The 283,589-nt window shown below is 47.3% G+C and overlaps 13 protein-coding genes, 2 long non-coding RNA genes and 2 pseudogenes across 26 annotated transcripts; 7 read left to right on the forward strand and 10 right to left on the reverse strand.

The window, feature by feature from the left end:
- Positions 1 to 6,106: 6,106 nt before the first annotated feature.
- Positions 6,107 to 12,844, reverse strand: LOC112912130 (E3 ubiquitin-protein ligase TRIM15-like). Its single transcript, XM_025988869.1, is given in 9 exon segments — positions 6,107 to 6,180; positions 6,768 to 6,800; positions 7,092 to 7,207; positions 8,454 to 8,476; positions 9,213 to 9,317; positions 9,320 to 9,442; positions 10,955 to 11,194; positions 11,827 to 11,848; positions 12,717 to 12,844. Coding segments are annotated over 9 exon segments (864 nt in total).
- A 195-nt stretch (positions 12,845 to 13,039) lies between these two features.
- On the forward strand, positions 13,040 to 19,730 carry LOC112912129 (tripartite motif-containing protein 10-like). Its single transcript, XM_025988868.2, has 7 exons — positions 13,040 to 13,615; positions 14,607 to 14,702; positions 15,217 to 15,447; positions 16,050 to 16,072; positions 16,359 to 16,474; positions 17,723 to 17,755; positions 18,690 to 19,730. The coding sequence occupies exons 1-7, from the start codon at positions 13,196 to 13,198 to the stop codon at positions 19,205 to 19,207; spliced, it is 1,437 nt and encodes a 478-aa protein (XP_025844653.2). The 5' UTR covers positions 13,040 to 13,195; the 3' UTR covers positions 19,208 to 19,730.
- Positions 19,731 to 36,744: 17,014 nt separating this feature from the next.
- On the reverse strand, positions 36,745 to 51,082 carry LOC140594604 (uncharacterized). Its single transcript, XR_011995624.1, has 2 exons — positions 44,542 to 51,082; positions 36,745 to 44,367 (listed from the first exon to the last, which is right to left on the reverse strand). It is a non-coding gene; the product is annotated as an uncharacterized lncRNA (long non-coding RNA).
- Positions 51,083 to 51,536: 454 nt separating this feature from the next.
- Positions 51,537 to 65,624, reverse strand: LOC140594605 (uncharacterized). Its single transcript, XR_011995625.1, has 3 exons — positions 65,525 to 65,624; positions 62,323 to 62,380; positions 51,537 to 61,238 (listed from the first exon to the last, which is right to left on the reverse strand). It is a non-coding gene; the product is annotated as an uncharacterized lncRNA (long non-coding RNA).
- RNF39 (ring finger protein 39) lies at positions 65,541 to 70,689 on the forward strand. 2 transcript variants are annotated; one of them, XM_072728880.1, is made up of 4 exons: positions 65,541 to 66,108; positions 67,540 to 67,562; positions 67,768 to 67,859; positions 69,543 to 70,689. In XM_072728880.1, exons 1-4 carry the CDS (start codon positions 65,746 to 65,748, stop codon positions 70,127 to 70,129), a joined length of 1,065 nt encoding a protein of 354 aa, XP_072584981.1. In that variant the 5' UTR covers positions 65,541 to 65,745; the 3' UTR covers positions 70,130 to 70,689. The 2 variants fall into 2 exon arrangements, with proteins under 2 accessions (XP_072584981.1, XP_025844670.2); XM_025988885.2 differs by having other exon boundaries at positions 65,545 to 66,108; positions 69,540 to 70,689.
- Positions 70,622 to 73,417, reverse strand: PPP1R11 (protein phosphatase 1 regulatory inhibitor subunit 11). The gene is made up of 3 exons (XM_025988886.2): positions 73,093 to 73,417; positions 72,217 to 72,325; positions 70,622 to 71,843 (listed from the first exon to the last, which is right to left on the reverse strand). Exons 1-3 carry the CDS (start codon positions 73,159 to 73,161, stop codon positions 71,641 to 71,643), a joined length of 381 nt encoding a protein of 126 aa, XP_025844671.1. The 5' UTR covers positions 73,162 to 73,417; the 3' UTR covers positions 70,622 to 71,640.
- An 814-nt stretch (positions 73,418 to 74,231) lies between these two features.
- POLR1H (RNA polymerase I subunit H) lies at positions 74,232 to 77,232 on the reverse strand. Its single transcript, XM_025988887.2, has 5 exons — positions 76,904 to 77,232; positions 76,722 to 76,822; positions 76,292 to 76,401; positions 75,178 to 75,246; positions 74,232 to 74,584 (listed from the first exon to the last, which is right to left on the reverse strand). Exons 1-4 carry the CDS (start codon positions 77,037 to 77,039, stop codon positions 75,222 to 75,224), a joined length of 372 nt encoding a protein of 123 aa, XP_025844672.1. The 5' UTR covers positions 77,040 to 77,232; the 3' UTR covers positions 74,232 to 74,584; positions 75,178 to 75,221.
- Positions 77,233 to 77,275: 43 nt separating this feature from the next.
- Positions 77,276 to 81,078, forward strand: LOC112912143 (putative uncharacterized protein ZNRD1-AS1). Of its 2 annotated transcripts, none has more exons than XR_003233468.2 (3): positions 77,276 to 78,644; positions 79,709 to 79,784; positions 80,290 to 81,078. XR_003233468.2 is itself a non-coding variant. In XM_025988884.2 (3 exons), the coding sequence occupies exons 1-3, from the start codon at positions 79,306 to 79,308 to the stop codon at positions 81,031 to 81,033; spliced, it is 1,041 nt and encodes a 346-aa protein (XP_025844669.1). In that variant the 5' UTR covers positions 77,276 to 79,305; the 3' UTR covers positions 81,034 to 81,078. The 2 variants fall into 2 exon arrangements, 1 of the variants encoding a protein (XP_025844669.1); XM_025988884.2 differs by having other exon boundaries at positions 77,276 to 79,526.
- Positions 81,079 to 93,145: 12,067 nt separating this feature from the next.
- LOC112912137 (zinc finger protein 701-like) lies at positions 93,146 to 99,434 on the forward strand. Of its 5 annotated transcripts, XM_072728885.1 has the most exons (5): positions 93,172 to 93,285; positions 93,575 to 93,809; positions 94,849 to 95,282; positions 95,677 to 95,803; positions 96,223 to 96,410. In XM_072728885.1, exons 3-5 carry the CDS (start codon positions 95,064 to 95,066, stop codon positions 96,318 to 96,320), a joined length of 444 nt encoding a protein of 147 aa, XP_072584986.1. In that variant the 5' UTR covers positions 93,172 to 93,285; positions 93,575 to 93,809; positions 94,849 to 95,063; the 3' UTR covers positions 96,321 to 96,410. The 5 variants fall into 5 exon arrangements, 3 of the variants coding, with proteins under 3 accessions (XP_072584984.1, XP_072584985.1, XP_072584986.1); XM_072728883.1 differs by lacking the exon at positions 93,575 to 93,809 and having other exon boundaries at positions 93,150 to 93,285; positions 96,223 to 99,434; XM_072728884.1 differs by lacking the exon at positions 93,575 to 93,809 and having other exon boundaries at positions 93,158 to 93,281.
- On the forward strand, positions 96,731 to 98,492 carry ZFP57 (ZFP57 zinc finger protein). The gene is made up of 2 exons (XM_025988867.2): positions 96,731 to 96,742; positions 97,173 to 98,492. The coding sequence occupies exons 1-2, from the start codon at positions 96,731 to 96,733 to the stop codon at positions 98,490 to 98,492; spliced, it is 1,332 nt and encodes a 443-aa protein (XP_025844652.1).
- MOG (myelin oligodendrocyte glycoprotein) lies at positions 96,833 to 109,487 on the reverse strand. Of its 4 annotated transcripts, none has more exons than XR_011995626.1 (8): positions 108,966 to 109,419; positions 107,524 to 107,871; positions 103,072 to 103,185; positions 101,939 to 101,959; positions 101,597 to 101,617; positions 100,033 to 100,993; positions 99,785 to 99,805; positions 96,833 to 99,299 (listed from the first exon to the last, which is right to left on the reverse strand). XR_011995626.1 is itself a non-coding variant. In XM_025988875.2 (8 exons), the coding sequence occupies exons 1-8, from the start codon at positions 109,045 to 109,047 to the stop codon at positions 99,286 to 99,288; spliced, it is 738 nt and encodes a 245-aa protein (XP_025844660.1). In that variant the 5' UTR covers positions 109,048 to 109,487; the 3' UTR covers positions 96,833 to 99,285. The 4 variants fall into 4 exon arrangements, 3 of the variants coding, with proteins under 3 accessions (XP_025844660.1, XP_072584983.1, XP_025844658.1); XM_025988875.2 differs by having other exon boundaries at positions 100,033 to 100,149; positions 108,966 to 109,487; XM_072728882.1 differs by lacking the exon at positions 100,033 to 100,993.
- Positions 109,488 to 128,467: 18,980 nt separating this feature from the next.
- GABBR1 (gamma-aminobutyric acid type B receptor subunit 1) lies at positions 128,468 to 154,530 on the forward strand. Of its 3 annotated transcripts, XM_025988881.2 has the most exons (23): positions 128,468 to 128,717; positions 129,123 to 129,216; positions 129,793 to 129,996; positions 130,737 to 130,922; positions 132,434 to 132,454; positions 133,700 to 133,860; positions 136,752 to 136,886; positions 137,167 to 137,337; positions 138,167 to 138,268; positions 138,768 to 138,833; positions 139,883 to 140,074; positions 145,086 to 145,328; positions 145,905 to 145,968; positions 146,977 to 147,054; positions 148,945 to 149,095; positions 149,508 to 149,640; positions 150,688 to 150,804; positions 150,893 to 151,000; positions 151,342 to 151,435; positions 152,026 to 152,153; positions 152,690 to 152,818; positions 153,062 to 153,205; positions 153,511 to 154,530. In XM_025988881.2, the coding sequence occupies exons 2-23, from the start codon at positions 129,123 to 129,125 to the stop codon at positions 153,682 to 153,684; spliced, it is 2,895 nt and encodes a 964-aa protein (XP_025844666.1). In that variant the 5' UTR covers positions 128,468 to 128,717; the 3' UTR covers positions 153,685 to 154,530. The 3 variants fall into 3 exon arrangements, with proteins under 3 accessions (XP_025844666.1, XP_025844667.1, XP_072584987.1); XM_025988882.2 differs by lacking the exon at positions 130,737 to 130,922; XM_072728886.1 differs by lacking the exon at positions 129,123 to 129,216 and having other exon boundaries at positions 128,589 to 128,717.
- Positions 154,531 to 161,021: 6,491 nt separating this feature from the next.
- LOC112912148 (olfactory receptor 2H1-like) lies at positions 161,022 to 161,960 on the reverse strand (annotated as a pseudogene).
- A 27,309-nt stretch (positions 161,961 to 189,269) lies between these two features.
- OR10C1 (olfactory receptor family 10 subfamily C member 1) lies at positions 189,270 to 190,208 on the reverse strand. Its single transcript, XM_025988865.1, has one exon. The coding sequence runs from the start codon at positions 190,206 to 190,208 to the stop codon at positions 189,270 to 189,272; it is 939 nt and encodes a 312-aa protein (XP_025844650.1).
- Positions 190,209 to 243,324: 53,116 nt separating this feature from the next.
- Positions 243,325 to 244,290, reverse strand: LOC112912126 (olfactory receptor 14J1). The gene has a single exon (XM_025988864.2). It carries the CDS (start codon positions 244,288 to 244,290, stop codon positions 243,325 to 243,327), a length of 966 nt encoding a protein of 321 aa, XP_025844649.2.
- Positions 244,291 to 251,121: 6,831 nt separating this feature from the next.
- On the reverse strand, positions 251,122 to 252,170 carry LOC112912142 (olfactory receptor 2J3-like; annotated as a pseudogene).
- A 14,453-nt stretch (positions 252,171 to 266,623) lies between these two features.
- On the forward strand, positions 266,624 to 267,565 carry LOC112912140 (olfactory receptor 2W1). Its single transcript, XM_025988880.1, has one exon. It carries the CDS (start codon positions 266,624 to 266,626, stop codon positions 267,563 to 267,565), a length of 942 nt encoding a protein of 313 aa, XP_025844665.1.
- The last annotated feature ends 16,024 nt before the right edge of the window (positions 267,566 to 283,589 follow it).

The raw sequence follows: 283,589 nt of genomic DNA on the forward strand, positions 1-283,589 counted from the left end.
ACCGTACTGGTCCTCAAGCTTCTTGAAGACAGAAATCCCTTTGTTCAAGACCTCCCTTATGTATCTCTTCGTCTGGCTGTTGATTCAGATCCTTTACTATCCTTTGCAATAAATCAGTAATCTAGTGAGTCAATGGGTTTCCTGAGTTCTGTGAGCCACTCTAGAAAATTAATTGAGCCCAAGGAAAGGGTCGTGGGAACTTCTGGTTTATAGCCAGTGGGTTAGAAGCACCAGTGACAGCCTGGGTTTGGGATGGCATGTGAAGTGGAGGGCAGTCTAGTGGGTCTGAGCCTTTAACCTGTGAAATCTGATGCTGTCTCTGTGCAGATGGTGTCAGAATTGAGTTGAATTACAGTACACTCAGCTGGTGTCCAGAAAATTGGTGGCACTGTCAGGAAAACCCATACACCCCACATTAGGATTGGGTTCCAGAATCATATTACACGTTAATCCATTTAAGCCACATGAAGTTCCATAGAACAGGCTTTTCCATCTCTTCTTCACATGAGACTAAGATCTAAAGATAATAAGCACCTTGCCTCTGGGGGAGCTAGGGTTTGAACTCATAATGACCAAGCCAAAAGCCTATGAACTGTACCAGGAACTGTCCGCCACAATGTCGGCCCTGAGGTGCTTATCAATGGTCACCAGACACACACAGATGAGTGACTTGCAATCTGGCACAAACATCTGTACCAAACCAATCAAAAGCATTTCTTGGAAATTTGGGATTTGAAGGTGCACAGTGGGGTCTGCTGGTTGAGAACATGTAAAGCCCTTAGAGTGCTGGTTGCAGCCCCAGCATCGCCCTAGAATTTCAGAAATGCACAATCTCAAGTCCCTGCCTATACTTTCTGAGGCAGAACTTGCATTTGAACAAAACTCTCAGTGTTTAAATGTAAGGTTTGCAAAGCACTGAGGTAGATGGTGGTGGCTCAGCCAAAAGGGTCTTGGGCAGATTAAAGAGTCCGTATGTGATTCTGAAACACCTCAACAGTGAACTACACTGTTATCATGTAAAGTTATCAGAAAGGCAACGATAGTCTAAATCAGAAACTCTGACAGTGAGATGACCACAGCCATGGTCAAATAGAGAAAAATCACAATGATTACATTGAAACATGAAATGGGGTATTTGATAAAGCTTAAAACTCAAACATTATTTGAAAAACTGCAAGAAAACTAGAAATAGTTTGATGAAGGCTCTCTATCAAGAAATCCACTATAGTCATTGTGTCTAACCAAGAGACCATTAGTGACCGTTTTTTTGTATATAATTTATGATAGTCACACACACACACACACACACACACACACACACACACACACAGAGAGGCAGAGACATAGGCAGAGGGAGAAGCAGGCTCCATGCACCGGGAGCCCGGCGTGGGATTCGATCCCGGGTCTCCAGGATTGCGCCCTGGGCCAAAGGCAGGTGCTAAACCGCTGTGCCACCCAGGGATTCCTAGTGACCTTATTCTATTCGTCACCCTTAAACAGCATGCTGGAGGCGTTGGCCCTCACAGCAGGATGCGAAATGGCAGAAGAGTTATATAGATGAGAAGGAAAGAGTCAAAACTGTTATTTTCAGATAATAAAATAATAACTTTCTAAGGAACCCTACAAATAAATAAACTATTAGAATCAATAAGAATTTGGTAAAGTTGCTGAAAACAAGATTAGTAAAATCAATATTGTTCCTTCATATCTGTAATAACCAATACGTATTGTGATTTTTTAAAAGGAACGTTTATAATAGCAATGCAAGCCTTATAACTATCATAGCCTCCCCCCAAAATGTACAAATTTTATGAAAAGTAAGTTTTGTTTTTTCTTATAAAGTATTTCAGATCTATCTAAAGGTGTTCAAGGTAATGCACTACTCAAGTCCATCAAATCCTTGTCTTTGGGGAACATGATTTAGTGCTCCTCCCTGTCCTCCCAGCCAGAAGGAGCTACCATGGCAAGGGTTGGGTGAGCAACAGGGTTGGGTGAAATTTATCCATCTGTGTAGCTATGATGCATTCACTCTACTGTTGCATAGTACCGTACATGAACACAGTTTGTTATCTGCTTCTGTGATTTAAACTATGCTATGCCAAACTATCGTATGCATATGTGAATGTTTGTCTAGAGGGAAAATTGCCTGGTCCAAGGACGGGCATGTCATGTTACCAAACTCTTCTCTGAACAAAATCTCAAAATCCCACTACAGGTGTAAAAGGAGATGTAAACAGCCTGAGACAGATAACACGTTTATGGAAAGGATGGTGATGTCCATCTTCTCCAAACTAATTTCCCTCTGTCCTCAAATTCAATAAAATCACAATCAGTGAAAAAAATAAAATTTAATAAAATTTAAAAATCACAATCAATGCCAATGTAATTTCAGTTAAAAGAGCACCAGGATTTAAAAAAAAAAAGAACCTGGAAAATTGATTCTAAATTTACATGGAAGCCTAAATTCATAACTAAGATATATTTGAGAAGGAAGCTAACATGGGGGAGAGCAGTCCTAATAGACATCACATTGCACTATGAGGCCATTGGAATAAAAAAAAATAGCACGCTGGTTCTGGGCTAAGTCAACAAAGGATGAAGATCAGAAACAAGTCCTCCAAAAAAAAAAAAAGAAGAAGAAACAAGTCCTCCATTATTGGGGAACCGTTGTAGCAGAGGCACTACCACCAGACAGTAGATGGAGTCAGAAGAACTGGTTTGATACACGGAGAAAAGTAGAGTTGGTGTCTTCTTCACTCCAGATAAACCAAAGATATTCGTGAGAACAGTAAGTCTATAGAACTGGTGACAATACATATAAACACACACAGACAGTCCTGTGGTGGTGAAAGGAATCCTAAAAACACAAACCACAAAGTGAAAAGTTTATTAAGTTTATCATCAAAATCCAGGATTTCTATCGAATGAATAACACCACTGTTAAAGTGAGCCTAAAATGAGTAAGACGTTAATATGTAGAATATGTAAGAAATTCATGGAAGGCAACGAAAGGAAGATGAAAAGCTGAAAGATGGGGAGAAGACACAGAAAATTTGAGAAGAGATGCATAACCTCCCAGATGGAAAAAGAGAAATATTTTTTTTAATGAAGCATCACATGCGGCACCTGGGTGGCTCAGTTGGTTGAGTGGCCAACTCTTGATTTTGGTTCAGGCTGTGATCTCAGGTTTGTGATCTCAGGTTTTGATCTCAGGGTCACAGGATCAAGCCCCAAATTGGGCTCCAAGCTCAGTGGGGAGTCTGCTACTCCTTTTCCCTCTGCCCCTCCTACCCACTCTCCTCTCTCTCTCTCTCTCTCTCTCTCTCTCCCTCTCTCTCTCTCTCTCCCTGTCTCAAATAAATAAATAAATCTTACAAAAATGAGAGTCACTTTACGGTCATCAGATTTGCAGAGATGAGTGAGTCTGAAGATATCTACAATTGGTGTGAGGAGTCGGGAAGCAGGAATGTCCATGCCCCTCTGGTGGAAGGGCAGATGGATACGCCATCTGGGGGCGAAATCTGCTGGTCCTTAAGGAAATGAAGTGTGCAGATGCCGGCCACCCCTCCTGGCATCTGTCTTAGATGAGTCATAAGGAAAAAGCATGAGGCTATTCCTCATCGATTCTGCTCAATGTCATAGGCAGAAAGAGGTAACCTAGATATTCTTGGTCAAAAGAACGTACAATGAAACGTGGTTGACATGTTCTGGAGAACACTATTCAACAGTTAGAAGCCATGCACTAGATGTATGACTAGATCTTAAAAACCATGGGACACATGGGTCACAAAAAAAAAGAAGCAGAGCTCGGCCAGTACTACGTATATGTTCAGAGATATGTCTTAACCAAGGGCATCTGGAAACATTAGAGGGGAGTGACCATGAGGTGAGGAGGATGGGAAAGAGAGATGGAAAGACAGGAGAAAGTATGAATAAGACAAGAAGACCTTGCCTGGGCTGCTGCTGCCTGAGGACCCATGCCCTGGAAGTCCAGGAAAAGACAGGAGTTGGAAGGAGTGGGAAAATAAAGGGCACCAATAAAACCAGGAAGCCTGCCCATAGATGGGAGATCTGCCCACATGCAAAGCAAAGCATGTAGACCAGAGCCAGTGCGGTGGCTACAGTCCCTTCATGGGTGGCCTGCTGTAATCAGTTCTGGGCTTTGGACTGTTCCACCTGCGACCCCACCTGGGTCCTCACAGCGACCCCTCTGATCTTGGGGCTCTTTTAGCAGATGACAACCCCTCACATAAGCCAACAGCCTCGCATCTGTTTTGTGGAATCTCTTCTTGCCTCTGGCCTGAGGCAGACACAGCTCAGCATGCTCACATTCCCCAACACCAGGTATGCTTACGAAAGCTTGACCCCCAGGTACATGGAGCTGAGGCTCCCGTGCTTGAGATAAAGACTGGTTTGACATCACAAACACTGCAACACAAAGATTTTCACATTGCCCCTGCAGTGCCATCAAGTGGATTATTTCCCTCCAGACAGCTTCTAGTCCTCAGATTTGGGCATTGGCTATGCCTAAACCTTCTTCATAAGCTTTTAAATTCCATTTTCTTTCTTTTTTATTAGCTTTATTTTTAAAAAAGATTTTAGTTGTTTATTCATGAGAAACATACACACACACACACACACACACACACAGAAACAGAGGCAGAGACACAGGCAGAGGGAGAAGCAGGCTCCATGCAGGGAGCCTGACGTGGGACTGATCATGGATCTCCAGGATCAGGCCCTGGGCTGAAGGTGGCGCTAAACCGCTGAGCCACCCGGCCTGCCCTCCATTTTCTTTTTTATACATGGCAATTTAACTTTGTCCAGGAGCCTCCAATTTAACTTTGTCCTTCCTCCCAGAAGGACAGGCTGGTCTCCCCGCTGCAGGATACCTCCACACCCCTAAAGTACCTGGGCCACTCACCCTAAATTTAGTCATTCTAGAGGCTTGGAAATACAGCATAAGAGGCTCATTTGTTTTTTCTATTTCATACTCAACCCAAAAATAAAAATAAATAAATCTGGCTTGTCCAAAACACTAAGTCAGTGCACAGGAAGCAAAACAAACCCCATCATCCAATAATAATAATAATGGTAATATTAGTAACTCTCTGAGGGGATAGTTAGACCTGAACACCAATGTCATTCATTGAACAGTGGAGTCTGGTTCCTGAGTAAAAGGGACAGGACTGGGTGACCGTCTGGGGTCACAGAGGTCCCACTAGCTTTCAGCGTTCACTAGACACAAGACCCGCGGAAGTCCAGCGGGTTCCCCACTTTGTTAGGATTCTCTATAAGAAGGAAACAGGCCCCACATGTCAGAAAGGGCTGGAGGGAGAGGCAGGCACCATCAAGAGGAAGCATCTCCAGGCGCATGTCAGCACACCAGCGGTCCATTCTGAATCAGTGCGGGCCCAGCCAAGTCCTATTCTTCCCCAGGATAACTATTTTTGAAGCTGTAGAAGTTTTTCTGGCAGTGCTGTTTTGTTCTGTTTTTCAAATACGTGCTGGCTCTGGGTCTTGCCTGTGTTCTGGGCAGTCCGGGGGTCTCCTGCGGTCAGCTGGGCAGCTCTCTGCTGTAGCACCCCTTGCACATACCCCTTTTGCCCCCCAGGCAGGTAGGAATCTGCTTCCCAGACCTCAAAGAAGGGGAGACTGCGGGGAAGGGAGCGGCAACGGCGGAGTCCCAGGCCACCGCTGGGCGAGAGTGAGGCCCGGCAGCGGGGCAGCTGGGGCGAGGCCCTTCAGGCCCTGTGAAGTGGGTCCCAGCTCAGGTGCTGCCCCCTAGCCGCCTAGCCGAGCCCCCACCCTGGCTGCACCTGCTCCCCCACGTGCACCTGCACCTGCACCTGTCCCTGGTGGTGCCCCAAGGGGCAGCCAGGGAAGCCCCAAGCCTCCAGGGCATGCTCAGAACGCGGGGGGCTGTGCGGCCTCTCCTGGTCTCTGGTGAACCTGGCCAACGTCCTGTCCTCTGTCCTTGGGGAGGCCCAGGCCCGTCCTGGCGGCCTGAGGGTCCGGAGCACCGACCGGCCCCTGGAGGAGGAGAGCGGGAGGGGAGCAATGTGCCTGCAAGCGAAGGCACACCTGGTCCTCAGAGCCCCACTGTTCATTGGGCGCTGCTGCTGTGCTGCCAGGCTTGCTTCCCAAAGGGCAGCTCGGGGGCCAGCGGCAGGCACTTGGCTGGAGTGTGTTGGAAACGCAGGATGTCTAACCGCTTCGCAGCCCCCTGACTCAATCTGCGTTACAACAAGATCCCCACGTGGTTCTGCATGTTAAGTCATTAAGTCGGAGAAGCAGAATGAGCTGCTATTTGCGGAAATGGTTTCTTAACTAAGTACAAACTTCAAAGTAAACGCTATTTTTTAAAAATTAGACAATATTTGTTCAAGACCACAGAGTCTGGCACAATGCTGGGCAGAACACACACAAAACCAACAACTGCATAAATACCTTTGAGGAAATGATATCCGTGCAAGCAAGAACACTATCAACACATACTGTGGTGCCAGGTACCGTACTAAGCTCTTCCATGTATCAATGCATTCCTCTCATGCCTACTTATGGGGTTGGCACTGGTGCATTTTTCATTTTAGAGGTGAGAACTGGAAGGAAAGCCTTCCTGGCTTGCCCAGTGTCTCATCACCTGCCAGCACTAGAACAGAGCCCAGCAGTCAGGCTGCAGACCCCATGTATGTAACGGCTCTGTTTGCTGCCTGGGAACTAACAGATGGAAGGCAGAATGGATCCTTGAGCCCCCAGCCATTTACCTGAGTCTGTCTCCAGATGATGTGCCAGGTTTTCTGAGGGAAGCAGAAACAGAGCAATGTGTGACTTGTTATCTCTTACAGGTGCCCCCAGGGCAGCCCTGGACCCATGTGAGGACAGGGCACCTGCTCTGTGCCTTCTGCCACAGTTGCCAGACCCGCCTGGACACTCAGTACAGTGAGTGTCCGAGGTAGAGAAGCTGTCCTGGGTGCCAGTCCACCCAGCAGAGCCGGATCCCCAAGGGAGGCTCCAGGAGGGAAGACACCTGGACAGGCTGGAAAGGCAGGGGAGGGGAGGCATAAGGGAAAGTAGCAGGCGGTGGTTACCTGAGACGGTCCTCAGCATCTCTGGGAGGAGGAGTACCTTCCTGTGCAGATCTCGGATTTTCTTGATAAGGTCAGAAGAAATGAACTCTGGACTCACGAAAGTCTTTGTCTCATACCTAGGGACAATCAGGTCCCTAATCTTATTTTCAGGATTAGAGTCAGGGTCTGTGGAGGCCGCAAGGGGCAGAGGTCATGACCCCACTTGCCTCTAGAGGACAGTGCAGTGTCACTGGAAAAAACAACCTGGGGTGTTTTAATGTTCTAATGGGGTGCTGTTCACTACTAGGGAAGGGGATGGGGAGAGAAGAGATGAGAGGACACACGTGGCAGTTCTGTTCCTGCTCCTCTGCCCCCCTCTCTTGCAGCATGACTGTGACTGTGACCAGGCACAGCCCCCTACCGAGGCTCAGCTTCTGGATCTATCCAACCAGAAGACCCTCAGAGCCCTCCACATCTATGTCTCTAAACCAGTTTTTTTTTCCCCAAAGATTTTATTTATTTATTCATGAGAGACAGAGAGACAGAGAGAGAGGCAGAGACACAGGCAGAGGGAGAAGCAGGCTCCACGCAGGGAGCCCAATGTGGGACTCGATACCAGCTCTCCAGGATAAGGCCCTGGGCTGAAGGCGGCGCTAAATTGCTGAGCCACCAGGGCTGCCCCCATACAAGGATCCTGATGTGGGACTCGATCCTGGGACTCCAGGATCACGCCCTGAGCCAAAGGCAGACGCTCAACCGCTAAGCCACCCAGGCGCCCTTCTAAACCTGTTTGAAAGGCACATGAGATGCTTGCTGATGTCTGGCGCCCTGGGCTCAGTACCTTGGGGTGTCTGACCAAGCTGAGCACTGAGAAGGCACCAAGGGCTTCAGGCGGACAAGGCCAAGGGGCCAGCATCACCACACCAGCTGCTGCCCTTACTGGTGGAAAATGGGTCACCCAGTTGGGAAAGCTCCCAGAAGGACAGGCTGGTCTCCCCGCTGCAGGGATACCTCCCATCGGAGCTACATGTCGCCTGCTGTTCAACACTGATTCAGGTACCAATAATTTCAGGAGCCAAACAGATGTTCCTGCATCAGCCTAAAAACATGAGTATTGTTTATAACTTCACCTCTGGGGGCAGGGGGAAATGTATCCCTGGCACCAAACAACCCATTTAAAAGTGAACTCTAGACCACAAACATTTAAGTGGAGGCTGTGTGTGTGTGTGTGTGTGTGTGTGTCTCAACATGATTTGGCCTTGCTGTGGGGGCAGGGAAGAGGGTGCCCTCTCCTTGAGGCTCTGTGTTCAGTGGAGCAGAGGTGACAAGGACAGAGGGCACACTCCTGGCATAAAGGAGGCAGGACTGTAGAGAAGGCCCTACCTGCTCTGGTTGACTCTGACATCCTACAAAAGAAACAGAACATGCACTCAGCATCCACTTGTCCTTCCCACCGCACACTCTGCACAGTAACATAGGGACTCACAGGCTCCTCCTGCAGAGCCGTGGCTGCCTAATTTCCTATTCATCACACTGTGCTCACAGTGTGAGGGACTCTTGAGTACTCTTGAGCTACTCCCACAGTAGCTTGGGACTCTGCTCAGGTCACATAAGCTGGCTTCTCTGTCTTAGCCTCCTCTTGGAAATGTGTTCTGCCTCTGGCGTGTGAGAGGCGGTGAGTTAGCAGCCAGACCGATGTGAAACACGACAAGATGATGAGAATCACAACAGATGCTGTTTACTGAGTTCTGTCTGTGAGCCAGGGAGCACGCTATGCACCTGGCATGATTGCCTCTTATCATCTCTGCAACGGCTCTGTGAGGGACATGCTATGATTACCCCCATGGTTAGGGGTCACGAGGCTCACCAAGGTCACACGGCTGGGAGAGCCACACTCAAACCCGAGGCCCTCTGACTCCAAAGTCCTTGACGTGGACACAGTGGGTGAGCAGGCCATCCAGCCTTCCTGGGTCTGCATGTTGTAAACTCTCTGGGCCAAAGGAACCCAACTGCTCTACTTTCTTCCCGACAGAAACAACCTGTACTTCCCCCGCCTGCCTTTCCTCAGCATCTTCTGGCCCTCAGGGGTGTCCCCTCCTGTGCAAACCCTCCCCAAGCCCATGACTCAGTAGGCAGTCTCACCTGGAACAGGACACTCGCCGGCTGCTGACACTTCTCCAGCTCCTTGGCCTTGGCTCTGAGCCTGGTGACCTCCTCAGAGACCTCTGAGATGTATTCATCTCTCTCTCCTGCCAGATCTGCAGCTCCAGCTCCCTAAGCTGGGCCACCAGGACATCCTGCTGCTCCACCAGCTCCTGCCGCAGCTTCTCGAACATTGCTGCTACCTGCCGCTTCTTGCCGTCAATCTGAGTCTGTAAGGGGTAGACAGACAGACAGACATGGCCAGAAGCTGGTCATAGTGTAAGAAATTGGTGTCAGGAAGATCACCTATATATTCACTATTCAGACAGGGAGTAACCAGCTCTCTCACATCATACTGAGGTGGAGGCAGACAGGTCTCAGAATAACCTCACCCGTAATGTGGGCTCCGCTCTCATTGGACCTAGACATGTAACAATGCCACCGTGCATCTGCAGAGCCTTCCTCATCTCCAAGGCCACCCTTCCCTCAAGCCAGGTCACTAATCAGGGAGCCATGAAGCAAAAGAAAGCTGTGGTCAGAGCTGTCACGGAGAGCATGGCACTGCTCTCAGCCCCCAAGGTTGCCTTCTGCATGGCATACTTTGAAGGGAGCAGAGACTGCTGGAGGTCTTTTCCTGGTCCCACACTCTACTCCTGTGGTCAGTGCCCCAGGGATTCTCTTACTGCAATGTCTCTCCTGGGTAACCATGTGGCTCAGAAATAGAGATGGCAATGAGCCAGAGAGCCACAGCACTCACCCACAGTGCTCAGGGCTGGCCTCAGATCAGGACTAGACCAGAGAACTTCCCATCTGAAGGCAGTGCTTCCCAGCAGACAGACTGGGGTGGGAACAGCGGCCCAGGTCAAGAGACTCAGGTCCTAGGGGCGCCTGGGTGGCTTTGTCACTTAAGCATCTGACTCTTGATTTTGGCTCAGGTTGTGATCTCAAGGTCATGGGATTGAGCCCACGTTGGGCTCTGAGCTTAGTGAGGAGTCTGCTTGGGATTCTCTCTCTGCCCCTCCCTGTTCACTCTCTCTCTAAAATAAATAAATCTTGAGAGAGAGAGAGAGAGAGAGAGAGAGACCTGGGCTCTAGCCATGTCATCATGACCTCGGCTCTGTGGCCTTGGCAGTAGTCATGTTCCCAGACCTGTTCTCTGCTCTGTAAGGTGGCTGATAAGATGGGTTGTGGATGGTGTATCAGAACCACATCCAACTGTGATGTTCTGGGACTCCACAACCTTGGCCCAGATGCCCTTGGGCAGAAGCAGGGAAGTGAAGAGAACATCTTTCCCAATGGGCAAAAGTGCCAGAAACAAGCTTCCCCGGAGTCTGATAAGAAAACCCCCAAAAGAGGGATGCTGGAGTGGCTCAGTGGTCGAGCATCTGCCTTTGGCTCAGATCATGACCCCATAGCCCCAGGATCAAGTCCCACATTGGGCTCCCTGCATGGAGCCTGCTTTTCCCTCTGCCTCTGTCTCTGCCTCTCTCTCTGTGTGTGTCTCTCATGAATAAATAAATAAAGTCTTTAAAAAAAAATAAAAATAAAATTAAAAAGTTAAAAAAAAAAGAAAACCCCCAAAAGAGAAGGAGGCCAGGACTGGGGGGATTGTGTCCCCAAGCACAGAAAGGCCATGTCCAGCTCCCCATCATCCAGACCCTTGGCCCATTCCCTTCACTGTGGATGACAGTACACTGTCCACCCATGCAGGCCCAAGGGGAAGCCTTGCTCCTTACCTAGTAGGGCTGAATGGCTGCGTCCAGGACCCCCTTGGTGTGGCCCTGGTGGTCAGGACCCTCCCAAAAGAGCACACAGAGGAGCTATGTGTCGGTCTCACAGAAGAAGTAAATCTTCTCTCCATGTTCCTCATAGTCTGTGTCTCCAAGCAGGCCCAGTGGCACTGGCATCATGGGTGTCTTTGGGCGCTCCTGGTTCTTGCAGCATGGACAAAGCAGGGCCTCGCAGGATGGCTGGGCCCCCATCTGGGAGGGCAGAAGGAGTCACGGCCGGCAGAGGGCGTGTCCACAGAGGGCGATTACTGCATCCCTGAGGGGTCTTCTGGCGGGAAGGGCTGGAAAGCATCATGGTACCTCCCCAGCCTGTCCAGGGAGGCCTCTGCCTCTGACCATGGAAGTCCTCTCTCCCTGAACTCATTCACTTTGGTGTGAGTCATGGAGGGAACATCATGGGTGGCTGAGAGAGAAGACAACAGGAAAGTCCCAGTGGGGATGCCAGCTCTACCTCTTAACATTTCCCGAGCCCGAGCTGAGCCAGGACCACCACACTTCAGCTGAGTAGGTTCAAACTCCAGGATGGCTCCCATTACCTAGCACTTCCCAGCAGTGGCCTGGTCAGCCCATCCGCCACTCCTCCATGTCCTTCTGGTCCCTAGGGTGGACTTCATGGCCCCCAGCGTGCCATGAAGTCACAGGGAAATGGATTTTCCTGGAACACTTCCTGTGACCACTGTGGGGTGGAGAGCGTGCGGAGAGCAAGGAGCAGGTGGGAGCCAGGAGCTCTGATTATGAAGTGTGAGCTGTGCCTGCGGCGGCAAAGTCCAGACTGTCATGGGAGGCGCCCCGGGGCCCCTCCTCTGCCTCCCAATGGTGCTCACCCCACCTGCCTGGCCCAGCCTCCTGAACCCCAAACAGAAACAGGGTGATGCTGGGTCACGCTGCACTTTAATTTCAGTCTTTAACCTCAGGTGGGAGAAGGCAAGAAATTATAATACAAATGATTTCTGTTAATGAAATGTAGAAAACTCAGCCCAAAAGGTCAAGGGTAGAATAAGCACATTTAGGAGAACTTAGTATTTTCATATTATTACATCCAATCTGGCAAGAACCCTTTAGAACAGTTAGGACGATGTTCATTTTCCAGACGAAGGCATGTGAAGTGCCAGAGAGTGAGGCTAGGGTGGAGAGGAGTCTCTGAGCTTCCCAGCCCTATGCAGTCCCCATGCCCTGTGCTCTCCCCACACTGACCCCATGCCCACGGAAGGCCCCACAGCCACAGTCCTATTCCTGTCCCTGCATCTGTGGACAAGCCAAACACCCAGTCCTGCACCCAGCGATCAGTGCTGCATGGTTTCACCACCTCTTCACCTCTGTGGTTCGGTGTACCCTCTTTGTACCCACCCTCCCACCTGACCTTCATGGGCCAAACAAGGGCCCACGGCTGGTTCCTGCTGAGATCTCAAAGACATAGCACCATTAGGACAAATGCAAAATGTTTCATGACGCATTCCTAGACTGAGCACGTGGTGATGTGATAATTTGGGGGGCTAAATAAACTACGATAATGAACTTCATTTAGTAAAATATAGCTACCAGCAAACTTCAGCTGAATCCAGGGCTCACGTTGTGTTTCTGTTTGACAACAGGGCTAGGATGCTCAGACCTGAGTGCAAGTGTGTGTCTGCCCCCACCCAGCATCCACGTGGAGTGGCTGCCTGCCCATGCCTTTGAGCACAAGCACCTTATCTGGGAGTGCACGCTGCCCTACCTGCAGACCCGCCAGCCCTGGGCCTGCCGATACCTGCAATCTGCCTGCACAGCCGGCAGCTGCAGGGGGGCCAGGGTGGCGGCTCTGCTCCCCAACCCACTGTCCCTCCCATCCAGAGGAAGGTCCATGTCCTTAACGGTGCGCGGCTGAGATACTGCCCCGTCCTTCCCAATGCATGCCTGCAGACGGACGGATGGACAGGAAGACACACACAGCCGCCCAGAGAGTAGCCACATCGTGTGGGTATGCTGTGGCCCCATCTCCCTCCCAGACAGCGTGCACATGTTCCTGAGGGAGGAGGACAGAAGAACCCTGGTGTGCAAGTGTGAGTGTGAGTGTGTGCATGACCACAGGCATGTGCATTTAAGACGTGCTCGTGTCTGGGTGTGTGCACACTGTTTGTGTATCCTCTCCCCCAGCCCTGCCCCTCAGCCACGCACTGACGCTGGCCGTGAGGACCTCCCAGGCCAGGTGGTACCATGGCATCTGTGAGCAGCCTGGCCGACGAAGTCAGCTGCCCCATCTGCCAGGGCACGCTAAAGGAGCCAGTAACTGTTGACTGCGGCCACAACTACTGCCGGGCCTGCCTCACCCGCTACTGTGAGATCCCGGGCCCTGACCCCAACGAGCCCCTCCACTGCCCCCTATGCAAGGAGCCTTTCCGCCCGGGGGGCTTCCGGCCCAACTGGCAGCTGGCCAGCGTGGTGGAGAATATTGAGCGCCTTACGCTGGTGTCCACGCTGGGCTCAGACCAGGAGGACGTCTGCCAGGAGCATGGGGAGAAGATCTACTTCTTCTGTGAGGACGATGAGGCGCAGTTGTGTGTGGTGTGCCGGGAGGCCCAGGAGCACCAGGCCCACACTGTACGCTTCCTGGACGAGGCAGCAGGGCCCTACAGGGTAGGACACGGGCCACTGGGGGTTCCTGGGCGCAGGCACGTCCTCCTCCCTGCCTCTCCTCAGGCAGCCGACCCAGGGGTGGGGACCGCATGTATGCTCAGGGCGCTCTGTGTTGCTCACAGATGGCCAGCGCATACAGAAGCTCAGCAAGGTGTGGAATGGTTGAGTGACCACAGTGGGTCAGGGGTCTGAGGATGTTGGGGTCATGTCTGGGGGGGGGGGACTGTACAAACAGCAGGGAGTGTGCATGGACGTTCACACAGTTGCGTGCATTTGGTGCCATGGGGTGGGGAGCGTGTGTGTGCTCGTGTTTGTGGATACTTCAGCGTTCAAAAACATGGAGGGGAAACATAATGTGCAATTGTGTCTATCTTCAGCCACGTGTCCCTCTTCGTCATGTACTCACTGCGCTGTGATACAAGTGGGGTCTGTCTGGACATGTTAGTTCACTAGCATTTGACGGTGAGGGCAGGTATCTCTGGATGCCCCTACGTGGACCTCCATGCATCTGTCCCTGATCCTGACTCTTCTAGAGTGGACAGTTTTTAAAACAGTGTATTGACCACTTTAATATTATGTAAGCCTCTCCTCCCGTCTGGAACCTGACAGATTCTTGTCACAAGAAAGGACTTTTTGCACGCATGCCCTCTGAGACATGTCAGAAAGTTAGGGTGCTTTCAGAGAAGGGCGTGCCAGGCTCCAAACATGGCCCAAACAGATCTAGTTAGGGTCTTCAGCGTGAAGACAGCAGGGCGTGGGTGGGGAAACTGAGTCGCAGCTTGTGCTTGGCCTGGGCGGAGGGGACGGCTCAGGGGATCAGCGTTTCCAGAGAGCAAAGCTGGAAGGAAGAGAGCTGGGGAGAGCAGCCTGCCAGGACGTTAGGACTGGCACAGTCAGCGTGGGCGGGGGTCCCGTCCTCAGGGCTGTCCACCCCAGAGGCAGAGGGCTGACCCCCATGCACAAGCCATTGTTTCCTACCCTGTCCCTCCAGGAGCAAATACAGAAGTGTCTTGAGTGTCTGAGAAGAGAGAGAGAGGAGATTCAAAGAATCCAGTCGAGAGAAAACCAGCGGATACAAGTCCTCCTAGTAGGTCGCTGTCCCTTCCCTGGACCATGTCCCCGCGGAGCATGTGGGGCTGAGAGGTCACTCTGAGGTCGTGCCTGGGCTCCCACAGTAACCAGCTTTGTGACCTCAAGCTGGTCTCTGGCCTCCGTATTGCAGTGAAGCAGACACTACAAGTCGCCCTCCTCCCCAAGTCGCTGTAATGTGTAGTGTGTTTGTGCCCCTAAAGCAACCTCGTGCCAGACAAGAGGTGTGCTGTCCCCACTGTCTCCTGGGCAGCTCCCGTCCTGAGCCACAGGCTTCTGGAAGCTCCCACAGAGGGGCTGGGGCCACGCCGGGCAGTCAGCCCCCAGAAGCAGCTTGGTGGGTGGAGGGGATGCCATTCTGTCTGGGCACCTGGGGCTGCTGGAGGCTCGGATTTTCCACTGAAACACGGAGGACGTGAACCTGGGCCCGGCAAGGGCGGGGGGGGGGGGCGGCAGAAGGAAGGGGGGAGGAGGAGGCATAACTCCCTCCTGGCCTCCACCCTGCCCCACAGTCCCAGGTGGCCACCAAAAGACAAAAAGTGATTTTCGAGTTTGCACATCTGAGTCAGTTCCTGGAGGAGCAGCAGAGCGTCCTTTTAGCTGAGCTGGAGAAGCTGGATGGCGACATCTTGAAGCAACGGGATGTCTTTGACGCCCTGGTCAGTGAGGAGACCTGCCGGTTTAGCACCCTGGTGGCGGAGCTGGAGGAGAAGCTGGGGAGGCCCGCCAGGGAGCTGCTGACGGTGAGCCCCGCCCGCCTTGCCCGCCCTTCCAGCACCGTCACCGGTCCCAGCTGCCCCCTCCACGCACGTGTCCCTGCTCCCTGGGCGGTCCCCCAGCCACGCTGTCCCTGGGCTCTGGCTGTCTGTCCCACCATCCATAAAACAGGGAGGACACCTTCCTTACCAACCTCTCGGGGTTTGGGGAGGGTCCAAAGGAAAAATACAGTACAAAGTAGCACTTTGAAAACCTTGCCAGCTATTTCCAAGGCATGCTATTCTGCATCACGGGCCACCAGTGGCAGGCACTTCTCCCGGTGCATGTCATCTCCTTCCCTGGAGGGACGATATGAGGGTCCCAGCGAGGCCTGGGAATGGCGGCGTGACATGGGGTGGGGGGGCGCCCACTCGTGGTTCACTGGACGGAGATGTGGGGGGACCCGCAAGGGATGCGCCTTGGCCTCCAGCAGGTGTGCAAGTCACTCACTGCATGGACCATGAAATAAAGGGCTTGGCCTCCATGATCCCAGACGCCTTACCAACCCTACAATTCTGGGACTCCAGGACCCCATATGGGAACCCCAGGTTTGTGTTCTCTGAACTCCTGCTCCCCCCATTTCTCCTAGGGCGTCAGAAGCACTCTGATAAGGTGAGCCACATGGCTATCCTCACGCATACCTTGGCACATGTCGCTGCCCACACGCCGATGGCATTGTCACACTCAGGCTCATGGTCCACCTGAACCCCTCATGCCCTCCAACCATATCTGCCAGCAGTGGACCAGGTGTGGGTGGTGGGCCCATCCCAGAGGAAGTATGTCCGCCTGTGGGAGCGGGGACCTCTGTGCCCAGCTGAGTCCGGGGACATCGCGACGGGGGGTGGGGGGGTGGGGGGGGTGGGGGGGCTTCCCAAACCCTGCTCTTCCTGTACCCTAGGAGTGAAACCAGAAAGTGCCGGAAGCCAGAGGCTGTGTCTCAGGAGCTGGGCCAGAGAATTCGGGACTTCCCCCAGCGGGTCCTGCCACTGCGCAGGGAGGTGACGACGTTTCTGGGTAAGAGGTCCAGCGCCCCGGGCACAGCAGCCCAAGCTGCAGGGACTTTGGGCTAGTTCCCTTCCCGCTCCCTCCTGGGAAGGCACATCTTTATAAAATCCGCATGTCAGGATCATGTGATAAGTGAAGAGAGAATAAAGACGAAGATTTCAGAAAATATTTAACTGATATGAAAAATAATCACACAAATAAATCTGATCCCTTGACATTGAACAACATCAAAAATAATGATTAACAAAACTTGCCATTCTCAACGATTTACAAACTCTACAGAGGCACCTATAATACATGACATTTCTGATGATGAACAATGTTAATAACCAGGAACAGCGTTTCTCTTGGCCTTGTGGCAGCTTATGTCTCTTCCCCTCCTTCTCCCCTCCCCTCCCCCTCCTCCGTGTCCTTCCCCCCTCCCCCTCCCTCTCTCACTTTCCTTGGCTCTCTCCCTCTCCCTCCCCCTCTCCCCTTGGGAGAGCTCAAGCCCCAAGCCCCATCCTCCCTCCTCCCCTTACCCCTCCTCTCTCCTCTCTCTCTCTCTCTCTCTCTCTCTCCCCTCCGTCCCCCTCCCCCTCCCTCCTTCCCTTCCCCTCCTTCCTCCCCTCTTCTCTTTCTCTCTCTCACCATCTGTCTGCTGTTATAGGTGAGAGGTCCCTGCAGGGGCTCTGCCCACTTTCCTAGAACAGCCGCTGGTGGTAGGAAAGGCTGTGAATGCCAGGAAATGAGTCAGGCAGTGGCCCTCTGCCAGCACACACTGTGACATCATGAATGGTGCCGGGTCATTTCTAAAGAGCCCACCCACAGAACTGTGGCCCCGGAAGAGGCCTCCATGCACTCCCAGTCCTGCAAGTATCCCCCGTGGTCCGGCATGGAAGGTCATTTTACTATCATCCAGGCTGACCTTTGTTCCAAGACTTATTTCCAAGAAGAATAAGAAATCTATTCATCTGGTAGAGTTTCTGGAGCATTTGTTCTGTCCCCGTGTTGCAGAGTGCACATCCCTGAGGCCGAGCAGGGATCAAGGACACCACCTGCCTGCCCCAGGGATGCACAGCAGCCACTGAAGCAGACATGAGTGTTGCAGGTGTTCTCGGGACAGTGATACAAGCTCAAGCCCAGAACCCCTGTCTGGAGGGCCCTGGATCTGCCCTCTCCGTCCCTTTCCTCAAGGGATCAGTTTTCTCATCAGTAAAGGTTTTTTTGTTTTGTAAGACTGAGGAGGTCTCATCCTTTTCTGTATCCTCTTTACAGAGAAACTCTGCTTCGAGCTGGACTATGAGCCAGGTGAGCCTACCTATGCCAGGGTGCGCGGGAGCGAGAAATCCAAACTTCTCAGGGCTCTGGGGCAGGCTCTGCGTCATCCCCACCCATACACACCTGACCAGGCAAGAGGCCCTCCTCTCCTCCCCATCATGTGCACATGATGGGCGGGGCGAAGGTATTGTCAGAACAGGTCAGGGTCCATCAGGAAGGGCTTCCTGGAGGAAGCAACTTTGATCTGCGATTAGATCACACTGTTGGGATCATAGGGAACTGCAATTCCCCTCAGGTGGAGTTTCTCAGGGGTGGGAGGGTACGGTCAGCCAAAGACCCCTCTCTGGGAGCCAGCACTGCTGTAAGAGCTTCTCTGACGGGACACATGTGTGGAATTCTTTGTGTCTTGGCCTAAGGACAGTAACAGCCACATGATGCAGGGGTTTATGGAGGCCTTTGAGGTTACGACCCTGATGGCTTTAAAAACGACAGAGGCAAAAAAAAAAAAAACCAAAAAAAAAACCACCCCAACAGAGGCAATGGGGATAACCTGCAGACAAGCCTGACAGCTGGCAGGGAGCAGACCGTGAACGAGCCATGGGGTTTGGAGTGGAGGGCATCTCCGCCCTCCGCAACCTCAGGTCGGACATGGGGGCAAGACGGGTGTTGGCAGCCACAAGCCAGAGTAGGCAGGCATGGCCTGGGGTGACCACCCAGAGCTGACAGTGGAACATGGGGGAGCTAAGGCATCCCGTGGCAGGCAGTGTGAGCACCAGTCCGCAGCGGTCGCAAATGGCCCGGACTGTTTGGGGTGGTCTGAGGTGGAGTCAGCTCCGGTATGCCTAGCAGGTGCCCAGGTGAACCCATTCTGCTGTGCCACCTGGACTCTGCCAGACACTGGCAGGTGCGAGACACAGGGCTCATGGGCTTCCTGGCATCCATGTCCCTCTCGGTTTTTGCACAGCTCCCATCTCCCTAGACCCGCAGACATCACACCCCAAGCTCCTCCTGTCTGAGGACCACCGACGGGCTCAGTTCTCCTACAAATGGCAGAACTCACCAGACAACAGCCAGCGTTTCGACCGGGCGACCTGCGTCCTGGCGCACGGCGGCTTCACAGAGGGGAGACACACATGGATGGTGATGGTGGACCTGGCCCACGGGGGCAGCTGCACGGTGGGCGTGGTGCGAGAGGATGTGAAGCGCAAGGGGGAGCTGAAGCTGCGGCCTGAGGAAGGCGTGTGGGCCGTGAGGCTGGCCTGGGGCTTTGTCTCAGCCCTGGGCTCCTTCCCCATGAGACTGGCCCTGCAGGAGCAGCCCCGCCAGGTGCGTGTGACCCTCGACTACGAGGTGGGCTGGGTGACCTTTGTCAACGCCGTCAGCCAGGAGCTCATCTATACCTTCACAACGTCCTTCACCCAAAAGGTCTTTCCCTTCTTCGGGCTCTGGGGCCGAGGGTCCAGCTTCTCCCTGAGCCCCTGAGAAGGTGCAGTCACCTGAGGCAGGTACTTGGCTCGGAGGAGGGCTACTCAGACTCACACCCCCTGTGCCACCTGGGGGCAGGGACAGAAACAGAGCACACTCAGGACTTGACAAGGACCAGCTGGGGTGATCCCTGGTCTGCCCACCAGGGCACGGCTGGGGGTCCAGGGATGCGGGCCTGCCAGCATCCTCACCACCGTCCCCAGTGGAGCAGGAGCAGCCACGAGATGAGCGTCCTGGGTTAGGAGCCAGAGGGCCAGCCTATGGCCCACCAAATGTGTGACCTTAGGCAAGGCACCTATCTTCATTATGTCTTCTTCCAGAAAAATGAGAGTTCACTCACTTGTACCTTCAAGAAACATTTATTGTGTGCGACCATGAGCCAAGCAGGATGGGAGCCCCTGGTGGTGTGAAAACGGAAAGGAAATGTGTTGGGTGTTGGGTGTCCAGAGGGAGTCACGGACAGGGGCATGACAGGTGCTGGGCAGAGGTTGCCCTGGGGTCAGGGAGCTCAGCAGGAGAGGCCCAGTATGGCGGGTGGGGGTAGGGGGGTGGGGGGGGTGTTGTTCTGAGTAAGAGAGGAGAGCGTTGAGTAAGGGCACAGAAGCCGCCGGCAAGCTATCATTGTCCTTGGAATGTGCACTGAGGCCTGGACCCCACTTCCCCCTGCAGACTACCTGTCTGGGGTCGAGAAGGGGTGATGGGCAGGGGGGACGCTGCAGTGTTGCAGAGCCCGGTGGGGGTGGCAGGCCTGGTGACCCGGTGACCTGGTGACCCATCTGGGGGACGGGCTGGAGGAGAGAAAGCACTAGGACAGTCGGAGGCCTTGGGGCCCTCCGGAGCCTTGGACAAGCTCTCGTGCTGCTGCCTGGAATTCAGAGAGGATGCAGTCGCCCCAGGGTCGACTGTTAAATCCCGTGTGCAATAAAAGTATCACGAGCACACAGTGTTTTCTGGTTGTCCTTCCTTCTGTTTAACCGCACAACTCACCCTTCGTCGGCTCGGCTTAGACACATGCTGGCATGCCCGGTTATCTCCCGGGGCCAGTGCTGACCACGTCCTCTGGGCGTGTGTGCATTGTCCATAAAATATGTTTCACGTAAAATGTTGGATGTTCAAAACCACAGACAGACACATGTCTGTATGATGCTGATACGCATCCGAAGCCCCCAAACCTGGGTTCCTCCAAGGATTGTGTTCCTCTATTTTTACTGGCGTTACTGGGGGGGGGGGGGTCTTTTTAAATGACGTAGTGTCCAGGGCCCCGCCCCCCCCCACCCCTAAGGAGGACATGTAGATATCCTGTCACCGAGGTCATTCCCGGACTCCAAGACACGCAGGAGGTGCCTCCTGTGGTCACAGCGTCTTCATCTTTGGTGGAAGTGAGGGTTGTCTGGGCAACTGAGGTCACGCAGCCGAGGTTACGCAGCCACCCTTGTGCAACTATGAGGTCTTAGCCATAATGCGGCATGGCCTCATTCAGAAACAGGTGCGCTGGGTCCTTGAGAACAAGCTAATGCTGGCCATGCTCCCCACGTGCAACCTGGACCCAGAAGGACACTGTGAACTTCTCACACTGAGAAATACGAGTCCGAGTGAGTGAGGATACTCACCTGTGCTCTTGTCATTCTGCCTGAAATCTACCCAACTCTGCACCTGGCATCTGTGAGAGGAAGTGGGACCCAGCGTTGGGTGCCCCGCTCTGCCCTTGGGGTACCTCTGCTCCCTGAAGTGCTCCCGGCAGAGGTGCCCCTCCTGGTCTTCCTCCCCAGGATCCTGTCCTGACATCTGTGCCTTCACATGCCCTTCCCTGTAGCAGCTCTTTCTTTGTGACAGATGTGTAAATAAAGAAAATGGGATTTTCCGCATCAGCCAGATGGCAAGGTGAAGGCGTGAAGCTGGGTCCCAGCGAACGAGCAAGCAGAGAACTCAGGGTAGGTGGTCACTGTATTAAATATTTGACACATTAATTCAAACCTATGAGGTTGGTGCCATCATGAGTGCATGCATGAGACAATCCAGCAGGTGGAAGCTGACAGCTGGCCCCAAATGTGTAGACACACACAAGACATATCACACACTTGGATCCCGATGGTCTGGCTCCAGGCTGTGCTCGCGACCACAGTGGGTAGTGCCTCTGAGTGTCCCCAAACTTCTTGGTCCTCTGCTGGGGTCTCACAGGGCCACGCCCAGGTGCATCCAGGTCTCATGAGGCCACGGCCCCGGTCCAGTGGGGCTAGGCCCCATCTAGAGGCCCATCAAGCTCATTCACACTGTTGGCGCAGCTCATGTCAGTCACCTGAGGGCTGGATTTCTGTGGTACTATAAATCAGCCTCTAATTTCTGTGGATTGCCCCTAGAAACAAAGAAATCCTTTGGTAGATTCTGCGGACTCTTGTGATCTGTTCTCATGATCCCCCAGAATGTGGCAGAGCCTGAACTCAGGCCTGTGGGAAATGAGATGGCACCTACCTGTCCAGTAAGTCACTGGCATCCTAGGAGACAGAGCCAGAGAGCAAGAATCACGATAGGTTCCCAGCTTCCTGCCTCCTCTAAACCCCTCCCCACCTGGGTCCCCCAGAGCTAGAGGTGGTGCCCTGCTCGCTGTTGCCACGGATCCCTCTCACACCAACCAGTGGGTGCCGCCTACCACTTGAGGGGACCCCCGGGGTCTGCACCTTCAGTGTGTCCACACTTAGCCCCTGGATGGTCTCTTGCAGCTCTGTGAGCAGTTTGCTGAACTGTGTCATGACTCTGGAGATGCCAAGGATCGTGGCTACCTCTGCTGGCATGTCCTCTAGTGGGCCTGGCCTCCCACCTTGCTGCTGGCTCTCCAGCTGGGCCTCCAGCCTGTGGGTCCCACAGGCTTCCGAGAGCTCCAGAAAAGGGATTCCCAGAGACTCATGGTTTCCTCCTGGCCATTGGACCACCAAGTGTTCTCAGTGAGTATGCTGGTGCCCCATGCTCCCTCACCCCACGCTCTTGTGAGCATCCACAGGTGCCACGCCACAGCCTGCTCAGCTGCACTCTCCCACCACTGGCCCAGGGACCCTTATTTCAGGAGCGGGACAGACAGAGACGAGAGCCCATGGTTTTCAGCCGTCCCCTTCAATCATCACTGTGAGCTGTATGGAGCAGGACTGACTCTCGACTCACATTTAAACCATGTGAAGATCAGAGGGAGGACTTGGCCCAGGTCACAGCCAGTAGACTCTGAGGCTGAGCCAGCACTCGGGACCCTCTCCCAACACACAGGCATCAGGCCCCTCCAGGGACCACGGAGGCCAGAGTAGGGAGTCTGGGCCTTGAGGACCCTCCAAGGCGGCCCTTCCCCGGACCCGCAAATCCACCTGCAACACCTGCAGCTCCTCCTCCTCCTGTGCCCTGAGCCATCCAAGCTCCTTCAGGTCTCTTCTGAGTTTCCTGATCCTGCGGTTGAGCCTTTCCTAGAGAGACGTACACACATTCTGTCAGCCTGGGGGTGGGGGTGGCATTCAACAGGGCACACCAGAGTTCCTGCCTAGAACCAGAGTCCTCCAAACATCCTGCTTGGGCTAAGCAGCCCTAAAGATCACTGAGTGGATGGTGGCTGGGAGAAGAAATGGATAATTTCTTGAAGTCTAAACTACCAAAAAATAACACAGTAACAGGATTTATTCCACCTGAATTCAGGATATTTTTCTCTCGATGTCTAAAAGCTGTTTGCTGATCTGCAGCTGATCCCTGCAACTCTTTGCGCCAGTGAAGCCAGCCTAGTGGGACTGAGTCAGCAGAGAGGCAAAGCCCCTGTCCTGCTGGGTGGGCAAGAGCCTCTGTGGCCACAAGCCCATAGCCTGAGGATGCAAGGCCTCTCTCTAGATCTCAAATCAGTGTTTCCACAGGTCCCTGTGGCCCTAACTCCATAGAGTTAGTGAATGATTTCAGATCCTAAAAAATCTGAATTCAGGTTTTTGATAAACAATGAGGGAAGCAATAGAGAGAACAAATCCAGGTCCCTCTCTGAAGCCAGGCAGGAAGGCGAGCTTGAGATGGGTCACAGACCCAAATGTGGAGTCTGCCAAACTATAAATCTGGTAGAAAACAACGTTGGAGAATAAATTGTGACTTGTGCAGAGGGAAAGCTGTCTGAAAACCCCCGTCAAGAGGCAATATTGTGGTTCAATTAAAACACTGTGGACAAAATTAATAGCAAAATGCCAGCTGAGAGATGATAGCACAGTGTCTGAAACCAAGAGACTCAGATGTAGAAAATAAAAAGGAAAGTCTGCACATCAGTTGAAAACAGGAGCCCAAGAGGAATGTTTGTAGAGAACATGAATAATTACTGCACAGAAGAGGGCACACAAAGCACTACCATGCACATGATGAGTGCCTGAGCTCACCTGGGACCAGAGACATGGAAACATTACTGGACACCCAATGGACGAGTGGCCAGCACGAGGGCATGGGGAGGGATCTGTGATGGAAGGGCCATGGCAGCCCGATGCCAGGGACGGGCTCAGCCCCTCAACTGAAGCTGCTGGCACCTACGTCTGTACTCCTCTGTGACCAACAGAACATCCCAGGGAACCCCTCATGCAGGCGCTGGGAGGACAGCTCAAGGCAGCATCATGCCCCCAGAGAGATGGATCATGCCCAGTCCAGTCCTGGGACAGGCGGGGGCGGGGTGGTGAGCAAGGAGGCAAGTGCCTCTATGGAAGACCAGCTGATGGAAGCATGGGAGACACAGAACATGGGTGGATGTTAATGGCATAGCCTTCTGGATCTGTGAGAAATGGAACCAGTCCTACAACAGCACCTTGTTCATTCCACATACAAATGCACAGCACAGCAATATGTTTTACCAAACCAACTACAATAAAAATCCAACAAAGACTCTAAAAGGTTGCCAGGGAAGGGAGGGGAGTGGTAATTAGGAAGTGCGTTTGTGAGCCAAAGATAAGGACATGCAGCTAAAACGGAAAACTAACTGTGTGCTTCATTCGCTAGATTCTTCCCACAGCGGGTCAGAAAAATATTATTAGATTTTGTTGTTGCTGTTGGCTATTTATGAAGAGTATTTTTTTTTAATTTATGTCATTTTTTTTTTTGCCTCATTTCCTCTTGTAAACTCTCAAAATGTATTGCTTTGGTCAAGAAGAGATATACAGACAGAGGCTGGAGTCAGGGGAGGGGACCTGGGAAGTTCTTCCTCACCCTGAGACTCTGGAAGAATTGAGGTCAGGGGCCAGAGGTTGGCAGAGGCGAAGAGAGAGCCACAGGAGGCAGAGGACACAGGGGTGCCCCTGGGTGTCACCAGCAGCATTCGGTAGAATGGGCACCATGGATGACCCACGGCAGAGATGGAAGGGAAGGTGGGAGGGAGGGGCCCAGGGGAATGCAAATGCTCCAACAAGCAAACAAATGGCCCTCACCTGGCGTTCCCCCAGTCTTCTTTTTCTCCACCCTCATAACCCACCTTCTGGGCCCCACGTCCTCTCCTCGGGCCCCTGCACTGCTCAGCCATGAGCTTGCTTCTCTTTGGAGACCTCTCCCTCCAAGGTCACCAGAAATCTCTGGGAAGGGAGATCTCTGGGAAGGCCCCAGAGGGCCTTTACTTGGGCTTCCTCCTCCTTGAGGTAACTGTCCCCAAATCCTACCCCCACTCCATTCTTCCCACCCCCACCCATCCTTCCTTGTCCTGGTACCTCTCACACTTCTTCACTTTTCCCTCCACGAAGGAAGCCTTCTTAGGGTTGCTTATTTAACCCTTCTCTGTCTCCAAACTCTGCCCTTAATTTTCCATTCTGGAGGCTTCAGATATCATCCTAATTCCCAAACCAGATATTTGTCCCTAACAGTCAATCCCATATTTCCAACCAAGAGCGAATTCTCTCCCACTGCCCTAGCTGCAGCTCAAAATCAATATGGAAAGGCCAACATCATCCTTTCACCTTACTTTTGTGCAGTCCACTGCTCTCAACCTCCACATTTCTGTCATTGGACTCGACACCTGCTGTCATAACACTTGACATCTCAGCCATATTTCATCTTTGACCTGTGTTATTCCTTTCTTCAAAATGACTTCTCATTACTCAAAATAAGCCCAAACTCCTTAACTCTGAGTCCAAGCTGTCAGGGATCTGACCCCGATCTCCATCCCCAGTACTGCCCCCCACTGCCCCTCAGGCTCCCCACTAACCAAAAGAATTACATGTAGCTTCCTGAACACACCCCATGTGGCCATATCCCCTCAAGCCTTATGGCCTACTTCCCTCTGCCAAGAATGCTACTTGTTTCTGCCTGCCAGAATCAGGTTGATTCACAAGATCCAGGCCAAGGAGCCATAGTCTTACCTCTTGGTATAGTTTAAAATTTATTTTTTTTATTTAAATTCAATTAGCCAACACTCAGTAAAACATTAGTGTGAGATGTAGTATTCGTTAATTCATCAGTTGCATACAACACCCAGTGCTCATCACATCACCTGCCCTCCTTCATGTCCATCACCCACTTACTCCATCCCCCACCCCCTCCCCTGCAGCAACCCTCACATTGTTTCCTAGAGTTAAGAGTCTCTCATGGTTTATTTCCCTCTCTGATTATATAGTTTAAAATTTAATAAAGAGTTTGAAGTCAACTGCAAACATTCTATAAGCTAAAAAATAAAGCAAAGATAGTAATAAATATAAATGCATGAAATAATCAAAGATAATACAGATGTATCATTTATAATATTCAAATAAAATCCTCTTTTTTAAAATGGAGTCCTCCCTTTTTGCATTAAAATAATATTTAGTGGATGAATGTCATATGAGTATGCACTCATTAGAAATAATAATCAAGGGGACCCCTGGTGGCTCAGCGGTTGAGCATCTGCCTTCAGCTCAGAGTGTGATCTCGGGATCTGGGATTGAGTCCCGCATCGGGCTCATTGCAGGGAGGCTGCCTCTCCCTCTGCCTATGTCTCTGCCTCTCTGTGTCTTTCATGAATAAATAAATAAATAAATATTTAAAAAAGAATTAAAAATCAAAATTGTACAAACTTGCTTTCCTAAAATATATATATGCATATATTTTGTTTTTAATTTTTTATTTTCCTTTTCTTTTCTTTCTACATTTTTTCTAACAAGCTTCTCATAACAAGCAGACTAAAGCACACCTAGGCACTAGCTTTCTATATGTATATGATTTTATCTTATATTAATTTTAGATTGTCTTTTTATAATTTTTTTCATTTTTATTTTTTATTATTTCTTTTTTCTATTTTTCCTTTCTTTTTTTTATTCCCTCCAAAATGACAAGATGGAGGAATTCACTCCAAAAGAAAGAACAGGAAGAAATGATAACCAGAGATTTAATCAGTGCATATATAAGTGAAATGTCTGAACTAAAATTTAAAACAATGATTATAATGATGCTAGCTGGGCTTAAAAAAGCATAGAAGACACTAGAGAATCCCTTACTGCATAGATAAAAAGAACTAAAATCTAGTCAGCCTGAAATTTAAAATGCTATAACTGATATGCAGTTCCAAGGGGAGGCCATAAAAACAAGGATGAACAAATCAGAAGAGAAATCAGTGATAAAGAAGATAAACTGATGAAAAATAATGGAACTTAAATGAAGAGGGAAAGAAAACTATTAGATCACAAAGGTAGACTTAGGGTAATAACTGATTCCATAAAGTGAAATAATATCCCCATTACAGGAGTCCTAGAGAAAGAGCAGGAAAAGGAGGCAGAAGGTTTATTTGAACAATTGTAGCTGAGAACTTTCCTAATCTGGGGAAGAAAACAGGCACTCAAGTCCAAGACATAGAGAGAACTCCCCTCAAAATCAATAAAAATAGGTCAACACCATGACATATTATAATGAAACTTGCAAATCTCAGAGACAAAGAGAAAATCCTGAAAGCAGCTTAACCTACAAAGGTAGACACATTAGACTAGCAGCAGATCTATCCACAGAGACTTGGCAGTACAGAAACTGTTGGCATGATAGATGATGCAATGTGCTAAATGAGAAAAACATGCAGCCAAGAATACTTGATCCAGTAAGGCTGGATCAAGTATAGGAGGAACTGGATTCAGAATAGGAGGACAGATAAAGAGCTTCCAGGACAGACACTGAAAGAATATATGACCACCAAACCAGCCCTGCAAGAAATACTAAGCAGGATCCTGTAAGTGAAGAGAGAACCCTAGAACCAGAAAGAAACAGAGACAATCTACAGAAACAGGGACTTTACAGGTAATACAATGACACTAAATTTGTATCTTTCATTAGTTACTCTGAATGTAAATGGATTAAATGCTCCAGTCAAAAGACACAGGGTATCAGACTGGGTAAAAAAGCAAGACCATCTATATGCTGTCTACAAGAGATTCATTTTAGAACTAAAGATGCCTCCAGACTGAGAATGAGGGGATGGAGGACTATTGACCATGCTAATGGACATCAAAAGAAAGCTAGAAAACTGTTGTGCCTAAATATTGATTATACCTTTTCTTCCATTACTCTGTCCTTATCAATTTTATGTGACATTATGTGAAAGTTAATATAATGTTCATTTTTCATGACTATGTGAAAAAATGCTCAGCTCTGACAACCTTTAAAAAAAATCAGAGACTTTCTCCCTACTCCTTTCATTCACTATTAAACATAATTTTTACCATTAATAGTTTTTAATATGTACATGCATGTTTTGAAAGTCTTTTTTCTCCTTAACTTTGAATATTATGTATGTAAAAAAAAGTTTATAAAGAATATAATTTTTTAAATGTGCAATCTTTGGGCAGCCCAGGTGGCTCAGCAGTTTAGCACCGCCTTCAGCAGAGGGCCTGATCCTGGAGACCCGGGATCGAGTCCCACATTGGGTTCCCTGCAGCCTGCTTCTCCCTCTGCCTGTGTCTCTGCCTCTCTCTCTCTCTCTCTCTTTCTCTCTCTCTCTCTCTCTCTCGAATAAATAAACAAAATCTTTAAAAAATAAAAAATAAAATAAATAAACAAGTAAGTAATAAAATTTGCAATCTTAAAAAAAAAAAGAAAGCTGGAGTAGCAATCCTTATATCTAACTGGATTTTAAACCAAAGACTGCAATAAGAGATGAAGAACACTATATCATAATAAAAGTGTCTACCCAACAGGAAAATCTAACAATTGCAAATATTTATGCCCCTAACTTGGAAGTGGCCAAATATAAAAGCCAATAAATAACAAAATTAAAGAAACACATTGAAAAAAATAAAATAAAATAAAATAAAATAAAATAAAATAAAATAAAGAAACACATTGATAATAATAACACCCCACTCACAGCAATGGATAGACAATCGAAGCAGAAGCTCAACAGGGAAACAAGGGCTTTGAATGACGCATTGGACCAGAAGGACTTCACAGATATATTCAGAGCATTCCAACTTAAAGCAACAAAATACACATTCTTCTCAAGTGCACATGAAACTTCCTCCAGCACAGATCACGGGGTGATATATCAAGTCTCCTCCTGTATAAAAAGATTGAGATCATACCATGCATATTTTCAGAGCACAATGCTATGAAACTTGAAGTCAACCACAAGAAAATATTTGAAAAGAGTATAAATACATGGAAATTAAAGAGCATCCTACCAAGAATGAATGGGTCAACCAGAAAATTACAGAAGAATTTTAAAAATTCATGGAAGCAAATGAAAATGGAAACATGACAGTTCAAAAATTTTGGGATGCAGCAAAGGCGGTCTGAAGAGGGAAGTATATAGCAATACAAGCCTTTCTCAAGAAACAAGAAAAGTAAAAAAAAAAAAGAAAGAAAGAAAGAAACAAGAAAAGTCTCAAATACACAATTTAATTTTACATCTAAAGAAGCTGGAAAAGAACATCAAATAAAATAAATCAAGCAGGAGACGAGAAATAATAAGGATTAGAGCAGAAATCACTGATACAGAAATTTAAAAAAAACACAATATATCAACAAAAGTTGGAGCTGGTTCACTGAAAGAATTCACAAAATTCATAAACCTGTAGCCAGACTTATCAAAAAGAAAGAGAATGGAAAAACATCCAATGCTTATAGATTGGAAGAATGAATATTGTGTAAATTTCTATGCTACCCAAAGTAATTTACACATTCAGTGCAATCCCTATCAAAATACCATTGACATTTTATACAGAGCTGGAAAAAACAATTCTAATATTTGTATGTTTCCAGGAAAGACCTCAAATACCCAGAGGAATGCTGAAAAAGAAAACCAAAGATGGGAGCATCACAATGCCTGACTTCAAACTATATTACAAAGCTGTGGTGACCAGGACAGTATGGCACTGGCACAAAAACAGACACATAGATCAATGGAACAGAATAGAGAACCCAGAAATGGGCCCTCAATGCTATGGTCAACTCATTTTTGACAAAGTGGGAAGAATATCCACTGGAAAAAGTACAGTCTCTTCAACAAATGTGCTGGGAAACTTGGACAGCCACATTCAGAAGAACAGAACTGGATCATTTGCTTACACCATACACAAAAATAGACTCAAAATGGATGAAAGACCTAAATGTGAGACAGGAATTCATCAAAATCCTAGAGGGAAACACAGGCAGCAACCTCTGTGACCTTGGCCACAACAACTTCTTGCTAGACACATCTCTAAAGGCAAGGGAAACAAAAGCAAAAATGAACTATTGGGACTTCATCAAGATAAAAAACTTCTGCACAGCAAAGGAAACAGTCAATAAAACTACAAGACAACCTACAGAATGGGAGAGGATATTTGCAAATGATATCTCAGATAAAGGGCTTGTATCCAAGATCTATAAAGAACTTATCAAACTCAGTACCCAAGAAACAAACAATCCCGTCAAGAAGAGGGCAGAAGACATAAACAGAAATTTCTCAAAAAAAGACATAGACATGGCCAACAAGCACATGAGAAAATGTTCCACATGACTTGCCATCAGGGAAATACAAATCAAAACCACAATGAGAGGGATGCCTGGGTGGCTCAGCTATTAAAGCGTCTGCCTTTTTCCCAGGGCGTGATCCTAGAGTCCTGAGATTGAGTCCCACATCGGGCTCCCGGCATGGAGTCTGCTTCTCCCTCTGCCTGTGCCTCTGCCTCTCTCTCTCTCTCTCTCTCTCTTTCTCTGTCTGTCTTTCATGAATAAATAAATAAAATCTTTAAAACACACACACACACACACACACAATGAGATACCACCTCACACCACTGAGAATGGTGAAAATTAACAAGACAGGAAATAACAAATGTTGAAGAGGATGTGGAGAAGGGGGAACCTTCTTGCACTATTGGTGGGAATGTGAACTGGTGCAGCCACTCTGGAAAACTATGTGGAGGGTCCTCAAAGAGTTAAAAATAGAGCTACCCCATGACCCAGCCAATTGCATTACTGGGTATTTACCCCAAAGATACAGATGCAGTAAAACGCCGGGACACCTGCACCCCAATGTTCACAGCAGCGATGTCCACAATAACCAAACAGTGGAAGGAGCCTCAGTGTCCACTGACAGATGAATGGATAAAGAATATGTGGGGTGTGTGTGTGTGTGTGTGATGTGGTATGTACACGCACACACTCACACACACACACATATACATACAATGTAATATTACCCATTAAAAAGAATGAGATTTTGCCATTTGCAACAATGTGAATGCAACTGGAGAGTATTATGCTGAGTGAAGTAAGTGAGTCAGAGAAAGACACATAGCATATGATCTCACTCATATGTAGAATTTAAGAAACAAAACAGATGAGGGACGCCTGGGTGGCTCAGCGATTAAGTGTCTGCCTTTGGCTCAGGGCGTGATCCTGAAGTTCCAGGAACAGGTCCCACATCGGGCTCCCGGCAGGGAGCCTGCTTCTCCCTCTGCCTATGTCTCTGCGTCTCTCTCTGTGTCTCTCATGAATAAATAAAATCTTTAAAAAAAAAAAAAAGAAAGAAAGAAAGAAAGAAAGAAAGAAAGAAAGAAAGAAAGAAAGAAAGAAAACAGATGAACATAGGGGAAGGAAGGGGAAAATAAAACAAGGCAAAATCAGAGAGGGAGATAAACCATAAGAGACTTAATCATAGAAAACAAATGGAGGGTTGCTGGAGGGGAGGAGGGTGAGGGGATAGCGTCACTGGGGGTGGGCATTAAGGAGGGCACGTGATGGGATGAGCACCAGGTTATAATGATGATTCACTCACCTCTACCTCTGAAACTAATGCAATATATGTTAACTAAATTCAGTTTAAATATAAAACATTTTTTAAAACGAACCTTATAAAATATATATCTACTCTCAATATAAGGTTTAAATAACATCTGATTCAGAAATGCAAAGAAAAGTGCTCGGTGATATATCCTGCTATTGGTTGAGAAGGTAAGTGAGCCCTCAAAAGTCATAATTCTTAATGTAACCAACAAGTTTAATGCAGTGCAATTAAACTGAAGGAATGCTCTATAAACTCAGAAGCATTGCATAAGAAGATGCCTCTGAAAAGGTAATCAGCAGGAACATTTTACAGTTTTTAAAAAAATTATTATATGGCAAAGGTACTGCTAGATTTTTAATGAAAAAGGAATAATCATCAAAACTACATAATATCTGTAAGAACAGAAAAAATATTCAAAGGGCTAGAGTAAAAAAGTATATCGTGCTACTATAAAAAGTTAATTTATGTCAAAGCAGAAATAGCACATAGGTGTGGAACAGACTTACTATTACAGAAATGATTTGGGGACAACTGAACCAGAAAAAAGAATTAACATGAAATCATCCCTCATACAACCCAGCACAGTAGATTCCAGAGAAGCCAGGAATTAATTAATATTTAAAAATGAAACAGAACAGTATAATCATTTAGATGGATTACTGAGTAGGACACGGTGATTCTATTTTTTGAAAGAATAAAACTGATTTAAGTGCAAATTTCTAAATGTCTCTATCCACAAATACTCTAAAACAGAAAAGAAATAACAGAGTTTAAAAAAATGGAGGTTAACCATAACTAAAATAGTTTATCATCTAACAGAGAAAGAACTTTGGTGCCATCACACTTCATTTACGCCCGGTGTGAGGGGAGCTGTGCAGGCTGAGTGGATCTGGGGGTGCAAGTGTCGTGTCTCCCACAGGGTCGACAATCCATCACCACAGAGCCTGGTCAGGAAGCCGCGCTGAGGACCCCCCTGCGCCACCCTGCAGTGACTGTGCCTGGCCCCCAGGTGCTGAGGAGGCCAGCCATGTGGCCCCCTGCTGGACACCCTGGTCACACAGGTCCTTTAAAAAGCAATTTGCCATTTACAGTATTTTATTTTTTAATATTTTACTTATTTATTCATGAGAGACACAGAGGCAGAGACACAGGCAGAGGGAGGCGGGACTTGATCCCAGGACCCCAGGATCACGCCCTGAGCCCAAGGCAGTTGTTCAACTGCTGGGCCACCCAGGTGCCGCCCATTTAGTATAATTTAGAAAACTTAATTCAAAGAAATAGAGGCGAGAAGTCAAAGTGAACCTTCACTTTCACAACTGTGCTATGATGTGTGAAGACACACATAGGCCCCCATGGGGTCCCTCCCCCGCCTGCCTCTCCTGCTGTCCCTCTCCAGACAAGTTCTACCCCTGGATGAAGTGCTGTCACCAGGGTGTCCCCAAGCAGCCTTGTGTACACAGCAGATCCCTAGCTGCACAGCTCATGCTGGGGGCCAGGCTGCCCACCAAGCCTCCTGTGTTCCTCCACACATTCACAGCCCATGCTGTCCACATCTGCCCAAACACTGCCCACACGTGGCCACATGCTGCCCATGACACCCATGCGACCCACATACTGTCCATGCTGCTCATGTCCGAATACTAACTGGACTGGGGTTGGACGGTGAGTAGGTTCTTAAAAATCATGCTAAACTCAACTGGCAAAATAGACATAATGAATACCCACCGAAAAAATCTAAAAAATAAGACCTACCTGACATTAACACACTTTGCAAACATACGGCATTTAAAATAGCTGGGCCCACAGGGAGGAACAGACCGAAGAATAGAACAAGGAGTGAAGAAAACACGCAAGTGTGTGTGCACACAGCATGTTGTGAAGCTGGGATTCAAATCAGTGCTGGAACTCTGCGTTATTCAATAAAGGGTGATGAGAAAAACCAGTCGTAACTTGGAAGTTATCTCACACTGTCACCAAAAATGTCACCTTGGATATTCTAAGTCCTCTAATGCATATGTGGAAGGATATTCACTGAAGCTTTCTACACGATCTCAAAACACAAAAGTGACCTTGAAATAACTCAATGTCTGCCAATTTAGGATGCTACTCATATACTTGCAGGATTCAGCCTGTCTGCGTCTGTTCAAAATGGTAGTCCTCTTCTTCAAGAACATATTTATTTATATTTGCATTATTATGTACAATTATCTGCAGCATAAAATAAAATTATATTTCACATATTTCTATATGAAATCAAGTTATTCTGACATCAAAAGGTGAATAGAAAGGAAAAAAATGTTCATATCCAACAAAAATCAGCAATGAAGGAGATACATTTTTAGAGAGAAAGACATTCCTGGATTTCTTGAAAACCAATTGATAAAAAGGATAAACCTATAAGCACATTGCAGTTTTTAGAATTTCTTGTTGATTTAGCATGAAATACTGGCATCTGCAAAGAATCTAGAGCTCATAATACACTTTCACAACAAGGAATGAAAAATAAATACATCAGACTTTTAGCATTTTAATTTAAAGTTAGTGACTGCCCAGGAAAACTCAAAATGCCCTGAAATCATAGAGCTCGCGTAAGGACCTTTTGACAAAAGTTTTCCCAAAGTTAACAATACTGAAATCGACATTACCAATAATCACTGCAAAACTAACTTTTCTAAACTTTCAATTTAAAAACCCTATGTTGGGCAGCCCAGGCGGTTTAGCACCACCTTCAGCCCAGGGTATGATCCTGGAGACCCAGGATGGAGTCCCATGTCCGGCTCCCTGCATGGAGCCTGCTTCTCCCTCTGCCTGTGTCTCTGCCTTTCTCTTTCTCTCTCTCTCTCTCTCAATCTGTCTCTCATGAATAAATAAATAAAATTTAAAAAATAATAAAAACCCTATGCTAACCATGCTGGAGGAAATATCAGATTATTCATTCTCACCAGAGAAAATGTGTATAAAAATGTTGCCATATTTATATGGAATCAAAAGATACGCTAAAAATATACGGGAAATACAGAGGCAGTCAGAGAGTTGAAAATGTATTTTAGATGTTTTCATGTTTGCAGTCAGCTTTTTAATATTTGTAATTTGTCATTGCAAGTAAATATTCACGTTGGCTCCTAGTTTTACATTTTCTGACTTGGGAGATCCTTTTAATGATTTTGCTTTTTTATTTTGTGGAGCTTGAAGTCACCTCTGAGCTCAAGGGTCCCAGGCTCTGTTCCCCCCATTCCCTCCCCTGCCCCGAACCAGCCAGGGGCCCTGGGTCCTTCTGGGAGCAGCACCAAGCTGCAGCCAGGGCCTCCTCCGACTAGTGTGCCCCCCGGGTGGGTGGAGTCCGCGCCCTGGTCAGGTAGGGTCCGTGCCCTGGGACACTTGAGGGCCCTGTCCCCCCAAACAGGATCCGCGCCCAGGGACACTTGGGGTCTGTGCCCCCAGACAGTTGGGGTCCACACCTAAGGACATTTGGGGTCGGTGCCCCCAGACACTTGGGGTCCGGGGCCCGGGGTGCAGCGGCAGGTGGGGAGTGGTAGGCACGCCTGGTCAGTGCGCTCTGCGGCCTCGTGCTCCGGAGCCCACGCTCCGGGCTATTCTCCATCCTGCCCGCGCAGCGGCCGGCTTGCAGGAGGGCTCCACAACCGCTGAACGCCGGGCAGTATAACCAAGATTGCTTCCAAACCGGCTGTTTTCTAAAGCAGCCTCGGTCCCCCAAGCGCGGAGGGTGCGCGCTCGGATCCTTCCCGAGCACGTCCCCCACGCCCCCTGCTGCCCGCGCCCCAACCACCCCAACGTTCCCAACGGCCACCCACCACCCAACGACAGCTAGTCACCCAGCCGGGGCCACTCGGCCACCCTCCACTCCGCCACTGAGGGGACCACCCCCCAAGTGTCCACGCCCACAGCGCATTTGGATCCTGCGAACCTGGACCTGCAGGGCAGCCACCTCCGTCCTGTGGATGGAGTGACACACCCCAGGGCCCTGAAAGGGTCACTGAAGCGGGTTCCATAAGTGACCCTGGAAGATCCCACATGACAGGCAGTCTCGGAAACCTGCCTCGGCCCTTCCCCGTGGACCCTCAGCCCTTGAAGTCACCCGGACGGACGCACTAGCCACGGCTCTGGACTGGACAGCCGGAACCATGGGTGAAGCAGCTCTGTCTGCAGGTGAAGCCTGCGGAAACCTTTGCTCACTTACAGGTTTTTAATGCATCATTAGCACCACTTAGTGTTTTCTGTTTGGCTCCTTTTGCTGCTTCTAGAGCTGGCCCTGCTCCAATCTCCTGTCACATCCTGGTCTGCAAACTGAGAGACCTATCATGGGCCCTACTGCTGGTGTTGCCCTGAGGCCAGAGTCTGGGAAGCAGACTGGCCTTCAGCTCATTTGCCCCCTTGTGCACCCAAAGGCCTCTTGTCTCAAGCCTGGTGAGGAGGACCACTCTGCTTCTGCTCTTCTGGATGCAAGACTGTACTCCGGCCCTGCCTGGGGTCAGGGGGCTGCATGCTGCCCCGGGAAACTCCACGTGACCATGCATCTCAGAGGAAACAAGGTTTTCTGAGAGCAAAGCCCTGAAAAGCCAGAAACCTGGATCAGAAGGGTTTCCACCTCTGTGGGGGGCACTGAGGAATTCATGCCTCCTGCAGGTGAAGACAACTAAAAAATCTGGATAAAATACTCTTAAAGTATCGAGAAAATTCAAATTTTGGGAAAGGAAAGGTTGCTGAGAAGGGGAGCCTGGCACGTGGGGTTGCTTCTGTCTGGGGATGTGTGCTGATTCTGCAGGCTGCTGAGGTCCCGTGCTGTATTTTTAGAAGCTAGAAATGAAGTCCCAGGCCCCAAACTTCATCCCGAGCTCATTTAAGGAACTCTTAGACTGCTACTGTCAAAAACAAAAATCTTTGCAGGAAGAAACTAACATCATTGCAGGCCTTGAATTATCCTACAGATATGTTACCAAACACCTAGTTCGCAAGCAAAGATCACCAGGCTCCCCAGGGAGAAGAGACCAGCAATAAGAGAAGCAGATGCTTCAGACACTGGAGTTTCTGGTCACAGACAGGAGAGGGTGTGGGGCAGCAACATAGATGCCACATTGAAGGAAGAAAAGCTGAGCTGGGAAGACCTGGCAGAAAAGTAGGAATTATAACAAGTGGCTCCACAGATCTCGGGGTGGGAGGTGAGGAGGCTGAGATGGTGTCAGGCACCAAGTCCATTGGCCCTGGAAGTGGAAATGTTATAGCCATTTGGAGCGAGTAGCTCTCTATTTTCCAGGTCAGCTTCTTTCCCAACAAAATGATATAACCAAAAAAATAAAATAAAATAAAATATATCCTGTAATTTTATGATGTAATTTATTTTTAAAGGGTAATACACTTATTCACTTGGTTCAATAATACATAAAGATGTCCATCAAGAAAATTTGCAACCAATCCATTCACCCCTCTGCCACGGCCCCACCCCTGCCCCACAGGAAGCAGTTTTATTTCCTGTGTGTCCTTTCAGCATCCCTTTTAGAAGCAAAAGTAAATCAAGTATAGATTTGTGTTTCTCAAAAAAAAAAAAAAAAAAAAAAAAAAAAAAAGATTTGTGTTTCTCCCTCTTAAGTAGATTTTGCTCCATAGACACTAACACTGCAGCCTGAAGATTTCCATCCTCTCTACCAAATGGCTTCATTTAACACAGCAACACAAACTGTTTTGCTCCAGGGACCTGGGTGTGATAAGGAGACAAAGAAATGTGGTGATGGTGTGAGGACCTTTACTCTCTCAGTCCTAAAGGGAATGGTGGTGCTTGCACTGCCACTGCATACATGACATCCTCCTGTGTCCCCATCTGTACCGTGGACTCGGGGTGGCATCCCTCCAGGCTTAGAAGGTTTTGGGCATGGTTTGCACTTTACGATGCTGGATGTGAACTGGGTTTCTGGAAGCAGGTGCAGCAGCTGTCTGGTGCCTCCCCAGCCAGAGCTCAGGGCTGTCTCGGGAAACAGGGTGGGGTGCCCACCTTGCCCACTGCAGATCTGTGACAGGGACCATGAACATAAGTCAGAATCAGCAGGAAGATGCCCTTTGGTCCCTGTGGAGCTAAAGAACAGGTAAGGGACCATGGGGGGCAAGGAGGGAGGCAGACAAACAGCAATGCATTCTTGTCTGGAACAGAAGCTGTCTAGCTTCCTCCTGGAATTATCCAATACCTGAAACCAATAAAATGTAATATTTGACACCAGGTTTAAAAAATGACTAAGGACAATCAGAGGACAAACATTGTATGTTCTCATTCATTTGGGGAATATAAATAATAGTGAAAGGGAATAGAAGGGAAGGGAGAAGAAATGGATAGGAAATATCAGAAAGGGAGACAGATCATAAAGACTCCTAACTCTGGGAAACGAACTAGGGGTGGTGGAAGGGGAGGAGGGCGGGAGTGGGGGGTGAATGGGTGACAGGCACTGAGGGGGGCACTTGACGGGATGAGCACTGGGTGTTATTCTGTATATTGGCAAATTGAACACCAATAAAAAATTATTAAGAAAATAAAAAATAAAAATAAAAAATGACTAAGAACATTTTACCTCAACATAGAAGATTGAAATGTCCTATAGGGTCGCCTGAGTGGTTCAGCATTGAGTGTCTGCCTTTGGCTCAGGGCATGATCCCAGGGTTCCGAGATCGAGTCCCACATCGGGCTCCCTTTAAGGAGCCTGCTTTTTCCTCTGCCTGTGTCTCTGCCTCTCTCTGTATCTCTCATGAATAAAAATCTTAAAAAAAGAAAAAGTTCTATAAACTAGAACAGAGTTTCTTTCCTGGGGAGAACCTCCAAGCCTTTGGACATTCACCTTTTCATTTGAGTCCAGGACCAGGGCCCCTGATCAAAGCCAAAGTTTTTTTTCAGAATCTCTAAACCCAACATGGGGCTCAAACTCACAACCCCGAGGTCAAGAGGTGCACATTTCCCCGGCTGAGCCCACTAGGTGCCCCCAAAGGTCCAAAGGTGCATTCATTATATCTCAAGCTCCCGGGCATAGCCAACACAGGATTGGCCAGCAGGCTTGTCTTCCTGAGGCCCCTCACGTCACCCGCTTCCCCAAATAAGTGGAAAGATTCAGGGAAGATGGAAGCGATTATTCCAGCAGATGGTGAAGAAGAATCATTACAGTGTCACCAGATAAAATAGAGAGAGGATGCTCAGTTCAACTTGAATGACAGATACTTTCTTAGTATGTGTGTCTTGGGATGCCCGGGTGGCTCAGCGGTGGAGCGCCTGCCTTTGGCCCAAGGAGTGATCCTGTGGCCCGGGATCAAGTCCCACATCGGGCTCCGTGGAGCCTGCTTCTCTCTCTGCTTGTGTCTCTGTCTCTCTGTGTCTATCATGTATAAATAGATTTTTAAAAATCTTTTTAAAAAATAAGTATGTCTTAACTTATTGTATCATTTATCATCTGAAGTTCAGGTTTAACTGGTGTCTCACACTTTCTATTTGCCAAATCTGGCAACCCTCCTTGGCCAGTGTGGGTCACAAAGGAACTGTGTGACTGGGAAAGACAGTGTGTGCAGAGAGGAACTAACAATGAGGTTGGGTGGAGGCCGGAGGCCCCTGGAGGCCCGTAAACACCAGCAGCAGTTCAGACACTCTCCCACAGAAATCGGGAGTCGACTGAAGATGTGGTTTCTATGTAGCATTTATTGTGGGTTTTTTCTAATTGTAAAAATGAGTGTGTTAACTGCAATATATCCAGAAAGCACAGAAGAGAAGAATTAGCCAGAATCCCATCCGAGCAGCAAGAATTGCGTTGACGTTGAGTGGTGATCTGCCTTCAGGGCCTGAGCGGGTGGTGTGGAGCCCTCCCAAAAGCTGGACCCTATCTCCTCCTATCCCCCACTTCCTGCCTTACTTGTGCTTCATCACAGGACCCTGTAACGGGCACTCTGACGGCTGCCTGTCCAGCTGTCCTCAGGAGCAATCAGCAGTGCCCAGACCTGGGTCTGGCACCCAGAGGTGCTGAAGAGCCATTCTCAGGAGCGCGATCCTCCTTCCTTCTCCCTGAACCATATGTGCTTTCATTTCCCTCTGGCAAACAGTCAGACATGGAATCCCTGGGTCACAGGTCCTGAGAGTGTTGGTGCAGATGGTTGGCGCACTCTGCCCACCTGCTCCCTGCACCCAGAGCGCCAGAAGGGCCTGAAGCGGACACTTGGCCACAGTCACGAGTGTGACTGTGTCATGACTGTGTCAGGAGGGAAGGGAACAGGGCGCAAGGGAAAAGGGACCCCCACCCCTGTGAGGAGCTAGGAACTCAGAACCTCTGGAGCCACAGGAGACTCGGTCCACAGGTCACTTTGTTGGAGCTGCCGTGACCACATGCCCCAGATTGCATGCTTTAACATGCTTACTGCTCACGATTCTGGAGCTTAGAAGTCCCAGGTCAGTGTGCTCTGGGGCCTCTCCCCTTGGCTGGCCACCGTCCACACACAGCCTTTGCTGCAGGAATACTTCTGATACCTGTGTCTTGATCTTCACTCTTGGAGACACCAGTCAGATTGGTGCCACCCTCACTCTGCTACCAAATCTCCAAATGCCAAGTAATGGGGTTAGGGCTTCACTGCGTGAACTCTAGCCCCTGACAGGCTGAAGAGAAGCCTGCAGACCACAGGAGGGGCAGACACGTCCCCCAGCCTCTGTTCAGAAGGCAGCTCCCCAGCGCTGCTGCACCCCTGGCCCTCTGGCCACCGCATCCCCTGCCTCCCAAAGGCACTACAGTCTGTGGCTCTCGGTGTGGCTCTACCAAGGGCTCTGTGCTAGGCTCCAGCCTGAGAAAAGTCGAACTGTCTGGCGTCCTCTGACAGGTCTGTGTCCATCCTCAGCACAAGCCTGTGTGTGGCCATTGCACAAGTAGCATCATTACTGAGGATGGGCAGACTGTTGGACTTCCCTGGAAAAACACCCAACAACTTCAGAAACGTGGCTCATGCCACCATCCAGACTGGCAAGTCCAGATTCTGGGGGGCCAGTAGGTACAAGACCCATGGACGAGGACGAGCCGATGTTGCAGCTGCAGGGAGCCAGATGTGGGACTTGATCCCAGGACTCCAGGATCATGACCTGAGCTGAAAGCAGATGCTTGGCTACTGATCCACCCGGGTGCCCCTAAACTTATTTTATTTTTTTTTAAAGATCGATTGATTGATTGATTGATGATAGACATAGAGAAAGAGAGAGAGAGGCAGAGACACAGGAGGAGGGAGAAGCAGGCTCCATGCCAAGAGCCCAACGCGGGACTCGATCCCGGGACCCCAGGATCAAGCCCTGGGCCAAAGGCAGGCGCTGAGCCACCCAGGTATCCCTCTAAACTTATTTTAAAATTAAGTTTTTGTTTTTAAAAATTTTATTTATTTATTCATGAGAGACACAGAGAGAGAGAGAGGGGCAGATACATAGGCAGAGGGAGAAGCAGACTCCGTGCAGGGAGCCTGACGTGGGACTCAATTCCGGTTCTCCAGGACCAGGCCCTGGGCTGAAGGCGGCGCTAAACCGCTGAGCCCCCCGGGCTGCCCTAAGTTTTTAATTCATTAGTTAACTATATTTGTTTCAAGTGTACAGTATGGTAATTCATTGCGCCCATCCAGCACTTGGTACTCATCAGGACAGGTACCCTCCTTCATCCCCATCACCTGTGTCTCTCATCCCCCACCTCCCCTCTGATAACCCTAGGGTGTTCTCTAGAGTTAGGAGTCTGTTTCTGGGTTTGCCCCTCTTTTTCTCCCTTTGCTCTTTTGTACTGTTTCTGAAATTTCACATATGAATTAAATCATAAAGGGTTACTATCCAAAAGATATAAAGAACTTATACAACTCAACACCCCAAAACCAATTAAAAATGGCCAGAAGAAGAAAAAAAAATGGCCAGAAGACTTGAATAGATTTTTCTTGGAAGAAATAGATTGTTTAACTCATTGGACTGGCCTGTGTGAGGGCCTGGTTATCTCCATGTGTCAATTTAGCCATGCTTCGGTACCAGGTATCTGGTCAATGCTAATCTAGGTGCAACTTTTTGTTAGCCTTTCGTTCCCAGGACCCTGAAATCACAACCTGAGCTGAAACCAAGTGTCAGATGCTTAGCTCCTTGAATTGAGGTCTTCCAGCAACAGCACAGGGAAGGTGAAGAGGATCAAGGCCTTCATGGTGGAAGAAACTCAGCTGTGAGCCTCCCTGTGCCATACTCAACACAAAAACACCTTCTGTGCAATCCATTGCACCGACCACTCTGGGAAAGGCCCTGGAGCGAACAGAGTACAGGAGATGCAGCCTGGGAGGGACACAGAGGCCGATGGCCTTGTGGCTCAAGCTGTGTTCCTGTGTCCCTGCACTGTGCGCGTGGCATGTGGGGACTTTCCCCATCCAGCTGTGCTCCTGGAGTGGGTCAGCTGCCTCGGTACCCCCAGCCTGGGGACACGGGCACTGGTCGTACAATGAGGAACACCGTCTTCCCAATCCAGCTCTGCTGTCACATGCCCTGCTACCTAGAGACAGAGGCCCTGCTGGACTGTGAGGATACTATAAACCCACCCAAAGTCCCTGCAGTTTTCTCTGTGTCCAAGGAAAGATGCATGTGAAAGTAGGTTACAAACTGAAAAGCCTTTCTGGAAATGTGAGCCCTAGATCTGTAGATGTTAAGTGTTCAGTACCCAGGTCCTTGAAGGCAAAAATGAGAACAGGTGAACGATAAGCTGGTGGAGCACGGAGGAAGTCCTCCCCCAGTCCAGTACAGGGGCTGGAAGGTGGACAGAGCAGCCGGGAAGGTCCCCCCACCCCCCATCTTCTGAGGGTGCTCCTGTTCCCTCCCAGGAAGTCAGCGTTGGGCAGGAGGATGAGCATCCTTTCCCTCCAGATCCACTCATCCCAATGTATATGTGCATACACTCCATACCCTCACCCACAAATTCCCACACTGACTCTGCAGTCAGATACCCAGGTCGGCCTCAGGGGAGCATGAAAGCAGGTGGGTTCATTGCTAAAGAGCAGAGTTGTCTCCTCTGCACCAGCTTCCCACGTGCTGCAGCTCCTGCAGGACCCCTGTCCCACAGCTCCAGGGTCCCTCACTCCAACCAGGGCCCCCTTTCCTCTCCTCTCTGTCACATCTTGTATTTCCATGTCCACATCTGCCAGGGCCCTGGCTGCCGACCCCCAGCTCCCTGACCCCCATCTCCCCGACCCCCGTCTCACCCATCCCCATCTCCCTGGCACAGCGCCTCCTCCCCCATCTCACCCTCCAGCTCAGCCACCTTCCTGGAGGCGAAGGGTTTTTTCACTCCACAGCCCATCCCCTGTTCCCTGGAGCCTGGAGAAAAACTCAGTGAAACAATCAAAACCTGACTCCATCATTACAGAGAACCCGGACCAAAGGTCAGGCAAATACTGTCTCCAGGTCACCACCTACCGCCAGGGGACTCTTCTGGAACCCCACAGCACTAGACTGATTCCTGCATGCCAGTAACAACCCCAGGGCCCTGTGGAGGTCAGGTTCTCTGCCGAGGACTTGCCTACGTTCCTTCTCCATCACGTTCTCTGCCTCCATGACCCCTGCAAGAGCCACAGAGGCGCCCCTGAATGGACCAAGTGGCTCAGCGGGATGGACGCTCAGATGCCTGTGGGGCCCTCAGGCAAGGACCATGTCATCTCCAGCAAGTGGCTTCTCCTTCCCTGGTTCACACTGGAGCTCCGTCCATTCCTAACTTCAGAAAAAGGGAAAATAGATAAAAAATCAATGACATTCCGGGGAAATCCATCTTCTAGCCTCACAGGAAAGCAGAAATCAAGGAGAACAGAACGGGACATCTTGGGCTTCTAAAGTGTCTAAAGTGTCTTTTCTGTGTATCTAATATTTGGTCCAATATTGTTTTTAAAAAATGGGTCTGGGTTTGCAACCAGGAAGATGGTTTCATATTTGTGAGGACTCCCTTCACTGCAGAAGCTGTTTGTCTAAGCGGAGCCAAGTCAGCTGGATGGTTTTCTCCCTGGGAATATCAGAGGATGCCCCCCCATGTACCCTTCCCTGCACCCCTCCTGCGAGCCTATGGAGGAAGACCCCGATCCAGCCAGGAGTCTCCAGGGAAGGAGGTTTTCTTCTGTTCTCAATTTTGTTGTTTGCACCAATGCTGTGCCTGGTCTGGCTCTACCATCCCACTCCGTGTCATCTCATCTGATCCAGCAACTGTACAGTCACTTCAGCTGTAAAATAGTCTGGTTCCAGTTCAGAATTTGAACAACGGGGTCCCTAGCCTTTAGCATGGGGTGGATTTGGGAGTGGAAGAGGGACTACCGTGGTGTAGCCTGTGATGCCGATGGGCTCAGCTGTTCTGTCTCCCCTTCCACACTTGAACATGACCCCTTCCTCCCACCTGGTGTTGCATAGGGTCCCAAATGGTCTATCGATGCCACTGGTCCAATCTCCCCGGTTCCCAAGTCTGAGGGTTGCTGCTGCCTGGTGGAGGGTTGCAGGGGTGGGGGGGTAAAAGTGGAGGGTAGCTGGTGGGGAGGTAACTGAACCCCATAGGAAAAGTACTCCCCAGCCATGATTCCTGCATTCAGGCACCAGGTGTATGAACCCCTCAGAGGAGGGTTGCTGAGTGCTGCCAAGGCAGGGCTGGTGGCTGCAGGGGACCTGCCTGCGCTTCTCCGTCCACATCTCCCCAGGACTGTCCTGGGCTCTCCTGGAGCAGCAGGGTGCTAGAAGAGTGCAGGGGCCCAGAGGAGGCCCTCCATTGAGGGCCCTCACCTGCTACCTGATATTCCAAAACGCAACAACTACCCTCCAAAGTAGGTGTTATTCTGTGCAGTTTACTGACAAGTAAGCTCCCTGCAACTCTGGGGAGCTGAGGTGAGGGACTTCGGGCATGTGATGAACTTCATGGAAGGGACAGACGTAGGACTTCTTCCATCAAAGCTGGAAACTGCAGAGTGCCTGCCAAAGTCGAGGTGAGAATTTAGTGATTCTGCTCCAGAGAGGAGCTGTTGGCGTCTGCAGGGGACAGGTGTTAACCATGCTCCCTGCCTTGTACCCCCTGGACTGACTCACACCCTAGCCCCAGGAAAGCGCCAAGGGCAAAGAAGAGCCGAGCACAGCAGGTATCCTTACTGATGACGGCATGCTGCCTGTGTAAGGGGCCACTTCTGGTTATCGCCACCCAAACTGCTGTCCTCGCCTGAGTTCTTCAGTGCCCATCAAAGGAAAGTCTGAGCCTCGACATCTCTCGCATTCGTCCCAAATCCCGCTTTAGATCAGGGCCTCCAGGAGAAGGGGAAGAAAGAGAGACAGCTCCGCTGCGGTGTTAGAATGAACCTCCCCAGGACCTCCCCTCAGCCTTGAGGAGCTGCCCCTCTGCACCCGCAGGACAGCACGTGCGCGGTCAGCTTTAGGGGGTCTGACCTCTCTGGGGACAAGGAGGGCATGACCACAAAGACAAAGACACGGTGCGGGTGCTTCCAGCGGGAGCGGGGAGGCAGGGGGTCGCCCTCCCTCCTCCTCAACCTCCCGCAGCCCCCAGGACACTGGAGGTGCCCTCGGCTCACCCGGACCTCCTCATCCTCCAGTCTCAAGACACAGCTCCGGACCCCCTTCAAGACCGGCTCACAGGCACCTGCAGACGCTGCGCGCGGGGCGGGGGCGGTAAGGTGCGCGGGGCCTCCAGCCCGGGAGGCGGGGCTCCGAGGGCAGGCGCGGGAGCTGCTGGCGAGTGGGGCCTCGGGTGGTTCCGGGCGAGGCCTCCCCGGGCAGCCAGAAGTGGGCCTGGCTGAGGTTGCGGGGTCGGGGGTTTCCCGGGGCGTCCGCGGGACTGCGAGCGCGGGAGGCGGCCTTCCACGACGCCGCCCCGAGCGACCCCATGCACAGGTCAGGGCCTCCATCCCTTTTGGGGGCTCTTTTTCTGGAGCCCCCAGAGGGTCCTGACCCCAGGGCTGTTTCTTTACCTTCCTATCCGCTTCCTCCCCGGTGCCGCCCCCACTTTGGGGTGTGCTGCAGCTTGCTGGGTTGGAGCTAGGCTTCCAGAAAGATCACACTCCTGGTGCTGCCCAGGGCAGGCCTGACATCTCTGACCCTGCCCTAAATGTTCCTTCTTTCAATGTCCTTTTCCCCAGTGTGCCTGTATCCACACGAAAGCCTGAAATAGTGGTGCCTGGGGAGCTCAGGTCATGATCCCGCGGTCCTGGGGATGAGCCCTCCTTAGGGCTCCCTGCTCAGTGGAGTGTCTCCTTCTCCTACCTGGTGCTTTACTTGAGCGCACTCTCTCGGTATCACATACATACATACATGCGTACATAAAGCAAGCAAGCAAGCAAACCTGAAATATATGAAAAGACTCTGCAGGAGGCTGTTGATGGCAACACAGCTTGTAGCAGGACTGACCAGACTGGTTATGGTTGAAGACACTGCCCTGGCAAAGCATCCGGCTGCATCCTGCTTGATGGATGGATCAGATGGACTGGAGCCCAGCCTGCCCTGTCTCCTCCCCCGTGGGACTCAGAATGCAGCCAGGGTCCATCCGGATCTCATCCTTCCTATCAGACACACACGACCCTGGACACCGGCTCTCCAGGCGACTCAGCTGGGCCCACCCCTCATCTTCTATCCAGTTTGCAAGTGAAGATGATCTATGTATCATTATAGGATGGCCTCCATCTCTTCCACCTGCTTTTCCTCCCCACGAGTAACTTTTTGTTAGCCTTTCGTTTACGCTGCCACTTATAAATCTCAGTGTAAGCACACAAGTATGTATGTTTACATCTCCTTTAGGTCTGTTCCCACCTTGTTTTCCTTTTTGTTTTTCACTTAATATATCCTGGAGGTCAAACAAGATGGAAATTGGTCTTTTCTGTAAATACCCTGTCTTATACATTTGAGTTTGGAAATATGTAAATGTTTTACCTCATTACAAAATTAAATTAAATTAAAACAAGACAAATTGGACCTGTGTATGTAATTAGTAGTTTAAACACCCAGAGATGGGATGCCTGGGTGGCTCAGCGGTTGAGTGCCTGCCTTTGGCCCAGGGCATGATCCTGGAGACCTGGGATCGAGTGCCACATCAGGCTCCCTGCATGGAGCCTGCTTCTCTCTCTGCCTATGTCTCTGCCTCTCTGTGTGTGTGTCTCTCATGAATAAATAAATAAAATCTTTAAAAATTAAAAAAAAAAACCCAGAGACAAGTTTAAGTGACTTTTTAAAAATTTTAAATATTTTATTTATTTATTCATGAGAGACACAGAGAGAGAGAGAGAGAGAGAGAGAGAGATTGAGGCAGAGACAAAAGCAGGCTCCATGCAGGGAGCCCAAAGTGGGACTCGATCCTGGGTCTCCAGGCGGCACTAAACTGCTGTGCCACCAGGGCTGCCCCTTAGGTGACTTTTAAATGCAGTAGGGGTGCCCGGTGCCTGGGTCAGTTAAGTGTTTGACTTCTACTCAGGTCAGGACGTCAGGGTCCTGAGTCAGCCCTGCTCACGGGCACCCTGCTTGTCCCTCTTCCTTTGTCCTTCACCATCCCACCCCTGCTCATGCTCTCACTCTCTCTCAAATAAATAAAATCTTTAAAAATAAATAAATAAACTGCAGTCATTTAACTGTATATTCTTAGCGGGATATATTCTAACAACAAAAGGAATTACAAATAAAACTTATTATTTTTCATTTATCATCTTGGTAAGAGTAGTATTGTTATTCTGAAACTATTACTTATGTACGTGCAAATACATATATACACAAATATAGTAGGATAAAGAAAATAAGTAATTATGCTGATGTTACTAGGAACCAGGATTTTCAACCTAAAAAGATTAGGTTTTCTATTATGATTATGACAAAAAAGAAAGAAATCAAACATAGTAACCCAAAATTTGAATGAAAAAATCAATATAAACTCATAATGTATTTTCTCTTAAAAAATAATAAAAAATAGGGCAGCTCCAGTGGTGCAGCAGTTTAGCTCCGCCTGCAGCCCAAGATGTGATCCTGGAGACAGAGGATCGAATCCCACATCAGGCTCCTTGCATGGAGCCTGCTTCTCTCTCTGCCTGTGTCTCTGCATCTCTGTGTGTGTGTCTCTCATGAATAAATAAATAAAATCTTTTAAAAATAATAATAATAAATGTGTTTCTTAGCTCTGTTTATAAGAAGGCCTGATCATACTGGCCTAACTGTATATGCTGAACAAGCATGCTTACACTCAGGTGGGGGCTTCTAAATATTATTTCCCACTATAAGGAGAACAGGGCCTTGGAGAGTTAGATAATTCTAGGTCCAGGAGAAGAAATACAGAAGATGGCTCGAAAACATCTTTCACCACAGGTTATGAGAAGGCCACTGCGGTCAGGTCAAAACCACTCAGGAGACAATGTGGAGGTCAAAGATGGGATACCGTAGAATCAACATGGGTAATGACTCTAAGTAATGGAGACACATCAAATATGTAAAAAAAAAAAAAAAAAAAAAAGTTCTGTCAATTCTTTATAATCACTAAAAAATGAACCCACTGGTCATTTTGGGAGGAGTCAAGGAACCCAGTCAATTGTCAGAAAATTGGTAAATGAAGAGAAAGACTCAGTTTTTCTGCTACCATTCTGGTGCAAGTCTTTGTAGGATGACCAAATTACACATGCTGCTGACACATGCAGAAAGGACGAAACAATGTGTTCTTCTGTATCAGAGAATGAAATATTGAACTGAGGCAATAATTGTCAATGGCTGCTGGAAACAGTGGAAAGCCAATGGGGAGTCTTTGGGTAGGTCAGGCTGGGGACACCAGAACTCAACATCAGTCATAATGTCACAGAGAAACAATCCAGCATGACATGCCTTCCAGTTTCATACAACAGTAGGTAACAACATGTGTCCTTGCCCAGAATAATGAACTTGAAATGCAACAGGGTCCTGGGTCTACCAGAATGATTTTAACACAGCCAGAGACACACAGCAAATCCCAGCTGGGAAAAATTCATGGGACGAAGGACCAGTTTTGTGCATCAAATAAACCACTGGGGAAAAAGGGAGTAAGGGAGCCTGATAGATTAAAAGAGACCTAAAGGACGTATTAGCCAAACATAGAGGCTGGTGACTGGTTCTCAACCTGGTTTGAACAAATTCATCATAATCTCATTTCTAAAAGTATGAATCAGAAATGTGAACATTGGGCAGCCCCAGTGGCACAGCGGTTTAGTGCCACCTGCCCCAGGGCTCTCATCCTGGAGACCCTGGATGGAGTCCCACGTTGGGCTATCTGCATGGAGCCTGCTTCTCCCTCTGCCTGTGTCTCTGCCTCTCTCTCTCTCTCTCTGTGTCTCTATGAATAAATAAATCTTAAAAAAAAAAAAGAAATGTGAACATTGACTGTACATTTGTATTAAAGAACTGTGCATTTTTAAGATGTGATCCCTGTACTTTGCACTAAGGAGGTTTCTGTGTGCACACTGAAGTTTTTATTAATGAAAAATTATCTCTGGGATTTGCTTAAAAGTAACCCAGGGGGATGAGTAGGAGATTATTAAAGACAAAACTGGTCTTGAGTCGATGACCATTGCTGGAGGGTGTAGCAAGTGTACAGGAGGTCACCATATTATCCTCTCTACTTTGTGTTTGTCATTTTCCATAACAAAATAGTTGACACTTTAAAGAAATTAAAACACCCTCGGAGTGTGCCCTTCCAAGCTGGTTGGTATGGGGAATGACCTGACTCATTCTCACCCAGGTGCTGGAAACACCGTGCCTCCTCAAAGACTGGTCCAGCTTGGGTGAAAATGCACGCCCTTCCCCTTTCCAAACAAATCATCTACCTTTTCTACTTCCTCATACTCAGAAGCCAAAAGTAATCTCAGGTCGTAACCCTCACCACCACCCACAGCAAAAATCTTCATCATTCACTGTGGCGCTGTGGAGGGTAGGGCCCCTGGGAGGTTCCCACCTGCTGGGGCAGAGGTGTGCCCTGGGCAGCTGGACAGCAGGATCCTGGTGGGAGGTGGGGGGAATGCCAGGCAGAGGGACCCCGTGGAGGTGGGGGTTCCTGTGAGGGTGGGAAACCCGGGAAATGGAGGGGCCTGCGGCTGGTGGGGGTCCCGCAGGGGTGAGGGTCCCTTATGGAGAGCCCACCCCCAGAGCTCAGGTTTAGCAGAACGTGCTCCCCCCCACCCCCGTCCCAGGTGGGGATTGCTGGACCTAGTCTGGACGCTGGGAGTCAGACAGCGCACAGGATCCTGCTGGTTCCTTGAACCAACCAGATTTTAGCTTCCTCAGTGCAGACGGAGAAGTTCCTGGATGGTGTCCCCTCTCTTGACCCCTGACCCCTGGCACAGACTCTAGGATGGGTGGTCAACTATAAATATTTACTACATTGAAGCCATCCCAGCATGTCTCTTTCCCACAAAGCAGTGATGTCTTAGAGATCTCACTCAAATTCGGTGGGCTGGCTTCAGCACATCTCCTCCAGGACGATTCCCCAAGCAGGCTTCCCAGCTACTCCTGTGAGGAGGGCCCACACCCTCCAGCTCCTGTGAGCACTGCCCACAGGAGGCTGAGACTAGCCCAGGCAGAAGCAGGGCTTTCCTCCTGTGGTTTCCTCCCCAGCCTCCTCCAGAGCACCTGGCCCAGTGGTCAAGTTTCAATCTGGGGACACCCTGGTCCACTACTGACAACTCTGAGCACCCTCTCTTCCACCCAGAGCACCCGCCGGGGCCCACTCATTAGCTTTCCTGAAGCTGTCAGATCTGGAGAGGATCCTGACTGGGAGGTCAGGTGGTTGGTAAGAACAAGGGCCTACATGTACACTCTCTAGTCCAGGGTGGTGTCTGCAGATCCCAGCTCTCCCCCAAATAGTTTCCTAGACACTCTTCTACTGACCTCACCACCTCCTCTTGAATTAGGAATGGCTGCATTCCGAAACTCCAGATAGGACACTGATGCTCCAAATCAGATCTCTTAGGGCAGCCTGGGTGGCTCAGCAGTTTAGCGCCGCCTTTGGCCCAGGGTGTAATCCTGGAGATCTTGGATCAAGTCCCACATCGGGCTCCCTGCATGGAGCCTGCTTCTCCCTCTGCCTGTGTCTCTGCTTCTTTCTCTCTGTGTGTCTCTCATGAATAAATGAATAACATTTTTTAAAAAATCAGATCTCTTAAGCCATCTTGAAGGTAGAAGATCCCCCTGAAATGTGCAACAGAACAGTTATAAAAATTAATAACTTTTCTGTGGTGCTGCATCCCGTTTTGACCCCCTAGACACCTGTATTGGTTTCCTAGGGCTGCTACAACAAGGCTGCTTCAAACCAGCTGCTGGAGACAGGAGAAGCTCACACCCTCAAGGGAGGAAGCTAGATGCAATGACATTTGCATAGCTCCCTCCAAAGGGTCTGGCCAGGAACCTTTCCCTGCCTCCTCTGGTTCCTGGTGCTTACTGCAATTCTGGGTGTTCCTAGGCTGGTTGGTACATCAGGCCAGTCTCCACCTGCATCTTCACATAGCCTTCTACTCTGCATCTATGTGTCTGGGTTGGTCTCCTCATAAAGATACCAGTCATACTGGACTAGTATCCAGGCCACCATAATTTTTGCACTGCCCCCAGATCTGTCTCCACGGTCACTCCCACGTGTGGGGGCTGTCCTCAGCCCCTTCCTCCTCACTGTGACAAGCTTGGGGTCCCAAGCTGGGAGGGGGCCCCTACCTCAGGCCCCACCCACCCCACCCTCCAGACATCTGGCCCAGGGCCATCATCCCTCCTGCCACAGCCCATAGCAGGCCCCCTGCTCTCACCTGTGTCAGGATCACAGCTGCCTTCCACATCCCCCCGCCCAGTCCATCCTCTGTGACTGAAGCCACAATCACTTTTCCCCAGCATTTTCTTATGAAAATTCTCAGAAGACTAGACAGGATTTTATAGTGACCACACACAAACCTATCACCTGGGTTTGACCACTTCCATTTGACCATAATTGCCTTATCACATGTTCCTACCTGTCCTTCCCTTTCTCCATTCACCAGTCCATCTTATGATTTTTTTTAATTTTTTAAAGATTTTTTATTTATTCATAGAGATGCAGAGAGAGAAAGAGGCAGAGACACAGGCAGAGGGAGAAGCAGGCTCCATGCAGGAAGCCTGATGTGGGACTCGATCCAGGGTCTCCAGGATCACGCCCTGGGCTGCAGGCGGCACTAAACCTCTGCGCCACCAGGGCTGCCCCATCTTATGATTTTATGCATTTTATTTTTTTTTTTATTTTATGCATTTTAAAGTCAGTTGCAGACAATCAAAAAATCATTTGATTTTTTAAACCTTTTAAAAATTAATTAATTTTTTTTTTAAAGAGAGAGAGAGCAGGCAGAGAGGAGCAGAGAGAGAGAGAGAGAGGAGAGGATCTCAAGCAGACTCCCCTCTGAGTGCAGAGCCTAATGCAAGGCTTCATCCCAGGACCCTGAGATCAGGACCTGAGCTGAAATCAAGAATCAAAGCCTTAATGAACTGAGCCCCCCAGGTGCCCCTCAAATGATTTTTTATTTTATTTTTATAGATTTTCTTTGTTTATTCATGAGAGACACACAAAGAGAGAGACAGAGAGGGGCAGAGGAACAGGCAGAGGGAGAAGCAGGCTCCATGCAGGGAGCCTGATGTGCGACTCAATCCCGGGACTCTGAGATCACGCCCCGGGTCGAAGGTAGAAGCTAAACCGCTGAGCCACCCAGGGATCCTCCTCAAATGATTTTTTTTTAAAGATAATCTGATCAGGGGCACCTGGGTGGCTCAGTGGGTTAAGTGTCTGCCTTTGGCTCAGGTCATGATCCCGGGGTCCTGGGACTGAGTGCCACATTGGACTCTGCTCAGAGGGGAGCCTGCTTCTCCCTCCCTCTCTGCCCCCCACCTCACTCATGTTCACTCTCTCTCTGTCAAATAAGTAAAAATAAAATCTTAAAAAGATAATCCAATCACATCAGGACTTAACTGAACTTTGAACGGGCTTTCCGTGATGCTACATTTGCTATAGTATAAACCACAAACTCCATACCTCTCTGCACAACTGCTCCCAGCCAGCTTCCAGTTTTTCGCTCAGTTGTACATGAGCATCACCTCTCCCCATGCTGTTGTTCCTTCTTGTGAGACTGTCCCCAGAAAGTCCCTCCTGACATCCCATCAGTGTCACAGAGTGCACGGCACAGAGGCACTTCCTTCGTGGGTGTAGAGCAGCCCGCACACCTCAATCCCCATGCTCACCTCCAGGAATCATAACCATCTGTTTGTGTCCTTCCCACTCCCACCCCCAATTAAGAGCTTCCCTAGAAATCAGGGATCCCAGGATGCTTGGGTGGCTCAGTGGTTGAGCGTCTGCCTTTGGCTTAGGGTATGATCCAGGGGTCCAGGATCGAGTCCTGCATCGGGCTCCCTGCATGGAGCCTGCTTCTCCCTCTGCCTGTGTCTCTGCCTCTCTCTCTCATGAACAAAAAGTAAAACTTTTAAAGAAAGAAATCAGGGATCCCACTCCATTTGCCTTTCCTCTGCATCCATTTCAGTGTGGCAGACATGGGTGGCCAGTGAATATTTGCTGGGTGAAGGTGTCACTGGTTCTGTCCCTCTGTTCCTCTGACAGTACCTTGGTACCATCCTTACCCACACAGCCTGGGTCAGGGATAAGAATGAAGAAAAGAACACTAGGTGGTACCAGTGTCCTCTGGCCGCAGAGCCCCAGAGACAGGTGGGGTTTATTACTGTTCGTAACGAGAGAGTGCACACAGAACTGGGTGGCATCGCAATAAGAGTTGGAAAAAACAGTGCAGAGAGACTGAGGCAGGCTGCCCCAGATGGGCCACTTTGCAGTGAATATTATCTTCAGTTAAAAGTAATCAAAATGCAGAAGATGCAGGAAAAACCGTCTTCCTCGTCCCCACCTGCCTCAATTTACATTGGAAAGGAGAGCCTGTACCGGAAGAGATTCCTCTCACCTGCTTAATAGGCAACCGCTGTTTTGCAAACATCTCCCCCCCCCCACTTCCTGCCAGGGGTCCCTCCCCTCCCTCTTTTGCTGCCTCATCGGCCTTGGAATTTCCATATCTGCAGAGAGTCCCCATACCTATGCTATTAAATTCGATTTTCTCCTGCTAATCTGTCTCACGCCAATTTGGTTCAAATCCGCTGGTAGGACCTTGAAGGGCGGACAAAGGTCTTCCTCCCCAGCATGGTGACAGGATTTGGGCTTGTCAGGGTTGTAGGGCCAGCTTCTGAATGTCAGAGGTCAGAGGCTGCTCTTCTGTTCTTTCTCAGTGGGGAATTGGGGCGAGTGAGTGTCTGTTCAATGTAAAACCTTTCCAAAAGAGTGTCAGTGTCCCAAGTGTTCGACCCCTGACCCAGCCATACAGCCCCCAGCCTCATGCTCAGTTCTCACGGTCCTGGAGGGGGCAGATGCCCACATAGAGGGGTCAGGTGCCCATATAGAGGGGGCGGGTGACCCTGGGCTTGGGGAAGCTGAGTCATGATTAGGGAGGGCTGGCTGCCTTGGGTGGCCTTGACTGCAAGCTCTTCGCGGCTTCTGCTGCCCTGACGCCCCCATTCTCCCAGGGCAAAAACTGCAGCCACTTGCCCAGGCCAGGTTGTGTTTGTCTGTCATCCTCCCTGGTACTATAGCCTCCCAGTGACTCCCATACCTACTCATTTGAGGCCTGAGGAAAACCTATTAGATACGTATTCTTGGTTGGTTCTGTGACAGTGGCCTCTGACCAGACAGGTTTGGCTCCCTGGACCCAAGGGCCTTGTTGTCTCTGCTCCCTGCCTGTTTGGGTGATGATCTCATCAGTTTCTGGGATCCAGTGACTCAGTGCAGATGCCTGGCACCTGAGTTCTCCCGGATGCTCCTGAGGATACTGGGCCATGACCTTTCCACCCACAGAGCAGCTCTGGAGACTGCCTCGGGGGGCGCTCACCAAGCACTATACTCCCAGCCAGAGGCCACATCCCTGCTGCTTCCGCCCCGGGCTCCTGACTCTACCCCCAACGCGGGCTTTCCTGCCCCAGAACCCCTCCTGCCTCTTCCAGCCCATTCAAACCTGGTTTTTGCCAGTTGCGCTTGCCTGGCTTCAAGACTGCAAACAAATTACTTAAGTCTCTGGACTTCCCGTGTGTGCACCTGTAAACTGTGGGTAAGGATAATTATGTTTTACTATTGTCCTGTGCACTAGCTTTGCGTTTTTGTTTTCTTACTGGGCAAGTAATTAATACGTACATTCATTTGTAAAGAATTTAAACCAGACAGGCCACAGTCCCCGGGAACCTGCTCTGACGTGGTACCTCAGGACGTCTCTGCATCTACCCAACTAGCTGTGCACATATGGAGATACATGTGCGTGAATGTGTGTGCACAAGCACTCATGAAATAGCTATAAAATGAGTATGGTGCGGAGGGTGAAGGGGCCTATTTATGACCAAGAGATGGTGATGAAAAAATAAAAGCTGGGATGCCTGAGTGGCTCAGTGGTTGAGTGTCTGTCTGCCTTTGGCTCGGGTGTGATCCCAGAGTCCCGGGATTGAGTCGCACATTGGGCTCCTCTCCCTCTGCCTGTGCTGCCTCTCTCTCATGGATAAATAAATAAAATTGTAAAAAAAGAAAAGCTGTATTTTTGATAAAAGTTAATCAACAGGTGATGCCTACGATCGCATGAGTATGCAGTAACAAACCTTGGTGTTCCCAGCTTTGCAGGCACAGCCACAAGCAAAACCACGGAGCACCCAAGGTGGTGAGGGTGGGGGTGGAGCTGCTAGTTTCTCTCATTAATCTAATTATTTGCCTTTCTATGAGCATGTATAACTGATTCAAATCCTGAAAAATTACTTCTGTTTGAGTTTCTTTCCCATCAGCCGTGCTGCCCACTCACTCCTTTTCTCCTCCTCTCCTTTCCCATGCATGGCCCAGCCCGTGGCCCAGCCCTCACTGGCTTCCCCCACAGTCAGGACCACCCCTGGAACAAGTTTAATCAGACTGTTTCTTCCCACTAGGAGCTCTCTGGGATTGGCCTGAGAGCAAGGTTGATGGCACGTTGGTGTCAGCCCCAGCCCCAGCCCCAGTCAGGACCCCATCCTCACCAGGCCGGGGATCCCCAGCTCACTGAGCTGCCTTCAGACACCCCTTGTTCCCGCTAACAAAACCCTGCCCATGTGTTTCTTTAATATGGATCACAGCTCATAACACAAAATACTTCTGCACCTGCTTTTTCTTTTAAACGTGGGTCTTAGAATTAACCTCGATGACATCTGTAAAAGCACTTTGCCTTCGGCGGGCACGGGGCATGTTTGTTGACTGCACTTTAATCCTACTATTCCAACATCACGGTGAAACCTCCAGGACACTAGGGAAGGCCCCTGCTCTCGCTCACTCCAGCTCCTGGATCACAGCCCTGTCCTCCTGCAGAGCACCTGCTCCCTGGAGCTCTCCCACACCTGTGGGCTGGCTCTCACCTCAATACCCTCTCAAGCCCTGTCCTGCGGGCCTGCTCCACCGCGGAAATACTTCCCTTCCCTAAAGACTACTCTTGTCACTTCCCCCGGAAGAGGGTCCTCCGCCCTCTGGGACTCCCTGCCAGTGTGGTCTGTGGGCTCACACGCCCCCCACCCCCAGTAGGAAGACCGGCTGAGTGCGGTCCTCCTATTTCAGCATCCTCGGAGCCTGGCTCACCGCCTACCCCCTACGGGCCTGCTGGATAAGAACCTCCAGCTTCCTAAAAATACAATCTCTCTCTTCTACTTCACGTGCCACCGCCGGCGGTCCTGCGGCGCACCAGCCCGGGGGCGCAGGGCGCGGGGCGGCAGGGGCTGGGGAGGGGCGCCCGAGCTGCCGGCTGCAGCGCGCACGAGGCCAGCCGGGAGCGGGGAGAAGCTCGGGGCGGCGGCCGGAGTCGGAGTCGGAGTCGGAGTCGGGGTCGGGACAGCTCCTCTCTCAGACACGCGGGCGGAGGGCGCCGGGGGCGCGGGCGCGGCTCCCGCACTAAGGCGCAGGCTGTGCGCCGGGGATGTTTGGGCGACAGGTCACCCGGGAAGAAGAGGGACGGGAGGGAAAGCCCGACGCAGAGGTACGTGGGGCTTGTCCGCTTACCGCCAGCTCCGTGGGCTCCTCTCGGTCACTCTCGGGCTCGCCTGCTCGGCCCCAGGCGTCCTTTCATGTCTCTGCCCCGTGCCTCTGACTCAGTCCCCGCTCCCGACTCCTTGGTGTCTGCCGCCCTGGGAGTGGGAGTGGGGCCGGCTGGCTTCCTCCCGCCACGGGGGTGCACTCTCGTTCTCTTCCGTGGGAGTGCTTAATGTGGACTCTGAAGGTTACCGACCATGGTGTCCCCAGAACTCACCCTGGTCCTGTCGGCCCTGCCCTCACTTACAGGGTCAGGTGCTTCCACAGGGCTGCCAAGAGCATGCGCCCAGAGCACGCAGCTGAGCTCCCACAGCCACCACCAACCTCACATCACCCCCGCAGTCCAGAAGCCCCTGGGTTGTTCTCACATCCCACATCTGGGCCGGCAGGCAGGACACCTGCCAGGTCTCCAACTTACATCCTAGCAATCCCACATCCCTGCATCCCCACATCCTTGCATCCCTGCATCTCCACATCCCTGCATTCCCACATCACTATTTCCCTGAATCCCTACATCTCTACATCCTGGAGCTGCCTCTTTTTACTGCTGCATCCCATGCCAGGCCACCAACCCTGCAGCCAGAGTCCCTGAGACTCTGCAGCCCCTGCCCAGTCAGGGTCCTACCGCTCCCAGGAACTCCCTCTTTCCAGCCACAGACACCAGGCCTTCATGCTGAACCACACCCTTTAGCAGTGCTGCCTCAGGACTTTGCCTCTGCCTTGCCCTCCATCTGGACCACTTTTCTTCCAGATAAGCAACTGGCCAATCCCTTTACCTTCTTCACATCTTTGCTCAGGTGTTGCCTATTGAAATTCTAACCCTGCCCAACCTATCCTACACCACCTTCCATCCTTCCAGCTTCCTGTGGCTTATGGGACCTGTCATACATTTCACATTTTTATTTCTTTGTCTTCCCCATTAGAATGTAAATCTCATGAGGCCATCTGCTTCATTCTCTTTGTTGTTGGTTTTTTTTTTTTTTTAAGATTTTATTTATTCATGAGAGACACAGGGAGAGAGAGGGGGGATAGAGGCAGAGACACAGGCAGAGGGAGAAGCAGGCTCCATGCAGGGAGCCCGATGTGGGACTCCATCCCGGGTCTCCAGGATCAGGCCCTGGGCTGAAGGTGGCACTAACCTGCTGAGCCACCCGGGCTCATCCTCTTCAGGAGCCCCAGCCCCCTCACAGTATCTGGCATGTAGTAGGGGCTTCCTAAATATCTGTTGGATAAATGATTTCCTTTGATCATGAAAACAAGTCTTTGATATAAGTACAAATGTTCCCAGTCTAAAGCCACAAAGCTAACAGGGGTTGAGTCAAACCTTGGAAATCAGTTTCTGAAGGTGTGTGTTCCTTTGTTCTGGGCAGCTTGTTACCAGTTCAGTCACAACAGGCAAAGATGTAAAATGAAGGGTCTGGGCTGATAGGAGCTTTCCTATCTACCACTCCTTCTCCAGCCTCCCCCCTGCCTCAGCCCTCCCCAGGACCAGGAAGAGAGGGCAGGTTTACCCCGTCCTGGGAGACTGCAGACCCCACAACCAGGAAAAAACCACTCCTGTCTGGCTTCCTACACTCCATGCACCCCACTGGCTGATCTCTGACTCTGGAAGAGAGAATAACAAAGCAAGTGTGGTGGGGGTACAGATGAGGAGGGTGGGGAGAAGGAGCCAGCAAGTAAGTGCAGTGGAGGGAGTGCTTGCACACAGGGGCTGTCTCACTTTGTCCTCACCCCCTCTCTCGTGACCCCATCCCAAGGCCCAGCTCTCCTCAAGAGCTTTACAGAAACCTGGTCCCTTCCAGGAGCTAGAACTCATCCTTGATGCCCCTCCCCAGGACCCCCAGTGACCATGGCATTGCTTCCATCTACAAAACACACTTGGAGCCCACCTGCCCCTTTCCAGCTGCATCAGCTCCCACCTAATGTCCTCTCTCATCCTGGAGCAGTTTCTTTCTTCAGGATGACCAACTCACAAAACTCTGGGGATACCAATGGATTCAAAGCCCTGGGTGCCCTGATTCCAATTCGTCATATTGCACTGCTTCTACCTGGAGACCCTGAATGACCTGGTCTCTGCCTGAGTCTTCATCTACTGGCACCACCCTGACCTCCAGCTCACCATACACTGGCTGCTTGGCTTGCTTGGCTTGTTTGCTTGCTTTCAAAAGATTTAATTGATTTATTTGATAGAGAGAGAGAGAGAGAGAGAGAGAGAGAGAGAACATGCAAGCAGGAGCACCAGCAGGGGGAGGGGCAAAGGCAGACTCCCTGCTGACCAGGGAGCCCCATGTGTGGCTTGACCTGAGATGACCTGAGCTGAAAGCAAGCACTTAACGGACTTAGCTCCCCAGGTGCCCGCATCAGCTTTCTTTAAATTGCCCTGAACTGTTCCTGTCCTCAGCATCTTTGCAAAGCTGTTTCCTGGGCCTGGATACCCTTCCTTCGTCTCTGTTCCTGATGACGTTTCATTCATCTAAGTCTCCTCAATGTTGCCTCCCCGAGAGGCCTTCCTCAGTGTCCCCATCTCAACATGAGCACTGTGCCAGATCTTTGTAGGGCTGCCAGATTTCAGCAAACAAAAACACAGGACATCTACTTAAATCTGAATCCCAGAAGAATAACGCATCATTTTTATTTTTTTAAAAGATTTTATTTATTTATTCATGAGAGACACAGAGAGGCAGAGACACAGGCAGAGGGAGAAGCAGGCTCCCTGCAAGGAGCCGGATATGAGGCTGGATCCCGGGACTCCAGGATCAGGCCCTGAGCCAAAGACAGATGCTCAACTGCTGAGCCACCCAGATGTCCCTGCATCATTTTTAGTGCAAGTATTCCCCATACAATATTTGGGAGATATTTCTATTCATTTTTTATCTGAAATTCATGTTTAACTGGATGTCCTGTATTTTATCTGGCAGCTGTAGACATACGGGTTGACTTCATTCCCCTTATGTTTGGAGAAGTAAACTGAACTTCTCGGCTCAGGTTCTGCCAGTTGAATGTGTGTATGTGGGATTCGAGAGGCAGAAGTGAGGGGAGACCATCTTCCTATAGCACATGAGCTAGCTGAGCCCGACAAGCACGGGGTCCGAGGAGGAGAGAGTCGCATCGGCTCTGACTAACCCAGGACCTGGTGACCTCTCTCATCACCCAGTTCCTTACTTCAAGGACAATGAGCGTGGTGTCCACTCCCCACCGGGGCCAAGCTGATGCGGCTCTAGCACCTGCCCTGCGCTTCACGGCGCAGTGTGGAGATGCAGGGGGCCATTCAGTGTCTCCCTCGCTGTCCGTGTCATACCTCGGCATCAGCATGCCTGGACTTCAGTATTTGCTCCTTCCATTCTTTGTCGGATAAGCCCTCACTCTGGATGTGCAGGAAGTGGTCAGTGAGCAGCCGTGTAAGGAAATATGTGTGGAAGAGACAGAGGCAACCTGCCCTGGTGCGCTCGAGGATGAGGACCAGAAAGGCTGCCCCGCTCATACCCTGTCACCTGGGACCTCCGCTTTCTAACCTGCAGTGTGAGGGCTACCTGGTGTTAATGTCCCTTTTAGACATCTGGGTGGCTCAGTGGTTGAGCCTCTGCCTTTAGCTTGGGGTGTGATCCCGGGATTCCGGGATCAGTTCCCACATCGGGCTCCCTGCATGGAGCCTGCTTCTCCCTCTGCCTGTGCCTCTGCCTCTCTGTGTGTCTCTCATGAATAAATAAATAAAATATTTTTTAAATGTCCCTTTTACCTGTGACATCCTGCCCATCTGGGGTTTTGCACACTCCATAGTAAGAGCCGGACCAGAACCAATTGGTTGCACATGGTGTGCTGCACAGGTTAACAAATTACTTGTCTGGAAGGCTCATCCCCTGATGGGAAAGCAGGCACAGAGAGTGAATGTGAGCTGTTGACCATGCAAGAAGAGGAGGGTGGCTGGGGCTATGTGGGGCTCTGACCACACAGACCTGGCCACATGATGGCTGCTCGTGGAGTTGAACCCAGAGCCTCATCCCTCTTAGCACCTTTGCCTCCTATGGGAGCAGAACCACCAACGGCAGGCGGCCCCGGTGGTGCAGCGGCTTAGCGCCGCCTGCAGCCTGAGGTGTGATCCTGGAGACCCGAGATCAAGTCCCATGTCGAGCTCCCTGCATGGAGCCTGCTTCTCCCTCTGCCTGTGTCTCTGCCTCTCTTTCTCTCTGTGTCTCTCATGAATAAATAAATAAAATCTTTAAAAAAAAAAAAAGAACCACCAACGGCGTCACACTTGGTGCACGTACTCTTCAGCAAGATCTGTTCCCGCTGCTGGCTCCAGCTTGGCACCCAGGGCTCCGCTCAAACATCACCTCCCCCGAGAAGCGTTTTCTAACCCCCTATTAGAAGTGGTACACACCTCCTCCAGGCAATTCCTCTTACATCACCCATTTGATATTCTGCAAAGCACTTATCATGTCTGTAATTATCTTGTTAATTTATTTGTTTACTTGCTTATGGTTAGTCTTTCCCAACAGAATCTAACTTGCTGGAGGGATAAGGGACAGTGGCTGGCTTGGCCACCTTTGTCCTCTGACACATAGGAGGCCCTCAGTACGTCACTGCTGAGCCAGGAGCCGAATGGACAAGCCAACAACACTCACCTCCTTGTGTTCCTACAGGACTGGCCAGGGATGGGGAGTGAGCAGGCTGGACAGGATGATGGATAGAGAGGGCTTCAGGGCAGCTGAAAGGGTGAACCAAGAAGTATCCGTGACACTGAGGGGGCAGCAGTCAGAGGGAGGCCACCAGCACCCAGGCATCCAGGCATAGTGAGAAGAGGAGCAGGGACTCAAGGCACAGGGACAAGGGATGTTCCCAGGAGGGGCAGAAAATGGAAAGTCAAGTCTCAGAATTCTGAGAGGAAGAAGGATGCCTGGGTGACTCAGTAGTTGAGCATCTGCCTTTGGCTCAGGGCATGATCCCTGGGTCTTGGGATCGAGTCCGACATTGGGCTCCCTGCATGGAGCCTACTTCTCCCTGTGCCTATGTCTCTCTCTCTGTGCGTCCCTCATGAATAAATAAAATCTTAAGAAAAAAATGAAGAGAGTAACCAACGTTTCAGGGAAAGCGCACAGTGTCTGGAGGCCGTGGATCTGAATTTCAGCCCCAGTGCTGCTCTCAGCCCTGACGGCAGTGACTGTGTGATGCCCCTAGAACCAGGCTCATGTCCTTGAGCATCAGGGTGGTTTGGAGAGTCTGGCTGAATCCTCACCGTCCCCACCCACAGCAGCTCCCAGGAAGCTGCCCACTCGAACACAGCCTGCCAGCTGTGTTAAAAGCATACCATACTCAGCAGTCCTGTTGAAAAAATGAGTCCTCAGAGAACCAACCTGGATTGAAGAAACCCTTTGGGAATGGGGCATAGCAGGTGGGAACCGAGAAAGAACCATGGCCTCCTTGATTCATGCTTCCTTCTGCCTGGGCTTTCTTTTCCCAATTCTGGTTTTCTCCCCAAAGAGGCTTCACAATTTTTGTTTCAGCTTTTCCATTTCTTTCCCACTCCACCCAACCTTCCCTTCACTTACATGTCTCCTCCTCCAGGAAGCCTTCCTGACATCAGGCCCACTCATCCCCCAATCTGTCAACATGACCCTCCACCCACTCTCCTGGCTCACTGCACCTCTACCTTCAGTAATGATGGTCTCAGGGTGCTGGAGGCACCTTCATGCATTATCACGCTCCCTAATTCCGTCATAGTAGATTCCATGATGTTCTCCCTCATCACACTCCCTCAAGGCAAAGTCTTCCAAGCACTGCTGTGTACTGACCTCTCCTCCTAGAAGGCTCCTGCAGATGGGTGGACTCTCAGAAAGGACAGGGATGTCACTGAAATGGAGGCAGAGACAGGTTGAGGAACAAACAAACTGGAAAGAAGGCAGGAAGAGAAGGAAACAGACTGTGGATGGGCTGAGCCTCCCAGTACTCCCTGGCCTGTGTGTGGGTACTGCACGTTCCACATGAGTGCACAGGAACAGGCTGGAGCAGCTGGGAAGCATGGGCATGACTGCATGGGAGGCACTGGTGTTAGTGTGGCATGAACAGAAGGGCAGGTGCAGTCACAGTCAGCGGCAAGCCAAGCCAAGCTAAGCCAACACACACCAACAAGCACGTCCACCCATCCAGCTCTCTGCAGATAGAATGAGGGATTAGCCTGGTTGTCAAGGATTCTGGTGAGAGGGAGAGAGTCCTAAGAAGTGAGACATCCTGGCCGTATTCACCTGCGAAGGCTGTTCCCCGTGCTATGTATCCTAGAACCCCTAGGTGTGAGCTCACCAGAACCACACCTCATGGGCAGAGCAAAGCCTCAGCATCTGCTGACAGAAGGCATGTGACAATGGGACCATGAGGTCTTGAGCCCCTAAATGCCACCTGCCCTACCACATGAACACCCCCGGCACAACCTGACCTCAGCCATGGAAGCAGATCTGCTGGTAGGGGTAAGACTATGGCCAGCATCTAGAAAGTCTCTGCAGAGTCTGTCAGAAGTCCCTATCACTTCACCCACGTGGTGACAGCCAATTTCATGACTGCATGTATGTTTGCCGAGACCTGCCGTGTGCCAGGCACCATTCCAAGTTCAGGGACCGCAACCTGAAGGCCAGCCTTCTGCTCCAGTAGAACTGCCTTTTGTTGGAGAGAAGCAGCTCAAAACACAGCTAGATCATTTCAGGTGGTGACACTGCCAGGAGGGCAGTAACTCTGGGTGAGGAGACAGTCGGTGCCCTTGTGGAGAACTCCTCAGACATGGTGCTGAGTGATATGAGTATGTTCTGTTTTGTTTTAGATTTTATTTATTTATTCATGAGAGACAGACAGAGGGAGAGAGAGAGAGAGAGAGAGAGAGAGAGAGAGAGAGACAGGCAGAAGAAGCAGGCTCCATGCAGGGAGCCTGACGTGGGACTCGATCCTGGGACTCCAGGATCATACCCTGGGCCAAAGGCAGGTACTAAACCGCTGAGCCATCCAGGGATCCCCAAGTATGTTCTGTTTGGGTTGAGCCTTGAATGACAAGATGGACACAGTCATGTCGGGTCTGGAGAGGATAGGTGACTGTGCCAGCCATCCCAGGAGACCCAGACTTGAGGTTTCAAATGGAACAAGAGACTGAAGCCATCCACAGGAAAGGAACTCCAGAGAATGGACAGGAAGGCCAGGAAAGGCACAGATGTCCAGAGACAGTGGCAACGGGAGGAGGGAGAAAAAAGTAGTGCAGATAGTCCCACAGGATCAGGGATGGGCAAATGGGGAAGCATGTGTGGTGGTTTCCTATTTGCCACTACAGCGTAGATGATCTGCAACCTGTATAGGAAGTTGCAACCCCAGCACTCACCACCTAGCACCTCTGTGGTTCCGGAGTTCAACGTGGGTACCACTGGGCAACAATCCCGAGGCTCCTCCAGGAACCCAGCACCTCCTCCTCCCTCTGCCCTGTCCCTCCCACAGTCCTAAGTCCCACAGCAGGCTCAGGATGCGTCCTGCCTCTCCTGTGCCTGCTGGTCTCCTGTTCTAGGGATGCTTCTGTTGATACTGGACCCATCTGGATTGTCCTAAACAATCTCTGTCTTTTAAACTCAACTGATTAGCAACCTGAATCCCATCTGCCAGCTTTAGTAACCCACTCCCAGGTTGCAGGAATTAATTGTGGACGTCTTTGGGGGACCATTACTGTATGGATGGCAGCATGAAAGCCTGTCTTATGTAGTGTGTTTCGGCCACGTTTGCAGGCTCCTGCTTGGTGAGCATAAGCTGGGAAGCTGGTCCCAGGATAATACGCACACACATGTGTGTTTGTGTAGGTTTATCAGGGTGTCCAGTTTGAGTGTCTCCCCATAAGTATGGAGAAGAGGGGAGGACCAGGGTGCCTGATCTTTATTAGGTTTTATCTTTATTAGGTTTATCTTCACGCTGCTGCTCCATAAAGAAGTACTGCTGTCTTATTGACAATAAAACTAACAACAGAATCTTCACACATTTTCTTTGAGTTCATCTCTATGTCCCTGAGTAACACCAGCTGTCTATCTGTGACGTTCAGTGTGTATGAGGCTATTTGGGCACATCTGTGACGTCAGCATCGTGTGAACACATCTGTGTGTATGTCTGCACGCTGGGGGGATTTGGGCACCATGGGTGAACGTGCATATTTTGTGCAACAGTGCATGTGATCACCGGTGTGGACATCTGCATGTCATGCTCACAAAGCCTAAGGGTAGGCAGACAGAAAGGCCCAGGGCGAGGGGTAGAGAATGAAGGACATGCAGGTAGTGGGGATGAGGAGAGAAAGAAAGCAGAAGGGAGTTCCAGGACCTGAAATGAGACGGGTAGCGTAGAGTGCCAGCAAGGGCTCAGATCAGATCTGGGATGGGCTCCACTGCTGCTTATTCCCTTGCTATGTGAACTTGGCAATGCCAGCTCTCCGCACTGCCGTTCACCAAGAGAACATACTGAGAAAAACTGAGAGGAAGGACTAGAAAGAGTGACATGGGAAGACAGTCATAGGAGAGGCTCTGGGAGCCAGCCAGAGGTGCCCCCACTGGGCCAGGCAGGAGAACACCTGCTCCGCCCCTTGCCCCACAGCCTCAGAGAGCTCCTCAGCCCTTAATAGGTAAGGCAGGGAGATGGACAGGAGTGTCACCCCGACGACAGCAGACAGGAGCCAGGAGCCAGGAGCCTCCAGATATAGGTGTGCCAGCAGCTGGGGATGACTCACGCCCTGGCCATGCAGGCACACATACCACAAGCGGCTAGGGCACCCTGCCCACCGGCCCAGGGCAGGCCCAGGGGAGGACAGGGGGCTGCCCTCCGCACACCAGGCCTAGTGCCCCAGGAGCTTCCCCTCCCTACCACCCCTTGGTTCCAGGCCCCAGAAGTCCTCTCCCTCCTCCACCCCATTCCCCACCCGCCGCCCTCCTTCAAACCTCAGCAGGGAAGCCAGAGAAGCAGGTGAGGGGTTGCGCAAGACCTGATGTTTACCTGCCTCAGGGACCTCCTCCCCCTATAAAGCCCGATGCGGCGGGGAGGGCGGAGGACAGCGAGCTGCTGGGAGACACAGGCCTTCCCGGGAGGGCGCCGGAGGGCGTCAGGCAGTGAATGCGCGGGGCGCAGCGAAGGCCGTCCAGCCGGCGAGCAGCAGGCGAGGGCCGCCCAGGGCGCGGGAGGACGCGGAAGGCCGGACGCCTGGGCGCGCGTTCCCCATGGAGGCGCCCGAGCTGGGCCCGGGGCTGGTGGAGCGTCTGGAGCAGCTGGCGACGTGCCCGCTGTGCGGGGGTCCGTTCGAGGACCCGGTGCTGTTGGCGTGCGAGCACAGCTTCTGCCGCGCGTGCCTGGCCCGCCGCTGGGGAGCCCCGCCCGCCGCCGGGGCCCCCGCGCCACCCCCCGCCTGCCCCTGCTGCGGCCAGCCGTGTCCCCGCCGCAGCCTGAGGTCCAACGTGCGGCTGGCGGTGGAGGTGCGCATCAGCCGAGGGCTGCGCGAGAAGCTGGCGGAGCCCGGGGCGCGCGCGGGGAGGCGCCGAGGGGGCCGCATCCCCACGATGGGCTGCCTGGACCCGAGCGGAGAGGTGAGGCGGGGTCCCGGTGGGTGACCTGCCGCCGCGGGGGTTAGGCGCGGGGGCTCCCGGCGGCGGGGCTCTTCTGGAAGTTTAGGCAAGGAACGGATCAGAGGAATGCAAAGGACGGGGGAGAGGGGGTGGCGAGGCAGGATGGGGGGGGGATGGCGGGTGGCTGACCACAGGTCCCGGGGGACGCGCCGGGAAGGGTCGAGCAGGGGAAGGAGGTGCCACTGACCCCGAGGTCAGGGGGCGGCACCTAAGCCCCTGCGCTGACCGCGGGAACGCCAGGGCATGCGGGAGATGCGGGGGACGCGCGGGGAATGGACACCCGGAGGGAGCCCAGGTGGCCGCGGCCAGGAGGAGGACCGCCTAGAATCAGACCTAGGCTCGGCGGGGGCGGGGGGGGGGTGTGCATATGGAATGGAGGGGCTGCCAGAGGAGGCCGGGCGGGAGGGAAAGCAGATCCACACACTACCCTCCTTCCCCCGTAGCGTCCAGGGGTCCCTCCGCCCCAGCCGCTCTGGGCCCTACTTGTTACTGGACCTCTGGCTCCCCCCCACCCCCGGGGCCGGGAGACCCACACCCCCTGCGCCCCCGCACCCCTCACTTCCTGCATCTCTGCACCTCTCCACTCCCCTTGGCCCCCCTTGCCGCACCCCTCTCCGCCCCAACTCCCCGCCACCCACCAGCGCCAGTCCCTTGCCCGACCGGCAGGCGTCCTGGATTCCTCACTGGCTTCTTCCCAGCAGCCTAGTCAGTCTCCAGTCTTGCTTCCACACTTTGAAGTCTACACAGACCTAATTAGTCCAGGTGTAATTGGCATCATTAGGCAAATTCTCTTTCCTCTCCTCCCTTCACCACTGCAGGTGTGCTCCAGTCATACCTGAGAGACAGTGATGGGACGGGGGGCCTGATATTTATTTGGAGGGGGGCGGGCAGCATCCATTCTGGTTCCCATGGCACCCCAGGACACATCCAGGTCCAACTCCTTGGCCAGTGTAGACAGACACAAAGCAAAGGGCCCAATAAACGCCACTGGGCTTTTATGGCAAGAAGGGAAGCAGCTTTGTTATAAGGCTTTTATACCAACTCTTAGCCCTGGGGCTCCAGGTGTTTGGTCTGGCGTGAGGGACAATCTCAGGAAGGTACATAAAGATAGAATGAGGCTGGGGGAGGCAGCAGGGAAAGGTGAGAACTCCGGAAGGTAAGAGGGCAGAAACAAGTCCTGGAGAAGGCTAGGGAAGGAGAACCCTGGGAAATGGGCTGGAAACAAAGGCAGTGGACAATGATGGAGAGGAAGGAGGCACAGGGGGACAAAGAGGCCAGAGATGCCAGGGATCTTAGCCACTGAGAACCAGCTCCCCAAGGAAAGGGAAGAGGGGAGAGCCCCCCAGCACCATGCTCAGGGCTCACATCCATGTTTTCTTCTGCCCATCCCAGGATGTAAGGAAGACGTGGAGGAGGTGAGTTCCATTTTACTGTCCCTTCCTTTCCACTACCAGTGTCTGCACCCATCCCCTCCCCATGGGCTCACATCTCTGTCCACATTCACATTCACGGACAGGTCTTCTGGATGGGAACTCACCCCTTCCTGCTCCAGAGATGTGGGTGGGCATCAGGGCGGACGGTATCTCCTGATTTCCTGAACCTTCTCCCTCATCTGTCCAGATTTGATGTCCCAACACCCAAGTCATCTAACTCAGATGATGACCTCCCCGAAGACTATCCAGTGGTCAAAAACATGCTCCACAGACTGGCAGGTAAGGAGGGCAGGCGGGGCCCAGCTGAGTGAGAGTCTAGTTCAGGTGTGCTCGCTCTGCTCCCTCTAACACGTTCAGGACTACTTTCATGTCCGTGTTGGCGTCCTAGGGCAGCCCTCAGAGCACCACCTGCTGAGGGCTGCAACAGCAGATGATCCCAGTCCCACAGTTCTGGACATAGACGATGGAAACACAGGTGTTGGAGGGATTGGATCATTAGGGCGTGGGGGCAAATCTGATGGGGCCTGTCTGCTGGCGTCTGGGAGCTGCAGATGCTCCAGGGCCTATGGGGTGCCTTCTCCCTGTGTCGTCTTCATGTTGCTTTCCCTCCATGCTCATTTGTCTCGGGGTCCAAACCTCCTCTTTTTGTAAAGACACAAGTCCTATCAGACTAGGACTTAGGGCCTGCCCTAACGGCCTCACTTTAACTGAATGAGCTCTGTAAAACCTCTTTCCAGCTGAATTCACATTCTGAGGCCCTGGGAGACTGCTGCATATGTTTGAGGGGAACACCTCTAACAGTGTCCACCACGGCCCGCAACTCTTACAAACAGCCCTAGAGGTCAGCTGCTTCTGCATCTCTCTGCTTCTGGGGCTCTGGGCCTTCCCTGCAGCTCCTAAGGAGTTGCCCAACCCCCACCCCCATCCCCATGACTGCAGCAGCCCTCTCCCTTCTTTAAACTGCCTAGAGGGGTGCCTGGTTGGCTCAGCGGGTGGAGCCTGTGACTCTCCATCTCACAGTTGTGAGTTGGACCCACCTTGGGTGCAAAGATGACCTAGAAATAAAATCTTTAAAGAAACAAAACTTGAGATCCCTGGGTGGTGCAGCGGTTTGGCACCTGCCTTTGGCCCAGGCCTCGATCCTGGAGACCCGGGATCGAGTCCCACATCGGGGCTCCCTGCATGGAGCCTGTCTCTGCCTCTCTCTCTCTCTCTCTCTCTCTCTCTCTCATAAATAAAAGAAATAAAAAAAAAAAAGAGTAAAAAAAAAGAAACAAAACTGCCAAAGATGCTCCACCCTCTCCGTCACCCACCATCCCATCCAAACCCAGACTGCCAAAGATGCTCCACCCTCTCCGTCACCCACCATCCCATCCAAACCCAGACTGTTTCTAGCAACCCAATAGAAAAACCTCTCCTCAAAAGCAAACCATACATACATGGCTCTGAATACTCCTGGTCCCTTTAGCTATCACCACCTGCCCTTTCTTCCTCCCCCACTGTAGCAAGAAGCTAGTGCACTCGTACCTCCCCATGGGGTTGGGGGTCTCCTCTCCATTCTTCAGAACCATCTTCCCATCCTGCTGAGCCAGCTCCCCACCCCCACCCCCAGATGCACCTAGTAAGAGTAAGGGTACAGTCTACTCCTCCGGTTAGGTGGACGGCTTCACTCTTCTCCCAGCCCACACACAGGCAACCTCTCCTTGGCTCTCACACTGTGCCCCTGCCCACCAACGAGGTCCTTCTCCCAGTCCAGGTCCACTGGAGTGGCCCATCAGTGCTGGCTGAGCGCTACTGGGCCCTGCCCTCCACCTGTCTTCCCCTACTCTGGCCCTCCACGCCTCTGGAGCTGTCGTGGGGCATCCCTGGGGCCCTCTGCTGCACATTATCGGACTCATCCTGCCAGGAACCCCTTCGGCCAGCCCCTCAAGCTGTTCTCTCCCGCCTCTCTTCATGCAGCAGATTTGACCCTGGACCCGGGCACTGCACACCGCCGCCTACTTGTCTCCGCCGACCGACGCAGCGTCCAACTAGCCCCCCCGGGGACCCCCACGCCCCCGGATGGTCCTGCGCGCTTTGATCAGCTCCCAGCGGTACTGGGCGCACAGGGCTTTGGGGCTGGCCGGCACTGCTGGGAGGTGGAGACCGCGGATGCCGCCTGCGGCCCAGACTCCTCTGCGGAGGACGAAGAGGAGGAGGATAAAGCCAAGGGCCGCTACGCCGTGGGCGCGGCCGGGGAGTCAGTGCGCCGCAAGGGCCGCGTGGGGCTGTGCCCCGCGGGAGCTGTGTGGGCTGTGGAGGGCCGCGGCGGCCGCCTGTGGGCCCTCACCGCCCCTGACCCCACCCCAGTGGGTGGTGCCGGGCCCGTGCCACGGCGCATCCGCGTAGACCTTGACTGGGAGCGGGGCCGCGTAGCCTTCTATGACGGCCACTCCCTAGACCTACTCTTCGCCTTCCAGGGACCAGGGCCCCTGGGGGAGCGCGTTTTCCCGCTGCTCTGCACCCGCCACGCCCACGCCACACTCCGCATTGTGCCAGCCGAAGGCTGAGTCCACCCCACCATCCCAACACCCCTCCACGGGGAGGCTTCCTCCTGCGCCAGGGAGCCCCCCCCCTTCCTCCCGGGAGCACATCCACCTGTCCCCTCCCTCCTTCCCACCTGATCCCTACCCAGCACCCCAGCCCTGGCCACAAGGTAGACAGGATGGGTACCCGCAGCAGTTTACTCCCGGCCCCCACCCTGCCTCCTCTCCAGATGGGCCTGGTCCTCCTCCACAGCTCTAGGGCTCCGGCTTCTGGCCTGGTTTGTGTCCTCTAGGAGGGGATAGGCCAGCCCTACTCCATGGTGACTGCTTCCTATGCTCATAATCTTTTCCACTTTGGGACCTTGTTAGGGCTCCCCCTGCACATGCTCATAGTAAGGAACAAATGGTGCTACCTCTCCTTTCCTCCACCTGGGAATGGCCCAGACCCCCAAACTCATCCTTGTATATAGCTTCGCATCTTTCCAAATATGTATAAATGGGCCCATATTAAACACGTTTTGTGATGTTGGGTTATTTATTTTGTGCATCTGTGGCAATAAATGAGATCTCAGTGGTGGTATGGATTTGACTCATCTCTGCAACTGTGCATGGCACAGAGGCCTAGAAAATGTCAAGATCCCAGTAAGGAGTGGGAAGGGCTGAGAGCTGGACATCTGGGCCTTGGAAGGCAGGAGGATGAGGGTACTGTCTGGGACATGCCCCTTCTCTGTGCTCCCTGCATTTTCTTTCCTCTCTCAGGGACCCAGGGCCCTGGGACTGTGCAGAAGACGGAGGAGATTGTTGGCTCTAAGTGACCAGTCTTCAAGTGTTGGCAATCCTTTATCTTATGAGAAGGGTGAGAAGAGGCCATACCTGTTTCCTTTTGCATCTCCCATTAAAGATGAGAAAGCACAGACCTCTCTCCCTCAGCTCCTCTGGAGGGCATGAGGGAGGAGGACAGGAGAAGGGAAGGGTCGGGAGCTTGCTGGGAGCCCTCTGGTCTCCCAGGAGACCTTGGATCCCACAGGTAAGGACGAGGACTTCGGGTGATATAAATATGTAACTGGAAGAACTCTGAGCCAGGATTAACAGGCATAGCTGGGGAACACTGCCCCCAATCTGACAGGGACCCTGGCAGTGGAAGCCGGGGCTGCTGAAAACCCCATTTCAGCGTTTGGGACTCCAGGAAAGAATGCAGGGGGCCACACACGATAATTGGATCCTAGGACAGGTAGTTTGGCAGTGAGAACGAAGGGGAGAGACGAGGACCGTGACGCCTGAATCCCTGGAGAGCAGAGGATGAATACTGGAAGGAGAAATGAGGGCTGGGGGAACCCAAAAGTCTGGGCTCTGGAATAGCAGCAAGTTAGAATTCCAGGATCTCTGTGGCCCCTCCTCTCTATCTTCCCTCCGTCAGGCAGAGGAGCAGGGAGAAGGGCTGAAGAGGGATCAAACCATGTGGGTTTAGTCCCCAGGTAGCCACATGAATACAGTCAGGGCCAGACAAACACAGGAATGGTGGGGGAGAGAGGAATTTAGTGCTGCATTGGCCCTGGAGGGGGCTGGGAGGGGTCAGGAGGCTGCGGAGGGCTGGTGGGGCTTGGTCCTGGGGTTGTACGACGCTGTCCTTTGCGGTGGCCCCGAACACAGTGTGTATGACCACAGCCTTCCTCTTCCTCCTCATCACTCTCAGTGGAGCTCTCGCCAAAGGCCCGAGGTTTCTCGTAAATACAGCAACCTGGATTCGGAGGGAGGAGCCCAGGAAAGGAGCACCAGTTAATATATAATCAGTTGTACTCCTATTGGGTGTCAGCACTGGCTCCTTCTCCTTCCAGGGTCCAGCTTCTCTAGCCCCGCTGCCCCTGGGGCTCAGGCACACAAACCAGCCCAATCCCAGGCACTTCCATGTCTCCCCTATAACCTTAATCCATGTCCCCGAAGCCAGAGAACCACCCAGGCTGTGACAAGGCTGTTAGCAGCTGGGGGCCTCAGGGTGGTCAGATGTGAGAAGGAAGGCCAAGAGGGGTGGGGGCACAGAGGAGGCACCTGGGCTCCCCCACCCAGAGCTGGGTGGTGGGGTGGGGACGGGCAGCAGGGCAGTGAGCACTCACATTTGGATGAGCGGCGCCCCATGTGCTCATTGTCCACAGTGTCACTCGTCCATTCTACCTTCTTCTCTGGCTTCCGTTTCCGCAGTTTGATGGTCAGGCTCCGGTTCTCCTGGAAGGTGGGGAAAGACAGACATAGCCATCTGGTCCCCTCTGGCCGTCCCTTCCTCATCCCTCCCTGGGGGGTCATGTCTCCCAGCACCCCGCACCCCAGTCCATCAGGCCCCACCCAGGGTGGCAGAGGGGCCCAGCGCAGGTGGGGTAGTGCACAACAAGTGTGTGACCTCCGGGTCCCTGGGGAATTCTGCCGCTTCATATTCTGTGTCCATCTCAGCTTCGTGGACAGAGAAAACACAATTCCTAACCTAGGAGGTCCCCGCACATCTTCAAGGGAAAACTCAGCCCTCTCTGTTTCTCCATCTTCCTCCCCCCATCAGCCTCGGTGTATCTAATGCTCGAGGAGGATTTTCTCAGCGCCCAGGACCTAACCTTCACCTGCGGCTCACTGTGAGGATCCCCAGGCCTCCCCGGGCTTGCGCCCCCACCCGTGCACCCAGCCCCTGCTCCTGTCCTGCCAGGGCCCTGAACGAGGCGCGCAGCCCAGCGCACTCCGGGTCCCGAGCTGCACCTCTTCGGATTCCCACATCATGCCCCGCGCCCTCGAGGGGCGCCCACGGGCGGCCCCGACCCAGGGGGCGCCCCGGGTCCCCCGCCCCGACTCTGAGCCTGCGGCACGCCTTCCGCAACGGAAGCGATCCCCCGCGGCTCCCGCGCCAACTCCGAGTCCGCCGCCGCCCCCCCCCCGCCCCCGCAGCCCCGCCCCCGCCCCCGGCCGGCCCCGGCCCCCGCCCCCGCGGCCCCGGCCCCCGCCTTTCTCACGGGCTCAGTTGTCACGGTAACGGTGGTCTCAGTGACGGTCTCACTCAGCCCGGCTCCTGCCTCGGCCATGGCTGAGGCTGAGGAGAGGGCAGAGGGCGGCAGGGGAGGAAGCGGCCTTCCCTAGCCCGCGTCTCCAAGCTCTAAGACAACCGGGAGCCGAGTCCGAGGCGCAGCCGGGATCCTCCACCTCCCGCCCCCTCCTCGCAGGCCTCCGCCGCCCCGCCCGGGGATAACCTGCCCAACTCCACTTCCGGCTCGCGGCTTCCGGGTGCGACACCCTCCGTCGTCCCCGTTTCCCTTCCTGGGCACCAAAGGTCTCTGGACGCATGCGTCGCCGGGGTAGTTCTCCCGTCACGTGACATGGGCAGGTGCCGCAGACAGCCGGGACGGCGACACCGCGGGGAGCGGACGTCTGCGCAGGCGCGGCCGCAGACCCGGCAGGAGGGCGCAGGTCCCTGGGTGCAGGGTATGGGATGCGGGCACCGGGACCCCCACCGCGCAGCGCCGGGTCCCGGACTGGAGCACCGGCCCCGGAGCCCCAGCAGGTGCAAGCACCAGGTCAGGACTGGGCTCCAGCCGTGCTGGGGTACCTTAGGCGCCGCCGGGAATCCCCCTCCCCCTCCTCGGCCTCCCGAGTCCTCTGGGGTCCTGGTGGGTGTAGGAATAACGTGCGGGCTCTGAGATGCTGACGTGAGCGAGACTGCGGAGCGTGGCGGTGAAATCCCCTACCGAGTGGCCCGCAAGAGCTACTGACAGCAGAGGCCGAGCTGCGGTCCACGGAGCACCTGCCTTTTTGTCGGGCAGAGATGGCCAAAGGGGCCTGGTTGGCAGCTGCGGGTGAGGCCGGGTGCGTGCTGCAGGCATGAGGCTCTGCAGAGAAAGCTTGGGGAGCCCGCACCAGCCGCGGCGGGAGGGGTGGGGGCCGCCGGCGGCGAAGGTGGCATCCTGCAGCAACCGGGGAGGGGACTCTGTGGACGATACATGTGAACAGAAGTGGGCAGAGAAGTCTGCCCTGCCCGTCCCATCAGTTCCCACTACGTCGCCCGGGGCTCAAACACCTCAGGGAAAATCTCAGAGCTCAGAACACACAAAGGACCAGGCAGTGTGCAAGCCAAGGAATGCAAAAATAGACTCCAAACTAAGTTTGAATGTTTATTGTGGCCGGACTACAAAATTTCGTTCAATGTGATAAAAGCAAGATACAACTTGTATGTGTAGTAAAGCCCATTAAAAAAAAAAAAAAAAATCTCTCTGAAGTAGGATTCCTTGTCATTTTTTACAATACCTTTCCATATATGAATTTATCACAATGAATATACATTACATTTATGTCAACAGCAATAAAAAAACACAATTTTCAAAATGTCCAATGTGTTTAGTATATACTGGTAAACCTTAGTATCAGACTTCTCCTTGTTCCAGCTCACACGTCAGACACATCTGGTTACGTTATCTGCTTATCTCCCAGCATCTGGGCTCCTGCTTTGTTTCCCTAAACTCAGGAACCAAATACATTTAGTCATGGAATACTTGTAATTACTTTAAAAAAAAAAAAAAGATTTACTTATTTGTATGAGAGACAGAAATAGAGGCAGAGACATAGGCAGAAGCAGGCTCCCTATAGGGAGCCGGATGTGGGACTCAATCCCAAGACCTGGGAGATCACACCCTGAGGTGAAGGCAGATACTCATCCACTGAGACACCCAGGTGCCCATAATTACTTTTTTTTTTTTTTTCCCATAATTACTTTTTATATTAGTCTCATTCCTGCCTCCATTTTTTGTCTTTGGTAGTTTCCTTTTTCCCTTTTCCTTCTCATACACTAATTTATACTATATTTTTTGTAACTGATATACTTAAAGAATATATTCTCTGTAAATCCATTTAAATTCCTTTTGGAACAAGACATTATAAATAACAGGTATGTCTGGCTTATATAGAAAAACGTAACCTTGATAAAGAAACTCAACTACAGTAGGTGTACTGTAGGGACAATGGTAATGCCCACATGATAATCTCCGTCTACGGGAGCGAAGCACTGCGACCAGGATAGACAAAGCATCTAAGAACCCAATATCCCTCACCTTTCAAGGAAGAGGGAGAACTGATAAGGTGTCCAGAAAGAAAATCAAGAGTCTTCCTTCTCCTGGAACCTATGGAGAAAGAAAGGACTCATTATATTTAGGCACAGAGGTTTTAGCAGTATGAGACAAACATTCACTTGAAAAATTAAGGAGGGAGTTTTATTTATGACATTGTAGACGACTAGCTCCCCGAAACAATCCTTCAAATTCAAGACAACTAAAAATCCTGGACTAAAAACCTAAAGGACAATGAGATAAAATCTCACACAGATCAAAATGGTTAAAAGTAATAAGTCAGGAAACAACAAATGTTGGAGAGGATGTGGAGAAGTGGGGAACCTTCTTGCACTGTTGCTGGGAATGCAAACTGGTGCAGCCACTCTGGAAAAGTGTGGAGGTTCCTCAAGAAGTTAAAAATAGAGCTACCCTATGACCGGGCTGGATGAATCTGCACAACCTGTGACTGTTATCTTGGGGTTGAGTTCAAGCCCCACAGTGGATAGAGATTACTTAAAAACAAAATCTTAAAAAAAAAAAAAAGATTTATTTACTCATGAGAGACATAGAGAGAGAGAGAGAGGCACAGACACAGGCAGAGGGATAAGCAGGCTCCATGCAGGGAGCCTGATGCAGGACTCGATCCCAGGACTCCAGGATCATCATGCCGTGGGCTGAAGGCAGTTGCTAAACCACTGAGCCACCCAGGGATCCCGAAAGCTAGGTCTTGATAAGCGTGGTGAAAGTACAGAACACCGAAGACAAGGAGTTCTCAAATGGTTCAGGTCTCTCTGGTTCCTGAAATCACAGGTGATTCTCATAAAAGCAAGAGCACTGGAACAAGCAGCAGGATTCAACACGCAGACCACCCAGAAATACCTGCCTTCTCTCTGTTCTCATTCCTTTAAATAGCTTAAAATTCGCTTCACTGGCTATAAGAAAAAACTAACAAAAATGTTCTTTTTCAAAAATGAAAAAAAGAAACACAAATGTCCCTGTTACCTGAAAAGAGGACAGGACCAAAGGAAATAACCGTTTCTTGGGTACAAGAGGGAAGTCACAGGACATATGTGGCTAAGGACCAGAGGGAGAGGGCAGAGGGCCAGGGAGGGCACACCTGCAGCTGGTGCAGGTGTAGAAGACGGTCTGCCCCTCGTCAGCTGAGCGCATCTGTCTGGTGTGGTAGGCCATTCCCTCGTGACCACATCGGGAGCAGCGCCTGTCAACCTGGCAACCAAAGGGCGCGGGGGGGGGGGGGGGGGCGGTGTCAGGGAAAGCCAGGATGACCCCTGCTTCTTACAGGGGTCTCACTGCATGCTCTCCTCCAGCACCCCTGCTTCAAAGACCCCTGTTTCCCCAGACCTCAGCACTCAACCCTGCAGTTCTTCCCGCTCTCCCTGTGGATCAGTGTTGGCATCACTCACTCACCATGGGTCCCTGGAGGTCGGTCGGGCTCCTCCTGCACACCCGTCACCCCAGGCCTCAGCACTCAACCCTGCATGTCTTCCCGCCTTCCTCGTGGGTCAGTGCTGGGGTCACTCACTCACCACGGGACCCTGGAGCTCCGGCTCCTCCTGCACCGGCGCGGGCACCGCCGTCCCCACCTGGTTGAACACGATGCGGGTCCTCACCACCTTCCCCTCGAAGTCTGCGGAGCAGTAAGCGCTGGCTGCGGGCACCCCCGGACCCCCCGCCGCCCCCCGCGACCCGCCGCTCCCGCGCCCCTCACCCCGCACGGGGACGCCGAAGCCACAGCGCACACAGGTGACCGTGTCCTGGGCCCCGGGCAGGGGCAGGACGGAGCCGCAGTCCGGACAGAAGTCCAGGTCCGACTGGAATCTGGAGCCGGAGGGCGCGGGGTCCATGGCGCAGAGGGTGCGACGGCGGGCAGCTCCGGTTCCGTCCAGGGACCCCAGCGGCCGCGAACCGAGCCCTCCTCCCTGGACGCGCGAGGCTCCGCGTGAGGACCAGCCGGCTTAGTGCGGTCCTCCAGGGCAGGTGGGAGCACCCGCCGAGCGGAGCGGGCTAGAGCGTCCGCCGCGCAGTCGTCCATTGGTCGTGACGTCACAATCCCTCGCCCAGACCGCAGTCTGCCGCGCCGGCGCCCTTGGGTGTAACCTCACAATCCGGCGCCCCGACTGCTGTCCGCCTCGCCGGCTTCTGTTGGGTTGTGACGTCACAATACGTCGCCCCGACTGCTGTTCGCGGCGCTGGCGCCATTGGCCGTGACGTCACAATCCGGCGCCCGGCGCCCCGAGAGCCCCAGAGTGGGGGACGAGCGCCGTTGGAGGCGGACGGAGGTGCCGAAGCCGGGATAGGAGTTCGGGTAATGGCCGCTGCGCCTCCGGACACTCCCTCAGGAAGAAACCCAGGCCGGGGATACGTATTTTCTGGGACCCAACCTCGGGAGCGTTGCTTCTGGAGATGTTGCTGAGCTTCCCGAATAGCGCCCCCGCCGCCCGGAGCCAGTGGGCACGGTTCCGCCCCGCCGGCCTGACCCGCTCTAGGACGTGCTCTAGGACGTGCTCTAGGAGCAGGCCGGCGGGGGAGATGAGGGCGGGGGGCGGGGGCGGGCGGCCCGGGCCCGAGGCTGACTTGGGGCCGTCCCCCTCTGCCGCGTCCAGTAGCCCCGGGGCCGCCAGCCGTGGGTCACCGGGGAGTGACGAGCGCGGTTGCCGTTCCCGAGTGTGAGGCTCACGGCCGTCAGGGAGCCGAGCTGCGTCCGCTCGTCAGGAACCACCGTCTGCGGGGGCACTAGAGGAGTTTCTGAGTCCCTGCCCCCCATGGCTCCCGTCCGCCTGTCCCCGCAGGACGTCGTTCTGTCCGACTCGAAGGGGGCGGTCTGCCGTTTAGACCGCGAACGTTAAAATTAGCCTGTTTCCCTCTTTGACTCTGTGTTCCCGACTCCGTGACCGTGCAGTGCTGCTCCACGCAGAGTTCAGCGCGATCCCGGTGGGCCAGTGTCGTGAGGCCTGGGCCTTTCCAAGCACAAGTGTCTGTGGAGCTGGGGCGGCACCGTTGGAAAGGATGCTGTGACCTCAAGGGGTACAAAGGACACGGTGGAACCCGCCATGAGAGACCCACACAGGGCATAGGACTATGGTGTCTGCACCTCCAGGAGGACTGGCTGATGTTTCAGTAAAAACATGGACATGGCACCTCAGGAACAAAGGAGAAAGGTGCTCAAATACCAGCGACAAGGGAACCAGAAGATGAGTTCTAAAAACTGATGTTGAACACAAACCGTGCTGGGTTGTGTTCTGGAAAGTAATAGGACGGTTACCTTTGTTAAATATCAAAATAGGTGTCCATGGACAGATAGGAACATACGCAAGAAAGTCAGCGAGATCCAACAACTGATACCAGGCTCATTCCAGTAACAGAGACACATCGTATTTGTCAATCTAAATTAAAGGTTACCTCCCCTTTACAGTCTAAATTTCAGCATGAAAGTGTTACAAATGATACAGGTATCACCATGGAAACCCTGGCTGGTTTTCAAGTGACTTAGGATAATGTTTAAAAAATGTTGTGTTCAGAGGAAGGGAAAATCACTGTTATGTAGAATAGTCCGGAAAGACTTTACAGAGACTTGGGCTTGATCTGTGGAGGAGAGACCATTGCCAATTATTGAGGACTTACACTGTCCCAGGCTCTTTAATCTAGTTTGTTTGTTTTTTATAAGACTGAGAAGCAGACCTTTGTCTCCCACATCCATCTTATAGACCAGGAGACTGACACATTGTTACTTGCCCAGAGTCACACCTCAGAGGTGGTGTGATTAGCGTTCAGACAGCCCTGTCAGGCCTCAAAGCCCATGCTCTTGCCATAAAGAGTCTGAAGGGCACAGAGATGAGATGCCAGGCATCCCCAGGGGCTTCAACACGACCTCACAGTAAACTCACAGTACACTGGGGATGACATATGAAAGGCTGGCAGTCTTCACTTGTGTTGCCGTCAGCCTGACCCACAAGAGAAGAGGGACCACTAGCCAAGTGCCAAGCCACGAGACTCAATGGGAATGGTCTCATGGATTTGGGATGAAGGATGAGTGGCAGTGTAAGGCAGGGACACGGAGTCGGGGTGACCAGATAAGAACAGAATTTCAGAACGGAAGGCTGGAAGGCAGAGATGCTATATGTGCTGATAGAGGCGGAGAGGGTCCGGACCCAGAAACTACAGAAGGAGGATGGACTGCGAACCCTGGAGTCAGGAAACCTCTCCGAAGACAGAGCCTGGGAGGCAGAGCGGTCTGATGGAGAGGTGCTGGGGCAGCACAGTAGCAAGGAGCCTATGTCTTCCCGGCCCCAGACTCGGGACTCAGACTGGTTCACGTTGAGTCCTCGGGAGATGTGAGCTTCTACTTTCTGTGAAGGGCTTACGTGCTGGTCCCAGATTCTCCACTGTGGTAGTGCGGTGCTTTCTCATGGAGGAGGCAGACTTCTTGTCAGTCAGTTTGGTTAGGTCAGTGTGTGGGAAGATGTGTCCTGACGCCTCCCACGCTCTAATCTACCTCTGCTTTTTTATCTTACAGTTTGGCCTGGGCTAAAGCATCACCAGACCCTAGGATTGCCGTATACCAACAGTCCCCACTGGAGAAAAAACTCCTGGTAAATCATCTTCATGTTGTGCCCTTGGGAACTGCTAGGAGAAGGAGCCTTGGGTTTAAAACCCTGTGCAGGTGACCCCTCCCTGGCGGGTGTGTTTACCTATATCCATACCTGCAAAACAGTATTCTGTTCAAAATGCCCAACACTAGGGCAGCCCGGGTGGCTCAACAGTTTAGCACCGCCTTGGGCCCAGGGCGTGATCCTGGAGACCCAGGATTGAGTCCCATATCGGGCTCCCTGCATGAAGCCTGCTTCTCCCTCTGCCTGTGCCTGTGCTTCTGCTTCTGTGTGTGTGTGTGTGTGTCTCTCATGATTAAATAAATAAAAATCTTTAAACAACAAAAAGCAAAATGCCCAACACTACATATTTTAAAACTAGTGATTAATTTTGGTGACCAGTAATTCAACTCTGAGAGCTCACAGTTTCAAATAGAATTGATGGGAGTAAAAATCACAGTGATTATGCCAAAAAAGCATTATAAAATTCTCTGCCCCACTTTGACAGAACCTGGGTGGTGTGCATAGCACGGCAGCACGGCAGCTGATAACCCAGAAATACCAGGAGGAATATGAAGCACTGTGCAGGGAGCAGGCTCTGTCTCTCGACTACTGGCTTGCCAAGGCAGAGTCCTATTACAATAAGAGGATAGTGGAGATGATGAAAGAACAAGACACAGGCCATGAAAAGAAATTGGAGGGAAGGATGACCCAAAACCTAGAGAAACTGAAGCGGTATTACTTGGTTCCTGACCAGGAGTTGAAGCACATAGAGAGGCACATACACCGCGTGGGGCAGGTCAGAGAGCTCAAGAACAAAGCAAGTCGGCACCTACCACGGCCTAGTGAAACAAAGTTCCCAAGGATCCTGCCAGAAGAGCGTGGTGTCCTGGGCACACAGAGGAGGAAGCAGGTAAACGAGCGGGAGCAGATACAGATCAAAGATCACCAGCAGCGCATGCTCCAGGGAAGAGAGGTCCTGGAGCAGAGGCTCCAGGAGGGAGTCCTGAGACAAGGCCAGAGCCAGAGGCCCACACGTGACCGGTGTGCAAGAGCCGAGAAAGAAACCAAAGAGTTTGAAAGCGTTACCGTATACCCTCTCTTCCAACCACGCGGTCAGAGTCGGATTAAAGTGAACGTTCTCATGGAAAAGAATAGAGAGGAAGCCATTACCATTATAAAACCACATCAAAGAAAATTCTTAACGATGCCGCCCTTTCTGCGAAGCCAAATAGGAAAAATAAAAGACTAGTAAAGTTTCAGTGCGTTTGTAATAAAATCACGTGTCTTAAGTGAACTTTTGTTTGCAGTACTCCTTCTTGTCTCTCCCAGAGTTCATGGATGTTTGTATCTGATTCTGGAGCACCAGGTTCTGGATGTGAAGCTGGGCAGAGTGGGTTTTACTTACCTAGTGTTTGCTGGTGCAGAGTCTTGACGTCCAGGGTCCCCACCTGGTCAGTGATGCTGAGCAAGGGATGCTCCACCACTCCCCCTACTCCCAGCCCTGGAAGCTATCACGTGAGATCTCTGTAGGTCTGCCTATTGTCACAGCTTTATGGGGAACTACTGACCAGGCCCTCAGCATATGCTGCAACCCACAGTTTGTGTGAGCAACTGCACCTGAGAGTGTCCTGTGTGCGCCATGTGGCCAGTATGAGGTCCCTGCCCTTGGGTAGCATACATGTGGTGGCCACTCAGGTGCTATGCAAGGGTGACGACCTACCAGGTCCCACTGAGCCGGAGGGTAGTGACCACCTAGGTGATGTGCGGGGAGGGATGCCCCACCAGGCCCCACTGAGCAAGAAGGGCTGTTGTCTCAGTAAGTAGTGACTGCTCAGGTTGGTTCCAGCTCCATGTGTCACTTTCTGTCGCCCATGGAAACAACATCTTTCCAACCCACACTCATAACTCAGGAAACAAATTCCTGCATTGAGTGAGAGTTGTAATCACCAAGCAGAATGAAATGTATTGGTTTCACTTTCAGTTCATTGTCTCTCCAGACACCCAACAGGCAAGGAAGGTGGGCTTGAGAGTCGGTGAGTGGAGCATCAGGAAGGGAAATGGGACCCCTCCTCAAGCTGTGCTGGTCCTGATGCAGGAGCCCCGCACCAGCAGCTTACTGGTCACCCTACTGCACTGGTGGCAGCCTCCACTAGGCTTTTCCTCAGGGGTAAGACTATTGGCTCTCCCCCCGAGCCCTCACCCCCACCTGCTGTGCCTCCCACTCGAGGCTCACCCCATGCAGTCCCTGGCCTCCCACCTCCATGTCTTAGGGGTGGATCCCCTGCCCTGTAACCATGTGTGTTGTCAGAGCATGAGGGGCAGGAGGCCTGGAAACCCAGGTCAATGGGGTAGCGGTACCCCTTTGAGTTGACTGGGACCAAAGAGCAGCCTCATACATAACTGGAGGGGAGCCTGGCCGGCTCAGATGCTGGAGCCTGCAACTCCTGACCTCAGGATCCTGAGTTCGAGCCCCACGTTGGGTATAGAGATGACTTAAAAATAAGCTGATGTTTCCTGCAAGGATTTTCAGGCTGGACACATTGGTGAGGTCAGCAGCCCCATTTCTCCAAATCTAGCATAAACGCAACTGGTGATGGCAAGGCAGTGTCAAGCTCATGTGGCTAAGAATAAAAGTCTGAAGAAGGGCTTAGTTTGGCCCAACCTGATTCCATCATCTCCCTTGCCAACAGCTAGCCTTCCATCCCCTGCATGGAGTGTGAGCAATGCTGTAACCAGCCCCAGCCTTGAGATTGTGACTCACTCAATGCTTTCCTTTGCTCCTGTATTATTTTTTTCTCTTCAATGTGAAATGAACATACAAATGAAAACGTCTGTGTACAGTTGGAAGAATAGTAACCTGTATGGGTCCTGCTACCTGGCTGAGCTAAAGGCCATGCACTCACCCCTGCGAACCGTCCTGTTCCTCATCCCTCCAGGCGTCACTGTCCCGACCATGTGCGGATCATCACCTTTCTGTAGCACTTGCCATTGATGTATGCATCCCTAAGTGACATAATTGTGCAGCTGCCGATTTATGGATTTATGGACATGAAAACAGACTGCATATAAAAATCTCCTCTACTCAATATTTTTGAATTCACCACTTTGAGCTGCAACCCGTATAGATCATTTTCTTTTTTTTTTTTTTTTCCCCTTTGAAACACTTGATTTGCAGGTTAGCAAGCTCCATTGAGTGTCCTGCAGCCTCCCTGGCCGTCCCTTCCCAGGCTCTGGGAGCTGGAGGACTGCCAGCACACTTGCCCATCAACCTCATGGCCTCGACTTCAGCATCTCTGTCCCCCAGTCACCCCTGGTCGGTGTGTATTTCTGGTGCAGTTCACTGCATGACAGGAATATGCCCACCCTCATTACCTGCTCTACTGGAGGTAATTTTGGTTTCCAGTTTTTGCTTTTCCATTTTTTATTCTACAAATAAATGTTTTATTCTGTAAATGTTTTTTAAAACATGTTTCTGGTGCACAAGTGCAAGAGTTTGCCCAGGACATCTAAGCATGGTACCTTCCTGTGATGAGCCTAGTCCTGGAGCTGCTTAGATTTCCACTGCACTGTAGTCCATACCCACAAGCCTGTAGGGTCTGTTCAAATATTTGTTGAAAGAAAGAGGACATTTCTTCAAATGTTGCCTGCTAGAAGCAGAGCTGTGTGTCCAAGAGAACCTGCCCTAAAATACAAAAACAGCTGATAATATGCTGCTTCTATCCTGTCCATGCACAAACATAGTCAAGCTCTCTTTGTTATATTTCAGTTGAGATACTAACATATCTTTATTTACTTATTTGTTCTTTTAACACCCTCCAATAAAATTCATAATTTTATTTATTCCCTTAATAGAACTTTCTCTGGTGTCTTCCAGACAAGGGCACCCCATGCCTTCTTCTCAAGGCACCTGGCCACATAATAGTTTCACTGAAGTCTGGATAAAAGGGTTCCCCAAGGAGGAGGACAGGGAGCTGAAATCCTCAGAGACACTGGGTAAGGAGTTAGTAGTACTTCTCTGTTCTCTGCTGAGTGAGAGTTCGGGTTTGTCAGCCCTGGGGCACGCTGGCATCCCCCAGTAGAGTTCAGAGCTGTGGGATTTGCTCTGGGCTCCAGCTCTGCCACAGATTGGCCCACTTGAGGAATGGTTCAGTATGTCTATGATGGAGATAAGAGTTTCCTCACCCGGTTATCCCAGTGGGATAAGTGACCACATAATGTCATGAAGTGTCCTGGTTTTCTTTCCCTACTTTCATACTGCACTGTAAGCTCCTACCCAAACAGAAGTGCAGGGACCCCACAGTGCAAGTTGAGACTTCAGAAGAAAGATACAAATGAAAAGAGGTCAATTAGTAGACAAGGGAAAATAGCAAAGAGTAGAACTTTTCGGCAGATAACAAAGCAAGTTTTGCCAAATGCTTATAAGTGGTTTGAAATCTCTGGGTGCAGGATATGTCGGTGGGTGAATAGAGACCGTGGAAGGCCTAAACATTCAGAGCCCGTGTATGGATTCTTGGTGATCACATGCTCCGCTGACAGGGGTGTAATGATGAATAAGACAGGTCCTCTGCCCTGTATGAACTTACAGTCTAGTAGCAGAGATTGAGACAGACAATCATTACAGACATACTGAAGTTGTACAAACCAAGAGAAACTTTTTTTTTTAAGATTTTATTTAAAGAAAAAAAGATTTTATTTATTCATGAGAGACACCCTGAGCCAAAGGCAGACGATCAACTACTGAGCCACCCAGGTGTCCCCAACTAGGAGAGACTCTTAGCTCTAGGAAAGACACAGGGTCGCTGGTGGGAGGGGGCTGAAGGTATGGGGCACATGGAGGATGGGCATGAAGGAGGGCATGTGATGGGGTGAGCACTGGGCGGGACAGGCAATGAGCATGTTTTATACGCTGGCCAATATTTAAATTACAAAAAGAAGTAATCAAGCCAATGGAAACATTCTAAGTGCTTCTGAAACAGTAGAACAGGATGCCCAGCCCTGCAGTAGAGCTGGAGAGCCTCTTGAGAAAGCTTCAGGGAGGAGGTGGGCACTGGCGGTGATGGTAATGGGTGAGAAGGGAAGGCCGGCCAAGAACAGCAGGTGCGCAGGCCTGCAGGTGACTGGATAGGGTGCAGGGCTCAGGCGGGGGCTGTGCAGGAGGCCACGAACTGTCGCCTCCATCTTGGCAGCACTTTGACTTGGACATCTGGAAGGCCAGACAGGCAAGAATGGGCAAAGGGAATGGAAGTTACTGACAGGAAAACAGCATTGAGAAGCTGCCATTCAGTATTTGTTGTTGTGTCACTGGCATCCACCCATTGTTCAAACAGGATTGGAGGAACACCTGGGTGGCCCAGTGGTTGAGCGCCTGCCTTTGGCTCAGGTTGTGATTCCGAGGTTCTAGGATCGAGCCCCACTTTGGGCTTCCTTCAGGAATCCTGCTTCTCCCTCTGCCTGTGTCTCTGCCTCTCTCTCTCTCTCTCTCTCTCTCTCTCTGTGTCTCTCATGAATAAAATGTTTGTTTTTTTTTTTTTAAAGTAGTTGGAAGAGGCAGTCCGTCCGGGTGGCTCAGCGGTTTAGCACCGCCTTCAGCCCAGGGCCTGGTCCTGGAGACCCAGGATCGAGTCCCATGTCAGGCTCCCTGCATGGAGCCTGCTTCTCTCTCTGCCTGTGTCTCTGCCTCTCATTCTCTCTCTGTCTGTGTGTCTGTCATGAATAAATAAATAAAATCTTTTAAAAAAAATAAATAAATAAAGTAGTTGGATGAGGTGTATCTGAAGAAGATAAGAAAACCAGGAGATGTTATTGGAGGAACGCACCCAGCTGATACTGTTTCCTTCAGAGTTTTCCTGTGTGAATGTGGCAGGAATTTCCAGCAGGTAAGGTGCAAGGGTGGAAGAAGGAGTTTCCTTCATATGGCTTATTTTCCATGGGTAGCAGGAGCCAGGTCATCTGTTTAGATGATCTGTTTAGAGATAGAGGAAAAATAAGTCTTGAATAGTGGATTCCCACTGTACTAGGGATCCTGGAATTCCTTACGATAGGCTCGGGAGTCTCCCCTGTAGGAATGATGCTGGTCATGGGGTGAGAGCGCAGGGGATACAATCAAGGATACTGTGATAGCATCGTATGGGTCAGGGCAGCTATACTTGTGCTGAGCCAGGCGTGACACACAGGCTGTGCAATTGCTGTCACACAACTGAAACTAACAGAATGTCACATGTCAACTACACTCAAATTGAAAAATATAATACTGAAAAGTGTGATGAGTCAAATACAGCAACTTAAGTTCAAATTTTGTTTGCAAGCCTTAGAAACTGGCTTGGATAGGTGTAAAGACAAAAAGGAAAATCAGTAGAAAGAATCTTTAAATATTTCATATCCCTGGGCCTTGCGGCATAAGTACACCTACCAACTTTTGTTTCTGTATCTTTCCTTGTACTTGCTCCTCCTGTTGTGTGTTCTCTTAGTGGGAAATGGCGCCTCTCCGCTTCCTCAAAACCTTATCCCAACACCCATTCTTTCTCTTTTGAAGCTGACTGCTCCTTCTCAACTAGGTCATTCCTCTTGAATTATATCCTCAAATCTCTCCCATCTAAATAAATTATGAGGTGTTCCCTTGCAGTCCTTCAGAGCCAGGCCTCTCAGGAAGTCTGTGGAAGTTGCCTGCCTTCTGGACCCAGTGCCCATCAAGCCACCAAGTCCCCTTTGCTGAGTCATCAAGGAGCTTCATGCAACTAAAAGCCAAGGGTAGAATGGAGGGTAGAATGGAGAAAGGAGAAGGTACTAACAGCAGGCAGAAGACCTGGCAGTCCTTTGGCAGCAAAGGTGGCATGGAAGAACCATCCACAGCTTGAAGGTAGGAATCCAGTGCTTAGAAACTAGGAGGGCTGAGGGGTGGCAGAGGGGCAGAGAACCAACAGAGCCTGTTTGAGGCACTGGGCAGGACACCTACCGTACACGGTGAGCCAGCAGTTTGAACACTCATGATAAAAGACCAGACTGATGGGATGCCCAGGTGGTCAGCGGTTGAGCGGCTGTCTTTGGCTTAGGGCTTGATCCCAGGGTCTGGGATTGAGTCTCACATTGGGCTCCCAGGGAGCCTGCTTCTCCCTCTGCCTGTGTCTCTGCCTCTGTGTGTCTCTGATGAATAAATAAAATATTGTTTAAATTTATTCATGAGAGACACAGAGAAAGAGACACAGGCACAGGGAGAAGCAGGCTCCATGCAGGGAGCCCCACGTGGGACTTGATCCTGGGACTCCAGGATCACACCCTGGGCCGAAGGCAGCACTATACCACTGAGCCACCCGGGCTGCCCTAAATAAAATCTTAAAAAAAAAAAAAAAAAGTGCCAGACTGAACCACTAACATGGGTTTAACTAGGGATGGGCAACCAACTGTTGAGAGTTAAGAAATCCCCAAATAGAAACATTCTAAGTTTACATGGCAGGAGATGGCAGACAAGTATGTGACCTTCATACTGGGTCAGTTTGTGAAATAAGACTGAGCTCTAAAGTGTGTCTGATAGTATCCTTAGCCACAAAAGTTGAAGTGCTTGGAAATTGAGCTTCAGGATGTAAGGTTTACAAGGTTGGTGTGTTGTTTAAATAGGTCTAATTGGGGGCACCTGGGTGGCTCAGCAGTTGAGCGTCTGCCTTCAGCTCAGGTCATGATACCGGGTCCGGGGATCGAGTCTGGCATTGGGCTCCCTGCATAGATCCTGCTTCTCCTTCTGCCTATGTCTCTGCCTCTCTCTGTGTGTCTCTCATGGATAAATAAAATCTTTAAAAATAAATAAAATAGATCTAATTATAAATTCAGAGCCAGGCCTCTTAGGAGGGCCTTTTATTGGGTTAGTATCACAAATTAAAATAAGGGTGAACTTGGGCAGCCCAGGTGGCTCAGTGGTTTAGCACCGCCTTCAGCCCAGGGTGTGATCCTGGAATCCCGAAATCAAGTCCCACGTGGGACTCCCTGCATGGAGCCTGCTTTTCCCTCTGCCTGTGTCTCTGCCTCTCTCTCTCTCTCTCTCTCTCTCTCTCTGTGTGTGTGTGTGTGTGTCTCATGAATAAATAAATAAATAAATAATCTTTAAAAAATAAGGGTGAACAAGAGTGCATTTATCCTTCAAGGAGGAGGGCAAGCAGGTCAGCAAGCCAGGATAGCAAAGCTTTTTAAAATTCACCAGTTACCTCCTGTCAACTCAAATAGTGAATAAGCTGCACTTTATCTATCATAAATCCTATTTTTGGTGGCAACCTCACAGCAAAGAGTAGAATAGTTGTGTAGAGGAAGAAAATAAAACTTATTGTCGGGATTCCTGGGTGACTCAGCGGTTTAGTGCCTGCCTTTGGCCCAGGGTGTGATCCTGGAGTCCCAGGATCGAGTCCCGTGTCGGGCTCCCTGCATGGAGCCTGCTTCTCCCTCTGCCTGTGTCTCTGCCTCTCTCTCACTCTGTGTCTCATGAATAAATAAATAAAATCTTTAAAAAAAAAAAAACTTATTGTCTGCCATGGATCAAGTAGAATTAAGTTTTTCATTTAATCATCAACACATCTTGATTCCAGGGTAATTAATATGTCCTGACTTAATAAAGAATGAACTATCTATAGTTTCCCATATTGACATAAAATTTTGTTGAGAGGAATAAGAAATTTAGCCAAGAGATCTGTCAACCTTTCTGGGATGTGCATCATTTCTGGGATGTGCATCTAACATAGCCAGATATTCTTTTACATTCATACACATATTTTACAGATGTCACATTCTGTTCTGAGAGTGTGGGGGGTCTGTCTCTTCATTTGCCCAAGGTCTCTCTGGTGAGCACAGTCCCTCTGTACACCTCCCACAGACCTGCTTCCCCTGAGTCCCAGCTGGGCACCTTGTCTTCTCAGCACAGTAATCAACACCAGCGGAGCCAGTGGTCCCGAACCACACCAATCAGAACCCCTCCTTGTTCCAACAGGAGGAACAAAACATTTTACAACTGTACAGAAGCCCACTATGCACTCCGCTCTGGTCTGTGTGGGATGTGGGACTTGTGAGCAATGTGCTCAATCATGTGGTCATTATCCTCATAATCTAGGACCGAGGAAATCTGAGATTCCAAGTAGGTGGGCTGGAATTAAGCTTGAACCTCTAAGCACTGTCCCCCTCTCATTTTGGCAGCAAGATTTTGCTGCAACAGGAGGTATAACAGACCAGCCTGAGGCAAGTATGAGGCTATGAGGGGAGGAAACACCAAGTCCAGGGATTTCCAAAATAGATCTGTATACCTCCTCTCCTGATCACTAGGAAGTAGCCAAGAGGAGAGGATATTGGGGAGGGATGGCAGCGTGGGGTGACCAAGCTGGCTTACGGGAGTGTGTGGGCCAGTAGGAGGTGAGGGAACAGACTAAAAATCCCTGTTAGTGAACTTTTGAGAAGGCTGTTCAGCCTGTGAACAGTGGTAGGAAGCACGTAAGATCCACAGTTACTTTGACTATCAGCCCATTGTCAAGGGGCTTCTCAGTAAAAGGCACACCATTGTCCAACTGAACACGGCCTGGAAAGCCAGCAGCATAACCACCATGCTACTCTTGGAGCAGCTGATTGGACCAGAAAAACAATGCTCTACCCTAAAGTTGCATCAGCAGTGGGGAGGACCACCACTAGGTTTGAGGGATGCTCAGAGGTCCGATGATGTCTGTCTGCCCGGGGCAGATGTGGGCAAGGCCCCTCGCTAGGGGGCCTCCACCCTGTAAGATAAACAGGTCAAATTGACAATAGTCTCAAGTCCAATAAGAGCCTGTGTCCTTTGTGCCCAGTCTGTCTTGCCAGGTCCAGGGTGATGGTGGATCCAGGCAGCAAAGGGAGGACTCCCTTCATCAGAGAGCAGGGTCCTCCTGGGAGTGTCCCCCGAGTGACGCAGGTGGTCAGGTCAGCAGCTGGGGTCATCTAGTTTTCCAAGTCCAGATCAAATAGCTAGGCCGTTGGGACAGAACTTATAGGAAGGGTGATAAGGGGAGCGCTGGTAAGAGCCATGAAAACGGCCTTGGGTTCTGCCCAGTGGGTATGATGACAGCCTCCCTCATTGATTCTCAATAACTGGCGCTGGGCCAGACACGAGTGACCCAGGACCAGGGAACCAAGAGCCCTATGGATGTGATATTTGGGCAGGTCAGTTGCATCCTTAGATGTCACAAGCAAGGCTTATCAGATCCTTCCCATGTTGTGAGAAGCTGAATCCCAGCTAACCCACCCTCAAATGTCACTATGAAGCCAGAATGTCAGAAAGCCACCTTGGGTCAGGTGTTTCATCTTCATAGGAGCCCAGGGACAAGCTAAAGCCGCTTTTCCAGCAGAGTTCTCCTAGTAACCGCATCAGGAAGGTGGTGGGTCAAAGCTCCAGGGGCCGCTGAGCTCAGGCCACCTCCATTGGCAAAACCATCAGCCTGTTGGTTTGAAGCTTCAAGACTTTCCTCAGGTGAAATCTCAAACTAGCCCCGAACGTGCAAGAAAAGACAAGGCAAGAAAAGTGCCTGTGCCACTCTGCATAGGTACGAGGCAAGTTTAATGAGTAAGGAAGTTCACAGGACAGTTGTCTTGGGTGCTTGCAAGACAAGTTGGTGTCCGCATCTGCCAGCCAGAATCTTAAAAGTTTCCATAAAGGCCTTGACTGGCTTTAGTTATGTATTCAGTCCTTACTCCCTGGAGATTATGTCCTCGAAATACCTCCCACTGTGGAAATGGTGGTAGAATGTCCATCCCAGAGGCAGGGAGAGAGTGTGATTGCCGAGGTCCTGCTCTCAGTCAATGGTGGGCATGTCCTCTTGATGGCTCCTCCAGTGGCAGTTTGCCAAGCTTGGTAGGTTGCTATGATGGAGCAGAGGTCTTCCATTTTATTGCCTACGAATGAGGAAGAATTGGGGCAGTGGTTATGGACCAAGAACCGGGAAACCGACACAGGCTTTTACAATTTACAAAATACTTTTGTAAAGATGGCTCCCCTTAAATCCTCAAAGACAGCTGCCCACACGGTGCTCTGGTCGTTGCTGCACTCTAGAGCTTGGTCTCCTCAGCACTCTGGTGGTGAGCTTGAGGGTTTGCATCAAGATCTGGAGCCATGCGACCAGAAGCAGGAGGGCCTCTCCCTTTGCCCTTCTCATCAGCCCTTGGTTGTGTCGATGCCTCAGACTCCAGGGACAGGGTTGCCACAACTCTCCAGTCTCCAGCTCTTCACACCCATCAAAGTCCAACATCTGCCTCATGTCTTATCACATTGGTGTCACCCCCACCCCACATTTCAGAATGCTGCTCAGCATGTCATCAGACCTGACTTAGTTTTCCTCACCTGGTTTTTCCTCATCATGGTGCATATGGCGCTGCTCTTGGCCCAGGTGACAAACTTACCAAACTAGTAAGTCAGGTGGGCATCTGTTGCAAACCAAGCCCTGCCCTGAGTGCTGTTGATGACTAATACTGGGCCATCCCCACCCACTCCCCAAACCTATGGTCCAACGCTTGTGTAAACAAGCAAATGCCCTTTCATTCCCTATCTCTTTGATGATCCTCAAGACTTGAGAGTCGAATCCAAGTGGCACACTGCAATCCAGGACCAGCTGCCTAGTTCTGTAAATAAAGTCATTTGTAAGCAGGGCTGGGATCATAGCAGGATGAGGAAGGCAGGTTCCTGCAAGTGCAAGGTCAGAGCCGGGTTCATTAGCTCTCATGGTTAATGGAAAGCACCTATGTCAGCCCATCCCCCAGCTGGCTTCCATTCTGGTAAAGAGGGGGCTGCAGCCCACTGTTTTCCCCGCCCCTCCCCAGCAGTGAGCATCTGACTCTGACACTGCGGGAACCACCTCAGCCCACGGATGACGCAGAAAGCAGTGAGCACTGAGCCTGGGGCCCAGGGAACCCTGAGGTCTAAAGCCTGCACCTGGGATGTCTGGGTGGCTCAGTGATTGAGCACCTGCTTTCGGCCCAGGGTGTGATCCTGGAGTCCAGGGATTGAGTCCCACATCAGGTCCCTGCATGGAGCCTGCTTCTCTCTCACCTCTGTCTCTCTCTCTCTCTGTGTGTGTTTCTCATGAATAAATAAATAAAATCTTTAAATAAATAAATAAATAAATAAATAAATAAATAAATAAATAAACAAACCCTGCACCTGCCAGCCCTGCAGCTGACACACTGGTGCAGAGACCTGAAGGCAGAGCATATCCAAGGGACTATTTCTTACCTGTACAGAAAGAATAACGAGTCCAACCTTAGGAATGTTTGTGGGGATTCACTGGAGGCCGTGTTTGCAGAAGTATTTTGTGACTTGTGAAACCCTGTGCCCATGTGAAAGGGATGATCACAGCGCAGAAGGGAATATGATGAGTGCTGATGTGGAGATGTTGGGGTTCAAAGCCCAGGACCAAGAAAGAATTCCCGAGACGTCTTTGGTGTAAAAAGGTGGTTTTATTACATGGGGACAGGACCCATGGGCAGGAAGAGCTGCCTTGGGGTCATGAGGAGTGGCTCCTTATATGCTTTCAGGTTGGGAGAGGGTTAGGGAGAGCACAAACCTCCCAGGTATTTGGGAAACAAAGTTTCTAGGACCCCGAAGGGGCCAGCTGCTGTTGGGAAAGGTCATTTATTACTGTTTAGTAAGAACCCGGTCATGAGACTCTCCAGATGAACATCAGATGCTCCTATGCTTTAGGGGACAATTGCCAACATATATTTTGGGGGTGGAGATAAAAGAAGTTTCCAAAGGAATTTCTCTATGTTCAAGTAGACTCACAGGGTCCTGAATGTCAGGCTAACATCAGCTAAGGTTGCCTGTTGCCCTCAGCATGGTCCACACCGAGGCAGCGGAGCTCCCAGAGAAAGGTCACTGCCTGTTTCAGGACTTGTCAGTGGGCCGAGGGTTGTAAGGAAATCTTTGTTTGTTTGTTTGTTTGTTTGTTTTCTCACGTCAAGTGCTAATTAAGTGGAAAACAATGAATGTGGCATCTGTTGGGCTGATTATACATATATGAATCAGAGAGAGGTTGCCCTGGGTGGGGGCACGTGGCTGGGGCCAGCAGAGCCCACCTGACCTGGTCCTCTCTGCTGCGTCTGCAGCATAGATGTCACAGTGCGTATTGTCTCCTCTACCCTCATTGTCCAGAGATGCCACAAGCCTCTGCCTCTTGGGGCCTGCGGGGCTTAGTGTGGCTCTAGGGGATGGTGGCTGGAAGTTGTGAGTTTTAATCAGAAATAATTGAATCTTCTTGTTTCAAGAGTAAATTGAGAGGGAGTAAGGCCAGATCCTGGCACTAGGTGGGACCTGGTGCTGCCGGTGGGAGGGTAGGCGGTGAGGGGCGGGGTTTCTCCCTTTTTGGCTTCCTTGATGGTGACCTCTTGACCTTGGCGGGTCGGCAGGCTTCTCTGGACAGGGGATGCGGAGGGTGCGCAGAAGCCGGCTGGGATAGCGGGCGCCGGGCCTGCTGAACGCCCCACGGCTGGAGGCCCCGTCCTCACTGCTCGGTGGGTGAGTTGGGCCGCTGGGGATTGAGCTTGTGCAGATGGAGGCAGATGCAGGGAGTGTGTCCCGGTCTCCTCCACCCTGAGGCAGGCAGAGGGCAGTCTTCGTCGTGGGGACGCTCCCAACCCCCAGGCCCCGAGGAACACTTAGGTATCGGGGATGTGGCTTGGGGCGCCTCCGCTCAGGCCACACTCGGGCCCGGGAAAGCAGAGATCGGGCCCGGGAAAGCAGAGATCGCAGAGGGGAGGTTCTGGGGCAGATGGGTCTCAGGGCCTCCTTGGGTGCTGTTCGGCAGACGGGAGCACCTCCGGCTCATGCCCTGGGAGCGAACTGCATCCCTGCACCTCGCCGAGCTATTCCATGTCCTCCCTGCTTGTGGGAGGCTGCACCCTGAGGACAAGAGGGTCTGATCACTGGCCGGGCAGGGGCTGAAAAGGGACCCGAGCAGACAGCTGACGAGAGCCGAGAGCCTAAGGCCACAGCGCAGGCACTGGAGGTGGTGTGCTGGCAGCGCCCTCGGAGCCCTGCAGGTGGGGGGGCCTTCCGCCTTTTCAGAATTGCCGTGGGAAGCTGCTGACGGTAGTTTCAGGTTGGAGAGGTGGGTGCTCTCTGGGGAGGGAAGATGGCGACACATTCCCTGGGGGGATTTAGGCTCTGGGAGGGCGGGACGCGGACGTCACGAGTCCATAGAGCTCCCAGCCTCCTCCACTCCGGCAGGAAGCTGTTGGGGAGGCTCGGGACCTGCAGCTGCCTGCAGCTCCATCCCCAACCAGGGCCCCCAGCCTGTGCAGCAGGAGAGGGCCTGCGGCACAGCAGGGAGCAGTTTGGCCCGCTGTCCCACTTGAAAACTGAATAGTCCTGATGGGAAGGATGGACAAACAAAGGGATGGACCCGCCTCACCAATTAACTCCATTGTCAGATGCCCTTTTTCTTGCTATTTTCCGTTTCACCAGGAGTCTGGAGACTGTGAAAGAAACAGGGTCCTGTGGGTTTTAGTCTTTGTTCAAGGGACCACCCTGAGGAAGGAGAAGGGAGGTGATCGAGGTCTGCCTGGAGCTGGAGCTGCCAGGGGCCCAGGCATCCCCAGGGTTGGCCGCGGCCAAGGTCCTATGGAGTATGTGCCTCCAGCTCATTACTTGTTTACTGTGTATGTGGATCCTTACTACTCCATCACGAGGAATGCTCGCGAAAAATCCACAGAACCCCGTAGTTGTCAGCACTACATGGGTCTTGGAGTGTTCTCCTTCCACATTTTCTGGCAACAGCAGATCAGAAGGAAGAGGCTTGCCCGGCGTGGTCTGTGACAGGTCCAGAGCACTGTTGTCTTTGCAGAATAATGCTGTTGCCCAGAAGGTGCTTTGGGACCCAGGGATTCCTGTCCTCAGTGGCACGGAGTCCAGGCTTTGGACACGAACACATCGTAGTGTTGCCACACTTTAGGTCTCATGAGGTGGGGTCGGCAATGATTACCTCCCGGGCCCTGCTGACCTGGGGACGGGGGTGTCAGTAATTCTTGCTGTTCTTTGAGCCAGGACAAAAGCTGCTGTTCTGTTTCTCTCTGACCTCAGGTCTCTAGAGGCAGGCAGCAGCCAGTGGAATGGAAGGCAGATCTTCGTAGCCCCCAGGCAGCATCCCTGGGCCAGGGTGGCTGAGCCATGGGGACAAGTCCCTGAGCCCTGGGCCTCGGCTTTGAGGGAAAGTGCACTCCTCATACAGGAAAATTTGGACCGCAGAGCAGAAAAACAGCAGCCCCTCGGAGCAGAGGCATTGGTCCAGGGAAACCATGCCAAACCCCAAGGCCTCTGCAAACCTGGTGCGCCTGCGCGGTGACCGAGAGACAGACTGTAGTCACTGGGGCCTGGGCCCAGGGTGGATGAAGCTAGAGGCAGACACCACGGAGGAGGAGGTGTTTGCACAGCGGGATTCCGTGGCACTGCTGCAGGGGCTGCTCCAGCAGGGGGAAGCCAAACACGGAGAGAGCTGGTGGAAGGCATGGGTGCAGGTGAGGAGAGGGAGCACCACTCCTGACCCCGAGTCCTTTTGTCTGCTGCAGTCTGTGGTCACGTGGAGTTCCGAACTGTTCCAAGCTGAACAACACCTGGGATAAGAGGCTGCAGGCTTTTCTCAGCCTCCACACTCCCCCTACCCCCAACACCACCCCTAGCCCATCTGGAAGGACTTCCCAAAGTTGGTGCAATGGCAGCCCCCATGCTCATCATCTCTTCCTGCCTCTCGGTCCTTCCTTTCCTTTGTATGGAATAACACTGCAGACTTTGCGCCTGTGTTTTCATATTCCTCCCTGCCTTCCATGGTTTTAGTTCTCTCCCGGTTTGTAAATCTTGTGCTTGTGTGTCTGTCTTGTATACAGACTCCCCGAGTCTCTCTTGTTCTTGCAGAAGCCAATCACCTTTGAAGATGTGGCCGTGAACTTCACTCAGGAAGAGTGGATGTGTCTAGATGCCAGTCAGAGGGCTCTGTACCAGGATGTTATGTCTGAGACCTTCAGAAACCTGATGTCTGTGGGTAAGAGGCTGGGGCTTCCTCAGTGCCTCTCCCAGGCCTGAGACAGCTAGCTTCCCTGGGCAGGTGCATCAGCTCACATGTACAGACTCTATACCTCCTGCACCCTCCAGCTAGGAGAGATCTAGGTCTGTCAGCTCAGGGTAACAGGAGAAGAGATGAAATCATGAGGGCAAAGATGATATATGTAACATGACGATGATTCATAAATGTTCCTGTTCACCAAGCCAGTATTTACTGAGTTGCCAGGAACTTTGTTAGGAGGGTTTCCTCCCTGCCCCTGCATGTCCCGGATTATGGTTCTTAAACCACAGACACGGATGAAGGTAGTCTGTTGTCCCCACTGGGTATGAGGGGCCCAAGCCTGGGACCTTGACTCTTCCGGTCCTACCCACCCCCAGCTCAGAATCTGTCTAACCCAGATCTGATCATCAAACTTGGACAAGAAGAAAGCCAGCAGAGAGCAGAATTCCAGCTCTGTCTCCTGAATGGAGAAGGCCTCCTTTCAGGTGAGCATTGAAAGGCGGGGGGCAGGTAAGGGCCCAGGTGTACCCTGGGGGAGAGGAGGCTGTCCTGGTACCAGGGCTCCGCACATCCTTACCTGGTCCCACCTGAAGCTGCAAGAGGGCTTGAGGCCACCTGCTTGCTTGCATGCCTTGGCTCCAGATGGATACCTGCATTCTCTAGGACAAGTGAGTATGCAGTTTCCAGGGGTCAGCATGCACATAGGGTGCTCACATCCCTTCCAAGAGGACAGGAATGGTAGGGACATGAGCTTGGTGCTGAGTTCAAGGAAAGGAGACTTGGTCCTGTGGCAGAACAGAAGGGGAGGGCTATCAGGCTGCGCTGAGTTATGTTGGACTGAGTCCCAGTCCAGCCAGATTATGAATGGCACCGCCCTTCACTGAGGTGTCCCCATTTGTACGACACATGAGGTCATGTGTGAGCATGAAATATTGGAAGTGAGAAGATATGGATTTCAAGAAATGTGGGTATAGGCTAAAGTTCTCTGATCTTGTTGAAAGATTCCAGTTTAAATTTTTATTCACTTTTATTTTACTTTGTATATATTCTTAAAGATTTTAGTTATTTCTTCATGAAAGACACAGAGAGAGAGAGAGAGAGAGACAGAGACACAGGCAGAGGGAGGAGCAGGCTCCATGCAGGGAGCCCGATGTGGGACTCGATCCCGGGTCTCCAGGATCACGCCCTGGGCCAAAGGCAGGTGCCAAACCGCTGAGCCACCCAGGGATCCCCTTTTATTCACTTTTAATTTGAAAACCCAAAAGTCCATTCCTGTCTCAAGCCTGAGAGGTCTGAGTGTGAGAGAGCCAGTGTTGGTTGGGCACGTGAGAAAGTTGGGGTTGCGTAGCCTGGATGGAAGGAGAGCTGGCAGGGGCTTCTCCTGCTGACCCTTGGTTTTTCCTCCTCTATTGCAGGCGGCAGGCAGGAGGCATGTCAGGAAGAGACTCAGGCACTGGGAGATGACAGGGCTGGTAGAGCTCAGGCCTCCCTTGATGGATGGGGGGCAGGTGCAGCCTCTGCTCCAGCAGGGACCCCACACAGGGCCCCTGTGATCCCAGCATCCCGCGCTGGCAGGCCCTTTCTCTGCCACATCTGTGGCAGGACTTTCAGCAAGCACTCCAACCTGCATAGCCACCAGTTTGTTCACATTCCCAACAAGACCAACAGCTGCAGCCATTGCGGGAAGTCCTTCCGGAACCCCAAGGAGCTCGGCTATCACAGGCGCATACATCTTGGGGAGAGGCCCTTCTGCTGCCCGCTCTGTGACAAGACCTATTGTGATGCATCTGGGCTGAGCCGCCACCGCCGTGTCCACTTGGGCTACCGGCCCCACTCGTGCCCCTTCTGTGGGAAGGGCTTCCGGGACCGGTCAGAGCTGAAACGCCACCAGAAGATACACCCAGACCAGGAGCTGGGGGCCAGAGACCAGAAGTGCATTGTGAGGGCCCCAGACCCTCGAGCTGGATCTCAGGAACATGCTGGCTGGAGCCAGGGGGCCAGCCAGGAGCTTGTGGCTGTGGACAATGCCCTGCTGACCAGGACCCAAGAACCCATCATTGTAGACAAGGGTCCTATGGCTCAGACCCAGCCAGGCATAGATAGGAAGCAGGTGATCCCTGTGGGATGGCGGGCACCAACTGGTGCAACCCTGGGGCCCGGCACCAGGACACAGACACCCGGCATGAGAGCCCTCTGCCTGGATACCAGGTCCAACTGCCTCCCAGCAAAGCCTTCAAGAATCAAGGTCTTCTCTTGCCCTCACTGCCCCCTGACTTTTAGCAAGAAAGCCTATCTCTTTAGCCACCAGAAAGCCCACATCCCTGAGCAGCCGAGCTGCTGCTTCCGCTGTGGCAAGTCCTTCAGCTCATTGTCAGGGCTGGTCAGGCACCAGCAGACACACTGGAGGCAGAAGGTCTACCGTTGCCCTGTCTGCGACGTCTGCTTCAGGGATAGAGATGGCCTCATGGGCCACTGGGGGGGCTCCAAAACCATGGACCCGTGCCTGGGCAATCTCCAGGCCTGCTGGGCCATCCTGGGTCAATGGCTCGGCTTCTTTCATGGTGCTGCCAGTTGGGCTGGGAAGGAGATCGATCTGCCCCCAGATCCAGGCTCCCAGGAGAGGGTGGGGAGGGTGGGGAGGAGGCACCAGAGGAGAGAGAGCAAATGAGGCCATGAGGGGCTCAGTGCACACCCAATGGAGGTGTTCATGTTTGCTTCTCCAACGCACTGATCTCCAGGCTCAGGAGATGGGGTGGGGAGAGAGGTAGGGGTCACCAGGGAGACACAGGAACCCAAGGGGATGAGACGTGCACACAGAAATTCGTATTACTATAATTATCACCTGACTTGTTTCTTTGCCTGATAGACATCAAGTAGTAATCACTGGAGGAAACAGTGGATGCTTGGACAGGTATGAGATGGGCGAGCAAGGACCAGAGGGGGTGGAGCCTGGGGGACCTCCCCTATGGGGAGGGGGGGTCAGGCTTGTGTTCTGATGCTCCCCACGGGGCCACACAGTGCTCCAGCACCATCCTCACTGAGCTCCCGTGGTTCCCATTCCTGCTCCTGCAGCCCTCACACCTCTCAGGACTGACATCTTAGAGTAAACAACCACCATATTTGAAGTTGGCATGCTGGAATTTGCAATGGGGGGTGGGGAGGTGCTCGACCTTCCTGCCTGTGTCACTGTGCAGCACAGGTATCCATCAGAGAGAGGGGTGCCTGCCTGGCCATGGCCATGGAGGGCTTCCAGGTGGAAGAGTAAGAGAGTAGAGAGGTGTGGGCTGTGAAAAAGGGGAAGAGAACTCAGTCCCATTTGGAATTCAGAGCATTCCTGGAAATGCAGATTGGATGCCCCGTAGTGAGGAGGCCTGTGAGTGTAGGACTTGGTGGGTGCCAGGCCCTGAGGTCAGTCCTTGGACCAAGCAGGCTGTCCTCCACCCTTGCCAAGATAGCATCACTCAGAAGGGGTTTCCTAAAGGAGGAGAAAGCAACTTGAAACATCTGTCACTGCCAAGACATTAATCCTTGGAGAGGAATAGCCCTGGGCGGGGAGAGTGTTGTTGCCTCTGCACCCACCTCAGGGGCTGGTCTCGCAGCTGAGGCCCAATACAGCTGCTGGATGGGTGGGAAGGGAAGCAGCCAAAGTGGGGGTTAGGCTGGGCATTGGAGTGCCCAGGCACCAGGACACAGACACCCTGCATGAGTGTCTGCCTTACAGGAGGAGCCTCTGCCAGCCAGGCTCTCCAGCTCCCCCCCACCCAAGACTCTAGCTGCCCCCCCCCACAGACTCTTCAGCCTCCCTCCCCCCAGACTCTGGCACCCCCGCCCCCAAGCTCTTCAGCTCCACCCCCAGACTCTCCAGCTCCCTGCCCCTCAGAGCTTCTGGTCCCTCCACTACCTGCCCCCCTTCTGCCTTCTTGTTGTTTTGTTCTCAGCTTATAAAAAGAGAAAACTTACTTAGCTCCTCAAGAAACTGCCCTGGAAAGAGAAAAAGAAGGGAATAAGTGGCTGGTGGAAGATGACTAGGTTCCTCCCCACGTACCCACCCGTCCCCTCTGCTGAGGCCCCCCCCATCTCAGCAAGTAGCTCTTATCATGGACTCTGAAGAGCCTGACGTTGGCTGGCCTTGGGTACAGAGGAGGACAGAAATACCTGTCAGACACTGGTCCCCCCACTCAGAGGTCCTGCCCCCCACCCCACAGCACCTGCTAGTCTTCGATGAAGCCAGTTGTAGCAGATGATCAAGGCAAGCAGGGGCCCAAGAACCGGCACCAGGACAAACAGCGTTATCTTCCAGCAGGGCACCCTCAGGAAGTGGGGGTCTGGGTTGGTGGCCACAGAACAGAATTAGCATGTACCCCCTGGAGCCCCACCCACCCTTCTCTGTTATTCTTGGTTTTCTTAACCTGGGGTCCAAGGACACCACAGCGGTCTGTGGACGGAGTTCAGGGAGCTCGTGAACTCAATGAGAAAAACATGCATCTTTATTTTCACCAAGCTTTGACTGAATTTAGCATTTCTTCTATCATAAATGTAAGCAACCAACCAGTCATCAGCAGTACCTGTTACTTTATCACCAACAGAAATCACAGATACTTTCATTGCCATTGGAGCTGTTGCTGAAATCTCAAAATGCTTGTCAGTATTTTGGCAAAGTTATTGGACCTGCTGCTACATTGTTATTTAGTGCATTTTTATTATTTAAAGAAACATTTGTTACTCTGTTACAGATGGGTTTATATTCTGATACCTGTATTTCAATTTAATGGTTTTCTTTGCAAGTTTATGTGTTAAGTTTTATGTAATGGTTTAAAAATTTTAATCTGGAAAAGGTTCCATTAGAGCTACAGCAGAACGCCCAGGAGATTCACAATGCAGAAAGACATAAGACCTTTGCTTTTAGAATCCTACAAAACAGAGCTCTTGTTCCTCCCTTTGTAGGTTGCAAAGACTGTGTGCTTGTCTGCACGCTGATGAGATGTCCTAATGTGAGGATGGAGCACTGCCCGTCCTGGAAGGCTGCTCCGAGCAGCGACCTCTGCCCTGCCTTGTGGCATCCTAGAATTCCTGCTGCATCCATGCAACAAGGTCGTGGTGCCCTTGTGTTGCAGGCATCATCCTTACGCACTGGGCACCGTGCGGTGAATGAGCAGGATGGGGACCTGTCTGGAAGGGCCAACAGTGTAAAGGGGTGAGGTGTCTTCTCTCTCTCTCCCAAGCAGTTCTTCCCTAGTCAGCCCTGTGAGGTTACCTGTCAGTGCTCATGACAACTCACTTCTATCATGTGGGTTTAGTCGGTGATGCATAAGCACCACCCCCCCCACCCCCACCCCCACAACTAGACATCAAGCCTGCCTGCCTGGAGGGGTGTTTATCTCCTGTCTGTAAAGTGCGGCTCAGCGGTTTAGCGCCGCGCCGCCTTTGGCCCAGGGTGTGATCCTGGAGATCTGGGATCTAGTCCCATATTGGGCTCCCTGCAGGGAGCCTGCTTCTCCCGCTGCCCGTGTCTCTGCCTCTCATTCTCTCTTGAATAAATAAATAAAATCTTAAAAAAAAAAAGTTTGGAAAGAGACGTGCACAAAGACCCTGTAGAGGGAACCGCTGGCATAGGGCCTGGCACAGAGAAGTGTCCCCCAAGTATTGGCTGCCATCTCACCCATCCTGGAGGCAGTGGATGCTGACTTTCAAAGAAAAAGGCAGTGGAAAGGAACAAGGAACCAGGGTTCTTATTTCCAGCTGACCTGGGAAGACCTGGTTTCTGGCACTTACCAAAAGTCCGGTGGAGGTTCTCTGAAAGGAAACACACCAAAAAGGGACTCAGTGGCAGATCCCTCTCCTCCCCAGAGCCTTTGCTATTAAGTTACTTTAAACTGTGTCTAGTTGTGAGTGACCATGGCAGAAAGGGAGCTGCTGGACTCTGTGCCCCAGCAGGCAGAGGAAGGAGACCTACCGCAGTTAAGGGCTGGCTGCAGGGGTCTGAGATACTAGTGAATTTTGGGAGGAAGCACAGGATCTGGGGGTAGATGCAGAGGTAGTCCTAGAAAATGACCACATTGGTGATGCCCAAACACCAGAGGGACAGATGGCAGAGAGAGAGCCACTAACACTCACCGATCTCGGCTCGAAGTTTTCCTAAAATAGAAAAAGGCAACATTTAGAGTTTCCGCTGGCATTTGATGGGGTTCCTGCACCCAGTGCCCTGTGATTTGTATAGGCAGTTTCTCAGGAGCCCAGGAGCATCCTCGGGAGTGCCCTAGCCCTGCTGCTACAGTGTGGACTCAGTATTTGAGTTGAGGACTTGAAGGGCAGTGCCCCACACCAACTTCCCGGGTCCTGGCCTTGGGTCTCCTTGTTCTCCACTCACATCCATCCCTCCCCCCCTCCTGCCCAGGGGCTGTCACTTTGTGAATATTTTTATTTTTATTTTTTTTCACTTTGTGAATCTGAAGCCACTTCCTACCTGGAGGAGGAAGGGAGGAGTTCAGCCTTGCCCTACCTACTACTTGCACCCAGGGAGTCACCCCAGAACAATATCCCCTCCGGTATGGGAGGGAGGCTGTTCCCTCCATGGGATGTCTGGGAGGATGCCAGGCCCTACCCCAGCTGGATTCAAGCCAGGCCACAGACACCACATGCCCTTGTGCTCAGCTGTGGGAACTGACAACCACACTGGGCACCAGGATGAATTCAAGGGGAGAGAGGAGACCCCACCACACACCCTTGCATCCCCATCCCTCCCCGTGGCTCTATGCCCTTGGACTGGGGCAGGGGAGGACAATACAAGGGCATAGCTCAGAATACATCTTCAGGTGCAGTAGAGGAGCTTCGTGGACAGTCCTCCGTGTTGCATGGAAAAGAAGCAGGAAACAAGCTGAGAACACCCCCCATGTGGCAGGGACATTCACTCAGTGTCCTCGTGGAAACCTCCATTAGGCACCAACATGTCTGGCCTTCAGGTTCACCATCCCAGGCTGTGAAGCTGCTGGGGCAGCTCAGGGACCAGAGATGGGGGCTTTAGGCCTGGGCTCTGCCATGTTCAAGGTGAGAACGCTTACAAGAATGTTGAACCACAGCGGCCTTAGGCTCACTGGTCAGCTCTACCTCACAGGGAAATTCCTGTCTTAGAAATGAGAGCATTTGGGAAGACATGAAACTGGTCATTGTGGACATGTGAACCCAAAGTCACCCAAAGTTAAATATGAGTCCCTCAAGTTCCAAGAGGCAAAGTCCCAAGCAGCCCATACCTCTGAGTCTGTGCTGCAGGCAGAAGTAGACCAGGCCCACTGCGATCTGCAGGAGGAGCACAGGGAGGACAGCGATCACAACCAGCACTCCAGGGTTGATCCAGTAGAAGGGATCTGAAAGGGAGAAGCAGTGCTGGTCCCCAACGGCCGGCACCGCCTAACACCATCCCAGGGGCTCAAGACACCAGTCAAGATGAGCAGGATTCAGGGAAGAGGACACAGGGCCTGGGGGGCTCTGTTGGGGAAGCATCTGACCGTGGCTCAGGTCATGATCTCGGAGTCCTGGGGTTGAGTCCCGTTTTGGGCTACCTGCTAAGCCAGGGAGTCTGCTTCTCCCTCTGCCCCTCACCCTGCTTGTGATCTCTCTTGCTCTTTCTGTCTCTCAAATAAATAAATAAAAATCTTAAAAAAAAAAAAAAAAAAAAAAAAAAAAAACAAGGAGGACACAGAACTGAGCATAGCCTTGCAGGAAAAGTAGGTTTGTTTCCAGGAAGGGTTAGTTATTTGCAAGGCTGTGTACTAGGCCCATCTGACAGAGATCTGAGAACCAGCTGAGAGACTTAGACCTGGCACCCTAGGTCATGGGCTCACTGGAGGGGTCCAGGGGGAGGATAGCCGGACCCCTGACTGCCCCCTGCAGGAGGGAGGAGGGAGGCCCGTTCAGAGGCCAGGGTAATGGTGAAAACAATGCCCTAAGCTGAACCAGGACGCACCAAGGGTAGGAAGTCAGCATGTGTGGAATTAGGAAAAGCATACATGCTGATCTTCAGTAATCTTTAAACTGACACTTAGCATTTCTAGTAGCACAGGCCATGAACAGAACCTGTGACCCCGTCATCAATAAAACCCACAGATACTTTCATAACATATTAGAGTTGCCACAGAATCCTCAAAATATCACTTAGTTCATCACTATTTTTTTTTCAGGGTGATCACATTTAAAAAAAATATTTTATTTATGCATTTGTGAGAGACAGAGAGAGAGGCAGAGACACAGGCAGAGGGAGAGGCAGGCTCCCTGTGAGGAGCCCGATGCGGGAATTGATTCCAGGACCCCGGGATCACAACCTGAGCCAAAGGCAGACGCTCAACCACTGAGCCACCCACGTGTCCCAATCACATGTTTTCATCACATTTTTTTAAAATTTGAATTCAATTTGCCAACATATAATACACAGTGCTCATCCCATCAAGTGCACTCCTCAGTGAGTTCACCACTTTCTTGAAATTACACCAATTATCAAGGACACTTCCTATCTTGTTATTGCCACATTTTGATAGCTGTGTTTCAGTACAAATGTTTTATTTAATGCATTTAAAGCATCCTTCTGAGAAGGGATGAAAAAACAGGTTGTGGGGGGAGGAGGTACCTGCTGGCTCTGTCAGGAGAGCACTCTTGCTCTTGGGGTTGTGAGTTTAAGTCCTGCACTCAGCACAGAGTTTACTTAAAAAGAGACAGAAGGCATTCACTAACCAGCAGTCCGCCAAAGGGGCGGCATACAAAAATGCTAAGACCCCATTGTGCGGGGCTGTTGAGACAGTAGGACATGCAGGGTTTGATGCTTGAGGGGTGGGAGTGGGACCACTGACAGGGCTCCTGTCAGCTCTGCCCCTCCATGGTAAAGCCCAGCTCTCCAGTGCCTGTGAGCTCCACCTGGGTCATCCCTGGGCGCCTGGCTGGGCTCATATACTTTCCCCCTGTGTCCTGTAACAAGGCCACGTCATGATACTGCCATCAAGGGTGGGGCGTAGGTGTCAGCAAGCAAGTGGTCTACAGGGTTCTTAGGTGGGAATAAAGCCTTTCCAGCTGCAGATTAAGGCTCTTCCCTAGAGTTTTGTTCCCCAGAAGAAAATGCAGGCAATTCTAATCTCGGACATCTTCTCAGAAGTGACCCACAATGTGGGTGCATAGCTCAGTGCTTCACACACCTGCATACCTTCACTAAGTACTAGGATCACAGAAAGAGAAAACAAGGAGCCATTGGGGCCAGCTGATGAAAGCAACACAGAATCTACGGCATCACCTATTAATGCTTGAGAAAATCAATTAAACCTGGGTCTGGTTGCAATTTTCTTTCTTTCTTTTTTTTAAAAATATTTTATTTATTTATTCATGAGAGACACACAGAGAGAGACCAAGACACAGGCAGAGGGAGAAGCAGGCTCCACGCAGGAAGCCCGATGTGGGACTCGGTCCGAAGGCAGCGCTAAACCGCTGAGCCATCCAGGGATCTCCTGGTTGCAATTTTCTATTACTTTACAAGAAAAAACAGGTCTGGGCACCATGTTGAACAGAATGGGAACAGAATCAGCAGATTTCAGGCCATGGCAAACCCCAACATGACTCTTGTTTAGATTTCACTCAAACTAAACAAATGTAAAAAGTATATATTTGTGAAACAATCGGGAATTTCGACACAAAGTGGGCACTGATGATATGAAGGAACTTTTTTTTTTTGAAGGAACTTTTGTTAATTGTAAAAGATATGATCACAGTATTCAGGTTGTGATTTTTAAAAAGACTTCTTACATTTGAGTGATACATTCTTGTTTGTTTTCCAAGTAACCTTGACCCCCTAGTGTGGGGCTGGAACTCACGACCTGAGATCAGGGGTGAGCACTCTGCCTGCCCTGGTGCCCCTGCATGACACATTCTTGAGCATTTAGTGAGGAAATGCTAACATGGCCCAGCATCTGCCTCAGCAGGGAAGGGGGAGAGGCTGACAGGAGCAGGTCAGGTGACAGTGGCCAAAAGGCAGCGGGACCTGGAGGCTCCTTGCAAGTCTCTCTATGTCTGTGACCTGCTAAGCTTCATCGTGAACAGTTTAAAGAAAGGATTAGAGGCAGCAAGTAGTAAAATCACGAAAACAAGAAAAAAATAAAGTTGGAAAGAAAGATAAAAGACTCTAGAGAAGGAGGGGAGGTAGTTAGCAGCAGCAGCAATAGTCACCACATTCTAGCCTCCGACTCGGCTGGATTCCTGGCTCCCCAGGCAAAGTGGGCAGTGCCTTGTTTGCTTGTAAAACACTCTTGCTTTAGACTCTGGTTTGCGGACGCCCAGGTGGGAGGAGGGGGTTGGAATGTGGGCGTTAGCCCAAGGATGGACTTCGTGCCCTGAGGCAGTTGGCTTTTCTTTTCTTTCCTTCCTTCCTTCCCTCCCTCCCTCCCTCCTTCCTTCCTTCCTTCCTTCCTTCCCTCCCTCCCTCCCTCCTTCCTTCCTTCCTTCCTTCCTACCCTCCCTCCTTCCTTCCCTCTCTCTCTCTCTCTCTTCCTTCTTTCCTTCCTCCCCCCCCCTTCCTTCTCTCTCCCTCTCTCTCTCTCTGAAGGTGGGGCTGTGCTGGGGGCTCTGAGGGCAGACCCAGACCAATCAAGGGAGAGTCTGCAGGTACAAACTCCAGCGCGAGCAGCTGCGTGCACAGTGCTCCATGCACAGAGCCATCTTCACACCCCTGGCATCCTCTCCAGAAATGGGGCTTTGTTATCTTGCACACAATGTGTCTTCTGGCAGGAAGATGTGCAGAAGTGACCATTGTGTGCAAAGCCAGACAGTAAGTTCCAGGATCACCTGTCATACAAAGTCATCAAAGGGGAAATAATGAAGGTGGCGTCTTTCTTTCTGCAACTATGTTTGGACATTTGCTTCCTTCGTGAACCTACCTGGACCCTGCCCCCACGAATGCATCATTCAGTGATGTTCCTTGTCTAATAAAACACCACAAACACATCAGCCGAGGAATTGATCACAGTGGGATTCGGTCATTTTGACTCCTTTGGAATAATGCCTTCGTTTATCACAAATAAACCAGGAGACAATCCAAAGCCAGACACAGAAAGAAGAAAGACCTCACTGATGAGCTGTGATCAGCTCTCAGGTTATTCATATTCCCTCTAGTGGCACAAAACAATCAGAAATGGATTATTTGGGGGGGGGGTACCCTCTTTCTCATCTTTTTTATTTTGGTTTTCCTTTCTTTTAAGAAATTTTTGTTTAGTTTTTCTCTGTATGCACATACACATGTACACATTACAAATTAATTTACACGAATGCATACACACGACCTTACGGATAATTATGTCTTGGCTTTGCTTGATTCACACCGCGTTCACACTGCTGATGGGACCGCGGTCATGGACTTGGACTCTCTGTGGGTGCACTGTGTCTGTGTGCGCCTGTATCCAGGAGCATGAAGCCCCGTGCTGGCATCCTCACCCCAGTGCCTCAGAGCATGGGGCACGGCCCTAAAATGCTAGGCTCCAGGCATACCCACCCGGTATGGGAACACCACTGGTCGGGCCTTCTCCCTGCTCTTGGTTGCCTCTGACCCAGCTTCCTCCCCACTGCACAAGGAAACAGCAAATGCTCAGGGCTCTCAGAGTGAGGTGTTGGGGTTGCAGGGTCCTCGCAGCTGGGAGAGTGATTGCAGTCTCAGAGAGAGGCCCTGCATTACTCACCTTCCACTTGCAGTTCCATGGCTGCCTCCTCCTGGTAGGAATGATCCCGGAAGAAGCAGGTGAAACCGCCCTCGTCAGAGAACCGAACATTGCTGATCCTGAGCGTTACCTTCCCCTCGCCCATACTTTCCTTCAGCAGCTCGGTCCGCCCCCGATACTCAGGTGCTTGCTCTGCGTCCTGATCCCTGCCATTGCGGTAGAGGTGGACCACTCTGGAAAAGGGGGGTCGGTACCACCCCACCTCCATGCCTGTGGCGTTCTTCCCAGGATAGATGCGACATGGCAGCTCGGCCTCATCCCCCACCAGAGCCCGGAGTGGGTGACCTGGTCCTATTACTCTGAACTGTCCTGTGCAAGACACCAAAGAAAAGAAACAGAGTGTCACAGGGGCCTGGGCGCACAAGTGTGTCCAAGGAAGGAAGAACCGCACCGGATTTTTACACGGAATTCAGGAGCCAAGGAGGAGCTCCATTTCCCTCAAAGATCCTCGGTTATGGTGGTGGCACAAGTGCCCCAGAAAGAAGCACCATTCCAGCAGGTACTCACCTTCCTGCCAGCTGGATGCCTCTCTGACTCCTCAGTCCAGCGTTTAGGTCCCATTACGGGGCATGCTCTGGCATCTCGCAGTTCAATTCTTGGGATGGGGGCCCCATGTTTGGACTTAACCAAGCTGCTCCCCACTTTCCCCTGGTGGCTCTGCTTGGGCCGCTCCTCCACCACCACCTGTCCCGGGCTCTCAGCCCTTAGTCCTCACTCAAAAACTATTCCCAAAATGTTCCACCCTGGAGCTGACTCTCCTTCCTTTCAGCCCAAACTTTTCCTATGTGGTGAATGTCTGTCAGCCAGACTCAGAGCTGCAGAAAGGTAAGACTGGTTTCTCCATGACATCTGTGCACCGGCAAGGATGTCTGAGACCGAGCAGGGCTGGGCCTCCCGGCTGCAGCTCCCTGAGCTTGGAAACCTGTTTTCTGCTCTGTGTCTCCCCAGCACATGACAGCAAGACCCTCTACAAAAACTTGTCAGTGCTTGGTCGTGTGGAAGAGAGCTCCCAAACGACGAGATGCTGCCATGCAACACTCAGCAGGACCCATTGGGGCAGGCACCGCTCAGCACATACATACCCTGTCCTGTTCAACCTAGACCTCAGCCCCCCAGAAGCTGTTGTTAGTCTATCTCCACTGTTGGTGAGACCACAAAGCTGGAAACAAAAAATGAGCTCAGGGGGAATCTTGACTGAAAGCCACATTATGGAGTTTGGTTCCCATTCTGAAGCCCTTGGGAGCCAAGGAAGGTTTCTGAGGAGGAGCATCCTGTCAGCACACCTGTGTTCTGGACCAATAACCGGCCAGACAGCTGGAGGATGAGTGGCAGGCCATGAGCCCAGGCACATGGCCTTTCTGTTGCTGGGGTCTCCCCAAGGCAGAAGTAAAGATAAATCTCACCTGCAGTACTCCATGACAGCTGGAGGAGGAAGAGGAGCAGGGGAAGGCAGCTGGGCAGAGAGGAGCTCCATGGACTTGCCATCTCAGCTGTGACTGTGGACAGAGGAGCACCCCTGCAGCAGGGTCAGGCCAGGCAGAAGCCTGCAGAGTGCATGGCCCCAACCTCTGACACAGCCTGAGGGGAGGGTTGAGGAGGGCAGCCTCCTCTCGGCTGGGCCACAGCTGTGCTGAGCTTGGAAGTCATCACTGGCTGAGTCATCACTGCCAGGCACTTACACAAAAGGGCTACTGACCCAGAGGGTGACCAGCATTTGCTATCCCTACCCCCTTGAGCTATGGAGCAGAGGCTGCCTGGTACTGGGCCCCCTGCCCCCTCTGGGCTGCCCAGTATTCCAGAGGCTTCTGGGACGATACCTCACTGGGCTTGTGAGGTTCCTCCAACCCCTCTCTTCCTGGTGCCAGCTGCGGGGTAGGCCTTGCTCCCTGACCTCTTGCTCCCCTCCTGTGTTCCAGCTGCTGAATGGCTGGGACTTAGTGAGCTCCCCATTCCCAGAGGATTTGCTGGGGAAAGTCATGAGTGTTGCCGGTGCTCAGACCAATCTGAGGGAGGATCACGGAGGTCAGAGGTGAGATTGTTGAGCGGCAGGTGGGGACTGACAGGGCACACCTCCCAGCCTTGGTGTCCTGCTCTGATTTCCACAGTGTCACAGGGAAAAGGGAAACCCAGACTGGAAATTAAGGCCTTTGTCCTGCCCTCAGCTGCAGGGATCCCTGGAGTCAGACCAGTACCTTCACTGATGGGGAGAACGAAGGCCAACGGAAAGTATAAACTCTCCTTACTACCCACAACCCACTGACAAGTCCCGAAACAGGCAGAGGGACCTTCCTCTGGGAGCTCAGCTGCCTCAAGGTTAATACTCTGCTGAGGGCAGCAGGCAACCCTAGCTGACATTAGCCTGATATCCAGGATCCTGTGAATCTTTAACATATAAAAATCCGTTTAGAAAATTCCTTTATTGGGGATCCCTGGGTGGCTCAGCAGTTTGGCGCCTGCCTTTGGCCCAGGGCACAATCCTGGAGACCCGGGATCGAATCCCACGTCGGGCTCCCGGCAAGGAGCCTGCTTCTCCCTCTGCCTGTCTCTCTCTCTCTCTCTCTCTCTCTCCCTATCATGAATAAATAATAAATAAAATCTTTTTTTTTTTTTTAAAGAAACTTCCTTTATCTCCACCCCCTGGACACATGTTGGTGATTATCCCCCACGCATATGGCCCTCTGTTATTCATAAGGAGGGTCCCAGGACTAAAGTTTTATTAGAGGTACTGGCCAGTTGAGTGTCTGCCTTTGGCTTGGGTCGTGGTCTTGGGGTCCTGAGATGGAGTCCTGCATCGGGCTCCCCGCAGGGAACCTGCTTCTCCAACTGCTTGTGTCTCTTATGAATAAATAAATAAAATATTAAAAAAAAAAATCTTCCCTTCCTTAAAAAACAAAAAAACCAGCAGCTGGTTCCCTCAGCATTCTGGAAACCTTGTTTCTAAAATTTCTTAGAGACTTATGCTCTCCCTGACCCTCTCCCAACCTGAAAATATATCATGAGCCACTCCTCCTGACCCCGGTAAGGCTCTTCCGGCCCACAGGTCTTGTCCTCTGCTTTAATAAAACCACCTTTTTGCACCAAAGCCATCTCAACAATTCTTTCTTGTGACATTGGGCAGCACCGCCCAAGGGCTAGGAACTCAACCCTGGTGTACATTTTTTGCTTTTGTCTGAGATGAGCCCATGGGGCTGGGAGGACAGATGGGTCAGCCTTGCCTGGAGTGGCTCATTCCTTCCTGCAGCGCAGGCTGCCCTGGGGCTGTGAGGGTGAACGTCAAGGTCAGGTCAAGTTTGGGAGAGGCAGCATCTTTGCTGTCTGACTGCCTCCCCTGGGATGGGGGGGGTCTCTCCTTGTGGGCCTGAAGTGTCCTGTGACACTCTTTTCCCACCGTGTACATGCAGGTGGTAGAGTCAGGCACCACACAATTCCCTGATCAGGCTGGGGCCGAAGGATGCTTGACATCATCCAGCACTAGCCCACTGGTCAAAGCTGGAGGTCAGGGCAGGTGGGGGGCAGGGTAGGGAGAGCAGAGGGGAGAGAGCTAGCCAACTGAAGCCACTTTGGAGTAATCACAGCGTCTCTGAAAACAAACCAACAATCAAACAGCAAAAAAAAACACCTTATAGAATGCTTCCATGTGGTGCTGTTGTAAGCGATTTACATGTATTAATTCATTTAATCCTAAGTAGCTGGCTTAGGGTCATAGCACTACAGAGGGGGATGGGCATGGCTGGAATTTGAAGCCAGGTTTCCTATCTTCACTGGACCCCTTACTGCACCCACTGTCATCATCCTCCTCCTGCCTCAGGTCTCCAGGGGTGGACCACTGGAGCTGGGGGAGCTGTCCCAAGGACTACCCGGTCTTTGCAAAGGTGATGAAACAAGTGGAGGGGCCACCAGTAAAAAAGAAGTCAGTCCTGTGGCCCTTTACAGAAACTTGGGTGTAGGAGTGTCAGATTTCTGTTGGGCATGGAAAAGATGGAGGTCAGGTGACACTGCCCTGTGTCCATCAGACAGGGCACTTTGCTCAGCGATCAAGTGTTCCTATAACAGATTTTGTGCATCATGCTATGTGATCTCACAGGCGTTCCTGGGTTGTCAGTAATTTCCACTTTATTTGTGCCTCTCACCATGTCCGTCACAGGCAGGGCATGGGGTCATGCCGGCAGAGTGGCATACCATCAGCACAGCAACCGACCGTGTGTGCTAAGTGACCTGGTGTCCGTCTGCAAAATAGTAATAGGAAGTAGTAGCTATGCAGCAAGTTAAGCAATAAGAGCATTGTCTGAGCTCCTCCGGGTGATGTGCCGATGATGTATGTTACACAAAGGACAACAGACACACTGTTCTCCATCTGTGTTCACTTAACAACGCATAGTTCAAAAAAAAAAAAAAAAACAACGCATAGTTCCACATGCGTTAACACATATGCATTAACACATAATTTAGCTCTTGTGCTTCCAAAAATTAGTTCTTTCATATGGTTTTGTTTCAAAACCCAAAAGGTATAAAATAAGGCACCTGAAAGCCTCCCTCCCAGTTATCCAGAGTCAATGTGTTTTCTCTGACTCCTTCCACACATGTGCCACTAGAGGAGGCTCCAGAAGAAAGCACTCCCCTCACCTTGCATTTTTAAAAACATAAATGGTGATACATTTTTTGTAAGTAAGCCTTACAACCTAACATGGGGCTTGAACTCACAACCCCCAGATCAAGGGTCACGTGTTCCACCGATTCAGCCAGCCGGGCACCCCATAAATGGTAATAATTTACCTTAGAGACCTCTCAATATTGGTACCTAAAGAACATACTCCTCTTTAAATACAGCTACACAGTATTTTTTTTGCTTGAATGTATCGAAATTAGTTTCCTTTTTTTTTCTTTTTAAAGATTTTATTCATGAGAGAGAGAGAGAGAGAGAGAGAGAGAGGCAAAGATACGAACAGAGGGAAAAGCAGGCTCCATGCAGGGAGACTGATGTGAGACTCGATTCCAGGACTCCAGGATCACGCCCTGGGCCAAAGGCAGGCGCTAAACCGCTGAGCCACCCCGGGATCCCTTCAAACTTAGTTTCCAATAACATTTAGGTTGTTTCAATTTTGTAAGTGTCTATTTTACTGACTTAAATAAAAATGTTAATTTAAAATAATAAATATTTCGTAGAAAATCCTATGTGTCAAGCTTTGTATTAGGCTCTGATAATAAAAGTTTCAGCAAGACAAACAGGTTCTTGGGGATCCCTGGGTGGCTCAGCGGTTTGGCGCCTGGCTTTGGCCCAGGGCGCGATCCTGGAGTCCCGGGATTGAGTCCCACGTTGGGCTCCCTGCATGGAGCCTGCTTCTCCCTCCTCCTGTGTCTCTGCCTTTCTCTCTCTCTCTCTCTCTCTCTCTCATAAATAAATAAATAAATAAATAAATAAATAAATAAATAAATCTTAAAAAAAAAAGACAACCAGGTTCTTGCCTTCATATAAGTTATATCACGATTACCTTGCAGCTATACTCTTTTTTTTTTAAATTTTTATTTATTTATGATAGTCACAGAGAGAGAGAGAGAGAGAGAGAGAGAGAGGCAGAGACACAGGCAGAGGGAGAAGCAGGCTCCATGCACCAGGAGCCCGACGTGGGATTCGATCCCGGGTCTCCAGGATCGCGCCCTGGGCCAAAGGCAGGCGCCAAACCGCTGCGCCACCCAGGGATCCCGGCTATACTCTTTTTTTAAAAAAATATTTTATTTATTCTTGAGAGACACAGAGAGAGAAGCAGAGACACAGGCAGAGGGAGAAGCAGGCTCCATGCAGGGAGCCCGATGTGGGACTTGATCCTGGAACTCCAGGATCACACCCTGAGCCAAAGGCAGACGCCCAACTGCTGAGTCACCCACGCATCCCAACAGCTATATTCTTTTTAAAAAAAAGATTCTATTTGAGAGAAAGAGAGAGAGAGAGAGCAGAAGTGGGGTGGGAGGGTGGAGAAGCAGACTGCCCGCTGAGCACGGAGCCAGACCTGGGCTCAATCCCTGGACCCTGAGATCATGACCTGAACCGAAGGCAGGTGCTTCACTGACAGAGCCTGTTTCAAACTGAAACTATGCAGCAGGAAAGAAGCCTTCCTTCTCTTGTTTGGGTTCACTCTTGATCTGTGTTGGTGGTACAGTTTTGCTTTTGCTGTTCAACATCACATTCCTTCAGGGACATGAGGCAAAGGCAGTCTTCACAGATGTCTAAGACACCGCCCCAGACTTACCTAGACAGGTATGGTGTCTGTCCCTTCCTTATCCCTTTGGCTGGGCCCCTTTTGGGAAAACACTGAACAGAGAGAGCGTGGTGGTGTCTCCTGAGGGGAGTGGGAGGCAGCTGAAAACCAGTCCTGCAGACGCTGGGAGGCATGGAAAGCAAGATAGAGCTTGAGCCTGGCCTCCAAGCCCCAGTGTGATCTCTTTGGACTCCACTGACAAAACACAATGGAATGATAAGATAGCTGAGAATTTCCAGGCGATGACACAGAGCATGAGAAGCCAGACACGGCCTCCTTCTGGTATAGAGCGGTGTCCTGGCCGAGTACTCATGAAGGTCACTGCCTTCTACACGGCTGAAGTTGCTAGTTAAAGGAGCATGTGCCTTTGTCATCTTAATACACATGGACGGATTGCCCTGCACCAAGGCATATCTAACAGCCACCTCTGGAGGGCTTTGCTGACAATTACAGGAGTGACTCCCTGTGAATGTGACCACACACACTGTGCACTCTGTGCTGTGTTAACCCTCACCTGCATGCACTTCTCTTCTGGGACTGCCTCTCAGAGTGTGAATATCAAGAGGAATTTGATGTTTCCTTTTCCACTTTTGTGGCTCTCTTTCCATAGCATCTGTGTTTAAGTTGGTCTGAATAGTCCTGGGAGACTCCGTGACTATCCACTGGCTGAACAGGGTCTAATTCATATCCATTTAAGCAGATGTTTCACAGGTAGGTGGAAGGAATGGCAACACTGCAAACCTGGCACAGCTAACCCAGCAAGCAAGCACTGTGGCCTGTGAGCATGTGTGTTGTAGTGAAGTCAGGGGTGTTCCTTTCCATAGACTGGGGTGCTTACAGAAGTGACACACAGTGGAGGAAGCATAGAGGAGAATGTGGACAACAACGTTCTACCAAAGTTTACATTTTATCCATCAACATTTCCCCTCAGTTTTGTTTCTTCCTTGTCACTATTCTGAAATTCACCCATAGTTTCCTCTTTCATTAAAGAAAAGCACTCAGCTTGTTATAAATCGGGTGAATCAGGCACTTAGGAGAAATGGGTTGTTGTGTGGGAGAGGTGTTGCAAGCAACCCTGGGAAGGCAGATTTCAATTCAGTATGAAGAGAAACCTTCTCTCCGGACGCCTGGGTGGCTCAGTGGCTGAGTGTCTGCCTTCGGCTCAGGGCATGATCCCGGGGTCCTGGGATGGAGTCCCACATCGGGCTCCCTGCATGGAATCTGCTTCTCCCTCTGCCTATGTATCTGCCTCTCTCTCAAATAAATAAATATAATCTTTTTAAAATATAGATTTATATTTTTTAAAAGATTTTATTTATTTATTCATGAGACAGACACAGAGAGAGAGGTAGAGAAACAGGCAGAGGCTCCATTCAGGGAGCCAGATGTGGGACTCGATTCTGGGTCTCCAGGATCACCCCCTGAGCGGAAGGCAGACGCTCCACCGCTGAGCCACCCAGACATCCCTAAATAAAAAATATATATATATTAAAAAAAAAAAAAAGGTACCTTCTCTCCATTGGAGCAGCCCACCCAGGGCCCATGGGCAGAGAGAGCAGGCTTCCCGCTCTTCCTTCCCATAGCTGGACACTCAGCAGGAGGTTAGGCTAGGTAACCCTGTGGTCCTATCTAGTACAATATAAATCCCTCCCCCCCTTCCCCTGTTTTGGGTCTTGTCCGCCTCTTCTCCATGCCCCTGGCACCTTCGCAGTTCTCCTACTCCGGGGCCTGATCCGCAAGTGGAGGCCCTAAAGCACCCCTGGTCTGCCCGGCAACGCTGACGTCACAACTCGCCGCCGCGGATAATTGGTTGTTGGGCATCCAGGCGGAGAGGAGGCGGCGGGCTAGCAGGTGAGAGCCGTGCGGGGTCAGGTCCAGGTCGCCCGCAATGATCCGCCCCCCCCGCCCCCCGTCGGTCCCGCCTGGACTTCACGCACCCAATGGGCAGCACCCCGTAACTGCCCGACGCCGGGAAGACGCGCTGATGAACGTTTTGGTGTACTGTCCTGTCGCTGCCCGGCATTTCCAGCCTCTTCCCACAGAAATACCTGTCTGGAGGAACGGTGGCATCCTTAGAGCTGTGGCACAGGGATATCCTGTCCCAGCACATGGAGGACCTTGCGTCTTCACTAGAGGAGGGTGTATGGAGAGGGCAGGTGCAGATTTCAGCCTGGTGTCTTGAACTGTGAACTGCTCGTGGGCTCCTGTGAGGGCTGAGTGAATTAAGGGATGCGGTGCTGGGCTCTGGGGTGGCCCCTTGGGGACAGAAGAGCGCTGTGTGCAGGGTCTGTGCACACGGAGTGAGACCCAGGGGCAGGTGCAGAATAGAACCAGCCTGCTGAAGGGATGAGTGACAGTGGGGACCCCAGCCCCTGTATCCTACCTGCTCCAGGCTGTGGGAGGGCTTCCCGCACCCAACCCCTGGCGGTCAGCTCTCATACCTTCACCGGACCCAGATCACACTAGTTTCTTCACTCGCACATTCGCACAGTCATGTTTCTGAATTCTGGGTGAAGGACTTTGGGTGCTGCTGAGGAACCCAGGGGTCTGCTGGACTGTAAGGAGCTGTGCTGATGGTTGGGTGGGCTTTGCTGCTTTCCAGGGGCCAGCACAAAGGTAGGTCACTGGAGCCCTGTCTACTCCCCTCTCTTCCTCTTCCTCACTGCACACTTCCACAGTTTCCAGGACTCCTGTATCCTGGAAAGCCCTGCGTGTGTACCATTATCCTTCCTGCTCCCAGAAAGGGACCCACCACGTGGGGTCTGTGTGTATGTGCACTCACAGTGCTCACCTGGGGGCTGCTCCACCATCCTTCAGTGCAAATGAGGAAGCCCAGACCCAGAGTTTAAAAACTCGAGCCAAATCAGGGGCACTTGAGTGATTCAGTTGTTTAAGCCTCTGACTCTTGATTTTGGTTGAGGTCCTGACATCCAGTCCCATTTGGCCTCCACCCTACGTACAGAGTGGCCTGAGATTCTCTCTCTCTCTCCCTCTGCCCCTCACCATCCCCTCTCAAATAAAGGAGTACATCTTAAAAGAAAAAATAAAAATAAAGACTTGAGCCCAATCAACTTGAACTAAACAAAAAAGACTTTTGTTGAGTGAATGTTTGACAGCCATATTGGCCAGCCAGGTATTTGGCTCCCACCTGCCCTTGGTGGCCAGCAACATGAGGTATTGCTATTACGAAGTCAGTCACCCCATGAAGGAGGTAAACATAGTTACAGCTTTATCCCAGAAAAAGTATTTGTGAGAGTGGGGGTAACTATATTAATATGTTCGAGTATGAGATTTTTAATATGCGGGATCCCTGGGTGGCGCAGCGGTTTGGCACCTGCCTTTGGCCCAGGGCGCGATCCTGGAGACCCGGGATCGAATCCCACGTCGGGCTCCCGGTGCATGGAGCCTGCTTCTCCCTCTGCCTGTGTCTCTGCCTCTCTCTCTCTCTCTCTCTGTGTGACTATCATAAATAAATAAAAATTAAAAAAAAAAAGATTTTTAATATGCTTCTTGAAACTGCTGATGCAGTAACTGACCTGCTGACACCCCAAGAGTCCAGCCTGCTCACTTAACCTGTTAATGCTACTCCCGGGAGTAGGATGAGGGCCTGGCCATCATGAGGGCCTCACCAGCTAGTGAGTGACATAGGGGATACAGGGCTGCAGACTGTGAGTGTGGAGTGGAGTGTGCACATGTGTGTGTCTGGGGTGGGTGGGGGGTACACGTGGGTGCAGTGACTTTGTGTTCAGGTTATCCCAACCAGTCCAGTGGGGCTTTCTGCCCAGTCAGTGTTATCAGGGTCACACATCATTAATGCATTCACACCAGGCTTACCAGAAATGGGAGATTTCATTTTTGTTTCTTACGCTGTTTGAAATATTTTGACAGTGAGTATATGGTCTTTATAATCTTTTTTTTTTTTTTTTTTTTTTTAAGTCCCAAACCAACCAACTTGAAGAAGCTCCTTCGGGGGATGCCTCAGTGGTTGAGCCTCTGCCTTTGGCTCAGGGTGTGATCCTGGAGTTCCGGGATGGAGTCCCACATTGGGCTCCCTGCAGGGAGCCTGCTTCTCCCTCTGCCTTGTCTCTGCCTCTCTCTGTATGTCTTTCATGAATAAATAAAATCTTAAAAAAAAAAAAAAAAAAAAAAGCAGCAGCAGCTCCTTAGGGAAAATACTCAATTTAGGGAGGGATGGAAGGCTCGCTGGTCACTGGCGCCATCTAACGGTCACAGCAACTACTGCTCAACCACTGAGCCACCCAGGTCACCCAGGTGCCCCAATTCCTATTATTAATCAAACGTTTTTAAAGATTTTATTTATTTATTTGAGAGAGAGAGAGCACAAAAGCAGGGGGATGAGCAGAGGGAGAAGCATATAATTGCCGAGCAGGGAGCCCAACACAGGACTCGATCCCAGGACCCCAAGATCATGACCTGAGCTGAAGGCAGATGCTTGACCTCCTGAGCCATCGAGGTGTCCCATCAAACATATTATTTTTAGTTAGTTAGTTAGTTTGTTTATTTATTTATTTATTTATTTATTTATTTATTTTTTACTTATTTATTTTAAAATTTAAATTCAATTTGCCAACTCCATCAAACCTATTTTATTTCTTAAGATTTTATTTATTTATTCATGAGAGACAGAGAGAGAGAGAGGTGGAGACACAGGCAGAGGGAGAAGCAGGCTCCATGCAGGAAGTCCGATGTGGAACTCCAGGATCAGGCCCTGAGCTGAAGGTGGTGCTAAACCACTGAGCCACCCGGGCTGTCCCATCAAACCTATTTTAAATTGTAACTTCCTATACCAGTTACCACAGAGTGCTTAAGCATGTGAATAATTCCACCCCAGACTAAAGAAACTTGATATTTTAATTACTGGCCATAAGAAATATATGTATGTTTTGTTTTTTATATAATAAAAACAGCATGGATTTATTTTGCCATCTGTCTGCATTCCAGTTTTAAAACTGCCTTACCAGACTGTAAAGACTATGAAGGCTGACATCATGTCTTCTCACAAAAACAAAAATCAAAACACAAAAAACCTTGAGCCAACTTTATTTCCTTTACACACCTGTCATACTTTCAATGATAGTTATGGGAGATATCAACCAGTAATATTTTCTTAGGAGCCACTTACTGACAATGTCAACACATCGGTATGAAAAACATTCTGAATCTTTTGTTTTCACTTTTCTGAGCAGACCTTTTGATAACATTCTCTTTTTCAGGTCAGAGTCCCTCCATTACGTATATATTTAAGTTTACTTATTTTTAAGTAGTATCTACACCCCAAAAGGGACTCGAACCCATAACCCCAAGATCATGAGTCTCATGCTCTTTGGACTGAGCCAGCCGGGCATCTCAAGAGTCCCCTTTTGGGAACCCTCTTGCACTGTTGGTGGGAATGTGAACTGGTGCAGCCACTCTGGAAAATTGTGTGGAGGTTCCTCAAAGAGTTAAAAATAGAGCTACCCTACAACCCAGCAACTGTACTACTGTGTATTTACCCCAAAGATAGAGATGTAGTAAAAAGCCGGGACACCTGCACCCCAATGTTCACAGCAGCAATGTCCACAATAGCCAAACTGTGGAAGGAGCCTCGATGTCCTCCAACAGTTGAATGGATAAGGAAGATGTGGTCTATATATACAATGGAATATTCCTCAGCCATCAGAAAGGACGAATACCCACCATTTGCTTCGACGTGGATGGAACTGGAGGGTATTATGCTGAGTGAAATAAGTCAATCAGAAAAGGACAATCATCATATGGTTTCACTGATACAGGGAATATAAGAAATAGTGAAAGGGATGATAAGGGAAAGGAGGGGAACTGAGTGGGAAAAATTGGAGGGAGACAAATCATGAGAGACTCCTAACTCTGGGAAACAAAGGGTTGCAGAAGGGGAAGTGGGTGGGGTGATGGGGTAACTGGATGACGGGCACTGAGGAGGGCACTTGATGGGATGAGTCCTGGGTGTTATACTATATGTTGACAAACTGAATTTCAAAAAAACAAACAAACAAAAAAAACCAAAAAACAAAACAAGGAAACAAACAAAAAAAGAGCTCCCTTTTGATTCTAGTTTGGTGATATCAACACCAAAAAATGCATATACAACTTACTCAATTCTACTGCCAGGAAGTGATTCTACAGGTAAACCTCATGTGTGGGAAATGACACATTTACAGTTATTCAATGCAGCATTGTTTGTAATTGCAAAATATCATAAGGATAAAGGGCCTATTACAAATGGACTGATGGAATAAACTATGAGATAGCCATCCAGTGGAGTAGTCTTTAGCTATAATAAAGCAACAGGGGAAGCTCTCTGTGAATTAATATGGAAGATGTGCCTCAACTACAGTCTGCTGCTGCACTTACAGTCGTGAAGGGGAGACATATTTGTTTGGACAGCTGCAATCTCTCTGGAAGAACACTTAACACACCAATTGTGTCCATCATGAGGCCTGGCTAGCACATATCTTTTTTTTTTTTTTAAGTTTATTTATTGAAATCATCTCTACCTCCAGTGTGGGACTCGAATTCACAACCCCAAGATCAAGAGTCACTCACTGGCTTCTCTGACTGAGCCAGCTAGGGGCCCCCGGGGCATCTCTTCTGGATCCCTGTAAGGGGTCTGAGCTGAGCCATGCCCACAGAGAATTTAGGGGCAGAAAGGAGCTACCTATTTTTGGGAGCCTCTGTGGGCTTGCAGAGTTCCCACATGTGATTATGTCAGCTCTTCGCTACAACAGCAGGAGGGATATCTTATTATCCCCACTTTAAGAATGAGGAGGATGAGGGGCGCCTAGGTGGCTCAGTGGATGAAGCATCTACCTTTGGCTCAGGTCCTGGGATCAAGCCCTGTGTGGGTTCTCTGCCCAGCAGAGAGCCTGTTTCTCCTTCTGCCCTTCCCCCTGCTCTTGCACAGGCTCTCTGAAATAAACGTAATCTTAAAAAAAAAAAAAAACAAAGAAAGAAAGAAAAGAATGCGGAGGGTGAGGGAGGGTGAGGGGCACAGAGGCTCAGCAGTGTTCTGTATGTCTTGGGGAGGTGGCTTCTGGGGTACTTCCTGACCAGTTTGGGACAGGGTGCAGGAGCCAAGCCCAGATCTGAGCATCTGGGGAGGTGCTCAGAGAGGAGGCTTGTGGCTCTCTGGGCTTTCTGGATGGTTAAGGTAGAGGGCAGTGGGAGTGTCCTCGCTCTGGGCTGTGAGACTGGGAAAGCTCCGTGTTTCTGTTTTTAAGTCAAGCACACATGTCCGTGAGTGCCTGCTATCTTTGTGATATTACACACAGATACTTCTTTTCTTGGAGGACTTTCTCTTAGAGGACTGGGCCATCGTTCCTCTTTCATCTACTTTTCTCCCATAACAAAATTTTAAGTACTAATATTTGTCTGTGTTTCAAGCTGACAGAGCACTTTTAATGCATGTGAGCCTCATAAGCATGGAAGCAAGTGAGCAAACAGAGGATTGTCCCCACAATAGGGCAGGGGCGTCTGCCGCTCGCTCACACCAGCTACTGCTTCCAAGCACATGCAGCACATGGGACTCGAGGATTTTGGGTTTTACTTTAAGTCCTCTTCCCTTTCACCTATGTTTGCTACCTCCCTTTATATCAAAGAATCGCCCATGGAACTATCTTACAACGATGATGGCAGATATGACTATCCTACTGTTCTTGTCCTCTCCCGGTCCTCAGTGCCCAGGGGAGGAAGTCATTCAGGAGTTAACCTCAAGGGGAATGGTCGTAGGAGCCCAGGCCCTTCTCGTTGTGGCTCTTTAAGCTGTTTTGTCCTCCCCTCTGAACAGTTTGCTGCCCAACATTGACAGCCAGGTAGTTTGCATTATTCCTTCTAAGGCCCCAAGAGTAGAAGCCCATGTGACCCCAAACCCCTTGGTAAGATGTTGGTAAGAAGTCAAGGACACTTGCTTCCTGTATTACCCGTTATCATTGGACAATTTCCCCACCATGGCTTCAGTCAGGTTGGGTTTAAGGGAGAGAATGCAAGCATGGCCTCAGATCTAGGACTGGGGCATCTAGCACAGGAGAAAGAGGAGGAAGCTCCGTCACTGGCTGTCTGCCTGACAACAACCAGGGACAATGGGGCCACCAGTCCTTTTCCTGAGGTCTGAGCGCTCTTGGTCCATCTGTCTGTCTTTGTCTCCTCCCTGCTCCTACTTGTAATTATCCAGCAGCATGAATGTCTGCTCTCGACAAGCTGGAAATTCTCCAGCTTTGCCCCTATCTCCTAGCAGGATCTTGGGATAGGACCAGAGAGGCTGCTTCTGGTATGGCACTTTCTGAAGAGCACCAAGGCCATCCTCTGGGTGATGTGCTGTGCACAGAGGCTGCTATGAGCCTTGTTAGTGCTGCCCCGTGGACGAGAACTTGCACGCTAGAGACTATATCTATAGTGCCCTGGAGGACTCATGCAGGATGTAGATGGGTGGACAATGTGTCTCTGGTATGGCCTGTGGAAGAAGGCACCTCACTTCACCAATGAGAGATCTGTGACAAACATGAGGCCAGCAGGAGGTCAACAGACTTGGGACGAGGGGAGTTAAAGGCGGAGTGAAGACTGTTGAGTCAGAAGATGTTTTGTTGCTTGATCTTTCATTAAGCTTCTTTTTTTTTTTTTTTAATTTTTTTAAAATTTTATTTATTTTATGATAGGCACACAGTGAGAGAGAGAGAGAAGCAGAGACATAGGCAGAGGGAGAAGCAGGCTCCATGCACCGGGAGCCCGACGTGGGATTCGATCCCGGGTCTCCAGGATCGCGCCCCGGGCCAAAGGCAGGCGCCAAACCGCTGCGCCACCCAGGGATCCCTTTCATTAAGCTTCTAAGCAGGTGGCAGGCACTATGCTGCGGTGGGGAGGCTGTGAGCACCTGGCTTGGGGGCCCTGCTCCCTTGGGGCTCAGGGTCTGCTTAGGAAGGCAGGCATTAAAGAAAGGGTTGTATACTTCAAAAAGAAATTACCACTGAGCAGAGTGCTATTCAAGGTGAAGTGTGTGCTGTGGGCTCTGGGTTAGTGTGAGAAATTCTGGGAAGGCTTCCTTGGGGAGGTGACTTGAGCAGTTACTGAGGTGATGGTGCCCTAGGATGGGCAGGCTGAAGAGCACATGTCCAGGCTGTTACTCCCTGAGCTGAAAGTATCTGGGTGAGTTCCAAGAACACAATGAGGCCAGTGTGGTGGGAGCACCATGAGCAAGAGGGAGGAGGACCAGACAACGGGGCTGGAGCAGGTAAGTTTGGGCAGGTTGGTCCAGCATCTGAGCTGCAGCTTTCTCATCTGAAAATGGACCATGATAGCAGCGGAGACATGGTTGGGAGGATTAAGGCAGGTAAAGTTGAGTTGCTTGTAAGTTAGACAAGGAAATGTGTTTCTGTGCTGATCTAAGTGAAATAAATACTGAAAGCATCTGAGGGTGTATGAATCATGTTGACTTTCAGAATATCAGAGACACTTGGAAAGACAGAGAAGAGTGAAAACTCGGCAGCTGTTTTTTGCTCTAGATCGCTGAAAGCAGAGCTTGCCTCACATCAGTTCCAGGCTTTCCTTTCTGCTCAGATTTGAGTAGTCCATCTGGGCCCCTGGATAGGGCGGGGCCCATCTTGCCCCATCATTTCCATATAGGGCCATTATGGGGATCCTCCTAGTGTTTTTATAGTATTTCCCTGAATAGAATCTCTAGTGTGTTGTCTCAGATTTGTTCACTTGGCTCCTAAAACATCCATTCATAAATAAATTTTCATATTTGTCCACTCAGTTCCACACACCCTTTTCCAAAACCCACACTGCTCCAGAAATAAAAATGTTGTTTCTACCTCATTGGTGGGATGATCAGATGTGAAGCTATTTATGGTCTTTATTTACTGCACCTAATGTTAATAATCACGTGCTTTGGGGTGCCTGGGTGGCTCAGTTGATTGAGCAGCTCAGGTCTCGATCTCAGGGTCAAGAGATGGGCCCCATGTGGGGAGCGCTCAGCAAAGTCTGCTGGAGATTCCCTCTCCCTCTCCCTCTGCCCCTTTGGCTCAAGCTTTCTCTCTCTCAAATGAAAATATAAATCTTAAAAAATAATCATGTATTTTACTGCAGAGACAGGGTTGTGCTTATTTCGGATGTTAGCCCTGTACACATGTATCAAATAGTGGAGTTCTCAGCCTTCTGTAGTTTCTAATAGAAAAATGTGGTGGTGTGACTTTTTTTTCTGTGAGAATTATTTGGATAGTGTGCTAGTGAGCTCTGAATAAATGAACAATCATTATCGATTCCTGAACGGGACATAATGAGAGAGAAATCTGTTGCAGCAAAATGAACAGAGAAAACCCCTACCATCTCACTGCCCAAATGCATACGTGCATTATGATACATATGTTTCTTGAAAAAAAAATGATACATAGCCTTCTTGGGCTGGTATGAATATTCATATCTGGTAGGTACGTAATTACATATATTTAACTCAACATAACACTTGTTTGTTGTGACGTCTTTAGAAATCCAATTCTCTTGTAGTTCCAGGAATAGAAATACTACATTTGTCTGTGAGGACGGAATGCTTTCTAAATCTGTTAACCCGACCTCATATACCCTTTACAAGGAGGGAGAAACAAGGTAACTATTTTCCTTTCTGCTGTTCAGATTAAGTAGCATCTCATTACACTGTGTTCATTTATTTATTATAGAAGGGCTCCCTTCTATAATAGAGATTATAGAAGAGAAATCATTTCCAGGAGCAACAGGTGGTGTCAATTTTGTATTCTGGCACTTGGCCCCAGCAGGTGTGAGACATGCTCCCCCATGACCCGGATCATCCTCTGGGTAGGGAGGTGGCTCCAGAGCAGGCCTAGGGATGTGGCTGTTATATTTCTCTGAATTGCTCAAGTCCATCCTGGGCTTCCCTGTACATGCCTGTAAAGGCTCCTAGAAATAGCTCTATCACTGTCCAGGCACCAAGCCCCAAGGCCAGCAGTGTCAAGAATGTACAACTGGACTAGAAGTGTGCATGGGGAGCCCAGGATGGACTTGTTGCAGAAAGGCTTCCTTAGCCCTGACCCTCTTCTGGCTCTGCAATGCTGTGAGCCTGTCCCAGGAGCCCAGGACGAGGAGATCCCGCAGGCCAGCAGGAGGGGAGGGTCAACAGGACTCTTAGTGGTGCTGCAGGGTGAAGCCTGACCTGTAAATACCCCATGTTTGAATTTGAGGCTTTTGTCCTACACAGGACCCTAAATTGGAAGAGCTGTGCAGGACAGAAGGCCGTTCTTGAAGACAGGACAGGACGTCCACCCTGATGCAAGAGGACGTGACCACCCACCCTCATGCACCCATGCTCACACACACCCTCACCCACCCACTGCTCACGCACCTACTCTCACACACAAGCACCCGAATGCACTCACCCTCGTGCACACCTCCAACACACCCATCCCCACACAAGCACCCTCACGTGCCCACCCTCACACACCTACTGCTCGGATATCCAACCTCACGCACACCCACCGCTCACATACCCACCCTCACCAGTTATTCGATGCTCTCTGACCTCTGACAGATGCTCGGGGTGGAAGCCAAGTCAGAGGCAGGCCTTCAGACTAAATCTCTGAACACAGTGGAGAGAATTTGGAAACAGACTACAAGGCTTGAGTTCAAATATTGGCTCTGTCAATTTCAAAGCCGGGGACAGGGAGGAACCTCTGATTCGTAGTTTGTTTCCCCAAATCACCGTTTACGGGGCTGCATACTAAGGATGTTACATCTACTTTGTGTGGCTGGGCGAGAATTAAGTTGGATGCCCTCCGAAAGCACCTGGCACCCAGCCAACCAGCAGTTAACTGGGCTACTTTGGTTAACATGTTTTCAGGGCATGTGAGCTATTAAGTTCTGGGCTCTACACTCTCAGTGTTGGGCAGAAGGTGAGGAGAAGACGGGAAGGGAAGTGGGAGGATGGGAATAAAATGAACCAAAGATTGATCCCTTTCAAAGTGCTGAGGACAGTTAGCAAGAACTACGAAGTAGTTACAAAGGTAACACCTGTAAGACATTTGAGAGAACATTGAATAACAACAGCAACAAAACAGGAGCCCAAAGATTCATGGCCCCAGAGACAATTACAGCTACCATCCTCAAGTATCTTCTTCCAGCTTTTAAACACAGACACATCAAAGTTGTACAAATCTCCTGTTCTGCTTTTCTGCCTCAAACTCTCACACTTTCCCATGTTAATGTAATCAGTTGCTCTATTTAGCGTGTTTTCATAGCTGTTCCTCAGAGTGGATGCATTCCCATGTAGGAACCCAGCAAATACTCTGTGAGTTGGACATGGCGGTGGTTCCCTTTCTGATTTAATACCACCACAGCAGCAAATATCACCAAAATACTTTCCCGTTTCTTAGACTCGTGGACTTCTTTTTTGGAGGGAGGATCTGTCCTCCCATCCCCCCGCAACTCAGCACAGCCTAGAAGTAGGGACTTGAGGGAAGACAGTTGCTAGAATGCAAGAGGAGGACTGGAGAACCCAGCTGTGGGCTCTGGGAGGGTGCGTCTGCAGAGAGCACCCTGCAGAGGGCATGCTGAGCCCTGGGCCAGGACCACACCGCAGTGCACACGGGGTGGCCGGGCACGCTTCTTTTCCAGGCAGTGCACGTGGCATCCTGGTGTCGGTAACTGCATACTACGTGTACTCTATGTACTCACACTGGTGGGTCCTCCCAGCTGAGAGCACAGCAAGTCCCTCAGAGGACAGGTGGCTGATGCTCTGACTGGTTAGAAATCCTGCCCCACTCTCCGCTTCTCTTCTGCCTATTTCCTAGCTCACTGGGTCTCAACCACTCCCTGGGGAACATTTTTAAAAAGCTGTGGGTTTTTCTTTTGTAATCACAGTGATGGGGGGCCATGTTGGCATCTATGAATAAGGCAATGAGATGTTCTTCCAAGCATAGCCTGCACGATGAACTGTCCCTCATCCAGAATCTCAAATGTCCCCTAGGAGATTCATGTACATGAAAACCTGTGTTTAATTATCTGAGCCTAGAAATTAATACTGTTTAAAAATGGTATTAATATACAATGGACTTTCTAGGAATACAATTACAGTTCTGTGTTAAATGACTTTGCTACCAAGAGTTGTTCAGCATTGTGTCAAATGACTTCATTGATGGCAACATGCTGGAGGTAGCTGAGTCACTAAGTCAGCACTTGTGTCAGCATGCCCGTGTCAGCTCCATGCCTGTGCGTCTGTGGACAGGTACACACATCTGCCTCCTTCCTTACAACCTGCAGGGTAGTCGGGTCTCAATACGCACACAGTAAAATATTGCTCCTGGTATTTTATCACAGATTATTGTTTTTCATTGCCCTGTGATGATACAGATAAGGAAGCACATTGATTTTTCATACTTATGTCTGTAGGTAGGACCTATCATCTTTGGATTTCAGTTCAGTACAGTGAAGGATTCATTGTAAGACGTTTGTTACAGAAAGGGCTGGCAGCTGAGAACCTCCACTCCCATCAGTCTCACACTATTTCCGTTTTCCCTCCTCTTTACCAGGACTAGCCAGAAAGAGCTTTGTTCCCCTATAAGGAACCCCCCCCCCCCCCCCCGTCTCCTCTAGCATCCCAAACTCACACCCATGAACACACACGCACACACCCTTCCCTCCTGTGAACACACACACATACTCTTCCCTCCTGTGAACACACACACATACTCTTCCCTCCTGTGAACATACACACTTTCTCTGCTGCGAACACACGATCACCCTTCCCTCCTGTGAACACACACACACACACAGCCTCCCCTCCTGTGAACACACACACACACACCCTTCTTTCCTGTGAATGCACACATACACCTTTGATCCCGTGAACGCAGACCCTACACACACACACACACACACACACACACACAGCCCTACAAACACAGACAGCCCCCCACTCCCAGCCCTACACACACACATAAACAGAGCCCTCACCACCGCACAGAGCCTCGCTTAGAGCCTCACAGCCGGGAACTCACTGAGGCCCGCACCTGCAACTGCAACCTGCACCTGCCCGCAGTGCCCAGGACTCCGGGGCCGTCACCAGCAACACTGAGTCTGAGGCCCCGGGAAAGAAGGAAGGATAAGGTTGGTTGCAGCCCGCTGGAGGTCTTTGTCCCTGATGTTTTCTTATACTGCTCCCATTTCTTTCCGGTGCCGCCTTCCCGGCTCTGGCTCCCGGTCCTTTGTCCGAGTCTCCTGCCCCGGGCATCCACTCTCCCCGGGAGCCTCTCGGCCCCCCACCCCCACCCCATCCCCGCCCCCGTCTGACCAAACCGTCCCCTTCCCTCCCCCAGCGCCCCGGCCTCCGCCTCTCTCTCACCCCGGCGCAGGGCACTCCGGTCCGTGCGGCCGTCCTGCTCCACCTGCGCCCCGGATCCAAGGCCCAGCACCTGCTCCTCCGCCCGGCGCCCGCGGCCCCCGGCCCCACCTAGCTCTCGTGCGGGCCCCCGCCGCCCACCCCCGCCCCCGGCGCCGTGGGCGGTCCAGGGCGGGGCCGGGATCGGGGCGGCTCCCGGGGCTCGGCTTGTGGGAGGCGCCCTCTCCTAGGTCTCCCCCTCCCTCCCCCCGCCCTGTCTTCTCCGCACCCTCCTTCCTCCCTCCGCCCGGAGCCTCCCCCGGTCCCCGGCGCCGCCTCCTGAGCTCCCGGCTCCCGCTCCCGCGGCCGCCGCCGCCCCGGGAACGAGAGAGCGGGGTGGAGCCTGGGGGAGCACGACAGGAGCGAGACCCCGGCCGGGCAGGAGCCGGAGGAGGGGGAGGCCGAGGAGAGAGGAGGGGGCGCGGGAGGAGCGGCCGGGCCCGGGGCCTTGAGGCCGGGAGACCGGGAAGCTGGGCAGGCGCGCCGAGGTAAGGGCCGGGCCGGGAGCCGCGCTCGGAGAGGGGCGCGCGGGGGCTGGGGGAGAGGAGGTGGTGAGAGGTGGAGTCCCGGGAGGGTGGGGGGCCGAGGGAGGCAGGAGGAGGGTGGGGACAGGCGCTCCCTCCTCCCCGCCGCCACCCGGCGCCCAGCTCCGCCCCCGCCTCCTCCGCCCTGCGCGCGTCTAGTCCGCAGGCGGAGCCGGGTCGGGGCCGGGCCGGGTCGGGGCCGGGTGGGGACCGGGTCGGGGCCGGGTCGGGGCCGGGTGGGGGCCGGGTCGGAGCCGGGTCGGAGCTCGGAGGCCCGGCGAGGGAGGCCGGGCGCTCCCCTTCCCCCCACCCCGCGGTTGGCCGCGCGGGCGGGGCTCGGTCCAGTCCTCACGGCCGCCTGTCACTCAGATGCTGCTGCTGCTCCTGCCGCTGGCGCTGGCGCCGCTCTTCCTCCGCCCCCCGGGCGCGGGCGGGACACAGACCCCCAACGCCACCTCGGAAGGTGCATCTGCACGGGCGACCTCGGGCACCCCCACCTACTCCCCCTCTCCTGTACCCCCTTCTGGTCCTCATCACTGTCCCGTCAGCCCGACGCAGCATCCCGGCCTGGCAACCCTGTCTGCACGGCCCGCCTGACACCCCTGACCTCTCCCCCAGCAGCGCCTGCGCTGCCCCACATCGCCGCAGAGGCCACCTTTCGGTGACCCTCCATTGTTTCCTCAACCGCACCCCTCCTTCCCTGCCCACTACGCTGCCTGGGTGGCTGTACTCTCACCCTAATGCACTCAAAATCCTCCTTTAGCCTGTTTGACCGGGCCCACTGGCACATTGTAGCTTTTCACCGATTCTTAGCTTTCCCCGTTAGGGGATCAGCGCCCTTCCCTCCTCACTAGTGAGCTGTCTTACCAGTCCTAACGCTTGGCTGAGGCCTTTTTGTCCTTTGGGGGCGGGGAGAGTGTTTCTGTACCCATCACTACACCCACCTCCTAGCATCCTTCGCCACCTGCCCACTGACTACGCCCTGGGCTTCTCTGCGCCCCCCCCTACTCCTCTCTGACCCAGCCGACTCACCCCTTAGGTTGCCAGATCATACACCCGCCTTGGGAAGGGGGTATCAGGTACAGGGGCCTGACTCGTGACCAGGTGAAGGCTATCAACTTCCTGCCGGTGGACTATGAGATTGAGTATGTGTGCCGGGGAGAGCGAGAGGTGGTGGGGCCCAAGGTCCGAAAGTGCCTGGCCAATGGCTCCTGGACAGATATGGACACACCCAGCCGCTGTGGTGAGTAGCCTTGCAAAGACCATCCCTCCTCCTGCCTCAAACTTAGCATTACTTACAAGTCAGCACTTCAAATCCACTGGAACAAAATTCACAAATATGATTCTTGGCTAACACTATGTAACAGGGACTTTACTATGTGCACTTGGAGGCAGTAAAGTTAGCAGCCCACACCTTTCATCTCATCCTCCCTGCATGAGGCCACTGACCTTATCATAAAATAACTTGATTATTCGTCTTGTGAGTTCTTCTCTTTGGGATTATTAATGCCAGACTGTGCAAAAACACTCAAAATGATTTCATGGCATTCGTGATTGCCTCTGTCTCCAATGCAGAGATCATATACTCCTGAAGCAAAATCCAGTTGAACAGTAGTGTAAGTCAGCTATAATAAGAAAAGTCAGTCTGATTGTGGGTCTAGAGTTACACACCTTTGCATGTCTGGAAGCCAGGGAGCGGTCCACTGCCACAGACTTTGAAGAGATCCCCTCCTATGTGCTTTATGGCTCCATCTTGGGTTCCTACCATGGAAATGCTTTTTCCTTTCTTCTGCTAGGAATGTGTGAATGCTTACAGGGTTAAGGGAGGAATGGAAGCTGCAGAAGCAAATCCTTTGCACCCCTGACTTCCTGCAGAGTAGTATGCTTGCGGCCCCCAAACCCAGTCTGCAGCCCCTGCTCTTTAAGGGGAAGGAGCCTTTCCCAACGTGCTTCTCCTTTTCACTTTTCAATCTCTCTCCACAGTCCGAATCTGTTCCAAGTCATATTTGGCCCTGGAAAATGGGAAGGTCTTCCTGACGGGTGGGGACCTCCCCGCTCTGGATGGAGCCCGGGTGGATTTCCGGTGTGACCCTGACTTCCATCTTGTGGGCAGCTCCCGGAGCATCTGTAGTCAGGGCCAGTGGAGCACTCCCAAGCCCCACTGCCAGGGTGAGGGGAATGGCTGCCTACTTGCAACTGAGGATGCTTGCAGAGGGTGCCAGAGGGTGGGAAGGGATGGCAGGAAAGGATGGGGTGCTATGCAAGATGGGGGGGGTCTGGGGGAGGGAGGTGAAAACCCAACTCTTCCCCCCTCCCAGCTGTTTCCAGGCCCCTTTTGTAGCCCCGGTGTTCACTTTATCTGCACCAAGGCTTCCTTCCTCTTCCTATATCTCCTCCCTGCTCATGGTTCTTCAGATGTTCTCTTGTCCTTTATGAGTCTCACCCTCCATCGCTTGTCTTAAGGTTTATTTTTTCTATTTTTATTTTTTTTAAGATTTTATTTTATTCATGAGAGACAGACAGAGACAGAGACAGAGGCAGAGGGAGAAGCAGGCTCCTTGCAGGGAGCCCAATGTGGGACCCCAGGATCATGCCCTGGGTGGAAGGCAGGCGCTAAACCACTGAGCCACCCAGGTGTCCCTGTCTTAAAGTGTAAATACTCCAGTTCCCCCTAGCCTCAGTCCCTTTCTCTAAACTTAGAACTTTCTCTGCATAACCCTATTCTACAATGGATTACTCTCCATCTGTTATATAACTGGATTATTGTAAAGACTCAGAAATAAATCGTATGTCATATGTAGAAAAAAATGTTAAGATTGGAAAGAATATCTGGGGTGGAAAACTATCAGTGTAAAAAAATAAAAAAAAAAAGACTTAGAATTGGGGGCAGAAATGTCAGGGCACTGAGACTAACCCAGAGATGGGGGAGGGGAAGAGGACAGTCCTTTTCCATAACTCTCAGGCATCCTCCATCGTTCGCCAAGGGTCTCTGTCTTGTGTCCAACACCTTGTCATTTAGGTCTGCAAAATTCCCCCCTTGCTGGGCCCCCAGATTCTCCCTTTGCAGCTTCTCTGTGGGATGCAGGCCTGCCCCATGCTTCCCCTACTCTTGTAGACTCTTTCAAGGTCCTGGGCTTGGCTTTCCCCCACAGTAATTATTCTGCTTGTAATTTACCATTCCATTCTGGAAATTGAGGGTCCTACCGAGGGGTGGATTTGCTATGAAGCTAATGGAGTTTAAGCTCCATTTACCCAGAGTCTCTTCTTGTGTACTAATAATGTGCTCAAATGGTCACAGCTTTTTGTCAAAAATGCAAAAGAAAGATTTTCAAAGCAGTAGTTTAAAATCAATTGGATTTGTGATTGGTATTTTTTCTCTTGAAGAGAGACCTCTGAATTTCCTAATATTTAGGCTGCACAAAGCCAGGATCTGCCCATGTCTTAGCGGTTGGCACTCCCGTCTCAAATTCTGTTGTCCTATGAGAAATAAAAACACCGATAGGTCCTGACCCGCAGCCCCACCTTGCTCTTATCCCCAGGCACCCTCCCCTCAGAACGCGGGCTCCTGCTGTCCCCGGTCCTCTCCGGCTTGGACAGATGTGGGAGGGGGCTGGGGCTCTGGCCGGGGCGCTGGGCGCCAGTGGTAACTCTTCTCTGATCCCCGTCTTTCCTGCTGCCAGTGAACCGAACGCCGCACTCAGGTGAGATCAGAAACCCCCCGGTCGCGCGCCGCACGCAATCCCCTGACCCCTCACAGTCCGCCCCCAGCTGCGGGGTCCCGCCCCCCTTCCCCACCCGACCCCATTCGCGCTGGCCCTCCTTTCCCTACCGGTTTTCTGCAGGCCTGCGGTCCCTCCCAGCTCCCCGCTTGGCTGCCCTGCCCTGCGCCCCGCCTCCTGCCAGACCCCGCTTCTGCCGGATCGCGGCGCCGGCTGAGGCGTGGGGGGCGACGGGGCGAGCTGACCCTCTCTGCTGGTTCCCTTCCACCCTCTTGGGGGGGTGCCTGACGACACCCCCACCCCGTGGGCCCCGCGCACCCACCGCAGCCTGGCAGGGCCTCGCTCCCTCCGAACCACCACCCTCTCCCTTGGCTTCCCAGGCACCCGAGCCAGTCCTGTCTCCGCAGCCCGGGTCCCCCGCCTCCGCCCCCATCGCTTCCCTTCACGCCACCCCCTTCCCACACAACCGCCTCGCCCCGCGGTTCCCGCCGCCTGGCCTCCTTTGCCCATCCGTGCCCATCCGTGCACATCCGCGTGTCAGGGGCGCGCGTCCCGCTGCCGCCCTGCGCGTCTCCATCCCAGCCCCCCCCCCCCCCCCCGCCCCGACACGCCCCTTCTCCCCCCCCCCCCCCCCCCGCGCCCCCGGGGCGGCCCCAGTCCCCGCCTGGCCCGCTGAGGGCGAGTCCCCTCCCTGTCCTCTCTTCCCTTCTTTCCCCTCCCCTCTCCTCCCCTCCAAACGTTGTTCCCACGCCTCGCGCCGCCCTCCCGCCCCTCCCCCTCCCGCAGCTGCCGCGCCGCCTTTGACGTCAGGGCCCCCTCCCAACCCTCCATCTCCTCCTCCTCCTCCCCTCGGTCGGTGGGTCAGTCCGCGAGGAGAGTCCGCGGTGCGGTGACAGTGGCGGGAGCCAGAGCCCTGGGGGCCGTAGGAAGCCCACCCGCCCCGCTGCCCTGGGGCCTTCGCCCCCTCCTCCCTACAGAACGCAGGATGGAGGCGCCTCCTCGACACCGCCTCAGCAGCCCTCCCCAGGAAAAGTGTCCCCCCTGAGCTCCTCCCGCTCCCCAAACAGCCCCTCCGCCGGGCCATGGGTCCGGGGGTCCTGTGTCCGCGGGTGAGGTGGCCGCTGCCGCTGCTGCTGCTGATGGCGGCGGGGGTGGGTCCGGCGGGGCCCTCCCACGCCCCCCACCTCCCGCGGCCTCACCCGCGGGTACCCCCGCACCCCTCCTCAGAACGGCGGGCGGTGTACATCGGGGCGCTGTTTCCCATGAGTGGGGGCTGGCCGGGGGGCCAGGCCTGCCAGCCCGCGGTGGAGATGGCGCTGGAGGACGTGAATAGCCGCAGGGACATCCTGCCGGACTACGAGCTCAAGCTCATCCACCACGACAGCAAGGTAGTCCCGGGTGTGGGGGTGGGCGGGAGGTGGGGGCAGGGGGCAGGAGGCCAGCTGCGGCCGCCTCGGTCCCAGTGACTGCTGCGACTGCGACAAGGACCCCTCCCACGTCTGACTGGCGGGAGCTTGGGGACGGTCACAGGGGCTGGAGGGTCAAGATGAGGGTCTGGGGGTGCACGAGGTTGGTCAAGATGGGAGGCAGAGCCTCCTGCTCCCCAGAACGCTGGGAAGTGGGGGGGGGTGCTGGGGGAACTGGTGATGGATTTAGGGTCCAAGCCGATCCTGATCTTCTGGGGAGTAAACTGACCCTAGAATGGGGTCTGGGGATAGAGGAGGTGTCAGAGGTGGGGGCTTTCCATTTACCGTGGTAATAAGGTAAATCTTGGCAGCAGGTTGGAACTAGAAGAAACAGACTGAACACCGAACATTTTGGGGAACTTGAGTGCTCTGTATTTATCGCAACAAACAACAGGGTAGCTGGGCGCCCTGCCCTGCAGAGGATCCCTGGACTGTGGGATAGACAGCATATTGTGGTCGGGGAGAGCTAATGGTTAGGAGGTGGGCATGGGCACTGGGAAATGAGCTGCATTAGAGATCCACATGGGAGCCCCCACAATTGCATGGGGATAGAGGGGAGTCTGGTTACAGGCAGGAGAGAAAGCAGGGAGGGATGGCAGTGGGGGAGGGAGTGATGATGATGATGATGAGGAGAGATCATCATTGGGCATCCTGCGGAACTTGAGTCTTCACTTTATCTTCCTTATGGCATTGTGGCCTCTGAGGTGTGAGAAGGGAGATGGAGGTAGGGTAAGGGAGGCAGGGAAGGGGGGGCTAGGTAAGAGAATTTGGGTAGGGGAGTAGAGAATGGTGCCATCAGATTCCTCTCCCACGCTGTGCCCTTTGAGTAACTGGGAGTTTGGGGAGGAATGTAGCACAGGGAAGGACTGAGACTTGGGGCCTCAAATTTATCTTCTCTGACATATGACCCCAGGATCGTGAGGGATCTGGGGGAGAGTAGAGAGGAGTACAGAGGAGAGGATTCATGACCTGAGTGGACTCAGGATGTATAGTCATTCTTTGAACAGCTGAGAAATATGTTTGTGAGGGAAGAGTGGGCAGAAGCGGGGTTGAAGGTGGGTGCTTGGAGAGAAGAGAGCACAGTACTGCTAGGGATTGGTGGGGGACTTCAGATCCCTCCTGTTTTAAGGGTTTCCCCAAACTTTGGTGTATACGAGGATCACCAGAGGACTTGGTTCCAAACACAGATTCTAAGTCCCTGGTCAGGAATGAGTCCTGAGGATCCTGTCCTGGTGGATTCCGTGGGTAGCTTAACCCCAGATGCCTATGGAAGAGCAGCAGGGCACAGAGGAGAATGAGGTGTTAGGGCAGGAAGGGGAGCAGAGGGTCAGGTCTGAGGCTGGGGGGATGGGTGTAGGTGTCACCACAGTGGTCACAGGGTGCCCGGGAGCCCTGGATGTGAGCTCAGACTAACCCACCAGAGGTGCTGGGGAGCAGACGCTCCCTCCTCTCCACCAAAGGATGTGGAAGAGAACGTAACAGAGGCAGCAGGGAAGAGGGGAGCAGGGAACTGGGATGTGTCAACTGGAATGTATCAGGTTCCTTGGTGAAGAGGGCGGAAGAGAGGCTGACAGGAAGTGTAGAGGGGAGGGGGGTGAGAAGCCCAAGGAAGGGATCTGTATGGAGGGACCAGTGCAAGAGAGAAGGGATGGGGGGGGGGGTGTGATGAGAAAACCAAGGTCGCCCTGTCGGTGTCAGTGTCCTCCTAGGTCCTGTTAGCCTTTCCGTGGGGCTTCTGGGGAGAGCTGAGGTGAGATCTGGGGTACTCTGCTAGAAGTGTGAGAGAGGGTGAGCCTGAGAATGGCAGAGATGCCTGCAGGAGCCTGAGTGGAAGGGCGAAGAGCCTTCAGAAACACCTCTTAGCAGGGGGATGGGAGCCTCGGTCTTCCTGCCCCACCTGGCTCTCCTGGCCCAACTTCCCCAATGTCTCAAATGTCAGGCCTTGGCAGGAGGTGAGAAGGCTCTGGGGGGGCCTTCCTCCTTCCCTCCCTACCCAGCCCCCGGTCCCCTCTGTCTCCTCTGCCCCGGCTCCCGCTAGCTTCCATTTCTTCTCTGCCTCCTTTGGGGCTCCAATAGCTCCAGAAATGTCATGCTTCAGCAGGAGGGGAGCAGGCAGGGGGGCGCACACAGCTAGCCCCCCACATCCCTTCCCTCCCCCTCCCTGCCTCTCATCAGTACTCTGAAAGCATCTGGTTTGTGGTGAACCTCCTTCTAGTTATTCTCCCCCATCTCTGTCACCTGTCTCTCCCCCCTGTTTCCGCCCCCCCCCCCTTCTAATGGATCCAGCAAATGTCAGGGCCCAGCAGGAGGGAAAGGATCAGATCGCTGCGCCCTGCCGGACCCCCTGGCAGTCTTGCTCCTTATTCTCTTCATGTTTATTTACCATCAGCCCAGGAGAGAGATGAGCTAGGAAAAATGGAAGGTGGAGAGAAGGGGTTTGTAGGGTGAGAGAGGCATTTCATCATGTGGTTCTTAGGACTCTGTCCTGTCCAGGACTGGGGAGGGTTGATGCACATTCCTGCAGACTCTTTTCTACTCACAGATACTTAGCACTTACAAACCTGGAGACAAGGACTGGGGTGAGAAGATGGTGGGCTCAGGGATGTGTAGGAAGGGGCTGAAGGGGGTCCAGGTGGTCTGTGCACTAGTTCTGGCAAAGGAGAGAACCCAGGTGAGGAGGCAGGAGGATGGGAGCGGAGGGTGTTTCATGCATGAGGGGAAACAGACAGATGGGGTCCAAGGTGGGACGGGGGCCTGGGTAGCTGCAGTGGGGAGTAGCACCAGGAGGACCAATTGTACCCCTCTCCATTCAGTGTGACCCAGGCCAAGCTACCAAGTACCTGTATGAACTGCTCTACAACGACCCCATCAAGATCATCCTCATGCCTGGCTGCAGCTCTGTCTCCACGCTTGTGGCTGAGGCTGCCAGGATGTGGAACCTCATTGTGGTAGGCTGGGCTGGAAAGAAGGTCCTGCCACTTCGTGTGTGAGGAGACTGTGGGGACCTCCTTGGAAGGCTCGTGGTCCTTTCCAGGCCTCCATGCAGCTAACTGCTCCCTGTGGGCGGGAAGTGGAGTCCCATCAGGGACTGTGCACCTGTGCTGGGGTGAGGTGGGGGTGCAGGGCCGTGATGCTTGAGGCAGAAGTGGGTGGGGGGCCGGGAGGCAGCCTGGGGGACGGTGCACAAGCTCCAGGTGAGCCTGTTCTGTACTGCCTTTGTCCCGCTAGCTCTCCTATGGTTCCAGCTCACCAGCTCTGTCCAACCGGCAGCGCTTTCCTACCTTCTTCCGAACTCATCCGTCGGCTACGCTCCACAACCCTACGCGAGTGAAGCTCTTTGAGAAGTGGGGCTGGAGGAAGATTGCCACCATCCAGCAGACCACCGAGGTGTTCACATCGGTGAGGGGGCCTGTGTCCCACTCCAGGGCATGGTGCCGTGGCCAGGATGCCTTCTGGGGAGAAGAGCCTGCTTCTTTATCAAAAGCAAACCCGTTCTGAGTGGGTTCAGTGGGTGTCTTTTTGCAACCAGAGGAACAAACAGATCCGGGTTTTTAGGGTCCTTTCCAACTGTTTGGTTTTAGGGCACTTTTTCCCTTTGATGCTCTCTTTGCCAGATAATTAGACCCCAACTGACCCAATTCTATTATAGTATGTTTTCCCCAGGGTTGAGATGAGATGCAAGAAGGAATATGTGATAGGAACCCAGAGAGGCAGCACATTCTAGAGACCCTCAGGGGTGGTGGTAGTGTGAGTGGGAACAGTGGGAATAGAAAAGAGATGGAGAAGGGAGGGGGAGGGAGGTGGGTGGGCAACGAGGCAGAGTGGGGGTTCAGATGCAGGGCTCTGAACCTGAAAAAGACAGCCGGCCCTCTCTCCTACTCTTGGACCCTGTCCACTCTCATGTTCAGTGGCCCCTTAACCCTCCCCTGACCGTCTCCGTGGTGCAGGGATTCTTCTCTGATGCAGCTGTGTTTTCCCATCCTGTCCACACCGGAGCCTGTCTGTCTTTCCCCCACTTTTACTGTGTGGTGGGGCGGGCTGAATGGGGTGACTTCTCAAGACACAGATCCTCTGTAGGATCTATATCCTGAGACCACAGACACCTTCCTTGGAGCTCTCCCCACCCAGGGACACACATGGGGAGGGGTTCCGGAGTGCTGTACATCTCCGGTCTTTACCCCATGGCATGCCCCATGTTTTCTCCATTTGTTTCTCATTCCCACCCAAGACTCTGGACGACCTAGAGGAACGAGTGAAGGAGGCTGGGATTGAGATTACTTTCCGCCAGAGCTTCTTCTCAGATCCTGCCGTGCCTGTCAAGAACCTCAAGGTGCAGGGGTTGGGGGTGGTGGGCTCGGCCACTGAGGAACCAGGGTGGGGGACCCATGGTACGTTGGAGAGGAGAGCCAGGCAGGGGCAGGGGTGTTGTTTGTTTTTTTTTTGTTTTTTGTTTTGTTTTTTTGTATCGAGATGTAATTAACATATAACATCGTATAAGCTTCATGTGTGCCATGAGTTGATTTGTTAAGTTTTTATATATATGTATTTATGAGATGCAAATAAACATTATATGCAGTCATATATTCCATATAATTGATGAATAATGTGTAAACTTAGGGTTGATTTGATATACTGACATGTTGCAATAGCACCCTAATCTGATTCTGGGAGATGGTACCATCTCCTGGGAAGTTTATTTTCCTCATCCAGGTGGCATTAATCCAGCACCCCTCGAGCAGAACCCTGCAACATGCACTCATGCAAAAAAATCACAGCTGTGCAAGTGCTTGCTTTGTTTGTCATGAGCTCTATTTGTCTCCGATCTGTAGCGCCAGGATGCCCGAATCATCGTGGGACTTTTCTATGAGACTGAAGCCCGGAAAGTGTTCTGTGAGGTAGAATTGGAATCTGGAGAGGGAGGGTCCTGGTGGGCTGGCTCCATCCCCTGGCTGTCTGGTGGGCTCTCTGCACATGTGCTCAGGTCCCTGGGCTGTCTGGGGGGCTCTGGGTACATGTGCTTAGGTCCCTGGGCTGTCTGGGGGGCTCTGTGCACGTGTGCTCAGGTCCTTGGGCTGTCTGGGGGGCTCTCCAAATGTGTGCTCGGGTCCCCGGGCTATCTGGGGGGCTCTGTGCACATGTGCTTGAGTCCCTGCACTTTCCGGGGGGCTCTTTGTGCATGTGTGCTCAGGTCTCCTGAGCCATCCAGGAGGCTCTCTGTACATGTGCGCTCAGGTACCCAGGCCGTCTGGGGAGCTCTGTCCACATGTGTTCAGGTCCCTGGGCTGTCTGGTGGGCTCTGTGCACATGTGCTCAGGTCCCTGGGCTGTCTGGGCGGGCTGTGTACACGTGTGCTCAGGGCCCTGGGCTGTCTGGTGGGCTCTCCACACGTGTCCTCAGGTCCTTGGGCTGTCTGGTGGGCTCTCTGCACATGTGCTCGGGTCCCCGGGTTGTCTGGGGGGCTCTCTGCATGTGTGCTCGGGTCCCCAGCTGTCTGAGGGGCTCTGTGTGTGTGTGTGTGTGTGTGCTCAGGTCCCTGGGCTGTCTGGGAGGCTCTGTGCACGTGTGTTCAGGTCCCTGGGTTGTCTGGGGGGCTTTGTGCACATGTGCTCAGTTTGGAGTGGATGATCTGAGGTAATCATTTAGATGAAGTCTCTGTCCATTGGCTTTGACTCCATCTCTTGGCTTCTCACAAATGCACTTTCTCCAGATTTTACCTTCCTACCCTTTTGGTTTCTACAGGAGCCCTTGAATCCCATATTTCCTGACTAGCTCAGTAGAAACTTAGTAATAGGAGGAGTAGTTGAGTGTCTCCAACTCCATCCAAGACCTGTAGATTACTCTTTCCAATTCTCTGCTCTTCTCTGATTCCCCAGAGGCTGCATAGTGTCAAGGGAAATAAAATAAAAAAAGAAATAAAGCCCCAGCCCTCCTCCTCTGCATTCAGGTATACAAGGAGCGGCTCTTTGGGAAGAAGTATGTGTGGTTCCTCATTGGGTGGTATGCTGACAATTGGTTCAAGACCTACGACCCCTCCATCAACTGCACAGTGGATGAGATGACCGAGGCTGTGGAAGGCCACATCACCACTGAGATTGTCATGCTGAACCCAGCCAACACCCGCAGCATCTCCAACATGGTGAGGGTGGGGACCTGGAAGCTGGCCCCCTGGGCTGGGGAACAGAACTGAGGGTGCCTTACAGGGGTGGGAGTGGGGGCAAGAGTGGAACGTGCAGGTCCAGGAGGGCATGCAGAGCTTGTTTGCACTGTGTTTCCTGTGGCTTCCACCTCTGCTGTGACTTTCTTGAGCAGAAGCGAGAGAGAAATGGGAGAGTTATGATCATGAGGCCCCTATGAGTGGAAGGGCTGTTACCTTGGCAATGAGGAGTGGTTGGCAAGAAGTCAAATGAGGGATAGGAGTTAATGATAATATAGATGCCTTATTCACAAGCACACCTTGACAGAAGTGACAGAAATATGATTTATTTTGGTGACTTCAGAGCCCTTTGGAGTTGCTTAATATTCACTCCTGATTGATACTGAATTAACTTGGCCCCTGATATTTCTTTAATGATCCTCTTTTAGAATTTTAGATGCAAAAGGGACTTTTGCAATCAGTTCTTTCCAGATAGCTGATTGGTGACAGACTTGGGGCTGGAAGACATGTCCTGTGATTTGGGAAGGCTGGGGCGGCCCTGCAGGGCGTGAGTGTGAGGGCCAGGGCTCCTTTCTTGCTCATTATTACACCTGAAGGAATGCAGGAATCTCTAGCAAGCTTATAAGGCAGACTGCATGTCTGCTCATTATTACCAGATGTAGTTCTGGGTCTGGAATACTAGTTTTGGAAAGCATGCTGGGGGTGAGTTAATGGTTGTAAAGCCCCAAATATCTCATTAAAACAAAAATGTACTAATGATTGCTTTTGTGTGGTAAGCCAGGAGTTTAGGTACATGGTTTCAGTGATCCTCCAGCCATGCTCTGATATGGGGTTGTCATTTCCATTCTGTAGACCAGGAGACTGACACAGAGAGGTCAAGTGACATGGCCCAGGCCCCATAACTGCTCAGTGGTGAAACCAGACTTGACCCTCATTTAGTCTAACTCCAAACCACAAACCACTTTGTCCTCTCATCCTCCATGGAAAACCATGAAATCCCACTAAAGAGTCTGTGCCTTTGTTGGCTAACACTGTTCAGCTGATGGAAGCTTTTGATCAAGGGAGGAAGATGGTTCAGGCAGTCTGTTCTAGCAGTGGATTGTGTTGGAAGTGTCCATTGTCATGTGGACTCGGATTGTGGACCCTGTCCTGGGAAATTCCAAGGGACTTTATATTTAAGGTATCTTGGTTGAAAATACAATGGGAAAATTCTGAAGGATCACATCCCTGTAGAGCACCAGAGTAGTGAGTCATCTCTGAGACCTGAGGAAATAGAGGAACTGGTGCCCAAAGTGAAAAGGCTTATCAGCACCGTGAGCCTGGGACCTGCCAGTCGTGGCTTCTACCCCCAGCAGAGAACTAGGGAAGCCTCTGGCAGGAAGCAAAGGACATCTGGGGCTTTGGAGCAGGATGAGTTAGATGGTCACCTTTCTGGCTCTTGGTCTCTAGAGAAGAGTGGTGCCTGCCTTTGAGGCCATAGGGCTTCTGGTGAGAGCATGCCTGCTTGGTAGCTTAAAACACCTGGTGGAAAAGCCAAGATTTTCCGGAGGGTAGAAGCAGCCTTCACAACTGACTAGGGCATAGACCGTGGATGAATCAAACAGGACTAGGAGAGGTAAATCAGAAGCAAGAGTCATGGAGATTTAGAAAGGAAGCAGAGCTGCCTTCACTTCATAAGGATGATGCTAAGTTTAGAGCACTAGTTCTCAAAAAAAAAAAAAAAAAAAAAAAAAGAGCACTAGTTCTCAGACGTTACCTTTCTGGAGGGTTAGTTAGTACTCAGATTACTGGGCTCTTCCTTTGGAAGTTCTAATTCAGTAGGTCTGGAGTGGTTCTTTCTAGCATGTTCCCTAGGGATGTTGATGCTACTGGTTTGAGACCACATTTTGAGGACAATTGGCTGCAGCTGTGGTTTTCAACGAGAGGTGGCAATATCTAGAGATAGTTTTGGTTGTCACAACTGGCATCTAATGGGTGAGCCAGGCATGCTTCTAAACATCCTGTCATGTATAGGTCAGTCCCCCCACAGCAAAGATTTACTCTGATCCAAGTGTCAAGAGGGCAGAGATTGAGAAACCCTGGTTTAGAAAGGAGCCAGGAATGGGAGAGTGGGTTGGAGTAGTTTTGAGGAAATATGGCAGCTCTGGGCTAGAGGGACAGCTGGGAGGTGGCCTCACCTGGGAATGAGGTTCTGTTGCAGTTCTCATAAGTTGGGATAGAGGTCCCATCAAATCTTGGTACAATACAAAATCGAAAGCTGCCTCGAGATACAAAGTTTAGGTTGCAGTTGGGCATCCATGTCCCTCACATAGAGACAACCAGCCGGGCTGTTATAAAATGAGGGTCATCGAGTTGCATTTGATTACTTGACTAATTTCTGTGGGTTGTGGGATTTTTGCTGTTGTTCACTTTTCCTTGAGATGCTTAGTAATATTTCCACCTGAAAATCTGCAGCTGTATCTGTGCTGGTCCAAGGGGGAAAGATTTTTTGGGTAAGCATGTTGGTTGACTGACTTGGAGGCAGCAGAGAGTATGAAGATCTGGGTGCAGAGAGCACCACGCAGGGCAGATGAATCCTTTCCATCTGGATGTTTTTCTGATCCAGTGTGTACTTCGAACTGAGGATTGGATAGACTTGTGAAGGATTGCTCAGAAAGCCTCACCCTAGCAGCTGTTTACTGAGCAAGTGCTCTTGGAGAGGCCTACCTATGTACAGAGGCAGTGCGAGGTGTTAGAGGAGTAGGGACTTTGATGCCAGGCTGCCTGAGCTTGAATCCCAGCTCCGCCATGCAGGATGACAATTTTCTGTGCCTATTTCCTTATACATACGTGTGTGTGTGTGTGTGTGTGTATGTATATGTACATATATGTATATGTGTATACACACACACCTTAGAAAAGTGGAAAAATGCCTGGAACAGTGTAAGGAAATATAAATGTTAGCTATTATCATCATCATCATCATCATCATCATGATCACTGTTCTGTGTAGGGGCTGACAGCATTAATGTAACATTTCAACAGAATAATTAAGAGGCCTTGGTGATTTGAAAGAGTCTAAGGGATTCTAACGCTTCAGTCTCAGCTACCAGGAAGTGTTGAGGAGTAAAGAAAAGTTGAGCTTAGTCTTAGATGTTTTTAATTTAAGGTCATTGATCATCTAGCTACAAATGCCTCAGAGACAGCTGGGGATACAGGACTTGAAATGCTGAGATGGATTGTAGATCTGAGTACCAGTGACAAAGATGAGGTTGAGAGATGGGGAAATTTGCAAAGAGAAACTGTATCTTAACTTTATAACGCAGCATTTTACCTATGTTTCTATTTCCTATGATAACTCTTCAGGTAGGCAGATTATCCTCATGTTAAAATTGAATAACCAACTACAGAAGTTTAGTGACTCGTTTGATGTTACACAGCCCATAGGTGAACTGTTTGGAATTGGGGTTCATTCATCTATCTGTTTATCTGCCCAATGGACATTTTGTTTATTTATTTATTTTTATTTTTTAAAGGTTTTATTTATTTATTCATGAGAGACATGGAGAGAGAGGCAGAGACACAGGCAGAGGGAGAAGCAGGCTCCATGCAGGGAGCCCGATTTGGGACTCGATCCCAGGACCCTGGGATCATGCCCCGAGCCAAAGGCAGATGCTCAACCACTGAGCCACTCAGGCATCCCCCAATGGACATTTTAAAAAATATATTTCTAGAGCGATTTGAATTCACAGCAAAGTTGAGAGGAATATGCTCCCCACCGCACAGAGGCACAGCTTCCGCCATCGCCAACGTTCCCCACCAGACCGCTTACCCTGGATGCATGTGCACTGACCCATCAGCACCCAGTTCCTTGTTTTATGCACAGGCTCACTCTTGCTGAGCCTTGGTACTCTTGGTGCTGTACATTCTGAGGGTTTGACAGAGGTAGAATGACGTGTATCTACCGCCATGGTATCATATAGAATATTGATCCAGTGGACGTTTATCATTGGTCCATGTGGGCTGGACACTGTACTGGGTGCTGAGGATGGACAGAGGTCCTGGTCTCAAGGTGGTGGAGCCCTGGCCTGTGTCCAAGCTATTCCCAGGGTCCCAGGTGGACTGTTCCTTGCACTTCCCCCTCCCCTGGTTTCAGAAAGTTGAATAGAAAGAAAAGTGGGCTGGGCATGAGAAACATTTTATTTATTCTTCATCTACTCATTCTTTCCTTAAGAGTGTGAGGCTGTTAGTACATTCCAGATCTAAACAGAGTGGTGGGCAGCCTTGCTAACAAGTGGCCACTGAGCATTTCCTTGTGTGGCTTCTAGGGGGTAAGAAGGGGCGGATGTAATTTTCTCCATTACATGGTAGGCATTTCCAAAAACCCGAGCAATTTGCCTGTGGTTTTTAGCCAAATGAGGTCATTGCCAGGTATAGAAATTCAGGTCTCTTGATCCATTTCATGACAGAGTTATAGGAGCTGTCATTCTCTTTTGCTTTCTTGGAGGACAAAGATGGGGGTGGGGGTGGAGGGGAGAGCCTGAGTAGTGGCTTCCGAACGTCAAACGTTGGGAAGGGTGTCTCTGGGGCCTCAGCTTTCCAAATCCCTCCAGGGGGCTGTGCCGGATGAGGAAGTTTCTTGGGGGGCGCCCTCTAGGTTGTCTTGTAATTGGAGCAGCTGTAATTGGAGTGGTTTGGGTCCAGCCCACTGAGAATATCTGGACCCTGGAGAACATCGCCTTTGGCTCCATCTCTACTATCTTTGGCCCTTTGTTATACAGCGTCTGTCCCGTAGACTTGAGTTGTGGTTCTGTGCGCACTGAGCCACTGGACCCTGCTCAGCCCAGCTCCAGCCTAGACATGGGCATATTTACAGATTTCGAATGCCTGTGTCTCAATCTGACAACATGAACACAAACCATCTGTGCCATGAGAGGTGCTGCTGCCGGATCAGAAGCCACGCCCTGCATGCCTCACCCACGCCAGCCATTTCTCCCTGTCCTTCCCTCTGCAGACATCCCAGGAGTTTGTGGAGAAACTGACCAAGAGACTCAAGAGACACCCTGAGGAGACAGGCGGCTTCCAGGAGGCACCGCTGGCCTATGATGCCATCTGGGCCTTGGCATTGGCCCTGAACAAGACATCTGGAGGGAGCGGCCGTTCGGGGGTGCGCCTGGAAGACTTCAACTACAACAACCAGACGATCACAGACCAAATCTACCGCGCAATGAACTCCTCGTCCTTTGAGGGTGTCTCTGTGAGTGACAGCAATCCCCTCACATTCCCCGTCCTTCTGCTGAGAGCACGCCATACTTCCCCTGCAAGCATGCATCAGCCTGCAATAATAGTCTCAGATGGGGGTTGGGGGACCTGTAAGAGAAAAACATGTAAGAGACTAGAAGGAAAAGGGATATTCCATTTCCTCCAACCTGTCCCCTAGGTATTTATGAGTCCAGTGAGAATCATAGGATTTTGAAGCGGAAATAGTCTGAGAAATCATGTCCTATTCCTTTCAAAGTGGGGAAATTAGTGCCCAGAGGGATTTGGTGACATGCTCAGGTCACATAGCCAGAAGCCAGGTCTCCTGGTGCTCTCTGAGGATTTTTCCTCACTCAAATCCCATGAGTGAAGCTTCTTTTCAAAAGAATAATGTTTCTAGAATCTAGGGTATGGGCATCTGGGGTATGTCCTATATGCAGGCAAATGCCATAAATAGAATTCATTCAGAGGCTCAATTACATCAAAAACATAAGGATCCAGAGAGTCCCTGATGCTCTCTTCTGGTTCCTGCTTTTATCACCTTTGCCTGCCTCCGCATGTTCCCGTCTCCCAGGGCCACGTGGTGTTTGATGCCAGCGGCTCACGGATGGCCTGGACTCTGATTGAGCAGCTGCAGGGTGAGCGCAGAGGCGTGGGCCAGAGTTGGGGGGCCGAGCTGGGCTGGGGGGCCCCACCCCAGGTGGCTTCTGCAGTCAGTCCGGGGCTCCCTGCTTGCTTCCCTTCATCAAGCGTCTATGTAATAATAGCAGCAGAAAGCTTGGAGAGGGTGTGTGGCTTGAGGTAGAAAGGGGCAGACGCCGTGAAAGCTGCCATGTCTCTGTCCAGTGGCTTCCCTTTGGTGGCCTGGACTTGAAGGGCTAATGCCCTGTAAGAGGCACACCTGTGGACTTGGACTTCGGGCAGCCGGATCTAGCTAACCGGCTGTTTATAGAGGAAACCTGTTGAATTTCCATGTTGTATAAACAAGCATTCCCGATTTTTGCATCTTATGGGCAGTTTGGCTTTTCTAGACCGCAGTATTTGCCAAGCTTCCAAGAGTCAATCTGTGCACACACCTCTGTCAGCCTCCTAGGGTGCTGTGGGCACAGGTCTCTCTGTAACCCAGACTGGAGGTTGTGGGGTGGCTTCAGAGGGAACAGTTATGGTCACTGGTCACTGGGAATCTTAGCAGTGGCTGAATTTCGCCTCGTGGCTCCAAAAGGCAGATGCAACTTTCCAAGGAATTAGAACCCAAGCCAATCGAAAATAAAGTTCTAAAATTAAACTCTTTATTTAAATGAAAGATTCTGGGAAAATAGACCCTGTGATTCTGTCATGAGAGGGAGAATAAGCAGGCACTCTGAAAGCTTTAGACATCAGAATCGAAGTGCGAGATGACCACCAAGAGAGGCGCAAGGCTGGGGGATGGCACACCCGACCCGTGGAACCCTCTCCACTAGGGCTCTAACCCTACAAGCTGTTCTGTATTACATTGCCTTGGGATCTACTTTATGTCTGATGGCTGCCTAAGAGAGCCCTCAGGTCCTCCCAGGGTCCATCAGGGGCTCAGGGTGGAGGTAGAATCAGCCCCAGTTCAGGAAGCTAGCGCCCAGCACAGCTCCTCACCCCTCTGCCTGTTCTGCCAGGTGGCAGCTACAAGAAGATCGGCTACTATGACAGCACCAAGGATGATCTTTCCTGGTCTAAAACGGACAAATGGATTGGTAAGCTGGTCCTGTTTGCATTTTCTTTCACTGCCTGTGAACAACCAGGGGAAGGGTTGTGCCTGTGCACAAGGGTACGGTGGTGGGCGCCGTGGGTTTAAAATGTGCCAGGGAGATGGGCCAGGGTTGGGGTTAGGACCTGGGTATGGGAGCTGTGTATTTGGAGAAGGAGCAGGCACATGGTAGCAATGCACTAGTAAAAGCAGCTCATGGCTTAGGTCATAGGATTGGAGGTGGGGGTGCCTGGAGTGGCCATGGAAACCCTCTTTGGATTTCTCAGATGTTCTGGTACCTTGATATATCAGAACCAGCTACTTTGGGCCTGTGGTAGCCCCTTCATCTCTGCCACAAAATTGGTTGCTTAGATTATGAGATGTTGCAAAACCTCATATAATTGCCATACCCTAAAATGTGCTTTTTAAAGACAAAAAGTAAGCAATTATTCCTTGTGTGCCTGGTGGGCTAAATAATCAGAAATGGGACAGATCCTCCAGGTGGACAAAAGGAAGGACCTACTAGTAAAATCATGGCTTGGCACTTCAAGGATGGAGATAGCTGCCAGCTGCTCCACCCCACTGGAAGCTAGTGGTTCCCAGCACTGCTAGAGTTCTGACATGTTTTTTATAATTTGAATTTAGGACAGTATTCTATACTGCTATAAATGCCACATGGCCTAAATTACAGTTTTCTTTTTAAAGCTAAGCAAATTGAAATTAGATTTTATTTTCTTTTGTGAACTCGTCGACAAATCTGGCTTCCTTTTAATAATAACCAGAAAACACCTTTGGGAATGTCACCCTGCCAGAGTTAAAAATCACAGATCAGATTTTTTCCTTAAGGTTAGGAGACTGGGCTGGATGCTTTGAACTCTTTAGCTTTATGATTCCACAACTGTCTTTTGCAGCTTTTGATTTGAGTTCTGAGAGATTTCATGAACTTTACCTCTGAGTCATCCCCTTCTTCCCTTCCTGTTTCTTTTGCTGAGAAAAAGACAGAAAACACAGAACAAACACTAGCAGAAACAGACTCCAGCTTTGCTAATATATCCTAGCCTCTAGCTCCATTTTCTCCTTCCTTCCACTGCTTCCTGAGATCCCAAGCTGCAGGGAGCATTCCTCTGTCCTGGCTCCAATTCAGAGCAGCCAGGGCCCCATGTCCTCAGGGCTGGAGGCAGGTGTCCTTGCCCCTTTCTCTGCCTCTTCTTCATTTCCTTGTTCCCTCCTCAGTGCTATGCAGTAGGGCTCCCCAGCTGACTAGACTCCCCCACTGCCATGCAGGAGGGCCCCCCAGCTGACCAGATCCCCCACTGCCATGTAGGAGGGTCCCTCAGCTGACCAAAACCCCCCTCACTGCCATGCAGGAGGGCCCCCCAGCTGACCAGAACCCCCTCACTGCCATGCAGGAGGGGGTCCCAGCTGACCAGATCCCCCAGTGCCATGTAGGAGGCTCCCACCAGCTGACCAGAACCCCCAGTACATGCAGGAGGGCCCCACCAGCTGACCAGACCCTCTACTGCCATGCAGGGGGCCCCCCAGCTGACCAGAATCCCCAGTGCCATGTAGGAGGGTCCCCCAGCTGACCAGAACCCCCAGTGCCATGCAGGAGGGCTCCCAGCTGACCAGAACCCCCCAGTGCCATGTAGGAGGGTCCTCCAGCTGACCAGAACCCCCTCACTGCCATGTAGGAGGGTCCCCCAGCTGACCAGAACCCCCAGTGCCATGCAGGAAAGGCCCCACCTGACCAGACTCCCCACTACCATGCAGGAGGGGGCCCAACTCACCAGACCCCCACTGCCATGCGAGAGGGGCCCCAGCTGACCAGAACCCCCACTGCCATGCAGGAGGGCCCCCCAGCTGACCAGAACCGCCCCTTACCCTTAATGTCATGCAGGAGGGGCCCCCCCGGCTGACCAGACCCTGGTCATCAAGACATTTCGCTTCATGTCACAGAAGCTCTTCATCTCAGTCTCTGTCCTCTCCAGCCTGGGCATTGTCCTGGCTGTGGTCTGTCTGTCCTTTAACATCTACAACTCTCATGTCCGGTAAGTTTCCTGTCTGACACTTTCCTTGTTTTGTCTGCCTGCCCCCGCACCCCCAGGACAGTGAGCATGGGACGGAGGTCAGAGCTGTGTGAGTCCTGGGTCTGGGAGCAGAGGTTTGCACTCTGACTTACGCTCTCCCGGTGACTACTGACACCTGGAGGGGGACCCCGAATGTGGGTCCCATTCCAGCTCCACAGCAGCTGGCTGAGAAAAGTGTTAGGGGCCAGGGGGGTTGAAAGTGTGTGTGCTGGCGGGGGTCCCCTGCCGCGGAGCCCCTGCATCCACCAGCAGCCCCTGGCCCAGGCGGCTTTGTCTGTCTTCCAAGGCCGGAAGTTGGGCACTGAAGAGCTGGCATCTGCAGAGAAGAGGTTAATTCGGCTCCTCTCTGTCTCCTCTTCTGCCTCTGCCCTAGTTACATCCAGAACTCCCAGCCCAACTTGAACAATCTGACTGCTGTGGGCTGCTCCCTGGCGTTGGCTGCCGTCTTCCCCCTGGGGCTGGATGGGTACCACATCGGGAGAAGCCAGTTTCCTTTTGTGTGTCAGGTGAGGAGGAGGTGGGCAGATAGATGCTTGGCAGGATAGGGCTGGCCCCACCCTGGAGCCCCTCTGCCTTTTCTCAACTGTCCCTGTCCTGCTGACACCACCCTTCTGTTCCAGTCATCCAGGCCTCACTGTGCCACTCTCCAGGCAGTTCCAAGGTTGCCACGGCCTCACACTGAAGAGGGGAGGGACTGGGGGTATAGGAGGGAGTCTGCTCAGAGAACCTGGGACAATGGCAGCTTGTCTGTGCTGTGGGGACAGCAGGGAGTACACGCCGCCAGGGGGCCTTTGCTGTGGTTTGCAAGGAGAGGTGGAGTTGGACCGGACAGCAGGGAGCTGGTCCTGGGGCTGCTGGAAAGGCTGGCTTCCATAGCTAGTCACATTTGTGTAGTTCTGGTGGGGACAGAACTACATCCCCCCTCCTGCCCATCCCCCCTCCTCCTTCCCTGCAGCTGTGCACATGGCATTTGCACACACACATGCACACTCCAGCACGGGCTGTAGGTCCCTGTAAGATGGAAGCGCCATAGGAGGGGCACACAGTGAGCCATGGCCAGTATGAGAAATGTCCACAGAAAGTGCTGTGCAAGCGAAGAGGAAGCGGCTGGGGAGGTGGCTGGACCTCACAAGGGTGGCATTTCAGTGTCAAAGGATGCATGGGCTTTGCCAGCTGGAGAAATAAGGATGGTCACTCTGGCGGCTTGCAGGGATGGAAAAGTGCCAGCAGATCAGGGGAGCCCCTCAGTGTGGCCGGGTATGGCCAGGCATGGGGGAGGAAAGGGCCAAGGAGCATGGGAAGATGGGCAGGGCTGTGTTGGTAAGGGTGTGTGGACACACCACACACTGAAGGGCAGAGGGTTGGGCTGGTAACCCCAGCAGATTTTTTCCTGGTCGCCTGGCCAGCAGAGGAGGAAATGGATGGGAGCACATTGCCTGAGGCAGAGGGACCCCCTTGCTGGCCTCTCCATGCCCCCATCTCCGCTGGCTGTACCTCTGTCCCTCCCGAAGGCCTGCCCCCCCACTGTCCTGCCCTGCTCTCTCCTGTCCTAGGCACGCCTCTGGCTTCTGGGTCTGGGCTTCAGTCTGGGCTATGGCTCCATGTTCACGAAGATCTGGTGGGTCCACACGGTCTTCACTAAGAAGGAGGAGAAGAAGGAGTGGAGGAAGGTGATTGGTTTCCTAACCCCCAGCCTGGAGGGCTCTGGCTCCGGGGCCGAGGGGGCTTCCCTGACTCACCCATGCTCTGTTTATCTAGACCCTGGAGCCCTGGAAGCTGTACACCACAGTGGGCTTGCTAGTGGGCATGGATGTCCTCACTCTTGCCATTTGGCAGATGGTAGACCCCTTGCACCGGACCATTGAGGTACCAGCTGAGAGGAGGCCCCGAGGTCAGGGGCGAGTGGGGCTTCCTGGTGATTGTTGCTGGTGGTTCCTGCTTGTGAGGGGTGCCTGTCAGCATTGTGTCTGTTGGCAGCCCCCACCCCCTTCCTGTAAGGAATCCTAGCGGGAACCTTTGGGTCTGCTGGAGAAAGGCAGGGTGGGGATCCAGGAAGAATGTGTAGACTTCCTGGGCATCATGGGAAGCTGGCAGACAAGCACTTCTGAGGTGTTCCTGGGAAAGAGGCAGACTTGGGGGCCAGGGGCTGAGCAGGGAGGGGGGGGAGGGTGACCACTGTCTTCCCTTTGGCCCTGATTCTCCCTTAGACTTTTGCCAAGGAGGAACCAAAGGAAGATATTGATGTGTCCATCCTGCCCCAGCTGGAGCACTGCAGCTCCAAGAAAATGAACACCTGGCTTGGTGTGTGCAATGTGGGGGTGAGCGGGTTGGCAGGCTGGGGACAGAGGGTCTTCAGAGAAGGGGTAGTTTGAGTGTCCACCTCTGTGTCACTAGTTCTTTCTGGGAAGGCAGGAGAGTTGGTCTTTTTTGGTGAGGAGCTGAGCGTCTAGAGCAGGGCTGAGGTCATGCCTGTGTGTGGCAGAAGGGCCAGTGGGGACAGCCTGACACCATCCGTTCACTTGGCTCCCTAGAGTGAGACCTGGGCTGTGAGGGGCCTGGGTTAGGTCCCATTTGGCCTTGTGAACATTGCTCTGGTGGGCAGCCAGGAAGGGTGAAACCTCCCCTGGATGGTGAGGAGGTGACATCATGCAGCCAGGGCCCCTGTCTGGCTGATACCTGCTCCCAAAAGTCTTCTTCCTGTGTCCCAGGAGAAGTGGTGAGGTTTGGACAAGTTGGGGAGACAGGTGTGTGGGGTCAGGAGGCCACCTGGGGAGGAGCCTTCATTGTGGAGCTGTAAGCAGGAACAGCAGCAGGTGGAGGATGCAGAGGGTGCGGGGAGTGAGTGGATACATCAGGTCTAGTTGCCCAGGTGACCGTTTCCTCCATTCTAGGTATTTTCTATGGTTACAAGGGGCTGCTGCTGCTGCTAGGCATCTTTCTTGCTTATGAGACCAAGAGCGTGTCTACTGAGAAGATCAATGACCACCGGGCTGTGGGCATGGCCATCTACAACGTGGCGGTGAGCCCCGGACACCCAGCACTGACCCCAGGGGCTGCCTGGGAGGAATCAGGGCTGGGACCAGTGGCTGGGCATCTTTAGAAGTTTGTTAATGCCTCAGGTTTGTAAAGCAGTTTACAGTTGGTAAAGCGCACGACAGACACTCTTCTTAACTCTCCATGACCACCCATGAAGCAGACCTTAGTGTTCCCCCTACACAGGGGGAACACCCCTACACAGGTGAGGAAGCAGAAACACAGACCTTACAGTGCTTGTATGTGGCTCCCTGGCTGGGATTTGAGTCACCTTCCTCCCAGGGTTCCTGCCTCCATCGATCCATCGATGGGTCATTTGATCAATGGCTCATTGGCAGGAACTCTGCCTGGAGGGAGGGGTTGGCCTAGAGCGGGACGTGGTTTGGGATTCTTCCCTATTGGGAGTTGAGGGTGGCCTCAAGTTTGGACCGTTTTCAGATGGGAAGTTCCCCCAGGACCTGTTCTCATGGGCTCTCTTCTGGGGGAGGAAAGTCTAGAGGTCCCACATGGGTCCCCCTATAGGTCCTGTGCCTCATCACTGCCCCGGTCACCATGATCCTGTCCAGCCAGCAGGATGCAGCCTTCGCCTTTGCAGCTCTTGCCATAGTGTTCTCCTCCTACATCACTCTGGTCGTGCTGTTCGTGCCGAAGGTGGGGCGCTGCTGCACACCACGGTCTAGGGACGGTGCTCCCCACCCTTCCCCGCCCTCTTCCCCTCCATCCGGGGACTGTGCTCCCCAACCTTCCCTGCCCTCCTCACCTCCATCTGGGGACTGTGCTCTCCTTCCTACCCCACCCTCCTTGTTGGGGGCCCAGCTTGTCCTTCTTGCCCACCACCTGTTAGTCGCTGACCCCATGGCCTTCCCATCTCACACCCCAAACCTTGGCCCCCAGATGCGCAGGTTGATCACCCGGGGTGAGTGGCAGTCAGAAGCGCAGGATACCATGAAAACGGGGTCGTCGACCAACAACAATGAGGAAGAGAAGTCCCGACTGTTGGAGAAGGAGAACCGGGAGCTGGAGAAGATCATTGCTGAGGTTGGTGGGGGGCTGTGTGCACTGACCTCTCCCTCCCTCAGGGCGGGGGGGGGTCAGGGCTGTGTGCACTGACCTGTTTCTCTCCCTGCCCCCCCATTTCCCTGATCTCTTCAACTGCCACCCCCACTTCGCTGTGTCGGCTCTCTTCCATCTTTCCTGGTTCTCATTTCCATTCCTTCTGTCCATCCTGCCCCCCGCCCCCTCCCCTCTCCCCTCCCTTCTCTTCTCATGCCCTTGCTTCCACACTCCTCTCTGTGAGGCCCCTCCCGACCTCCTTTCAACCTCTCCATCCTCTCTTTCCGCAGAAAGAGGAGCGAGTGTCCGAGCTGCGCCATCAGCTTCGTTCTCGGCAGCAGCTGCGCCCTCGGCGTCACCCCCCGACGCCCCCAGACCCCTCAGGGGGCCTGCCCAGGGGACCCCATGAGCCCCCTGACCGGCTCAGCTGTGACGGGAGCCGGGTTCACTTGCTGTACAAGTGAGGGCGTGAGGGGGGAGGGGACTGGCTGGAAGGACGCCCCCCCTCTGATAGTCTGGAGTGGTCTGGGTGCCCTGGACTGTTCTAGATCCACTGTCCAGTGCGCACCAGGCGCTGCTGCTTCCCCACCGGCCCCTCCCGCCCCCTCCTGCCCCACTCCCCTGCCAGGTCTCCTACACAGACCCATCCCTCGCACTTGTACCTGCACCTGCTCTGTCCCCTGGATGTTGCCTTTTCCTGGCACTCATATGCTCCCGCCTCTGCTCCTCCTCACTCACATGCTCCTCCTGTGCTCATGTGCACACATGCTTTCTCCTCTGTCCTGTGGCCTCATGTGGCCCTGGTGGTGGGGGCACCACTGTCCCTGGAGCAGAGGCAGGTGTTCCCCATGGGTGCAAAGCCATGTGCATCCCTGCATCTTTGCTGTGTGTTCATGCGACCTGGGTGCCCCCACCCTTTGCATTGGAACATCGTCCTATTCTCCCAAAACAACTGCAGACACCCACTCTGCACCTTGTTATGAACTTTCCTTGGATTCACACCCTCACCTGGTTTCTGCTTGAGCTCCACCCCCACTTTGTGCTCATGTATCCTAGGTCCACATTCACATTCCTTTCCAGGACTGCTTCCTTTGGTTTTGTGTTTTTCTGGGGGGAGTTAAGAGAGAAGAAATGAGGGCAGGCTTGGGGAGCTGCTTCCAGTAGAAGTGAGAATCCTAACCACAGGAAGCCACCTCGACTGCTGGCATGGATGGAGGGAACTCCAGGGCAGAAGGTGGCATCCCCTTTGCATTGAGGTGTCTCTTGGGGAGGGATCTCCCCTAGTCTCAATAAACCAGTGAACAGTGTGACTCAGTGGCTCGTCCCTCACTGTGAACATATTGGGCTTCTGTCCAAGGAGGGAGGCTTGGGGCTCTCCATGTTAGTGAAAGGGCGCTGAGGTGTCTCGTGGCTCCACTGAGGGCCATGCAGGGCAAAGCAGGATGGGGTTTGGCTAAGACAAGAGAGTGATGGCATGTGAGCTTCAAGGTATGGGCTCAAATCGTGTTGGATGACTGTAGCGTCAGCCACCGTGGTGTGGGAACAAGTTCCTGGATCCCTCTTCTCCATGGCCTCATTTGTGACGGCAGCAGCAGACATCCTGCTCGTCACCACGCAGTCCTCTGCACGGTGTCCAGTGTGGTCCTTGGCCCGTGGAGCATGCTCGTCCATGCAGCCATGGTCACTGCTGTCGATTGAGGGGGAGCCCGGAGCCTCTGGCTGATGAGATGGGGGAACCCTCCCTCCTAAGAAGCAAGAACCTCAGGAAAATGGCTACTGCTGAGGATGGTGGAAGAGAGCCCTGAGTGCTTCCCTCTGCACTCTGAGATCTGAGCAGTTTGGCAGGAGGCTGCTGGCCAGGAGGGAAGGTATTGAATGGTCAATGAGGCCATGGAGAATTGCTCTTACAATTCTTCGTGTCCTCTTAGAGAAGAGTTTCTTTGCAGCTCCACGTCTCTCTTTCCCTTCAGCACTGTTTTTTTTTCTTTTTCTTAAGACGTTCTCATATTTTTGCAAAAGAGGTGAAGGGTTGAGTGGGTCCTGTCATTTCATCATCCTGTTTAGAAGCCATTTTCTGAAGTTCCATGAGAGCTCAGACCAAGGCTTGACAACCAGTACACTGTGATTATTCAGCTAGGGCCAACTGGGCTCAGTGTGAGTCACCCTCTGCCTGCAGTGGCACATTCTCACGGAAAGGGGAAGGAGCCTGCAGAATAGGGAAGCCTGCAACGAGGAAAATGAACGCTTGGCTTCAGAAGGGCAGCAGGAGCTGCATACCAGCCCATGGTAGAACCTCAAACACCAGAATTACCACCTCCTACTTTATTTGCACTTTAGGTGGGGTGTAAATAACAAACAGAATCAGAAGTGCTGCAGTGACCCAGGGCAAGCCAGACTTCCTGAGCAAGCGGAGTCAGGGAACAGCTGAATGATGGCTGGCAGAGGCTTCTGGGGACAGTGGTGAGACCACAGCCTTGCCTCCGTTCAGACAGCATTCGCCCAGGCAGGGTTTGGAGCCCACCGGGGTCTGGCCTCCCTGCCTGGTCACTTACACACAGAGCATGTGGGAGCACTCTGGGCTATGCTGCTTTTGTTATCGTCTCAACAAATGAGTTTTGATTGGGGATGCTGCTGGGTCAGGCATTCTTTTGGGCAGGGGGCTTCACAGATGCACATTCTTATTGTGGAAAAACAGAAGAAGGGAGGTCCAGAGTACAGAAGCAAAGAGGTGGGAGAGAAAACAGCAGTGTTGGGCTTGGTGGTCCTCAGCTGTGAGGCTTGGGAAAGCCCTGTAAGGAGGAAGGTGTCATATACTTTGGCAAGGAGACTGCAGCTCAAAGAGGGAGCCCTTGTCCAGAGTCACAGCACCAACAAGGAGTGGAGCCCACCGTCAAGCTGCATGTGTTGGGATTTACTGCTGTAGAACCTGTTACCCTAAACAGTGGCTTAAGACACTAGTCATATTTTATTCCTGGTTTCTGTGGGTCAGGAACTCACAGTGGATGGTGGGGAGACACTGGGAGGCTTGAAGGCTGGGGCCGGAGTCATTGGGAAGGTCTAAAGTTGAGTGATGGCTGTCAGATGAGACCTCAGTGGACTGTCAGGTGGAGCCCTCCTGTGGCCTTTCCACGTGGGCTGGGATTCCTTGTGACTCGGTGGCTGGGATCTAACAGGGTGTGTCCTGGGAGAGATGGGAGGGGAGAGCCAGCTAGGGTGACCCTGTGTCTTTTTTCCTGGCAAAGCCTTGGAAGTCCCGTGGCATCACTTCTGCCAAATCCCATTGGTCCAGGCAGTCACAAGGCCTTACAAGTTCAGGGGAAGAAACACAGACCCCTCCTCTTGGGATTAGCATCACAGTATAAAAAACCACGTGGGATGGGACACATATGCTGTTGCAGCTGCCTCTGCACATCACCTGCTGCATCTGGTCTGCCTTCTCCAAAGCCAGGTTTATTCCCCCTCTCCATACCACTTGTCTACACCCAAAGCTGACCACCCAATCTTGCCTCATTGCTGCGTTCAGACTTTTATTAGGCCTCTACTCCTGGACACTTCAGGGCTGGCAACCCTACACTGTTTTTTTTTCTGCCAACCACAGACATTCCCACGGTCCTTTGTCATTTCAGGCCACTCTGGACTAATGTCTTTTGGTTTATTCACTCAGGCTTTTGGACCAGGGAATTTTGTTCCTTTGCATTTCATGGCCCATTAGCATAAGGGAAGTCAGAGCACAGGCTTCCCCCTCGCACAGCCAAACAGCAGTGATTTCAGAAGACTTTGCCAATATGTCAGCCCCTTATATGGTACCCTGGGCCCAGGAAGGAAACGCTAGAGGCTGTCTCAGGAAAGGTAAGCCCTGGCATCGGTGGCTGCTGGGGTGGAACCTGCTGAGGCTTTGTGGGCCAGGCACTGTGCTACCACTGCAGCAGGCAGAGTGCCCCCTCCATGTGTGTGGAGAGGGGTAGAGGAGAAGAAAGATGGTCAGTTTCCTCTCCCATCTCAAGTTCTCCAGCAGGACCATGTAGAATCACTAGTGACTCACTGACAAGCAAAAGAGAGGTTCACAAGAGAAAGACACATACACTTGGGACACCAGGGATGAGTGACCCAAGAGGTGGGTTACAGGGGGGCTTACCATTGTAGATCAACAAAGGGAAAAGGGCTTGGGCTTCAGTGTAGTTGAGGAGCGAGGTCAGGGAAGGTGTGGTACACGAGGGTTGCAGAGTAAGCTTGGTTATGCAGAATTCAGTCAATGACTTTACCATTGACAGAAGGTGTGAGGAGTCTTCTTGGGGTTCAGGGAGGATGGCACCTTCACAGATGTGCATTTCCTCCTGCATGGCTGGACCTCAGTGGCCTTGGCTCAAAATAATCCATACGCCAAAGATGCCTATTTTGGTGGCATCCTCTGGTCCCCTCCAGGGGTGAGTGAGTAATTCTGCACAGGAAAAACAGGAAGCCTGGCTCCACCAGGGGCAGGAGGGTACATGGGAGCTGGGCCCTGTGCATTCACGTCTACTGATGCAGTGAACCCCGCAGAAGGGAACTGGTGACCATTCCTGAATAGGCAGCTGAAACGCTGAGGTTCCCCAATGCCATCCCTTACATGCTTCCAACTCAAGTGCTATACTAGGTGGGTAGATAAGTGCCCCTCCTCATGGGACCTAAATCTCACGGGCTTCAAGCATTTGTAAGGGACCCCTTTTCCAGTGTTATCCAATTCAGTAGCTGACTTGCATCCCTAACATCTCTGCCTTACTCCTTAATCAGAGCTTCCTATTGTCACACACAAGACAGCTTAGCTCTTTACACACAGTAATTTGGCAAATATTTCATATTAACTGCTCCCACTGCGGTGGCTCCACCCTCCAGGAGGAATCCTCTGGTTCCCACACACCCAAGCACTCACACACTTGGTGTGACCTCTTGATTGTTTTATGAACAGGAGCCATAGAGCTGGGAGGCCAGCAGGGGGAGTAGTCAGCCCCACCACTCCTGGTGGCAGCAGCCCCAGCAGGAGGAAGAGAGGGAGGGGCCTTATGGGGACTTGATGGAGCAGATGGATACCAGTCTCCTGTTCCAGCAGGAGGGAGGGAGCTTTCTCATCCCCCACCCCCAGAGCAGCTCCGGCACTGAGAAGCCGGCAGACTTCTGATTCCCCATCTACTGCGATGCATGAATACTTCATAACAGCCTTCTTCTCTCACCCCTTTGTCCATAAAAGAAAAGTGTGCCTCTCCTGTGCTCCCTGGACTTGCCCACCATTTTGCTGCACTGTGTGGGTTCCAGACTGCAATTCCTTTTTATTCCTGAGTAAACCTACTTGTGCTGGTAAAATAACTGACAGTTCTTACTTTTAAGGCTAACAGCCTCAAACTCAGTTTCTTAAGCTGGAACGATGTCTCTGACCATCCTTCTCTTCCCTGGACACTTTGAGAGTTATAATTAAGCTTAGGATAGATTTTCTTCTGAAGCTTCTGGTAAATAACTTCACATGTAGAATTAATTCAGAACAGAACGCTAGTTCTAATGCCTGTGTTAAATCATTTATTCCACAAATCAGACTCCTTCATGTAATTCTCCACTGCATCCCCCGACTAGGGCTTCTGTGTGTATGGAGCTGAGGGGCAGGTGGAGATTTCCAAGTACTCATGAGAGAAAGGGCAGAGGTGGTCATGAGATAAAGAAATCATGTAAGTGACTTGAAAGCTGGGATTTGAGTTAGCATGACGTGTAGGGATGAGATGAGGGTATTAGTACCAGATGGGGGATCTACAGTAAGATCAGGACATAGTCTAGTAGGAGGCTGGGGAGATACTGACATTACAGTACATGGATGACTGGAAAGATTGGGGTGAACACAGCCAATGTGCTGTTGTGAGCAGATGCAGGGACAATCTTCAGCCAAAGCCATTTGTGTTGGGACTAGAATAAAAGTAGGATTTTTCCTTTTTCATATTTCATCAGCACGTATCAGAGAGAATTTGGTGTTGTCATTGCCATGAAAAAGCTGAGAGACAGCATCTGTGTGGTCAGGACCCCCAGAATGCTTTACACATGCTTTGGAGAGATTCGTTCATTCATTCATTCATTCATTCATTCATTCATTCATAGAATTAATTTGATGCCAGTTTTTGGCACCATTTCGGTCCTTGACTCCTGGGAGCCTGAAATCTAGTAGAGGATCAAAGCCAGGAGCACAGCCAGGAGCTAGAAGAAGACTTCTTCCAAGCAGTTGCTGTTTCTTGATCACGTGGGATTCTTTGGATGAAGTCTGATTCCCAGGAAGGACACCTTTCCATGGACACTCGGATTCCATGTGTATTCCATGTGTATTTCTAGATTGGGATGATTCACTCAGAGTTTACTGAGAGGGTGAGACTTCTGATCTGGCGGCAGAAGCCTCTTTGAACCAGAAGACAGGGTGAGAGCAGAGACCCTGAGACAGCCTCCCGGGGACAAACCACTGACCCAAAGCTGCTGCTTCAACTTGGGTCTTACCTGGTGCATCTGGGAAAGTGAGGATCTGCTCTCTGGTGACAGGGATCCAATGAGTCCACATGTGGTAAGCTCGTTCCATGGTCCCTGGAATGTTCTATGCCAGGCACGAACACTCGGTGACGGCGGTGTCCTCATTTCCATTTCTCTGAGTGGAGAGTCGGACTGATGGTGACCTCCAAGGGGGTCTTAAGTCCCAGCCCTGAAGCCAGGCGCAATGCCACCGTTCGACGGCAGAGGGCGCCAGAGCCCACCTGCTAGAGGCGCCCCTGGCTCTCAGGTCGACCTGGGGCTCCTGGATGTGCAGAGGGGGTGCAAGCAACGAGGTGACCTTGGACTCGGGGGGGGGGGGTCCAAACAGACCAGTGGAGACTAGGGGTGGCAGGGGGGGCCGAGGTGACCCGTGGATGCCAGGGGAAGTAATAGGCAGAGATGACCCCATGAACGCCAGGGAAGGAATGGAGGGTCCTAGGTGACCAGTGGATGCTGCTGGAAGGAATGGAGGAGCCGAGGTGACTGTGCACAATACAGGAAGGAATGGAAGGGCCGAGGTGATCCCTGGACGGCGGGGGGAGGGAATGGAGAGGCCGAGATGACCTGTGAGTTGGGGGCAGGGAGAAACGCTGGATCTGAGGTGACCAGTGATGTGGAGCAGTGAAATGCAGGTCCCGAAGTCACCCATGGGGATCAGGTAGAGAGCAGAGATATAGTGGCACACAGGTGTCCTCTGATGTAGGAGAGAAATGCAGGTGCCCAGGTGACCCTCACCTCTTTCTCCCTTGGCTCCTCTGTCCCCAAGCTAAAGAGCTGGGACACATGAAGACCATAAGAGAGCATGCATGGCTTGGATCTTCGGTCTAAATTGCATTTCTTGGGCTGGTTTCAGAGCTGGCCTGACCTCAGCTGCCCTCCTGCTGTCCTTTGTGAGGATGAATGGATGGACAATGCAAAATATAAGTAAGTGGGAAAGCTGGGCAGAGAAGCAAATGACGTGGCGGGGATCAAAATGGGGGTGGAACCATGTTATGACAGATGGTTTAGGCACATCATGGTGGAGGCAAAGTCAAAATAGAGCAAAGAAGAAGTAATCTGATTTGTAGACTGCTTCACATGGAGATGTGCATCCCTCATCAGCCCAGGCTCTGTCGTGCAGGCAGGGCACACACAGAAATGCAGACGGACACACACACACACACAGCTATCGTCCATGAGTGTGGGGGGATGAGTGAGGGCACAGGTGTGGGGAGCTCCTCTGACAGGAGCCTGACGAATGCTTCTGGACTGGAAAGCACATGGAGCGGGCTCAGCTCTCGCTTGTATCCCTGTCCTTCCCCAGCAACCTTCTGACAGCCCTCTTTACCTCCTTGGTTTTCAGGTGTAAATGAGGGTTCATTGCTGCAGTGCCCACGGCATAGAACAGACAGAAGAGCTTGGCCCCTTTCTGGGCATAGGCATTCTGGGGCTGGAGGTAGACAGCGATGGATGATCTGTAGAAGAGGGTGACCACCACAAGACAGGAGAAGCAGGTCCCACATGCTTTCCTCCACCGGTTGGCTGAGTTAATCCTCAGCACTGCCTGGGCAATGGCACAGTAAGAGACCAGGATGAGGCCGATGGGCATGAGCAGGATGAGGATGCTGGTGACAGCCATCTGGATCTGGTTGTAGGTGGTGTCCCCACCAGACAGTCTGATTAAGCTGGGACCTCACACACGAACTCATCCCCCTGCTGGTGGGGACACAAGGGCAGGTGGAGAGTGGGTGGTGTCTGGACCACCGACTCCAGCAGACCGATGGCCCAGGCCATGGACGCCAGCTGCCGGCACAGGCAACGGGGCATGATGATGGTATAGTGGAGAGGCTGGCATATGGCCATGTAGAGGTCAAAGGCCATCACGTTCAGGAAGATGCACTCTGTGGTCCCCAAGAACAGAAAGATGAAGAGCTGAACAGAGCAGCCAAGGAAGCTGATGGCCTTTGGGCTGCAGAGGTTGACCAGCAGCTGGGGGACGGAGCTTGTGGTGAAGCGCAGGTCCAAGAAGGACAGGTTGGAGAGGAAAAAGTACATCGAGGAGTGGAGCCTTGGGTCCCGCACAGACAGCAGGATGATGAGGGTGTTGCTCACCAGAGTGAGGAACAGCACAACAGGAAGTGAGGACAACCACAAAAAGGATTCCCTCTAGCCCTGGGTGTTCAGAGAAGTCCAGAAGGAGGAAGCCCCCAGGGGAGTTCTGGTTGCCCATTTTCCTGCCCCAGCCTGGAAGGATGAGGGCAGTGTGTCCTGAGCTGCTGTCCCAAACCTCCCCTGGTACTGGTCAGATCACAGCAGGTACATATCTCCTTTTTTTCTCTCCACCGTGTCCTTTACCAGGCACTCCACCTCCACACTCTGCACCTCCTTCCCTTCATGTTCCTCCTGAGCAGTGCTGTCCAGCAGGCTTTGGGGGCAGCAGGACTTGCTGGGAGACAGGCGGTGCTGGACACGGGGGCCTCAGGCTGATGGGCTGAGCACAGCGGAGGCTACTGGAAAGCATGCAGTACTGAGCTGCTTACTTCAGGACCACATGGTGGATGCGTCTGTGTTCTGAGTGCTGTTCTAAGTGTTGTATTGTCCCTATGCATTTGTTGGAAGAACCAGCAAAGTAACGTATTTTTATAATGAATTTTTAGGTTGTAGCTATCTCTGTAGAGTTGATCATTTCTCTATTTGTCAGATGAATTTTGGAGAGCTATTCATACTACATGTATTATGTGTGCCTTTTTTTTTTTTTTTACAAGGGACCTGATTTGAGACAGAATGTTGTGTCTATGGAGAGGTTTTCCTTTTCTTTTTTTTTTTTTTTAAGGTTTTATTTATTTATTCATCACACACACACACACACACACACACACACACACACAGGCAGAGGCACAGGCAAAGGGAGAAGCAGGCACCATGCAGGGAGCCCAACGTGGAACTCGATCCCAGGTCTCCAGGATCATGCCCTGGGCTGAAGGCGGCACTAAACCGCTGAGCCACCTGCACTGCCCAGAAAGGTTTTCCCTTTGTGTCTAAGGACCCCATTCACAGACCAGTATGGTTGCTCAAGTTGCTAAGCCAGTTGTCTGGCTAGGGGATCTGGTCCACATGCCCAGTCACGTCCTGGGAAGCTCACAGGCAGGAGGCAAGCATGGCCCCAAGCCCATTAAAATCATTGAGGGCTTCACAGAAACATTATTGAAGACCTCGAGCCTCCAAGGTCAGGAATACCAACATACTCAGTGAGGGGATAGGGTCTATAATAAGCTGAAGGGCCAGTTTGGGTGGATATATTGAGAAAGCTTCTTAGAGGAGGTGACTATATGTTTTCTACACAAAAAAGAGGAGCATTAGGCCTAGAAGGCCAAGCCATGGATGGGGCAGGAGGCTGAACCACTGGTGATTCTCTGGCCTTAGCCGATGACCCCCGGCCTCAGGACGGCTTGGCATGGGGGCAGCTGGCAGAAGTACCCTAGCGGCCTGCAGGGTAGCCTGAGCATCTCCTAACACATGTTCCCATCCTGTTGCATCTCCATCCTGTTAGAGATTTCTGCTGCTGTATCTTCCCTGGTTTGTTTTCTTTTCTCCCTTATGGGACATATTTTAAATATTTGTCATATTTGTATACATTTACAAAACTGTGAGTAGAGCATATCTCTACAGTTTAATGAGTAAGACAGTCAACCCTGGGCATGACCACCAAATTGAGTGAATGTTTCAAATGTCTAGAAGCTCCGTGTGCCCACACCCCAGATGGAATCACCATGCTGAATTTCTGATAGACTATTCCTTTGCTTTCCTTTGGAGAGAGAGTTTACATAGACCCTTTGAAAATGTATAATTTAGTGCTTTTTATTTTTTATTATTATTTTTTTTTAGTGCTTTTTAGTATAGTCACTACCGTGCAACCAACACCATCAGCCTCCAGGACATCTCATTGCCCTAAAACAAAACATCACACCAAGGAGCAGGGTCCTCTCCTTTGCTTCCCTTGTGATATCCAGTTCTTGTGACCTAAACAGAAGCCAGCTGTTTGTGTTACTCCTCAACTATCATCCTAATCAATTTGTTTGCATTCTGAGTTTCACATTCTCCTGGCGCTCCCCTCCCTCCTTCCTGAGCCTCTGTAGGTGGTCTCTCCTTCCAGACCCCTCACCTGTTCTCCCTTGTCTCTGTCTTCTCTGCTTTCTTTAATTTACCCTGACCCTGTCATTCAGGGGTTTCTGCGTTTACTCCTTTCTTGGGCCCCAGGAGTGCCAGCCAGCAGTGTGCTGGGAGCCAGGGCATGGGTTGGGGGGTCCACGCAAAGGAGATTGTGATGACGCAAAGCTACTTGCTGGGGCTATTGGTAGCTGCCACCTGTGGACTGTTTCCCATGGCCTCTCATATACCCAATCACCAGGATCTCACAGCAACCCTGCACACAAGGTGCTCTTATTCCAAATGCATCAAGAAGTAAACAGTTTTAGAGGTTGAGAAACTTGGTGAAGGTCAACCTGCCAGTAGATGTGAGGCCCAGAGTGTAGACCCAGTTTATCCTCTACTCTGGTGCTCCTCTCTTGGGGGCCAGGTAGCAATGGATGTCTCCTAGGAGAAGAACAGACTTTCTACTTACCCAGAGTCAGAATAAAACCCCCTCTGCCACCAGTGATGACAAAACTCTTCACTGGTGCCTCCATGTGGACATTAGGAGGAAGACTTGCCAAAGAGCAGTAGGTATCCTGGAATGGCAGTTGGGTCACCGGTCTTATGAAGGATTGTTAGTGCCAACCACCAGGCACGTTCCGAGGCACACATCCATGGGATGTGCTGGAGCGGGCTCATGCGAGCTCTTGACTGGTAACTTTTGGGGACTTTGTGAGAGAGGATTATGCCGTTGGCAGCTGGGACCAGCCATGGCGGAAGTACGCCATGGAAATCGGTCAGCCCATCAGGCAGGGTCTGTGTCTCCCCCAAACAAGCTGGTTGCCAAACTGTTACCGGTTCATCTCTGGTTGCCCGCAGAGCTGCTCTGGGTGCCCTCTCCCTCTGATATAAAGAATCTGAAGCAGAGAAAGATGACATCCCTTGCCTCAGACAATACAGTCAGTGAGCACGAGAGCTGATAATTGAACCTAGGTGGGCTGGCTGCAGAGGCTGTGTGCCAACCTCGGCCCACCAGGTCCCTGCAGGGAAGGTGAGGCCCCAGAGGTCAGAGTGTTGTGCGCAAGATTACGTATCTGAGAAACCACCAAAAACCCGACACCGATGCAAACACACGAGGGTTTATTAACAAGCTGGAGCTTGGGTCCAAGTACACCCAACACAGCGGAGCAGGGATTTGGACCCCGAGGTGGGTTCCAGCTTAGTTTTATGGGCTGGTCTAGGGGACCTCCAGAAGGGGTGGAGGGATTTCTCAAGTTCTGTTTACATTCTGATATGGGGCTTTCAAGGGCATTGAGCTCTGTTCTCATTCTAATATGGGGCTTTCTATGGCGTTAAGCTGTAAACTGTTTTTTTTCCCTGTAACTGAAGTAAGGTAAAGTTCAGCTCTTCTTCGCAGGGGCCTGGGATGGCTGTGCTTGTGCTAACGCTGAACTTAAAATGGAATGGCCTTAATTTTCTCAGCCTCCACATTTCCCCCTCTCAGAGGAACCTAAGGAAGGACCCAATCATGGGTCCAGGTTACTCTCAGAGTGAGCCGGGGGAATGATTAAACCAGGATTCGAACCAACTTTGTTGCTGTTCTCGCTGCCATTTACATCCCAGCAAAGAAGCAACATCCTATGTTTAAGGCAGCACATAACCACCACCCAACCTTGTTGTAAGAAGACTAAGTCTAATCCCCTTTTATTTTGAAGGACAACCTCAGACTAGGGAGGTGGGAAATAAGTGAGAATGGCGCAGTCTTAGCTTTAGGGGATTGTCCTTGTCTGGTTGGCTTTTCTGTTCTGCAACAAAGTCCTTGAGAACGGCGTGTGGATCAGCGGGCCGGACATGGGTGTAGTGGGCCCAGGGAGTAATCCCGTCGACCTTGAGAGTGGTGGGAGTGTTCAGGATCACGATGTACGGTCCCTTCCAGCGAAGTTGAAGTGTCTGGTGTTGGTATCTCCACACATACACCCAGTCACCCGGCTGATATCGATGGGGGTCCGGGGGTGGTCCAGTCTCATAGAGGGCCCTCAGCTTAGGCCACACCTGTTCATGGGTTCGTTTTAACATTTGGAGGGAGAAAAGAAGTTGGTGATCATCAAATTCAGCAAGCACTTCAGGTTTTAAATTGGGGATAATAGGTGGAGGAATACTGAACATGATTTCTTAGGGGGTAAGTCCCATCTTGTATGGGGAGTTCCTCACCCTATATAGGGTGAAGGGGAGGGGAGTCACCCAGTCCCCGCCAGTCTCCAGGGCTAATTTAGTAAGGTCTCCTTTAATGTTCTGTTCATCCTCTCTACCTATCCTGAGCTCTGGGGCCTATATGCACAATGTAATTTCCAATCTGCCCCAAGTACTAGTGTCACTCCCCGTGTTACCTTATAGATGAATCCTGGGCCGTTGTCTGATCCAATCTTAACAGGAAAACCATACCTCGGTACGATGTCTTCCAGCAGTTTCTTGGTCACAGTCTGTGCAGTTTTCATGTTTGGTGGGAAATGCCTCTGTCCATCCTGAAAAAGTATCTACAAACACTAGTAAATACCTGTATCCGCATTTTCCAGGTTTTACCTCAGTGAAGTCCACTTCCCAGTAGGCTCTTGGGCGGTCCCCTCGGAGCCAGGCACCCAGGTTAGACCCATGGGCGGTGGCGTTGGTTAGCTGGCATGCATGGCAGCTTGCCACAATCTGCTCGATCTTTGCTCGAGAGCCCTTAATAGTGATCTTTGCATGTCGTATGAGGTCTTCCACCTTCCTTGTCCCCATGTGAGTACTCCGATGCATTTTGGATAGGACTCGCCGTCCTAGTTCCTCTGGCAGGATGATGCTGGAGTCTGCAGCCCTCCACCAGCCACGCAAGCACTGGGTCATAGGCAAGCGTTTGATCCAGTGTAAGTCAGCATCAGTATCGTTGGGGGCGTCCGGCAGGGTCGGTGCCCCCGGATGGGGTCTCCATTTCCGTGGTTATGGCTGCCCCCACCTATCTGATTCCTTCTTGAACGAAACTGCTGACATCCGTATACCAGGTGGCATCCGCATTCGGCAGTGGCTGGTCCTGGAGATCAGCTCTGGTTCCTGCTCCTGTGCCAAAATTTCTTGACAGTTATGCAGAGGGGGGTCCCAGTCTGGGTTAGGGAGACGAGAGGCATGGGGTATTGGCAGACCCTGACAGGGTCTGCCCCCAGCTTTAGTTCTATGTATATGGCTGGTCGGTGCCGGGCCAGCCCAATTCCCCCAGTTTCTGCCCACACTTGGGGAAATTCCTGCAGCCAATGGTCAATGTCAGTCATTGGGGCTGAGGGCGTTTGACGGAGACGATATTCCGTTTTCTAAACTCAGGACAAGCACCTGAATCAGGTGCCCCTCTTTGGTTAGGATTTTTGTCCCTTCAGGATGGAAGTGAATTTGTGCCCCCATCTTGGTGAGCAAATCCCGACCTAACAACGGGTAGGGGCACTCAGGGATGACCATGAAGGAATGGAATACCCGGTCCATGCTGAGACCCACAGTTCTTCAGGTAGTCCATGAGTACTGTTTGGTGCCCGTGGCCCCTTGCACCCGTGAAATCTTGTTTGCCAATTTCCCCTGGGGTTGTAATAAAACCTAATGTTGTGCCCCAGTGTCCACTAGGAAGTCAACAGGTTGCCTCTTCACTCTAAGAGTTACCCTGGGCTCTGGGAGGGGTGCCGAACCCCGACTCCCCTAATCGTCCAGGTCCTCCATTTCCAAGATCTTGGCAGGGGCCTTAGATCTTTTGTTAGGGCAGTCTTTCACCCACACCCTTTTCTTTGCAAAAAGCACATTGGTTTTTGTTCAGCTCAGGGCGCTCCCGACGGGGACCAGGGCCATCCTCCTTACTTACAGGGCCATACCTCCTTACAGCCAGCTTCTTGAGGTGCCTCCATCTTTCCTGTGGGTCGTCCATGGTTGTAGCCAGCAGGATCTTGGCCAGGTTTCCGGTCTGCCGGTCACTTAGTTTGGTTTGTTGTTTTTCCAGACTTTCTCTATTATTATAAACTCTTTCTGCTACTATTACTAAGTCCTGCAAGCTCTTCTCTCCCACTCTTTGCAATTTCTTTTTAATGTCCGGAGTGGCCTGGTTAACAAAAGCCATGATATTTGCGGCCTTTGTTTCCGAGGCTTCTGGGTTCATAGGGGTGTACTGCCTAAAAGCCTCTATGATTCTCTCTAAGAGGGCTGCTGGACTCTCATCCTTACCCGGTCTCACATCATAGACCTTGGCCAGATTGGTCGGATTGCGCGTGGCAGCCTGGAGACCTGCCATTAGAGTCTGGCGGTGGACACGGAGTCTCCCATTACTGTCAGCTGAGCTGTAGTCCCAGGTAGGGCAGGATAAGGGGAAGGCAGCGTTTATGAGGTTTGGGTTTTGAGTCGGCTGTCTGTCCTCTCCCAGAACAGACTTCCAGACTTCTACCTGAATTCATTTCCTCTCTTCAGTGGTGAAGAGAACCTGCAAGAGCTGTTGGCAGTCATCCCAAGTAGGCTGGTGGGTAAAGAGAACAGTATCTCAAAGCCCAATTAGATCTCTCAGATTATCAGAGAACTTTGCATTTTGGGCTTTCTAATTATATAAGTCACTGGTGAGAACGGCCAATATAACATTAGCTGTCCGCCAGTCTCGTTGGGGGGCCCCATGGCGTGGAGGGGAAGGACAGTGGAGTCGGCTGGCCCCGCATTTGGAGATGGGGCCACCAGTGGGTCCACCCGCGTGTCCCTACTGCTGGCCCGGGCACAAGGACTCCCTCATCAGGGAGGGGTGGCGCCCCTTCTGCAACCCCCGGTGCCTCCAATGGAGGGGTGGAAGAGGGAGGGGGTGCCCGGTAGGGCGGCAGGAGGATCAGGTCCTGGGCAGGGGGCAGGAATCCTGGAAGACTGGATAAAGGGGCGCTTGGGGCTTAAAATCAGTCTCCTTCTCAGCTTTCCGCAGGGCTAGAATCTTGGTAGGTCCTGCTTTGGGGGGTAAAAATGGTTTTAGCCAAGGAGGGGGATTCTCCATCATGTCCTGCCAGATCAGGATGTAGGGCACCTGGTCAGAGTGGCCGTCCGGTTTGTCCCTGAAGATCACAGCCTTAACCTGTAAGATAATAGGTAGGTGGAAAGTTCCTTCTCGGGGCCATCCAACGTCAAAGGTTGGCCATTCTGATATGCAATACATTTGAAATCTCTCCATATGTCTGTGCTCAGATTATGAGCTCTTTCCCTAACATCCGAGAAGTGGGAGAGCATAAGAGGCATGGGAGTGGTTTGTGTCTGCCCTATTATGTCCCCAATCCACACCAAGACACAGACAGTAAAGATGATTAACAAGGACCCAACAACATAGACAAACATTCCAATGTGGCCGCAGAGACAAAAAAGAAAGTAACCCGAAGGGCTGGCAGTCAGCCCTCTTTATAGATGAGGACTCCGTCCTCCTTACAGATAGGACCCTGTCCTCCAGGCGGAGCAAGGGGTGTCTCCTCAAGACCCCCGGTCGACGGCCTGCCAGCGCGTCCGCCTAAGCCAATGTCGACCCAATACAGATTGGAATTCCTACAGGTAAAAGTACAGTTTAGAGCTCTCAGAAAATATGCGCACAAAAGGTGGAAAAATTTGAGTGCACGGACCACACGTGAAACCCTCCTGATGGGGTACTGGGGGTTTCTCGGATCCCGGACGAGCCTCCAAATGTTGTGCCCTAGAATTACATATCTGAGAAACCACCAAGGAGCTAACACCGATGCAAGTACATGAGGGTTTATTAACAAGCTCGAGCTTGGGTCCAAGTATACCTGACACAGAGGAGCAGGGATTTGGACCCGGAGGTGGGTTTCAGCTTAGTTTTATGGGCTGGTCTAGGGGACCTCCAGAAGGGGTGGAGGAGTTTCTCAAGATCTGTTTGCATTCTGATATGGAGCTTTCAAGGGCATTGAGCTCTGTTCTCATTCTAATATGGGGCTTTCTAGGGTGTTAAGCTGTAAACTGTGTTTTTTTTTTTTCCTGTAACTGAAGTAATGTAACTTTCAGCTCTGAATATAAGGGAAGGGAGAAGAAATGTGTGGGAAATATCAGAAAGGGAGGCAGAACATAAAGACTCCTAACTCTGGGAAACGAACTAGGGGTGGTGGAAGGCGAGGAGGGTGGGGGGTGGAGGTGAATGGGTGATGGGCACTGAGGGGGACACTTGATGGGATGAGCACTGGGTGTTATTCTGTATGTTGGTAAATTGAACACCAATAAAAAATAGATTTATTATAAACAAAAATTTCAGCTCTTATTCACAGGGGCCTGGGTTGGCTGTACTTGTGCTAACACTGAACTTAAAGTGGAATGGCCTTAATTTTCTCGGCCTCCACAAGAGGCCCCTCCATGAGAATAGCTTTTGCCCTCAGGTTGGGGAGATGGTAAGCTGTCTCAGGGGCACGGAAGGGTTGTATGACACCCATCCCACTGAGAGAAAGATCTCATTAATTCTATTAAGACCCAGGGGTCCCACAGTCCACTGATGATTAGTCCCTGACTATTGTAGAGGGGCAGGGGAATATCTAGAGGAAGCATGCCAGCGTTCGCTATCACTGCGTGGGTAAGGAGCTCACCTCCGCTTCTTTCCATCAGTAGGAAGAGCCAGGAGGTCTCCTTCTTAGCCCTCCAGAGACTGCTCCAGGCTTCTAGATATTCCTCTTAAGCCTCTGATCCAACCATTTAGGGTCCCACTTTTTAAAGTTTTCAACTTCTTCTGTTCCATCGACTTCTCTCTGAGTGGGACCTGATTGCAGCAGCACAGAATACAACACCCTAGGGCTGGAGAGCCCATAGGACATTTGGTCTAATCCTCAAACAACATAGTTTAGGTGTTACCATGCCATCCTCCATTGCGGTCATGAGGTTCACACTAATCCATGGCAACCTGGCCCTTGTCCAAATCACAATGGCTCTGCGAGGCCCATGGGCCTACCCAGGAGTCATTTTTACAGTACCTGACTGTGTCATTGGAACATGTACACTTGGTGGTTGGCAGAATCTCCACATTGGTTCTCGGGCTTGTGGAGTAAGTGATGTGGTGGGAGGAGACTGGGTAGGAGCCCTGAATCTCTACCCCATTCCCCACGAAGACAGGAAGTCCAGAGCAATATCAATCCAAAGGAAATGGTAGAGATTGATGCCACTCTAAAGGATGCAGGAGATGGTTGTTCCTATCATGTCCACTTCATTCACCACTCTGGTCACTACAACACCAGGCAGATCCTGGAGCATGACAGTGGGCCACCACAAACTCAAACAAGTAGCAGCCCCAACAGCAGCTGTCATGTCTGAGTAACATGGTTTGGGGTCCATTAGGTGGCTCTTGGCCAATGACAACGTGTTCTTTTCAAATACTATCAGGATGGAGGACGGGAGCAGTTTGCATCTACATGGCGTGTATACAACTATCCATTTAGGACTCTGGTGTCATAATAGGGTCCAAAGGGACATGGACAGTATGTGCCCATAATACACACAGAAAAGCCTTGATTTTTCCTATTTGCTGATTTCTGAATGTGTAGATTTGTACCACACCTGATTTTAAGCTGCCAGTGTGACTTTACCAAAAATGCAGATTTGGAGTGATGTTCACATCCCCATGCAGTATGTTGTAGTATTTTCTTTTTATCACAGACATAGATGTCTATAAGCATGGAAAATAATAGCATATAGCTTTCCCCATTAGCGGCCTGAGGTGATCTCTGAAAATGGTTCACTAGTCCCTTGACCCAGAAAACGCTACAAAATCGCGCCAATCAAGAGGTTCACTTTATGAACACACATGAAACTGCCCAGGCCGTGAAGACCATGCATATCTGAAAGCCAGCCCAGTACCTGAGGCATGTCACTGCAGAAACAATGTGTGCCACTCCGTGGCTACCACGGCGGAGGCTGGGAGGTGTGCCCAGGCAAAACAGTGGGGCTGCACGCAGGCAATGAAAGTGGGTAAATGACACCTGTGAGCAACAATATGGTGACCATGCCAGCCTGGTGGCCCATAAAGAGTGATGAAACTTTACTGCACGTGCTTAAAAATGCAGAGGGTAATGCTGAGCTGAAGGGTTTAGATGTAGACTCTCTGGTCACTGAGCACATCCAGGTGAACAAAGCCCCCACAATGTGGCCCAGAACTTACCAGGTTCATGGTTGGATTCATCCACATGTGAGTTCTCCCTGCTGTACTGAGATGATCCCTACTGAGAAAGAGCAGATTGTTCCTAAACCAGAAGTGGAGGTTGCACAGAAGAGAAAGATATCCCATAAGAAACTGAAGAAATAAGAACTTATGGCCTGAAAGCAAATTCTACATAAAATAAATGCAAATAAAAGTAAAAAAAAATCATAAGAGATAGTAGAGTAACAAGGAAGTGATCAGTTTTAAATATTTATTATCTCTGCTTTTAATATAAATTACTATAAGTTTATACTAACTTATTTTTAATAATGGCTGTAATTTAACAACCGGTTTGCAAAATGCCTGAAAATCTACGTCAGCTCTCATGAGACTATATGAGGCAGCTCCAGCATCCTCTGGACATGGCCTTCTGGACCTTCCAGAAATCATCACATTGTTCCATCATCTTGATGACATCTTGTTAATCAAGCAGGATGAGACAGGATTGGTGAGACAAATGTGCTCCAGAGGGTGGGAGATGAACCCTATGAAGATTCAAGGCCCTCCACATCACTGATGTTTCTAGAGGGCCCATGGTCTGGATCATGCCAGGACATCCAGGTAAAATAAAGGACAGATTATCACTTGTTATAAATATGGGGAATAAAGACAGTGTTGTTGTGACATAAGGATAGACACATAGATCAATGGAACATAATGGAAAAAATCCAGAAATACATATAAGTATTTCCAAATTGTCCTTTAAGAGTGGATGAATTTTTTCCCCAATCATCAAAAAGGGAAAAGTCATGTAGTTTTTTGAGTGACTTTGGTTCACATTTCTGAAGCAATATTCTAGATGTCACAGCAGTTTTTTTAATCCATTTTATTTTTTTATAAATTTATTTTTTTATTGGTGTTCAATTTGCCAACATATAGAATAACACCCAGTGCTCATCCTGTCAAGTGCCCACCTCAATGCCCATCACCCAGTCACCCCCACCCCCCGCCCACCTCCCCTGCCACCCCCCCTTAGTTTGTTTCCCAGAGTTAGGAGTCTCTCATGTTCTGTCTTCCTTTCTGATATTTCCCACTCATTTTTTCTCCTTTCCCCTTTATTCCCTTTCACTATTTTCTATATTCCCCAAAGGAATGAGACCATATAATGTTTGTCCTTCTCCGATTGACTTACTTCACTCAGCATAATACCCTCCAGTTCCATCCACATCGAAGCAAATGGCAGGTATTTGTCATTTCTAATGGCTGAGGAATATTCAGCCAACCTGGAAAACTGTGTGGAGGTTCGTCACAGAGTTAAAAATAGAAGTACCCTACGACCCAGCAATTGCACTGCTGGGGATTTACCCCAAAGATACAGATGCAATGAAACTCTGGGACACCTGCACCCCGATGTTTCTAGCAGCAATGTCCACAATAGCCAAACTCTGGAAGGAGCCTCGGTGTCCATCAAAGGATGAATGGATAAAGAAGATGTGGCTTATGTATACAATGGAATATTACTAGCTCTCTGGCCTCTTCTTCCAAAGGTACCAATCCCATTCATGAGGACTCTACCCTCATGATCTAATCACCGTCCTGATGCCCGAGATTCCTATTGCTTCAGGGGGGTGAGAGACAAGTAAGCAGAGGATCTGTCTGGCGGAGAAACTTGCTCTGAGGAAGGGAGCCAGGGAAGGCTTCCTGGAGGAGGGGCTGCTTACATCTTGTACCCCTGTAAGTCCTTGACACAGTGGATAGACCTGTAAGGAGACACATGCTCCCTGACCTGGCAACAGACAGTGGTATGTCCAGGCACATGCGGGGAACTCTGAACTGAGCCCGGAACAGTGCAGATCTGCAGCTCAGGTCTGGGCTGTGGGCTCCTGCGGAACATCATCACCAGGCTCTCCCTGCAGGAGCTGAGGTTCTCTGCCTCCCTGAGAAAGGGGGCATCAGCCCCAAGATGGTGTAGACTGCCAAGGTTAGGACCCGCAGACAGGAAGGATGAGAACATGATTTAAAGCCAAGCAGCTTTAGACACCCATGCTCTGCTTTTCCTTCCAGAAATGAGGCAAAGGGCTAAGAAGGTCACGGATGCGGATGAAATGTGGAGGCGAGGAGTCTGGGCCTGGAAGCGTCCCTGTCTCTTCTATCTTTTTTTTTTTTTTTTTTTTTTTTTTTTTTTGTGCAGCTAAGTTTATTCTTACAACATATTACATTTAAATGTGTAAAAGTGGTCAACAGCAAAGGGGGCAGAAAGCAAAACCAATATAATGGGTATATTACTCAGCCATTAGAAACGACAAATACCCACCATTTGCTTTGACGTGGATGGAACTGGAGGGTATTATGCTGAGTGAAGTAAGTCAGTCGGAGAAGGACAAACCTTATATAGTCTCATTCATTGGGGAATATAAAAAATAGTGACAGGGAATAAAGGGGAAAGGAGAAAAAATGAGTGAGAAATATCAGAAAGGTAGACAGAAGATGAGAGACTCCTAACTCTGGGAAACGAACTAGAGGTGGTGGAAAGGGAGGTGGGTGGGGGGGGGGTGACTGCGTGATGGGCACTGAGGGGGCCACTTGATGGGATGAGCACTGGGTATTATTCTATATGTTGGCAAATTGAACACCAATAAAAAATAAATTTATAAATAAAAAAAAATGGAAGGACACAGAGTGAAAAGGTGACTTTAGCCCCTGCAAGCGAAGGAGATCCCGGGGCGAAAGGGGCGCGTGGGAGATGGGTGGGCATGCAGGGAAGGGAAAGGGGGCGCACGGGAGCAGCGTGCGGGCGTGCCCCTCGCTGTCTCATTTACACACTTGAGTCCTGACTTGAGGAAGCTAGTCAGTCCTACTTTAGCTGACGTATTTAGCAGATTATGTGTGTCTGTGTGTGTGTGGGAGGGGGGACGGTGAGAAAGATTCTCCACGTTGTAGATGAGCAAACTTAGAAAGGGGAGATTGTCCCAAGGTCACAGCTAGTGAGTGGCCTGTGGGACGTGCAGTCAGGCCTGTCTTATTCCCAAATCTGCTTTTTGGGCTGCTTCCCGGGTTCTGATTGTATTCCTAGGAGCCAGAGTAGAAATCTGAGATTCCTCCTGTATAACAGTCCTTCAGATATTTGAAGACAGATTTACCCCTGAGCCTCTCTCCCCATCTTGGAAAGGGTGCAGTGCCTAAGAATAAGTGCAATACCCCAGGCTTTGTAGAACCAACGCTTGGTAGATTAGAGCTATCCCCCACCTTCTTTGTTTCAGGGACGGTACTTCTGTGAGTATAACCTTTAGATGCTGACTACTCAGTGCTAATCTGTGGGGAATCCCTCTTTCTGGCTGCTGTCAATGTCCATGCTGGTCCTGCTCCTACCTACTGTGATGGTCATGATCCATAGGTCTTGACACCTGGAGTCGCCTAGCAGAATGCTGAGCTAGAAGCCAGGAGCCCTGGGTCCCCCGTAGCAGAACTGCTTTTGGCCAGTCTGGTTATTTGATACGGAGAAGTCACTGCATTACCCTTGCTTCTGTGTTTCTATGTGTAAAAGGAGGAGTCTGAATGAGATGACCTCCCTGGCTCCTGGCTCACCCTCCAGCTCTAATTGCAATAAATATTTGTCAAATGAAAAGGTGGCAGGACACGGAAGCCTTTTAACCCTGAGGAGTGATGCTGAGTCACATTTCCTAAGCACAGAAACTATATAGTTGACATGATGATGTAGCATCACAGAGAAATCTTGCTACTGTATGTTTCCTGACAGGTGGCATGAAACAGATTACCTTCATATTCATTATTCTGAATTCAAAAATCATAATCCCTTCTTTTTTTTTAACTTTTCAGGGAGAAACTCTTTTCCCCTCAGAGAACATCATGCTTATATGGTTCTCTCAGTTTATCCTTGTTAGGCAGAACAGGGGTTCATGTGATTAAGAACAAGGCTCAGGGCGTCCGACTGCCTGAGTTCCAGTCATGGCTCTGTCATTTCCTAGATGAGCAACCCTGGGCATGTTGCTTAACCTCTCTGTGGGCCAGCTTCCTCACTTGGAACTAGAATTGCTTAAGTCGGTTGAGCACCCAAAGCTCTTAGAACAGTGGCTGGCACAGAGTAGGTGTTCAGTAAATGCTGACTCTTATCATCCCTATTTCACACATCAGGAGCGGTTTTCAGAGAGGTGCTACATCAGGCGGTGGCAGAACCAGTGTGTGAGTTTGTGTCTCTTTTCATTTAACTTTGGGCTTTATTCACTGGAAAGTGAGGCAAGTAGTCCTATTTTAGAGAGTAAGGTAGGCGGGTAGTTGAGGTTAAATAACTTGCCCAAGATCACACTGTTTGTAAATGCTTATTGGGATTTCAACCCAAGTCTTACTAATTCTGAGAACCTGCTTTTTATTTTTATTTTTTTATAAGCCAGGCTCTAACATATTAGAGGCTGTGGAGGATAAAAGCACATACAAATCCTGATCTCGCTCTCTAGATGATTCTGTAGCATTGGGGTCATACTGCAGATGAATATAGGCCAGAGCTGACATTTGGGCTAATGGCCCAGTGGTGCTAGAGATGTTGTCCTAAAAAGTCAAGTTTTCTAATTCTGTGATCACGTAGACACACACCCATTCAGCCAGGCAAGCCCTGAACAGTTCTCCTCCAAGCACGCCAAACCCTGCAGACAGGCACGTGATAATAATATCACAAAAACAACACCTGTACTCCACGAATGCACCCATTCCCAGATACCTACTCAGATACATATGTACACAGACACAGCCCCCCATAATTCCCCTGAAGCATCCAGGAGGCAAATCTGTTGTAAAAATGTTCTGGAATGTGTCCCCAAACCTCACTAGGTATTCTAGGATGTGCCTGCATCTGCAAGACCTTTTTTCCTACCTTCATGTCTGAGTCTCTGGCACTAATGCTCAGCCCTTCAGTTTCCAGATGCTGAGCTGGTCTCCACCAGAGAATGGGTGCCTGAGGCCAGAGCCAGGTCTTTCAGGAACAGGACACAGGGTGGGAGCCCTCTTGCTTGTAAGCAGATGCATGAACACAATGTGTCTGGACCAGAAGCCACCCGAGAGCGGAGGAGCCTTGAGATGGAGACAGAGGTGGCAGTGTCGGTACTCGGACAGCCTGGCACTGGGGGTCCAGGCAGGGGTGGGACCTGAGTCTCAAAGTGGTAGCAGATTAGCATCAGCTGCAGCTGGCAACAGAAATAGCCTTCCCGATTCCAAAGGGACAGCAGTTGTAGAACAGGGATGCTGATGAGCCGCTCGCTGGAGAGGAAGCAGGGGAATCCACTCTCCCTGTTGTTGAGAGGATGGGGCTCTAGGGGAGCCGTGTCCCACTACCTTAATTAGCACCTGTGTGGAGTTGTCCAGGGAAGAGTCCCCCAGGGCAGGGAGGGGAACATTCTGGAGGGAGAGGCCCATGATGGTGATGTGTCCCTGGCTGTGTGGAGGCCTCAGGTAGCACCAGGCTTCCTCCCCATCACTAGTACTCCTAGCATTCAGATGGCTTAGGGTTTGGTTCTGGGATTGAGAGACATTGGGCAGCTCCAGAACCTGTGACTCTCAGGGTCAGCATGAAAACGGGGAGAAAGCCCTTGTCTGTGGAAGAGGTTTGAGGTCTGGTGGCGTTATCCTCAGTGCTGACCCTCCTGTCATTGGCCTTCCCCACCACCCCTTCTGGTGGTGGTCACTGCCTTTGCTTTGTCCCTGACTCAGCCCATCTCCCAGGACGGCCCATCTGGTTTTTGATAGATCAGCATCCACACAGATGATGTGCTCCCTCCTGGCAGATCCTCCCCGGCAGGCGTCGGGAAGTTTGTCAAGGTCCCCAAGGCCACCTGTCTCCACTGCTCTCTTGAGCGTGGGTTCCCTGGTCCGTCACGACAGTTACTGCTCTGCACACATCCTGCCTCTTCCCCCCTTCTTGTCCTCCCTTGGCCAAGTCATTATCCTATCTGAATAAAATCCTAACCCTTTCCCTGTATTTGTTCAGCCGACTGTGGCTGGAGGGAAGGCCAGAACCATCTGAGAAGTTTCATTTTGCCTTCATGAGTATTCACTTTATTTGTAATTCTTCCAGCTTTATTGAGACATGTTACATGGTGTAACTTTAAGGTGTTCAGTGTTCTGATTGATACATGTATATACTGTGAAGTGATCAGCACACTGAACTTCGTGAACACACCCTTCACTTCCCATGATTGCCATCGTGTTGTTGAGAACATTCAAAGTCCATCCTTGTATCAGCTGTGAATCACGATACAGTATGTTAACTGTACTCACCATGTGGCACATTGGATCCGCAGAACTTACTGTAACTGGAGTTTAGAATCTCTGACCAATATCCCCCCATGTCCCCCACTCCGCAGCTCTGACAGCCACCATTTTACCCTGTTTCTATGTGCCCAATGCTTTCAGATTACACATTCAAATGGCATCATGCAGTATTTGTCTTTCTCCACCTGATAAGGCCCTCAAGGTTCATCCATGGTATCACAGATGGATTCCCTGTTTCATGGCGAACAGCATCCCATTGCATTTTCCTTATCCACGTATCCATCCGTGAACACCCCAAACGGTTTCCACATCTTGTGAGCAATGCTGCAGTGAACACAGCCTGCAGACATCTCTTTGAGAGAGTATGCTCATCTCCTTTGGGTATATCCCCCAAGGTGGAATTGCTGGATCACATGGTAGCTTTTCATCTTTTGAAGGACCTCTGTGCTGTTCTCTGTAGTGGCCGAACTGGTTCACATTCCCATCAACAGTGCGTAAGGGCTCCCTTTCCCCTACATTCCTATCAACACTTGCTGTCTCTTGTCTTTTTGATAATAGCCATTCTAAGAGATGTGAGGTTTTGTCTCATTGTGGTTTTGATTAGCATTTCTCTGATGATGAGTGCTGTTGAGCATCTTTCCATGTAGCTTTCGGCCATTTATATGTTTTCTTTGGAAAAATGTCAGTTCAAACCCTTTGCCCATTTTAATTGGATCATTTGGGTTTTTTCCTATTGAGTTGTATATGTTCTTCATATACTTATATATGTATTTATCACATACATGGTTTGCAAATATTTTCTCCCATTCCATAGGGTGACTTTACATTTTGTTGATTTTTCTTTCTGTGCTGGAGCTTTTTAGTTTGATGTCTCACTTGTTGATTTTTGGTTTTGTTGCTTGTGCTTTTGATGTTATATCCAAAAAATCCTTGCCACATCAGGGAGGTTTTCTCCTGGGTTTCTTCTAGTAGTTTTATGGTTTCAGTGTTATATTTAAATTCTTCAGTTCCACAAATGAGTGAGATCACATGATATTTGTCTTCCTCTGACTGATTTCTTTCACTCATCATAATACCCTCTAGTTCCATCTATATCATTGCAAATGGTAAGATTTCATTCTTCTTCATGGCTAAGATTCCATTGCATACACACACACACACACACACACACACACACACACACACAAACACACACACATATATTTCATATCTTTATCCATTCTCAGTAGATAGACCTTTGGCCTCTTTCCACAGTTTGGCTACTGTGGACATTGCTGCTATAAACAATGGGGTCCATGTGCCCTTTGTGTCACTATACTTGTATCCTTTGAATAAATACCTAGTTGTGCAATTGCTGGATCATAAGGTAGCTCTATTTTTAACTTCTTTTTTTTTAAAGATTTTATTTATTTATTCATGAGAAACAGAGAGAGAAAGAGGCAGAGACACAGGCAAAGGGAGAAGCAGGCTCCATACAGGGAGCCCGATATGGGGGTCGATCCCGGGGTCTCTGGGATCAGGCCCTGGGCTGAAGGCAGTACTAAGCCTCTGAGTAACCCTGGCTGCACTATTTTTAACTTCTTAAGGAAACTCTGCATTGTTTTCCAGAGTGGCTGTACCAGTTTGAAGTCCCACCAACAGTGGGAGAGGGTTCCCCTTTCTCCACATCCTCTTGAACATTTGTTGTCTCCTGTCTTGTTAATTTTCAGCATTCTCACTGGTGTGAGGTGGTATCCCATGTGGTTTTGACTTATATTTCCCTGATGGCAAGTGATGTGGAGCATTTTTTTATGTGTCTGTGGGCCATGTGTAGGTCTTCTTTGGAGAAATGTCTGTTCATGTCTTCTGCCCATTTCATTTTTTTTATAGGAAAATATAGACTTTATTTAAAATTTTTTTTATTGAAGTTCAATTTGCCAACATTTAGCATAACACAAATGCTCATCACGCCAAGTGCCCCACTGAGTGCCCATCACCCAGTCACCCGAACCCCCCGCCCAATTCCCCTTCCACTACCGCTTGTTCATTTCCCAGAGTTAGGAGTCTCTCATGCTTTGTCACCTCACCGATATTTTCACTCATTTTCCCTCCTTTCCCTTATTGCCTTTCAACTATTTTTTATATTCCCCAAATGAATGAGACCATATAATGTTTGTCCTTCTCCGATTGACTTACTTCACTCAGCATAATACCCTCCTGTTCCATCCACGTCGAAGCAAATGGTGGGTATTTGTCGTTTCCAATGGCTGAGGAATATTCCATTGTATACATAAACCACATCTTCTTTATCCATTCATCTTTCGATGGACACCCAGGCTCCTTCCACAGTTTGGCTATTGTGGACATTGCTGCTAGAAACATCGGTTATACTGGCAGGTGTCCCGGCATTTCACTGCATCTGTATCTTTGGGGTAAATCCCCAGCAGTGCCATTGCTGGGTCGTAGGGCAGGTCTATTTTAAACTCTTTGAGGAACCTCCACACAGTTTTCCAGAGTGGCTGCACCAGTTCACATTCCCGCCAACAGCGCAAGAGGGTTTCCCTTTCTCTACATCCTCTCCAACATTTGCTGTTTCCTGCCTTGTTAATTTTCCCCATTCTCACTGGTGTGAGGTGCCATCTAATTGTGGTTTTGATTTGTATTTCCCTGATAGCAAGTGATGCAGAGCATTTTCTCATGTGCATGTTGGCCATGTCCATGTCTTCCTCTGTGAGATTTCTCTTCATGTCTTTTGCCCATTTCATGATTGGATTGTTTGTTCCTTTGCTGTTGAGTTTAATAAGTTCCTTATAGATCTTGGATACTAGCCCTTTATCTGATACGTCATTTGCAAATATCCTCTTCCATTCTGTAGGTTGTCTTTGAGTTTTGCTGACTGTTTCTTTTGATGTGCAGAAGCTTCTTATCTTGATGAAGTCCCAATAATTCATTTTTGCTTTTGTTTCTCTTACCTTCATGGATGTATCTTGCAAGAAGTTACTGTGTCCAAGTTCAAAAAGGGTGTTGCCTGTGTTCTCCTCTAGGATTTTGATGGAATCTTGTCTCACATTTAGATCTCTCATCCACCTTGAGTTTATCTTTGTGTATGGTGTAAGAGAATGGTCCAGTTTCATTCTTCTGCATGTGAATGGCCAATTTTCCCAGCACAATTTATTAAAGGGACTGTCCTTTTTCCAGTGGATTGTCTTTCCTGCTTTGTTGAATATTAGTTGACCATAAAGTTGAGGGTCCCCTTCTGGATTCTCTATTCTGTGCCATTGATCTATGTGTCTGTTTTTGTGCCAGTACCACACTGTCTTGATGACCACTGCTTTGTTGTACAACCTGAAATCTGGAGTTTTGATGCCTCCAGATATGGTTCTCTTTTTTAAAATTCCCCTGGCTATTCGGGGTCTTTTCTGATTCCACACAAATCTTAAAATAATTTGTTCTAACTCTCTGAAGAAAGTCCAGGGTATTTTGATAGGGATTGCATTAAACGTGTAAATTGCCCTGGGTAACATTGACATTTTCACAATATTAATTCTGTCAATCCATGAGCATGGAATATTTTTCCATCTTTTTGTGTCTTCCTCAATTTCTTTCAGAAGTGTTCTATAGTTTTTAGGGTATAGATCCTTTACCTCTTTGGTTAGGTTTAGTCCTAGGTATCTTAGGCTTTTGGGTGCAATTGTAAATGGGACTGATTCCTTAATTTCTCTTTCTTCAGTCTCATTGTTAGTGTATATACATGCCACTGACTTCTGGGCAGTGTATCCTGCCATGCTACCAAATTGCTGTATGAGTTCTAGCAATCTTGGGGTGAGGGCTTTTGGGTTTTCTATGTAGAGTATCATGTCATCTACGAAGAGGGAGAGTTTGACTTCTTCTTTGCCAATTTGAATGCCTTTAATGCTTTTTGTTGTCTGATTGCTGAGGCTAGGACTTCCAGTACTATGTTGAACAGCAGTGGTGAGATTGGACATCCCTGTCTTGTTCCTGATCTTAGGGGAAAGGCTCCCAGTGCTTCCCCATTGAGAATGATATTTGCTGTGGGCTTTTCGTAGATGGCTTTTAAGATGTCGAGGAATGTTCCCCTATCCCTACACTCTGAAGAGTTTTGATCGGGAATGGATGCTGTATTTTGTCAAATGCTTTCTCTGCATCTAATGAGAGGATCATATGGTTCTTGGTTTTTCTCTTTCTGATAAGATGAATCACATTGATTGTTTTACGAGTGTTGAACCAGCATGGGTCCCGGGGATAAATCCTACTTGGTCATGGTGAATAATTTTCTTAATGTGTTGTTGGATCCTATTGGCTAGTATCTTGTTGAGAATTTTTGCATCCATGTTCATCAGGGATATTGGTCTGTAATTCTCCTTTTTTGGTGGGGTCTTTCTCTGGTTTCGGAATGAAGGTGATGCTGGCCTCATAGAACGAATTTGGAAGTACTCCATCTCTTTCTATCTTTCCAAACAGCTTTAGTAGAATAGGTATGATTTCTTCTTTAAACGTTTGATGGATTTCCCCTGGGAAGCCATCTGGCCCTGGACTCTTGTGTCTTGGGAGGTTTTTGATGACTGCTTCAATTTCCTCCCTGGTTATTGGCCTGTTCAGGTTTTCTATTTCTTCCTGTTCCAGTTTTGGTAGTTTGTGGCTTTCCAGGATGCGTCCATTTCTTCTAGATTGCCTAATTTATTGGCATAGAGCTGTTCATAATATGTTTTTAAAATAGTTTGTATTTCCTTGGTGTTGGTAGTGATCTCTCCTTTCTCATTCATGATTTTATTAATTTGAGTCTTCTCTCTCTTCTTTTTAATAAGGTTGGCTAATGGCTTATCTATCTTATTAATTCTTTCAAAGAACCAACTCCTGGTTCTGTTGATCTGTTCCACAGTTCTTCTGGTCTCGATTTCATTGAGTTCTGCTCGAATTTTAATTAACTCTCTTCTTCTGCTGGGAGTAGGGTCCATTTGCTGTTTTTTCTCCAGCTCCTTTAGGTGCAAGGTTAGCTTTTGTATTTGAGTTCTTTCCAGTTTTTGGATAGATGCTTGTATTGCGATGTATTTCCCCCTCAGGACTGCTTTTGCTGTCTACCAAAGATTTTGAATGGTTGTATCTTCATTCATTCTCATTAGTTTCCATGAATCTTTTTAATTCTTCCCTAATATCCTGGTTGACCCTTTCATCTTTTAGCAGGATGGTCCTTATCCTCCACGTGTTTGAAATCCTTCCAAACTTCTTGTGATTCAGTTCTATTTAGGGGGACTCTCTAAAAGAGAGGAGGTCCAAGGAAACAATGGACAACAACAGGGACTGAATAGGTATCATGATGACACTAAATTCATGTCTTTCAGTAGTAACTCTGAACGTGAATGGGCTTAATGACCCCATCAAAAAGCGCAGTGTTTCAGACTGGATAAAAAAGCAAGACCCATCTATTTGCTGTCTACAAGAGACTCATTGTAGACATAGGGACATATAAAGCTTGAAAATAAAAGGTTAGAGAACCATTTACCATTCAAATGGTCCTTAGAAGAAAGCAGGGGTAGCCATCCTCATATCAGATAAATTAAAGTTTATTCCAAAGACTGTAGTAAGAGATGAAGAGGGACACTATATCATACTTAAAGGATCTATCCAACAAGAGGACCTAACAATCATGAATATTTATGCCCCGAATGTGGGAGCTGCCAAGTATATCAATCAATTAATAACCAAAGTTAAGACATACTTAGATAATAGTACACTTTTTCTTGGTGACTTCAACACAGTGCTTTCTATAATCAACAGATCTATTTTTAAAAAGATTTTATTTATTTATTCATGATAGAGAGAGATAGAGAGGCAGAGACACAGGCAGAGGGAGAAGCAGGCTCCACGCTGGGAGCCCGACACGGGACCCGATCCCGGGACTCCAGGACCCCGTCCTGGGCCAAAGGCAGGTGCCAAACCACTGAGCCACCCCGGGATCCCTTCCACAGATCTCTAAGCACATCTCCAAAGAAACAAGAGCTTTAAATGATAGGATTTAAAGATAGATTTCACAGATATTTACAGAACTTTACATCTAAACACAACTGAATACACATTCTTCTCAAGTGCACGTGGAACTGGGTCACAAATTAGGTTTTAGCCAATACCAAAAGATTGGGATAGTCCCTTGCATATTTTCAGACCATAATGCTTTGAAACTAGAAGCTTTTTAACTTGATGAAGTCCCAATAGTTCATTATTGCTTTTTTTCCTTTGCAGAGGCATCTAGCAAGAAGTTGCTGTTGCTGAGGTTGAAGGGTTTGTTGCCTGTGTTCTCCTCTAGGATTTTGATGGATTCCATCTCACATTTAGGTCTTTCAACCATTTTGAGTTTATCTTTGTGTATCGTGTAAGAGAATGGTCCAGTTTCATTCGTCTGTACGTGGCTGTCCAATCGTCCCAACATTATTTATTTTATTATTTTTGTTATTATTTTTGTATATTTTTTATTGCAGTTCGATTTGCCAACATATAGCATAACACCCAGTGCTCATCCCACCAAGTGCTCCCCTCAGTGCCCATCACCCAGTCACCCCAACCCCCTGCCCAACTACCCCTTGTTCGTTTCCCAGAATTAGGTGTCTCTCATGTTTTGTCATCCTCATTGATATTTTCTCTAATTTTCTCTCCTTTCCCCTTTATTCCCTTTCACTAATTTTTATATTCCCCAAATGGATGAGACCATATAATGTTTGTCCTTCTCCGATTGACTTATTTCACTTAGCATAATACCCTCTAGTTCCATCCACGTCAAAACAAATGGTGGGTATTTGTCATTTCTAAGCTGAGTAATATTCCATTGTATACATAGACCACATCTTCTTTATCCATTAACCTTTTGATGGACACGAGGCTCCTTCCACAGTTTGGCTATTCTGGACATTGCTGCTATAAACATTGGGGTGCAGGTGTCCCGGTGTTTCACTGCATCTGTATCTTTGGGGTAAATCCCCAGCAGTGCAATTGCTGGGTCATAGAGTAGTTCTATTTTTAACTCTTTGAGGAAGCTCCACACAGTTTTCCATAGTGACTGTACCAACATCATTTATTGAAGAGACTGTTCTTTTCCATTGGCTATTCTTTCTTGCTTTATCGAAGATGAGTTGACCATAGAGTTGAGGGTCCAGTTTTGGTTTTTCTATTCTGTTCCATCGGTCTTCATGTCTGTTTTGTAGGCATCTTGTTGATGACTAGGGCATGAGCTAAGTCGGCCTTACCTACCATTCCACCTGTGAGACCCTTCCTTTTTGCTTTTGGCCTGCCTCTCATCACCCTGTGCCTGTCTGGGCTCCTGTGACACTCGATGCCAGAAGTCTCCCTTATGCTGCCAATGATAAATGACTCAGGTAACGTCCTCTCTTGGAAACTGTGGAAGTCGGAACTCATTTGTGATTTCAAAGGGGAGAGTTGTTATGTCTTTAAGGGTGCTGGTCAGGCACCTTGTCACTGATTTTGGTGCATGTGCCTGGTTTGCAAAGCCCTGGGGTTGCTTAGGCCTGTGATCTATTGACATCACAGGTGTGGCTGGGCCTTCCCCTGTGTGGGACATCCACCTGGACAAGATGCATACAGTCATTTGTGAGACCCTGCAGCCTCAGCTGAGGCCTTCTGATGCTGGCGCCTCTATTCAGCTCATGGGCATGCTGAGCATTCACAGGAGATACAGGCTGGGCAGAGGACACAATGGGAACTGGGAGCAGGACCATTGTTTCTCTTACAGCCTCAGCCTTGAGGGGTGTGCATATTGGTCCCAGCAGATCCCTTGCATAAGTGTCTCCTCCCTGTGCCTGCTCCTTTCCTCCTGGTGAGCCTGAGCATGTCTGCTCTCCCCTGAAAATCTTTATGTGAGTAAAAGAAACAGAAACCTGTCCAGTTGCCTTGTTTTAAATTCAGGATCACAGTTTTGAATTGAGAAACTTGCTACCTATTTTGACTGGTCTCTGCAGCAACCAAGTGGCTGTGCTTGTATTTGTGTAGGATTAATGTAGCTCAACATCATTAGTAGTGATGGTGGGGAAGGAGTATCCACCATAATCTTTCTGGTTCTTTGTAAGAAAATCAGCCACAAGGAACAGAAAGTGCTTCAGGGAAATAGGCATAGAATGGTGAAGCTGAACCCAGAAGAGGGCTCATTTGATTCAGCCCCACTGCTTACTGACACTGTTGAGGCTGGAGGAATGATGGCAGGGGTACGTGCCAGGCCTTGTGAGTCTTCTGTGGCAGAGGGGGTAGTGGGCCCAATCCTCTGTGTAAGCCAGAGTTTTCCCCATTCAGCAGGGTTCCTGCTATGATGTGCAGGCTCAGGGCTGTGGGACTCATTCCAGAAACACTGTCATGTGCCTTACATGATATGCACAAAATGAGGCCAAGGTAGAGTGAGTCATGGGATGGAGGTGATGTCAGAAGCCAGGTGAGCATTTCAAAAGCAAACGGTGAGGAGGTGTACATTTCCCAGAAATGGGTCACAACTTTGGTTACTAGTTGTCATATAAAGAGGGAAAAGTGATTTCTTAATTTATTAAAAGTTAAATGTGTACCTTCTCCATGATCCTGCCATTCCATACCCATTTACCCAAGATAGAGGGCGAGAATACAAAGCTGTGCATGCAGACATTCAGAGCAGCTTTATTTGTAATAACCCCAAACTGGAAACAACCCCAATTTCCATCAATAGGTTAACAGATAAGCAAATGGTGTTATATCTGCACGATGGAATACCACTCAGCAAGCAGTGAGCTGTTGATACACACGACATGGATGCATCTCAAAATAATTATGCTGAACTGAGGAAGCCAGTCCCAAAAGGCTGCATAATTTGTGTTTCCACTTATAGAAAACTCTAAGAAAGACCAACTCATTGATCGTCCCAGAAATGTGACCACAGGTTCTGTGAAGTGGGGAATGTGAGGAGGGGTGGACAGAAGAGATGCATTGGGGCACAAGGATGGTTTGATAGCTCAGAAACATTCATAGCGTGACTGTGGTGGTGGTTTTGCAGGTATGTACGTGTGTCCAAATTTAGCATGTATGCTGAAACATATGCAAATTATGTCAATCGTATCCTCGTTAAGCTGTCAGGAAAGAGTTCACGTGACAGAAGGACAGTGTCCCCATCACTGAGATGTGATGAACAGTTTCCTGAGAGTTTCATGATGTTGTTTCTAGGGGGCATCCCTCTTGTAAAGCGGTGGCAGAGCGCTGGAGCACCACTCACTCGAGGGCTCTGTGGAGGGTGTCATGGGTGGGTGGAAAGAGCACATGTGAGGTGTGCTGCTCCTGCTGCTCTGCTCCGTGTGTGGACAGCCTCAACTCAGAAGAAAGGCTGACTACCATCCATCCCTTCCTGAAGGTCATCCCTCTGAGAGAGGATCTTGATAAGCACAGAGGAGTGGCAGTGTTGGGGTTGTCCTGGGTTGTGTAGGCACATGTTGGGACTGGGTTGAACATGAAGGGGCCGGACTGTTTACAGCCCCTGGGGAGGGCCACCCTGATGCTCTGTGGGGCTGAGGGGAGGCTGTGAGGGTGTGGACACTCACATTGTTCTCCAGTGGGGTCCTGAGAATCAGCATTAACTCCCCACATACAGCAAGCCTCTGGGCAGATCCACACCCAGCACATCCTGGACACAAACCCCACACAGTGCAGAACCAGGTGGAGCCGGGGGCACGGGGAGGCCTTTGGGAGGTGCTTGTCAGACTGAATGAAGTGCTGGGAACAACAGGAAAAAGGAGGGGGATCATGTCTGTATTTGCTGGTGGGTACTTGCCCCCTGAGACCTATCTGGTGACCCAGCTAGTCCCAGATCTGGATTCTGCGTGCACAGATGCCCCTGCACTTTGCCCTCAGACTGGCTCTCCGGTGTCCTGCTGGCCTCTGGTGGGTCTGCAATGGGTTGCAGGACAGTGTCCGCAGCCATGGTGTGTGTGTGGGAGTCTCTTGGCTCCCAGCACCAGACATCCTAAGAACACCTTTCTCTCCCCCAGCAGAAGCACCTGCATGGGGTGGATAGTGTCGTCTGTGCCCACCTGTCTGACCTGCATAAAAACATTTATCCAGCCACTGTTTTGTGCCAGAGAGTAAGCTTGATATTTTATGAGTCTATAAATACTCAGAAACCCCCCAAGAAATAGGGTGTATTATTGTCCAGACTTTATAGACCAGGGAGATGATATCCTTTCCTGCCATCTCCTGTGAATCAGGTGGAAGAACTAAGCCTTGAAGCAAAGTTTGACATGAAAATCTACTCTTACCACTGAGTCATATTGATTCCCATAAGAATTACCTCCATTGAAACTTCCCTGGCCCAACCTCAGATCCTGGGGACGTTGCTTTGTGCCTGCTGATGGATGTAGTTAGGTGTTCCTGTGTGCATGGGTGCACAGAGCAGCAGGGCCACACGGGAGGCCAGTCTTGACCTAGGATACAGATGTGTCAGTCCTTTAAGAATTGGTGCTGAAGGGTGCCTGGTGGCTCTGCTAGCGAAGCGTCTGACTCTGGTTCGCTCAGGTCCTGATCTCAGGGTCCTGGGCTCTAGCCCTGCAGTGGACTCTGAGCTCTGCATGGAGGCTGCTTCTCCCTCTCCTTCTGTGCCTCCCCCTGCCTGTGTGCACACACTCTCTCAAATAAATAAAACCTTAAAACATAGGAATCAGTATTGTGCCTGGAGGTTTCATTACCTTGGTGGTCTGGTGCGAGGACATTTTATAACATGTCCTTAGGGTTGACTTGCTCTGCTTCAACACAGGTGATCATCCATCCTGGGTATCCTGTTCCTTAGGACAGAAGGCAGAATAGCGTGTGTGTGTGTGGGTTGCAGGGGTCTGAAAGTGGTTTGGCTCCATTCTTCCAAGATAACTCTGTTCTTGACAGGCTGCCCCCTGCCCAAGTGAGGACCATGCTTCCTTACCTTTGATGCTTGGTGATGGGAGGTGACTGGGAGTGACAGCCTCCATTGTCACCCCCTTGTCAAGTGTCCGCAGGCTTCATTTTCTGGAAGGTTCGCCTCAGGGCAGCCTTGACATCGGTGTTCCGCAAGCTATAGATGATGGGATTAAGGATGGGGGTGACCACAGCATAGAAGAGAGACAGCACAGGGTCAGTGGCTGGATTATAACTGGCCTTAGGGCGGATGTAAATGAAGATGGCCGTGCCATAGAAGAGGCAGACCACCAGCAGGTGAGAGGAGCAGGTGGAGAAGGCCTTGCGGCGGCCAGCAACAGACGGCATCCGGAAAATCGTGGCCAGGATATGCCCATAGGAGCCCAGGATGAGGCCGAAGGGGCAGAGGATGATGAGGGCAGCAGCTAGGATAATCTGCAGCTCATTGAGTGAGGTGTCTCCACATACCAGCTGCAGGATGGGCTGGATCTCACAAAAGAAGTGTGGGATGGCATTGGGACCACAGAAGGGCAGGGAGAAGATGAAGGAGGTGTGGCCCAGGCCCACCATTGCCCCACAGGCCCATGCCAGCCCTGCTAGCTGCAGGCACACCCGGGGACTCAGCAGAAGTGTGTAGCGAAGGGGTTTGCAGATGGCTACATAGCGGTCATAGGCCATGGCAGCCAGGAGGCAACACTCTGTGGCACCGAAGAAAAGGAAAAAGAACATCTGGAGAGCACAGCCTGAGCGAGGTATGTGGCGCTGGCCTGTGAGGAGGTGGTGCAGCAACAGGGGCATGGTGACAGATGTGTAGGCGATCTCCAGGGCCGACAGCATGCGCAGGAAGAAGTACATGGGGGACTGGAGAGCAGAATCCGTGGAGACCAGCAGCACTATGAGGAGGTTGCCTGCCACGGTGAGCAGATAGACGGCAAGGAAGAATGTGAAGAGCCAGCCCTGCAGGTTGGCCAGATGGGAGAAGCCCACAAGGATGAACTCGGCCACCACGGAGCTGTTGGTGCTCATGCCACTCCCGCAGGACAGAGAAACAGCAGCTGCGGAGCTGTGACAAGGACAGAGGTGGCCCCTTGCTGCACCTGCTCAGGGAAACGCTGGAATGCCCTTTATTTCAGGGTTTCATAGCCCGTGAGGCAGCACAGGCCATGTCCCTGTCAGACCTGCTGTCATTGGAGCCAGGTGAGCACTGAGCCCTGAGAGCTTGGCTTTCTCCTCAGTGGTCCTGGGACTCCTGCCCTTCATAGGACACACTTAGATCTGTCCTCAGTTTACTCTGGGTGGACATGTGAGTCATCTTTGGCTGGTCTTCTCTCCTTGTCCATGGAGCCCTGCCAGCTGGCACTGTTCTTCTCAAAGCCAGAATTCCTCTGCCTTCAGAGTGAGAAACACCCCGTTCTAAGTCAAGGGGCTTTCCCTTGTGTTCATCTCCCCTGGGGTCCTTCTACGCCTGTCTTTCCCTTTCTTTCTTCTCTGTGGATTCTCCTTCCTTTCCTCTCAGTGTATGTCCTCTGTGACCTGAGTTTCTTCTCTTTTTTATATTTTTATTTATTTATTTATTTATTGGAGTTCAATTTGCCAACATATAGCATAACACCCAGTGCTCATCCCGTCAAGTGCCCTTTTAAACATTCTTCATCTACCAGACCCACTTGACCCCTCTCTTTCTCAGTTTTCCTTGATTGTTTTGCCTTTGGAAAAATTTCATGGTTTGCACAAAGGAGGAAAGAAATTTAAAAGGTCACCTCTTTTGAGCTCCCAGAGGCAGGTAAACAGTAATTTGAAGGACTGAGGGTCTCCCTAGTTTTCAAAGATTCTTGGGAAGGACATGAAGGGTCTTTCTTGGTTGCTCATTGCTGCATCTTCCAGCCCCTGAAATGCATCTCCTTTACACCCGAGCGCATGTGCAAATCCCCAAACCACACACACAAACTCCACCAATTCACACACTAACACATCACATTTCTAAATACAAGCACAGGAATGGACATAACCCAATCTCACATTCTAGGTTCATCTAAGGCAGCAAATCATTATTATACAATGTAAGTATCATTTCAAATAACAGTGAGAGTGAAAATACATTTAACATGAAAATATAAAACAGCAGAGATATGGTTCGATAGATGAATACATTCAAATTCTTTGCAAAACCATAACCATGTTCAAGACTGTGTCATAAAATGCAAGCTCACACACTGATACTTTGCAAGTGGAAAGTCCTTGGTTCTCCCACCTTCCTGGCTTACAGGAGACATTCTCTGAATAATGTCTTTGAGTTGGAGAAATCGCTGGTGCTGAAGGCAGATGATGTCTAGTGACTTGCTCAGGATCCTCTGTCTTTACTCTGTGGATCCCTCATGAGGAAGGTGTGCTTAGATTTGGTGTCTCTTAAGAGTCTCTGAGGACCTGGTCTCCAAGCACTCGTGGCTTTCCAGGGGGCAGAGCTCTCCACACAGACAATTAATCTGTTGGAGTATGTGAGATTGCAAACAGTGTGCTGTGACCTGTGCAGAGGTTTCAGAATGTCCAGGTGCCTCAGCTCACCCAGAGCATCTCTGGCTCAGTCATCTTGATTTTATTTCCATTACTATAGATGTTCTAACATCCCTGCAAACAGTGTGGTTTTATACAGCTCCTTGCTGTCAATGTAATTCAGTAATCAATATATTTGAGAATTCATTCAGCCACTTATCTATTTAGTCATTCCACAGAGCACTGAGAATAGAAAAGAGAAATATATCTACTTTTGACATTAGTAGCTGATAAATGTCATTTTTTGGGAGGGGAACTATCCCTAACTTCTCTTTTTTGATTTTTTAATTTATTATACAGAAAGTTATTTTTTAAAAAATTTTATTTTTTATTGGTGTTCAATTTGCCAACATATAGAATAACACCCAGTGCTCATCCCGTCAAGTGCCCACCTCAGTGCCCGTCACCCAGTCACCCCTACCCCCCGCCAACCTCCCCTTCCACCACTCCTAGTTAATTTCCCAGAGTTAGGAGTCTTTCATGTTCTGTCTCCCTTTCTGATATTTCCGACTTATTTTTTCTCCTTTCCCCTTTATTCCCTTTCACTATCTTTTATATTCCCCATATGAATGAGAACATATAATGTTTGTCCTTCTCTGATGGACTTATTTCACTCAGCATAATACCCTGGCATAATACCCAGTTCCATCCACGTCGAAGCAAAAGGTAGGTATTTGTCATTTCTAATGGCTGAGTAACATTCCATTGTATACATAGACCGAATCTTCTTTATCCATTCATCTTTCGATGGACACCGAGGCTCCCTTCACAGTTTGGCTATTGTGGACATTGCTGCTATGGACATTGGGGTGCATGTGTACTAGTGTTTCACTACATTTGTATCTTTAGGGTAAATACACAGTAGTGCAATTGCTGGGTCGTAGGTAGCTCTATTTTTAACCTCTTGGGGAACACCCACAGTTTTCCAGAGTGGCTGCACCAGTTCACATTCCCACCAAGAGTGCAGGAGGGTTCCCCTTTCTCCACATCCTCTCCAACATTTGTTGTTTCCTGTCTTGTTAATTTCCCCCATTCTCACTGGTGTGAGGTGAAATCTCATTGTGGTTTTGATTGGTATTTCCCTGATGGCAAGTGATGTGAGCATTTTCTCACGTGCTACATAAGCACCTTTAAATGAAGGATTTTCTTTTCCTTATATTTTTTGGTAGCTCCTCCCTTCTCCCAATCTCCCTCCAGAGCAACTCTCTTTCCAATGAAACAATTCTCGTTAACAGTATTGCATGTATCCTTTTATACATTTTCTCTGCTCTCTCCCTCACACAAATGTTTTATGTTTTAAACAAAAATGTGAAGTTCTTATACTTTTTATGTTTTGATTTTCTTTCTTAGTAGCACTTAATAGAAATCCTTCTGAGTCTCCTGGGCTAGTATGTATGTATATATTTATGTATTTATTAGGCATTATTTCATTTCCCTATTGATCATTCACTGTGTTATAAATAATATAACATATATATCATTAATATATAATATATTATATTAATATAATATAAATAATACAATATAGTAAATATAAAAATGTCCTTATACTTATCAATTTTTATATATGAATATTTTAATTTTTATGTTTGATTCTTGGGAATGAGATTGAAGAATGTGTGCATTTTCAACTTAAGTAGTTATTTATATATCTTTTCCCAAAGGGTAGCAATTCACATTTTTTCTACTTTTTTCCCCTCTAGAATTTTAAGGCATAGTTTACTCATAAAAAATGTATAATTTTAAGGGCTCTAAGTTGATTATTTACATACATGTAAATTATGAAATAATGACCACAATCAAGGTAGTTAACATATCCACTACCTCATCGTTTCCTTCTTTACCTACCTATCTCTTCTTCTTGCCTTAAGAACACTTCAGTCTGAGAGAGGGAGGGGCAAGACTGCGGAAGAGTAGGGTCCCCAGGTCACCTGTCCCCACCAAATTACCTAGATAACCTTCAAATCATCCTGAAAATCTATGAATTCGGCCTGAGATTTAAAGAGAGACCAGCTGAAACGCTACTGTGAGAAGAGTTCGCGCTTCTATCAAGGTAGGAAGACGGGGAAAAAGAAATAAAGAAACAAAAGGCCTCCAAGGGGGAGGGGCCCCGCGAGGAGCCGGGCTGAGGCTGGGGCGAGTGTCCCCAGGACAGGAGAGCCCCGTCCCGGAGAATCAGCAGCTGCACCAACCTTCCCGGGGGGAAAGGCCTCGCAGGGAGTTAGAGCAGGACCCAGGAGGGCGGGGATGCCCTCGGGCTCCCTGGGACACTAACAGACACCTGCGCCCCGGGAGAGTGCGCCGAGCTCCCTAAGGGCTGCAGCGCGCACGGCGGGACCCGGAGCAGCTCGGAGGGGCTCAGGCGGCGGCTCCGCGGAGGGGGCTGCGGGGCGGGAGCGCGGATCCAACAGCGCAGGCCTCGGAGCACAGGGCCCCGGGACACAGCCCAGGATCCGGCCTCCCCCGGGACAGGCAGAGGCCAGGAGGGCCCAGGACAGCGAGGACGCTCCTGCCCTGAGCTGAGCAGATCAGCGGCCCCGCCCCGGAGCCTCCAGGCCCTGCGGACTGAGAGCCCCGGAGCTACTGCGGGAGCTGACTCCAGGGCTGCAGAGCTGGCCCCGCAACTGCAGTTGTTCCTCCTGGGGCCTCACGGGGTGAACAACCCCCACTGAGCCCTGTACCAGGCAGGGGGCAGAGCAGCTCCCCCAAGTGCTCACACCTGAAAATCAGCACAGCAGGCCCCTCCCCCAGAAGACCAGCTGGACGGACCAGTTCCAGGGGAAGTCAAGGGACTTAAAGTATACAGAATCAGAAGATACTCCCCCGTGGTTTTTTGTTTTTTTCTTGTTCTCTTTTGTGTTTTTTTTCTTTCTTTCTTTTTGATTTCTGATTGCTTCCCCACCCCACCCCCCTTTTTTTCTCCTTTCTTTCTTTTTCTTTCTCTTTTTCTTCTCGTTTTTTTCTTTTTTTCTTCCTTTTTTCCTTTTTCTTTTTCTCTTTTCTTTCCTTCTTTCTCTTCCCTCTTTTTCTCCTTTTCCCAACACAACTTGTTTTTGGCCACTCTGCACTGAGCAAAGTGACTAGAAGGAAAACCTCACCTCAAAAGAAAGAATCAGAAACAGTCCTCTCTCCCACAGAGTTACAAAATCTGGATTACAATTCAATGTCAGAAAGCCAATTCAGAATCACCATTATACAGCTACTGGTGGCTCTAGAAAAAAGCATAAAAGACTCAAGAGACTTCATGACTGCAGAATTTAGATCTAATCAGGCAGAAATTAAAAATCAATTGAATGAGATGCAATCCAAACTAGGAGTCCTAACGATGAGGGTTAACGAGGTGGAAGAACGAGTGAGTGATATAGAAGACAAGTTGATGGCAAAGAGGGAAACTGAGGAAAAAAGAGACAAACAAAAGACCATGAAGATAGATTAAGGGAAATAAGTGACAGCCTGAGGAAGAAAAACCCACATTTAAAGCGCTGAAAGGGACAGAGGGCCAGAATATGTATTTGAACCAATCATAGATGAAAACATTTCCTAATCTGGGAAGAGAAACAGGCATTCAGATCCAGGATATAGAGAGATCCCCCCTAAAATCAACAAAATCCGCTCAATACCTCCACATTTAATAGTGAAGCTTGCAAATTCCAAAGATAAAGAGAAGATCCTTAAAGCAGAAAGAGACAAGAAATCCCTGGCTTTTATGGGGAGGAGTATTAGGGTAACAGCAGACCTCTCCACAGAGACCTGGCAGGCCAGAAAGGGCTGGCAGGATATATTCAGGGTCCTAAATGAGAAGAACATGCAACCAAGAATACTTTATCCAGCAAGGCTCTCATTCAAAATGGAAGGAGAGATAAAGAGCTTCCAAGACAGGCAGGAACTGAAAGAATATGTGACCTCCAAACCAGCTCTGCAAGAAATCTTAAGGGGGACTCTTAAAATTCCCCTTTAAGAGACATCCAATGGAACAATCCACAAAAACAGGGACTGAATAGATTTCATGATGACCCTATACTTGGTTTATATGTTTATTTCACCTTTCATATTGCACCTTTCAATAGTATCTCTGAACCTGAATGGGTTTTTTGACCCCATCAGAAGGCGCAGGGTTTCAGACTGGATAAAAAAGCAGGACCCATCTATTTGCTCTCTACAAGAGACTCATTTTAGACAGAAGGAGGACTCCTACAGCCTGAAAATAAAAGGTTGGAGAACCGTTTACCATTCAACTGGTCCTCAAAAGAAAGCAGGGGTAGCCATCCTTATATCAGATAAACTAAAATTTACCCCGAAGACTATAGTGAGAGATGAAGAGGGACACTATATCATATTCAAAGGATCTATCCAACAAGAGGACTTAACAATCCTCAATATATATGCCCCAAATGTGGAAGCTGCCAAATATTTAAATCAATTAATAACCAAACTGAAGAAATACTTAGATAATAACACACTTATACTTGGTGACTTCAATCTAGCTCTTTCTACCCTCGATAGGTCTTCTAAGCACAACATCTCCAATGAAAGGAGAGCTTTAAATGATACACTGGACCAGATGGATTTCACAGATATCTACAGAACTTTTTACATCCAAACTCAACTGAATACACATTTTTCTCAAGTGCACATGGAACTTTCTCCAGAATAGACCACATACTGGGTCACAAATTGGGTCTGAACCGATACCAAAAATCGGATAGTCCCCTGTATATTCTCAGACCATAATGCCTTCAAATTAGAACTAAATCACAACAAGAAGTTTGGAAAGACCTCAAACACGTGGAGGTAAAGGACCATCCTGCTAAAAGATGAAAGGGTCAACCAGGAAATTAAGGAAGAATTAAAAAGATTCATGGAAACTAATGAGAATGAAGATACAACCGTTCAAAATCTTTGGGATACAGCAAAAGCAGTCCTGAGGGGGAAATACATCGCATTACAAGCATCTATTCAAAAACTGGAAAGAACTCAAATACAAAAGCTCATCTTACACATAAAAGAGCTAGAGAAAAAGCAGCAAATGGACCCCACACCCAGCAGAAGAAGAGAGTTAATTAAAATTCGAGCAGAACTCAATGAAATCGAGACCAGAAGAACTGTGGAGCAGATCAACAGAACCAGGAGTTGGTTCTTTGAAAGATTATTAAGATAGATAAACAATTAGCCAACCTTATTAAAAAGAAGAGAGAGAAGACTCAAATTAATAAAATCATGAATGAGAAAGGAGAGATCACTATCAACACCAAAGAAATACAAATGATTTTAAAAACATATTATGAACAGCTCTACGCCAATAAATTAGACAATATAGAAGAAATGGACGCATCCTGGAAAGCCACAAACTACCAAAACTGGAGCAGGAAGAAAAAGAAAACCTGAACAGGCCAATAACCAGGGAGGAAATTGAAGCAGTCATCAAAAACCTCCCAAGACACAAGAGTCCAGGGCCAGATGGCTTCCCAGGGGAATTCTATCAAATGTTTAAAGAAGAAACCATACCTATTCTACTAAAGCTGTTTGGAAAGATAGAAAGAGATGGAGTACTTCCAAATTCGTTCTATGAGGCCAGCATCACCTTCATTCCGAAACCAGAGAAAGACCCCACCAAAAAGGAGAACTACAGACCAATATCCCTGATGAACATGGATGCAAAAATTCTCAACAAGATACTAGCCAATAGGATCCAACAACACATTAAGAAAATTATTCACCATGACCAAGTAGGATTTATCCCCGGGACACAAGGCTGGTTCAACACTCGTAAAACCATCAATGTGATTCATCATATCAGCAAGAGAAAAACCAAGAACCATATGATCCTCTCATTAGATGCAGAGAAAGCATTTGACAAAATACAGCATCCATTCCTGATCAAAACACTGCAGAGTGTTGGGATAGAGGGAACTTTCCTCGACATCTTAAAAGCCATCTACAAAAAGCCCACAGCAAATATCATTCTCAATGGGGAAGCACTGGGAGCCCTTCCCCTAATATCAGGAACAAGACAGGGATGTCCACTCTCACCACTGCTATTCAACATAGTACTGGAAGTCCTCGCCTCAGCAATCAGTCAACAAAAAGACATTAAAGGCATTCAAATTGGCAAAGAAGAAGTCAAACTCTCCCTCTTCGCCGATGACATGATACTCTACATAGAAAACCCAAAAGCCTCCACCCCAAGATTGCTAGAACTCATACAGCAATTTGGTAGCGTGGCAGGATACAAAATCAATGCCCAGAAATCAATGGCATTTCTTTTTTTTTTTTTTTTTTGATAGTCACAGAGAGAGAGAGAGGCAGAGACATAGGCAGAGGGAGAAGCAGGCTCCATGCACCGGGAGCCCGATGTGGGATTCAAACCCGGGTCTCCAGGATCGCGCCCTGGGCCAAAGGCAGGCGCTGAACCGCTGTGCCACCCAGGGATCCCATCAATGGCATTTCTATACACTAACAATGAGACTGAAGAAAGAGAAATTAAGGAGTCAATCCCATTTACAATTGCACCCAAAAGCCTAAGATACCTAGGAATAAACCTAACCAAAGAGGTAAAGGATCTATACCCTAAAAACTATAGAACACTTCTGAAAGAAATTGAGGAATACACAAAGAGATGGAAAAATATTCCATGCTCATGGATTGGCAGAATTAATATTGTGAAAATGTCAATGTTACCCAGGGCAATTTACACGTTTAATGCAATCCTTATCAAAATACCATGGACTTTCTTCAGAGAGTTAGAACAAATTATTTTAAGATTTGTGTGGAATCAGAAAAGACCCTGAATAGCCAGGGGAATTTTAAAAAAGAAAACCATAGCTGGGGGCATCACAATGCCAGATTTCAGGTTGTACTACAAAGCTATGGTCCTCAAGACAGTTTGGTACTGGCACAAAAACAGACACATAGATCAATGGCACAGAATAGAGAACCCAGAAGTGGGCCCTGAACTTTATGGTCAACTAATATTCGATAAAGGAGGAAAGACTATCCATTGGAAGAAAGACAGTCTCTTCAATAAATGGTGCTGGGAAAATTGGACATCCACATGCAGAAGAATGAAACTAGACCCCTCTCTTTCACCATACACAAAGATAAACTCAAGGTGGATGAAAGATCTAAATGTGAGACAAGATTCCATCAAAATCCTAGAGGAGAACACAGGCAACACCCTTTTTGAACTTGGACACAGTAACTTCTTGCAAGATACATCCACAAAGGCAAAAGAAAGAAAAGCAAAAATGAACTATTGGGATTTCATCAAGATAAGAAGCTTTTGCACAGCAAAGGATACAGTCAACAAAACTCAAAGACAACCTACAGAATGGGAGAAGATATTTGCAATTGACGTATCAGATAAAGGGCTAGTATCCAAGATCTATAAAGAACTTGTTAAACTCAACAGCAAAGAAACAAACAATCCAATCATGAAATGGGCAAAAGACATGAAGAGAAATCTCACAGAGGAAGACATGGACATGGCCAACATGCACATGAGAAAATGCTCTGCATCACTTGCCATCAGGGAAATACAAATCCAAGCCACAATGAGATACCACCTCACACCAGTGAGAATGGGGAAAATTAACAAGGCAGCAAAGCACAAATGTTGGGAGAGGATGAGAAAGGGGAACTCTCTTGTACTGTTGGTGGGAATGTGAACTGGTGCAGCCACTCTGGAAAACTGTGTGGAGGTTCCTCAAAGTGTTAAAAATAGACCTGCCCTACGACCCAGCAATTGTACTGTTGGGGATTTACCCCAAAGATACAGATGCAATGAAACGCAGGGACTCCTGCACCTGCATCAGGGACTCCTGATGTTTCTAGCAGCAATATCCACAATAGCCAAACTGTGGAAGGAGCCTCGGTGTCCATCGAAAGATGAATGGATAAAGAAGATTTGGTTTATGTATACAATGGAATATTACTCAGCCATTAGAAGTGACAAATACCCACCATTTGCTTCAATGTGGATGGAACTGGAGGGTATTATGCTGAGTGAAATAAGTCAATCAGAGAAGGACAAACATTATATGTTCTCATTCATTTGGGGAGTATAAATAATAGTGAAACGGAACATAAGGGAAGGGAGAAGAAATGTGTGGGAAATATCAGAAAGGGAGTCAGAACATAAAGACTCCTAACTCTGGGAAACGAACTACGGGTGGTGGAAGGGGAGGAGGGCGGGTGTGGGGGTGAGTGGGTGACGGGCACTGAGGGGGGTACTTGATGGGATGAGCACTAGGTGTTATTCTGTATGTTGGCAAATTGAACACCAATAAAAAATAAATTTATTTTTAAATAAATAAATAAATAAAATTGGGAAGGAAAAAAAAAAGAACACTTCAATCTACCCTCATAGCTAATTTCTTTCTTGCCTTAAGAACACTTCAATCTACCCTCGTAGCAAATTTACAATATATATATTGTATATAATAAAATAATGTTAGCTATAGTTACAGTGTTGTACATTAGATCTTCAGAATATATTCAGCTTGCATAACTAAAACTTCATACCCATTGACTAGCATCTCCCTGTTTCTCCTTCTCCCAAATTCTGGCAACCAATACTCAACTTTCTGCTTCTATGTGTATGACCATTATAAGCTCCACATGGATGAGATTGGGCAGAATTTGTTGTTCTGTGGTTGGCTTATTTCATTTAGCATAAAGGACTCCAAGTTCATACTTCTTGTCACAAATGGCAGCATTTCCTTCTTTTTTTCAGGGTAAACATCATTCCTTTACATAAATACACATACATATACATAATATATGTTATATATGCACAATATTAACTTATATATGACATAGAGAGATATATGTAGGTTGTTTCCATAGCTTAGCAATTGTGAATAATGCTGCAGTGAATGGGACTGCAGATATCTCTTTAAGATCTTGTTTTCATTTTGTTTGGATATATATCCAGAAGTGGGATTGTTAAATCATATATTAGTTCTATTGTTAATTTTTGAGAAAGCTTCATACCGTTTTCCATAATAGCCATAGCATTTACATTCCCACCAATGATCTACAAGTTCTCTTTGTTCACATCCTCACTAACACTTGTTACTTTTGTCTTTTGGATAACAGCCATCCTAGCAGGTGTGAGGTGACATCTTGATGTGGTTTTGATTTGCTGTTCCCTAATGATTTCTGATGTTGAGCACCTTTCCAAGTACCTGTTGGCCTTTGTATGTCTTCTCTGGAAAAAAAAGTCTATTCAGATGCTATACCTGTTTGGAAAATCAGATTTTTTTATTGCTGTTGAATTGTATGAATTCCTTACATATTTTGGAAATTAACTCCTTATCTGATGATGGTCTGCAAATATTTTCTCCCATAACATAGGTTGCCTTTTCATTTTGTGGATTATTTTTTGTGCAAAAGCTTTTAGTTGTAAGGAGTCCCATATGTGAATTTTTGCTTTTATCTGTGCTTTCGGTACTAAATCCAAAACATCATTGCCAAACCTAATGTCAAGGAGCTTTCCCCTTGTTTTCTTCTACTAGTTTTATGGTTTTAGGTTTTGAATTTAAACCTTTAATCTATTTTGAGTTGTTTTCTCTGTGTTATATAAATAATGGTCCAAATTATTTTTCTCTCTTTCTTGCTGTTTTTTTATTTCTAGTTTCATTCTACTGTCATGAGAATGATGGTTGAAATGGTTTCAGCCTTCTGAAATTTGTTAACACTGGTTTTGTGAACTAAAATGAAATCTATCCTGGAGAATGTTCCATGTGCTTTGGGAGGAATTTGTGTTCTGCTATTGGATGGCCTTTCTGTATGTCTGTCAGTCCACTTGATCTAAAGTATAGTTCAAATCCAGTGTTTCCTTACTGTTTTCTGTCTGGGTGACATCCATGGTTGAAAGTGGGGTGCTGAAGTCCCCTACTGTTATTGTTGTCTATGTCTCCCTTCATATCTGTCAGGATTTGCTTTACATACTTAGGGGCTCTGATGTTGGGTGCAAATATATTTCTAATTGTTACATTTTCCTGTTTAATTGACCCTTTCACCATCATATAATGGCCTTTTTGTCTATTAAGACAGTTTTTTTACTTAAAGTCTATTTTGTCTAATGTAAGTGTAGCCACATTTGTTTTCTTCTGATTTTCTCTATATTTTTAAATTTACTTTTAGAGCTTTACCAAGTGCAACAAATAATAAATCTTTCCCATATATATGGTTTATGACTTCTTTCTCATTTAGGACCTTGCATGTTTTTTCATTATGCCATGTTAATCAAATTTATCATTGATATGGTGGTTTATAAAAATTCACTTTATTTATATATATATTTTAATTAAATTTTACTTACTTAACATAAAGTATAATTTTGGTTTCTGGAGTAGAATTCAGTAGTCATCACTTATGCACAACATCCAATGCTCCTCACAACATGTGCCCTCCTTAATACCCTTCTCTCACCTACCCGTCCCACCTCCTGCCATCAGCCCTCAGTTTGTTCTCTATCGTTAAGAGTGTCTTGTGGTTAGTGTGGTACTGGCACAAAAACAGACACATAGATCAAAGCAACAGAATAGAGAATCCAGAAGTGGACCCTCAACTTTATGGTCAATTAATATTCGACAAAGCAGAAAAGACTATCCACTGGAAAAAAAGACAGTCTCTTCAATAAATGGTGCTGAGGAAATTGGACAGCCACATGAAGAAGAATGAAACTGGACCATTCTCTTACACCACACACAAAGATAAACTCAAAATGGATGAAAGATCTAAATGTGAGGCAAGATTCCATGAAAATTCTAGAGGAGAACACAGGCAACACCCATTTTGAACTTGGCCACAGCAACTTCTTGCAAGATACATCCATGGAAGCAAGAGAAACAAAGGAAAAATGAATTATTGGGACTTCATCAAGATAAGAAGCTTCTGCACAGCAAAAGAAACAGTCAACAAAACTAAAAGACAACGTACAGAATGGGAGAAGATATTTGCAAATGACGTATCACATAAAGGGCTAGTATCCAAGATCTATAAAGAACTTATTCCATCAAGTGCCCCCCCTCAGTGCCCATCACTGAGGAGGGACACTTGACAGAATGAGCACTGGGTGTTATTCTGTATGTTGGCAAATTGAACACCAATAAAAAATAAATTTATTATTAAAAAAAGAGAGAAAAAAATAAAAAAAGAGAATTTTTTCACTGTGGACTTTCATAGATGGCTTTATGATAATGAGGTATGTTCCCTCTATCCCTAAACTTTGAAGAGTTTTAATCAAGAAAGGATGCTTTTTTTTGTCAAATGTATGTTCTGTATCAATCGAGAGGATCATATGATTTTTTTTTTTACTAATGTAGTGTATCACATAGATTGATTTGTGATTGTTGAGCCAACTTTGCATCCCAGGAATAAATCCTACTTGGTTGTGATGAATAAAAAAAAAAGAACTTATTAAACTCAACAGCAAAGAAACAAACAATCCAATCATGAAATGGGCAAAAGACATGAATAGAAATCTCATAGAGGAGGACATAGACATGGCCAACAAGCACATGAGAAAATGCTCCGCATCACTGGCCATCAGGAAAATACAAATGGAAACTACAGTGAGATACCACCTCACACCAGTGAGAATGGGGAAAATTAACAAGGCACGAAACAACAAATGTTGGAGAGGATGTGGAGAAAGGGGAACCCTCCTGCACTGTTGGTGGGAATGGGAACTGGTGCAGCCACTCTGGAAAACTGTGTGGAGACTCTGATGACCCAGCAATTGCACTGCTGGGGATTTACCCCAAAGATACAGATGCAGTCAAACACTAGGACACCTGCACCCTGATGTTTTATAGCAGCAACGTCCACAATAGCCAAATTGTGGACGGAGCCTCAGTGTCCATTGAAAGATGAATGGATAAAGAGGATGTGGTCTATGTATACAATGGAATATTACTCAGCCATTAGAAACGACAAATACCCACCATTTGCTTCAACGTGGATGGAACTGGAGGGTATTATGCTGAGTGAAATAAGTCCATCAGAGAAGGACAAACATTATATCGTCTCATTCATTTGGAAATTATAAAAAATAGTGAAAAGGAATAAAGGGGAAAGGAGAGAAAATGAGTCGGAAATATCATAGAGGGAGACAGAACTTTATGAAGTAAATGAAAGAAACTTGGTAGGGAATGAGAGCCAGTTATGTTCCACTGAGTTGTACAGAATGTTATTATCTTTAATACCCTATTTATTTATTACTGTGGTTCTATGGAAAACAAAGGCAGAGGAATAAGAAGAAGTAGTATTACTTTTGTTTTTCCTAAATCTGACTATTCAGTGTTGGAAACAGCACTAAATTATTTCCTTTAATTTTGGGATCCCAAAGCTCACATTTCTCTCTAGGAGGATGTCCCTAGGGATTCTATTGTCTGCCAAATGTATCCTCATTTCTTACTGTGTCCTTCAGGTGAGAATATTCTGTATGTTTCACCCAAGGAGTATCATCTATATGCAATCTGACATCTATCCAAACTTTCTTTCTTTTTTAATATTTGTTTGTTTGTTTTTTCACTGCTGTTAAATGTAGCTGTTTTGCAACAAATAGTAAAACTGGGATTCAAACCAAGGCTCGCCAGTTCTAGAGATAATTGCATGTGGTCTCCATTCTTCCAGTATGCCATCCACCTCAATTTTACCTGCTATTTCCATAGATGTTTAGAAATCCAGCACTTTATGAAGTCATGTCTGGTGATTTTTCTCTTTATGTTTTTCCTCTCTGAGATCTTGTTTATAAATTATTTTCCCTCTTTTTTTAAAAAAGATTTTATTTATTTATTCACAGAGAGAGAGTGAGAGAGAGAGAGAGAGAGAGAGGCAGGCAGAGGGAGAAGCAGGCTCCATGCAGGGAGCCTGACGTGGGATCCGATCCCAGGTCTCCAGGATCAGGCCCTGGACTGAAGGCAGCACTAAACCACTGAGCCACCAGGGCTGCCCCAAATTATTTTCCTTCTCAAGTCAAAATGAAATTGTCTTAAACATTCTTTTCTTACAAGACAGGCTTCATGGACAAGTGACTTCTGCAGTCATACAGGTCTCCATACTAGTTTAAGGTTTTGTTTTCACCATCTTGAAATTCTCAGTAGCTTTGAAAAAGGAGCCATGTATTTTTGCACTGAGCTCCACAAATGGTGTAACTGGTCTTGTTTATTAGTCAGAATTTTATTTTTGCTGTTTAAGATCTACAGTCTTTTAGGTGGATGTTTACATGGGGATGAGAGTATCAACTCGAATTGGCTCCACTTTGTCTCTCTGCAAATGTGACCCATCCTTCACAAATGTGATGCCATTTCTGTAAGATTCTGTGTTCCCCCAATACATGGTCTATTCTACCTCTTTTTCCCCTCATTAAACAAATTTCCTTTTAATTAATATTATTTTATTTTAGAGCTTATTATCTTATTGAATGGATCCAGTATCCACTCTTCTTTTTAAAAATGCCGGAGGAACGTTGACAGCTCACTTCCCAAGCAATTTCAATGTCATTGGCAACTTTGTTTATAGAAGGGAACATTACAGCCAGCACATGGTCATGGGTTAAAATGGAGATTTTTGGGTAAAGCCAGGAATCTTGAAAGATGACACTGTAGTAAGAATGTATGTGATAGACAAAAATCTACCAATGTACAGGATGTTTCAGGGTTCCTCTGCCATACCTATAACTGAATGTCTGTCCTTCCTGGTGTTTACAGGTTGATTTTACACTAGTTGATATCTGTAGGATCTCTCAAGACAAGATGTAGCCTAAACATTGTTCTTATGATGGTTATAACCCTGGATCCTCTGGCTGAAGTAAAGACATATGAAGGTATACATTCAGAAATGTCATACAGAATATTTAAGAACCAATATAGTGAATAACTGATTATGCACCTATAGTCTTCTAACTGAACAACAATGCATATTATCAAACTACTTCTTCAATGATATAATTACAGTAATAAATTATTTTTCAAATCATTTAGATAATTTCCAAATAACTTATTGATTTTAGAGAATTTCCACTGTGATGGTTTGTTTTTTTATGACTGTTTCTAGGTGAATGATGCTCTATTTGTTCCATAACTTCAAATAGGAAATATTCTACTAAATTGGTAGTCATTAGTTTACTTGTGGATTAATCACTGTAGTTGTAATTTCCCTTGACATGGTCAATACCATTTTTGTGGCTGAATCTTTCCCAGCTTCTACTGAACTGAAATAATTTAACTAAAATTTTTTCATTCTTACTGTGAAGATTTTATATATTCAATATCTTTAAAGAGGTCAGAAAATTTGTTACATGAAATGCCTTTTGTACTATAATGACTTAATTTTTTACTTTGTTAATTTGTAGTAAAATTCTTTATTTTTCTGTTTTAATATTAAAATTCTTATTTTATTTTTTCATAAAGTTTTATTTTAATTCACCTATAGTTTACATATGGTGTCATATTAGTTTTAGGTGTACAATATAATAATCCAAAAAAACCCAGTATAATAATCCAACATTTCTGGAGCTCGTCATAAGTGCACTCCTTAATCATCATCCTCTGCTTAACCCACCACCCACCCATCTCTCCTCTGATAACCACCAATTATTAAGAGTCTGTTTCTTGCTTTATCTTCTCTCTTTTTCCCCCTTTGTTCATTTGTTTTGTTTCTTAAGTCCCACATATGAGTGAAATCATACGTATTTGTCTCACTCTGACTTACTTATTTCACTTAGCATAACACTCTAGCTCCATCCAAATCTTTGCAAATGAAAAGATTCATTCTTTTTTATGGCTGAATAGTAATCTATTGTATGTATGTACATATACATATGTGTATATATGACATATCTTTATCCTTTCATCTAAGGATGAGATTGTAGACACTGGAGAGTTGATGCAAGATGGCAGAAGAGTAGAGATCCTCAAATCATCCGGTCCCACAGACTTACCTAGATAACTTTAAAAACACCCTGAGCACCTACTAAGTTTACTAATTTGAACTGAGATGTAAAGAGAGAACAGCTGGAATGCTACAGAGAGAAAAGTTTTCTCTCCTAACAAGGTAGGAAGATGAAAAAAATAAAAAATAAATCAAGTGGGGGAGGGGAACCACAACAAGCTGGGTGAAAGCATAGCCACGAATGCCTCTAGGGCATGAAAGCCCAGCCTTGGACAAGTGGGAGCTTTAAAAATCCGGGCCTGAGTTTTCCCTGACAGAAAAGTGCTTAGCAGGGAAATATGGCAGAATTGCAGGAGGGGCAGTGAAGCCTCAAGATTCCCAGAGTCAAAAAAAAAAAAAAAGATTCCCAGAGTCACTACAAGAGGAGGGGCCTCCTGGGGGAGGCTTACCATAAACCGCTGTCTGATATCCGTAAGGGCTTGGAGCACTACAGCCCTCTGGGGCATTTGGTAGAAGCCATCCGGTTATGTGGGCCAGCTCCGGAGCTGCCTTTACCCTAGAGCCCAGCAACAGATGGAGGTGGCTGTCCTCCATTCCCTTTGGAATAGGCAGTCCCCAGGAACTCGGGTCCATTGGTGCAGGGCCCTGGATGTGAGGGCGACAAAGTGGACAAAGCTGGCTATCCTCCATTCCCCCTGGGACAGGTGGAAACGGGGAGGGCACAGGAAAGCGAGAACTTTCCTGCCACTGGATGCCCTGCAAGCAGATCAGTTCAAACGCACCTGCCACTAGGAGCATCTAAGTCAGTATGGACTGGCAGACTATGGTTAGGTACTTGAGGGGAGTTCTTGGCTCCGGAACTGGAAATCTGGCTGCTGCCATTTTTTCCCTCTTTTTTTGCCTTTCACCTGGGAGAGGTGGGGCCTCTAGAAAACAAAGGCCTCACAGGCCTCTCACTCAGAGCCCAGCACCTGGCAGGGGTGGGGCATCTCTGCCCAGGCACAGACTCCTGAGAATCAGCACAGCAGACCCCTCCCCCAGAAGACCAGTTGGAAGAACAAGGGGAAAGCAAGTTTACTGAACAAGCAGGACTGGAAAGCTCCAGGACTGAGGGAAAATAGTATACAGACCTAGAAGGTCCCCCTTTTTTGCCATTACAACTCGTTTTTTTAAAAAGATTTTATTTACTTATGAGAGAGAGAGAGAGCGAGAGAGAGAGAGAGAGAGAGAGAGAGAGAGAGAGAGAGAGAGAGGCAGAGGGAGAAGCAGGCCCCATGCAGGGAGCCCGATGCGGGACTCAATCCTGGGACTCCAGGATCACACTCCGGGCCAAAGACAGCTGTTAAACCACTGAGCCACCCAGGGAATCCCATGGCTCATTTTTATATCAGACTAAAATGTTCATTATTTTTCTCTTTTCCCACCTTAATTACAATATTTTACCAACTCTTAATATTTAACTGTTTTCCTTTTTGAGTTTCATATTTCTACAATTACATATCTAAGGTATATTTTTCACTTCTGGATTCCTTTCAATGTATTCAATTTAATTTTGGTAGGAATATGAGATATGGGTATTTGTTTTTTTTTTTTTCTGCCTCATTTTGTTTTACAATGGTGGAAGTTAATACCTTCTAAAGCACGACCAAAATACACCCAAAACCAAGTGGAATACTGTGTTAGTTCATTCTGTGAGATTATATTGTCTCTTCCATTGCATTCCGCCCCATCTTTTATCTTGTTTATGTTTTTGCAGTCAGTGCTGGGGCTTATTATAAGTATTGTTGGTTTAAATAAATTTGGGTATGAGCATCTTCTAACATACAGAACAAAAATACACTCAGAACCAAGAGGATCACCCTGTATGACTCCTCTGGTAGACTACAATCTCTCTCCACCACCATATTCCTCATCCCCCTTTCCTACCTCTTTCCTTACCTTATTCTTTCTTTTACTTTTTTTCTTCCTTTTTGTTTTTTTTGTTTGTTTGTTTTTGGCTTTTTATTTTTACTACTTTGCTTTATTTTTTTAATTAAAAAATTTATTTTTTATTGGTGTTCAAATTGCCAACATACAGAATAACACCCAGTGCTCATCCCATCAAGTGCCCCCCTCAGTGCTCGTCACCCATTCACGCCCACCACCCGCCCTCCTCCCCTTCCACCACGCCTAGTTCGTTTTCCAAAGTAAGGAGTCTTCATGTTCTGTCTACCTTTCTCATATTTCCCACGCACTTCTTCTCCCTTCCCTTCTATTCCCTTCACTATTATTTATATTCCCCAAATGAATGAGAACATATAATGTTTGTCCTTCTCCGATTGACTTACTTCACTCAGCATAATACCCTCCAGTTCCATCCACGTTGAAGCAAATGGTGGGTATTTGTCATTTCTAATGGCTGAGGAATATTCCATTGTATACATAAAACACATCTTCTTTATCCATTCATCTTTCGATGGACACCGAGGCTCCTTCCACAGTTTGGCTATTGTGGACATTGCTGCTATAAACATCAGGGTACAGGTGTCCCAGCGTTTCATTGAATCTGTATCTTTGGAGTAAATCCCCAACAGTGCAATTGCTGGGACGTAGGGCAGGTCTATTTTTAACTCTTTGAGGAACCTCCACACAGTTTTCCAGAGTGGCTGCACCAGTTCACCTTCCCACCAACAGTGTAAGAGGGTTCCCCTTTCTCCGCATCCTCTCCAACATTTGTGGTTTCCTGCCTTGTTAATGTTCCCCATTCTCACTGGTGTGAGGTGATATCTCATTGTGGTTTTGATTTGTATTTCCCTGATGGCAAGTGATGCAGAGCATTTTCTCATGTGCATGTTCGCCATGTCTATGTCTTCCTCTGTGAGATTGCTGTTCATGTCTTTGGCCCATTTCATGATTGGATTGTTTGTTTCTTTGCCATTGAATTTAACAAGTTCTTTATAGATCTTGGAAACTAGCCCTTTATCTGATACGTGATTTGCAAATATCTTTTCCCATTCTGTAGGTTGTCTTTGAGTTTTGTTGACTGTATCCTTTGCTGTGCAAAAGCTTATTATCTTGATGAAGTCCCAATAGGTTTTTTAAAATAGTTTTTTGCTTTTGTTTCTTTGCCTTCATGGATGTATCTGGCAAGAAGTTACTGTGGCCGAATTCAAAAAGGGTGTTGCCTGTGTTCTCCTCTAGGATTTTGATGGAATCTTGTCTCACATTTAGATCTTTCATCCATTTTGAGTTTATCTTTGTGTATGATGCAAGAGAGTGGTCTAGTTTCATTCTTCTGCAAGTGGATGTCCAATTTTCCCAACACCATTTATTGAAGAGACTCTTTCTTCCAGTGGATAGTCTTTCCTCCTTTATCGAATATTAGTTGACCATAAAGTTCAGGGTCCACCTCCGGATTCTCTATTCTGTTCCATCGATCTATGTGTCTGTTTTTGTGCCAGTACCACACTGTCTTGATGACCACAGCTTTGTAGTGCAACCTGAAATCTGGCATTGTGATGCCCCCAGATATGGTTTTCTTTTTTAAAATTCCCCTGCCTATTTGGGGTCTTTTCTGATTCCACACAAATTGTAAAATAATTTGTTCCAACTCTCTGAAGAAAGTCCATGGTATTTTGATAGGGATTGCATTAAACGTGTAAATTGCCCAGGGTAACATGACATTTTCACAATATTAATTCTGCCAACCCATGAACATGGAATATTTTTCAATCTCTTTGTGTCTTCCTCAATTTCTTTCAGAAGTGTTCTATAGTTTTTAGGGTATAGATCCTTTACCTCTTTGGTTAGGTTTATTCCTAGGTATCTTAGGCTTTTGGGTGCAATTGTAAATGAAGTTGACTCCTTAATTTCTCTTTCTTCAGTCTCATTGTGAGTGTACAGAAATGCCACTGACTTCTGGACATTGATTTTGTATCCTGCCACACTGCCAAATTGCTGTATGAGTTCTAGCAATCTTGGGGTGGAGGCTTTTGGGTTTTCTATGTAGAGTATCATGTCATCAGCGAGGAGGGAGAGTTTGACTTCTTCTTTGCCAATTTGAATGCCTTTAATGCTTTTTGTTGTCTGATTGCTGAGGCGAGGACTTCCAGTACTATGTTGAATAGCAGTGGTGAGATTGGACATCTCTGTCTTGTTCCTGATCTTAGGGGAAAGGCTCCCAGTGCTTCTCCATTGTACTGGTGTATAGCTGTTCATAATATGTTTTTAAAATCGTTTGTAGTTCCTTGGTGTTGGTAGTGATCTCTCCTATCTCATTCATGATTTTTTAAATTTGAGTCTTCTCTCTCTTCTTTTTAATAAGGTTGGCTAATGGTTTTTCTATCTTATTAATTCTTTCAAAGAGCCAACTCCTGGTTTTGTTGATCTGTTCCACAATTATTCTTGGTCTCGATTTCTTTGAGTTCTGCTCGAATCTTTATTAACTCTCTTCTGCTGCTGGGTGTAGGATCTATTTGCTGTTTTTGCTGTTTTTTCTCTATCTCCTTTAGGTGTAAGGTTAGCTTTTTATTTTTATTTTTATTTTTATTTTTATTTTTTAAGGTTAGCTTTTTATTTGAGTTCTTTCCAGTTTTTGAATTGATGTATTGTGATGTATTTCCCCCTCAGGACAGCTTTTGCTGCCTCCCAAAGATTTTGAACAGTTGTATCCTCATTCTCATTAGTTTCCATGAATCTTTTAAATTCTTCCTTAATTTCCTGGTTGACTCTTTCATCTTTTAGCAGGGTGGTCCTCAATCTCCACGTGTTTGAAGTCCTTCCAAACTTCTTGTTGTGATTTAGTTCTAATTTCAAGGCATTATGGTCTGAGAATACGCAGGGGATGATCCCAATCTTTTGGTATCGGTTCAGACCCGATTTGTGACCCAGTATGTGGTCTATTCTGGAGAACACTCCATGTGCACTTGAGAAGAATGTGTATTCAGCTGAGTTTGGATGTAAAGTTCTGTAGATATCTGTGAAATCCATCTGGTCCAGTGTATCATTTAAAGCTCTGGATTCTTTGGAGATGTGGTGTTTAGAAGACCTATGGAGTGCAGCCCCAGTGGCACAGCGGTTTAGCGCCACCTGCAGCCCAGGGCGTGATCCTGGAGACCCTGGATGGAGTCCCACGTCAGCCTCCCTGCATGAAGCTTGCTTCTCCCTCTGCCTGTGTCTCTGCCTCTCTCTCTCTCTCTCTTTCTCTGCATCTCTATGAATAAATAAATAAAATGTTAAAAAAAAGACCTATCAAGTGTAGAAAGCTAGATTGAAGTCACCAAGTATAAGTGTATTATTATCTAAGTATGTCTTAACCTTGGTTTGGCAGCTCCCACATTGGGGGCATATATATTGAGGATTGTTTTTTTTTTTTCTTTTTTTTTTAATTTTTATTTATTTATGATAGTCACACACACACACAGAGAGAGAGAGAGAGAGAGAGAGGCAGAGACACAGGCAGAGGGAGAAGCAGGCTCCATGCACCGGGGGCCCGACATGGGTTTCGATCCCGGGTCTCCAGGACCGCGCCCTGGGCCAAAGGCAGGCACCAAACCGCTGTGCCACCCAGGGATCCCTATATTGAGGATTGTTAAGTCCTCTTGTTGGATAGATGCTTTAAGTATGATATTGTGTCCCTCTTCATCTCTCACTACAGTCTTCGGGGTAAATTTTAGTTTATCCGATATAAGGACGGCTACCCCTGCTTTCTTTTGAGGACCATTTGAATGGTAAATGGTTCTCCAACCTTTTATTTTCAGGCTGTAGGTGTCCTTCTGTCTAAAATGAGTCTCTTGTAGACAGCAAATAGATGGGACTTGGTTTTTTATCCAGTCTGAAACCCTGCGCCTTTTGATGGTGTCATTAAGCCCGTTCACTTTCAGAGTTACTATTGAAAGACATGATTTTAGGGTCATCATGATATCTATTCAGTCCCTGTTTTTGTGGATTGTTCCATTGGACGTCTCTTAAAGGGGAATTTTAAGAGTGCCCCTTAAAATTTCTTGCAGAGCTGGTTTGGAGGTCACATATTCTTTCAGTTCCTGCCTGTCTTGGAAGCTCTTTATCTCTCCTTCCATTTTGAATGACAGCCTTGCTGGATAAAGTATTCTTGGTTGCATGTTCTTCTCATTTAGGACCCTGAATATATCCTGCCAGCCCTTTCTGGCCTGCCAGGTCTCTGTGGAGAGGTCTGCTGTTACCCTAATACTCCTCCCCATAAAAGTCAGGGATTTCTTGTCTCTTATTGCTTTAAGGATCTTCTCTTTATCTTCGGAATTTGTAAGCTTCACTATTAAATGTGGAGGTATTGAGCGGTTTTTGTTGATTTTAGGGGGGATCTCTCTATTTCCTGGATCTGAATGCCTATTTCTCTTCCCAGATTAGGAAATGTTTTCATCTATGATTGGTTCAAATACATATTCTGGCCCTCTGGCCCTTTCGGCGCCCTCGGGAACCCCAATTAAATGTGGGTTTTTCTTCTTCAGGCTGTCACTTATTTCCCTTAATCTATCTTCATGGTCTTTTGTTTGTCTCTTTTTTCCTCAGTTTCCCTCTTTGCCATCAACTTGTCTTCTATGTCACTCACTCGTTCTTCCACCTCGTTAACCCTCATCGTTAGGACTCCTAGTTTGGATTGCATCTCATTCAATTGATTTTTAATTTCTGCCTGATTAGATCTAAATTCTGCAGTCATGAAGTCTCTTGAATCCTTTATGGTTTTTTCTAGAGCCACCAGTAGCTGTATAATGGTGCTTCTGAATTGGCTTTCTGACATTGAATTGTAATCCAGATTTTGTAACTCTGTGGGAGGGAGGACTGTTTCTGATTCTTTCTTTTGAGGTGAGGTTTTCCTTCTAGTCACTTTGCTCAGTGCAGAGTGGCCAAAAACAAGTTGTATTGGGAAAAGGAGAAAAAGAGAGGAGAGAAAGAAGGAAAGAAAAGAAAAAAAGATAAAAGAAAAAAGAAAAAGGAAAAAAGGAAGAAAAAAAGAAAAGAGAAGAAAAATGGAAAGAAAAAAGGGGTGGGGAAGGAAACAAAAAGCAAAAAAACCAAAAAACCAAAAAAACAAAAAACCAAAACCAAAACCAAAACAAAACAAACAAACAAACAAACAAACCAAAAACATGGGGGAGTATCTTCTGATTCTGTATACTTTAAGTCCCTTGACTTCCCCTGGGACTTGTCCGTCTAGCTGGTCTTCTGGGGTAGGGGCCTGTTGTGCTGATTTTCAGGTGTTAGCACTTGGGGGAGCTGCTCTCCCTGCCTGGTGCAGGGTTCAGTGGGGGTTGTTCACCCCGTGAGGCCCCTGGAGGAACAACCACAGTGGCGGCAGCAGCTCTGGAGCCCTGGAGTCAGGCCCTGCAGGAACTCCGGAGCTCTTGGTCTGCAGGGCCTGGATGCTCTTGGGGCGCGGGCTCTGATCTGCTCAGCTCGGGGCAGGAGCGTCCTTGCGGTCCTGGGTCCTCCTGGCCTCTGTTTGTTCCAGGGGGAGGCCGGATCCCCGGCGCCTTGTGCTCCGGGGCCTGCGCTGTTGGATTCGGGCTCCCGGCCAGGCAGCCCCCTGTCCGCGGAGCCTCCGCTCGAGCCCCTCGGAGCTGCTCCCTGGTCAAGCCGTGTGCGCGCTGCAGCCTTTTAGGGAGCTCGGCGCACTCTCCCCGGGGCGCAGGTGTCTGTTAGTGTCCCAGGGAGCCTGAGGGCATCCCCGCCCTCCTGTGTTCCTGCTCTAACTCCCTGCATGTGCCTTTTTGCCCGGGAAGATTGGTGAAGCTCCTGCTTCTTCGGGAAGGTGCTTTCCTGTACTGAGGACACTCGCCCTGGCCTTAGCCCGGCTCTTCGGGGCCCCTCCCCCTTGGAGGCCTTTTGTTTCTTTATTTCTTTTTTTCCCCCGTCTTCATACCTTGATAGAAGCGCGAACTCTTCTCACTGTAGCATTCCAGCTGTTCTCTCTTTAAATCTCAGGCCGAATTCGTAGATTTTCAGGATGATTTGAAGGTTATCTAGGTAATCTGGTGGGGACAGGTGACTTGGGGATCCTACTCTTTTGCAATCTTGCCCCTCCCCCTACTACTACTTTGTTTTAAAATTTGTTTTTCACCTTACTGGTCCTTTTGGTTTATTTTGTTCTATTCTTCTTTTTCTTTTATCTTCTGGTCTCTGACCTCTTCAGAATCATTTAGGGTGTATTTTACTTAGGTCGTGTTGTTGATACTTTTTATTCCTAGAAGGAAGAATTCACCACAAAAGAAAAGAACCAGAAACAGAACGCTCTGCTGCAGTTACAGAATTTGGATTTCAATACAATGTCAGAAAGTCAATTCAGAAGTACAATTATAAAGCTACTGGTGGCTCTGAAAAAAAAAGCATAGAGGACTCTAGAGACGTTTACTGCAGAATTGAGATCTTATCAGGCCAAAATTGAAAATAGATTAAATGAGATGCAATCCAAACTGGATGTTCTAACAGCTAGACTTAATGAGGTGGAAAAGAGAGTGCGTGACATAGAAGAGAAGTTCATGGAAAGAAAGGAAGCTGAGGAAAAAAGAGAAAAACAATTAAGAGCCCATGAGGAAAGGCTTAGGGAAATAAATGATTACTCGAGAAGGAAGAAAATCTATCTAATTGGGAATTCCAGAAGAGGCTGAGAGAGAGACAGAGAGAGAGAGAAAGAGAACCAAAAAGTATATCTGAACAAATCATAGCTGAGAGCTTCCCAAATCTGGGGAAGGAAACAGGCATTCAGACCCAAGAGATAGAGAGGACCCCCCAAAAAATCAATGAAAACTGTTCAACACCTCCACATTTTATAGTGAAATTTGCAAATTTCAAAGGTAAAGAGAAAATTCTTAAAGTAGAGCAAGACAAGAGATTCTTAACTTATATGGGGGAGGGGGCGGGAATAGCAGATTAACAACAGAACTCTCCACAGAGACCTGGCAGGCCAGAAAGGGCTGGCATGATATATAGAGGGCTCTACGTGAGAAAAACATGCAGCCAAGAATACTTTATCCAGCAAGGCTCTCGTTAAGAATAGAAAGAGAATTAAAGAGCCTCTAGGATAGGCAGAAACTGAAAGAATATGTGACCACCAAACCAGCTCTGCAAGAAATATTAAGGCAGACTCTGTAAAAGAAAGAGGGAGCTCAAAGAAACAAACCAAAAAAGAAAGACTGTATAGGTAATGCGATGACACTAAATTCCTAACTTTCAAGAGTTACTCTGAACATGAATGGGCTAAATGATCCCATCAAAAGATGCAGGGTATCTGATTGGATAAAAAAAGAAAGACCCATCTATATGCTGTCCATAAGAGACTAATTTTAGACCTACAGACAATTCCAGCCTGAAAATGAAGGGGTGGAGAACCATTTACCATTCAAATGGTCCTCAAAAAGAAATCTGGGGTAGGAATTCTCCTATCAGATAAATTAAAGTTTATCCCAAAGACTGTAGTAGTAGATGAAGAGGGACGCTATATCATACTTAAAGGGTCTAGCCAACAAGAAGACCTAACAATTATGAAAATTTATGCCCCCAATGTGGGAGCTGCCAAGGATATCAATCAATTAATAACCAAGGTAAAGAGATACTCAGATAATAATACACTAATATTGGGAAACTTCAACACAGCACTTTCTGCAAATGACAGACATTCTATGCAGAACATCACCAAAGAAACAAGGGCCTAAATGATACACTGGACCAAATAGATTTCACAGATACATACAGAAATTTCCATCTGAATGCAACTGAATACACATTCTTCTCACATGGACATACAGCTTTCTCCAGAATAGACCACGTACTGGGTCACAAATCAGGTCTCAATCAACACCAAAAGATTGGGATTGACCCCTAAATATTTTCAGACCACAATACTTTGAAACTAGAACACAATCAGAAGAAGATGTTTGGAAGAAACTCAAACACATGGAGGTTAAAGACCATCCTACTAAAAGATGAATGAGTCTACCAGTAAATTAGAAAAAAATTTAAAAGATTCATAGAAACTAATGAACAAAATATACAGCCATTTGAAATCTTTGGGATAGGGGATTTCTCAGTGGCTCAGTGATTTAGCATCTGCCTTTCACCCAGAGCATGATCCTGGACTCCCAGGGCAGGTCCCACATCGGGCTCCCTGCATGGAGCCTGCTTCTCCCTCTGCCTGTGCATCTGTGTGTGTGTGAGTGTGTATGTGTGTCTCATGAATAAATAAATAAATAAATAAATAAATAAATAAATAAATAATCCTAAAAAAACACCACAAAACCCTCAAAATCTTTGAGATATAGCAAAAGCAGGGCTAGAGGGAAATACATCGCAATACAAACTTCCCTCAAAAAACAGTAAAAAACTCACGTACATAAGTTAAACTCACACCTAAAGGAATTGGAGGGAGAACGTTGTAAAACCACTTCCAAGAAGAAGAGAGATAATAACACTACGCACAGATATCAATGACACAGAGACCAGAAGTACTATAGAACAGAACAACCAAACCAGGAAGTGGTTCGTGAGAGAATCAGTGAGATAGACAAACTCCTAGCCAGCCTTATTATTATTATTTTTTATAAATTTATTTTTTATTGGTGTTTAATTTGCCGACATATAGAATTACCCCAGTGCTCATCCCATCAAGTGCCCCCCTCAGTACCCGTCACCCAGTCACCGCCACCCCCCGCCCACCTCCCCTTCCACCACCCCTAGTTTGTTTCCCAGAGTTAGGAGTCTTTATGTTCTGTCTCCCTTTCTGATATTACCCACTCATTTTTCCTCCTTTCCCCTTTATTCCCTTTCACTATTTTTTATATTCCCCAAAAGAATGAGACTATATAATGTTTGTCCTTCTCTGATTGACTTATTTCACTCAGCATAATACCCTCCAGTTCCATCCACATTGAAGCAAATGGTGGGTATTTGTCATTTCTAATGGCTGAGGAATATTCCATTGTATACATAAACCACATCTTCTTTATCCATTCATCTTTCAATGGACCCCCAGGCTCCTTCCACAGTTTGGCTATTGTGGACATTGCTGCTAGAAACATCGGGGTGCAGGTGTCCCGGCGTTTCACTGCATCTGTATCTTTGGGGTAAATCCCCAACAGTACAATTGCTGGGTCGTAGGCCAGATTTATTTTTAACTCTTTGAGGAACCTCCACACAGTTTTCCAGAGTGGCTGCACCAGTTCACGTTCCCCCCAACAGTGTAAGAGGGTTCCCCTTTCTCCGCATCCTCTCCAACATTTGTGGTTTCCTGCCTTGTTAATTTTCCCCATTCTCACTGGTATGAAGTGGTATCTCATTGTGGCTTTGATTTGTATTTCCCTGATGGCAAGTGATGCAGAGCATTTTCTCATGTGCATGTTGGCCATGTCTATGTCTTCCTCTGTGAGATTTTTCTTCATGTCTTTGGCCCATTTCATGATTGGATTGTTTGTTTCTTTGCCGTTGAGTTTAACAAGTTCTTTATAGATCTTGGATACTAGCCCTTTATCTGATACGTCAATTGCAAATATCTTCTCCCATTCTGTAGGTTGTCTTTGAGTTTTGTTGACTGTATCCTTTGCTGTGCAAAAGCTTCTTATCTTGATGAAGTCCCAATAGTTAATTTTTGCTTTTGTTTCTTTTGCCTTCGTCGATGTATCTGGCAAGAAGTTACTGTGGCCGAATTCAAAAAGGGTGTTGCCTGTGTTCTCCTCTAGGATTTTGATGGAATCTTGTCTCACATTTAGATCTTTCATCCATTTTGAGTTTATCTTTGTGTATGATGCAAGAGAGTGGTCTAGTTTCATTCTTCTGCATGTGAATGTCCAATTTTCCCAGCACCATTTATTGAAAAGACTGTCTTTTTTCCAGTGCATAGTCTTTCCTCCTTTGTTGAATATTAATTGACCTTAAAGTTGAGGGTCCACTTCTGGATTCTCTATTCTGTTCCATTGATCTATGTTTCTGTTTTTGTGCCCGTACCACACTGTCTTGATGACCACAGCTTTGTAGTGCTGGTCTCTCTTTAAATCTCAGGCCAAATTTATAGGTTTTCAGGATGATTTGAAAGTTATCTAGGTAAGTTGGTGGGGACAGGTGACTTGGGGACCCTACTCTTCTGCCATCTTGCCTCGCCTCCTTTAGCCATTATTTTAAAAGGTGATGTTCTTCTGGATACCAGTTTTCTTGGGTTTCACTCTTCTGAGAATAGTTTTATCTGACATCATTCCTTAAGGATAGTTTCACTGAACATAAAATTGTATCTTTTTAAAAAGCACCATACAGATTTTCCACTTCCTTTTGGCCTCTGTAGTTTCCAATGAGAAATATGCAGTTATTCAGATCAGAGGCGTATAGTTGATCTGTTGTCTTTGTCTGGCTATTTTACATATTTCCCTTTAATTTTCATTATTTTCTGTGGTTGTAGATTGTTTTGGCAGGATTAACCTTGTTTGGAATTGTCTCAGCTTCTTGAATCTGTTATCTTTTATATATCATTTTTTAATCTTTTATATATCTTTTACCAAACTTAGGAAGTTTTTCATTATTTCTTTCAATGTATTTTTTTTCAATATCATACCCTTTTTTTTTCCTACCAGGACCCTCATGACAAAAGTGCCAGCCTTTTGTTATTGTCTCATAGGTTTCCAACATTCTGTCAATTTTTTCCAAACACAAAACACAATTTTTTCCATCTTTTGCTTAGATTGAATCATTTTTGGTGACCCCAGTTCAAGTCTATGTGCTGTTTTGCCATTTCCATTCTGCCACTTCGTCCATTCAACAGTTATTTATTTTGATGATTGTAGTTCTTTTCTAAAATTCCCATTTATGATTTCTTTATATTTATTTTTTGCTAATATTTTATATTATTCCATGTATTTTATGAGTGTTTAAATTGCTCTTTAAGCATTTTATATCTGCTTTAAAGTCTTTGTCAGATACTCCAACATCTGTGTCTTCTCGGTTTTTGCTATTCTACTTAGTATTAGATTCACACATGTGAATCTTGTTATCTTCCTTTTATCTTCCTGGTAATATCTGGTTCTATGAGCTCCCTTTTTGGTCCTCTGGATAGAGATCTAGAGCTCTAATTACCCTGGTCTGCCATGTACCTCTTCTCACCCGCACTCAGCTTGAGGAGCAGCAGGAAGAGAAAAAACATCAGTGGGATTATTTCCACTCTCATGGAGCTGCAGTTCCATGAGATGGAGAGGTAGGTTTCCCTCTATCAGAAATTTTACCATTGTGGGTTATGTTCCCACTACTGCCACAGAATTGCTGGGCATGAGAAAATAGAAAAAAAGAGAAAAAATAATAGGCCCTGATCTGTGACATCAGCTCTTGTGTGGGTCTCTAGTTAGACAGCCTTAATGCTTGAAATGCAGCTTCACCTCTGCCTGGGAGTCCAGCGTACCAGAGATTTAAATAAATTTCTCTTCCTATTGGTTCTGTTCTCTCAAGAATCTGGACTAGGACAGATTTTTATATTCCTCACACCAAACATTAAGAATTCCTCCTCATCCTTTCATGAAGATGGCGCCAAAGGCAAATAAGGGAGCCCCTGCCTCTCCCAAAGCCAAAACCAAAGCCAAAGCAAAGGCTTTGAAAGCTAAGAAAGCAGTGCTGAAAGGTGTGCATAGTCACAAAAAAATAAGATCCTTATGTCACCTACATTCCAACAACCCTAGACTCTGTGTCTCTGAAGAGAGCCCAAATATCCTGGAAAGAGCACCCCTAGGAGAAATGAGCTTGATCACTATGTCATCAAGTTCCCCCTGACTACTGAGTCAGCCATGAAGAAAATAGAAGACAACACACTTGTGTTCATTGTTCTCTTATTTTTTTTTATTGGAGTTAAATTTTCCAACATATAGCAGAACACCCAGTGCTCTTCCCATCAAGTGCCCCCCTCAGTGCCCATCACCCAGTCACCCCCAACCCCTGCCCACCTCCCTTTCCACCACCCCTTGTTCATTTCCCAGAGTTAGGAGTCTCTCATGTTCTGTCTCCCTCTCTGATATTTCACTCATAACTTGTGTTCATTGTGGATGTCAAGGCCAATAAGCACCAGATCAAACAGGCTGTGAAGAAGCTTTATGACATTGATGTGGCCAAGGTTAACACCTTGATCAGATTGGGATCATCTAAACTGAGTCCAGCTGGCTATAAATCTATAATTTTTTTCACCATAGAAAGAATTCCTCCTCATCTCTTTGAACCAGAGACAGAAACTTCTCCTAGAGCTCTCTCTGACTATGGCATGGTACTAATTGTGTTTTTGATTGTGTGAAGCTCAGATTGGGAGATCCTGGAGGCAAAAATAATGACTAACACTGGCAATTTGGTAGTTCTTTGAGTTCTAGTATTCTTCCACTAGCCACCTGCTAATATTTACGTTTTGGGCAACTTAAATAGCTTCTTAAATAGCAACTTAAATAGCTTCCTGTATACTGTTCAGTTTGTATAGCTGAATTTAGTAGGAGAGTTGGAGTGAGTGTGTTTATGCCATCAGATTGTGAACTTGATTCTATACCTTGAACTTTGATTAACATGAAGAGAAACAAAATAGACAATGCTTATTTCTTCTAGATGCAGTTTTCCATTCTGTTTTAACCCTATCAGCCCTTGGAAAAACTGGGTGTAACAATTGTGCATAGGCATAGAAATAGCTGTGGGGTGCTGGAAGGACTACCAGACTTGTAGTCAGCATACTTGAGTCTGAAGTTGGGCATGTTAAGTCTTGGTCAAGACCGTTATGGTTTTCTTAACTTCATTTTTCTTTTCTTTTTTTAATTATTTATTTAAATAAAACTTAGTTAACATACAGTGTATTATTAGTTGCAGGTAGTATTTAGTAATTCATCAATTGCATACAACACCTAGCGCCCATTACTTCAAGTGCCCTCCTTAATTCCTATCAACCAGTTGGTCCTTCCAATCTATGACTTGCCCTCCAGCAACCTCAATTAGTTTCCAAGACTTAAGTGTCTCTTATGATTTGCTTCCCTCTCTGTTTTCATCTTATTTTACTTTTCCTTCCCTTCCCCTGTGTTCATCTGTTTTGTTTCTTAAACTCCACATCTGAGTAAAATCATGTGGTATTTGTCTTTCTCATTTTGCTTAGCATCATAACCTCCACCCACATCGTTGCAAATGGCAAGATTTCATTCTTTTGTTTTTGTTTTTGCTTTTTTTTTTTAAAGATTTCATTCTTTTGGATGGCTGAGTAGTATTTCATTGTGGATACACACACACACACACACACACACACTTCTTTATCTATTCATCTGTAAATGGACATCTTGGCTCTATCCATGGTTTGGCTATTGTGGATATTGCTGCTATAAACATTGGGGTGTGTGTCCCCCTTTGAATCACTGTGTATGTATTCTTTGGGTCAATACCTAGTAGTGCAACTGTTGGGTTATAGGGTAGCTCTATTTTTAACTTTTTGAGGAACCTCCATACTGTTTTCCAGAGTGGCTACACCAGTTTGTATTCCCACCAATGGTGCAAAAGGGTTCCCCTTTCTCCACATCCTCACAAACATCTTTTGTTTCTTGACCTGTTAATTTTAGCCATTCTGACCAGTGTGCAGTAGTATTTCATTGTTGTGTTGAGCATTTTTTCATGTGTCTACTGGCCATTTCTCTTTGGAAAATGTCTGTTCATGTCTTCTGTCCATTTCTTGACTGGATTCTTTGCTTTTTGCATGTTGAGTTTGATAAGTTCTTTATAGATTTTGGATACTAGCTCTTTGATAAGACATTTGCAAATATGTTCTCCCATTCTGTAGGTTGACTTTTAGTTTTGTTGATTGTTTCCTTTGTTATGCAAAAGCTTTCTATCTTGATTAAGTCCTAATAGTTTATTTTTCATTTTGTTTCCTTGCCTTTGGAGACATCTCTTGCAAGAAGCTGCTGTGGCTGAGGTCACCAAGGTTGCTGCCTGTGTTCTCCTCTAGGATTTTGATGGAGTCTTGTCTCACATTTAGGTCTTTCATCTATTTTCAGTTTATTTTATTTTTTTTATAAATTTATTTTTTATTGGTGTTCAATTTGCCAACATATAGCATAACACCCAGTGCTCATCCCGCCAAGTGCCCCCCCCCAGTGCCCATCACCCAGTCACCCCCACCCTCTGCCCAATTCCCCTTCCACTAAAGATGGGTTGGTTATTGTTCAAACTCAAAGAATCCAAAATTATTTTATTTTTTCCTTTTTAAAATTTAAATTAAATTATTGAATATCTAGTACATCATTTTCAAATGTAGTGTTCAAAAATTCATCAGTTGCATATAACACCCAGTGCTCATCACATCCTGTGGCCTCCTTCATGCCCATCACTCAGTTACCCCAACTCTCCACTCCCCTCCAACAACCCTCAGTTTGTTTTCTATAGTTCAGAGTCTCTCATGGTTTGTCTACCTCTCTGGTGACTTCCCATTCAGTTTTCTCTCCCTTCCTCTATGATCCTTTGTGCTATATTACACATATAAGTGAAACCATATTATAATTGTCTTTCTCTGATTGATTTATTTTGCTCCACATAGTACCACCCAGTTCCATCCACGTCAATGTAAATTATAGGTATTCATCATTGCTGATGGCTAATATTCCATTATATAAATATATGTGTGTGTGTATTTATATACACACACACACATATATATATACATATGTATATATATATATATCTTCTTTATCCATTCATCTGTTGGATGTGCTCCTTCCACAGTTTGGCTATTGTGGACATTGCTTTTATAAACATTGGAGTGGAGGTGCCCCTTCAAATAACTACATCTGTATCTTTGGGGTAAACACCTAGTAGTGCAATTGCTGGATCATGATGTAACTCTATTTTTAGCTTCTTGGGGAACCTCCACACTGTTTCCCAGAGTGGCTGTACCAGTTTGCATTCCCACCAACAGTGTAAGAGGGTTCCCCTTTCTCCACATCCTTGCCAATATTTGTTGTTTCCTGACTTGCTGATTTTAACTATTCTAACTGGTGTGAGGTGGTATCTCATTGTGGTTTTGATTTGCATTTCCATCATGCCAAGTGATATGGGGCATTTTTTTCATCTGTCTGTTGGCCATTTGTAGATTTTTTTTCTGGAGATATGTCTGTTCATGTCTTCAAGCTGTGTTCTTAACTGATGTATATACTACATTGAGAATTAGGAGCAGTTTCATGAAATAGGTTAAAAAAATTAAGGATTGGATCACTGTATTTGGAGTATTTCATCAGATTATTCCATCACTTAACAAAGCAAAGAAGGATTTGAATTTCTGGAGTATGAATTCCTTTGCCTGATACAGAATAGGTAACCAAATAACTCTGGAGACCCCTACAGCATTTAACCTCTCTCAGACTCCAGCTTATGGTTACTATTACTGTATTAAATAAATGTGCTCATCAGGACTTGTATGAGGGAGGAGCCTACCCATTCCAGCAAGCAGCTGCTAACACCATCAGTTTGAAATTTTTAAGCAATTAAAAATGGTCTCCTTGGAAATTGCTTTTGCCAAGCACAGTCTTGTTTTACTGAGGTCACTTGAGGGCTCATTAGAAAGCTTACAGAAAATTATATCATTAAAATGGTATAAATATTTTCACAAAGTAAGTACATAATTGTTTAAACACCTCAAAACTATTATCTCTGAAGAGCAAGATGCCTTATCATGGCATTCAAACCAACCACATCCAAGGTAATCTCCAGAGGAGGCCACTTTGTTCAGCAGTTGGTGCACTTCCTCAGTTTTTCTCCTAGTTTTATCAACTTCACAGTTGAACTCCTAGAAGAGTTCTCTGGGGAAGGCCACTTAACCGGCAACATTGGCATGCACTTTTCTCAAAGTTTAAGGTCTCAGGGAAACAGAGATGGGTAATTACACCAAAACCTCCCTCCACTGGGAAGTAGGAAATGTTGTTACTATTGAAAAGGAAGATGCTGTAAGAACCTTTGAGTGTTTATTTTTCTCTAAGAGCCTCTACATCCAGAATGAATGAAAGCTGTATCCTTGTTAATATCAACTCTGTGTATCCACGGAAACATTCATTCACTTATTCTCTTATTTCATTCAATTAGTTATTATAATAAACTAGACCCTTGTGACAATGATCTTCCAGATTCAAGGCTCTAATTAAACCACCAATTTACTTTTATTAACATACTTGAGTAAGTTTTTATATACACACACAAAAATGATATGACTAATGGTTAAATCCTGCTTTAAGGCTGATTTGGAAACTTTTTTTTTTACTTAGAGAAAAACATAATTTTTGTCTTCAGACTCACATCTCAGAACTATTCCTGTGACTGTCTCATTTCAACCTCATTCGATCCAACTGCAAATTCATATAAAATGAGACCATCTATCAAGTAGAAACATGCATCATGACTGCAGGGACCATGAATCTGGATCCATGACTCCTGTGCATTTTCAAACAATGTTATGCAGAAGAGTACTGCAGAAAATACAATCAAATGGAATTTGAGAGAAGATATTTAAAACACCAGTTCATGCAACCATAATGTTTCTTTCTTGTATGCTCAAATATTTTTTCCAAAAAACCTCAGATTAATCCTCATTTTGGATAATTACATAAATATGCAGGACAAGTTCAAGTGACCTATGCTTTGTTTGATCCTTTCAGTGATCACCATATAGTACTTGTCATGTGAAAGTTATTTTTATGGTTATGTGAAACATATATTAGGGGAAATGGATTCTATTTTCTCTTTATTATCTGCAGTAAGCATCTAATATAAAATGTTCCCCCTTTTCATTTTATGAAATGGTTTTTACAAATGAGTTGTTTTGAACAAATAGTATTAACTATAGTGCATGGCACCCATGAGTTGGCATATAAATAATTTATACAATGATTTCCCAGTGACTGTTTATGCAAACCAAGGTGAAATTTTATGTTCTTACTTACCAAAATGATTCTGAAAATTTTATTTTTTATTTTATTTTTTTTTTGATTCTGAAAATTTTAATGTCTATCAGTCTGCTTTATGAGTAAGGAGTTGTTATTTGCTTATATTTGACCCAAAAGATTACTGCATCTTTCAAAAAGCATCTTTCTTCTCTAAGAACAAACTGTATTATTTGGAAGGCAATTAAGTGTTTTAATTTGTGGAAGTTCTACATGGAGAAAAGTGAAACCAGGCAACATGACAGTTTTTCTTCACCTTCAGTCACCTCACCTTCCATAGCCTATATGATCATTCTTATTCTGTTTTGAGATGCTTCCCTTTGGATCACTAATACACTTCCTTAGAACCCTAGCGGTATTATGAACATATTTCCTAATACACTCACTTCCTTTTCATGGTGATTTTTCTGTGCCTCAATGGTCAGTTTTTCACTCACATACTGTTTCCCTTATCATTGTTCAGTTCAGAGTTGCTCCTTTATTTCACAGTATTTGTTCTCTAAATTCTTTTTTTCCTGATTGCTACTTGTTCCCCATCACATAAAAATTTCTTTTACTTTGACGCTTGCATCTTGTTTTCCTCACCTACATACTTTCCAGGCATGCTACTACTCTCACAGAGCCTTGAGCACTTGTACCCATGCATCTACTCTGGCCATTTCCAGGGTATCCATGCAGATAATTGAGCATCCACACTGGCTGTCACACTGGCCCAGTCAATATCCAGGTAGATGGTCCAGCTTCCACATTAACTTCAGACCTTCTTGACCTCATTAATGTATTATTCCTCTTGAAATTGCTGTGAATCACCAACTTAGTGTGAGGCATTGTGGTACCTCCTGGACATCCAGAAACACAACTATGAAGTCAAGTCTTCACTCTCATCCTCTAATAATCCATCATATAAGGACAGGAACAGATGTATCTAGCAGGTAATCAGAATAAAATGTAGGAAGTGTAACAGTTCATCTGAAAAGTGTCACAAGAACAAAAGAAGGGCTCTGGAGAGACTTTCCACAGTAGATGATTAAAGGGTTTTATGAGTTCATCATGCACAAAACCTGAACTTCTATCCACATCTATATCCTCCCTTCACGGCTCTGTGCTTGATCTTGGCTAAGTTCATACAATTACCTGTTTCCTTTCTCCTAATGCTTCTCCAAAATTTTTATTAATGTATAATTTACACACAGTATTATTTCACCCTCTCACTATATGTTTTATTGATCTGTAACCAGCCATGGCCAAGCCATAGAATGTTTCCATCACCTCCAAACCTGTCCCATGTACTTTCCTAGTGAGCTCTCTCCCGCAGCCAGCCTTCATAACCACAGATCTGTTCCTTTCCTTATAGTTCAACCTTTGTGAGAAAGTAATCCTATAATTAACTGTAAAAATGGAATCACAGTAACCTTTCCTGTGACTTCTTTATCATTTCTTGGCTTCAAAGCTACCCTCAGTTGCTTAATCTCCACTTTATCTGAGCATTCAGGCCTCCCCAGACCACATTGCTGCCCCCATGGAGCTGGACCCATGGTGGTATAGGATCAGAGAGGACAGTGGGAGGAGACAAAGTTGGCCCTTTCCTCTGACTTCCAGCCCCCAGCACGCTTACCTCATGTCATACTCCCACCAACACTGAAAGCAGCCCAAGGTATCTTCTTATTGGAGTCTAGAAAATCAGGAGAAAATTCCGTAGGCATGCACTCTGGAGTGTTTATAAAATTATAAAAATCATGCTCAGTGGTCTCTGCTGCCCCTACTCCCTTCAAGAATCATCACAGGACTCATTGCCCCTTCATTCCCATACTGCTCTCTCTCAGTAGTGACCTTACCTACCACCACAGAGGAAACATGCCCCATTAGACTCAGTTCACACCATGTTCCTACTTCCAGCCACTCTTCCAAAAACTCTTTTACCTCAGGATCAAGAACAAGTATTTCAATCATTACTGAGAAATCAGATTCAACCACAATACTTTGCAAAATGCAGAGAAATGACTACCGGCCTTGAACAGGAAAGTTTCTGTAGGATGGTGGAGGCAGCAAGAATGGACACAGCCTGACTGTTAAATGTTCTTCCTATTAATACTCTTCTACTTCATTACATCAGATGTGAGTGATCAACACTGTCTTGTCAACATACAACTTTTACTTACATTTTTGGCTGTCATATCTTTACTTGGAGGATAAAACTGTGCCAACATATTGGCCAGCTTCCTCTTGTAGTGGCTTTTTAAGCCACAGGATATCCATGTCAGGATTTCTCCACAAAAGCCCTACTTTTAAAATTTAAATTTAATTAGCACATGTATAGTATTTCATTAGTTTCAGATGTAGATTCAACAATTCATCAGTTGTGTATAATGAATACCCATTGCTCATCAATCAGATCACCTTCCCTCCTTAATGTGCATCAAACAGTTACAAAATCTCTGCACTTACCACCCTCCAGTGATCCTCTGTTTGCTTCCGCTAGTTAAGAGTCTCTAATGGTTTCCCTTCCTCTCTGATGACTTCGCATTCAGTTTTCCTCCTTTCCCCTATGATTCTCTGTGCAGTTTCTTATATTCCTCCTAGAAGTTAAACCATATGATAATTGTCTTACTCTGAGTGACTTATTTTGCTTGGCATAATACCCTGCAGTTCCATCCAAATCGATGTAAATGTGAGATATTCATCCTTTCTGAAGGCTGAATACAATTGTGTGTTTGTGTGTGTGTGTGTGTGTGTGTGTGTGCATACACCCACACACACACTTTATCCATTCATCTGTCAATGGACAGACATCTGAGTTCCGTCCATAGTTCAGCTATTATGGGCATGGCTGCTGTGAGCATTGGAGTGGAGGTATTCCATTGTTTCACTACATTTGTATTTTTGGGGTAAATACCCAGTTGTTCAATTGCTGGGTGATAGGGTAGTTCTATTTTTAAATCTTTGAGGAACCTCCACACAGTTTTCCAGTCGCTGCACTAGTTCACATTCCTACCCACAGTGCAAGAGGGTTCCCCTTTCTCCGCATCCTCTCCAACATTTGCTGTTTCCTGTCTTATTAATTTCACCATTCTCACTGGTGTGAGGTGGTATCTCATTGTGGTATTGATTTGTAGTGATGCCATGATGTCAAGGGATATGGAGTGTTTTTTCATGTGGCTGTTGGCTGTTTGTAGATCTTCTTTGGAGATATGTCTGTTCATGTCTTCTGCCTATTTATTGACTGTATTGTTTGGTTTTTTTTGGGTGTTGAGTTTGATAACTTCTTTTTTTAAATAAATTTATTTTTTATTGGTGTTCAATGTGCCAACATAGAGAATAACACCCAGTGCTCATCCCATCAAGTGCCCACCTCAGTGCCTGTCACCCAGTTACCCCACCCCCCGCCCACCTCCCCTTCCACCACCCCTAGCTCGTTTCCCAGAGTTAGGAGTCTTTCATGTTCTGTCTCGCTTTCTGATATTTCCCACTTATTTTTCTCCTTTCCCCTTTATTCCTTTTCACAATTTTTTATATTCCCCAAATGAATGAGACCATATAATGTTTGTCCTTCTCCGATTGACTTATTTCACTCAGCATAATACCCTCTAGTTCCATCCATGTTGAAGCAAATGGTGGGTATTTGTCATTTCTAATGGCTGAGGAATATTCCATTCTTCATAGATCTTGGATACTCGCCCTTTATCTAATATGTCATTTGCGATCTTGAGGAGAAGCAAGATGGTGGAAGAGTAGGGTCCCCAAGTCACCTGTCCCCACTAAATTACCTAGATAATCTTCATTTTTTTAATAATAAATTTATTTTTTATTGGTGTTCAATTTGCCAACATACAGAATAACACCCAGTGCTCATCCCGTCAAGTGCCCCCCTCAGTGCCCGTCACCCATTCACCCCCACCCCCCGCCCTCCTCCCCTTCCACCACCCCTAGTTCGTTTCCCAGAGCTAGGAGTCTTTATGTTCTGTCTCCCTTTCTGATATTTCCTAACCATTTCTTCTCCCTTCCCTTACATTCCCTTTCACTATTATTTATATTCCCCAAATGAATGAGAACATATAATGTTTGTCCTTCTCTGACTGACTCATAGATAACCTTCAAATCATCCTGAAAATCTACGAATTCGGCCTGAGATCTAAAGAGAGACCAGCTGGAACGCTACAGTGAGAAGAGTTCGCGCTTCTATCAAGGTAGGAAGACGGAGGAAAACAGAAATAAAGAAAAAAAAGGCCTCCAAGGGGGAGGGGCCCCGCGAGGAGCCGGGCTGAGGCCGGGGCAAGTGACCCCAGGACAGGAGAGCCCCGTCCCGGAGGAGCAGGAGCTGCACCAACCTTCGGGGAGGTGGGGGAGGGAGGCGCCCGCAGGGAGTTAGAGCAGGACCCAGGAGGGCGGGGATGCCCTCAGGGCTCCCTGGGACACTAACAGGCACCTGCGCCCCAGGAGAGTGCACCGAGCTCCCTAGGGGCTGCAGCGCGCACGGCGGGACCCGGAGCAGCTCGGAGGGGCTCGGGCGGCGGCTCCGCGAAGGGGGCTGCGGGGCGGGAGCGCGAATCCAACAGCGCAGGCCCCGGAGCACAGGGCCCGGGACACAGCCCAGGATCCGGCTTCCCCCGGGACAGGCAGAGGCCGGGAGGGCCCAGGACAGCGAGGACGCTCCTGCCCTGAGCTGAGCAGATCAGCGGCCCCGCCCCAGAGCCTCCGGACCCTGCAGACGGAGAGCCCTGGAGCTACTGCGGGAGCTGACTCCAGGGCTCCAGAGCTGCCGCACCACTGGGGTTGCTCCTCCTGGGGCCTTACGGGGTAAACAACCCCCACTGAGCCTCACAGTGGCCTCACTGGATAAGCAGCTTAAACATCACTCACTGAGCCCTGCACCAGGCAGGGGGCAGAGCAGCTCCCCCAAGTGCTCACACCTGAAAATCAGCACAACAGGCCTCTCCTCCAGAAGACCAGCAAGACTGACAGGGGAAAAACAAATTATTTACCAAGCAGCACTGGAAAGTTCCAGGGGAAGTCAAGGGACTTATAGTATACAGAATCAGAAGATACTCCCCCCCCTTTTTTTTCTTTTTGATTTCTGTTTGCTTCCCCCCTTTTTTCTTTCCTTTTTTCTCTTTTTCTTCCTTTTTTCTTTTTTCTTTCTTTTTTTCCTTCTTTCTCTTCCCTCTTTTTCTCCTTTTCCCAATACAACTTGTTTTTGGCCACTCTGCACTGAGCAAAATGACTAGAAGGAAAACCTTACCTCAGAAGAAAGAATCAGAAACAGCCCTCTCTCCCACAGAGTTACAAAATCTGGATACAATTCAATGTCAGAAAGCCAATTCAGAAGCACTATTATACAGCTACTGGTGGCCCTAGAAAAAAGCATAAAGGACTCAAGAGACTTCATGACTGCAGAATTTAGATCTAATCAGGCAGAAATTAAAAATCAATTGAATGAGATGCAATCCAAACTAGAAGTCCTAATGACGAGGGTTAACAAGGCGGAAGAACGAGTGAGTGACATAGAAGACAAGTTGATGGCAAAGAGGGAAACTGAGGAAAAAAGAGACAAACAATTTAAAGACCATGAAGATAGATTAAGGGAAATAAACAACAGCCTGAGGAAGAAAAACCTACGTTTAATTGGGATTCCCGAGGGCACTGAAAGGGGACAGAGGGCCAGAATATGTATTTGAACAAATCATAGATGAAAACATTTCCTAATCTGGGAAGGGAAACAGGCATTCAGATCCAGGAGATAGAGAGATCCCCCCCCCCTAAAATCAATAAAAACCGTTCAGCACCTCGACTTTTGATAGTTAAGCTTGCAAATTCCAAAGATAAAGAGAAGATCCTTAGAGCAACAAGAGACAAGAAATCCCTGACTTTTATGGGGAGGAGTATTAGGGTAACAGCAGACCTCTCCACAGAGACCTGGCCGGCCAGGAAGGGCTGGCAGGATATATTCAGGGTCCTAAATGAGAAGAATATGCAACCAAGAATACTTTATCCAGCAAGGCTGTCATTCAAAATGGAAGGAGAGATAAAGAGCTTCCAAGACAGGCAGGAACTGAAAGAATATGTGACCTCCAAACCAGCTCTGCAAGAAATTTTAAGGGGGACTCTTAAAATTCCCCTTTAAGGAGAAGTCCAATGGAACAATCCACAAAAACAGGGAGTGAATAAATATCATGATGACCCTAAACTCATGCCTTTCAATAGTAACTCTGAAAGTGAACGGGCTTAATGACCCCATCAAAAGGCCCAGGGTTTCAGACTGGATAAAAAACCAAGTCCCATCTATTTGCTGTCTACAAGAGACTCATTTTAGACAGAAGGACACCTACAGCCTGAAAATAAAAGGTTGGAGAACCATTTACCATTCAAATGGTCCTCAAAAGAAAGCAGGGGTAGCCATCCTTATATCAGATAAACTAAAATTTACCCCGAAGACTGTAGTGAGAGATGAAGAGGGACACTATATCATACTTAAAGCATCTGTCCATCAAGAGGACTTAACAATCATCAATATATATGCCCCCAATGTGGGAGCTGCCAAATATATCAATCAATTGAAAACCAAAATTAAGACATACTTAGATAATAATACACTTATACTTGGTGACTTCAATCTAGCTCTTTCTACACTCGATAGGTCTTCAGAATGGATGGGGAGATAAAGAGCTCCCAGGACAGACAGAAACTGAAAGAATATGTGACCACCAAACCAGCCCTGCAAGTAATATTAAAGGGGATTCTGTAAGTGAAGAGGGAGCCCAAGAGTAACACAGACCAGAAAAAAACACAGAGACAATCTGAAAAAACAGGAACTGTACAGATAATATGACACTAAATTCATCTTTCTTTTTTTTAAAGATTTTATTTACTTATTCATGAAAGACACAGAGAGAAGGCAGAAACATGGGCAGAGAGAGAAGCAGGCTCCATTCAGAGAGCTGATGTGGGATTCGATCCCAGAACTCCAGGATCATGCCCTGAGTGGAAGGCAGATGCTTAGCTGCTGAGCCACCCAGGCATTCCTAAATTCATCTTTCAATAGTTACTCTGAACATCAATGGTCTAAATGCTCCAGTCAAGAGATACAGGGTATCAGATTGGATAAAAAAAAGCATGACCATCCATATGATGTCTACAAAAGACTTATGTTAGACCTAAAGACACCTTTAAGTTGAAAATGAGGGAGTAGAGAACAATTGACCTGGCAAATGGACCTCAAAAGAAAGCTGGGGTAGCAATCCCCATATCACATAAATTAGATTTTAAACAAAAGACTGTAGTAAGAGATGAAGAGGGAGACTACAACATACTTAAAGGATCTAGCTAACAAGAAGTTTGACAATTATAATTATTTATGCTCCTAACATGGGAGCAGCCAATTATGTCATCCAATTAATAACAAAATTAAAGAAATATGTAGATAATAATACTTTAATACTCCACTCACAGCAAAGGACAGCTCATTTTAGCAGAAGATCACCAATGAAACGGGAGCTTTGAATCACACACTGGACCAGATGGACTTCATAGATATATACAGAACATTACATCCTGATGCTGCAGAATACACATTCTTCTCAACTGTACCTGGAACTTTCTTCAGAATAGACCACATAATGGGTCACAAATCAGATCTCAACAGACACCAAAAGACTGGGATTATTCCCTGCATATTTTCAGACTACAGTACCTTGAAATTAGAACTCAATCACAAGAGAAAATTTGGAAAGAACTCAACACTTGGAGGTTGAAAAGCATCCTACTAAAGAATGAATGGGTCAATCAGTAAATTAAAGGAAAATGAAAAATATTCATGCAAACTAATGAAAATGAAAGCACAACTGTTCAAAACCTGTGGGAAATAACATAGGGGGTCCTAAGAGGGAAGTACATTTCAATACAAGACTCTCAAAAAATTAGAAAAATTTCAAATACACAAGCTAACCTAAAGTAACCGGAGAAAGAACAGTAAATAAAGCCTAAACCCAGCAGGAGATGAGAAATAATAAAGATTAGAGCAGAATTCAATGAAATACAGAGCAGAAAAACAGAAAAGATTTTAAAAATTACGAACTGGTTCTTGATGGGATGAGCACTGGGTGTTATTCTTATATGTTGGCAAATTGACCACCAATAAAAAATAAATTTATAAATTAAAAAAAGCTTCCTTGAAAGAAATTATAAGATAAATAAAACCCTAGCCATATTTTAAAAAAAAGAGAAAGGACCAAAATTATAAAATCATTAATGAAAGAGGAGTGATCCTGAGCAACACAAAGGCAATAGAAACATTTTAAAAATGTATTATGAGCAAATATGCCAACAAATTAGGCAGTCTGGAAAAATGGATGCATGCTTAGAAATTTTTAAAGTACCAAAACGGAACCAATAAGGAATAGAAAACGTGAACCAACAAGGAAATTGAAGCAGTCATCAAAAACCTCCCAAGAAACAAGAACCTAGGGCCAGATGCCTTCCCAAGGGAATTCTACCAAACGTATAAAGAAAAATTAATGTCTATTCTACTGATGCCATTTCAAAGGATAGAAATGGGGGCACCTGGGTGGTCAGTGGTTGAGCATCTGCCTTTGGCTTGGGTCATGATCCATGGGTCCTGGGATGAAACCCCACATTGGGTTCCTCACAGAGAACCTGCTTCTCCCTCTGTCTAAGCCTCTACCTCTTACCTCCCTCTCTGTGTCTCTCATGAAAAAAAAAAAAACAAAATCATTTTTTTAAAAAAAAGATAGAAATGGAAGGAAAACTTCCAAACTCACTCTATGGGGACAGCATTACCTTGATCCCAAAACCAGACAAAGACTCTATCAAAAGGAACAATTACAGACCAATATCCCTGATGAACATGATGCAAAAATTCTCACCAAGATACTAGCCAATAGGACAGCCACATGCAGAGGAATGAAACTAGACCATTCTCTTACACCATACACAAATATAAACTCAAAATGGTTGAAAGATCTAAATGTCAGATAAGAATACATCAAAATCCTAGAGGAGAACACAGGCAACACCCTTTTGAAATTTAGCCACAGCAGCTTCTTGCAAGATACATCTATGAAGGCAAGAGAAACAAAAGCAAAAATTAATTATTGGGACTTCATCAAGGTAAAAAGCTTCTGCACAGCAAAAGAAACAGTCAACAAAACTAAAAGACAACCTATAGAATGGGAGAAGATATCTGCAAATGACCTATCAGATAAAGGGCTAGTATCCAAGATATATAAGGAACTTATTAAATTCAACAGCAAAGAAACAATCCAATCATGAAATGGGCCAAAGACATGAACAGAAATCTCACAGAGGAAGACATAGACATGGCCAACAAGCACGTGAGAAAATGCTCTGCATCACTTGCCATCAGGGAAATACAAATCAAAACCACAATGAGATCCCACCTCACACCAGTGAGAATGGGGAAAATTAACAAGGCAGGAAACAACAAATGCTGGAGAGGATGTGGAGATAGGGGAACCCTCCTGCACTGTTGGTGGGAATGTGAACTGGTGCAGCCACTCTGGAAAACTGTGTGGAGGTTCCTCAAAGAATTAAAATAGATCTGCCCTAGGACCCAGCAATTGCACTGCTGGGGGTTTTCCCCAAAGATACAGATGCAGTGAAATGGCAGGACACCTGCACCCAATGTTTATCGCAGCGATGTCCACAATAGCTAAACTGTGGAAGGAGCCTCGGTGTCCATCAAAAGATGAATGGATAAGGAAGATGTGGTTTATGTATACAATGGAATATTCCTCAGCCATTAGAAACGACAAATACCCACCATTTGCTTCGACGTGGATGGACCTGGAGGGTATTATGCTGAGTGAAATAAGTCAGTCAGAGAAGGACAAACATTACATGGTCTCATTCATTTGGGGAATATAAAAATTAGTGAAAGGTAATAAAGGGAAAGGAGAGAAAATGAGTGGGAAATATCAGTGAGGGTGACCAAACATGAGAGACACCTAACTCTGGGAAATGAACAAGCGGTAGTTGAAGGGGAAGTGGGTGGGATCGGGGTGACTGGGTGATGGGCACTGAGGGGGGCATTTGGCGGGGTGAGCATTGGGTGTTATATGTTGGCAAATTGAACTCCAATAAAAATTTTTTTTTAATTTTTATTTATTTATGATAGTCACAGAGAGAGAGAGAGAGGCAGAGACATAGGCAGAGGGAGAAGCAGGCTCCATGCACCGGGAGCCTGATGTGGGATTCGATCCCGGGTCTCCAGGATCGCGCCCTGGGCCAAAGGCAAGCGCCAAACCACTGTGCCACCCAGGGATCCCAATAAAAAAATTTTTTAAAGCAAAGAAATAAAAGGTAAAATATTACTGCTATAAAAATTGAAAAAATTAACAATCCACACAATATCCTACTCTGTGTATATTTTATGCAGTTTTGTGATCCAGAGACCTGGTATGGTTTCAATCACCTGATAGGATCTCTGTGGATACCTCCCGCATGAATTCTTAAAATCATGTGAGACACGAAGGAACAGTGTCATGGCTACACATTGCTAATAGCCATGTTAAATCATTTAATGCTTTTGGAAAGCAATATAGTTATATATTCCAGGGAGTTGAACATTTTATACACTTTGAATCAGTGATGCCATTCCTTGTAATTATGAAAAGCAGAACTTCAATGTTTAGCGTTACTTATCATAGTGTAAAGTTGGAAAAAAAACATTCACATAAAATAGATTAGTGATTGAATGATATTATGTTATGAATTCCACTAAACACTGTGCATTGAGTTAATTATAATAGTAAAACTATGTAGATGTACATAATAATATATAAAGTTGCACATACATTGGGTTCAGGTGTCCCAGTGTTTCACTGCATCTATACAGGGTGTTTTTAAAATGTGCTTGTTTGTGTGTGTGTGTGTGTGTGTGTGTGTGTGTGTGTGTGTGTTCTATAATACTTGGTTCATTTGTGGAAAAAAGGAAGTAGTGAGCCTGTATTAAATGGCTATAAATATTTATTTTTTCTAAATTCAAAGAAACAAAAACAAAAAATGGTTTTTTAAAATAATAAATTTATTTTTTATTGGTGTTCAATTTGCCAACATACAGAATAACACCCAGTGCTCATCCCTTCAAGTGCCCCCCTCAGTGAAAAAAAGTGGTTTTAATGACAAAAAAGGTGAAGAAATCACATGAAGTGTTTCCATATCCAATGGTTATATATTTTATTTACAGGAAAAAAGACTTACTGCTTTTCCCCAATATTATATATGGAATACATTCCCATCATTAAAGCTCTTGTGTGTAACTGGACAGACATCAACAACAGAAGTACAGAAGTGTTGTTTTCCTGGTGGACTGCTCACCCAACGATATCATTCCTAAAGCTCCCCTCATATTCATTCTGCAGGCTGCAGATAACAGGGTGGAGTGTTGGGGGCATTACTGTGTAAAAGATAACACAAGGACAAAAGTAGGGGAGAATTTGAAGTTGACTTTAGCAACTCAAAATGCCTGTGTTGAGAAAAAAATTACACAATAGAGGCAAGGCAGGCAGGTGGAGGAAGCCTTGGAGAAGACAGCGGAAATGGAGCAGGTGGATGCCATTACCGACACGAAGACTGCTACCCCATCATTCCAAGATTGAAGTAGGAGAGCTTGGGCACTAGGGGGCATTGCAGAAGAACGGTGAGTTGTCTTGGCCCTACAGAATATGATAATGTGTCGGCTGTATACAAGATTGCAGACACACAGCCATCATAGCCCTTTCCAGGTTCTGGATCCATGATGACATGACCTCTGAGTGCAGGGGAAGAACATGGTGCATATTGGCCATAAGACATTACTGAAGGAATGGCCACCTCAGCCTACACAGAAGACATATTTGCCTACATAGAAAATGTCCAAGAATCTATAGTTAAAACAATAGAAAAATAAGATGACTCAACAACTTTCTTGGCCCAATATCAGTTTTTTCTACACATATGTAATAAAGAGGAAAAATGTAACTTAGGAAATATAATTGCTGGTAATTGTCAAATTAAAATGTCCAGAAATAAATCTAGTAAAGCACAGGAAGAACATTGCACAAGGTACTATGGAACTTTACTGAAAGACATAAAGAAGAGGTACATAAATATGGACATTTACCTTGTTCTGAGATGATATCTTTAGTAATCTTTAATAGTTAATAGTTTCTTTGTTAATATGTAGATTTAGTGCAATTCTAGGTTTGCTTTTATTTACTTTTTTTTTTTGTTTTTAGAATTTGATGTTCTGACTCTGATTCTGAAATTTATCCAGAAGTAGAAGAGGAAACCAAGAAACATCTGAAGAAGAACAAAATGGGGGAAACTCATCCTACTGGGTAGCAGGATCTATAATGTATAGTAATTAAGATAATGTTTTATTAGTACAGGGAGAGATAGGTAATAAATAGAAGAAAAGACCCACAAGAGATCCTCACATATATAGGCATAAGGTCAGACTCATTAAGATGTGTGCACTTTTTGTCTACCAATTATGTTTCAATAAAATAAAAACAGAGGTATAAAATGTGATGTGATGTGTGTGTGCGTATTTGTATCCAAAAAAAGTACTAACAATTTATCAAATTAAAATCAACAAAAGGAAAAAGCATTTGAGGAAAATCTGAATAAGCCAGTTGCCTACCAGAGGAGTCACACAAACGTGCATGATTGTGGACAATAATGCTCCCAGGTGTATTTCCCAAATATGCCCTTAAAGACCAATAAAGACACTTATTTGAAGATGTACATTTCAGGATTATTTGTAATGATGGGTAATTGGAAATGATCCAGATGTTCATCAATGGGAAAGTGACTATGCAACATACTGAGGCTGTAAACCATTGAAAACTATGCGGTGGTTAGAGACAAGGTGCTAGATGTGGACCTTGCTCTTAAAATGGCTCTTAAAAACATTGAGTGAACAACTAGAGGTAAGAAATTGAACAAGATTATAATACAGATATATGATATACATACATGCATGTATATCTCAATAATAATAAAGCCAACCACCCACTTAAAAATGAGCAAAAGATCTGAGCAAAAACTTCCAAATTTAAGATACATAAGTGGTTAAGAAGCTCTTGAAAAGATACTCAACCTCATTAGTTATAGGGAAACCCAAAACATATTGATATACCATTAAATGCATATTTTAAAAGCTAAAAAATTAAAGACAGTGACAATAACTAATGTTGGTGTGAATGAAGAGTAACTGGATCTCTCATACATCACTGGCATATTTTATCTAGGCAACATAATACAGAACAGCTACTTTGGAAATCAATGTGACAATTTTTTAAAAATTAATCAAATGCCTACATTATGAATCCAGCCTTTTCAGTGTCAAGTATTCATTCAGAATAAATCAAAACATGACCACAAAAAGACTTGTAGATGAATATTTATGAAGGCTTTAGTTAAGATACCCCAAAATGCAAACAACCCACTTGCTCATGAATTGTTCATGAATAAAAACAGAATAGTAGCATATCTATTTCATGGAATACAACCCAGAACTCAGTTACATGGTTAAATCACAAAAGCATTATGCTCAGCAAAAGAAGCTTGATATCCAAGAGTGCAGATGCCGAGTGGACAATCATGGTTTCACTCATATGGGGAATATAAGAAATAATGAAAGGGATGATAAAGGAAAGGAGGGGAACTGAGTGGGAAAAATTAGAGAGGGAGACAAACCATGAGAGACTCCTAACTCTGGGAAATGAACAAAGGGTTGTGGAAGAGGAGGTGGGCAGGGGGTTGGGGTAACCAGGTGACAGGCATTGAGGAGGGCATTTGATGGGATGAGCACTGGGTGTTATACTAATTCTAGAAAATGCAAACAAATGTTTAATGGCAAAAAGCAGTTTAGTGGTTTCTTGAAGTAGAGGTTGGGGGAGAAAGGCCTGTAGGGTAATCAAGAATCTTTTTGGGGGCATCCCTGGGTGGCTCAGCGATTTAGTGCCTGCCTTTAGCCCAGGGCACGATCCTGGAGTCCTGGGATTGAGTCCCGTGTCCTGCTCCCGGCGTGGAGCCTGCTTCTCTCTCTGCCTGTGTCTCTGCCTCTCTCTCTCTATGTCTATCATGAATAAATAAATAAAATATTTTTAAAAAAGAATCTTTTTGGGATCCTGGACATATTCTCTATCTTGATTGTGGATGTTGTCAATGTTCAATGATTTATACACTTTAAGTGTACATAAGGCCCTTCATATAAATTTTATCACAAAGTTAATAAAAATGTAAAAAAGAAAAAAATCATAGTGTATTGCATTCAAAAGAGAACTTGTATTGTATTATAATCAAAACAGAAGATTTGTGGGAATCATTACAAGTCTTCTCCAGTGCACCAGCCTAGGATAATGTTGCCTGGACCAAAAAGATGTCAGCAGACATCAGTAGCATTTTGGTTGAAGACCAGGGCTGAGTAATCCATAATCCATAATCTGATTTGAACAATGAGGTGGGCAGAAGTTATTTATGGAGATGAAAAAAAATAGGAATAAACAAAGGATTAAGTGAACAAAAGTAAACAGGAGAAACTGTCAGTGATAACCTGATTATTGATGAGTGTGGGTTCTAAGATTAACCTTATCATAATGTCAATAATCTTTAACGTCAATTAACTGCAACCAATTCCTTCCTTCTTGATTGGTAATCTCTGATGACGTTTCTCATTTAAATGGGCACATTCTTTTTTGAAAATTATTAATTAATTAATTTTTATTGGAGTTCAATTTGCCAACATATAGCAAAACACCCCGTGCTCATCCCACCAAGTGCCCTCCTCAGTGCCCATCACCCAGTCACCCCAACCCCCTGCCCACCTCCCTTTCCACTACCCCTTGTTCATTTCCCAGAGTTAGGTGTCTCTCATATTTTGTCACCCTCACTGATATTTTCACTCATTTTCTCTCCTTTTCCCTTAATTACCTTTCACTAATTTTTATATTCCCCAAATGAATGAGACCCAAATGGGCACATTCTTTATAAATAGTTCATTCTGTTGATCTGGTTAACATTGACATTTTCACAATATTAATTCTACCAATCCATGAGCATGGAATATTTTTCCATCTCTTTGTGTCTTCCTCAATTTCTTTCAGAAGTGTTCTATAGTTTTTAGGGTATAATCCTTTACCTCTTTGGTTAGGTTTATTCCTAGGTATCTTATGCTTTTGGGTGCAATTGTAAATGGGATTGACTCCTTAATTTCTCATTCTTCAGTCTCATTGTTAGTGTATAGAAATGCCATTGATTTCTGGGCATTGATTTTGTATCCTACCAAGCTACCAAATTGCTGTATGAGTTCTAGCAATCTTGGGGTGGAGTCTTTTGGGTTTTCTATGTAGAGTATCATGTCATCGGCGAAGAGGGAGAGTTTGACTTCTTCTTTGCCAATTTGAATGCCTTTAATGTCTTTTTGTTGTCTGATTGCTGAGGCGAGGACTTCCAGTACTATGTTGAATAGCAGTGGTGAGAGTGGACATCCCTGTCTTGTTCCTGATCTTAGGGGAAAGGCTCCCAGTGCTTCCCCATTGAGAATGATATTTGCTGTGGGCTTTTTGTAGATGGCTTTTAAGATGTCCAGGAATGTTCCCTCTATGCCTACACTCTGAAGTGTTTGATCAGGAATGGATGCTGTATTTTGTCAAATGCTTTCTCTGCATCTAATGAGAGGATCATATGGTTCTTGGTTTTTCTCTTGCTGATATGATGAATCACATTGATTGTTTTACGAGTGTTGAACCAGCCTTGTGTCCCGGGGATAAATCCTACTTGGTCATGATGAATAATTTTCTTAATGTAATGTTGGAACTTATTGGCTAGTATCTTGTTGAGAATTTTTGCATCCATGTTCATCAGGGATATTGGTCTGTAATTCTCCTTCTTGGTGGGGTCTTTGTCTGATTTTGGAATTAAGGTGATGCTGGCCTCCTAGAACGAATTTGGAAGTACTCCATCTCTTTCTATCTTTCCGAACAGCTTTAGTAGAATAGGTATGGTTTCTTCTTTAAATGTTTGATAGAATTCAGAGAGTTAGAACGAATTATTTTAAGATTTGTGTGGAATCAGAAAAGACCCCGAATAGGCAGGGGAATTTTAAAAAAGAAAACCATAGCTGGGGGCATCACAATGCCAGATTTCAGGTTGTACTACAAGCTGTGGTCATCAAGACAGTGTGGTACTGGCACTAAAACAGACACATAGATCAATGGAACAGAATAGAGAATCCAGAAGTGGACCCTCAACTTTATGGTCAACTAATATTTGACAAAGGAGGAAAGACTATCCATTGGAAGAAAGATAGTCTCTTCTCTAAATGTTGCTGAGAAAATTGGACATCCACATGCAGAAGAATGAAACTAGAGCACTCTCTTTCACCATACAAAAAGATAAACTCAAAATGGATGAAAGATCTAAATGTGAGACAAGATTCCATCAAAATCCTAGAGAGGAACACAGGCAACACCCTTTTTGAACTTGGCCACAGTAACTTCTCACAAGATACATCCAGGAAAGCAAAAGAAACAAAAGCAAAAATGAACTATTGGACCTTCATCAAGATAAGAAGCTTTTGCACAGCAAAGGTACAGTCAACAAAACTAAAAGACAACCTACAGAATGGGAGAAGATATTTGCAAATGATGTATCAGATAAAGGGCTAGTTTCCAAGATATATAAGGAACTTATTAAACTCAACAGCAAAGAAACAAACAATCCAATCATGAAATGGGCAAAAGTCATGAACAGAAATCTCACAGAGGAAAACATAGACATGGCCAACAAGCACATGAGAAAATGCTCCGCATCACTTGCCATCAGGGAAATACAAATCAAAGCCACAATGAGATACCACCTCACACCAGTGAGAATGGGGAAAATTAACCAGGCAGGAAACCACAAATGTTGGAGAGGATGCGGAGAAAGGGGAACCCTCTTACACTGTTGGTGGGAATGTGAACTGGTGCAGCCACTCTGAAAAACTGTGTGGAGGTTCCTCAGAGAGTTAAAAATAGACCTGCCCTACGACCCAGCAATTGCACTACTGGGGATTTACCTCAAAGATACAGATGCAGTGAAACGCCGGGACACCTGCACCCCGATGTTTCTAGCAGCAATGTCCACAATAGCCAAACTGTGGAAGGAGCCTCGGTGTCCATCGAAAGATGAATGGATAAAGAAGATGTGGTTTATGTATACAATGGAATATTACTCAGCCATTAGAAATGACAAATACCCACCATTTGCTTCAACGTGGATGGAACTGGAGGGTATTATGCTGGGTGAAGTAAGTCATTGGGAGAAGGACAAACATTATATGGTCTCATTCATTTGGGGAATATAAATAATAGTGAAAGGGAATATAAGGGAAGGGAGAAGAAATGTGTGGGAAATATCAGAAAGGAAGACAGAACATAAAGACTCCTAACTCTGGGAAACAAACTAGGGTGGTGGAAGGGGAGGAGGGCGGGGCGTGGGGGTGAATGGGTGACTGGCACTGAGGGGGGTACTTGATGGGATGAGCACTGGGTGTTCATCTGTATGTTGGTAAATTGAACACCAATAAAAATGAATTTATTATAAAAAATAAAATAAAATAAAATAAAGGGCATGCAGACTAAAAAAATTAAAATAAAAATAAAAACATGATGTAAAGAAAAAAAAGAAGAAAAGTTGGAATGGAGTTCTGGAAGGAAATCAGACCTCTCTCTTACAATGTGAAATATATTGGGAGTACCTTTCATTTGTATGGATTTTTAGAATTTAAAAATGGTTTTTAAATACATTTTTCTCTGAGCAAATTCTCCTTTTGACAGCACCTTCTTCAGAGCTGCCTTCATGGCTTCATTCCGTAAACTGTATATAACTGGATTGAGTGTTGGTGGTATCACCGTATAGAATATGGATAACATGATGTCCATACCTGATTGGGAGTCAGAAGGGGGCTGCAGAAACTCAAAACCTGCAGTGGAGAGGAAGAAGGTGACTACAAACAGGTGTGGTAAGCAGGTGGCAAAGACTTTGGTCCGGCCCTCGGCTGATGGGATCCTCAGCACGGTAGAAAAGATATGAACATAGGAGAGCACGATGGAGACCAAGCAGATGAATGCTGCTGATGTTGTGAAGGCAGCCACTGCAATCTCATGGATGAATTCATGAGAACAAGCTAGTTTCAGCATCTGAGGAACATCACAGAAGAATTGGTGAATGACTCTCTCCCCACAGAGAGGTATGGAGAAGTTCACAGCCGTATGCATGAGCCCAGAGAGGCCCCCAGCCAGCCACACAGCTGTCACTGCATACCTACAAATGCAGGGGTTCATAATGGTCTCATACTGCAGGGGCCGACAGATGGAGACATAGCGGTCATAAGACATCACTGTGAGGATGGCCACTTCTGATGAGGCCAGAGCTATGAAGAAGAACACCTGAAGAATGCACTGGACATAGGAAATGTAACCATTGTTCATAAGTGAATTTGTGATGGACTGGGGAACTGTGACAGAGATGAAGCAGAGGTCCAGAAGAGAGAGGTGCTTCAAGAAGTAATACATGGGGGACTGGAGGTGATGGTCCAAGCTGGTTACAGTGATAATAAGGAGGTTGCCTGTCAAGGCCAACAGGTATGTCGCCAAAAACAGCAATGCATGTAAAATCTGAAGCTCACGATTATCAGAAAACCCCATGAGGAGGAATCCACTCATGGAGGTCAAGTTGGCCATGGTCACACTGAAGGTAGAAAGTATGACTCTGTCAAAGAAGCCAAACAACAGTTGTAAAGAATGTATCATATTTAGTATATCTGTATGTCAAGGAATGGTGCACTCAGCCTAGAGGTATGGAAATCGAGACAAATTTATCCCCATAGTGAGTAGGTAACATTTAACTTAGAAAAATCTTTACCTATTATTCAGAAATAGAACATCTAAATGTGATCAATAGCTTCACATAGGTGAAAAAAAAAGTCATCAGAATTTTCTGGAGCAGAGTTTGGATTGTCAAAGGTGAAAAACTGATGGAGACAATTAAGTCTTTCCACTCAACAAAGTCATTTCGGATTGCACTGATATACTAGTATTATTACATCTTATATACAATACCTTAGGATTACAATGAGGTAGTAAAATTTCCTTCATTAACCATCTAAAATGAAGTTTTTGGTACCATCTTGTAAATGGATCTAGGAACAGTCCAGACTTAAGGGAGATGTTCATTCTAAGGACAATCATATTCCTTGCTTCTGAAAGACTCTCAACATTTTTAAAATAATGAAATTTGGTTGGAATGAAATTCCAAGGGCAAGCTTAAACAGTGAAATCAACTTTAAAATTGTAACATGCAGATGCCACTGAGTCCCGAGGTTTGGAACTTGATAGATCTCTGATGATACCTTTTCCTTTTAATTGTTAAGACCTTAGGATGATTTGGATTCAGATATGTCTAATGAAGTTCATTTGAACAAATAATGAGGTTTTCTAAAATGTATTTAGTTCTTACTATGTTGTAGGCAGAATGCTAAATGGTGGAGTATATGCCTTTCCAGTATTCTTTTTCTCTTGGACTTGAAATATATTAGTGCCCATTTCCTAAAATAATCAACCAACCAAACAAACAAAACCTTAACATCAGTCTTTATGTTAAATGAGATAATGTAGAATGATAAAATCATTCTGGGTGTCAGAATCATTCTACTGATTTCTATTTCTTTTTTTAAGAAATCTGTGGATTTGTTGAAAGATCAGTCCATTTTCACTGAGTTTCTTCACCATGAGGCAATTTCTTCACTGTCCATTTCTCCACGCTTGGCAATGGTACCTAACATAGCAGCACTAAGTAAATATTTACTTAACTGGATATATTCGCGAGTGATTTCAATTCTATACAGTACTATTAAGGTACTTGAATTACTCCGTCAGATGCTTTAGTTTATTCTGTTGATTAATCCCTAACCAATGGAAAGGAGTTGAAAATCACTGAGCTAGTATCTTTTTGTTTTGCTGTAATTTATTTTTTTATTTTAATTTTATTTATTTAGTTGTTTTAATAAATTTATTTTTTATTGGTGTTCAATTTGCCAACATATATAACACCCAGTGCTCATCCCATCAAGTGCCCCCCTCAGTGCCTGTCACCCAGTCACCCCCCACCCCCCGCCCACCTCCCTTTCCACCACCCCTTGTTCGTTTCCTAGAGTTAGGAGTCTCTCATGTTCTGTCTCCCTTTCTGATATTTCCCACTCATTTTTTCTCCTTTCCCCTTTATTCCCTTTCACTATTTTTATATTCCCCAAATGAATGAGACCATAAAATGTTTGTCCTTTATTTTGAAAACTCACTGAAACTAATTTTTAGGAAGCATCTGGCAACAGCATAGACATTGGATTGGAAGAAAATAAAACTGAAGGATTAAATATTGCCAGAGATGATGAAGGTTTGAACTAATCAATAAGTGTGACAAGAGGTAACAATTATGAGAGAAAACAGCAGGTTTCCTGATGGCTGATAGATGTGCAGAGAGGAAGATAGATAACAGAGGCAGTTGAGATAGATAACAGAAGGCAGTTGAGAGAGATGACTCTGATGAGAGAGACCCAGTCTGAGGTGATGGTGTGCTGATCTTGAGGTTGTTTATGAAGATCTGAAAGTCAGGTGGTACCTAAAACAGCACCAATTCAGTAAAAGTGTGCAAATCATGTAGAGAAGCAGTTAAATTGGCTCCTTGAAGGGGCACTTACAAGAATATTTTTAGGGGAAAAAAAAAGAAAAGAGGACTGAGGATGACATTTAGATACTGCCAAATTTCAAAAGACATGCATAAGAGGAACCAGCCAAGGAGACAGAGGAAGAATATTCATAGAGGAGGAAAACCGGCAGGGACGAGTGGTATCAGATTCAGCAGAAGAGAGGTATTTTAGAAGAAAAACTGTACAGTAGTGTCATATATTTAAGAAAGGAAAATTAAAATAACAGCAAAACACATTGAATTTACCATTTTGTTGGTCATTTGTAGACTTGCTGGAGCTATTCAGGAGGATTCATAGGTATAGAAACATGATGAACGTTGTTCAAAAAATGAATGAGTTATGAGAGGAAATCATAGACTACTCTCCTCAGTAGGATGTCTATAAATTTCATAAAATATGGACAAGTGTCACTCACCAGAGCTGCTCTTAGTAGGAGCAAATCTCATTAATCCTAAGATTGAGCATTTTTGTTTCAGAGTCTAGCTGGTAGCTTGGAAATTTTCACGCAAGGAAAGAACTGAGCTATGTTCATACAAGGTTGAACAGGGGGCACAGGTACAGGGACATTTTAACCTCCCACAAAGCCTACAACACCCCCAAATGCAGCCAATGCTGCCCAGGCACAAGGGAGCAAGTCTCTTCAGGGTGGTTGGGGTATCAGGAAACACTGAGTTCAGAGCATGGGGTTTGGTGGATCTGTCCCCCAAGGAATTGCCTCAGTGGAAAGTAGTTAATTGCCATCTTAGTTTAACTGGATCTTACAGAGTCAGTGCATTCCAGAGGGGGAAACAGGTATAAAATGTATGTTTGGAGCACCTGGGTGGCTCAGTCAGTTAAGTGTCTGCCTTTGGCTCAGGTCATGATCTCAGGGTCCTGAGATCAAGTGCCACATTGGACTTCCTGCTCAGTGAGGAGCCTGCTTCTCCCTCTCCCTCTGCTGCTCCCCCTGTTTGTGCTCTTAAATAAATAAATAAATAAATAAATAAATAAATAAATAAATATTTTTTAAAAGTATATGATGTATTTTATGTTAGATAAATTCAGACTTCAAAAAAAAATAAAATAAAAAAATAAGTTCAGACTTCAGTTTCTCTAGTGAAAGGTATTTTTTTCATTAGCAATTCAATTTCTATTTTAATTCAATTTTCTATTAACAATTTTAGTTTTACTGGTCACCAACAAAATCATACCTGCTTGTAAGGACTTCATTTAGGAAAAGGAAATATTTAGTTTTTTTTAAAATAAATTTATTTTTTATTGGTGTTCAATTTGCCAACATATAGAATATCACCCAGTGCTCATCCTGTCAAGTGCCCCCCTCAGTGCCCATCACCCACTCACCCTCACCCCCGGCCCTCCTCCCCTTCCACCACCCTTAGTTCGCTTCCCAGAGTTAGGAGTCTCTCATGTTCTATCTCCCTTTCTGATATCTCCCACTCATTTTTTCTCCTTTCCCCTTTATTCCCTTTCACTATTTTTATATTCCCCAAATGAATGAGACCATATAATGTTTGTCCTTCTCTGATTGACTTACTTCACTCAGCATAATACCTTCCAGTTCCATCCACGTCGAAGCAAATGGTGGGTATTTGTCGTTTCTAATGGCTGAGGAATATTCCATTGTCTACATAAACCACATCTTCTTTATCCATTCATCTTTCGATGGACACCGAGGCTCCTTCCACAGTTTGGCTATTGTGGACATTGCTGCTAGAAACGTCGGGGTGCAGGTGTCCCGGCGTTTCATTGCATCTGCATCTTTGGGGTAAATTTGTTTACATACACTTATAAATAGTTACAGAATCAAGTATCTTAGCATTAAAACAACACTTAGAGGTCAATGAGTTCGAGCTTCATCTAAACACTATGTCTGAACATGAGAGACTACTAACTCTGGGCAAACAAGGGGTAGTGGAAGGGCAGGTGGGCGGAGGGATGGGGCGAATGGGTGATGGGCACTGAGGAGAACACTTGACGGGATGGGCACTGGGTGTTATACTATATGTTGGCAAATCGAACTCCAATAAAAACTATACAAAAAATAAAAATAAATAAACGCTATGTCTTTTCTAAAATAATTCTGGGGGATCCTTGTGTGGCTCAGCGGTTTGGCGCCTGCCTTTGGCCCAGGGCGCGATCCTGGAGTCCCGGGATCGAGTCCCGCATCAGGCTCCTGGTATGGAGCCTGCTTCTCGCTCTGCCTATGTCTCTGCCTCTCTCTCTCTCTTTCTCTATCTATCATAAATAAATAAAATCTTTAAAAAAATAAATAAATAATTCTGAGCCTGAAATTAATAATTCCATCCCCATTGTAACAATCCCATAGATGACTAATTTTCATCTAAAGATGAATGTATTAAGTTTCAAATTCTTATGATTATAAGAAAGGTGTTTTCTACTGTAGTATGAATATTTAATATGAGATCTACTTTCTTAATAATGAAAGAAATTTAAAAACATTTTTAAACCTTCCAGGTACACCTAAATATCAAAAATCAATGTAAATAATATTACATTTGACCAGCACTTAAATTGTTCCAAATGCCCCTATTTTTATATTTTTAATGTTAGGAAATTGACTTTTAAAGTTTTAAACCAGAAAACTTGGTTTTTGAGTCCCAGTGGTTAACACACTCCTGCTTAAGTATCTCGGTCAGTATCTCTGGGACTATTTCACTTGTAATGATAAGGTTTTCATGAAATTTAAGAAATAAAACTCAGAGTGATCAAAAGAGATTCTCAAGTTCCATCTAACAGTATGTGCTATTTTAATATAGGTTTTTCTAGTGATCTGAAATATATTTTCATTAAAGCTTTGGACAAAGATAGGAAGGGATTATCAAAAGAAGCTAAAATGAATGTTTGTTTGTTTTTTTAATTTTTTTTATTGGAGTTCAATTTGCCAACATTTAGCATAACACCCAGTGCTCATCATGTCAAGTGTCCCCCTCAGTGCTCATCACCCAGTCACCCCAAGACCCCACCCAACTCCCCTTCCACTACCCCTTGTTCGATTCCCAGGTGAGGTGTCTCTCATGTTTTGTCACCCTCATAATATTTTCACTTATCCTCTCTCCTTTTCCTTTATTTCCTTTCACTAATTTTTATATTCCCCAAATGAATGAGACCATATAATGTTTGTCCTTCTCCGATTGACTTATTTCACTCAGCATAATACCCTCCAGTTCCATCCACGTTGAAGCAAATGGTGGGTATTCGTCGTTTCTAATGGCTGAGCAATATTCCATTGTATACATAGACCACATCTTCTTTATCCATTCATCTTTCGATGGACACCAAGGCTCCTTCCACAGTTTGGCTATTGTGGACATTGCTGTGATAAACATTGGGGTTCAGGTGTCCCAGCGTTTCACTGCATCTGTATCTCTGGGGTAAATCCCCAACAGTGCAATTGCTGGGTTGTAGGGCAGGTCTATTTTTAACCCTTTGAGGAACCTCCACACAGTTTTCCAGAGTGGCTGCACCAGTTCCCATTCCCACCAACCGTACAGTACTGGCACAAAAACAGACACACAGATCAATGGAAGATAATAGAGAGCCCAAAATGGACCCTCAAGTCCTCAGTCAACTAATCTTTGAAAAAGCAGGAAGGAATATCCAATGGACAGAAGGCAGTCTCTTCAACAACTGGTGCTGGGAAAATTGGACAGCCACCTACAGAAGAGTAAACTAGACCATATTTTTACAGCATATACAAAAATTGACTCAAAATGGATGACCAACTTAAATATGATGCAAGAATCCATTAAAATCCTAAAGGAGAACACAGGCAGAAACGTCTTTGACCTTTGCTGCAGCAATTTCTTGCTAGACATGTCTCAAAGGCAAGGGAAACAAAAGGAAAAATGGACTTTTGAGACTCCATCAGGTTGAGAAGCTTCTCTTCAGATATTTTTCCAGCTCAGGCTCCTAATTACTTCTTTTTTTAAGATTTTATTTTAGAAATAAAGAGAGTACATACACAGGATCATGGTTAAGTTTAGAGGAAAAGTGAGGCAGAAAGAATCTTAAGCCAACTCTGCAGTGAGCAGAGCTTGATGGAACTCAAATTCATGACCTGAGAGCATGACCTGAGCTGAAACCAATAGTCAGATGTTCAATCAACTGAGTCACCCAGGCACCCTACCAAGCCCTTATTTCTAATGATTCCACACCTCTATAAGTGATGTATGCCTCCTATACACTTTCCACTGCCTCAAGAAAGAGAGAAATACAAGATGCTTATGTTTGTTCATTACTTCAGGGATATTCTTCCTATAATTCATACAATTTATTTTCTTACTATTGATAATGAGGTATTAAAGAATACAAAACAAAATTCCTCTCTATCAAAACCACTACTCAATAAAGACTAACAGTGATGCAGAAAAGATTTAAGGGATTTCAACATGTCTTTAGCTAAACCAAAAATAGAAAACTAATTTTATGGCAAATTCTGCCTTAAAAGTGAGAAATTAGAAGATCACAGTCTAGCTTTTTAAAAACTAAGTACATCATCTTTCTATTGGAATTTCATTTCTTAATTTTCAATTAAGAGGATACTTTTATTAATTACGCTACTGAAAATTTTAATATTGATGTTCAATTTTGATTTTACATGGCTATTTTCTTCATTGGAGAGTAATTGATATTTAGACAAACTGTTTAATTTATATCTATGAGCGAGAGCTCTGTGACCTTGCAAGACACATGCTCCACTGGTGCTGACACAGCGAGTAAACAGGAGAGGGGCTGATGGATGGATGTAGAGAAGCGCCTGCTGAAGAGGGGCTACACTGTCTCATGAAGATCATGAATGCAAGGGATTCTTCTGCTCCACTAGTCTTCTTACTGGTCCTCTTACATATTTGTTTCTCAGAGTGTAGCTTAGAGGGTTGAGGCTAGGTGTGACAACAGTATAAACGAGGGCAATGAACTTGCCTTGATCTTGAGAATCTCCCAATGGTGGCTGCAGATATATGCACATGGCTGGAGTTTAAAAAAAGGGAGATAACCATAAGATGGGCTTCACATATTCCAAAGACCTTCTGAAGTCTGGTTGTTGACTGCATCCTCAACACAGCCTGAGCAATGGCACCATATGAGCTGAGAATGAGGATGAGTTGTATGAGAACAAAAATGGAGCTTGCGATCAGGAGGGTAAGCTCATCTGCATGGGTATCAACACATGATAATTGCAGCAGTGCTGGAACTTCACAGAAGAAATGGTCTACTTGGTTATGTCCACATAGGGGTACCCAGAAAGTAAAGGAAGAATGAAATGCAGAGTTGTTTACCAACAACTGACTCAGGAAGCCACAGCCAATATGTGGCAGAAATCAGGGTTCATGAGGACAGCATAATGCAGGGGTCTACAGACAGCTGCATAACAATCATAGGACATCACCACCGGGAGGACACACTCTGTGGTTCCCAGGGCAAAGACAAAGTAAAGTTGAATCATGCAACCAGTGTAAGAGATGGTCTTTTCTGGGCCCCAGAGGTAGATCAGAAACTGAGGGATGGAGCTGGTGGTGTAGCAGAGATCCAGAAAAGAGATGTTTGCGAGGAAGAAGTACATAGGAGTGTAGGAGATGGACATCCAGGTATGACAAGATAATGATAAACAGGTTGCCTATCAATGTCATCAAGTAGAACATCAAGATAACCACAAGGAGAACTACTTCCAGATGAGGCCACTTGGAAAAACCCAGTAGAACGAAGTAGCTTTAAGACTTGCATTTTTTTCCCCTCATCATTCTTTTTTTTTCCCTGTACCTGAAGGAAGAGTCATAAACTCAAAGGGTGCCCACTCATTTCCAAATCCCTGACCAGTAGACTGGGAAAGACTTACAACATTTCCAACACTGCTCTTATGATAGTAACATTTTTATGCGTTTATTTTTATGTTTCATTCAAATATTTTTCCTGCTGTGAATACATATCAATAACTTCTCAAGAAAATAAGTTCTTTTCATGCATCCCCAAGTTGGTATTTGGATAAATACTGAAGATTACATTCCATAGCCAAATGCCGGGACACCTGCACCCCGATGTTTATTTTTTTAATAAATTTATTTTTTATTGGTGTTCAATTTACCAACATACAGAATAACCCCCCAGGGCTTATCTGTCAAGTGCCCCCCTCGTTGCCCATCACCCATTCACCCCCATTCCCCGTCCTCCTCCCCTTCCACCACCCCTAGTTCATTTCCCAGAGTTAGGAGTCTTTATGTTCTGTCTCGCTTTCTGATTTTTCCCACACATTTCTTCTACCTTCCCTTATATTCCCTTTCACTATTATTTATATTCCCCAAATGAATGAGAACATACACTGTTTGTCCTTCTCCGATTGACTTATTTCACTCAGCATAATACCCTCCAGTTCCATCCATGTTGAAGCAAATGGTGGGTATTTGTTGTTTCTAGTGGCTGAGTAATATTCCATTGTATACATAAACCACATCTTCTTTATCCATTCATCTTTCGATGGACACCCAGGCTCCTTCCACAGTTTGGCTATTGTGAACATGGCTGCTAGAAACATCGGGGTGCAGGTGTCCCGGCATTTCATTGCATCTGAGTCCTTGGGGTAAATCCCCAACAGTGCAACTGCTGGTACATAGAGCAGGTCTATTTTTAACTCTTTGAGGAACCTCCACACAGTTTTTCAGAGTGGCTGCACCAGTTCACATTCCCACCAACAGTGTAAGAGGGTTCCCCTTTCTCCGCATCCTCTCCAACATTTGTGGTTTCCTGCCTGGTTAATTTTCCCCATTCTCACTGGTGTGAGGTGGTATCTCACTGTGGTTTTGATTTGTATTTCCCTGATGGCAAGTGATGCGGAGCATTTTCTCATGTGCATGTTGGCCATGTCTATGTTTTCCTCTGTGAGATTTCTGTTCATGACTTTTGCCCATTTCATGACTGGATTGTTTGTTCTTTGTTGTTGAGCTTAATATGTCCTTTTTTTTAATAATAAATTTATTTGTTTAAATTTTTTTCAAATATTTTATTTATTTATGAGAGAGAGAGGCAGAGGGAGAAACAGCTCCACGCAGGGAGCCCAATGTGGGACTCGATCTCGGGTCTCCAGGATCAGGCCCTGGGCTGCAAGTGGCGCTAAAACACTGAGCCACCGGGGCTGCCCAATAAATTTATTTTTTATTGGTGTTCAATTTGCCAACATACTAATAACACCCAGTGCTCAATACATTCTTTATAGATCTTGGAAACTAGCCCTTTATCTGATACGTCATTTGCAAATATCTTCTCCCATTCTGTAGGTTGTCTTTGAGTTTTGTTGACTGTATCCTTTGCTGTGCAAAAGCTTCTTATCTTGATGAAATCCCAATAGTTCATTTTTGCTTTTCTTTCTTTTGCCTTCGCCGATGTATCTTGCAAGAAGTTACTGTGGTTGAGTTCAAAAAGGGTGTTGCCTGTGTTCCCCTCTAGGATTTTGATGGAATCTTGTCTCACATTTAGGTCTTTCATCCATTTTGAGTTTATCTTTGTGTATGGTGCAACAGAATGGTCTAGTTTCTTTCTTCTGCATGTGGATGTCCAATTTTCCCAGCACCATTTATTGAAGAGACTGTCTTTCTTCCAGTGGATAATCTTTCCTCCTTTATCAAATATTAGTTGACCATAAAGTTGAGGGTCCACTTCTGGGTTCTGTATTATGTTCCATTGCTCTATGTGTCTGTTTCTGTGCCAGTATCACACTGTCTTGATGACCACAGCTTTGTAGTACAACCTGAAATCTGGCATTGTGATGCCCCCAGCTATGGTTTTCTTTTTTAAAACTCCCCTGGCTATTCGGGGTCTTTTCTGATTCCACACCAATCTTAAAATAATTTGTTCCAACTCTCTGAAGAAAGTCCATGGTATTTTGATAGGGATTGCATTAAACGTGTAAATTGCCCTGGGTAACATTGACATTTTCACAATATTAATTCTGCCAATCCATGAGCATGGAATATTTTCCCATCTCTTTGTGTCTTCCTCAATTTCTTTCAGAAGTGTTCTATAGTTTTTAGGGTATAGATCTTTTACCTCTTTGGTTAGGTTTATTCCTAGGTATCTTATGCTTTTGGGTGCAATTGTAAATGGGATTGACTCCTTAATTTCTCTTTCTTCAGTCTCATTGTTAGTGTATAGAAATGCCATTGATTTCTGGGCATTGATTTTGTATCCTGCCACGCTACCAAATTGCTGTATGAGTTCTAGCAATCTTGGGGTGGAGGCTTTTGGGTTTTCTATGTAGAGTATCATGTCATCAGCAAAGAGGGAGAGTTTGACTTCTTCTTTTCCGATTTGAATGCCTTTAATGTCTTTTTCTTGTCTGATTGCTGAGGCTAGGACTTCCAGTACAATGTTGAATAGCAGTGGTGAGAGTGGACATCCCTGTCTTGTTCCTGATCTTAGGGGAGAGGCTCCCAGTGCTTCCCCATTGAGAATGATATTTGCTGTGGCCTTTTCATAGACGGCTTTGAAGATGTCGAGGAATGTTCCCTCTATGCCTACACTCTGAAGAGTTTTGATCAGGAATGGATGCTGTATTTTGTCAAATGCTTTCTCTGCATCTAATGAGACGATCAAATGGTTCTTGGTTTTTCTCTTGCTGATATGATGAATCACATTGATTGTTTTATGACTGTTGAACCAGCCTTGTGTCCGGGGAATAAATCCTACTTCGTCATGGTGAATAATTCTCTTAATGTACTGTTGGATCCTATTGGCTAGTATCTTGTTGAGAATTTTTGCATCCATGTTCATCAGGGATATTGGTCTGTAATTCTCCTTCTTGGTGGGGTCTTTCTCTGGTTTTGGAATTAAGGTGATGCTGGCCTCATAGAATGAATTTGGAAGTACTCCATCTCTTTCTATCTTTCCAAACAGCTTTAGTAGCATAGGTATGGTTTCTTCTTTAAACGTTTGATAGAATTCCCCAGGGAAGCCATCTGCCCTGGACGTTTGGGTCTTGGGAGGTTTTTGATGACTGCTTCAATTTCCTCCCTGGTTATTGGCCTGTTCAGGTTTACTATTTCTTCCTGCTCCAGTTTTGGTAGTTTGTGGCTTTCCAGGAATGCGTCCATTTCTTCTAGGTTGCCTAATTTATAGCGTAGAGATGTTCATAATATGTTTTTAAAATCATTTGTATTTCCTTGGTGTTGTAGTGATCTCTCCTTTCTCATTCATGATTATATTAATTTGAGTCTTCTCTCTTTTTTCTTTTTAATAAGGCTCACTATGGTTTATCTATCTTTTTAATTCTTTCAAAGAACCAACTCCTGGTTCTGTTGATCTGTTCCACAGTTCTTCTGGTCTCAATTTCATTGAGTTCTGCTCGAATCTTTATTAACTCTCTTCTTCTGCTAGGTGTAGGATCTATTTGCTGTTTTTTCTCTAGTTCCTTTAGTTGTAAGGTTAGCTTTTGTATTTGAGTTCTTTCCAGATTTTGAATGGATGCTTGATTTGTGATGTATTTCCCCCTTAGGACTGCTTTTGCTGCATCCCAAAGATTTTGCACGGTTGTATCTTCATTCTCATTAGTTTCCATGAATCTTTTTAATTCTTCCTTAATTTCCTGGTTGAACCTTTCATCCTTCAGCAGGATGGTCCTTTACCTCCACGTGTTTGAGTTCTTTCCAAACTTCTTCTTGTGATTTAGTTCTAATTTCAAGGCATTATGATCTGAGAATAGGCAGGGGATGATCCCAATCTTTTGGTATTGGTTCAGACACGATTTGTGACCCAGTATGTGGTCTATTCTGGAGAAAGTTCTATGTGCACTTGAGAAGAATGTGTATTCAGTTGAGTTTGGATGTAAAGTTCTGTAGATATCTGTGAAATCCATCTGGTCCAGTGTATCATTTAAAGCTCTCGTTTCTTTGGAGATGTTGTGCTTAGAAGACCTATTGAGTATAGAAAGAGCTAGATTGAAGTCACCAGTATAAGTGTATCATTATCTGAGTATGTCTTAACCTTGGTTATTAATTGATGGATATATTTAGCAGCTTCCACATTCGGGGCATATATATTGAGGATTGTTAAGTCTTGTTGGATAGATCCTTTAAGTATGATATAGTGTCCCTCTTCATCTCACTACAGTCTTCGGGGTAAATTTTAGTTTATCTGATATAAGGATGGCTACCTCTGCTTTTTTTTTTTTTTTGAGGACCATTTGAATGTTAAATGGTTCTCCAACTTTTTATTTTCAGGCTGTAGGTGTCCTTCTGTCTAAAATGAGTCTCTTGTAGACAGCAAATAGATGGGTCCTGCTTTTTTATCCAGTCTGAAACCCTGCGCCTTTTCATGGGGTCATTAAGCAAGTTCAGGTTCAGAGTTACTATTGAAAGGTATGAGTTTAGTGTCATCATGATATCTATTCACTCCTTGTTTTTGTGGATTGTTCCACTGGACTTATTCTTAAAGGGGAATTTTAAGAGTCCCCCTTAAAATATCTTACAGAGCTGGTTTGGAGGTCACATATTCTTTCAGTTCCTGCCTGTCTTGGAAGCTCTTTATCTCTCCTTCCATTCTGAATGAGAGCCTTGCTGGATAAAGTATTCTTGGTTGCATGTTCTTCTCATTTAGGACCCTGAATATATCCTGCCAGCCCTTTCTGGCCTGACAGGTGTCTGTGGAGAGGTCTGATGTTACCCTAATACTCCTCCCCATAAAAGCCAGGGATTTCTTGTCTCTTGCTGCTTTAAGGATCTTCTCTTCATCTTTGGAATTTGCAAGCTTTACTAAATGTCGAGGTGTTGAACGGTTTTTATTGATTTTAGGGGGGATCTCTCTATTTCCTGGATCTGAATGCCTGTTTCCCTTCCCAGATTAGGAAAGTTTTCAGCTATGATTTGTTCAAATACATATTGTGGAACTCTGTCCCTTTCGGCGCCCACGGGAACCGCAATTAAACGTAGGTTCTTCTTCCTCAGGCTGTCACTTATTTCCCTTAATCTATCTTCATGGTCTTTTAATTGTTTGTCTCTTTTTTCCTCAGTTTCCCTTTTTGCCATCAACTTGTCTTCTCTGTCACTCACTCGTTCTTCCACCCCGTTAGCCCTCGTCGTTAGGACTCCTAGTTTGGATTGCATCTCCTTCAATTGATTTTTAATTTCTGCCTGTTTGGATCTAAATTCTGCAGTCATGAAGACTCTTGAGTCATTTATGCTTTTTCTAGAGCCACCAGTAGCTGTATAATCGTGCTTCTGAATTGGCTTTCTGACATTGAATTGTAATCCAGATTTTGTATTTCTGTGGGAGAGAGGACTGTTTCTGATTCCTTCTTTTGAGGTGAGGTTTTCCTTCTAGTCACTTTGCTCAGTGCAGAGTGGCCAAAAACAAGTTGTATTGGGCAAAGGAGAAAAAGAGAGGAGAGAAAGAAGGAAAGAAAAGAGAAAAAGAAAAAAGGAAGAAAAGAAGAAAAAGAGAAGATAAAGAGAACAAAAAAGAAAGAAAGGGAATAAAGGGGTGGGGGAAGCAAAAAAATAAAAAAGCAAACAAACAAACAAACAAAAAACCCCCGGGGAGTATCTTCTGTTTCTGTATATTTTGAGTCTCTTGACTTCCCGTGGAACTTGTCCGTCTAGTTGGTCTTCTGGGCCAGGGACCTGTTGTGCTGATTTTCAGGTGTCAGCCCTTGGGGGAGCTGCTCTGCCCCCTGCCTGGTGCAAGGCTCAGTGGGGGTTGTTCACCCTGTGAGGCCCCAGGAGGAACAACCCCAGTGGCGGTGGCCAGCTCTGGAGCCCTAGAGTCAGCTCCCGCAGTAACTACGGAGCTCTCTGCAGGGCCTGGATGCTCTGGGGGCAGAGCCGCTGATCTGCTCAGCTCGGGGCAGGAGCGTCCTTGCTGTCCTGGGCTCTCCCAGCCTCTGCTTGTCCTGGGGGGAGGCCGAATCCTGGGCTGTGTCCCCGGCTCCCAGTGCTCCGGGGCCTGCGCTGTTGGATTCGCGTTCCCAGTCGCACAGTCCCCTGCACGGAGCCGCCTCCGAGGTGCTCCCAGGTCCAGCCATGTGCGCTGCAGCCCTTCAGGGAGCTCGGCGCACTCTCCCGGGGCGCAGTTCCTCTGTTACTGTCCCAGGGAGCCTGAGGGCATCCCCGCCCTCCTGGGGTCCTGCTCTAACTCCCTGCGAGCCCCTTTCCGCCCGGGAAGATTGGTGAAGCTCCTTCTTCTCCTGGACGGGGCTCTCCTGTCCTGGGGACACTCGCCCCGGGCTTAGCCCGGCTCCTTGCGGGGCCCCTCCCCCTTGGATGCCTTTTGTTTCTTTATTTCTTTCCCCCCGTCTTCCTACCTTGATAGAAGCATGAACTCTTCTCACTTTAGCATTCCAGCTGTTCTCTCTTTAAATCTCGGGCCAAATTCGTAGATTTTCAGGATAATTGGAAGGTTATCTAGGTAATTTGGTGGGGACAGGTGATTTGGGGACCCTACTCTTCCGCCATCTTGCCCCTCCTACTCCACCCCGATGTTTCTAGCAGCAATGTCCACAATAGCCAAACTGTGGAAGGAGCCTTGGTGTCCATCGAAAGATGAATGGATAAAGAAGATGTGGTTTATGTACACAATGGAATATTACTCAGCCATTAGAAATGACAAATACCCACCATTTGCTTCAACGTGGATGGAACTAGAGGGTATTATGCTGAGTGAAGTAAGTCAATTGGAGTAGGACAAACATTATATGGTCTCATTCATTTGGGGAATATAAAAATAGTGAAAGGGTATATAAGGGAAGGGAGAAGAAGTGTGTAGGAAATATCAGAAAGGGAGACAGAACATGAAGACTCTTAACTCTGAGAAAGGAACTAGGGGTGGTGGAAGGGGAGGAGGGCGGGGGGTGGGGGTGAATGGGTGGCGGGCACTGAGGGGGCCACTTGACAGGATGAGCACTGGGTGTTATTCTGTAAGTTGGCAAATTGAACACCATTGAAAAATAAATTTATTATAAAAAATAATAACTTTAAAATGTCAATGTTGGGTGATAAATTTAAACATAAATTGCATTATGATTATGGGAAGAACAAAATTTTCTTATTCATTTATTTATGCTAACAGCTTATTTATAAATAAACAAATAGCATGCAACTGGAAATATATGCAAAGGCACATGTGTGCACACATACACCCAAAAATGAGTATTCACACTGTGAGCTAAGCTAAAGGTCTTAGTCCTGACTGAGAATTGATATAGGATCCTCCAGTGATGGCATGCTTCCAACAATATGTGAGACTAGAACTAAGTTTGCATGCTCAAAGTGAAATTACAGAGTTAAAGAAAACTACAGAGGGAACAAGAGGAAAGAAGAAGGGTGTTTAGAGCAGGAAAGAGGACAGGAACCAATGGGGATGCTCAGGAACTCCAGGGTATGAGGCCTGAACAATAGCATAGAAGAACAGTTTTCACAAAATTTCATGTGGTTTAGATCTTAAAAGCCATCTACGAAAAGCCACAGCAAATATCATTCTCAATGGGGAAGCACTGGGAGCCTTTCCCCTAAGATCAGGAACAAGACAGGGATGTCCACTCTCACCACTGCTATTCAACATAGTACTGGAAGTCCTAGCCTCAGCAATCAGACAAGAAAAAGACATTAAAGGCATTCAAATTGGCAAAGGAGTCAAACTCTCCCTCTTTGTTGATGACATGATACTCTACATAGAAAACCCAAAAGACTCCACCCCAAGATTGCTAGAACTCATACAGCTGTTCGGCAGTGTGGCAGGATACAAAATCAATGCCCAGAAGTCAGTGGCATGTATATACACTAACAATGAGACTGAAGAAAGAGAAATTAAGGAGTCAATCCCATTTACAATTGCACCCAAAAGCATAAGATACCTAGGAATAAACCTAACCAAAGAGGTAAAAGATCTATACCCTAAAAACTATAGAACACTTCTGAAAGAAATTGAGGAAGACACAAAGAGATGGGAAAATATTCCATGCTCATGGATTGGCAGAATTAATATTGTGAAAATGTCAATGTTACCCAGGGCAATTTACACGTTTAATGCAATCCCTATCAAAATACCATGGACTTTCTTCAGAGAGTTGGAACAAATTATTTTAAGATTGGTGTGGAATCAGAAAAGACCCCGAATAGCCAGGGGAGTTTTAAAAAAGAAAACCATAGCTGGGGGCATCACAATGCCAGATTTCAGGTTGTACTACAAAGCTGTGGTCATCAAGACAGTGTGATACTGGCACAGAAACAGACACATAGAGCAATGGAACAGAATAGAGAATCCAGAAGTGGACCCTCAACTTTATGGTCAACTAATATTTGACAAAGGAGGAAAGACTATCCACTGGAAGAAAGACAGTCTCTTCAATAAATGGTGCTGGGAAAATTGGACATCCACATGCAGAAGAAAGAAACTAGACCATTCTGTTGCACCATACACAAAGATAAACTCAAAATGGATGAAAGACCTAAATGTGAGACAAGATTCCATCAAAATCCTAGAGGAGAACACAGGCAACATCCTTTTTGGACTTTGCCACACTAACTTCTTGCAAGGTACATCCATGAAAGCAAGAGAAATAAAAGCAAAAGTGAACTATTGGGATTTCATCAAGATAAGAAGCTTCTGCACAACAAAAGAAACAGTCAAGAAAACTCAAAGACAACCTACAGAATGGGAGAAGGTATTTTCAAATGACCTATCAGATAAAGGACTAGTATCCAAGATATATAAAGAACTTATTAAACTCAACAGCAAAGAAACAAACAGTCCAATCATGAAATGGGCAAAGGACATTAACAGAAATCTCACAGAGGAAGACATAGACATGGCCAGCAAACATGAGAAAATGCTCTGCATCACTTGCCATCAGGGAAATACAAATCAAAACCAGTGTGAGATACCACCGCACACTAGTGAGAATGGGGAACATCAACAAGGCAGGAAACCACATTGGAGAGGATGCGGAGAAAGGGGAACCCTCTTACACTGTTGGTGGGAATGTGAACTGGTGCAGCCACTCTGGAAAACTGTGTGGAGGTTCCTCAAAGAGTTAAAAATAGACCTGCCCTACGTACCAGCAGTTGCACTGTTGGGGATTTACCGCAAAGATTCAGATGCAGTGAAACGCCAGGACACCTGCACCCCGATGTTTCTAGCAGCAATGGCCACAATAGCCAAACTGTGGAAGGAGCCTGGCTGTCCATCGAAAGATGATGGATAAAGAAGATGTGGTTTATGTATACAATGGAGTATTACTCAGCCATTAGAAACGACAAATACCCACCATTTGCTTCAACGTGGATGGAAGTGGAGGGTATTATGCTGAGTGAAGTAAGTCAATCAGAGAAAGACGTATATGGTTTCACTCATACAGGGAATATAAAAAATAGTGAAAGGGGTTATAGGGGAAAGGAGAGAATATGAGTGGGAAAAATCAGTGAGGGTGACAGAACATGAAAGACTCATAACTCTGGAAATGAACAAGGGGTGGTGGAAGGGGAGGTGGGCTGGGGGCTGGGGTGACTGGGTGATGAGCACTTAGGGGGGCACTTGAACGGGATGAACACTGGGTGTTATACTATATGTTTGCAAATCGAACTCGAATTAAAAAATATACAAAAATAAATAAATAAAGTCAGAACACCTAGTAAGAATCTGTGACAGGTTCCATCCACTTATGTGAAGTCAAAGGGCCACGAATGAGGATTCCTGTCCAGAATCAGTTCCTTGAGCTCCTTGGGGAATCAGTTCCTTGAGCTCCTCTCTGGTGCATTGCTGGGAAGATGAAAAGTAGCTACATTTCTGAATGCAAATACTTGACTTTTCCACACGTTGTGGGCTCCTCACTACTCAAGAAGCAGTATATCAGAGGAAATCTCTCTGGATCACAGTAATGTTAATCTTTAATATCTCTTGGAAAAAAGTGTGCCTGGGTTGGTGAAAACTCTTGTAGGAAGCAAAAGGAAAAAAAAACTTAGACTTTATAGACTGATTCTTCTGGCTTTCTTCTAGAATACTTGGCATAAATATATATTGTAAATGTCTGCAGAGAAATTATTTTTATCTTTAATGTAAAAGATTAAATATACTTTCCATTATGAGAGGAGAACATGAACCTGTTTCTTGATTTGTTATTCCAGACATTTTGATCCAACAGAAATATGAGAGGTAAATGTAGATTAAATTGGAAACGAAGAACTAAAATACAATATTTTATTCATGAGACTGGAGCTGGGAAGGAATCAGATATTTTTGATCTGTCTCTAAATCTCATAATGTGCATGAAAAATTATTTGTAGACTTCCCATGTCAGGCTTTTAATAGCCATAAGAAGGATTATTTTTCCTTCCTGAATTAATCTTTGAAGGCTGTAATGATGATGGAATAGTTAAGTAATTAACAACATGACACTGACTTTAATTTTAAAAGAATTTTCATTTTTGTTTTCATATAATTTTAACTGAAATTTGACTTAATGAGAAGGTACTATTATACACATCAATTTGTCTGTCAATAAATAAATATTAAGTATGTATTCAGCCCCCCTGCCCAAATATTACATACCTCTACTGGTGTGTGACAGTGTGTAATACGATAGTCAGAGTGTTTACTTTTCTTTTATGCATATTGGTCAATGGCAGAATCCAGGCTCAAATTGTAAATCTGTAAAAGCTAGCTCTGAGGAAATCAACAAATGACTCTCTCAAAACAACTATTTTAACCAGTATATGTAGTTGGTCTTCTACACAGTCTACTTTTGAATCACAACCAGTTTGAAGTAATTTCTCATAATGTCCAAGAAACATAATTGAAATGGCATAACATCAAAAAGCATAACATTTTGTACTATATCTACACAGAGAAAGAGAGAACTAGAGAGAGATTCACCAGTTCGATATTTAACTGTCATTTTTCAATCATGTATTTTCTCTTAGTTATTTTTAATAGGAGCTTTCTGGATGTTACTTTGGCTTCAGGTTGTAAAAAGTTGTCATTTTATACTTAGTGAGAGGAAACTATAGAGGACTACTGACAATCTGTTCAATCGTTAAAAATTTGGGCAGTTCTGATGTTCTCATGCATGTCTGTAGGAACTCTATGTGTATCACCCTACTGAATAAGGCTAAAATAATTAATCCTTAGAATAGAAACCAGTGTCTTAAATTACTTTTCATCAAACTTAATAAATCTTGTTACTATATAGATTTAATCACAGATATTTTCCATTGGTCTGAACCTTTTATCATCCCATCCATGAAACTTCAAAAACACTAGCATAAGCTCTTAATGTATAAAAGATTATTTTAAAAATTCCTAAAATCCTAAGTGATTTTCACCATTATTCATACTGTGACTTTTTTCTTTTATTCAAAAATTACGTATAAATAGGATAAGGTAGAGGATAGATGAGATGATAGGCAAGTTCACAGCTAGATGGATACATAGATACACAGATACATGGAAAGATAGGTATTGGGAGAAATGCTTTAGGTGTCATGGATCGAGTGCAGAGCAATAGATACCAGACCCACTTTCTTAAAGTTTACAGACTGCCATAAGGGGCGTTAAAAAAAAAACTTTTACCGAAAGAATACATGATTATAATTGGTTCTTTTTCATTGTTCAAGTTTTTATTTAAATTTCAGTTAGTTAACATACAGTGCAATATTAGTTTCAACTTAATTATTCAAAACTTCCATACACCACTTGGTTCTCATCACAAGTTTACTCTAAATCCCCTTTACTCATTTCTCACATCCCACCCACCTGTAGTAACTAACAATTTGCTCTTTATAGTTAAGAGTCAGTTTCCTGGTTTTCCTCTCTTTACCCCACCTCTTCACCCCTGTTGTATTCATTTGTTTTGTTTCTTAAATTCCATATATGAGTGAAATCATATAGTATTCTCTTTCTCTGGCTGACTTATTTTGCTTAGCATAATACTCTCTAGCTCCATCCATGTTGTTGCAAATGGCAAAACTTAATCCTTTTTATGGCTGAGTAATATTCCATTATACATATAATGTACATTATATATTTATAATATTCCATTATATATATTCCATTGTATGCACACACACACAAAAACACACACACAAACCATATTTTCCATATCCATTCATCAACTGATGGACATTTGGCTCTTTCAATGATAAGGCTATTTGTTGATAATCCTGATATAAATATCAGGATATATGTATCTCTTCAAGTTAGTGTTTCTGTATCCTTTGGGTAAATACCGCCTAGCGTAATTGCTGAATCATATGGTAGTTCCATTTTTAACTTTTTCAGGAGCCTCCACACTGTTTTCCAGAGTGGCTGTGCTAGTTTGCATTCTCACCAACAGTGTCAGAGGCTTTTCCATTCTCCAAATCCTTGCCAGCTTCTGCTGTTTCCTGTATGTTAATTTTAGAAATACTGACCACTGTGAGGTATCTAATTGTAATTTTGGTTTTCTCTAATGATAAGTGATGATGAGAATCTTTTCCTGTGTCTGATAGCCATCTGGATGTCGTCTAGGGCAAAATGTCTATGCATGTTTTCTCTCCACTTTTTTACTGGATTATTTGTGTTTTAGGTATTGAATTTTATAAGTTATCTATGTATTTTGGATATTACCCTTATCAGATATGTCGTTTGCAAATATCTTCTCTGGTGTCATAGGTTGCCTTTTAATTCTGATCATCATTTCCTGCACCATGCAAAAGCTTTTTATTTTGATGGAATCATAATAATTAATTTTTACTTTTGTTCCCTTGCCACAGGAGATATATCTACTAAGATGCTATGGCTGATGTCAAAGATGGCTGTGTTCTCCTCCAAGATTTTAGTGGTTTCCTAACTCACATTTAGGTCTCTGATCCATATTGAATTTACTTTGTGTCTGGTGTAAGAAAGTAATCCAGTTTCATTCTTTTGCATGATGCTGTCCAGTTTCTCAAACCAATTGTTGAAGACACTCTCCTGTTCCCATTGTATATTCTCTTCTGTTTTGTTGGAGATTAATTGACACTATAGTTGTGAGTTGTTTCTGGGTTTTCTATTTTGCATTACTAGGTATTTATGTGAAGGATACAAAAATACTAATTTGAAGAAATACATGCACCTCAATGTTTATAGCAGCATTATCAACGATAGCCAAATTATGGAAACAGCCCAAATGTCCATTGACTGATGAATGGATAAAGAAGATGTGGTATATATATTTGCAATGACATGGATGGAGCTAGAGAGTATTATCCTAAGCAAAATAAGTCAGGGAGAGAAAAACAAATACCATATGATTTCACTCATATATGGATTTTAAGAATTAACAAATGAACATTAGGAAAAACTACCAGAGAGGCAAACCAAGAAACAGACTCTTAACTAGAGAGAACAACTGATGGTTACCGGAAGGGTGGTGGACAGGGGAATGAATTGATGAGTGATGGGGATTAAGGAGCTCACTTGTGATGAGCACTGGATGTTTTATGGAATAATAAATCACTAAATTCTACACATAAGCTAATATTACACTGTATATTAGCTAATTATATATTTTTTAAACAATGAAAAAAATTTTGAGGAATGAATGAAGTCAGCATAAGGATTGAAGACAGTTGCCAAAATCTAGCAAGAGAGTGGTTTGGATTTGGGATAGAGATTGTGGAAGCTCTTTAAAAGTGAGAGGATAGTTAAAACATAATTTGCATTCAAATTTACCAGTTTGAGTGATAAGTTAGGTATTGGAATGAGAGAGATAAAGGTGCTAAGGATAAATGTCATATCTTCTACATAAGAAACTGGGATGTCAACAGTGCTAATCACGAAGATATGAAAAAAGAGGAACACTCTTTTCCTCATTCTGACATTAGCAAAATAATTACATACTTTAGGTGAATTTAATGACCAAGTAAAAGAGTCTTTTCACTATATCCAGCCTGGAAGATTTGTAGAGAATCAAAGGGTCACATCATTTTAGAATCAGGTCTATTCCAAACTTCCAAACTTATATGTGAGAAATTTCAGACCTTGAGTTTAAGAGTAAACTCACCAAACTCACTTAGATAAAAATATATTATGAAACTCATCACTATAAAAGATCTACAACGAATACCAAATTACTTGGCTGTAATTCTTTTGCCCATTATTTTTAAATTACTAACATAAATTATATGCTTTTTAAAATATTGTATTTAACTAAATTATATAGTCTGTATTGACAGATTTCTCCTCTTCCTTCTCCTTCTCTTCCTCTTGCTCCTTCTGCTCCTCTTCCTCATTGTCTTCATCCCCATATTCCTTCACCTCCTTCTGCTCTTCTCATTCTAGGATTTGAGCATTGGTGGACTATGGACCAAAACAATTATACTTCTCTGCACGGTTTTGTTTTACTTGGTTTCTCTGACTATCCCAAACTGGAGATGGTGCTATCAGGAGTTGTCACTGTCTTTTACTTCATTACATGGGTGGGTAACACAGCCATCATCGTTGCATCTCTCCTGGATTCCTGTCTCCACACACCAATGTATTTTTTCCTCAGGAATTTATCTTTCCTGGATCTATGCTTCACAACCAGCATCATCCCTCAGATGCTGGTTAACTTGTGGGGACCTGACAAGACCATCAGCTATATAGGCTGTGTCATTCAACTCTATATTTATATGTGGTTGGGTTCCACAGAATGCCTCCTCCTAGCTGTTATGTCCTATGATCGCTTCACAGCTATCTGTAAGCCTTTGCGTTATTTGATAATCATGAACCCACATTTCTGTCTCAAGATAATAATCACAGTCTGGAGCATTAGTTTGGCCAACTCGGTAGCATTGTGTACACTCACCCTGAATTTGCCTCGATGTGGAAACAACCTTCTGGACCATTTCCTGTGTGAGTTGCCAGCTATAGTCAAAATAGCTTGTATAGACACTACAACAGTTGAAATGTCTGTTTTTGCTTTAGGCATTGTCTTTGTCCTTACACCCCTCAGCCTTATTCTTCTATCCTATGGCTACGTTGCCAAAGCTGTGCTGAGAATAAAGTCAAAAGCAGGCCGAAAAAAATCACTGAATACTTGTGGATCTCATCTCACTGTTGTGTCCATCTTCTATGGAACTATAATCTACATGTACCTACAACCAGGTAACAGTGCCTCCCAAGACCAGGGCAAGTTCCTCACCCTCTTTTACACGATCATCACTCCAAGTCTGAATCCTCTCATTTATACCCTACGGAATAAGGACATGAAGAATGCATTGAGGAAGCTGGTGAGAGTTGACATGAATCTACAAAATTGAAGAGGAACCAGATATCATAGAAAAATATTACCCTGGATAAGTCAATGAAATATGTTTTCTAATTGTCTTTTTTTCATTCGAGTGTAATTAACACACGTGTTACATTAGTTTCATGTGCACAATAGAATGATTCCACAACTGTATACATTTATCAATGTTCAACACGATAAGTGTACCTTTTTTTTGGTAAGTGTACTCTTAATCCCCTTTATCTCATCCATCAACCTACCCACCTTCCCTCTGGCAACCACTAGTTTGTTCTCTAGGGATTTTTTTTTGGATTGTTCATTTGTTTTGTTTACTAAATTCCACAAAGTGTGTGAAATCATGGTATTTCTCTTTCCTGACTGACTTAGTTCACTCAGCATTATACCCCTGGATCTATCCATGTTGTGTTCAATGGCAATATTTTGTTCTTCCTTGGCTGCGTAATATTCCATTATATATAAATATATATTATATATCATACATCATAATATATATTATATATATACATCATGGTTTTTTAGTCTATTCATCTATCAGTGGTCACTTGGGTTGCTTCCATATCTTGACTATTATAAGTAAGGCTGCAAAAAACATACAGGTGCATAATATTTTCATATTAGTTACTTTATTTGTTTTATTTGGGTAACCCAGCAGTGGAATTACTGGATCATATGGTAGTGCTATTTTTAATTTTTCAATGAAACTCTATAGTCTTTTCAACAGTGGTGCACCAATTTGTATCCTACCAACAGAGCATAAGGATAGTAAGTTTTTGACATTAGCCATAGATACATTTTTCTAAATATATATATACTCTGACAAAGGAAAAATTAAACTATTAGGATTACACCAAAATAAAATTGTTTTGCACAACAAGGAAACCATCCACAAGACAAAAATTCAGCCTACTGAATGGCAGAAGATATTTGCAATTGATATATCCAATAAAGGGTTCATATCCAAAAAATATAAAGATCATATGACTCAACACCAAAATAAACAAACAATCCAATTTAAAAATAGGCAGAAGGGCAGCCCGGGTGGCTCAGCGGTTTAGCACCAACTTCAGCCCAGGGTGTGGTCCTGGGGACCTGGGATCAAGTCCCGTGTCAGGCTCCCTGCATGGAGCCTGCTTCTCTCTCTGACTGTGTTTGTGCCTCTTTCTCTCTCTCTATGTCTCTCATGAATAAATACATAAAATCATTTAAGATAAAGGGCTAGTTTCCAAAATCTATAAAGAACTTATTAAACTCAATACCAAAGAAACAAACAATCCAATCATGAAATGGGCAAAAGACATGAAGAGAAATCTCACAGAGGAAGACATGGACATGGCCAACATGCACATGAGAAAATGCTCTGCATCACTTGCCATCAGGGAAATACAAATCAAAACCACAATGAGATACCACCTCACACCAGTGAGAATGGGGAAAATTAACAAGGCAGGAAACAACAAATGTTGGAGAGGATGCGGAGAAAAGGGAACCCTCTTACACTGTTGGTGGGAATGTGAACTGGTGCAGCCACTCTGGAAAACTGTGTGGAGGTTCCTCAAAGAGTTAAAAATAGACCTGCCCTACGACCCAGCAATTGCACTGTTGGGGATTTACCCCAAAGATTCAGATGCAACGAAACGTCGGGACACCTGCACCCCGATGTTTCTATCAGCAATGGCCACAATAGCCAAACTGTGGAAGGAGCCTCGGTGTCCATCGAAAGATGAATGGATAAAGAAGATGTGGTTTATGTATACAATGGAATATTACTCAGCGATTAGAAACGACAAATACCCACCATTTGCTTCAACGTGGATGGAACTGGAGGGTATTATGCTGAGTGAAATAAGTCAATCGGAGAAGGACAAGCAGTGTATGTTCTCATTCATTTGGGGAATATAAATAATAGTGAAAGGGAATATAAAGGAAGGGAGAAGAAATGTTGGGAAATATCAGGAAGGGAGACAGAACATAAAGACTCCTAACTCGGGGAAACGAACTAGGGGTGGTGGAAGGGGGGAGGAGGGCGGGTGTTGGAGGGGAATGGGTGACGGGCACTGAGGTGGACACTTGACGGGATGAGCACTGGGTGTTTTTCTGTATGTTGGTAAATTGAACACCAATAAAAATTAATTAAAAAAAATCATTTAAAAAACAAAAATAAAAATGGGCAGAGGATCTGAATAGACATTTTTATGAAGAAGATATACAGATGGTCAACAAGTACATGAAAAGATTCTCAAGATGACTAATCATCAGGGAAATGCAAATTAAAATACCAATAAAAATATCACTTTATACCATTCAGAATGGCTAAAATCAAAAATAGAAGAAGTAACAAGTGTTGGCAAAGATGTGGAGGAAAAGGAACCCTATTGCACTATTGGTGTGAATCTGTGTTTATTTCTGCTGAAGCAACTAATCCCTGGACCATAGGCACAATTAATAGAATAGTTTCTGTACATAAACATTCTATGTATGCAAAGAATACTACAACCATCTTATTTAGCTCTATTATGACTCTAATAATTGGCATACCTTCAGAGAAAATAACTTCCTAAGAATTTTTATTTTTGTTTGTAATATAACACAGAGGATGTAAATAAGAGGATATAAACTTGAATGCATTTAATTCACCCTAAAGGCCCACAAAAACTTTTGATGATCTAGTTTTCTATTTTATATGCAAATTCTTGGATCTTCAGAAGTATAGACTTGGATAACTGGATTCATATACAGTATGGTTTGTATACTAAGTAATAATATACAAATCATGACCTTGTACATTAAATCTCTTGTGATGTTATATAACTATTTTTTTGTTATATAACTATTTATTGATATCTTGAGTAGAGTCTTTCTTATTCAAATTATTTCTTCTTTATCATGATACAAGGAAGTGAGAAGACGCAAATTAAAGGGTTTAAAACATGATAAGATAGTCTTATTCATCACTTATTCATTCATGAAACATTTTTTTCCATGATTGTCTCAACCTCAATGGAAATAAAATGACTAGCTTGACATTAGTTAGGATTTGGCTTTTTCTTAATTTTTAAAATTTTTAATTTTTTATAAATTTATTTTTTATTGGTGTTCAATTTGCCAACATATAGAATAACACCCAGCGCTCATCACATCAAGTGCTCCCCTCAGTCCCCGTCACCCAGGATTTGGCTTTGATCTACCTATAGAATCATAGAATTTATGTAAATTTTGAGAAATGTAGATTTATACTTTTTATGTAGTGGAATTTCATAAAATGAATAAAGCTTTTCATTTCCATTTATCATGCCACGGTATCAGTTTTTTATGGGAAAATGTGATGACTTTTGAAATAACTTTTGATATTTTCTGTGATGGAATACCTCTCTCTTTAAAAAGCAATTTAATAATTCTAACCAATCAGATATATATTGTCTCCTCTGTCACTTCATAATTCATGAGATGTGAAGATGGAGAGTCACTGGATAATTTTTATTTTTCCACTCTGAACCACAAAAAAGCTGCCTCACATAAAATATATTCAATGTAATGTAGAATATTACCAAGGCCCTTTCATCCACACAAGACTTTCTTCACAGTTGCCTTCAAGAAACAGTTCACAAGCCCACAAAAAATGTCCACAGAGAAAATATAAGTTCTGTGGTCCTGATGAACATTGTCTAGCCACCATGCCCATTACTTTTATACTTGGAAAGATTCTTCTTTTACTCTTCACAAGACTCTATAATTAATAATGTTAAGAGAGATAGTAAATCATTTCCAGACCTCAATAAAAAGTATGCCAGAACTATACTAGCAATGGGCACTTAGGAAAATATCAACATTTATATCTATAATTCGTTTCTTTCATATGTACTCTAGTATTATTTTTTCCTTTGGCTTATTTCCTCTGCATTAGGGCTGCAAATCACACAAATACTTTAAATAATTAATCTCATTCTTATTTCCGAAATAAATATATATACTAGGACCATTATATTAACTTACAATAAACCCTTAAAATATATTAAGCTTGCATAAGATAATCAGTAGTTCTATAAGCCTGACAGCCTGACCTCACACTTGTGGGATAATATATGACTTGAAAGGTAAGTGATAATTAAAAGTAATAGTAAGATTAATTAAATCTAATATTCTCTTTCAAGAAAGCTTATTTTTCAGACCTATGTCTCACATCAACATTCAAGCATAGCATCAGTATTCATGAAGACTTATAAAAGGGCTACTGTAGAAAACAATGCATTAGACTGGGACCTAGAGGACTATAATTTGAATCTCAAATCCAAGTGAAAAAAATGTCACTTAATATTCCTAAACCTGTGTTATCTTAAGATTAAAATGAGTATTAGAGGGGAATCCAAGACGGCAGCATAGTAGGAGGAGCCCAGGTTCCTCTGGTCCCATGAACACAGCTAGATAACTATCACTTCCAGCTAAATACCCCCAATATTGACCTGAGGACTGAGAGAACAAACTCTACAACTAGAGGGAGAGCAAGGCCACATTGACAAAGGTAGGAAGCGTGGAGACGTGGTCTAGACAAGAAACAGAGAATGAGGATGCAGAGAGCAAGGAGGCTTGGTCATGCAGAAGAGAAGAGAGAGAGGAACATAGGGGAATACACAAGGAGAACATTTCCCCAAGGCCATTAGCTTGGAAAATGAGAGGGATTGATTTTCATGAGTACTTGAAACCTGTGGCCTTAAAGCCTGGAGTTTTAAAGGTGGAAAGACAAGGTTGGGATAGAGCCCTGAGGGCACTGTGCTGCTCTTCGGTAGAAGGCAGGCAAACAACCCTGGGGAAGAAGGCATGGATAAAAGTGTCCTGAAGAATGCCTGGGGCACACAGTGGGGACATGATTCACTCTGCCCTGACAGGCGAGTTGAGAGACACCTTTCCAAGAACAGGGGAGCTGAACAGTGCCATTCCCCTTCCCCACCCTTCAGCATAAACACAGAGCCATCTGTGGGAGGCAGCACAGGGGCTGCCCCACTGGCTTACACTAAGCAACACCCCTCGCACTCTGGCAGGACTCCTCTTCTCAATCAAGCTTGCCTGCAGTCCTAGACCCAGTGGGCCACTTCCCCCAGAAGACTATCCAAGGCCCTTGTGCACACCACATCTCTAAATCCTGGAGTTTTAAAGGTCATCAGGCATGGCTGGGATAGAGTCAAGAGGGCAGTATGCTGCTGCTGTAGAGAAGACAAACAACCCAGGTGCAGACAGCATAGAAATGACAATCTGAAAATCATCTGGAACACACAGTAGAGACATAATTCTCTATTCTAGGGGTGCTTCCCTGAGAGAGAGTATTTAGGGAGATGCCTTTCCAGGAACAAAGGAGCTGGCCAGTGCCATTTCCTTCCCCCATCCCTCAGCATAAACACAGAACCATCCATGGGAATCAAGGCAGTACTGCCACTGGCTACCTAACTTGCCTCACCAAGCCCTACTCCTTGTACTATATTGAGATGGCCCTACTCAGCCAAGCATGCCTCAGCCCCAGCATGGCAGGTCCCCTTCCCCAGGATATCAGCAAAAACTTTTACCCTCAACACATCTCCAGAACAGAGACTTTCACAGGGCATTAGTTCTGGTGGAGTTGATGTCAGGTCTCATTTCAAAAGCAGACCAAAGTATACCTACTTAAAACTCACCACATTAGGCCAGGGTCCAAACACTGGCAATAGCAGGCAAGGAGAGCCTTTTCACCTGACTGGCCTGAAAGACAGAGCACCACGTGCAGAAGTGAAGCACAGGCAGCACATAAGGAAACACCATCTAACACAGGCTCTCAATGTCACATTACCTCTTCTTCATGAGGTCATTACTTTTGGGAGGAAGAGACAACTGGTTTTTCTAACACAGAGAAGATGCATAGACATTTTTTTACTACAAGATTTTATTTATTTATTATTATTTTTATAAATTTATTTTTTATTGGTGTTCAATTTGCCAACATATGGAACTGGAGGGTATTATGCATTGGGCTTGAGAGAAAAATGAAAGACCCTTTTGGTAAGGTAAGGGTCTTTACCACAAACATAAAAGAGTTAAAAAAAAGAATCAATCAGAGATGAAGAATGCAATAAATGAAATTTGAAACAGGTTTGATGAAATGAATAGCAAACTGGAAGAAGCAGAAAAATGAATCAGTGGTGTGGAAGACAAGATACTGGGGAATAATAAAGCTGAACAAAAGAGAAAAAGAATAATTAAAGATCATGAGAATAAACTTAGGGGATTCAATGACTCAAACAAATGTAATAACATATATATTATAGGAGACCTGAAGCAGAGAGACTAAAGAGAGCAGAAAACTTATTTCAGGAAAACTGTGTGGAGGTTCCTCAAAGAGTTAAAAATAGACCTGCCCTAGACCCAGCAATTGCACTGCTGGGGATTTACCCCAAAGATACAGATGCAGTGAAAACCCACGATCCCTGCATCCCAATGTTTATAGCAGCAATGTCCACAATAGGCAAACTGTGGAAGAAACCTTCGTGTCCATTGACAGATGAATGGATAAATAAGATGTGGTAAACATATACAACAGAATATTACTCAGCCATTAGAAACGATGAATACCCACTATTTGCTTCGACATGAATGGAAATGGAGGGTATTATGCTGAGTGAAGTAAGTCAATCGGAGAAGGACAAACATTATATGGTTTCACTCATATGGGGAATATAAAAAATAGTGAAAGCTATCATAAGGGAAAGGAGAGAGAATGAGTGTGGGAAAAATCAGTGAGAGTGACAAAACATGAAAGACTCCTAACTCTGGGAAATGACCAAGGAGTAGTGGAAGGGGAGGTGTGGTGGGGGGGGGGATGAGGTGACTGGGTGATGGGCACAGAGGTGGGAACTTGATGGGATGAGCACTGGGTGTTATACTATATGTTGGCAAATTGAACTCCAATAAAAAAAAAAAAACATGGAAAAAAAGAATGAATAAATGAATAGCAGAAAACTTCCCCAATCTGGGAAAAGACGCAGATATCCAAATACAGGAGGCACAGAGAACTCCCCATTAAACTAAGCAGTCCAAAACCAAGACATATTCTCCCAATACTTCATTTTTGCTTTTGTTTCTTTTGCCTTCATGGATGTATCTGGCAAGAAGTTACTGTGGCCAAGTTCAAAAAGGGTGTTGCCTGTGTTCTCCTCTAGGATTTTGATGGACTCTTGTCTCACATTAAGATCTTTCATCCACTTTGAGCTTATCTTTGTGTATGATGTAAGAGGCATGTTCCCTCTATCCCTACACTCTGAAGGGTTTTGATCAGGAATGGATGCTGTATTTTGTCAAATGCTTTCTCTGCATCTAATGAGAGGATCGTATGGTTCCTGGTTTTTCTCTTGCTGATATGATGAATCACATTGATTGTTTTACGAGTGTTGAACCAGCCTTGTGTCCCGGGATAAATCCTACTTGGTCATGGTGAATAATTTTCTTAATGTACTATTAGATCCTATTGGCTAGTATCTTGTTGAGAATTTTTGCATCCATGTTCATCAGGGATATTGGTCTGTAATTCTCCTTTTCGGTGGGGTCTTTGTCTGGTTTTGGAATTAAGGTGATGCTGGCCTCATAGAACGAATTTGGAAGTACTCCACCATTTTCTATCTTTCCAAACAGCTTTAGTAGAATAGGTATGGTTTCTTCTTTAAACGTTTGATAGAATTCCCCAGGGAAGCCATCTGGCCCTGGACTCTTGTGTCTTGGGAGGTTTTTGATGACTGCTTCAATTTCCTCCCTGGTTATTGGCTTTGTGGCTTTCCAGGAATGCGTCCATTTCTTCCAGATTGCCTAATTTATTGGCGTATAGCTGTTCATAATAAGTTTCTTTTTAATAATAAATTTATTTTTTGTTGGTGTTCAATTTGCCAACATACAGAAAACACCCAGTGCTCATCCTGTCAAGTGCCCCCCTCAGTGCCCATCACCCATTCACCCCCACCCCCCACCCTCCTCCCCTTCCACCACCCCTAGTTTGTTTCCCAGAATTAGGAGTCTTCATGTTCTGTCTCCCTTTCTGATATTTCCTACCCATTTCTTCTCCCTTCCCTTATATTCCCTTTCACTATTATTTATATTCCCCAAATGAATGGGACCATATAATGTTTGTCCCTCTCTTATTGACTTATTTCACTCAGCATAATACCCTCCAATTCCATCCATGTTGAAGCAAATGGTGGGTATTTGTCATTTTTTTATAATAAATTTATTTTTTATTGGTGTTCAATTTGCCAACATACAGAAAAACACCCAGTGCTCATCCCGTCAAGTGTCCCCCTCAGTGCCCGTCACCCATTCACTCCCACCCCCCGCCCTCCTGCCCTTACACCACCCCTAGTTTGTTTCCCAGAGTCAGGAGTCTTCATGTTCTGTCTCCCTTCCTGATATTTCCCACGCACTTCTTCTCCCTTCCCTTATATTCCCTTTCACTATTATCTATATTCCCCAAATGAATGAGAACATATAATGTTTGTCCTTCTCTGATTGACTTACTTCACTCAGCATAATACCTTCCAGTTCCATCCACGTTGAAGCAAATGGTGGGTATTTGTCATTTCTAATGGCTGAGTAATATTCCATTGTATACATAAACCACATCTTCTTTATCCATTCATCTTTCGATGGACACTGAGGCTCCTTCCACAGTTTGGCTATTGTGGACATTGCTGCTAGAAACATCGGGGTGCAGGTGTCCCGGAGTTTCATTGCATCTGCATCTTTGGGGTAAATCCCCAGCAGGGCAATTGCTGGGTCATAGGGAAGGTCTATTTTTAACTCTTTGAGGAACTTCCATAGAGTTTTCCAGAGTGGCTGCAACATTTCACATTCCCACCAACAGTGTAAGAGGGTTCCCCTTTCTCCGCATCCTCTCCAACATTTGTGGTTTCCTGCCTTGTTAATTTTCCCCATTCTCACTGGTGTGAGGTGGTATCTCATTGTGGTTTTGATTTGTATTTCCCTGATGGCCAGTGATGCAGAGCATTTTCTCATGTGCATGTTGGCCATGTCTATGTCTTCCTCTGTGAGATTTCTGTTCATGACTTTTGCCCATTTCATTGTTTGTTTCTTTGGTGTTGAGTTCATTAAGTTCTTTATAGATCTTGGAAACTAGCCCTTTATCTGATACGTCACTTGCAAATATCTTCGCCCATTCTGTAGGTTGTCTTTTAGTTTTGTTGACTGTATGCTTTGTTGTGCAAAAGTTTCTTATCTTGATGAAGTCCCAATAGTTCATTTTTGCTTGTGTTTCTTTTGCCTTCGTGGATGTATCTGGCAAGAAGTTACTGTGGCCGAGTTCAAAAAGGGTGTTGCCTGTGTTCTTCTCTAGGATTTTGATGGACTCTTGTCTCACATTTAGATCTTTCATCCATTTAGAGTTTATCTTTGTGTATGGTGAAAGAGAGGTCTAGTTTCATTCTTCTGCATGTGGATGCCCAATTTTCTCAGCACTGTTTATTGAAGAGACTGTCCTTATTCCAGTGGATAGTCTTTCCTCCTTTGTCGAATATTAGTTGACCATAAAGTTGAGGGTTCACTTCTGGAACGAACTTTCCAACTTCTGGGAAGTTCACTTCTGGAACTTCTGTTCCATTGATCTATGTGTCTGTTTTTGTGCCAGTACCACACTGTCTTGATGACCACAGCTTTGTAGTACAACCTGAAATCTTCGCAGGGAGGGGGCTGTGCAGCTGGGAGCGCGACTCCAACAGCACAGGCCCGGGAGCACAGGGCACCTGGGACACAGCCCAGGATCCCACCCCCCCCACAGGCAGAGGCCAGAAGGGCACAGGACAGCAAGGACACTCCTGCCCCAAGCTGAGCAGATCAGCAGCCCCGCCCCCGGAGCATCGAGGCCCCTGCAGACTAGAGCTCCGAGCTGAATCCATGGCTCCAGAACAGGCCATTGCCACTGTGGTTGTTCCTCCTGGGCCTCACAGGATAAACAACCTCCACTGAGCCTCACAGTGGCCTCACCAGATAAACAGGATAAACATCACTCACTGAGCCCTGCACCAGGAGGGGGTATAGCAGCTCCCACAAGTGCTAACACCTGAAAATCAGCACAACAGGCCTCTCTCCCAGAAAACCATCTGTGAGGTCTTCAATATATATGCCAATCATCAATATATATGCCCCGAATGTGGGAGCTGCCAAATATATCCATCAATTAAAAACCAAAGTTAAGACATAGTTAGATAATAATACACTATACTTGGTGACTTCAATCTAGCGCTTTCTACCTTGGATAGGTCTTCTAAACACAACATCTCCAAAGAAACGAGAGCTTTAAATGATACACTGGACCAGATGGATTTCACAGATATCTACAGAACTTTACATCCAAACTCAACTGAATACACATTCTTCTCAAGTGCACATGGAGCTTTCTCCAGAATAGACCACATACTGGGTCACAAATGGCGTCTGAACAGATACCAAACGATTGGGATTGTCCCCTGCACATTCTCAGACCATAATGCCTTGAAATTAGAACTAAATCACAACAAGAAGTTTGGGAGGACTTCAAACATGTGGAGGTTAAGGACCATCTTGCTTAAAGATGAAAGGGCCAACCAGGAAATTAAGGAAGAATTAAAAAGATTCATGGAAACTAATGAGAATGAAGATACAACCATGCAAAATCTTTGGGATGCAGCAAAAGCAGTCCTGAGGGGGAAATACATAGCAATACAAGCATCCATCCAAAAACTGGAAAGAACTCAAATACAAAAGCTAACCTTACAACTAAAGGAGCTAGAGAAAAAACAGCAAATAGATCCTACACCCAGCAGAAGAAGAGAGTTAATAAAGATTAGAGCAGAACTCAACAAAATCAAGACCAGAAGAACTGTGGAAAGATCAACAAAACCAGGAGTTTGTTCTTCGAAAGAATTAATAAGATAGATAAACCATTAGCCAGCCTTATTAAAGAGAAGAGAGAGAAGACTCAAATTAATAAAATCATGAATGAGAAAGGAGAGTTCACTACCAACACCAAGGAAATACAAACAATTTTAAAAACATATTGGATGAGCACTGGGTGTTATTCTGTATGTTGGCAAATTGAACACCAATAAAAAATAAATTTATGATTTTAAAAAACCTATTTTGATAGGGATTGCATTAAACGTGTAAATTGCCCTGGGTAACATTGACATTTTCACAATATTAATTCTGCCAATCCATGAGCATGGAATCTTTTTCCATCTCTTTGTGTCTTCCTCAATTTCTTTCAGAAGTGTTCTAGAATTTTTAGGGTATAAATCCTTTACCTCCTTAGTTAGGCTTATTCCTAGGTATCTTATGCTTTTGGGTGCAATTGTAAATGGGATTGACTCCTTAATTTCTATTTCTTCAGTTTCATTGTTAGTGTAGAGAAATGCCACTTACTTCTGCGCATTGATTTTGTATCCTGCCACACTGTCAAATTGCTGTATGAGTTCTAGCAATCTTGGGGTGGAGTCTTTCATACCATGGACTTTCTTCAGAGAGTTAGAACAAATTATTTTAAGATTTGTGTGGAATCAGAAAATACCCCGAATAGCCAGGGGAATTTTAAAAAAGAAAACCATATCTGGGGGCTTCACAATGCCAGATTTCAGGTTGTACTACAAAGCTGTGGTCATCAAGACAGTGTGGTACTGGTACAAGAACAGACACATAGATCAATGGAACAGAATAGAGAATCCAGAAGTGGACCCTCAACTTTATGGTCAATTAATATTCGACAAAGGAGGAACGACTATCCATTGGAAGAAAGACAGTCTCTTCAATAAATGGTGCTGGGAAAATTGGACATCCACATGCAGAAGAATGAAACTAGACCCCTCTCTTTCACCATACACAAAGATAAACTCAAAATGGATGAAAGATCTAAATGTGAGACAAGATTCCATCAAAATCCTAGAGGAGAACACAGGCAACACCCTTTTTGAACTCGGCCACAGTAACTTCCTGCAAGATACATCCACGAAGGCAAAAGAAACAAAAGCAAAAATGAACTATTGGGACTTCATCAAGATAAGAAACTTTTGCACAGCAAAGCATACAGTCAACAAAACTAAAAGACCACTTACAGAATGGGAAAAGATATATCCCCTGCGTATTCTCAGACCTTAATGCCTTGAAATTAGAACTAAATCACAAGAAGTTTGGGAGGACTTCAAACACGTGGAGGTTAAGGACCATCTTGCTAAAAGATGAAAGGGTGAACCAGGAAATTAAGGAAGAATTAAAAAGATTCATGGAAACTAATGAGAATGAAGATACAAACAACTCCTGGCTACCAATGGTTTCCTTGGGGGAAGAACAGACAGATAGATGAGAGGACTTACTCTGTGGGTGGAAGTGGTCTGATTCTGGATCTATGATACACAGTGCCTTAAGGCAAAAATGTACCTGTCTCCGGTACCATCCAGATCAGGGATTTGTAAACTTTTCTGCCAAATATGTATACTTAAGCTGTGGGCTACAAAGTCTCTATCATAATTCATCTCTGCCCTTATAATGGAAAAGGACCAAAAGATGCTATAGGCAAGAAGAAACTGAATGAACATGGCTACATTCCAATAAAAGTTTATTTATGGAAACTCCATTTCTTACAACAGAAATTTTAATTTCTTATCATTTTCATTTTTCACAAAACATCATTCTTGTTTTGATTTTTTTTCAACCATTTACAACATAACCATACTGAGCTTGTGAGCCATACAAAAACAATAATATGTTAATGTCTAAAACTAGGTGATCGCTATTGCCATTAGCAAAACCACAAATTGGAGCCTAAATAGGGGGAGCCATACTCGTGCATGGCATTTGAAGCATTACCTCAAATGGGCAATACAGCCTAGAACTATGGGCATCTGACTTAGGAACCAGTATATGCCAAAACCTAGTGCTTTATTTGCTGGTATGTGTGTTTGTGTGTGCGTGTGTGTATGTAGTACCCATAGTGAAGGAAAAAATCCCCCAAAACTGACTTTTGATCCTTTTCTTCCATGAAGACAATAAGATTTACAATATTAAGTTCCTTTTCCTTTTTTATTTTGTTTTAATTTTTATTTATTTATGATAGTCACAGAGAGAGAGAGAGGCAGAGACACAGGCGGAGGGAGAAGCAGGCTCCATGCACCGGGAGCCTGATATGGGATTCGATCCCGAGTCTCCAGGATCGCGCCCTGGGCCAAAGGCAGGCGCCAAACCGCTGCGCCACCCAGAGATCCCTAAGTTCCTTTTTTAAAAAAATTTGAAGTCTATAGCATCTGGTGTTAAACAGAAATGTCATCTCTCCCTCTCTGTCTCTCTTTTTAAAGATTTTATTTATTTGACAGAGAAAGTGAGACAGAGCGTGATAAAGAGCACAAGCAGGGGGAAGGGATTGAAGGAGAGGGAGAAGCTGACTCCCCGCTGAGTAGAGAGCCTAACACGGGGCTGATCCCAGGACCCTGAGATCATGACCTGAGCCCAAGGCAGATGCTTAACCAACTGAGCCACTCAGGCACCCCAGAAATGTCATCCCTAAGGCTGGGGTTTCTATATGTCCTCGGAAAAAAGTTGACTTACCTGGTCCTGAAGGCTAGACCCTGAGGAATGCTCACTATAAAGTCGGAAAGAAGACAAGAATCTGAATCCAGAGATAGAAACGCTCAGCTCAAAAAGGTATTTAATATCGATATAAAACAACCTTTTTTCCTCCTCAGCTAAATCTGCTCATTGCCAGAGGAGAGCCAATGTGCACCCTATTGAAGCATAGCCTGAAGCAGTCTACCATCAGGGCAGACTTTCTTTGAAATCTAGGGCTTTATTTTAGGAATGCACGTGCATTTGGTTTTTTTTTTTTTAATTTTTTTTTAATTTTTATTTATTTATGATAGTCACACACACACACAGAGAGAGAGAGAGAGAGAGAGAGAGAGAGAGAGAGAGAGGCAGAGACACAGGCAGAGGGAGAAGCAGGCTCCATGCACCGGGAGCCCGACGTGGGACTCGATTCCGGGTCTCCAGGATCGCGCCCTGGGCTAAAGGCAGGCGCCAAACCGCTGCGCCACCCAGGGATCCCGTGCATTTGTATTCTACTCTATAACACAGCTGTGTGTTTTAATATAAAAATGGCATGTTAAACTACTTAACATCAAGGAAAACTGGCACTCCTTGAGGATGCATCATGTTTACCCTGTAGCTTTAAGGACCCCAGGCAAACCACCTCACCCCCAAGGGTACAGAGAGTGCACTTGAGGAACATATGGCACAATAGGCCACAGATTTTCAAGATTTCCCTCAGGCACTGAATGCTCACTTTTTATTAACAGGACATAACTGAAACAGGTTTAGACCTCTTCTATGTTATAATACATTGTCTCTCCAAGTGCAGCCCTAGAATCAGCTACATCAACCTCATCAGGGGCTTGTTAGAAATGCAAATTCTCAGCTTCACCACTGGTCTACTGAATCAGAAATTCTGAGGATAGGGCCCAGCAATCTGTTTAAAAAGCCCTCCAGGTAATTATGACATTCTCTAAGTCTGAGAGCTGCTTCTACAGTGGAAGGAGTTAGAAAGAGCCACAAAAACTTTGTTTAGATTTGCTGTGAAGGTGCCAATTTCCCCCAGACATTGGATCTGACGATCAGATGTCCCAGCATGATTATTATTTTTTTCCTTTTCCAAATTCAATCCAAATACTAAAATTGAGGTACAGTTGGCCCTTAAACAACACAGGTTTGAACTGTTTGAACTGTTCAGATCCACTTATACTCAGATTTTTAAAAAATAAATACGGCACTGTAAACATAATTTCCTTTTGATTTTCTTAATAGCATTTTCTTTTCCCTAACTTATTTTATTGTAAGAATATAGTATATAACACATACAAAATATGTGTTACATGACTATGTTATTGGTAAAACTTCCAGTCAACAGTAGGCTATGAGTAGTTAAGTTTGGGGTGAGTCAAAAGTTGTACATGGATTGTGATCATGTGGGGGCTCAGTGTCCCTAGCCCCATATTGTTCAAGGTTGAGTATATAAGTGTAACTGGAAGTAATGACTTATGTCCATGAGATGATATGAGTGATGCAGCTGAAATATTTCCCATGAGACACTCTTACCACGGCATTTTCTCTTATCCACATTATTTGCACATTCCTAACTTTTAGCATATGGAATTTTAAAATCAAGTAATCATCAGAGTTGAGAAATATGTAAGTTAAAAAGTACTGGTGACAAATCAGTTTTCAAACAACTTTTTGTCTTTGATTTTAAGAGTTCCTTTGGGAGGGGATCCCTGGGTGGCTCGGTGGTTTAGCGCCTGCCTTTGGCCCAGGGCGCGGTCCTGGAATCCCAGGATCAAGTCCCGTGTCAAGCTCCCGGCATGGAGACTGCTTCTCTGTCTGTCTGTCTGTCTGTCTGTCTCTCTCTCTCTCTCTCTCTATCATGAATAAATAAATAAAATCTTAAAAAAAAAAACAGTTCCTTTGGGAGCATTCATTTATAAATTATCCAATTTAAAGGAAAAAAATCTCTCTAAAATACCAGATTCAAAGAATAGTAAATTGTAAAGGGCACCATTTCCTTCTACATCCCAAAATACAGCAAAATCTTTAAAGTGTCCTTCTGGTCTCTCATAAAATCACAGATTATATGCACTCGTCTTTCCTCATCTATTAGTCCAAACATTCATAAGAAGCCTGAATACCTATCATGAATCAATCAGGTCAGATCCACAGAGCAAACATGCTAAAATAAAACAACTTCTTTAAATTCTTTAAAATGTGCAGAGGGGAGTTACATTATTTTATTGTGTTTTTTTAGTTCAATCATTTTAGTTTATTTCACTGAATAAGGTATTTTTCATCTGTTAAAAACTGTGTTTTTGTAAGTAGCTTACAAAAATACAAATAGTGAAATACAATTAAAAATGAACCCATAGAAACAAAATTAAAAGAATATGTCAAAATATAACTAAGGTATATACTAGAAAGTGTGTTGTCTCACCTTTCTTCTTTTTAGT

This window comes from Vulpes vulpes, chromosome 12 (assembly GCF_048418805.1).
Source record: "Vulpes vulpes isolate BD-2025 chromosome 12, VulVul3, whole genome shotgun sequence".
NCBI classification, from domain to species: domain Eukaryota; kingdom Metazoa; phylum Chordata; class Mammalia; order Carnivora; family Canidae; genus Vulpes; species Vulpes vulpes.

Bases quoted from the DNA above. Each gene is read 5' to 3' on its own strand.
- LOC112912129 (XM_025988868.2), top strand. From the start codon at position 13,196: ATGGCATCTGTGAGCAGCCTGGCCGACGAAGTCAGCTGCCCCATCTGC. The intron at 14,703-15,216 runs GTAGGTCGCTGT...CCTGCCCCACAG, and splicing joins AGCGGATACAAGTCCTCCTA to TCCCAGGTGGCCACCAAAAG. The intron at 16,073-16,358 runs GTGAGCCACATG...CCTGTACCCTAG, and splicing joins GTCAGAAGCACTCTGATAAG to GAGTGAAACCAGAAAGTGCC.
- RNF39 (XM_025988885.2), top strand. From the start codon at position 65,746: ATGGAGGCGCCCGAGCTGGGCCCGGGGCTGGTGGAGCGTCTGGAGCAG. The intron at 66,109-67,539 runs GTGAGGCGGGGT...TGCCCATCCCAG, and splicing joins GCCTGGACCCGAGCGGAGAG to GATGTAAGGAAGACGTGGAG. The intron at 67,860-69,539 runs GTAAGGAGGGCA...CTCTTCATGCAG, and splicing joins CATGCTCCACAGACTGGCAG to CAGATTTGACCCTGGACCCG.
- PPP1R11 (XM_025988886.2), bottom strand. From the start codon at position 73,161: ATGGCCGAGGCAGGAGCCGGGCTGAGTGAGACCGTCACTGAGACCACC. The intron at 72,326-73,092 runs GTGAGAAAGGCG...CCCACCTTCCAG, and splicing joins TTACCGTGACAACTGAGCCC to GAGAACCGGAGCCTGACCAT. The intron at 71,844-72,216 runs GTGAGTGCTCAC...CTCCGAATCCAG, and splicing joins GGGGCGCCGCTCATCCAAAT to GTTGCTGTATTTACGAGAAA.
- POLR1H (XM_025988887.2), bottom strand. From the start codon at position 77,039: ATGGACCCCGCGCCCTCCGGCTCCAGATTCCAGTCGGACCTGGACTTC. The intron at 76,402-76,721 runs GTGAGTGAGTGA...TTTGGTTGCCAG, and splicing joins CGGAGCTCCAGGGTCCCGTG to GTTGACAGGCGCTGCTCCCG. The intron at 75,247-76,291 runs GTGTGCCCTCCC...CTTTCTCCATAG, and splicing joins TACACCTGCACCAGCTGCAG to GTTCCAGGAGAAGGAAGACT.
- LOC112912143 (XM_025988884.2), top strand. From the start codon at position 79,306: ATGCTATATGTGCTGATAGAGGCGGAGAGGGTCCGGACCCAGAAACTA. The intron at 79,527-79,708 runs GTGAGCTTCTAC...TTTATCTTACAG, and splicing joins ACGTTGAGTCCTCGGGAGAT to TTTGGCCTGGGCTAAAGCAT. The intron at 79,785-80,289 runs GTAAATCATCTT...CCACTTTGACAG, and splicing joins CACTGGAGAAAAAACTCCTG to AACCTGGGTGGTGTGCATAG.
- LOC112912137 (XM_072728883.1), top strand. From the start codon at position 95,064: ATGCCAAACCCCAAGGCCTCTGCAAACCTGGTGCGCCTGCGCGGTGAC. The intron at 95,283-95,676 runs GTGAGGAGAGGG...TTGTTCTTGCAG, and splicing joins GGTGGAAGGCATGGGTGCAG to AAGCCAATCACCTTTGAAGA. The intron at 95,804-96,222 runs GTAAGAGGCTGG...TGTCTAACCCAG, and splicing joins CAGAAACCTGATGTCTGTGG to ATCTGATCATCAAACTTGGA.
- MOG (XM_025988873.2), bottom strand. From the start codon at position 109,047: ATGGCAAGTCCATGGAGCTCCTCTCTGCCCAGCTGCCTTCCCCTGCTC. The intron at 107,872-108,965 runs GTGAGATTTATC...TGTCTTGCACAG, and splicing joins GCTGTCATGGAGTACTGCAG to GACAGTTCAGAGTAATAGGA. The intron at 103,186-107,523 runs GTGAGTAATGCA...TCTCCCTTTCAG, and splicing joins CATGGAACTGCAAGTGGAAG to ATCCCTTCTACTGGATCAAC.
- GABBR1 (XM_025988881.2), top strand. From the start codon at position 129,123: ATGCTGCTGCTGCTCCTGCCGCTGGCGCTGGCGCCGCTCTTCCTCCGC. The intron at 138,269-138,767 runs GTGCAGGGGTTG...TCCGATCTGTAG, and splicing joins TGCCTGTCAAGAACCTCAAG to CGCCAGGATGCCCGAATCAT. The intron at 149,096-149,507 runs GTAAGTTTCCTG...CCTCTGCCCTAG, and splicing joins ATCTACAACTCTCATGTCCG to TTACATCCAGAACTCCCAGC.
- OR10C1 (XM_025988865.1), bottom strand. From the start codon at position 190,208: ATGAGCACCAACAGCTCCGTGGTGGCCGAGTTCATCCTTGTGGGCTTC.
- LOC112912126 (XM_025988864.2), bottom strand. From the start codon at position 244,290: ATGGCCAACTTGACCTCCATGAGTGGATTCCTCCTCATGGGGTTTTCT.
- LOC112912140 (XM_025988880.1), top strand. From the start codon at position 266,624: ATGGACCAAAACAATTATACTTCTCTGCACGGTTTTGTTTTACTTGGT.